At 36.1% G+C, this 261,956-nt stretch overlaps 1 protein-coding gene across 2 annotated transcripts; it reads right to left on the bottom strand.

The window, feature by feature from the left end:
- Window positions 1-26,696: 26,696 nt before the first annotated feature.
- TNKS (tankyrase) lies at window positions 26,697-240,952 on the bottom strand. 2 transcript variants are annotated; one of them, XM_058525140.1, is made up of 28 exons: window positions 240,262-240,952; window positions 211,076-211,300; window positions 174,448-174,522; window positions 173,860-173,955; window positions 124,351-124,387; window positions 123,529-123,604; window positions 103,347-103,441; window positions 101,789-101,855; window positions 101,305-101,491; window positions 96,641-96,762; window positions 95,094-95,185; window positions 94,923-95,001; window positions 81,079-81,250; window positions 72,769-72,848; window positions 69,406-69,551; window positions 67,015-67,180; window positions 65,323-65,542; window positions 64,425-64,534; window positions 56,603-56,791; window positions 54,514-54,751; window positions 53,591-53,673; window positions 46,468-46,588; window positions 45,166-45,263; window positions 43,334-43,408; window positions 42,310-42,415; window positions 41,536-41,722; window positions 38,361-38,517; window positions 26,697-32,422 (listed from the first exon to the last, which is right to left on the bottom strand). In XM_058525140.1, the coding sequence occupies exons 1-28, from the start codon at window positions 240,932-240,934 to the stop codon at window positions 32,336-32,338; spliced, it is 4,059 nt and encodes a 1,352-aa protein (XP_058381123.1). In that variant the 5' UTR covers window positions 240,935-240,952; the 3' UTR covers window positions 26,697-32,335. The 2 variants fall into 2 exon arrangements, with proteins under 2 accessions (XP_058381123.1, XP_058381124.1); XM_058525141.1 differs by lacking the exon at window positions 174,448-174,522 and having other exon boundaries at window positions 240,262-240,951.
- Between the last annotated feature and the right edge of the window lie 21,004 nt (window positions 240,953-261,956).

Here is a 261,956-nt window from a genome sequence, read left to right as displayed (position 1 = left end):
CTACAATGACTTGGGAGGAGAGAAAAGAAGATCTGGGTCATTTGATAATCTTGCTCACTTGGTAACATCTCCAGTGGAGACTGGCCGGTAAAATCAGTGAGCCCGTTGTTGCTCCTTGAACACCACTCGAAGATGGTGACAGGAGAAGGCTGATAGGAATCTCTAAGAACCTGATTTCTTTAGGCAGAGAGACTGACACGAAGAACTGAATGATAAAAGACAGGGAGTGTCCTTCATCTGAGAATCTACTTTTTGTGCCAAGCGATGGAGCGATGAGGATGGCTCTTTAGTGGGAGAAGCCCTTTTGAAACAGTCTAAGCACAGGTGATTAGGGCTGTAACAGAAAAATGTATAAGGGGCTACCACTGGTGGGACACGCCTCCCCATCGATAACCAGGGGGTCTGGCCTGGCTCACAGAATCCTAGGAAATTATACTGGCCTCGTATTCTATTGGAATCATGGAAATAAGCATTATGTTTCAAGGCCAGATTGAAGAAATAAACAGTTGAAGATGCTACAAATCACTGGTTACCCAATGCTGATCGGTGGATTGCTTGTATCAGATTCCATTGGTATAAATTTCCCAAATTGTAAAGCAGGAGTGTGTTAGTAAACCTGCATTCCCATGTACCATTGTTATTTAACATTATTGTGGAAGCACTAGTCAATGCAATTAGCAAGTGAAAGGAATGAGGTATACAGTTTGGAAAGTGGGAGGCCAAATTATTTGCAGATCATATGTGTTTGGAACACATAAGGGAATCCACTGCAAAACCATCAGAAATAAAAGAATTCAGTAAGTGGTTGTAAAATTAATATGAAAAAATCAATAGCTTTCCTATATGAAAATATGAATTAAAAATAAAATAGGGGCCGGCCCTGTGGCGTAGCAGTTAAGTGCGCGCTCTGCTGCTGGCGGCCCGGGTTTGGATCCCGAGCCTGCACCAACACACCGCTTGTCAAGCCATGCTGTGGTGGCGTCCCACATAAAGTAGAGGAAGATGGGCGCAGATGTTAGCTCAGGGCCAGTCTTCCTCAGCAAAAAGAGGAGGATTGGCATGAATGTTAGCTCAGGGCTGATCTTCCTCACAAAAAAAAAAAAAAGTAGTAGATCCCATTTACAGTATCAACATAAAGATAAAATGCCTGCGATAAACTTTACCAGAGATAGACAAGACCTATATGATGGACATGGTAAAGCCCAAGCAAGGGACATACAAGAACACTCGAAAAAAGCAGAAGGACATACTGTGTTCTTGGATAAAAAAGACTCAATATTGAAAAGATATTATTTCTCCATAAATTAACCTATACGTTTAGTGTGATCTAAACCAAAACACCAACAGGATTGGGGAGGAACATGGCAAAATGATCCTGATTTTACCTGAAGAAATAAATATGCAGAAGTAGGCAAGAAAACTGAAAATATAACAGGAGAGGGAAGCACAAGGAGGGGTGGGGGGATTCATATCCTTTTGTACGGTGCATCTATCACTATTGTGATAAAAATAGTTTAAAATTTTTTATAGGAGATAATTTTAAAAAGAGAGATTCTTGGGCCCACCTAAGACTTAGTGAGTCAGAGACTCTGCAGACTCCCGCCAAGTGGTTCTGACTGACAGCCCATTTCAGCAGCCTGATACAGGGTGTCCTCTTCCACCCCACTGCCATGCAATCCCTGCCAACACAACAACCCACAGACCACAACTGTCTGATTACTATCACTATCACTATAACAATTTACCCAAGAACTCAGTTGTGCAAACCCACAACTATTTTATTTCGCTCACGAAATTGGAAATCAGAAACCTGGAAAAGGCTCTGTTGGACAGTTCTCACCTGGGGTGTTTCATGTGGGTGCAGTCAGTGTTGGCTTGGGTTGCTGTCATCGGAGGGTTCAGTTAAGCTGGCCATCCAAATGGCTCGCTCACATGACTAGCAGTTGATGCTGGCTGTTGGCTCAGAGTTCAGTTGTGACTGTTGCCTTGAGCATCTACCCATGCCCTCTCCAGCAGAGTAGTCAGGTTTCTTACAAGACAGATCAGAGCTCCAGTGTGAGTATTCCAGTGAACAGTGGAAGCTACACCCCCTTCTATGATTTCGTTTCAGAAGTCACAGAGCATCACTTCCTCTCACTATATTGGTTGTAGCAGTTTGAAGCCTGCTCAGATTCAAGGAGAGGTGAGAAAAACCCCGCCTCTTGATGGAAGGAATGTCAAAAAATTTTTGTAGCCAATTTTTAAAACCACCATACCAATAAACAGATAGTTATCTAGAAAACCTGAAAATGCAAGTTTTACCCCTAATCCAGAGACATTTGTTATCCAAGATCTCATCCAAGGACCAAAACACAGCTTTCAACCACTATGCACACTGCCGGCTTATGCTATATTGGCCCCTTCTAATCCAGAAGACATCACAAGATAAATCCATCCCTAAATGAGGAAATGCTGCATAGTAAAAAGCTGTAAAAGCACAATCCAAGGAGGAAGTGGGAGCAGGGAGGGTTTGAAGCGACCACTGATTTCAGACTCCCCTCACCCCATTAGAGCTTACCTCAAGTCTACTCTAGTCTATGTACATCTGTGTCCACCCAAGGTGTCTTTCCTCATGCATAGTGAGTGGCACAGAGACCAACCAAATGCATGACATGAACAATTAGCTAGAGAAGATGTGTACTGGATCCTCTACCACCAGAATACAGAGCGACTGAAATCCTGTGTCTGGCAGCTGGGTTGGGACTGGCAGACAAGGGAAGCTCCAGGGTCTCTGCATAAGACAGACACATCCCCTGCTAAAACTCCTCCCCCTGGTTCTCTGGGGTCACATGTAGTGCTATGAGGGTGGGGAGGTTTGGACTGGGGTTTTCATCCAAAGATGTTAGTAACATCCATCAAATGAGCACCCATGTGCTACCTCCTAACAATGGGCTCTTAGGTAAGAGCTGAGTTGGAAAATCCAGCTTGGACCTTCCAGTTTCTTACCCCATAAACCTAAAAGAGCTACATCTACAGAGCATGCCCCACACTAAGTTATCTTTGTAGTTGCTGGTGAAGAAGGGAAGGCAGAGACTTTGTCTGTGGCAGGAGAAAGAACAAGAGGAATGTGTCAATCTTGAGGCATAAGAACCTCACCCAGTGGAAAAAAATGTAGCCCAATGGATGTGATACCGAACCTCTTAATCTCAAGTTTGTGTGCCTCATGCACAATAAGCCAATCACTGAGACATTGGTGCTTGAAGATGGGGAAACGTTTATTTGAATTGGCCAAAATGAGAAGGCAGGAGGATAGGTTCTCTCAAATCTGTCTTAACGAAGGAAGAAAGCAGGGGGTCTTTATAGAGCTAAGGGGCTTGGGAGGAGAAGTTTCAGAGAAACAAAGGGGAAGTCCATGTTTCTTTCACTCCAGATAAGCCCTTGGGCAGTCAGAATTCTGAGTGTCAAAGGCAGCTGAGGGCTGGTTATCTGGTGATCGAAACTTCCTTAAAGGCACTCTTTTCTGCGAAACAAGCTCATAAATCCTTGTGACCCTTGAGTCACCCCTCAGGTTAGACAAGAAAACAGCAAATTAATAAGATTAACTTCTTTTCATCTGTGTCTGTGCTGGGAACAAGGTTGAAGGGTCATCATATTCTTACTGAATATTTACAGTAAGCCTTCAGCTCTGAGTTTTGACCATTTGGATGGGCCACTCCTCTTTCTGGGAGAGAGAGTTAGTGAGAGGATGGATGGACAGGCAGAGGCACAGAAAAGGGGTTAGACACCAGGTGAAAAGTGTCGATTTCTCCAACATGTACCTTCAGGAAGAGAGGCCTTTAGAGAAAAGCTGTCTATTACACTTGAAATTGGGGATCTCATAACTGTTGTTCCCTAAAGGTTTTGTCCAGCCCCAGGACCCGTGTGTCTACGTGGTGTGCACTCTATGCTACAGGAATAAGCAAAAGTCCCATCTGAGTTCCAGGAATCTCACTGCTGACAGCACAGACAGAATTAGAGGAAGCCAGGGTGATCTTCTGGAAGTGGTGCTCGGGTCCCTTGTGAAAGCAGGGAATCTGTTCTTCTCAGAGCCTACCTGAGGGAACTGGCTCCCCAGTGGCTGCTAAGAGAAAGTCCAACGGGAAGTTATGACCTTCACCTTGAGGTTCCAGGTGTCTCCAATCATAGTGTTCCCAAGCTGACTCTGCATCACTGTTTTGGTGATGGTTGTACAACCCTTGAGTAAATTTACTATAAATCACTGAATTGTACACTGAAAATGGGTAAATTTTTTGGTATGTAAATTATACCCCAAGAAAGCTATTCAATGATTAATATATGAAAATATGCTCATGGCCAAAAAATTCAAATAACACAAATACATAACAGTAAAAAATGAAAGCTCCTCCTTCTCCACATCCTCACCCTACATCCCACTTCTTTTACTTTCAGTAACCAAAATGAGCCACTTAATGTAATTACTTTGAGACTTTTCTTTATGCATTTTATAAATGTACATATTTGACAGGATAAGATTTGAGCTGTTAGCCAGGGTCTTTTCCCTTGCTGTTCCCTGTTACTCCTGGCCTGCCCTCCCCTTGATCAGCTGCCATTTACTCTTATTTCCTCAGGCCGGGGATGGCACCGGGGCACACAGAAACTCAAGAATCACATTCCTGTCTTTTGAGTTGCAGAGGCACAACGCAATAGAATTGGGAAAACGTGTGTTTGCTCAGTCAGACCCTCCAGCCTTAGGGGATCATGGTGCACACGTTAATCCACAGTCTGCTTTCTCATTTAACAGCATGCGCTATGGGTGTCCTGTACCCCTACATACAGTTCTACTTCACCCTTTTTAATGGCTGCATAATATTGTATAATATGGACAAATTCTTTATTTCTAAATAGCATATAATTTCAGTTTTTATTTTTTCTTTAGCTCAAGAATGGTATAGAAGACTGTTTTTTAACTTCCAAGTGGCTACGTTTTTGTTTTTTTCTTTCAACTTTTCTATGTGATTGTTATAGTTTTATTGCACTGTGGTCAAAGAATGTGGCATGTCTGATGTTTACTTTTTGCAATTTGAGGGTTTATTGTGGTTGAGTATAAGTCAATTATTGTAAAGGTTTCAAGGACATTCGAAAAGAATGTACATTCTCCGTTTTGGAGTACAAAGTTTTATGTATTTGTTAAAATCAAGTTAGTTAAATATGATATTCAACACCCTGATATTTTTTTTTGTCATCTTTGTCAGTTTCTTAGAGGAATGTATTAAAAATATAAAGAGGATTTGATAAAGTCAGAATCATAGTGGATGATTTTAACAGTTTTTGCTTTTTGTGTTTTGATGTTGAGTTGCATGACAAAAAGAGCTGTGATTGTTATGGCCTCTTGTGGCTCATAGGTGATGTTTCTCTTTGTTCTACGTAATGTTCCATTCTACTTTGTCTGGAATCAATAATACCATTTCTACATTGGTTTAGCTACCACTTGCCTGGTATGTCTTCATATATCTCCTTTTCATTTTAAGTAACAGTTGGGGATTTATCTTTCAATCGTAGAGAAAACCTGACCATTGAATAATAGAAATATGACTGTAGTATAGGTTGAATTCTGTAATTAGGCCAAATGCTGATTCTTGATATTTGTTTACAACAATGTAACTGCATTTAATATATAATCCGTTGCTCTGAGTAGATACAGCAAGAGACAGCAGAGAGACATCTCCCTCAGTCCTCTTCATTTCCACCTTCTAACAGAAAAGATTCTCTTCCAACATTCTGAGCAAATGGGCAAAAATAACACAGGTGCTAGCCGAACTGCACATTTATAGTTCTGTCATCATCATCACAACTTCTTTTTTCATTTCTAAGATGATTGCTGCTGCTTTAAGTTTCCAAACAGATTAAAGCAATTCACCTGGAAATCAGACTCACTCCAAATTTAGAGAAGAGACCTTGAATTACCGAGCCACATGATTTTTAAAAAATTATTATTCTTGGGCCGGCCCCGTGGCTTAGCGGTTAAGTGCACGCGCTCTGCTTCTGGCGGCCCGGGTTCGGATCCCGGCGCGCACCGACGCACCACTTCTCCGGCCATGCTGAGGCCGCGTCCAACATACAGCATCTAGAAGGATGTGCAGCTATGACATACAACTATCTGCTGGGGCTTTGGGGGAAAAAAACAAGTAAATAAATAAAATAAAAATAAAATAAAATGATTTAAAAAAATTATTATTCTTGCTTCAATTTTTTTCCTTCCCATGGTAAAATAGCTTTATTGAAAAATTCAAATGCATAAAAATATTAGAAAGCAAAAAACGTCCTGAAATCCTATATCTCAAAACCACCACCCTAAACATTCCATGACTATCTTTTTATATATATATGTGTGTGTGCATGGATATATACATATATACATACACATGCTTTGATGTTCTATTTCACTGACCAAGAGTCATGATAATTGTTTTTTCTTGTGGCTTGTAAGTGATATTTCCATGTTTTAGATAGATAGATGTAAACACACACACACAGACACACACACACAGACACACACACGTAGTATTTCTTTCACAAATACGTCAGACATATTGTTAAAGAATACTTTCTTTCAAGTTAGCTCCCTCCCTCCACCTGGACCCTGCAAACAACCATTGTTAACAATCAGGTGTCCTTCCATATCTCTCCATGCTCATAGAGTCATAGGGTATAATGTATTGTATTACGTGGTATAATGGTATAAAGTACATATACCATATATCTATATGTATAATTACGTATAGAGATTTTATTTGGTATCATTTGCTTTATAAAACCAAGACCATAAAATATGCAATTTTCTGCATCTCGCTTTCTTCAATATATTGTGGAAATCTCTCCAAGCCAAATGATCTAATTCACTCCTAATTTTTAGTTCTTTATAGAGATAATTTAGTCACATAGATCAAAATTTAAAAATACACAAATGTATATAATAAAATGTCACCTTCTTCACTATGTCACCTCACCACCCAGTTTACCACATTTACCAACGTTACCAGAGTTTTACATATTCACCTGGAAGATAATTCCATGCATTTACAAGTTAGTACATGAGGTATATGTGTTTAGATCTATATAATTTCTCCCCTCACCCACTGCTGTTTTACCCAAACACTCACACATTGTAAAACTTCCTGGCTTTTGTAAATCTGATAGGTAACTTTCATTAACTTATTATTTTAAATTTTATTTCTCTTATTATGAGGTTGAGCAACTTTTTACATATTCAAGAACCAGTTGTATTTATTTCTCTTATTACGAGGTTGAGCAACTTTTTACATATTCAAGAACCAGTTGTATTTTTTCTATGAACTGTGTGTTCATAACTTTTACTTGATTTTCCTTTTTATTTTACAGATTTTCAGGAACTCTTTCTGTGTGAAAGAGATCAGTCCTGGTCTATAGTATGAATGGCAAACATCTCCCCCAGTTTCTCATTTGACTTCGCTTATAATATATATATATATTTTTTAATTTTTTGTTTATTGCAGTAACATTGGTTTATAACATTGTATAAATTTCAGGTGTACATCATTATACTTCTATTTCTGCATAGATTACATCATGTTCACCACCCAAATACTAACTACAACCCATCACCACACACATGTACTGAATTATCCCTTTCACCCTCCTCCCTCCCCCCTTCCCCTCTGGTAACCACCAATCCAATCTCTGTCTCTATGTGTTTGTTTATTGCTGTTATTATCTACTACTCAATGAAGGAAATCATACGGTATCTGACCTTCTCCCTCTGACCTATTTCACTTTGCATAATACCCTCAATGTCCATCCACGTTGTCACAAATGGCTGGATTTCATCATTTCTTATGGCTGAGTAGTATTCCATTGTGTATATATACCACAGCTTCTTTATCCATTCATCCCTTGATGGGCACTTAGGTTGCTTCTAAGTTTTGGCTATTGTGAATAACACTGTAATGAACACAGGGGTGCATGTATTTTTATGCATTGGTATCTTCAAGTTCTTTGGATAAATACCCAGCAGTGGAATAGCTGGATCATATGGCAGTTCTATCCTTGATTTTTTGAGGAATCTCCATACTGTTTTCCATAGTGGCTGCACCAGTTTGCACTCCCACCAGCAGTGTATGAGAGTTCCCTTCTCTCCACATCTTCTCCAACATATGTTGTTTCCTGTCTTGTTAATTATAGCCATTCTGATGGGCGTGATATCTCATTGTAGTTTTGATTTGCATTTCCCTGATAGTTAATGATTTTGAACATCTTTTCATGTGTCTGTTGGCCATCTGTATATCTTCTTTGGAGAAATGTCTGTTCAGGTCTTTTGCCTATTTTTTAATTGGGTTGGTAGTTTTTTTCTTGTCGAGATGCATGAGTTCTTTATATATTTTGGAGATTAAGCCCTTATCAGATGTATGGTTTGCAAATATCTTCTCCCAATTGCTAGGTTGTCTTTTCGTTTTGTTGATGGTTTCCTTTGCTGTGCAGAAGATTTTAGTTTGATGTAGTCCTATTTGTTTATTTTGTCTATTGTTTCTCTTGCCTGGTCAGACATGGTGCTTGAAAATATGCTGCTAAGACCGATGTCGAAGACCGTACTGCCTATGTTTTCTTCTAGAAGTTTCATAGTGTCAGGTCTTACATTCAAGTCTTTAATCCATTTGGAGTTAATTTTTGTGTATGGTGTAAGGTAAGGGTCTACTTTCATTTTTTTGCATGTGGCTATCCAGTTTTCCCAACACCATTTGTTGAAGAGACTTTCTTTTCTCCATTGTATGTTCTTGGCTCCTTTGTCGAAGATTAGCTGTTCATAGATGTGTGGCTTTATTTCTGGGCTTTTGATTCTATTCCATTGATCTCTGTGTCTGTTTTTGTGCCAGTACCATGCTGTTTTGGTTACTATAGCTTTGTAGTATATTTTGAAATCAGGGAGTGTGATACCTCCAGCTTTGTTCTTTTTTCTCAGGATTCCTTTAGCTATTCGGGGTCTTTTGTTGTTCCATATAAATTTTAGGATTCTTTGTTCTATTTCTGTGAAAAATGTTGTTGGAACTTTGATAGGGATTGCATTGAATCTATAGATTGCTTTAGGAAGTATGGACATCCTAACTATGTTAATTCTTCCAATCCAAGAGCATGGAATATCTTTCCATTTCTTTGTGTCTTCTTCAATTTCTTTCAGCAATATTTTATAGTTTTCAGTGTACAGCTCTTTCACCTCTTTGGTTAAGTTTATTCCTAGGTATTTTATTCTTTTTGTTGCAATTGTAAATGGGGTGGTAGTCTTAATTTCTCTTTCTGCTACTTCGTTGTTAGTGTATAGAAAGGCAACTGATTTTTGTATGTTGATTTTGTATCCTGCAACTTTACCATATTCGTTTATTACTTCTAAAAGTTTTCTGGTGGATTCTTTAGGGTTTTCTATATATAAAATCATGTCATATGCAAATAGTGACAGTTTCACTTCTTCCTTTCCAATTTGGATCCCTTTTATTTCTTTCTCTTGCTTGATTGCTCTGGCTAGGACTTCCAGTACTATGTTAAATAGGAGTGGTGACAGTGGGCATCCTTGTCTGGTTCCTGTTCTTAGAGGGATAGGTTTCAGTTTTTCACCATTGAGGATGATATTAGCTGTGGGTTTGTCATATACGGTCTTTATTATGTCGAGGTACTTTCCTTCTATACCCATTTTATTCAGAGTTTTTATCATAAATGGATGCTGTATCTTGTCAAATGCTTTCTCTGCATCTATTGAGATGATAATGTGATTTTTATTCTTCATTTTATTAATGTGGTGTATTACGTTGATTGATTTGCGAATGTTGAACCATCCCTGCATACCTGGAATAAATCCCACTTGATCATGGTGTATAATCTTTTTAATGTATTGTGGTATGCGATTTGCTAGTATTTTATTGAGGATTTTTGCATCGATGTTCATCAGTGGTATTGGCCTGTAATTTTCTTTTTTTTTGTGTTGTCCTTGTCTGGTTTTGGTATCAGGGTAATGTCAGCTTCATAGAATGAGTTAGGGAGCTTCCCCCACTCCTCAATTTTTTGGAAGAGTTTGAGAAGGATAGGTATTAAGTCTTCTTTGAATGTTTGGTAGAATTCATCAGGGAAGCTGTCTGGTCCTGGACTTTTATTTTGGGGAGGTTTTTGATTACTGTTTCGATCTCCTTACTGGTGATTGGTCTATTCAAATTCTCTACTTCTTGATCCAGTTTTGGAAGGTTGCATGATTCTAAGAATTTATCCATTTCTTCCAGATTGCCGAATTGGTTGGCATATAGCTTTTCATAGTATTCTCTTATAATCTTTTGTATTTCTGAGGTGTCTGTTGTAATTCCTCCTCTTTCATTTCTGATTTTACTTATTTGTGCCTTCTCTCTTTTTTTCTTGGTGAGTCTAGCTAAAGGTTTGTCAATTTTGTTGATCTTTTCAAAGAACCAGCTCTTGGTTTTATTAATTTTTTCTATTGTTTCTTTGGTCTCTATTTCATTTATTTCTGTGGATTTTTATTATTTCCCTTCTTCTACTCATTTTGGGCTTTGTTTGTTCTTCTTTTTCCAGTTCCTTTAGGTGCATTGTTAGATTGTTTATTTGAGATTTTTCTTGTTTGTTGAGATAGGCCTGTATTGCTATAAACTTCCCTCTTAGAACCGCTTTTGCTGTATCCCATAAATTCTGGCATGTTATATTTTCATTTTCATTTGTCTCCAGGTATTTTTTGATTTCTTCATTGACCCAGTCATTGTTCAGTAGCATTTTGTTTAATCTCCACGTATTTGTGGCTTTTCTGATTTTCTTCCTATAGTTGATTTCTAGTTTCATACCGTTGTAGTCAGAAAAGATGCTTGGTATTATTTCAATCTTCTTTAATTTATGGAGACTAGTTTTGTGGCCTAATATGTGATCAATCCTGGAGAATGTTCCATGTGTATTTGAAAAGAACGTGTATGCTTTGGTTTTTGGATGGAATGCTCTGTATATATCTACTGGGTCCATCTGTTCTAGTGTGTCGTTTAAGGCCAATGTTTCCTTATTGATCGTCTGTTTGGATAATCTATCCGCGGGTGTAAGTGGAGTGTTAAAGTCCCCTACTATTATTGTGTTACTGTCTATTTCTCTTTTTATGTGTGTTAATAATTGCTTTATATATTTAGGTGCACCTACATTGGGTACGTAGATATTTACAAGTGTTATATCCTCTTGTTGGATTGTTCCCTTGATCATTATGTAATGCCCTTCTTTGTCTCTTTTTACAGTTTTTGTTTTAAAGTCTATTTTGTCTGATATGAGTACTGCTACCCCAGCTTTCTTTTCATTCCCATTTGCGTGGAGTACCTTTTTCCATCCCTTCACTTTCAGTTTGTGAGTGTCTTTAGGTCTGAAGTGTGTCTCTTGTATGCAGCATATATATGGGTCTTGTTGTTTTATCCAATCAGCCACCCTATGCCTTTTAATTGGAGCATTTAGTCCATTGATGTTTAAAGTAGCTATTGATAAGTATGTACTTACTGCCATTTTTTAACTTTTTTTTTTCCTCAGTGTTTTAGTAGTCCTTCTCTGTTCCTTTCTTCTTCTTTTGAATCTACTAAAGAGAATTGATGGTCTCTTTAGTTTGACCTCTGTCTGAAAGCTCTACTCTTTAACTCCCCTCCTCCCTCCTTTTATGTTTTTGATATCATATCTAACCTCTTTTTTGTGCAATTGTATCCATTACCCTCTTATCATGGAAATAGATAATTTTTCCTACTTGTGGTCTTCTCTTTTCCCCTTAAATCAGTCCCTTTAACATTTCTTGTAGCACTGGTTTCTTGGTGACAAACTCCTTTAATTTTTGCTTGTCTGGGAAATTTTTGATCTCTCCTTCCATTTTGAATGATAACCTTGCTGGGTAGAGTATTCTTGGCTGTAAGTTTTTTCCTTTTAGCACTTTAAATATATCATGCTACTCTCTTCTAGCCTGTAAGGTTTCTGCTGAGAAGTCAGCTGATAGCCTTATGGGGTTTCCTTTGTATGTAACTTGACTTTCTCTTGCGGCTTTTAGGATTCTCTCTTTATCTTTAATTCTGGACATTTTGATTATGATGTGTCTTGGTGTGGGCTTCTTTGGGTTTATCTTGTTTGGGGCTCTCTGTGCTTTCTGTACCTGGAAGTCTGTTTCCTTCCTGAGGTTAGGGAAGTTTTCATCTATTATTTCTTGAAATTGATTCTCTGCCCCTTTGTCTCACTCTTCTCCTTCCGGGACACCTATAACACGGATGTTAGTGCGCTTGATGTTGTCCCAGAGGTCCCTTAGACTGTCCTCACTCTTTTTAATTCTTTTCTCTTTTACCTGTTCACCTTGGGTAATTTCCTCTAGTCTTTCGTCCAGCTCGCAGATCCGTTCTTCTGTAACCTCTACTCTGCTTTTGAGTCCCTCTAGTGAATTTCTCATTTCCAGTATTGTATTCTTCATTTCTGATTGGTTCTTTTTTATATCTTCCATTTCTTTGTTGACATTCTCACTGAGTTCATTTATTCTTCTCCCCAGATCAGTGAGCATCCTTAACACTCTTTGTTTGAACTCTCTGTCAGGTAGCTTGCTCATTTCTGTTTCACTTAATTCCTTTTCTGGAGTTTTGTCCTGTTCGCTTACTTGGAATGTATTCCTTTGCCTCCTCATTTTGCCTCTTTCCCTGTGCTTGTGTCTACGTATTAGGTAGGTCAGCTACGTCTCCTGCTCTTGGATAGGTGACCTTATGTAAGTGATGCCTTAGGGGGCCTGCAGTGTGCTTCCCTCAGTTCTCAATGTTCCAGGGGTGACCCCTATGTGGGCTACGTGTGTCCTTCTGTTGTGGCCTGTTTGCTCTCCCTCTAGGAACCCAGGGAGGCCGAGTTATGCTCCTGGCCAGCTGTTGTAATGCTCAGCTGCTTGTGGTTGTTGTGGGCCCTTCAGTCTCTTTATCAGGTGTGGGGAGCCCCAGCACAGTTGGCTGCAAGTTCTAATACCACATTTGTGTTGCAGAATTTCTTTTAAGTGAATAGGCCCCCAGCATGGCAGATTGTTAGGCTCAGGGCCTTACAATTGCTGTAAGCCTCCAGCCTTTAGGTCTGTTGTCAGCTCTCTGAGGATTGCAGCTGGGTGGGGCTGGCCTCAGGCACGGGAGCACCCAATTGTTTCAGGCATTGGAAGGTGGGGCAAACCCCCTATGTGGGTCTTTGAGAAACACAAGTCTTCTGCAGCTGACAAGCCCTGCAGCTGACAAGCCCTGCCGCCCACAGGTCCACACACACAGTCAACACAGTCCTGCCCCGTGTGCGTGCCCCGACCCCCTAAAGCGGACCCAGTCTCTCCACGGCGGGAGCCCCACACACTCCACCACCGCCCCACACTCTCCACCCGCTCCTTGTGCACACCCTGCGGCTCAGTTGCCAGGCAGCAGAGAATCCAGTCACCAATCTATGCAGGCCCACAAGTTGCCCGAGGGCCCGCTGTTGGGTGGGGCCAGTCTCTAGGGTGGGCTGCCTGCCCTGGCTGAGCTGGATTAAATCAGTGCTCTAGCGGGTGGAGCAGACCCTGGGCTAGCAGGCCCCAGGGAGAACTCCAATGGTGTCTGTGTCAGCACGCTCACACCAGGCCACAACAATGGACGCCGCCAATGTCCCAGTCCCTGGAGAGGTCTCACATCTCACTGAGATGCGCTCAGGGCCTATTAGGTGAGTCTCTTTTCACCAAAGCACTGTGCACCTTTCTTTCTGGTGATTTTTGGTTGCTTTCTGAAATGGGTGAGTTTGCGCATGGGCCCTTTAAGAACCGGTTTTAGTTTCTTTGTGAACCAGCTTTTCTGAGGGTGCTCCCCAGTGTTTTAGTAGCAGGCACAGTCAGATATTATGCCGCTGGTCTCGATTGTGCTGGGTCCACAAAATGCCCACAGCGGGGGCGCTCCCGGCTCAGGGCCCCGCGCCTCCAGGGAGGCTGCGTACCTTTGGGCTGTTCCCGGAGGCCGTGAGGCGCTGCGGCTTGTGAAGGCGGCGTTTTTCCTCTCCAGAAGGGAGTTATGCCTCTTCTAACTCAATTAGGATTGTGCTTTGTTGCAGGAGTTCCTCTCATCCAGTTTTCAGTTCTGTCTCAAGGGTAATTTTTCCACGAGTAGTTGTAAATTGGCTGTGTCCACGGGAGGAGGTGAGTTCAGAGTCTGCCTACGCCGCCATCTTGACTTCGTCTCCAATATATATCTATTTTTAAACAAATATCTGCTTGAGTCCCTGCTTTCAATTCTTTTGGGTATATACTATCCTGCCTTATTTTAAAGAAGACTTAGACAGACAACAAAGCTGCTCGCCTGTGGCTGGGCCCCCACTGCTGTGCAAGGGAACATCAGTTCAATTTCAATTTCACATACTGAGTGAGGGCATGGGACAGAGCGCGTCTGGCTAACCGCTCTTTTCCTCATAATTCTCCTGGGTCTGAACTTTGGAGCAATGGTTTATATCAGGCTCCAAAAGTGGAGGAAGCATAAAGTGGAGTCCAAAGTGGAGGAAACATAAAGAATATTTGCTTTTCCCCTCCATTCTGCCCAGTTTCAAGCTAATTAAAAACCAGGATTCTTTAATGTATGTTTACACTATTTACCTCCTTGAAGTTAAAGGAGGAGTTAGTCAAAATTAATTAACTATTTTTATTTCTTCATGTGCATCTCTCTGTCTCCTCTCTCAACTAAAAGAATAAGTACCTATATACCTACTTTGCTTGTACATACTTTTCTGTCCTTATCTCTCTTTAAAAATGGATTTAATTTTTTAGACAAATTTTAGTTTCACAGCAAAATTGAGCGGAAAGTACAGAGATTTCCCATATACCCCGTCCCCACACACGTATCACCTCCCCCATTATCAACCTCCCCCACCGGAGCGGTACATTTGTTACAATTGATGAACCTACTGACACATCATTATCACCCAAAGCCCGTAGTTTACATTAGGGTTCACTCTTGGTGTTGTACATTCTGTGGGTTTTGATAAATGTATAATGACATGTATCCACCATCACAGTATCATACAGAGTCTTTTCACTGCTCTAAAAATCCTCTGTGCTCTGCCTATTCATCCCTCTCTCTTCACCTAACCCCTGGCAGCCACTGATCTCTTAACTGTCTCCCCAGTTTTACCTTCTCCAGAATGTCACATAGTTGGAATCATACAGTATGTAGCCTTTTTAGACTGGCTTCTTACACTTAGTAATAGTCATTTAAGGTTCCTCCATGTCTTTTCATGGCTTGATAGCTCATTTCTTTTTACTGCTGAATAATATTCCATTGTCTGGATGTACGACAGTTTATCCATTCACCTACAAAGGGCATCTTGGTTGCTTCCAAGTTTTGACAATTATGAATAAAGCTGCTATAAACTATTGTGTGCAGGTTTCTGTGTGAACATAAGTTTTCAACTCCTTTGGGTAAATACCAAGGAGCACGATTCCTGGAATGTATGGTAAGACTATGTTTAGTTTTGTAAGAAACTGCCAAACTGTCTTCCTAGGTGGCTGTACCATTTTGCCTTCCCACCAGCAATTAATGAGTTCCTGTTACTCCACATCCTCACTAGCATTTGGTGTTGTCAGTGTTCCAGATTTTGGCCATTCTAGTAGGAGTGTAACGGTATCTCACTGTTGTTTTAATTTGCATTTACCTAATGACATATGAAGTTAAGCATCTTTCATATGCTTATTGGCAATCTGTTTATGTTCTTTGGTGAGATGTCTGTTCAGGTCTTTGGCCCATTTTTTACTCAGGTTGTTCATTTTCTTAATATTTAGACTTAAGAGTTCTTTGTATATTTTGAATGGCAGTACTTTATCAGATATGTCTTTTGCAAATATTTTCTCCCAATCTGTGGCTTCTCATTCTCTCCAGTGTCTTTCACAGAAGTTTTTAATTTTAGTGAAGTTTAGTTTATCAATTTCTTTCTTTCATGGGTCATGTCTTTGGTGTTGTATTTTAGAAAGCATTGTGGTATGGGGTTTCCAGTTCTGCATGTAAGGAGCTTGGAAGTCTCCACTTTGTCCCAACAACACGTAAAAAGTTGAACAGACTGAAAAATCAACTCTTGTAGGATATGTAAGAGAGGTAAGGACATAGGGAAGACTGCTGTCCCCAAGATTGGAGAGACTGACAGGTGAATACAGAGAATAACAATTTACCGGAGCAGAGATTCATGAGTTGAAACTGTGTTGGAACCAGTGTTGGGGCAGGAAAACAAGAACTGTAATTGATGAATTGCTGGAGGCTCAATGAGGACAACTCTGTGAGTTAAAAACTCCAAGGGAACCCAGTTATAGGGGGCCATTACAATTTTGTGAGATTTATTTCCAGGAGCTCAAACAGGTTTCCATGGTAAATATCAGAGAAAAATCTCTTCGTGCTTCTGGCAGGAGGGAGAAAGGAACCATTTTGAAATATGCCAGAGCACAGCGCTCTTAACAGGGACTGCCCTTAGGAGAACTAGTTAACCGAAGCCTAAACGGGCAGCTGCTCCCTCAGTGTCTTGGAGGTCCAGGTCCACTCTGTAGCACCCTGACTTCCAATCCAGCAGAAAGCTCATTTAATTCTCACAGCAACTCTGTGAAATAGTAGTAGCAGTGTACTCCTTTTTAAAGATGCAATAACTGAGGCACAGGGAGGACAAGGAACTTCCCAAGGTCACATGGCTAGTAAGTGGCAGAGCCAAGCTATGAACTCAGTCTGATGGCAGAGTGCGTGGTCTTAGTCCCATACAGTCTTTCAGCAAACTTGTTGCACTAACAGACTATCTAGTCACTAAATTCTCATTGTTACACTTCCGTTTTCTCCTAGGACCCCAAGAGCTTTTCATTTGCATCACCTTGTACATCTTCCAAACATTCCTATTAAATAACCATTTGGCAGACAGTGTTTCTACTTGGTAGATAGAAAAGTAAAGACATATAGCCACCTAGAATTTCCTTGGACTTGTGAAGCAGTTTAGTGGTATATGGCAGCTATACTTTCCCCACAACTTCAGCCTCTACATACCCCCAGTTATTGACATCCACGCTTATCTTATACTTATGCTTTGTATTACATACTCCTGCTTTGTAAGCAGAATTATGAAAGCAAAGATGAATAGACTTACTTTACAAATCAGTCCTTGGGCACGAAAAATATGCCAAGAATCATATTAACAAAATGAACATGTAACCTATGTATTGTCTTAGGTACGCAAAGCTGTGTTATTAGCACTATAGGACAGGTGGGAATTGGTCAAAATGAAGACATACACACCACCCTCTTCCACTTCTGCTGTTTCTGGGTCCAGGTCTTCAGAGTAGATGCCAACCAGAAAACCTAGCAGCTAGGTCCCAACTTAATGGGAACAGACGACCTTCTATTATTCCCAATAGAGTGCCAGGTGCTGCTTCAGTTTGGAGGCCTATTGTACTGATTTATGATTATAAAATAATGAGGAAAAGTGAACGGTGCCAAATGATAAAGGTTTACAAGTGCTATTAACAGGGTGTGCTGCCTCTAACCTGAGACACTGGGTCACAACAACCAAGGCTCTCAATGTCGCCAACGTCATTCAAAAACAGTTCTTCAAAATTTGTTGCCCGGGAAGCACCATCCCTTTCTATTAACAGGATTTAGTTTTCTAACAAGTAATTTTCTGCAGAAAATAAATCCAATCCAACAAGTGATTTATAGCCCCCCCTCTATACTTCCCCCAGCCTCCCAACCTGTGGTGGTTCAAGCTATAAAAGTAAAAGCAATGTAGAAAGACATTCTAAGCTGTTTGTTATTTTATATTCCACTTGCTTTTTGTGCATAATTCAGATAATTTCTGTTTCCTAACACAGCAATAACCAAAGGGGAGCACCTGAGTCTAATGGCACTTAGAATCTGATCTTCTCAGGAGACACTGGTGATATAAAACCATGTAGCAGTCATCTTGGTGTTTTCATTTCTGCCTAAACACTGAAACTCCATATACTTGGTGCATATTGCTGGGGAGGAAGAAATTTCTCCTCTTCCTTTCTAAGTTCTTATTGCTGGTCTAAGATTAATTGACATAAGACAGTTTAATAGCATGTATACCTTCTGTATACATGGAAGAGACCCAAGAAAACTGAGTAACTCGCCAAAATGGCCAAAGCCACCACCTTAAATGACATCTGCAGCTAAAGACAAAAGAAGATATTGGAGGTGGGGGAGTCAGTTATGGGAGGTTACCAGGAAAAGTACAGTAAACAAGGGTAAAGTTGTTATGCAGATTTAAGTTGTTACCATCTGCACTGATAAGAGTTTCTAGAGATAAGGTCACTCCCTCTCTTCCTGGTACAGTGAGGGAGACACCCTTACAAATGGAGATTTCCCTAACAAATGTAAATATCTTCTACAAAGGGTACCTTCTACAGTCATGCACCGCATAAGACGTTTAGGTCAATGATGGACCGCATATACAATGGTGGTCCCGTAAGATTAGTACTATATAGCCTAAGCGTGTAGTAGGTTGTATCACCTAGGTTTTCGTAAGTACACTCTATGATGTTTGCACGACGACAAAATCGCCCAACAACGCGTTTCTCAGAATGTATCCCTGTTGTTAGGTGATGCTCGACTGTACTTAGTTTTCAGAGCTTCTCCCATGTATGCTTTTTAAAAATAACCAGCCTAAAATAATTGTTATGCCAAGAGACATATTTTGGGGTGACAAATTCTGCCCCCCTACAGCCCCGCCTTTGTAACTTGAAACAAGAAGTTTCAGAGTACAGAAGCTAAGTTGATAGATTGCTTCATCTCACTGAACCAGTCATTCAGTCCTGAGAATAGGTCTGTTCAGTTAAACAGGTGTGTCTCGTTTTAGGAAATGGTGACATGGCTGGGTTCCCAAAATTAGGCCTATATTGTGTGAGAAATCAGGTATTTAATAAGAGGCATTTCTATGGAAGCAAAAGAAAAACAAAGGGTAATGATTGGAGTAGATTATAAACCAGTTTCTGAGCCCAGGGGCAGCCAGTCAAGATTCCTAGGGTGAAAGTATCTTTTGCAGTTTGAAATGTCTCTGATGACATCATCAGGTGTTCAGGTAAACTTTCTGAGTGGCTTATATAGCAACAGGCACGAAGATTGTCTAAACATGGGCTATTGTGGTGATCGCTCTTAAGTTTATATCAAGTTGTTCAGCTTCAACTTGTAGAGCTTTAGGAAAAGGGCAGCTTTAGTTTTCAATGATTCCCAAGTCAAAAGTGGGAGAAAAATTGGAAGTGTTAGTTTAGAGAGCTGTAGCCAAATATTTCAGGAAACCAGAATAATTCAGGATTCAGTCCAGTTTACAGGTAGAAAACAAAATCTCAAAGACAATTAACAGGGGCCGGCCCGGTGGCGCAAGCGGTTAAGTGTGCGCGCTCTGCTGCGGCGGCCCAGGGTTCGCTGGTTCGGATCCCGGGCACGCACCGACGCACCACTTGGCAAGCCATGCTGTGGCGGCGTCCCATATAAAGTGGAGGAAGATGGGCACGGATGTTAGCCCAGGGCCAGTCTTCCTCAGCAAAAAAAGAGGAGGATTGGCAGACATTAGCACAGGGCTGATCTCCTCACAAAAAAAAAAAAAAAAGACAATTAACAGAACTAGAAACTAATATCTGTAAGTGTCTATTATAGTTTCTATTGAAACACAATTTTTTCTCTCTAAAATCACTCTCATTTTTATCAAAGATAGCCAAATTAAGACTAATTTATTTACAAAATGTCTAGTTTCAATAAACTTGGCCTCATTATTTACATAAATGCAGCAAGAATAGCAGTTGATCATATGGCCTTTTAAAAATCTGCTTTGCTGAAACTTTTCATAAGGAATCTCCATATTGAACTTTGAACAGCCTCTTGAGGCTAAGAAGCCTGGCCAAATATCTGCCATCAGACTTTGCCTGTAATACCTTTACATTCGTCTTTTTTGTGTGTGTGTGTGTGTGTGTGTGTGTGAGGAAGATCAGCTCTGAGCTAACATCCATGCCAATCCTCCTCTTTTTGCTGAGGAAGACTGGCGCTGGGCTAACATCTGTGCCCATCTTCCTCCACTTTATATGGGACGCCACCATGGCATGGCCTGACAAGCGGTGCATCAGTGCGCGCCTGGGATCCAAACCCGGACCGCCAGCAGCGGAGTGCGCACACTTAATCACTACGCCGCTGGGCCGGTCCCTACATTTGTGTTAATTTCTCTCTTCTTGAGGTCCCCAAAATATCCTGAGGTTCTTGTGCCTGCCAGGAAGTGACCTTCCTTATTCACCTGGTAAGGCTGCTGGGAACCCTATAGGAAGGTATGAGGCCAATTTTTCCAAGGGGGCTTTATTGGCTTTCATAAGGTCAATCTTAGTTCCTTATGCTGTCTGGTCATATCTGAGTCTGTGCATGTCTTTCTCAAACACGACATTCCAGTCAAAGCCTTGGTAATATAACCAATGTTTCCAATTGTGCCCTGTTACAAGGAGAACAGATTCTTAGTGAACTTATGTAAATAACTATACTGCTAAGAAAACATAAGAATATTCACTGAGAGTTTCTGAATTCTAGAGGGATAAGGTAGGGAAAAAAAGGAAATGTTTCATTTTTGCTCTGAGTCAGGTAGTGTAAGAGAAAAAGTTTTCTTTAAATCTGGAAAAACAAATCATTAAAAAAAATCAGCAATATTTCAAACAAAAAGTTGTAAAAATTAATCATCCTCATCAGTTTATTTAGTCCTAAGTAATTAATTCTTGATTTTGATCTTTAGCTTTATAAAGCCATCAGTTTCTTCATTAGAATTCTGTAAATTCTTACCCAACTCAGTGGTATGATCTGAGAGTTTATCAGAAAACTTTATTCTAGAGTAAGTGTCAGAGTTCTTCCCATGAATCTCTCTAAAGGTGAAACATATTTGCAAAAGCATCAGAGTAAAATAATAACTGTAAATGACAAAATACTTAAAATGGCATGGTTAAAGATCCGATTACAATGTAAGTGACAAGGAAATTTGGTTATTTCTGTAACACACATTTTAAGATAACTAGAATTATGACTGATAACATTATACCAGGACATATGAGATTTTTAGGAATTTCACATAATTTTTAGAACACATATATTAATAACATTCACCCATCTAATATAACTTAAGAAGGTTTATCATCACTTATTTGACAATGCTTCCTATGCAATTTAACATACCAAATAAGCCTAATTAGTTTAATCTCTCTTTGAGATGGTTCAGGAGCCCTCTGGAAAATCCCAAAGTTAGCTAGAAATCAAAAGGACTTATTTAAAAATTGGTTTTGGGAAGTTTGCCAAAAATATCAAAAGGCCTTAAAATACTTAGTCAAATAGGATCATAGGTTACTGTGAAACAATACTTAGTTATCCATTTAACCATAGTGACAATTAAACACTTTGCAGGCAAATACAAAAAGTTAAAAAGTTGTAAGTAAAAGTTAGCTCTTGTAATCAAAGATCTGATTAAAAACACAGGAAATTATTTGGACAAAACATAAATCCCTGCTTTTTAGGCAGACTATTCCAAGGTAAAGAAAAACCTTTCATAATCTGTTCATTAAGAGCAGACCAAAGTCCAAAATAACTTTGTCCTTTTAACAGAGAGAAAACCAAATTCTAATTTTGTACCAGCTTACATTTGATATTAAAACTCACTCAGTTAAATTCATTCCAATCTTAGTCAGTTTGACGATGTATAAAACTCTTTTCGCAAGGTTCCTTTTCCACAAATCTTCCATAACTGCCTTTTTTACATTCAGGTTTTGTCCTATGCTTTCCCTTTCTCTCTCTTTTTTTAACCTCTCTGTAGGACAAAAGAACTTTTTCTTCCCCTTAACAAATGCATTTCCATTCCTTATACTTTTTTTTCTAGTGAAAACATTTTATACTAAGATGTTTCCTTTATTATTTTAGTAGTTTTAATCACGTCTATTAATTAGAATTTTTAATCGTTAGAAACCTTAATTCCTAGTGAAAACTAAGAAGCAATTGTGAACTGCTTGTTATACCAATATTTTTTTGATTGGCAAACTCATGAATACGCTTTATAATTTCTAGAGACATATGCTTCTTCACAGTACAATTTTCAATAAAGCATAAGCCATGTTTACTAACAGACCTAAATTTATCTTTTAGTTTCTCTGTAATAAGAAGCCAAAAGTAGATAAACTTATGTTTAGTAATTAATGTTCAGTATTTCATCTTATTTGGAAATGACTTAGATATTAAATAACTTTCCATCATTTAACTTAATTTAGCAAAATTCTAAGGTTTCAAGTTACCAAAAAGATTTTGAAGTTATTTTTAAGTACGTATACCATAACACACAATTATTGCAAAAAAGTTCACCTAAAAATTTTTCATATTTACATCTATTTAAATCTTTTGTTCTTAATTATTTTTAGATAACCTAAAACAACTTCATTAGACAAAGTCAGCTATCATTCTAAGCTTATCTATTTATTTTATTATTTTAATATTATATATTTAATAATTTTAATATAGTTTGTATATTTATTATATAATTTACACATATTTTAATATTATATAGTTAATATATTACAAAAATATACATATTTTGTAACAGAGATAATATAAATTTCACTAGTAAACCCAGATAGAATAAAAGTTGTTTATCTGTTATATTCATGTTGACATGTCTGCTTTAATTAAACCAACAAACTTAAACTAGCTTTAATACCTAATATTTTCCCAGATCACGTAAACTTGAAATTCATTTGGGTTAGTTTCTACTATATTTCTGAGAATTTACCCAATCCTTAATTTATATAAGTGATTGTTTTAAATTCAGTTGAATAGCACTCATTACAAACTAATTTTGGCAATACTATCCAGAGGTAAAAAAACAAAATCACACATTGATAACACACATATATGAGCACACATACAAACACATACACAGACGCAAACAGAGATCTTATAGCTTTCATTAAATTACTGCTATGAATCAGGTACAATACAAAATTTACTAGTTTATAAAAGAACAGTTGGATCCAAATTTTGTTTTGGCAGTTGGAAAACATTCTTCTGCTAAAGGTTTTTACTAATATTTGTGGAGAGGACATTTAAAGTTTTTTCAATTGTCCAATTTCCAAATATTTCCTTTTATTCCCCTTCCTTCTGATGAGAAACTTCTCCCTCAAGTTTGCATTTCAAAGAATGGCTCTTAGTTCCTAGAGAAGATGAGGGTAGAAAATTTACATTACAAAGGGACAGAGAAAAGTATTCAAGTTTTCTATAAGATGGAGTTGTGGGGGCATTTTTGCCTATTATGAGAGGCTTAGGGCAATTTAAATTTTTAAGTGCAGCACAATTCTGTTTCTTTTTTTGTGTGTGTGAGGAAGATCAGCTCTGAGCTAACATCCATGCCCATCCTCCTCTTTTTTCTGAGGAAGACTCTGGCCCTGGGCTAACATCCGTGCCCATCTTCCTCTACTTTATATGGGATGCCGCCACAGCATGACCTGACAAGCGGTGCATCAGTGCGTGCCCGGGATCCGAACCCCGGCCGCCAGCAGCAGAGCACACACACTTACCCGCCACACCACAGGGCCGGCCCCAGGACAATTCTGTTTGTAATGTCCTAATATCTCCAAGCATTTTGAGATGAATAGAGGAGGGGCCGGCCTCCTGGCATAGCGGTTAAGTGAGATGAACAGAGGAAGTTTTGGGGATGGTCAAGATGGTGAGCTTTTGAATTGTTTCTAAAGCCACATTTCTGGTTTTGTGGATTTGCAAGACAAAGACAGTTGTTTTCAATTCCTAGCCTGAATATCAAGAGACTGACCTGCCCATCCAACTAAACTTGCTTTTCTGTATCAGGGAGAGTTCCAACTAAGATGGAAATCAAAGACTTTTATGTTCTAGAACTTTAGGACAATTATTTAGACTGAGTACTCCCTAAAAAATTTTAAAATTTAGAAGTTTTTCCAATTTAAAGGATCAATCGTCTGGTCACTGATGAGTAGGATCTTCTCAATAGCGACTCAAACTGATAAATCTTTTTATGGCTTAATCATGGATGCAAGAGGCACCCCAAAAGGAGAGTGCAAAGGATACAGCCCTCACGAGATCCAGAAAGTTCACTCTAAAAATAGTCTAAGAAAGCAGAGGCCTTCATTGTACAGGTGGTAAGGATGGAGTAGTGAAAATGGTGTTGATACCGGCTCAAGACAAGGTTGACATAAGGGAAGCCATATTGTAGAAAAGAAACCCTATTGTAACTTTGAATGACCTCTGACAAACTAATCCAGCTGGATATGCACCCTCCAGGAGATCTAACTGCTCTGTAGATTTTACAACTCCTGCTTGTACATGCACCTCCCAGCTGTGATAAGGTGATAACTGTGTTCTTTTGAGTTCCTTAGGAATGTGATGACCCCCAAACAGTATATGCTGATGGCCATCATCAATGAAAACTGAAAGATCTGGTGTGGCACTCCAAGTCTGTAACACCAGAAGGTCAACATTCCTAAGCCCCTCCCCTATAACCCACTAGCCTATATAACTGCTGTAAGATTTTGTTCCCCCGAAGATGGTTCTTTGAGACATTAGTTGGCCATCTTCCCCCTTGCTAACAAGCTGTAATAAACTGCCCTTTCTTTTCCACCATCTTGCCTCTTGACGATTGCCTTTTGTCTCACGGCGAGCAGATCACGCCCTTTGTGCAATAACAGCGTCTCTGGTCTCCACAAAAATGTGAGATGCTTCCAGTCAGAAACCTGCTAATTTGTGACACTGGGAAGGTGCTACTGGAATGAGCTTTTCCAGCACAAACAAAGCAAAGAAGGTTGAGACAACAAAGGCCTCTTATGGACTAGAACCCCTTATGACAAATTCCCCTGAGAGCTGGCATAGCCAGACAAAGAGTGCTGCTTGTGACTCTGTGTCTTGGAACCCTGGTCCATTCAACTGGCCACCAAGATGCACGAGGTAAGTGCACCTTCCAGATGGCGGAGACCAGAGATGATATTATCATTGATCACAAAGCCAAGCTCTCAAGACACAGAACAAGACAAATGACACAACAAACAGAAACAAAGACAAACAATGACCATCTCTGGGAGGAAATGGATCAATAAAGCCAAGAGTACTCTATCAAATTTACCAGAGTTGCTAAGTCCAAGGAACTAGCTCCACAAATATTTTCTCCTGCTAATCTAAATTCACTGTTCTCACCTCCTTTGGACCCTGCAAGCAGAGATCTGGAAGACTGACGTGGTAAGAACTCTTATCGTCTCCCAGTTCCTGTCAGTGGTCCAGGATCTCTCAGCTGCAGACCTCCCAGAGCGAGCAGTGTCCTGCTAGTGAAGTCTCCTGGCTGGCTTGCCAACTGTCGGGGAGGAAGAAATTTCTCCTCTACCCTTCTAAATTGTTCTGGCTGGTCTAAGGATTACATTGATATAAGACAGATTAACATGAGGAAAAACAAAAGTTTAATAACACGTATACCCTGGAGAGACCCAGCAAAACTGAGTAATTTGCCAAAATGGCCAAAGCCACCATTTTAAATACCATCTTTAGCTAAAGACAAAAGAAGATGTTGGGGGTGGAGGGGTCAGTTATGAGATGTTACCAGGAAAAGCACAGGAAACAAGGGTAAGGTTGTTAGGCAGATTTAAGCTTTTGCCTTCTGCATTGATAAGAGTTTCTAGAGATAAAGTCATCCCCCTTTTCCTGGTACAGTGAGGGAGACACTCTTACAAATGGAGATTTCCCTTACAAATGTAAATGTCTTTACAAAGGGTAACTTCTACTTGATTTTCACAGCTTCTCCCATGTCTGCTGTTTCTTAAAAATAAATAGCTTAATACAATCCTTATGACAAAGAGACGTATTTTGGGATGACAAGTTCTGTTTCCTACAATATCAATTGGTATCATAGTCTATAGTGGAAAGAATTCTGGGATATAAAATATTTCATCACTTTGAGTTTCCGTTTCTTCATCTGTAAAAAGGGGATTAAAATACCTATTCTGCGGGGTTGTTGGGATTATTAATGACAATGTATACCCAGTACCTGGGTCATTGTAGGGGCTCAGTGGTAGCTATTGTTACTTGCAGGGTTACTAGAGTGCCTCCAAGTACTTAATTTATGTCTCCTTGTGACTCTGACAATCCCTCTGGAGAAGAAATTATAGACAACATTCTAGTTTTCAATATACTATCTAATGAATCACTAGGCATAGAGAAAGGGGAGGGGAAGTAAAGGAAAAAAGTTTCCCCAGTCCTCTGTGCCAGGCATTTCACGTTTACCATCGCATGATGTAGGTATTCCTTCCCCCTACCCCTCAAAATATGACAGGTGGAGGGAGCGAGTCTCTGAGCAACAGAGGTTGTGCAGGCCTCTGAGCTGCCCCGGGAACTGGTGTGAGGTCTGCCTCCAAAACCTGTGCCCCTTCGTTTCTGAGGTATTTCTAAAAGGAGCCTGTGCTTCTGCTGTTGCTGTACTTCAGTAACTCGCATGTGACCTCAGAGGTGAGGATGAGGCACTTCCCACAGACATCTTACCGGAAGACGAGAGGGAGAGTTGTTACCAGTATCCTGACAGTTTTTGGTCAGTTGTGTTAAGGTTGGTCAGGTTGAAATGAACAAACAGGGATATGAAAACACTTCAGAGCTGACTGTTATCCACATACAGTATACTTTAAAAATGTTTTTATTGAATATTAAACAATTACAAGTACTGTAAGTTAGACATTTAGCCGAAGCACAATTACAGGTTAAATATAATCATAAAGATGTCTTAAATAGAAACCCACCATGCAGGCAGGTTAGGTTCCTTGATGCCCTCTTGTGGAAAGTAAAGGGTGAGGGGAAAAAAGTCTTCCATTACATGTGAAAGATAGTGAAGACTAGAAGAATTCACATGCTGTAAGCGATTTTCCATGACCAAATTGAAAGGGTTGCCAGATTTAGTAAAACAAAATAAAACAAAACAAAAAACCAGGATGCTCAGTTAAATTTGAATTTCACATAAATAACAAATAATTTTTTCTACTGTAAATATATGCCAAATAATGCATGAAACATACTTACACTAAAAAATTATTTGTTTGTCTGAAATTCAGATTTCACTGAGTGTTCTTGTATTTTATCTGGCAATTCTACAAATAGACAAATGCAAAAAAGAAAGTGGCAGGGAGCCCCTGCCACAGGTGGGTCACAGAGACTAAAAATAAAAACAACATCAATAATGAACCAAGGAGTCACTACATTGGTTAGTTACACAGACCAACATCACAATGAGAAAATACAATTACTACTCCAAATGCTGTTGCCAGGAAACATTCTAGATTTCCTCAAAGCTGGTTTTGTAAATGTTTTTGAGAAACCTTGTTGATAAAAGTACCTTTTAGTTTGTAGGTATCAAAGACAAACACTACTACCACAAAGACAGGCTGAGCTTGAACCAATGGAAGCAGAAGCAGGTATTAATGTGCACATGAAGAGTTTAAATATTTTGTGTAATGAATACAATGTTTATATAGTCAAGGTCATCTTCTCAGTCTAGGCTGTTGGCCTCAAAGATTTTGGTTCCTTTCTAACTTTGACTGTGTGTTTTCTAGCTTTGCATTCCAAACCTTGGGAGGGGCATGGGAGTGTGTGAGGGACACCCCATCACCAGAGTCGAACTGCATTTCTCTGCAAGCACTGAATCAACAAAGGGCTTTCAGGGCTGCCTGCAAAAATGGGTAGACGGATCAAAAAGAAAACAATCTGAATTCTGAAGCATGAGAAATCTGTTTGAAAAGATGGGTGGCAGGGTGAGTGTGGAGATGTGAAAGAGTAAAGCAGGAAAGAAAATGGGAAAGGATGAAGAGTCAAAATGCAATCATCTCTAGAGTGTGAATGTTATTTCAAAAGAGGCAGAACCCTCTGGCAGATGTGGAAAACCAGTCACACCACGAGCATATTTGGTCTTATAGAGCATATAAAATCTTCAGCTTCCTACTGCTTTTCACTTACCACCATGGTTTACATCTTAAAATGACTAAAAAACAGCTTGTGCAACACTCAAATTCTATGCGGTATCACTTCATGAGTTGTTGCTGTATCCCCACATACTCAAAACTTAATAGGTTTTGAAATCTTTCTAGCATTTCTCCAAACCAGATGATCCAGTAGCTGAAGCATTTCAAGCACAGAGAAATTGGAATGGATTGATTCCATCAGCTCCTTTGCATGTAAGGGAGCATTACTTATGAAATATACCCTCATGAAATAAGCTTAACAGGTGTGAAATACGTCGAGACATACCCGACTCACTGACACCTTTCAAACACTGAGAAATGGAATTACAATTTTTTATTTATTAGGATATAACAGGCTAAAAGTTTCTGCCATAGTTAAGGCTTTCCTAAGAAGAAATATTTACTTTATTAATTTCAGAATGCACAAGGTGTCTGAAGAAGCCTCACTGTTTAGGGTGGTTTTAAAAAAAACGCCTTTCCTTTCCAAACGCTAGATGTGTCCAACCAAAGCTCAAATATTATCTTCACAGTTGCTTTCTTTTCATTTCTCTGTCACTGGTTTGACATCAAACAAGCTTAAGGTTAGTCTTTAAATAAATTTCTGACATAGGAAACCCTATCTTAATGCCCGTTTTGAGTATTGTCTTAATGACTAAAATCTATAGCTCTATGCAAGATACTCGCCCAACAGAAAACACAGTAAGAAGCCTGTTTACAATAGATTATCATACAAATGTGATCTGGACACGCTGGGAGGAAAGGTACTTAAAAATGTACACTTTTTCTGTTTGAAAGGCTGTTTATAGGAATCCAGAGAGTGCATATGTTTAAAAAGGGAGGGTGAGCAATGTCCAAAATAACCCTTTATGCAATTGGGAGATGTACTGAAATAGAGGAAAACCTAAACAACTTATTGCATTCTAATGCTGTTCTTCCAGCGTACACCAAAATTTTATTTTTTTGTATAAAGGCTATAATAATAGACTATTAATCTATATTACGTTGTCATTTTCAGGCATTTCTCTGTAAATATCAATGCACTTTGCTTATTTGACAGCACAGGAAAATTAGTCTAGCCACTAACATCAAGCTCAAACGAGCATAAGGATGATACTTTATGAAAACATACTAATATTGTTTATTCTACTTATGTTATTGAAAAGCGAGAAATTCCAAATTCCATGAAGGAAAAGGTAAATAAGAATCCTGGTTGTACTGCTATTATTTTGCATAGAATTAAAACTCTGGGTTCCATGCTGTCATTTGTTAACAAAGTGGCAGAATCTTCTGAGCAGGGCACACGAGGCCTAATACCTGGTTCAGGTTGTGATACGGAAAGAGAGAGGTACAGTCTCCTTCTGCAAGACTCCAGATGAAGAAAGGAGGAAAATGAGTGGGGTCAAAGGAAACTGTTGGAGCTAATTATAGTTCTAGACTAGCAATCTGGGGAAAAGGGAAGCAGACCAAGTACAAGGAGAAAGTGTCCAGTTCAGAGCACTTAACTTATGTTTGAGTCAAGCATCCAGCTGGCCAATACCTAGTAAACGGGAACCATCAGGTCTAGAAGCCCTGTGATTTTAGAACTGCAGTAAAGCAGGTGGAGGTGTCCAGATTCTCTCTTCCATACGGTTTGGGAAACAGAAGGGCCATTTCAGGCGAGGCCATATTGGAAGTCCTCATCTTGCTAGTGTTTCTATATAGTGCATATACAAGAAATTAAATGGATTTCAGCCTAATTTAATGCCATGCTTTTATAATCCAAAGGATTTTTCACATTGCTATAGATGGGAAATTCCAAACGTAATCAACTTTTGCTAACTTGAGTGCTCTCATGATGACCTTTGGTTTTCAAGTTGTGAAAAATGTATTTGGCTCCTGAGAGATATCAATTAACCCATTCTCTTTAGTAGATGAATAATATATACATATTCTTTCAAGAACTACTATATACTTGAATCATTACAAGACAAGAAGCACTCCAAATGTCTTCCTTACGCAGTACCTTTACTCGGCACACAGAACATAAGAGATCAGATACATAACACTGGCAGTTTAAATATTGAACCACAGTTTAAATCAAGTGTAAGGCCGAAGTTTAAAACTAGCACATCCATTAATCTAGCTGGGATGATGGAAATACATAACCAGTTGGGTAGTGGCTTATCTTTTTAATGAAGCTTCGAAGCTTTCAATATCTATACCATATTAACCTTTTACATAAGTAAAAATCACAGCTGTGTTTACTATTTTAAACTATATCTAAGTGGGGAGGCAAGTAACATACACTTTCACAGCTACTGGAAACCACACAGATGCCAATTCCTTCAACCCATTGTTACACACAGCAAAAAAGAAAGAAAGGAGCAAAAAAGCCCTCTTAATGAATATCAAACTTTGCAGCTTCATATGGAATTCTAGCGCTATTAAACAAGTAGCCAAGACACAAACACCCAGCTTGGGTCACTAAAACTTCAATAGAAGCAACAACTGAGGCTAATTCTTGATTTAATTTTGAGGACCCATGCAAGATTCAGCTATAAACCTCAAACTAGTTCCCGATGCCTAGTTCTAGCATTGGACTCGAGCCAAGAAGAAAGCAAAATGTATATTTTAAGAGCCTAGTCTAGAATTTTTGCATGTAGCCATTTTATTTTTCTTTAGGAGTTTAAATGAGGTCACAGCTTAATCAGCCTGCATTAAAAAATGACCAAATTAGTTTTCAGGACTTTAAGTTGAAATGGCAAGTTCATGTCACACTGTTTTTTCTTTTCTTTCACCACATTTATATTACTTTTGCTTCAAAGCTGAGTAGATGCACAGTATGTCAAAGTAAATAAATTAATGCACTCAATTCGACATTCAGTTCAAGTGAAAAGGGCAAATGTAAGGACTATAATGGATACCTTTTTACAAGTGTCAATGTGCACTTGGCAAATGTTGATTAAAACCAGCAAAACCAACTGTTTCATGAAGAAACAGTATGGTATTTCTCCACCTTCACTTAAAAAAATAACTGAAAGAGCTTTGGTTTCAGTTTTTGTTCTCCTTGTCTCTTAAGAAGTTTGAAGAAATGGTTCAAAAATTCAGTGCAGGGACCTATATAAACTATTTGAAGCACCTCACTCAAAATAAACCCTAAATCTGGAGTAAACAAAAAAGTTCTTGCATTTGTGCATATCTATCTACCAAACAGGATTTGAATCTTAGCTTGCTAAACTAGAGAAACAATAAAGTAATATTTTTGTGACTCTAATGAAGTACAACAATTCCACTGAACTTGGAAATAAGGCAGCTAATTTTTGGGGGCGACAATTCTGGTGGTACGGATTAAGTGAAGTGTTTTTTTCTTTGAGGAGCCCCACAATCCTTTTCTGCTGCAGCATTGCAGAACCACATGCTCCTCAAACGCCTTAATGCTGCTTCTCCTCCACAGCCCTCCCCAGCTGTTTCGCCTCTGAATGTCACAACGGCACCCCTCAAACCTTTCCCTGGCTGTGCTCTTCTTGGATCTCCAGCACTGATCTGAATGCCTCTGAAGCAGGCTTACATTGGCAAGAGCAGGTGGCCCTCATAGGCTTTGACTTCTGTGAACTCGGGAGCTCCCAAGTCAGGTTGATGTTTGTGCCTTTCCCTTCTAAGACTGGCCAATTAATAAAAGAAGCTAAAACTTGGTTTTTCCTTTCCATCTCACTTTGTGTTGATAAGAAGTATAGCTACAAAATAAAACAAAGTGAAAAAAAAAAAAAGTGGAAACTAAGTCTTGCTCAGCCAGAAGCTTGAGTTGCATTGCTAATGATCTTAGTCAGTGTGACTTTGTGCAAAATGTCCTCAAGAAGGCTCTGGCTCATTTTCAAAGTAAGGCAAAAAAAAAAGCCAATGATGCATGTTTAGACAAAATTAAAAATGAGCCTGTCATATGTGTATATTTGTTATATACAAGTGCCATATATAACAAAGCAAATGTAGTGTGTGAATTGTGAACATTTGGGAAAGCACTGGTTTTCTTGTTTTCCATTTCCAAGTCTCGATCAAAGCAATCTTGTTTTAGAAATGGATAACTGCAATGAAAATGAGCCTGAGATATGGTAAAAGGCCGCCCCTGTAAACATTTCCTCAAAGGGAACAGTAGCAGTTGAGTATGTATCAGTTACTCATACTATATTCATCACTATAGCAATGCTTTATAAAAGACAAACAGCTTATTTCTAGGCTGTCAGGGATTCAGAGAATATTGATTTTGTTGGAAACAATCCACTGTAATCCAGTCCCAGCTTTAAATCCCATCTGGCCTTTACCAGTGGGCATTCACTAGGTCTTCTGCTCTGCGGCTGTTGCGGTCTGTGAAGGAGCTTCTGGCTTCATGATCTGGTATGTGATGAGATACTCTGGGTACGCCTGGAGAGGACAGGAGGAAAAACAAATCACCCTTTGGCAAGGACAATATTAAAGCTTACTTAATGTGCAAGCCTCAGAGGCTGTTGATCCTAACCAATAATCTACATACACCAAAGAGCCTGCGACAGCCAGCCAATTAACAGGTGCTTCAACAATTAGGAGGTCCACCTACATATCTGTATACAAACATGTGTAAATCCTATAATCTAGGGAATTGTTCTAACGTTACTTCTACTTTGAATACTGTAAATTAGTTACACTGCACTCATCCCTCATTAGAGAGCCACATGCCATAAACAGGAAAACGAAGGCAAGAGAAAATCTCTCTCTTTCACCTCACCTAGCATAGTGCTGTCACATAGCATGTGTTCAATAAAAGTTAGTTAAATGAAAGAATAATTCTGCTGAACCAATTGCAAATTAATCATAGACGATGATGTAAGCCATTGAGCTAGAAGGAGGAAGGGTGAAGTGTGTTGAGTCACCAATAACTAAGAGGCAACAGTTTGGAGATAATTTTTAAGTTGACTAATTAAAGGCAACTTCTACAAGAAAGATAATGGCTCAGATTTAGACCTACCATCCCCTCTATTCTCTCTCTCTCTTTTGTCTCTTCTTTCTTGCAGTATGTAAAACCAAAGGCTCAGTGTCTGGAATGGGAAGAGTACTTCTCGATGGGAGCAGGAAGGGGAAGTCCGACCAGAGGAAGTGGTTCTTAACTTTAACCAGAAATCATTATGAAGACAACTGAAGAGGTGTGTGGTGGCAAAAACCCCCTGAAACTACATATACTACACAGGAATTCTTCAACCCAAATATAACATAAGACTAGACTCAGTATTTCAGAGTGGTCTGTGGCTGAAAAACAGTATTCTTTGGTGAGCTAAGTGTTTTGGGGCCCCAAAATAACTTGTTGAATGCTGACTTACAAATTACTTGCATATAGATATGGAGTAAGATAACAAAAAGAACTAAGGATAAAAAAACTGGACTGTTCAATATTTAAAATGCAGAAATAAACATGTGATAGATTTATTAAATTATTTCTTTATAATTTTACACCTTAGATCTTTCTTAGAAGGCAGAAACTGTTACATATCTGTGCCTCCGCTTTTCTCATCCATAAATGGGAACAGTAATAATACTAAGATTTTTGTGAGGATTAAATACAAAGATTTTAGAATTTTACAACAGGTTTGGCATAGTAAGAATCTAGTATGTGTTAGTTATTACTATTAACATTATCATTGTCATTATTATTATCATTTATTAAAGACTAGTCCCTCCTGAAGAGGTCTCAGCAAGCATAAAAAGACCAAAAAATGTAAATGTATTCTGAAAAGTTATAACTGTCTCTACACATGTAAGGAACCACTATCACTCATAATTTTCTTTTCCAAAATTCCAGTCTGCTCTGGTTTGACTTAAAAACAGCAATGGTTTCCATCTTTCATACATTTAGTTGGAATAACCAAGATCAACAATCCTCATCTCTCCTGCCTTTCCAATCTGAAACTTCAATAACTGAATAGTTTGTAGTTTTATTTTACTATAATTTGAATACTATTTAATTCTTGAAATGGTTTTAAATGGCATTTTAGTTTTTGGTTACTAAAACAAACTAGGTCAGCTATCTACCGCTAATTCTAGAGACGGGGATAAAGAAATCTGGAAAAGCTCCAACACTGGTGGGAAAACTGAAAAACTGATAGTCAATCAGATGGTTTAATGGTCAAGAAAATTATTTATTCATCACTACTATACATATATTGAGCATCTACTGTGTAGAAAGCACTCTAGTTTGAGATATGGACCCTGCTGTTTGAGAGGATAAGCCAGACACAGAAAAAGAAGAATTCAAAAATAACCCAAGCTGGCATGTGTTAAGTGTCAAAATGAGTAGGAAACACATTCCTACTTTCTTTTGTCCTAATGAAATTTAATATCTATGATACTGTGTATGACACATTCTTTTCGTTTGCAGAAAAGTTGCTTAAGCAGAGGAGTTAATAATACCAGTATTTGAATTTTGGTAGCATACTATTTAAGGAGATCTCTGACACATGTAAATTTTAATCAGGCAGAGTCTAAGACTCTAATGGTATGAATTACGTAAAGGTCCTTATGGGAGTGCTCCTGGTTTCTACTGATTAGGCTATTATATTGTTTCTGTGTACAGTCTGAGATACTTACTAATCACCTCCAAGTCCAGTGGGATTTAAGGTGAGGGAATTATTAAACTGCAGGACTAGAAGGGCCCAGGACAGACCAACAATTATTTCTTGTCAAGTCATTTTAAATCCACGCTGGCTATAAAAGCATAGAATGTATTTTTTTAAAGTTCCTATAAGATTCAACAACCACTTTTGGAAAGGACTTTTAGGAAACTCGTCTTAACCCAAATCCCTAATGCTAAAATTTAAATTCAAATGCTTTCAGTTTATTCTCCACAGAGAGGAAGAAGGAACTATCATGCCCTCTTGAATAATTTTGTATACTTGAAAATCATTCTATAAATCATTCTGTAGTCTTCTATTCTCTAGGTTAAATAATTCTGCATTGTTCATATCATTTCAGTAAAATAGGCTAAATCGCTGTAGCAACGAGTGACCAGAGAATACCTCTTTATGTCTAATTTAATGTGAGGCTTAAAATACAACATATACAAATATTCCTGCTATTTTAAGTCCAGTCATATACTCAAATCAGAGCCATTTTTCTTTTCAAGAGTAGTTCAATTAATTTTCAACATATCTTTTTAATTCTAAAGAAAGGAACAATCTCACCAATAATGAATAATAACCCTCAAATCAACTCTCTGAATAAGACATTTGTTTATTCTTGAAAGTTTTAAATACTAAGGGTGAAGGATGATTTAAGGTATAACTAAGGGGAATGAAATAAAACTTAGCAAAGGAAAACTTCACCATAAATCAGGGGAAATTGCTCACGGGAAATGACTCAATTAGCAGACATTACAGTTAACACTATTCATGCGGACAAGAATACCTGGATATGGAAGAACAAGTGTGCTTCCCTGAAATAAAACAAATACTACAAGCATTTCATTTTTCAAGGTAATTTTTTCTTTCAAATAAGATTTGGACCATATCATTCTCTAAAATTCTTTTAGAAAGAGACTCTAAACAAGTTATCAAGCCAAAGTGCTCGGGAAATTGTTGAATGATCAGTAAATTTTAGAAATGTAAACCCATTATTATTTTTGAAATACCCTTTATTATTTTTTTCCACCCAAATATGAAAGAAATTATATTACCATAGGCAACTTACAAAATCTTGAAAACTATATGATAAAGAAAATTGAAATCATCTATAATCTCAATACCCAGAGATAACTCCACTTATGTTTTGTTTAACATATATCATGTAAATGCATCTTTTTAATCACAAGCATGTAACTATACTAACACTTATTTAATCATTCTCTTTTTGTTGAATATTTAGGTTGTTTAAATTTCTCATTACAATAATCAATACAGTGATGAACATCCTTATAGTTTTGTGTGTGTGTGTATGATCTGATTGTCACTAAGTTGCAAAAATTAAATGGTACCCAAACACTTGTATACCCTTTACATCCACCTATTGTTAAGGTTTTATTTATTCTATTTGCTTTATCATGTGTGCTTTACCCCTACCTCTACATACACTAGGGAGACAGACAAATACACAGACACTTTTTTTTTCCTGAATCATTTGAAAGTTATAGACATCATCATGGGTCTTTATCCCTAAATATGCCAGTATTTATTTCCTAAGAATAGTGATATTCTTACATAAGCAAAGAATCAACTTTAAAATTTTATACTGATATAACACTTTTATCTACCTACCATTCATATTCCAATTTTGTCAGCTGATCTAATAATGCCCCTTCTCTTCCAGTACCAGATCCAATTTGGGGCAGAACCTTAAGTTAGTTGTCCTGCCTCTTGGGTTTCATTTAATCTGGAAAGTTTTCAAAGCCTTTCTCTGTCTTTTATAACATTGACATGTTGAAGAATCCAGTCTTCCCACATTTTTTATTAACAGCACATTCCTCATTTTGATTAGACTGAGGTTATGTATTCCTAGCTGGAATACTGCATAGATGATGTTCTGCCCTTCTGAAAATATCACATCTGGAGACACACTATGTTTACTTGTCCCTCATTGATAATGTTAATTTTGATCATCTGGTCAAGGTATTTGCCTTCTTTCTCCAATGTATAATTACTGTGATTTTTTTCTTTTTTGTAACTAATAAGAATACCATGCAAATATCTTTCTCCTTATCAAAATTATCCCCTAAATTTAGCATCCATTCATGATTCTTGCCTGATCTGATCTTTACCACAATGGTTGCAAGATGATGATTTTCCAAATCCAGCACTCCCTTTACATCCACCCGTCTGCTCTTGGCTTTCTACTGCAAGTAAAAGCCTTCCTTTCTTCTTCATTTATGTCTTTATCTATTTGTTATCAGTATAGAATCACAAATTTCTATTTTTTCCAATGGTTTAATACTTACTACTGTGCTTATTTTGGTGTTCACATTGTCCCAGATTTGGCCAGTGGGATACCATTCAAGCTGGCTCTGTGTCCTTGTGACATGCCCCCATCATTTTTTTTGAGCACTTCATTACTTTTTGGCATAACAAGATGTTCCAGGCTCATCCTGCTCCTAATCTGCTCCAGACCTGGAATTAACTGTTTTCTTAAAGAGCCCAGGATCCTTTTAGTGGGGAATGGTATTAGAGACCAAAATCTGGGCTCTAGGTATGCTCATTGCTATTGGGGTTTCTTTACTTTCAGCAGACAGTGCTAAGAAATATATGCGCATATATACTCAAATACATACACAAGCTTACATATACTCTTACACATATACTTATGTTTACATATACACGTGTACACATATACATACATATATTAGAAATCCTGAGTTCATATCATTACCTCCAATTTCAGTCCACCCCTACAGAGTCATTCCTACCGTCCCCCATTCCATACTTGTATGTCCCTTCTTCCACAGTGAGAGCCACAGCTTCCGAAATCAACACATTTACTCATTTGCGCAATCCTATAACACACCTAAAAGAGTTTCACTGCTTTGCCCATACTACCACACTCAACAGATCTACCAAATGCAGTTTAGGATTTGTTTGCAATTCTTCCCCCTACTCCACAACCCACCTGGCCCAAGACTGATGTCATAAAATAAAATATTGTTTTCATATGTTACTTGTATGTAGTTAATTTCTTCTTTCTCATTTTTTTTCCCTCCATCAGTGTAGTTAAGGTATCCATTTGAAATTCAATTAAGTTCAGACAAATGCATTTTTATTTTTAGACAAATTGGTAGGCATTTAGCAGTATTGTGAGAGTTAAGGACCAAGTTGAAAATGATAGAAAGTTTTCCTGCTTGTTGACAACTTTATTTTGGAGCCTCAAGTGATTGGCAGAATTTCATGTACTGTAGCTTTATGACTCAGAAAGCTATCGTTCTCTGTAAGTAGCATGATCAAAAGTATAGAGATTCAACTCATGTGACCAGCCGGTGGCAACCATATCCATGAAGAAGATCCATTAAACGGCAGCTGCTCTTAGTTCTCCACTGCCACATTGGGGCATGAAGGATACAAAGCGTTAATTCAGAACAGCAGGCCTCAAGAACAGCATGAGATCTCATGCCTTTATTTCCCAGCAGCCCTCTTGTTCATACTGTGTTACTTGGCCAACAGGGGACTTATGGGTTCTGTGTGCAAAGTTGATGTCAAAGAATTTCGATATCTTTATTTTGACCTGAAGCAATAATGCTATGTGGTGGATATTTCATGAAATGGTTTTCTATAACTCTTATGTGGTCTCCATATTCTGTATTGACATGTTTAGTGACTTTGTTATGCTTATTTGATGAGTAATTTTATGAGTATACCTGTTCTCCTCTGTAGATGACATATTCAGCATATGCTAGTCCATTCACACTTGGTCTCCCAATAACTGAGTGATGTCCTGGAGGGGCATGAGCCATTTTCATGGTGCTGAATTGCAGAAAGGATTTTCCAAGGGTCACTCTACAGAAAAGCATTTGTCTAAAGAAAAAAGGAAAGCAATGCTTTGAAGGAAGTTTTAAATCTTAGAATGATATAACTGTTAGGTTTACTGATTTTTAAAAAAATATTTAACATAAGCAAGCCAGTTTAAATGTCACTTTCAAATTTATGAGTAGGAATGGAATGGGATTTGATATATTAATTTACTATAAACAGTTAGCTGGCTCAATAGTTACGCTTCAAGTTTAAAGTAGTTTTGGTGTGGTTTAGGAATCCATCACAGAAAACACCCGGCAAGTTTTGACTAGTGGAAAAAGAAATACCAGCGAAAACTGAGGTCTGTATAGACTGATAGGAGGAAAGCGAAGAAAACAAGCGATGGCAGCAGCATCTGAAATTAAGATTGGGTTTACTCACTATGAAAAAGTAAAAACTAGGATGAGATATATCACAACAAAAGTGGATCATATACAAAAATACTTAGCTTAATGTATGGCTGGAAATTATACTACCTGGGTGAAATATGAATTGGGGCAGATGTTAAAAATTCTAGAGGAGAAGAAAGGTTGATTGCGAAGAAAGTGTGTTAATAAACTAGGAGTTGGGAAACTATGGCCCAGGGGCCAAATCTACTCTGTCACCTGTTTTCGTAAATAAAATTTTATTGGAACAGAGCCACACGTTCATTTACATATTGTCTGTGGCTGCTTTTGCACTACAAGGGCACAGTTGTCACTGTCACAGAGATCACAGGACCTGCAAAGCCTAAAATATTTATTATGTGACCCTTTAAAGAAAAAGTTTGCCAACCCTTATAAACAACAAACATTTTAACTCATCAGTAAGATTGGTCACATTGTTAAATGTAAATAGTTATTATTCAAATAGTTTGTTTTTGGTAATGAAGTACGATCTTTGCATTATGACTAATCAGAGACATTATTTTGAGTTAATTAAAAATTGTGCCATACCCAGTACAATTGGGTCCTACCCGGGCTGGCTTTTTTAGTGTGACGCTATTGATGACCCTCTGGGATGCTAGCTTGGTATCAACTGAATTCTCTTGTAGGTCCCAGAGGAAAGGGTTTTGATCTACATTAGAGGGAGGCTTTTTGAGCTCCATTCCCACATTGCGGCAACACTACGGTGTCAAAGCACTCTGCCCGCTCAACCGGCTGGGCCCACTGCCATGCCTACTCCCAGTCCATATGTCACACAAAGCTTGACCTGAAAGGCCTCGCCTCCTGCCTTCTGCCTCCTGCCCCAGGGCTTCCCTGTTGCTGTGGAGGCAGAAGATGCAGAACCTGCCCAGCCAGCCCATGAGGCTGCAGGCTGCAAACGGGCAGGTGGAGAATACCAACTCATGCCTGCCCACTGGCTTGCCTTGTGCATTGTGGTGCATTCTGCAGATGCAGCAGCCCAAAATGTGGAGTTACCAATGCCCTGTGGGGCAAGTGCTGACCAGTGCAAGACAGGAGCCAGCAGATAAATTCATCTCTGTTCTCCCATGATGTATTGATCTGAGATATAATAGTTCAAACAGCCTCTCTGAAGATGTCTCAAGGAGTGAGCAACCAACTGCACTTGTCATGAAACTGGCCAGCTCCTTGATGCACCTCACTGTCTTTGCTCTGCCTCCTTCTCCACCTCACTTTTTTTTGTGCCCTCGTTCCTGCTTCTCTGGGACTGCATTTACCAAGAAAGTGCTAGAACATAAGCTTTAGCTTCAGGCTCTGTTTTCTAGGAAATCCTGGCTAAGACATAAACGTGTGTGTCTAATTTTAATGAGTGATTGTCACTCCTCATCTAGGTTCACTGTGATTGCTTATTTATGTTCATTTTGTCTCCAGAGGAGTTAGGTTTGAAGCAACAGAGAGAAACTTTTGCATGTTACATATTCTTGGGATAATTTTTGTGTGTTACTAACCACAGCAGCCGTAATGGAAAGAAATTTTCTTTTGGACATATGGCATTCATCTTAGAAATACTGATGGCTATAATTTTTTTCATAATGTAACTGAGAGAGATAAGTTTTAAGGTCAACAACTATAATGAATTTAAAGCTTATATGGTCTTTTTGAGGTTTTAACTGAATTACAAGATCTCATTAACCCGACTTTGCAAAAATAACACATCTGGCTAATTTAAAGAGAAATGTAATAAACTGCAATCTTTGTAAAGTACAATTCCTTTGTATTTTTTCTCTTGGCAGGGAAGGGAATTTTTTTTTTTGACTGACGTTAGAGAGAGTATACTATTATTCTTTCCATTTTCTGAGTTTTAAAATCCTATTTAAAAAGCTAATATTCATCTGTTTAGTATTAATTCTAAAGTTAATATTCTGAAGTTGGACTTTTCAAGGCCAATCATATACCCTGTCTTAAAATGTCACTAGCAACATCAAAAACACATTTAAAGATTTTACTTGTTTACAGAAGTTGTGTGTCTTAGTTCAAATGTGACAAGAGGTAGAGGTTCTTTGTTCTACAGAAATAATTCTCAACCTTTTCTTGTTCTGATTCTGAAGCAAGGAAAGTAAAGCTCAGGGAGAAAGCCCAGATGGAGGGAATTTCATTGTAACCTGTGTCTGGTTGACATATGTCAGGTTTTTACCACTACTGGTATCACTGCTCCTATTAGAGCAGAGGCTGATCAGCTATTCCTACCCAACCCCCAAACCTGTCTGATTCATTAAGAGTAAGACTGAGTGGGGCTGGCCTGCTGGCACAAGCAGTTAAGTGTGCACTCCGCTGCGGTGGCCCAGGGTTCACCGGTTTGGATCCCAGGCACGCTCCGATGTACTGCTTGTCGAGCCATGCTGTGGCGGCATCTCATATATAAAGTAGAGGAAGATGGGCATGGATGTTAGCTCAGGGCCAATCTTCCTCAGCAAAAAGAGGAGGATTGGTATCAGATGTTAGCTCAGGGCTGATCTTCCTCACAAAAAAAAAAGAAGAGTAAGACTGAGGATAACTTGTGGCTTCTACAGAGCCTGAGAAACTAATTTGGTTCACGACCTGAGGATAGCAACCATTACACGAAAGGCAAGATGCTCACCTGTGACATATATAACATGACCGATCTTTGTGCGTGGGGCAGCCTGTTCCTCCTCCAATTCCATAAACATACTGGTTGCTTTTAGAGGAGTTTTCAGCAAAATAAATCCCGGCACCAAACATTCCTCCTATGTAAGCATGTCGCTCATCAAACCCTTTATGAATAATGGCATTAATGAAAGGAGAACCTAAAAATAGAAAGATAGAAAGATTAGTTTTTGAACACTTTTCTACAATCTCAATTACCTGCATACTATTTGTACTTGGCAGAGTAAGTAATTAATAATGCATAAATGAAAAGTTTATTTTGTAAGATGGTCTATTATATATAAATTATTATCATATACTAGAATCTTATCAGAGACCCATAGGGTTCGCCAAGCAAGGATATACAGATTTTGTAGACGGTGTAAGATTTTAGATAGCAAAGCACAATGTGGCTTTGAAAATACAGATTATTTTAGTCAATCTTACTTTAAGCAAAAATAGATAATCTGATAAACTAAAACAACAGAAATATTGCACTATCTAGATGGCTCAACTTGCAATTTAAGTTTTGAAACAATTCTGGATGAATCAATTTCACTGTATATGCCGTGGAAAGCCTGTACTAACATTAATGCACTAGAAAGCTGTCACCAACATGTAATTAAAAAAGAAAATCAAAACAAACCATTTTTAATACAACACTAATATAGTCAATAACATAGGCTTTTCACTTGATTGGAATTTGCAAAAGCCCAGAGATGCCTATAATTACTGTCATGATACTTACCATGAAATAACATGCGCTCATTGTGATGGTTATGGTTCTCCTCAGACACTTCCTTTTGTCTGTGACAGAACCGCTCTCTCAACTTCTTGTTGACAACTTTTTGAATCTTTAAGGATGAAGAAGAAAGCAGCAAATTAGTGAAATGTATGTTAACTGGCAGTTTGATTTAAAATGAAAAGTATGTTTTCCTTACAAAGTTTCAATTTTTCCCTTTTGTTTTGTTTGCTTAAAACATTATTTAAAAATGATGAAGTCGCCAGGTCACTGTAATTCAGTAGATACTCTGGCTTTTAGTGACCTAATTTTCAGTTATGGTTTTTGTTTGTTATTCTGCTTTAGACCTGGCTATACCTCAAAATCACCTGAGGAGTTAAAGAAAAAAGGTTATTCCTTGACTCCTCCTCAGACTTATTGAATTTTAGGATATAGGGGTCTATAAATCTGTATTATTCAACTCCCCGGGTAATTTTGATGTGTACTGGTGTGACTTCCACAGGTCTATTAACCCAAAGGGTTAAGCCAGTTCTCAACAGATTTTATTCATCTTCATGGTACACCTTTGAAAAAAGCATATAGCAGTCATCTATCCCATATTATAAATTAAGATACTAAGATTAAGAGAGAGATATACATTCTGATATATTACTGACGCAATTAGATTGGAAATCCAGGCCTTTAATGCTACTTTAAAATGGTGATAACAGAAATTACTGTCAGCTATGGTCTGAATTTGTGGATGAGTTGGGACTCTCATCACCATGTTTGCATCACCAGTACCAGCTGATCTAGCTTTCTGCTTGTAGCTTTGGTGTTTCCTGGGTGTCTCTATTTCTAGGGAAGTATGGTCTTGAGGGGTTAGATTATATTGGAATGAGGAGGATGACACCTGACTGCAGGGCGACTGGTGACTGACTATCTTTGACAGTTTAAAAATATGAGTTTCAAAAAAAATTTTCATTGTCTGTATTTGATTTTCAGGCAAGCCTTGTAACCCAAGTTTCACCCTAAAATTCTAAAAACTTACTCGAATGACATTGTATCTGTTGAAGATGCCGCCAGCATTACCACCATCTCTGTGTTCTCGAATTGTACTTTGCATCTATAGAATAAAATAAAATAACTAACTTTCTGAAAATATGCCAGTGTATAATTCTAAAGACTTTCCTTCTGTTATTCTCAACACTTCAATTCTATTATATTGTTTCACTGATGAGCCTAAGACTCAGCGCTTATAAATAAATAGGAGTTCACTATAAATTGGTCAACAAGTTTAGTGGCTAAGCATTTCTGGTGAGAAAATAGTCACAGACATAAATATAAACTTCGCCATTTTCTTTTTATTTTCTAATAAAAGCTTTGAAAGTAACACAGTGGGGAAACATAAAATATTACATTAAGTCATCCACGTTACTATTTTATGTTATTGAGCATGAGAAGCAGCATTGTGATTAAGTCAAAGTAAAACTCCTCACATTCAATTAATACCCCATTGAGCAAATGTTAAAAATAAAGATTTTTTTTTTTTTGCTAAGCAAGATTCACCCTGAGCTAACATCTATTGCCAGTCTTCCTCTATTTTGTACATGGGTCGCCGCCACAGCATGGCCACTGATGAGTGGCGTAGGTCTGTGCCCAGGAACTGAATTGAGGCTGCCAAAGCGGAGCATGCTGAACTTAACCACTAGGCCACCGGGGCTGGCTCAAACAAGAATTTTTAAAAACCAAAAATTTTTGTTCCCTAGGTGAAATATTCCATCTCTTTAATTTGGGATCTCAAAGTATATCTTCACGGACTAGGGAAAGTTAAATATAACGTGAAACTAAGTAAAATAACTTTCTTCTGAACACTACCCATCCTTCTTCCACTCTGCAAATTAAAAAGAATTATTATGGAAAAGCAAAATGTTTTAAAGACCTAAGTTTCTCACAAAATTGATTCAAAGAGTTAATTATCTCACCACTCCATTTGTTAAGTTATTCACACATTTCTGACATTACTATCAGAATTTGCTAACTATCAGGAGAATGATTAGGTATTAAGACACTAGAAGACACGATGCTTTCCTGATAAACTGGCTAAGTATGAGCTGAAATACTACTTTGAGGTAATGGTCCTCAGTTTGCAGAAAGGGAATAATATGAGCACTAATTAAAAAGTAGAAAACAAACAAAAATGTAGGCATGCCTTTCTTTGCACAATAATGGAATTAGTTAGGCAGCTTATTTATTATGATGACGTCATTAGGCACTTTGTTTCTTATGCATAAGATGTGAGGCATAAGCCATCATAAAGAGGGAATCTCTAAGGCATCCATCTACCAGGAGCTTCACACAATAGCCTTACTATGGTGCTTTCAAATAATGTGACTGGACAAACGAAAGGTGACTCGTGTTATGAGGCAGATTTCATAAACATATCTGAAAATTAGGCATATTATTTTATAATCACATTTTATAACTTTGCATAAAAATAAAGATGAGAAGATATTTGCTATCGATGAGGCAAGATTCTCACTCCACATCATTCTTAGGTAGCATTTTAACAATATAAGAAAACAGTTCTAATAGGGTCCTTATTTGCATGAGTTTCAATAAAGTCTCCAGAATAAAAAGACAGATCTGGCCCACCCATTGGAAGCAATATGGCATAGTTCTAATCCACAGTCCAAAATTTTAATTTTGGCAATGTTCCACCACATGAGTAAGGGATAGAGTAATAGACCATAGCCTATTGAGCAAATGTTAAAAATAGGCAAGTGACCATAAGTCAATGTGAGACAAGCTTACCTCTTCTGGAAAAATAGGTTGAACCACAGATTTCAGGAAAAGATAACTAAAAATTTTGATGTACATTACCTCTTCTTCTACTGACTGATATTCCTTATCTTCTGGAGCAAGATCCAGCAAAATAGTTCCCTGATTAACACAGTGAAAAGTCAAATAAGGATTGGTGCCTGTAGGAAAGAACAATTAACATATTAAAAAAAGTCCACACTATTCAGGTTCTACTTTAGGAAAAACTTTGTCATAAATAATTGATATTTCGGAACAAGTCTAAACTATTTGTAATTTGAACATAATATATAAGGTTATATTAAACAAGTACATCCAAAGACAAGAGAAGTAACGGAGATGTGTTTAGGGATCAATTTTATTTGTTCTTACAGAGTTCCTTGTACACATAGCAGGGCTCAACAATTATTTGTTGAACTGAACTCTATCATGAACATACATGAAGCTATGTCTGATACGAAAGAGAAACACACACTGTAATTACAATGTAGTCAGCTCTAAAAATAAGAATTATCCTCTAAAAACTCTGAGATGGCTTGAAATGGTCACTTACGAAAAGTTTAAAATACATTATTCTTGTTAATTTCATTATCCTTGCTAATTTAATACAGATAAATAAGCCAGACTCAAGCTCAAAACCTCCTAACGTTTAGTTTCACATCCCTCTTGCAATTTTATTAGCCCTGCAGACTAACTGACTAATTCAAGTAGTTTCCCTTCTCCCCCCTAGTGAAAGCACTTCTAACAGAGAATTGATAAACAAAGAGGCACACAGAGAAAGACAGGAGGCTTGTAACAGCAAAGTACAACAGAAAAAGACTGAGCTGACTGTTGTGTGGGAGAGAGAAAGATTCAAGATGAGGTAAGAGAGAAAAGTCAGATTATGAAGAGCCATGTTAGGAATGTCTGATTTTATCATAAAAGCAATAGGATTCTACTGGAGGGTTTTAAGCAATGGAATGATATGATCATATAGTCATTTTGAAAAGTCTTCTGGTTACAGTGTAGGGAAGGTACTGGAGGGAGGCAAAGATGAAGGTCAGAGATAAGCTGGAAGGTGGTTGTGACAGTCCAGGAGAGAGAGGATGGTGACTTGGAATAAGTGACAGCAGTGGGAAAGGCCAGAAGTATAGATAACAGAGATATTTAGGTATAAAGTATGGGGAGAGAGGGAAGAATGACTCAGATTTCTAGCTGGAGCAGCTGAGGGAGATTGATGTCAATAACTGAGATGGGGAAGGCAGGAGGTGCTGCTCCAGTGGAGCACGTGACCTCTGGGGTCAGACCACCTGAGTTCAAATGCCAGCCCTGACACTCACCTTGTACCACTAATTTCTGAAATTTATTTTTCTCTGACTAGCTTACCTTGTTGCCCACCTAAGAGTCTTTCCACTCCTTTGATTAATTTGTGGCGGTGTCCATATGCGTTAATGCCTATTTCTTTCAACTCTTCATGACCCATATCAGCCAACACATCTAGTGTAATCTGAAAAAGGATACCAAATTAATTGCTAAATCTTTAACAGTTCCTCAGACAAGAAAAACTCTTCCATGTCTTTAATGCTGTAATACTCATTCAAATTTTTTCCTTTATATGCATGAACTTACAATCTTCTTAAAGTTGTCTTGATAATCTTATCAGCTTTTTGCTCACTTGAAATACTCTTTAATTTGCTTTTAGTAGATGGAGAATTAAAATGGCAGAAAAAATGTTATGGAAACGTAAAATGATCATTCCTATATTTCCTTTTGATTATTTAATTCTACCACCTTTTGCTTGCCTCAAGATATAAGAGGGAAAAACCAGTAGCCTGAAAATGGGGAAATACCAGATCCGAGGATCCAGGAGGTAGCAGAGATGAATGGTAAGGGAAAGGGCCAGGTGTTTTAGCACAGTGAAACAGAATGTAGCAAAAGCAGTAACCGGTTTTAGGTAAGCAGCATTTATATAAAGGAAGAATTTCCTAGTGCTGAGAAATATTCAAGCATGGAAAAGGCTGCCTTAGAAAGTAATGAGATGTACGTCACAAGTATTTAGCTATATTACAGATCATTTTATATAGAAGCTGTATCAAGAACTCCAATTTGGAGAAGAATGAGTAGGTGGTTTTTAAGTTCTCTTATAAATTATCAGATTTCAATCCCTGAAGCCTAACGTATATTCTATTTTTGTATAAAACACTGGTTTTTAATTTTTGGTTATTCGTCCCTGTAGATGGAGATGATTGAGTCACCATGACTCAAAATTACCTAATTCCTTTGTTGACTAAAAGAAACTGTGACTCTACCACCACCCAGTGGCAGTGTTCTGAATGCACAGGGTGAAATCTTGGGTGGCCACATTTCTTGAAGGCTGAACGTGCAATTTTTCAGCTCAAAGGAAGCTGGCCCTGTGCCAATCCAAATACTATTTACTTCAAGATTAGCCTTTGATTTTCTCTTTCCTTGGAAAACTGATAAATTCTTTTATAGACATCCTTTTCTCACTCAAATGAGATATTTTTATCTATCCATAGCTTCTCTACCTTTAGACTTGCACATTTAAAAAAACTAACAAATTAGGTCTGGAGCTGCTGATTTTTATTGTGAGAATGAAATATTATATATTAAGTCCGATCTTCTCAATGCAACAAGCATACATCACTTGTTCTTTGGAAATAATTTACTATATTGCTCCTAAGTGGCCATTTAAGAAATAATTGCTCCATTGCACAAAATAGGCAATTCACTTCCAATCACTCAAAGGAAGTTTTCAGCAGAGCTTTAAAAAGCAACAGTTCTGAAATATACATCTTTGAGACAGAATAGTTCACAAAATAATAAGAGCCTTTACATTTTTAGCAAATGTGATTTTAATATAATTTGGAAACCACCTACAGGGTTTACTACATTATTGATATGCCATTTTTTTCCTTCTAAATATTCTACACTTCGGTTTAAATAAGACTGACATAAAAATAGGATCTCATATCTATGTGGTAGCTTCAATTCAAAAATCCTTAAGCTTTGCTGAATTGACACATACAGTGTATATCTGGAAGAAGCAGAAACCAGGCCAGGAAAACACAGTATTCTCTACAAGGTTTTAGAGGAGAAATGGAGAACGTTTAATATATTTGTTCACTATACTAGCCCCAATCATAAAAATGAATACCTCATTTAATCCTCACAATGACCCATGAAGTACTATTAATATCCTATGATGAAACTGAGGTTCAGAGGGTCATAAAAACAGTACACAGAAGAGCTGAGATGTATTGCCATATCTGTTTTTCCCTTGCTTATGTTTCTTAAAAGGATGACTAGAAAGCTAAAATGACTAAACATTTAGTTGCTCTGAGTTACATGGTGCCCAATTTGTCCCCATATTTATCAGGCAGTGGCTAGTGGAAAACCTTAAATGATAAGCTAAAGAATTTAAAGAATTTGTTCCTTCATTCATACATAATATGTTTAATGAGTATCTTCTATATACTAGATATTTCCAAAAAAGGAACTAATTAAACATTTTATTTAATTCTAAAACAACCCACTATAGCTCAGAAAGTTAAATAACTGGTCTAAAGTGGTAGTAAAAGAGTGCGCCCAGGAAATGAACAGAGTACTACCACCAAAGTTCATGCTACTTCCTCTTCTAAGGAGATAAAAAGTAAACACAAAAATATGGTAAAGGTTGGTAAATTTGGGGGAACTCTTAGGAAGGTTATCTACTTGGTTGAGGCTGTAAGCAGGGCTAGGGAAGGAAGGAAAGACAGGAAAGGGGTCAAGAAAGGTTCTTAGAAGAAGGTAATAATTCAGCTAAGAAGCAGGAGTTAATCAGGCAGAGGAAGAAGTAGATGTTTAAGACAAAAGGAATAGCATGTGCAAAAGGAAAATTAAGTAAGAGAATAGAGAACATTTGAGAGACTAAGTACTGAAGTTCAAAATGGTTAGAGTATAATGTATATAGAGAAATAAAAGAAGAGATGAACAGAGCAGCAGGCAAAGAGCAGCTCTTAACAGACTTTACATATCAAGTTAAGATAGCCTCCAACAGGTCCTAGGAAGCCTTTTCAGCAGAGTAATACAATCAAAGTTGTATTTTAGGAGGAGAATGGTGGCATTATGAAGGGCAGATTTGGAAGTGAAACTGACTGTGAACAAGATGCAGATCAAGTGGGGTAGAAGAGATGAATCAGAGAGCAATTTCGAAGGGAGAGATACAGAGGCTGGTAAATAGAAATGGTTAAGGGGCAGGAAAAAAAAAAAAAAAAGGAATGGGAGTAAAGATTATTCCAAAATTCTGAAGATGGGTAAATAAGAGTTTATTGTATCAATAAAAAATGAAATACCTGGAAGTAGAGCAGGTTATTTGGATTTTAGACATGTTGCTCCAAGATTCAGGGCTTTTTTACACTGCTAGAAAATATTTTTCTGAAAATTATCTTTAAATTGACTCACTTTAAAAAAAAATCTTAACTTCGTTTTATCCAGGAAATCACAAGTTTCTTGGGCTAGTTATTTATATCTAGCACACATTAAAATCAAACTATAATTTTTAAAATATATATTATAATAGATAGTTAATCTGTAAAGATATATAATCTATAAAGATTATCCATGTATCAGCTAAATTATCTTGCATATAAAGCAAATGTCACTTCGAGAATGTTACTTCAAGAAGGGCTGCCTCTTGTTTCTAAGATTTGTTCATTTTATCTGGAGTGGTGAGAGAAAAATTAGAGTTTTAATGAAAAAAGCCTTTCTTTTACTTGGGCTTAAAAGGTTGCAGGCTACAGTAACAGTTATTAGAACTAACTTTATAATCACATTCACAATGAATTTACTTGAGTCCCATGCCTTTGTCTTTAAGAATTTGAAATAAAAATTTATATGGTCACTTTTCATGAAAATATGTAGGCTGACCACACATATGCTCACAAGGGGTCTTCCACGTCACAGCTTTTATGTTCCAAGAACTGCAATGTAAATCAAATCAGTCTTTCCCACAGAAAAGTGTTCTAGTCAGAAAGCTAAATTATAAAGGGCCAAAGTGACACTGGTACTATATTTAATTAGCTATAAAGAACACAGGTATATTTTATTTAATACAGAACTTAGCAAAGTATATATGTCAAACAAGTCAAGTTAGTTAAGAGACTGCTGAAAATAACTGCGAAGATAAGGTGTGAGGCTCTGATGCTTTGAAGGAAGTTTTCCTGGGACCATATTCCCCACTCCACTGGGAGAGAAGCATCCTTGAGTAAAAACAGACACAATAAGATATAATGTGTCAAAAGTATCTTAGGAAACAGAATGACTCTCTGGCTTAAGCTAAATAGACATGAACTAAATGAATACAATGCATGAACCCTCACTACACAAATATCTTGACCATCACATATTACTAGCCTGATATAGAATGTTAATAGGAGAAAATTCTATGGGCAAGTTATGGAAAGGGTTACAGAATTTATTACTTTATAATTGAAGGCTAGTCAGGTAACACTTGTAGTCAGAATAAAAATTAATTTGATTGCTTGACAACTGGGCCAGAAGACAGCCAAACACAGTTCAATAAAAGGAAGGTAATATCATTTGTCTAGAGGAAAGGAACTGTGCTAGATAATATACATTAAATGGAATAGTCAACATATTGATCAAAAAAAGGGATAACAGAAACTATTCTGGCAAAAAGAAAATCAATGGAACCATTTACTCAGAACAAAACTGCAGTGAAAAAGATAATAATGAAACCGATGAAACCAGGATAAGCTGTCAAAAAGACCGGGCCGTAAGCCTAAACTATTAAAATCAATAAAATGAGAGAACCATGCCACAGGAAATCAGTTACTGAAAAAGAGAATATGTAAGATAAAAAAGAAAAAAATAAAATTATGATGTAAACTGTCTGGAAGAGTAGAAACTGAAGTCCTTTGAAAAACTTTCAACAGTCAATTGGAGTTGTTTGGTTGAATTAGGGTCTTTGGTTTATTAAGCAAAGATGTGTGAAATTTCAGTTATTGTGGATATGATTTAGGAAGAAGGGATATGGCTGGAATATGGCTATAGCAGAGGATAATGCTTTTAAAACAGCTTTAATACCTTCAGGCAGGGAAGAAGGCAAAAAGATTCTCAGTGTTGAGGATATTCTCATAAGAAATCTCTAAACCAGAGGGTGAATCAATGGTAGGTGAAGCATAAAGGAAAGGAAATGCTTACAGCAGTCTATAAAGTCCTCACCACCAGATGGAAGACATATCCGATGCTTCATTAAAGCATATTTTAAAAACTGACATAGAAGCACAGTATGACTGGGAACTTTAACTATCTGGACATTTGAAGGTATTCTTATATTTTACAGGGAAGGGAAATGATATAGCTTAAATGCCTTAACCAATGTTATACAACTAACAAGAAGGAGGAAATAATAAGAATCAAGGTCTGCTTTTAGTCCAGTGCTATTTCTACTCCACTGTTTTGATCATTAAAAGCATTAAAGATGAACTACAATAAATAATATAAAGAAATTTAGCTAAAACAAAAAAAAACCCAGACGGGGCTGGCCCCATGGCCTAGTGGTTAAGTTTGGCGCACTCTGCTTCAGTGGCCCAGGTTTAGTTCCCAGGCACGAACCTACGCCACTTGTGGGCAGCCATACTGTGGCGGTGACTCACATACAAAATAGAGGAAGACTGGCACAGTTGTTAATGCAGGGTGACTCTTCTTCAAGCAAAAAGAGGAAGATTGGCAACAGATGTTAGGGCGAATTTTTCTCAGGAAAAAAACAAATAAGAAAATACATTAGAAAATCTTAATAGTATAACTGATATGAAAAAGACCTGGGGTTTTTAATGAACTCCAAATTGACTATAAACCTACAAAGAAACCAGAATGGGACAGAGAGACCAGTGAAGAATTTGGAAACTATATCTATATAAATAATTGAAAAAGAAGGCATATTTATTCTAAAATAGGAAAAACTTTGTAGGAGTGGGTGGTTGGAAGGGTAAGTCCATGATAAGTTGACAAGATCTTAGAATTTTATGAAAGGCTGTATTATGTTGTAGTAAACTGAATGGTGGTCCTCAAAAAGATTTGTCTGTGCTCTAATCCCCAGAACTTGTGAAGGACCTTATTTGGAAACTGTTTTTGACATCTTTGTAGATCTAATTAAGTTAAGGATCTTGAGATGAGAGGATCATCTCGGACTATACGGGTAGTCCTTAAATTCAATGCAAATGTCCTTATAAAAGACACACGGAAGAGAAGACAGACACAGAGAAGGCGAGGTGAAGATGGAAGCAGAGATTGGAGTGATGTGGCCACAAGCCAAAGGAGTCTAAAAGCTAGCAGAGGCATAGAACAGATTCTCTCCTAGAGCCTCTGTAGGGAGTCCAGCCCTGTTGACACTTTGATTTTGAACTTCAGGCCGCCAGAACTGTGTGGGAATAAATTTCTGTTTAAGCCACCAAGTTTATGGTAATTTGTTATGATAGCTCTATGAAATGAATATATATGTAGATTAGAGATTAGATTTCTGTGCAAAACAGGGTAAATGTAAACATAAGATCAATGGATTATACATGTGGGCAGATTTGGGCACACTTTAAATTATAAGCCTTTTATTATACTGGCCCTAATTGTAACAAGTTATCTTTCCACGTGGATGCTAAAAGGGTGATGCCTACATCTGGGAGAATGGCTTAATGATCTCAAAGACTTTTCTCATTCTAAGATTCTATGTATATCAATAATAGTCAATTTAAACTCATTATTATTATTCAATATTTAACACTGACCATGGTAATAAAAGCATACAGCAATAAGTTAAAAACTCATTATCCTGTATAAAAACATAATGACAAACAGAAGAATCTTAGTTCATAAACACCCTAATGATGACTTCATACTAAGACCTTCACAGACATTTAAGATGCATCGGAAAACAGGACAGGTCTATGAACATATGGCCAAGTTTTGGTTCAACATTATTTTAGACTCCAACTGGACAACAGAAACTTCATAAAGGGGCAATTTTAAAAAGGTACACTTGTCCAAGAATTACTTTGCTTTCCAATTTAATGGACAATTGCTTTGTAAAAATTTTGCTAAATAGTTAATATAAAATTTCTCATTGGTTTTAAGCGGAGTCTAGTCACAGCAGTAATAAAATGAGATGAGTTAAGTGTCAGTACTTTTTGGAAACAAAATAATGAAAGAAGATTTTGAAAATATTCTTTTGAGGTGGTTTCATGGCCTAAATTCTGACATGTAATAAATTATATAGAGCCAGACTGCTTATAAAGATATAACAAAATAACAGTTAAAGACTCCCATCATCTGTTAGGCAATTTTGGGGAAAAATACAAAATACTGGACTCCTTGGCTTCTTTAGAAATTTGTTGTGAGTTTTAAAACAGCAGTTAAGAAGCAAAAAAAGAAACAAGTAGCAATTAACAACCCAATATGTAATTAAAAAGACTCAACTATATATAAGAGAGCTTACCTGTTCTGTTTCAAAGATGTCCCGAAGGTGTTCAAGACCAAGGCTTTTTAGGAACTGGCTGATATTCATGTCAAGACCCGCAACTAAAACATACATATATTAAAGTTTCTCAGAAAGAATTTTATCAATCTAAAGGAAGTTCTAGTATTCATTTAAAGCCATGGCTCTCTGACACCCTTGGCTGTGCAGATGATTTTACATAGCATACAATAATCCAGAATACAGAAATGTCATTCAGACTCTTCACGTTATCTCTGAATTTGTTTGAGAAGTTAAAGCAGAGTTTATTTATTTATTTATTTTTGTGAGGACAATCACTCCTGTGCTAACATCTGCCAATCCTCCTCTTTTTTTGCTGAGGAAGACTGGCCCTGGGCTAACATCCGTGCCCATCTTCCTCTACTTTATATGGGACGCCGCCAGAGGATGGTTTGCCAAGCGGTGCGTCAGTGCACACCTGGGATCCAAACCAGCGAACCCCGGGCTGCCGCAGCAGAGCACGCACACTTAACCGCTTGCGCCACCGGGTCGGCCCCTTTATATTAATTTTAATATTACAGAGCATAATCTAATGTTTTTAGTAAAACAGTTAATGGTGAATTTAAAAATCCAAATTTACCAGCTATTGTTTAGTTTTCACTCTTTATATAATCTCTCTGTTTTTTTCTGATATATTTCAGTAATAAGACTCAATCAGTAGTTCAATAAGATACCATGGTTGGAAATAGATGTAGTGGAATATACATAAGTATGAACAATGTACATACCAAAGAACTTATTCTATGAAGATATATTTCTTATAACCTGTTATGTATATGAAAACTTACAGACAGGATGTTCAATAATTACCAACAGAAAAAACTCAATCTGTTAATTTAAAAAAAACAAAAGACAAAAACCAAGCATTCCCAGGGTATACTTGCCTTCTCCTTCCTTCCTTTCCGTGCCCGCTGCACCATCCCCTGTGTTGGACGTTCCTCCCACTGCCAGTTCTGCTAAGGGGCCGGTGAGGTTATCTATGCTGCTGGCAGCGGACAGGCAGGAGGGGGTGGATGCTGGTGAGATCAGAGAGGCACTCACTACAGTAGCCTGAGGTTTAAAACAGGTAGGTAAGGCCTCTGGGGGCATGGCATCTATCAGCAAAGCTCTGATATCATCAGCCTAAAAACAGTAATACAAAAAAAACACAAAAATATTACATTTTAAAATGGTAAGTTTTTCACTAAGGACCAAATGCTTTGTGAACTTTTTCTTTAATGAATGCCTCATTTCTCCCTATTGGTTTTTGATCCTTCCTTCTTCTTTCCTTCTCCAATCTACAGCTCCAAAGGGTCCCAGTAGCTTCAGTAGACAGAACTGGAGAAACTACATAATTTTTAAAAAATATTTCATCTTTTGAAGATCTAATGTACAGTTTGGTGACTCTAGTTAATAATACTGTATTATATACTGGAAATTTTCTGAGAATATATCTTGGGTGTTCTTGCCACACACAAAAAAAAGAGTTAACTGAAAAAAAAAAATCTAAGAATGTGAACTATGTTGATTCCTGGAAACGCTTTCTTAACACTAAGTGAAAAGTGTGCACACAATTGTTCATACTGATTACACATGTATTTAAAGAATATGTAAGTTAACAAAGATTTGAATAGAGCTAAAAAAGTAAAATATTTCATCTTTCATTTTAAAAAAAAGCACATTTCAGAGTGTTGACGGTCAATCTCTTCCTTAGAAGGAGTTTCCATATTTACCATGTTTTGTTTATGCTTAAACAACTACAATAATTTCTGTTCAGTTATTCAGTGTGCACTTAATAATTTAATGTACAATTAAAATCTGGTGAAATTTTAAAGGGACAGCACTTTAATTTGGCTAGCTTATTCATGAACTCTACAGTCTGTTAGGCATAACTGCCATTAGAGGATGTGGGAGATAGGCTCCAAAGATAGCCAGCCATTAATTCCCTCCTCTGTGTATAGGCAAGCCACTCCTCCCACCTAGAGGTGGTATCTATTTTCCTTCCCTGGAATCTGGGTTGTCCCATGAATGCAGAGGAAGTGATGTTCTGAGGCTTTTGAGCCAGGCTTTGAAAGGATTGGCAGCTTCACTTTTTCTCTCTTAGAAGCCATCCTCCAGGCTGTGAGGAAGTTTGAGCTGGATACTGAGTGATGGGACGCTATGTGAGAGAGGCCCTGGAGGATGCAGGGCCATCCTAGACGTTGCAGCCTCAGCTGAGCTCCCAGCTGCAGGTAGCTGCACGAACAGCACCAGTGCCTCGCTGAGCCCAGTCAACCCACAGAACTGTGAGAAATAATAAACAACCGTACAAGCTACTCCCTCGGTTTTGGTTAAGTTACTAAGTGTTTTGAAATCATTTGCTACTTAGCAATTGATACATGAAACAGAATGTGGCTTGGGAAAGTATTTCTGGTTTAAAAAATTATAAATAATTGTGACCATACAGTAACTCCCTGATTTTCAGGAAGTTCAGGGAAGATGATGCTGTTGTTTAATTTTGTAGTTAATAGTTAACCACTAAAATTTAATTCTTTGTTTTGAAAATATTTCCACAGTATAATTTACTTTTCCATCTTCAAGACAATAATATACTGACAAGAAGTTAATTTTTCTTTGACTATCTCATAGCCTCAGGTAAATTATCCTCATCATGCAGCTGCTCTAGAATAATATGCCAAATAATGTTGACTGTGTAAGATATTTTATTAAATGTAATTCTTTGAGGATACAATCTAGATATGTTTTTTTATGATTCCTGTTTTCCCTCCAAGTTAAATACGGCAAAAAAAAATTAAGTTAACTGACTGCTTAGTTTGCCTTAACAGTTTTACATTGTATAAAAAACGAGAACTTAAAAAATTGCAGAAGCAAGGAAATTTGTTCTTATTCTAAGTGAAATATGCACTGCTAAAGGTAAACTTGCTAAGTTTTGGATTTAACATCGTCTCTGAAAGTACAAAAAGCAATAATGAATATTTTGAAATGAGAACTTACTGTTGCCAGATCTAAAGGTGTCTGACCTTCTTGGTTCTTCATAGTTGGATCTGCACCATGTGCTAGGAGTAGGGCACATAACTGTGTCCTTCCTTTCTGGGCTGCTTCATGAAGAGGAGTAAATGCCCACTTATCTGTTGCATTTACACATGTGTTGTATTTTATCAACAATGCTGCTATGTCCACATGCTGAAGAAAAACAAAAGGATGTGAAGAGTTACGAATGAGATCATCTGGTCAAGCTCCATCAAGTACACTTGTTTTTATTTAACATTTCATTACCTCTATATCTGTATCCTTATCCTTAACAGAAGCTTCTTCTACTAAAAAAGAATAGTTATCCTACCCCTCTACCTGTATTTTGGACTCCATCTTTTCCTGCTGCCTCCAAAATCTCAACTCCACAATTATTCTTTACCCTGTAATTCTTCACAGGCACTTTTAAAATTTTTTATTCAGCTTTCTAATATATTCAGGTCTAACTTAAAAACAAACACATAAAATGAAACTATTACCTGACTCCTATTAATGGTCTAATCTGTCTGCCAAACTTTTCAAACAAGCATTCTATACCACTGCTTCTCTTATCTTCCCATGTCTCTTCCAACCCATTGCAATCTAATGTATTGAAACACCCACCTCAAAGATTCTCAATGTCTTCCTATAGCCTTTGGGAAAGTAACGTAACACAACAAAACGATATTGTACAAAAATTAGTCTGTCATGTCCAAAATGACTTAGGAGATGGACGAAATGTCAGCAGCAGACACATAACTAATAACTGGGCATGAGGTTGAGATCCTGAACTGTGTAGAGAAGAATAGAAAAGAAGGGCTAAATTTGAGAAATTTTGAAGGAAAAAAAAATATTGGGTTTTAGAAAGACAAATTGACTACAGAGGAAGAAAGAGGATGAAAAGTCAAAGATGACTACCTTTTCAAAAAATCTGGTCTAGAAGATTAAAAAACAAAAGTGAAACCATTAACAGAAGGTGAGGAGCAAAAGTTTAAGTAGGAATGAAACCATAAGAAAGATAAGGGTCACTTGGGGTATTTGGGGTATGTAGCTTTTGAGGTAAAATATCAAAGGAATGAGGTTCTGTAAAAAACACAAAAAGTTGGAGCACAGGTAAGAAGGTATCATTTATTTATTCGCTTACTCTCTCGCATTCACTCACTCACCAACCAAACATTTGCTGAATACCTACTAATTGCTGGCCCGGGAGTAGGGACTCTAGGGGTTTACAAAAGGGAATACTGAGTTGATAGTTGCAGCTACTTGATAAACGAGCTCACTAAGCAAAGGAATACAGAAAGATGATTACAAGGGGGATAAAGCCTTAAGAATAACAATATTTTGGGAAAGGAGAGTGGAAGAAGAGTCCTCAGAGGAGAAAGAAGGGGCAATAAGAACTGAAGAAGAAGGATAAAGGGGCAGGACTATGAAAGACAATGCAGGAGAAAGCTTCAAGGAGAGCAGTTGCTCTCAAAGAATAAGTTCTATATAACAAAAGGTTTCAGCTTCTTCCCAGAAGCCCTTATAAAATAAGCTTAAGACAGTCGATTATGCAAAGATAATATTGATTGAATGATTAAGCTTTTGAGAATATTAAAAATAACTTTATTTTTATAAACACATTTAGGGATGTTAGTTTGGTTATCACTAAAGTATTTCTGAAATCCATTTCAACTCCAATATTCTATAATTTTGTGCGACTGGCACATTGTATCCCTTACGGGTACATTTCCTGGTATAATTTGATTACTTTTGACAGTTAACTCAGAAGCACATTATCTGTTGAGACCAGCTTTCTAACTTATGTTTTTGCTCAACTGCAATATGTTGAGTTATCTGAAACTGACTTTCATGAAATGGGAAGAGATGGGGAAGATACAGACAGAAATATCCCAAGATGGGATTTAGGGCATGTTTCTTCACATCTTCCTTAAGAAAGTCTTTGCTTTCTTGAAGACATTCATTTCAAAAAGAACAGGCACTTTTTCTGAGGTAGTATTAAAGATTTTTTTAATATAATACAAATATTTATTAATTTTAAGAAAAGTCATTTCAGAGAACAAAGAGAAGAAAAGTTATTAGAAAAATACAAATCTGACAAATTCTAAGAAAGCTTCCACATTTGTTCTGACAATATACAGACAAAAAAAAAAAAGAGTAAAATCAGACTAGGGCTTCTGAGAACAGGCTATTTTTTTTTTTTTTTAAAGATTTTATTTATTTATTTCTTCCCCCCAAAGCCCCAGTAGATAGTTGTATGTCATAGCTGCACATCCTTCTAGTTGCTGTATGTGGGACGTGGCCTCAGCATGGCTGGAGAAGCGGTGCGTCGGTGCGCGCCTGGGATCCGAACCCGGGCTGTCAGCAGCGGAGCGCGTGCACTTAACCGCCAAGCCATGGGGCCGGCCCCAGAACAGGCTATTTTTTGTGATCTTTTTGGGATTATGAATGATATACCATCATTATGAAGTTGATCCTAACACAAAAGATAAAAATAGGTACTATCTGTGGTACTATCAAAATCACTTAAAACAAAACAAAACTCAGTAATTTATCTCCCTTATTCAAAGGATACATGTTGAAAAGGATAGCGATTTTTGTTCAGTTAACCCAAAAGCATGGAATAATTTCAAGCTTCTCTCCAGTAAGGTTATAGGCTATTTAAATTGTGTTTCTGATGATTAATTTTATGCTACTCTTACGTGTATTGGTAGAATAATATAATTCTGTAGACTAATTTGCAAAAGCTTCCAAAATTAGATAGTCCGAGGAAAATTATGTGTGTGTGTGTGTAAATGAATTGTATATATGGTATGTATTATTAAACTTTCTTTATATTGAATTATAATTATAATTTATGCTTGGAGAAACCAATTACATACTTGTTAAATTTGCCGACAAACATTTGAAAGAGCAATAAACAGGAAGAAGTGCATTACTACCCAAGTAGACTGAAAACACAATGCTTAAGTCTTTTAAATAGCTACACCACTGGGGCAAAAATAGTAACTGAAATTTTAAGGCTGACAATGTTATAAATAAGCTACAGCTCAGTTCTATATAATATATAACAGCAAAATATTGAACTGGAGGGTCTAGAAAGGAGTGGAACTCTGTTAGAATGTTTCCAGGAGAAACAGTCAGTTTAACACGGTTTCAGAATCCAGCTGCAGGGCCGGTCCCGTGGCTTAGCGGTTAAGTGTGCACGCTCCGCTGCTGGTGGCCTGGGTTCGGATCCCAGGCACGCACCGACGCACCGCTTCTCCGGCCATGCTGAGGCCGCGTCCCACATACAGCAACTAGAAGGATGTGCAGCTATGACATACAACTATCTACTGGGGCTTTGGGGGGAAAAAAATAAAATAAATAAAATCTTGAAAAAAAAAAAAAGAATCCAGCTGCAGCACTAAACACTTTAAATGACAAATACAACACAAAAAGACTGCGAGGGCCCTTGTTTAATTTAAGAAAGGTGGGAATTAGGAAGAAGAGAAATGTGCTTAGGCTCTGGTTAGAGTCATTTTATTTAATTCTACAGAGGCTTTATTACAATGATGTCATGAAATCCCCCCAATAATTACACATTTTAGAGAAAACACTGAAAAATGAAAAAGTTGAGAGAGAAAACTCAGCAAACCCATTTACTCTTATGAGATAACAGAAAATTACATGCTTTCTGGTAAATAAATATCAACAGCTTACATTTACTGACTAGCAGAAAAATGAACTGTCTTGTGTAAAGGTATATTCAAAAATAATATAAGACATTATAATATAAAAACACTATAGGACAAGGCACATTACCATTAATATAAACTCTCATGAAGTCTGTAACTTTTATTTGAACTTCTTAAACTATGAGTTGTTTCTCCATTTGGAAAAACTGAGGTGGCAAGTTCTTTCTATATAAAAAAGGCTCAAAGACACACAAACGGCAGACTGAGCTCTCTAGAGAAAAAAAGGTAAAATACGCATCAAAGGATAATTACCAATAAATAAGTGCTTATGTAACTTCATGTAATTTCACAGATATCTCTCATGATTATTTTATCCCCAGGCTACCAGTCATCTACTACTGAAGTCAATTCATCTGTGTCTATTTAATACTGATACCGAGCTGGTCAAACATACAGATTATTCCTAAGGCTGTGAGATGTAAGAGTGACACACAGCCTTATTCTGACTGGCCCAGGATGTGGGTTGTGGGGAGTGAGTTATCTCATGATAACAGTATGACCTTGGATTTTTATAGTGCCTTAGGGTAGAGAATGCACTTTCCACATGCATGGTCTCATCTAATTATCACAATAACCCTGTAAAGGAGGTCTCAGCATCCAAGTTTCACTAATGAGAAAACTGAAGATTAGGAAGACAAAGGCACTTGCTGAAGACTACTGAGTTATTGAGTAGAAGAGTAAGGGCTAGATCTCAGACGCTTGGATCCCAAGTTCAGATCTTTCCATTATACCATAGCTGCCTGCAGCGTCTTGCTAGAAGAAAATACAAAAGACATTTCCTGATAAGTTAAAAATGGCAGAATGTATGATATTAGCGAGAAGTCATTTAAGTAGAGATCATTGGGTAACATTATTCTCTCTCTTTTTTTTTAATGTTATGTACGTATCTATCTATTTATTTATTTATTTTTGAGGAAGAATGGCCCTGAGCTAACATCTGTTGCCAATCTTCCTCCTTTTTTCTTTTTTTCTCCCCAAAGCCCCAGTAGATAGTTGTTTGTCATAGTTGTACATCCTTCTAGTTGCTCTATGTGGGATCTGACTCAGCATGGCTTGCTGAGCGGTGCGTAGGTCCGCGCCCAGGATCCGAACCCGTGAACCCCAGGCCTCCGAAGCGGAGTGCATGAACTTAACTGCTACGCCACCGGGCTGGCCCGGGTAACACTATTCTTAAAACTACTCTACAAATAGCATTGTTTTTAATATAGAAGTCTCTATACCACAAGAAGTGCCACAAAAATCTCCTCCTCAGAACTATTATTTCAGGGCAGTGCATCATAGACACCACGCTGCCAGGCCAGTTCAAGCATCATTGGGATGAATACAATATAACCAGTGTTTTGCCACTCTAACAGAGAAATGTAGAATAGAGCCCTATAATTTCATTAAAATATCTAATCAAGGCTTATGTGTAACATAAATAAAAAGGGATTTTTGAAAGATACACAGATTTATATATCTAGACATAATAAAAATATATCCACCCTTTAGCTAAAGGAAGAGAAAGTAGCTCTTAAGATTTTTATATGGTGTTTAACATTGGTCCTTATTTCAAGTCTACTAACTGAGACTGAGATAAATACTAATTTCATATGGCTACTGACAATACATTATATGGTATATGAACTGCATTAGATAAAATTATTTTGTAGAGCAGAGATTCTCAATGGAGAGGATGACCTTACCTATTGCCAACTGAGAGTCACCGTGTGTCATGAGAGATGTTACTGGGGGAGTACAGGTTGCACATGACAAAAACACGGCAACAAAAAAAAGTCAAGAAACCACCAAAGTAAAGGTTTTAGTGAATAACAGTACATAGTCATTAACTCACAGATATTTGACTTTTGAATTTACAAGTTTAATACAAGAAGGATTTTCTGAGTCACTCAAAAAATCCACCCACATAATGAGGTAAAAAGACGTGCTACAAACCCATTATTATCTGGCTCATTAGCACTGAATAGAAGGGTGGGATGAACCAGGTTGATCAAAACCTCTATCATCAAATGCCCTCTACACAGCCTGGAGAATTATCTGTTCATTTTCACCTCAGTAAGTTACCTTCATTCACAAAGAGCTTAGTAGGGATGTGATAACAAACAGGATAACAAACAATGATAGGATAAAAAAATGTTCATCATTTTTCTCACTTGGAGTTAGAAGAGGAGAGCAGGAGTTGTGGATAATGGTGAAACAAGCTTATGACAATGGAACCATGGGCCTCTGCTCAGGAGACTGATGCATTACACCTCCCTTCAGCTAACGGCAAGAGAGCCTCAAGGGAGCGTGAAATAAGATGAGGTCGACCTGCACACTACATTACTATTAGCCACAAAAGAGAACCACTATAAATTTTATTTCTCTCACAGTGGTCACCAAATGACACACACGTATAATAAGTAACATCTCAACACCTTTCCCATCAGAAGAATGGGAATTAAAAGGTAAAATACTTACTTTATAAATTAAGTTTTACTTTCTTTACCCTCTGTGACAACTGTGAAGACTGTGAAAGGAAGACTGATGGGATAGAACTTTTCTACACCCACCACATATGGGAAATACTGAAAAACACATACATCCATGCCGTCTACACAGCTGATAGTATAAGTTCTATTAGATCAGATCAAGAACTATAATGCTATTGTCCATACCTATCGCTACTCATTAGTAGGTTTATACAGAAGTTCAAAGACTCTGATTTAAGTTCTACTGATTCCAACAGCTTTATAAACTCTTAACTGATACATTCTTAACTGAAGCTTAGCAAAGGGATTAGTAGAGAGAAGGATCATGCTAAGAACTGCTGAATTGGAGATTAATTCTCCAAATGATACATATTTATAGTTAGAACTCAAAGGTAAAAGGATTATACATAAATGTACACGTAGTATGTTAGCAGTAAACATTTACCATGCCTGATCTTCAGCAGAAATATACATTATACAGTGAAATTGAGAATCTTACATGAAGGAAGGTTAAAAGAAAATTCTAACAATTTAAAAAAAAGATTAATCATCTTTGGAAAGGTAACTTTACTACAGTTTCAAGAGGATTTCAGTACTAATAAAATATTTATTAAATCTGAAAACTTTCAATTAATTTATTATCACATTTGGAAATATAATTTTCTTTCCTGTTTGTTCAATTCAAAACTGGATTGTTTGCTTTCCTTAAAAGTATTCCCACTCAGATTGTCATCTCCGTGAAATACTGGCCTTTGTAGAGGGGGCATGAGAAGATGAGGATACTCTCATTATGAAGGGCAAGGGAGACGAGAGTAAGAGAATATGGAAATCACAGTGATTAGTTTTTACTTAGAGTTTGTCAGGCTTTTGCAAATCCAGAAACTGTCCTCATCAAGTGAAACCAACTGTGAGAACCCCTGGTAGGTACAATCTGGAATCTGTGGATTTTTACAGTCAAATAGGGATTAAGCAGATGAACAGACAAGCACAGGAGCATTCTTTTATTCCTGTGTGATTCATCAGGCCTGAAGCGGGCCTTGCTCAGTTCCAACAAATGTCATCAAGGCACTGCAATACATCCCTCTTCCTCTTTCAGCTCATGACTGCTGTTACAGTGATCTCAAAGAATGACTCTGGACTTTCACTGGGGGATTTTCGCTAGTCATTCAAACTCTATGAAACCATATATACTAATTGCCAAATCATTTACTTGAATATTTTCAAGATGATGATGATAAATATAAGCAACATAATTTCCATGCTTATAAAGGAGCCTCCTGGCTTTTATAGTTTCTAAAATCTATTTGAGGTAGAGTTAAGATTTATGATCTGTATCAATAAATATTAACTGAGCAGTCATTACACACCTCTTATTGTGCTGGATAATGTGAAGAGACCAAAAAGCTATAAAAAGCATGGTCCTTGGCCAAAAGACAGTTAAGCTTAACTGGGAAGGCTAAAAACATTCTGAATAGTAAGATTGAAATTGTGCTAAATTATGCTATTGGTTAGATATCTGCTTACTTCAGGCACAGTATGCATTTAATAAAGTAGTAAATATCAGTGAAGTTTTCTAGACTTGAACTTTAGCATGCTCACCCCATAGGATGCTGCATTATGAAGAGGAATTAAACCACCTTTGTCTTGGGCATTAACATCTGCTCCATGCTCTAGAAGATATTCAGCTACTTCCAGGTTATTGTAGCCTGCTATTAGAGTGAAAAAAGGCAAACACGTCAGATTAAAAGAAAAAAAATATGTATAGAAATAAAAAGGACCAAAAAATGTTATGATTTTAATACTTTTCATTTTAAAAGCTAATAGTATTATCACATAATTAAGAGGTTTTACAATAATAAATTATATAAAATTATGTCAATCAAAAGCATTTTACTGGGGCCGGCCCAGTGGCGTAAGCAGTTAAGTGTGCGTGCTCCGCTGCGGCGGCCCAGTCTGGAGTTTGCCAGTTCGGATCCCGGGCGCGCACCGACGCACTGCTTGTCGAGCCATGTGGTGGCGGCATCCCATGTAAAATGGAGGAAGATGGGCATGGATGTTAGCCCAGGGCCAGTCTTCCTCAGCAAAAAGAGGAGGATTGGCATCAGATGTTAGCTCAGGGCTGATCTTCCTCACACACACACACACACAAAAAAGGCATTTTACTGAGTAGTACTCTTTATTTTTTTTTTTATAATTTTTTTTATTTATTTATTTTTTCCCCCAAAGCCCCAGTAGATAGTTGTATGTCATAGTTGCACGTCCTTCTAGTTGCTATATGTGGGATGCGGCCTCAGCATAGCCGGAGAAGTGGTGCGTCGGTGTGCGCCCAGGATCCGAACCTGGGCCGCCAGCAGCGGAGCCTGCGCACTTAACCACTAAGCCATGGGGCCGGCCCTGAGTAGTACTCTTTATGCTCAGCGTTTCTTTCATCTTCTGGTAGACTGTATTAGGTAGCCAAGAAAGGACGATGAGACGTGGAAGTGCTGGTGACGCTTACCTGCCAGGTGCAGAGGGGTTGAGTTTCTGCCCTGGGTGTCTCTGCAGTTGATATTCTCTGGGGTGCAGAGCTTCTGCACTCTTGCCAGACAGCCCTTCTTGGCTGCATCCAACAAGGCAGCATCTCCTCTCAGTAAGTCCTGAATATCTGTGTCTCCTTCCTTCACCAAATCTAAAGGTGTATTTCCATCTCGGTTCTTTTTAGTTGGATCTGCTCCATGCTACAAAAAAAAAAAAAAAAAAACCCAAACGTGATTTGTATTTTCGGTAGTATCTTTCTTCAGGTTTGTTTGTTTGCTTATTTTTAACTTCACCCTCACTCATCCAAGGAAAGATATCTCTTCTACATGCATTTTGAAAAATAGAGGCAATATCTTGTTTTATTTTCCAAATTCCCAACTTAGCAATATACTGGATCAGCTTCCCAACCACTTCTCAACTAAAGCCCCAAGCCTCAGGATTAATGGTGATGGTGAAGTGGGGAGGGTGTTGAGTGCCTTTTACTTTTCATATCATATACTTTCTCAAACTCCAAGTGGTCTTTGGAAACCTCTTTTCCTTTTAAGAATGGCCTGAATGTTAATTTGACCAGATTCCAATTACATAAAGATATTAAGTATATATCATGAGAAAAAAGTGAGAAGAGGAAGACACACAGGTGGAAAAAGTACTTAATTCTAAATGCAAACAATGAGAAGAAAGTTTAGTAATTTTTAAATATTTTCATTGTAAGTCAACATCTATCATGAAATTAGGTATAAACATACAATTAATTTGATTTTATAAGTTTAATCACCTATACCTATGAAATAAAGTAGATAAACAGTCAAGAATCTTTACTATGAACCTGACATAGACTGTTGGCCCACTGGAGAAATTTGGAACAAACCAAGCTAGACAATGAATTCACAGTGACCTAAAAGTTATTCCTTACCAACCAGTGACAATAGAACAATTATCAAACACAGTGTTATTTCCAAGACTCACAAGAACATATTTGGTACCATAAAAGTGGTGGGAGAAGAATTTTATTTATATTGAACCAGGACAAGTTTTTCTCTAGTTAAAAAAAAAGAGAGAGAGAAAACTATATAAATACACGTCTGGCCATTTTTCACATCCTTTAATTTAAAAAGAAGACAAAATTTTTAAGTTAGTTTCATATAACTATTAGTTTCTACTATTTCATATATATCTCCAAAATTTATATGAATAACTTTGTTTAGAAGTTATCTTACATTTTAACAAAAATCTGATATTAAAATAAAGTTCTTATATGTGTTTAAATAATGTTTCATAGAGGAATGAGTTTGTTAACAATAATAAAATAGCCAGTAAGAAAAAAAATCAAACTTGATTGAAAAACCTTTTCTCCTTATACAAACATTTTCTGATACTAATACTCTAAGTATTAGAAGAGCAATGCAAACTAATTCAACTCTTTCCAAAACCCACCTTGATGAATCATGATGAACTGAACTTAATCAAATCAGTTCAGAAGGGTACTTCAAACACTACTCAAAGCTATGTAAGTATCATATCACACTTAAACATCCCTCTAAAATAGAAAATGGAAGCAGTCTCTATAGCACTTTTCATACTTAATAAAATAACTTACTTTGATGTAATTTTACGTACTAACCAAAAAATAAATATAATTACTTTATATTTTATAATTTTTAAAATTACATACTTTTAAAAGGAGCTTGCAGATTTCATATTTTCCTTTAGCTGCTGCTTCATGTAGGGGGGTAAATTTCCATAAGTCCGCCACATTGACAGAAGCCCCATGTCTTACTAAAAGCTCAGCTACCTCATAGTGTCCATATGAACAAGCATTATGAAGGGGTACCAAGCCACTAAACAAAAGAAAATTATTTTAAAGACATATAACAAATCTTTGAATTAAAATGATACTTATAAGGATTAATAATTTCAAAAATGTCCCTTTCAATATAAGGAGTTTCTCTAGTTTCTTGGTGATAGATATAATTTTCACAGCAATCCTTATCCTTAAAATACATATCGATATATCCATAGAAAAAGCTTCCATCACAATATTTTTAAATCAGGTTTCATCCTGGCAATATAAAGAGCAACAGTACAGGGGCTGGCAGGTAGTGGTTAAGTTTGCCCGTTTTGCTTCGGAGGCCCGGGCTTTGCCAGTTCGGACCCTGGGCACGGACCTACTCACCACTCATCAAGCCATGCTGAGGTGGTGCCCCACATAGAAGAGCTACAACTCTACAACTATGATACACAACTATGTGCTGGGGCTCTGGGGAGCAAAAAATAAAAGAGGGAGATTGTCAATAGATGTTAGCGCAGGGCCAATCTTCCTCAAAACAAACAAACAAACAAACAAAAGAAAAGAGCAACAGTACAAAGTGATTTCAGAAATAACTAATCAATAATCTGGTTTTATCATCTCTCAGATTTTCTTTCATTTGGTTTTTCCTAATGAAAATTGTATGCTTACTTATATACAGTGCAATTTAACTTATTCATTTAGGCAAGTTCTATCTTTTGTTTTGGTTTTTGTTTTTTAATTCCTAATAATTCAGTAGTGGTTTATGTTCATAGGTTTAAATATTTAGGTGCCAAGCAACGAAAACTCAAAATCCAAGTGATACAGAAACTTCAGTATTCAGTAAGAAAAATAATGCTGTCAACCATCAACTCTAGTCAGATGAGAAAATCTAGCTGCCCCAATTTATGAGCAAACTATTCTGAGATGACTCTATTCTGAGATGACTCTAAGTTCTGATGAGAAGGCAGCTGGCATTCAAAAAGGACAAAAATGTCCTCATAAAAAAGGGTTCATCAAAAGGATAAGTTTAAGTTATACTTAACACATGGCAAAAACAAGGTATTAAGTGTCTTTTTATTTAGAGAAATCAGTGCCTTTTTGTTTTTTTTAATGTTTTGAGACCAAAAATACTAAGTGCTAAAATGGGCAATAGAAACAAATGTTGGTTACTCTCCAAAGCTCTACAATACTTTTTTTTTTTGGTAAGGAAGATTGGCCTTGAGCTAACACCTGTGGCCAATCCTCCTCTTTTGCTTGAGGAAGATTGTCCCTGAGCTAACATCTGTGCCAATCTTCCTCCATATCGTATGTGGGACACTGCATGGCTTGACGAGTGGTGTGCAGGTCTGTGCCCGGGATGCGAACTCGTGAACCACGGGCCACAGAAGCAGAGTGCGCGGACTTAACCACTACGACATCGGGTCGGCCCCCAAAGCACTACAATATTTTGAAAGTACTAGTGATATTATTATTGAAAATTCATGTCTGATGTGTCTCTTTTACAAGATAAATAAATCCATAATGGTTAATTGAAGTCTAAGTTGTACAGTTTAATTCTACAGTACTCTGGTATATAATTGCACAGAAAGGTGCTTGCTTATTTACATTTTGAGATGACATGAAATTAACTCAGAATATGGAAGCTCATTTCAGTTAAAACTTTCCTCTTGTATTTCTAAATAGCTTCCATGATGCCTTAAACTCTGTCTAGATAAATTAATTTAGTAAACTAATATAAAAATACAGAATATCTGAATTAGTAAAAATAAAATTATGTTTCTATTAATACTGATCACATTGGGATGGATGGCTTCTTTTTGGATGAGATTATACATTTTTAATAGCAAAAAAAAAAGGATGAACAATAAATTACAAACTATATAGACACATTCATACAATGCAATAAAATACTTATACAAGCATTAAAATGAGATGGACTATCAAGTACTGATATAGAAAGACATTCAAGATATACTCCTGGGTGAAAAAAGCAAATTGCAAAGTAGACTGTATGGAATAGCACCATCCTACGTATATTCATTTTAAAAATCTGGAGGATTACAATAAAATTTTAATGTTGCAATCTCTAGGAGGTGGGGTGATAGGAAATTTTCACTTTCTATACTGTACATTACTATAATGTTTTAATTTACACTTTAAAAATCATGTATTACTTTTTTAATAGAAAAAAAATTCTAAGACTTCAAACATATTTTAAAAAGTTTTTTAAGTCGCAGGTGAATGAATCCCAAACAGCTAAATTCTAGCACATACCCTTTGTCTTTGGCATGGACATCGGCACCATGGTGCAGAAGGTACTCCACAACAGACACACGATTATAGCCTGCCGCGAAGTGCAAGGGTGTAGAATGACGACCCTCTAGATCTCTGCAATTCACATTTTGAGGGCTGCAAAGTTGCTTTATGGCACATACACAAAGACAAACATAAAAAGAACATTAATATTTATTCATAGATTTTGCTCCAAAATACAGCAGGTATCTTGGATAAACTGTAATTTTCTAATGAACATTTATTTCTAAAGATTAGATAATACAAGTAATGTTTAAAAATCAGCACTATGCTTGGCTTTATAGTGTCTACAAATATTCTGCTGTTTACAGAGCAATTTAATCTTTTTCAATGTTTCCTGGCCAAAATCCTAATCAAAAAGAAAAATCCATAATAAAGCAAGCATTTCCAAGGCAAATGATGCTTTCCTTTTTCATCTTTATAAGGCTTTTCCCCCTGAGACTACTCATCACACCATGTCGGCTTAGCCATTCTATGCTCAAATAAGACCAACCGGGGGTGACCGTAGAATTACCCAGAGTTCTTGTCTCCTCCTCTGGCAAGCAAAAGGGCTCTGGAAAAATTATATTAATTCTGTCTGGGCCACCCACTTGGCCCCTTGATCTACTACAGCAAAGCTATGCAGTCAACAACGCTTTACTTGATCTTTGGGGGATGTTTGTCTAACTCTACAAATCAAACCGATTCTAATCATATTCTAGATTTTGGCCTTTATTTCCACCTCCTTCAGCTATGCCCTCCAAATCTCTTCTCTGTCTTCTTTTCTCCTTTTGAATGCTATCATTTCAGCACAAGCTCCATTCTATTCACTTACAAAGCAGTAGTGAGCAAAGTAAGGACAGACAGGCTGTACTGCATCATCAGGGTGATAGATGAATCACAGTAACAATATTTAAACAATTTACAATTTCAAAGAATTTTATATTCTTTCAGTGACAGAATAATTATCTGCGAAGTTCATCATTATCTTCACTTTACAGATAAAAAAACCAAGGCTCAGAGAGGTTAAGTGACTTATCCTTTTTCATGCAGTTGGCAAGAGGTAGAATAAAGACTCACATGCCCGTTTTCCAATTTTTAATCTCTTGATCTTTTTGCTTACTTTCTTAATTACCCAAATTCAGGGAAGTGATGAGGAGAAAGGTAATAAAAAGAATAAAAGTCAAAAAAGCAGAGAAAACAGCGACATTTTCTAGGCTACAAGGAACGAAGGCAAGGGCTTGCTAGGCATTTGACAATCTTGCTCCCACTCCTGCCACTGCAATGAGCTATTATTACATAAAAACTAAGAACCTAGAAGATACCGGTCTCTACTGATAAACTGAGTAGGGGCTTTCACACTGCTAGGGTAAAAACAGGACTTTTCAGGTGGTACAATTTTTACATGACAGAAGGAAGGCTGGACAGTGAGGGAGAGGCTACAATCTCATCAACTCTATGTGGAAAAGCACCAGGCTCTTAAAACTCTGAAGAGTCATTGTCATCTGGCCAGGTCAAATATCTTATGTTTTCATGACAAGTGAGTCTGTGGCCACAGTAAAACATAAATTATAGAATCAAAAAACAAAATTAAGTAAAAATGAATGCATTAATAAACTAAAAAAAATGGCTGCACAAATTGGTAGGAAACACCTTCTGGGGTGTCTTACATGATTGAAGCTGCTTCCTGCTGCTGCTGCTGTTTCTTCTGGTTCTTATGTTCTAAATTAACTTTTTTTTCTTTTGGGCAAAATAGCGATGAGATAGGGAATGAAACAACTCATTTTGCCAGGTTAAAAAATAAAAGCCCATTTTGTTTATTAAATATTTGCTTTTTAATATTTGAAAGTTCTTTATTCTCTATTCTACTTCACTTTCTTTTTGAGTGCCAAAGCAAGTTTATGTCCTTCCCACTTGCTTTTCATAATTTCAAATGCTTTACTCAGCAAACAGGCTTTTCTTCTAATACTTAATTTCTAAGACTTACTGAAGTCTCTAGGGAAAGAAATTTACCAGGCTTAATTCTCACTTATTTTGTGCTTTTTTTTCTGCCACTTCCATTAAATTCATAAAAATATATTTGGCCTTTTTTGTGAATGGATTGTTTAGGAAATCTGAAAGCTATAGTATATCTGCCTATTACATACAAAACAAATGGAATTAAAAACTATCCATTAAAAAAATAAACTATTAATTATGATAGGCACATGCACTAATTCTAGTGCTGAGATTATCATGCTGTGATATAGAAAAGGAGTCCTAATCACTTTTATATTTAAAGATTTTCTTTTATTTAAAGATTTTCTTTTATTAGGATACATTTCAAATGATAAAAGTATTTTTAAGAAAAAAATATATAATTTTAGATCTAAGAGCACTTCAAAATTTCTCCCCAGTGGCTATTACAACTGAAATTTACTATTTGTCTTTAAATAACTTAGATGTTATCGTAAGATGGAAGAGAGGTTGGAAGTAGCCACATACTGAAACAAAAATAAAATTTCTAGGCAACAGAGCTTAGAAAGTGTTCACTGTCATTTTTAACCAGTATACATCATCAAGAGTACTAAAAATCACAAAAAGAAGTTCGCTTAATAAGAAGTGATACAGTTTAGTTTGTAAAAAATAACGTGGTAAGACTTTCAATACCAATTTTGCAATTAGCCTTCTTAAAAAGAAGAAATAAAAACAAAACCACAAGACCAACCCCTCAACAAAAACAAAAATCATATCCCTTTTTGCTATCTTCATCCCTACATGAATGATTACAGATGGGAAATGTGTGTGTTTTTAGAAAGCATATTCAATATTAGAATATAATTTTATATTTGAAAAAAATTAAATCTATAACCATTGTTTTTTTTTTTTTACCACAAATAAAGGTTGATAAAATTTTCTTGGCAAGCTGTGTTACATAGAAAAGAAAATCCATCTTCTGTATATAAATAATTCCAAATGGTTGCAGAATCATAAAAATGCTTTCCTAGAGCAAATGTGAGAATCTCTTGGGAAAGTTCAAGAAATACTGTTTCAAACTTTATTGTATTACCTGGGCTTGAACTAGCTTAAAAATTTATGAATGTTGCCAAAAATAACACTTTAATTAATATAAGTGGAAATAGAAGAGCTTTCATGTGACCAGAAGACAAGCGACTAAAAAGTTGTTTAACGGATATAAGGCATGTGCTAGGAAATCCTTTGTGGTTAAAGATCGCTCTTGTTTGTGGATCTACTCTGCTCAGCCCTTTTATTGTTTGGATTTGAGTAGTTTCACTTACACCATAAAACGAATTGGTTAGCAAAGGCTCAACAGTGCTACCCAAGACATTAAAAGCACTGACTTACCTTCACAGTTTCCAAGTCTCCAGCTTTGGATGCCTCTAAGAGTCGATAGTCAACATCGGAAGTGCGTATAGGTGTACTTTCTGCATAAAAGAAAGGAAAGATTACGGTTAGTTTATAACGAATCACAGAGTAGTTAGGGAGGGAAAATTATTTGGTGAATGGAAAGAGACAGATTAAGGTGTCAGACATTTCTGAGATCTAATATAGGTTTTTTTCCCCAATCTTTTTCAGATAAGAAATAAGTAGTTTCTTCCTTCAATCTATGTCCGTCTCATCCTAAACCAAATTTAAATAAGTCCTAAGACAGACAAATCCTTCTCCATCCCTACTATTCTATCCTTCAGATTGTCTGGTGAAAACTTGGCAAAAAGGGAAATGAATAAACAGAACCATGAGCTCACGAACATCTTTATGATACATTGGCCTGACAAATTGTTGCAAAGCTCTGCCATAGATTTTGTTATATAAACCTAGCGAAGTCACTCAACTTGCAGTACTTAACATTTAGCCTTTCTTTTTGGTCTCAGTTTCCTCAATATGAAACAGAAGTACTACTCCTGAAATCAGTGATCTTAGAAAATATAATTAGTGTACAAAAAAGGCCTATTAAGGAACAAGGCAGAGCTGCCCACTCTCGCCACTCTTATTCAACATAGTACTGGAGGTTTTGGCCAGAGGAATTAGGCAAGAAAAAGGAATAAAAGGAATCCAAATAGGCAACTAAGAGTGAAACTCTCACTATTTGCAGATGACGTGATTTTATATATAGAAAACCCTAAAGAATCCATTGGAAAACTATTAGAAATAATCAACAACTACAGCAAAGTCACAGGGTACAAAATCAATCTACAAAAATCAGTTGCATTTCTGTATGCTAATAATGAACTAAGAGAAAGAGAGCTCAAAAAGATAATACCATTTACAATTGCATCAATAAAATATCTAGGAATAAATCTTACCAAGGAGGTGAAAGACCTATACAATGAAAACTACAAGACATTATTGAAAGAAATCCATGATGACATAAAGAAATGGAAAGACATCCCATGCACATGGATTGGAAGAATAAACATAGTTAAAATATCTATATTACCTAAAGCAATCTACAGATTCAATGCAATCCCAATCAGAATCCCAATGACATTCTTCACGGAAATAGATAAAGAATACTAAAATTCATATGGGGCAACAAAAGACCCTGAATAGCTAAAGCAATCCTAAGAAAAGAGAACAAAGCTGGAGGCATCACAATACCTGACTTCAAAACATACTACAAAGCAATAGTAATCAAAACAGCACGGTACTGGTACAAAAACAGACACACAGATCAATGGAATAGAATTGAAAGCCCAGAAATAAAACCACACATATACGGACAGCTAATTTTCAACAAAGGAGCTAAGAACATACAACGGAGAAAGGAAAGTCTCTTCAATAAATGGTGTTGGGAAAACTGGACAGCCACATGCAAAAGAATGAAAGTGGACCAGCTGCTATCACCATTCACAAAAATTAACTCAAAATGGATCAAAGACCTGAAGGTGAGACCTGAAACTATAAAACTCATAGAAGAAAATATAGGCAACACACTATTTGACATTGGTCATAAAGGAATCTTTTTGGATGACATGCCTACCCAGACTAGGGAAACTAAAGAACAATAAGCAAGTGGGACTTTATCAGATTAAAGAGCTTCTACAAGACAAATGAAACCAGAATCAAGATGAAGAGACAACCCACCAGCTGGGAGAAAATATTTGCAAAACATATATCTGACACGGGGTTAAATTCCACAATATATAAAGAACTCACACAACTGAACAACAAAAAAAACAAACAACCCAATCAAAAAATGGGCAGAGGAAATGAAGAGACACTTCTCCAAAGAAGATATACAGATGGCCAATAGGCACATGAAAAGATGCTCAACATCACTAATCATCAGGGAAATGCAAATCAAAACAACACTAAGATATCACCTCACGCCCGTTAGAATGGCTATAATCACCAAGACAAAAAACAACAAATGTTGGAGAGGATGTGTGGAGAAACAGGAACCCTCATACACAGCTGGTGGGAATGCAAACTAGTGCAGCCTCTATGGAAAATGGTATGGAGATTCCTCAAAGAATTAAAAATAGAAATACCCTATGATCCAGCTATCCCACTACTGGGAATCTATCCAATGAACCTGAAATCAACAATCCAAAGAGGCTTATGCACCCCCCTGTTCATTGCAGCATTATTCACTATAGCCAAGAAGTGGAAGCAACGTAAGTGTCCCTCGACTGATGACTGGATCAAGAAGATGTGGTATATATATACAATGGAATACTACTCAGCCATAAAAAAGACAAACTCGTCCCATTTGCAACGACATGGATGGGCCTGGAGGGTATTATTAAGTGAAATAAGCCAGAAAGAGAAAGACAAACACTGTATGATCTCACTCATATGTGGAATGTAAACCAACACACGGACAGAAAAAACTATATTGTGGTTACCAGGGGCAATGGGGGTGAGGGGTGGGCACAAGGGGTGAAGGGAGACATATATATGGTGATGGACAAACAAAAATGTACAACCCAAAATTTCACAACGTTATAAACTATTAAAACATCAATTAAAAAAAAGGCCTATTAAATACAGAAATTTGTTTAATTTACATTTATTGAATGGCTTCAGGGAAATGCAATTTAAAATGTCTATATAATTTGGAGGTGTGATACAAATGTTAAACAGAATATAATTAAATCAGGCTGTTACTTCTAGAAGTATGAGGCTAGCAAATGAGGTATTTTGATTAATCCAATATAAACAAACCAAAAATTCATTACACATTGGCCCATACAAAAAGGTTTTTAAAGAAAACAATGTATAAGATATCACTCCAAGTATGTTCATGGACATTAAGTGTGGCTTTTAAAATGCACATGTGTACACATGCTCATACGACACAAAAGGACTGAAGTCCAGGAGACCTGGATTTACACTGGGCTCTATTAACAGTGACGATGGACAAATCACTTAATAGCTTAGTTTTTGCACCTATAAAGTGAGTGGTAGTTTCCCTTAAATTCTCTTTTAGATTTAAGATTGCATTATCTTATGATTAGAGACAACTTTCTTGAGTCCACTGTCCAAATGGGAAGATCAAGTGACGCTATAAACAAGTTTTAGATTTCAAAAGAAATATCTTGGCCCTTTCTAGTCTAAAATGCTTTGTTCAGGAGAGTGGCAGAAGTTATGAAAACTCTTCAATGGAAGATAAACTGTATTTATTTAGTCATAATAATAATACTTAGCAGATAAAATGCTAAGATTAAAGGGAGGGAAAAATGAGTATTTCATATAATGAAGTACATTTCTGAAATATCAACAATTATCCTTTTTTAAAAAGGGAATTTAGGGCCAGCCTGGTGACGTAGCAGTTAAGACTGTGTGCTCTGCTTCAGCGGCCCAGGGTTTGCAGGTTCAGATCCCAGGCTCGGACCTACACACCACTCATCAAGCGATGCTGTGGCAGTGTCCCACATACAAACAGAGGAAGATGGGCACGGATGTTAGCTCAGTGACAATTTTCCTCACCAAAAAAATAAATAAAAATAAAAAGTTTATTACATTTGTTAGTTTGTGGAATTGTTGAGAAAAGGAATCAGGTTTTGCTCATTTTTTCGCATAAAGAACGTGCAGGAAGTGTCTGCTGAATTGACTTCCACGCTATTTTATGTGGGGTCAATGTTTATGTCAAACCATAGCTCTTTCTTCGGCTGCCCTCATTCTGTTCTTTCATGTCTCATTCGCCTCCATTCTAACTACGCGGGACATTACTGCATTTACAGGTCAGAGAGTCGGTGTATATTCTGTCTCTATGACAGTGGTTTTGGCAGTTCGTGAAACTCACTGGAGCCTCCTTTGGATATCTAAAGGTAATATTTTTAGTTATTTCAACAAAATAAAATGACAATTGTTTATGTATACAGAGTTCGAACTTTAGATATTTTCAGATTCTAGCATTTGAGGGATACAATTAATATGGTTGAATTTTTTAATTTTAAGAACTGTTTGAAATTGGCACGCCTGTCTTGGTGCAGACTGACTTGCAAAGGGCATAATTTTACAACTAAGCAAAAATTTTTATGCAAATATAAGAATGCCTCTGAGAACTATGAGAAATTCTTAGTCCTAGTCAAAGAGCAGAAAGTAAAGAAGTTATTTAAAGATATTGATTAATTACTATACACATCATAGAGCTCTGCATCCATTATACATTCTGAACAGGCTTAGAACAGATTCATTTTTAGAAACAATGGGAACAAAGTATTAGCTGAAAGGATATATATACAGCCCGGGAACTTTATAAAAAGCGATGCACAATTTAAAAAAGTGATATAAAAATGAAGTTAAAAAGGGAACATAGGCAAAAGAAGAGTAGCTGATATGCAAAGTACTATATTGGTAAAATCCTTCATAAGCACACCGGCTTTTGCGGAGTATGAAATTAAACATTTCACCAGGGTCAAAGGCTGGAGAGGGACTCCTAATTTTTTCTCCAATTCTATTCTGGCTTACCAGCATTAAAAACACACAAAAAACCTAAAGTTTCAAAGGCTGGAAGGCAGTTTGCTATTTTTAAAAAACTCTCCTGTAGACTGGCTGTTTTAGTTAGTAACAGACTGCAGGACTGGCAATAGGTCTTAGTGGCTTATTTCAATGTACAAATGTAAGTGGGGATTTCAATGTTTAATTTAGCTATCATAAGTCCCCAAATCTTTACCTCTGTAAATGATTAGGTAAAGCAATGCAATAACTATACCAGAATATACAATCAGAAGTCAGGTCAAGATCTAGCCTAAAAATGCTGTTCAAAAGAACTGTCTGTGATGCTGGAAATATTCTTTATCTATGCTGTCTAATACAGTAATCACTAGCCATCTGTGCTATTGAGTACTTGAAATGTGGCTAGTACAACTAATGAACAGATTTTAAAATTTTATGTAATTTCAATTAATTTAAATTTAGCCACATGTAGCTAGTGCTATCATATTAAACAGAGCAGGTATAGAGAAAACAAGTCTAGAGAAAAAAGTCAAATCTTTTGAAACGATGTTTTAAAACGCTAGTTTACAAAAAGCTGCTTATCTTATTTTCTTTACTCTGATATTAATTTTGACATAAATATTGCCAGCAGTTCATAAGTAAAACTTTATTAATGTAAACTGTTGGCAACTACAGACTTGGGAGCTGAAAGTACAGGTTTCTAAAAGTGGACCACAAATGTGGTATTAACAGGTATGTTTAAATGAATCTTTAAAATGTTACCCAGGACATGGCGGCCGGCCTGGTGGCGCAAGCAGTTAAGTGCGTGCACTCCGCTGCGGCGGCCCGGGGTTTGCCGGTTCCGATCCCAGGTGCGCACCAACGCACTGCTTGGCAAGCCATGCTGTGGCGGCGTCCCATATAAAGTGGAGGAAGATGGGCATGTATGTTAGCCCAGGGCCAGTCTTCCTCAGCAAAAAGAGGAGGATTGGCAGATGTTAGCTCAGGGCCGATCTTCCTCACACAAAAATAAATAAATAAAATAAAATAAAATTTAAAATTTTACCCAGGACAGAACCCCCAACAACTTACTATACAGCCTATATGCTTGATGCATTCATTCAGGAGTCATTACAGAGATAACCTGGAATTGGATTAGTAAATGCAGGTATAATTGAAAAGATCAGCTAGTACATGGTCCACAGATTATAGACACACAAGTTTCTCGTGGAAATTTTAGTTCAAAAAATTATATCCTCTTCCAAACAAGAAACAACTCCCATTTTTTTTTTTTTATAATTTTATTTATTTATTTTTCCCCCAAAGCCCCAGTAGATAGTTGTATGTCATAGCTGCACATCCTTCTAGTTGCTGTACGTGGGACGCGGCCTCAGCTTGGCCAGAGAAGCGGTGCGTTGGTGCGCGCCCGGGGTTCTGAACCCGGGCCACCAGTAGTGGACCGCGCACACTTAACCGCTAAGCCACAGGGCCGGCCCAACAATTCCCATTTTTAAAAACCTTTCTAAGGGCAAGACTTTACCATGTAATTCTATTATTTGTATTATCTATCCAGATCAATAAAGATGAAGAGTCAAACTAAAAAGTTCTGGCATGTACTAAATTAAGCATTTAATTACCTACACCATGCTTTATCTTACAAATCAATTTTTAAGAATTATTAAAATAACTGAAGAAAAATATTCCATTTGTGATGCAATAATTTTATCTTTTACCAGAAGTCATATATTCTAACTGTATTCATTTAGAAGGCAATTTTAAAAGCATTAATGGATTTAATCTGCTTAATTTATTCAATCCTTTCCTCTTCGTTTTGTCAATTATCTCTAAAAATTACGCAAAGTATTATTAGAAATTTTGATGTAATAGCTGTATGTTTGCCTGATTTATGGTTACAACTTATAGACACTAACTTAAAATTCGGTACTAAATGGTTCTTAGTAAAAAGTATAAGACGAAAATTTAGAATGTTTTTTAACAAAAATCACACCTTTCAGAACTTACTAGAATTTACTAAGAGGCAGACATATTTCCTAGTCAGTGATTATCTTCTTTAAGCAAATGTCCTATTGCGCTGTAGAAACAGGAAGTTAAATGAAGTCATGTTTTTCATAGTTCAAGCTTCTAATCCTATAATAGGAAATTTCATTCCTTTAGATAGATCTCATTTGTTTTAAAGTGAAGATGCCCTAGACAGATCTGTCTAAAGATCACCATCTAAGATTGAAGTAGAATGATCACTATCTGAGAATGAACTAGCATGGGGAAAACAAATCCTCATCAACAGCTTTCGCAATGTGGCAGAGTTACTTGTATGAGGCTGGCTAGCTCTGATTCAGCTCCAACAACACCTATCATGACCTTCATAAGTCTGGTAAGGTACCCTATTTCAGCGTATAGTCGTGATTCTCTACTGGGCTGTACTTTTCAGGGGCCCTTCAGAAATTGGTGGGGTCAATTTTTGTCTTCTAGTGTAGTCATGCCCTAACTACCATAATAATTAAAAATTACTTTATTGTAACTTACTGTCATTTTCCCTTTATGTTACAGTTAGGGAATTTAATACAGATTGTTTTGGAAGGTATCTGTATAGTTAGGTCATATTATCTATGAATTTCATTTCTGGATAGTAAAGCGGATGTTATAAAATATTCATTATAAAAAGGGGGCCCAGGGGCCAGCCCTGTGGCGTAGTGGTTAAGTTTGGCACACTCTGCTTCGGTGGTCTGGGTTTGTGGGTTCAGACCCTGGGTGCAGACCTACATCCCTCATCAAGCCATGCTGTGGCAGCGACCCACATACAAACTAGAGGAAGACAGGCACAGATGTTAGCTCAGAGGAAGACTGGCAACAGGTGTTAGCTCAGGGCCACTCTTCCTCACCAAAAAAAAAAAAAAAAAAAAAAAGGAGTGGGGGCAGGCCTGCACCTGATGGAGTAAAGAACTACTGGACTACAGGTAGGAAAAAAGACTAGGACTTCTGATTCCTAGTCTGTAGCCTTCTTCATTTTACTCTTCCAGTCTATGTCATTCCAGTTTATGGATATAATTCACAGACAGAATTAAAGGAAAGAGAAAGAAGAGTCAATTATATTAAATTTCTTTTGTATCTATTTTACCATTTTTAAGTAGGTGGACTGTTATTTCCCCTAAGCTTGGGCCTTCAGAAACCACTGCCTATTTTCATATCAGTTTTATGTTTGATCTCCCTCAATAAACTAAATAGTTAAAGTATCTAACACCGTACTAGGTGGGCACTGTAACACTCAGCAAGATTTTATAATTATATTTAAACCAGGAAAAGACAAGATAATTTCATAACAGTGCAATGAAATCAAGAATTACAAAAAGCAGGTCAGAATATCACACTTGTAACAATAATTAAAGATCATTACCATATGAATATTTGTAATTTTCTCTATTTGATAGATTTTAGAGCTACTGTTAATTCCACACTGCTTAATAGAGTTTAAGTAACCTTTGATCATAACACCCATAAGTAAAGTTTTCAATTTAAAACTGAAAAAATTAAAGAGAGTATTTGCCTCCTTCTCATGATACCTACCTCATCCCACCAAAAAAGGTTGATGAGCAGGGCTACAGGCTAAACTGCAAGCAAGGAAAGGCAGGAAAATATTCAGGCAAAAAACATTCCAAAGAGGTACCTAAAACAAGTGGTGTAAAATTTGTCTGTGTTCATCAGTGGACATGGAGGAGAAAGAATAGAATACAATGTTTATCTATTTCAACTCACCACTCAGAATCTGCTGCACTGCTTCATTTCCCATCTGCGCTGCGGTAAAACCTTGTAAGGAGATGATGGAGGGATCAGAGCCGTAACTAAGCAGGAGGCGGCAGGTCTGCAGGTGACCCGCTAGGGCAGCTCTATGCAAAGCAGTCTGACCAAGAGTGTCCAGTGCATTCATCTGAAAAATCATTAGGTGGGCACATGGAATTGAGCATCCGTTTTTGTTCCCTTTTATACCCTAGCAAATAAATTCTTATAAGAAAAATCAATTGTCAATTTTTTTGAAAAATGCTACAGAGTATTCATTATTAAACTTTTGCTTACTGGTTCTGAAGAAATATCATCTAGTTAGTTACCTTTCTCTGACTACTTTATTGAAATTACAACATACCTATCCCTTTCCTGAACGACTGTCTTCCTGTCCATCCTCCACTCTCTGCCCCTCCCTTGACAACTAGAATGTAAGGTCTCTGAGGGCTGGGGCTCTTGTCTGATATCCACTGTCTGCTACATCAAAGATGCACATTAAATACTTTCAGATGAATGAGTTTTACCAAATTCGTTCTCAGAATATAAAGACAACAGAATATGTAAGCAAAGATAGTCAAAGTAGTTAATTAGATTTCTTTTCTAATTTTAGTAAATAATTATAATAAAATGTCCTAATTGAATTACAAACACATATAACCAAAAAAATGACTTGAAGATTCAAATGTTTCATTTTGAAAACTTTGAAGAGTTAGAGAGGAAGAAGAATAATTTAGCTAGCTTTAAGACAAAGACAATGTTAAACTTGGGGATCATGTTCATAATTTGATCAAACCTAACTGGTCCTAACCTGTTTTCCAGGATGCCCAGTAACTATCCTCTACTCCATTCAGATCAAAGTCCATGTTCATTGTACATGTTGCTTCTTTCAGAGAAGCCCTTCTGGATTATGAGATCCATGAAAGTCTCACCTCTTCTAAGAAGTCTTTCTTGATTATCTGAAGTCTCAATAATTACTTCCTTTCTGAACACCTACGTCAATTTAGCACTATCTTATAAATTATAACATTGGGATAGTTTTTGTTTACCAAGTAAAACTAAGGTTATTGAGACTATGGACTGCATCTTATAGGTTTTCTGTGTCCTCTAGAAAGTTCCTATTAATGATACATAGTAAATTCTCAAATATATGCTGGTTGGTTATTTAAAACATTTGTGCACACCCAGCAAATACAAGATTAAGAAAAGGAAGTATTTAAGACAATTGATCTCCCTGTCTCCAGTCTTTCATCATTATGAGTAAGGCTGTCACACTTGTTCAGGCAAGGGTTCATCTAAACTCTTAATGGTGTTTCACAGAATTCACCACAAAATACCTACATATTTAATTATAACACATTTGCTATCAGAAAAATGACTCTTTATATACAGAAAACATAAAAGCACAGCCATTAGCATGTACTGATGGAAAATACAAGCTGCCAAACTATAAACTTCTTGATTTTTTCTAGGAATACTTCTTTGTTACTTCTTCACCACAAGAGAAAAACCAAAAATTGAGAACATTCTAATTATTAACATTTTTCTGAAAATTGGGTAAGAAATCATTCAATTATAGTGATGGAAATCCCCACTTGTTAAATCATGGGAACGTGGTTTGAGAATACTACTCTAAAATACAGATCTTACCAAGTTATTCCTCAGCTCAAACTTAGTGACTCTTAAAAGCATTTAAGTAAACTTGAGTCCCTCAGGATGTCATTTAAGACCATCCATAGTTTACTTTTATACTACCTTCCTTTCTACTATATTTTTTCATCACAATCTGATAGGCCTGTTTGCTCCAGCTTAATTATATTACACTGGAGCCCCATATCATGAAAGTGTCAGTTTCTAAAGTCAAGATCATCCTTGAAAACACCTTAGCAATGCAACAGTAGACAGATGTAAAGTTTCTTGGTAAATCCAACATCAGCCAGTTTTAGGTGTCTGCACTGATCAACTGAACAGCAGATAAAGTACATACAGTATCTTTAAACATTAAAAACACACCATGTGTAAGCAGAAGTTCTCTCTATAAATACGCATGGTGGAACTGAGCATAATATAGAAAACAGCAGATTCACTTGTCCCATCTCTCACTCACTGTGGTGCACACACTCAGGGAGTGCAATACTACTGAGCAAAAATCACCACTCACTAAAAGTATTTAAATTAGTATTTCTTGTTCTCTCCTCCTCTCTGTTCTGGAAGAGGTGGTCCTGAGTGCAACTCCACTGTACATTCTGCATTCTCATTTCTCTACTGTGCTATTCTCTCTGCTTCCCACTCCTTCCCCTCGTATATACCTGTCAAAATTAGAACGAAGCTGTTTGCCTCCTAAGAAGTCTCATAAAGAAGGGATGCAACTAATATTTACTAAGTGCTTATAATATTAGGCTCTGTGCTAGATACTATTTGTAAATTGTAAGCTATTTAAGAGCAATGACTATGACTTAATCTTAAATGCAACTCTTCCCTCTACCCCACCCCCTACCAAGAAAAAACAATATCTAGGACATAGCTGGAGCTTCATAAATGTCTTCTGAAGGAATAAAAATTAGAATAATGTATAAATGGCTATTAGAATTAATTTATAAAAGAAAATTTTACGTCTAACTGAAAAAAACTCCAATCATTTGATGAGGACTGATTGATAAGCCTAGAAAAATACAACTTGACCATATACTGAAGCTTTATGTCCTCATACCTATATATATATAGGCATTTACTCATTCCCATTGGTAGTATATTCTGGTATTTCAGAAAGCCAAACTCTCTTAAAGTACAAGACAGATCAATGTAACACAAAATTCTTTGCCTTAGTAAATGTATATATTTTTTATTATGAAAGAACACTATAATTCTTCCCTCAAACTCTAAATAGTATCACAGCAACAAAATAACATCTATGGAGTGCTTTATCAGATAACAAAGCTGAAGATTACAAGAAGCCATAGAAAATATCAGTGAGTAATGTAATAGAAGCATTCATTCCATGGAAATCAGCAGAATAAAACTAGAAATATTTGGTAATACTTTGTATACAACCCACTTGGAAAGAAAACAATGGATAATAGGGAAAATATTAGACATTGTACAAGGGTTTTTGTGAGGAAGGAATATTCCTCACTAGGGGCAAATATCCTAAATTTCTCAGATTCCCCAATCTTAGGACTCCAGGCTTGTCTCTCTAAGGTCAAAAGCTAACTAGGGCAGCTTCATGCATCAATTCCATATAATCTTGTCCCAGGCCAAAAAAGAAGTTTCATACGTCTATTTTAAAAGAGAAGAAATCTTTTCCCTGTAGACTTCTTTTTATGGCTGGAATCAGGAATGTTTCCTGAATCTATGCCTACATCAGTCACTAGCAAAAGAGAATGAGATTACTAGAACTGTTTCAGACGCAGCCTCCCCTGAAGCTCCCATACCTGAACAATACCACGTCCTATATAAGGAGTTGGCAAGCTATGATCTGTGGGTCAATTCCAACCAGCTGATTGTTTTGTACAGCCTGCAAGCTAAGAGCGGTTTTCACATTTTTTGATTACATTTAAATGGCTATATAAGTACCTACATAAAATCCTCAATTTTGTCTCTTGGTCCACAAAACCTAAAATATTTACTATCTGGACTTTTAAGAAAGTGTTTGCTGACCCCTGTTATGAAGCAAGGAAGAAAGGGAAAAATGATTACTGGATGGGAAATCAACTATCTGTTTGAGTCACTACAGATCTTTAAATTGATTCAAAATTGAAAAAAAAAATTAAGGTCTTAACTTCCTCTTGCATTTAACTTTATCAACATCCTTAATGTTTTTCTTTTATCAGTCATGGGATACAATCAGGGCTCTCTAAAAAGTGGTCAACCTAATTTTCTTCCTCCATATATTCTGAAGTGGTTCAAGGTACAAATGTGCAAAATCTGCATGCTTTCCAAAGTAAGTGACGAATTTGTTTTCAGAGGGCAGCAGTAACTATTTCATATGACTACAGACCAATTCCCATACCCTGGTTTTTTTAATGGGTCAGCTGGCAGGATTTGCACTGCTGCTCTAATTCAGTTTCACAGTGAAGAAGGGTGATATTTTGGAGCTAGCGTAATTTTATTTCACTGTGATCCCAGAAAATTACAAGGAACTCCAATTGTTTAAAGGAGGTTCTCCTAAGTTTGGATTTATTACTCTAATCTCTACCATTCTATAAGTTACATAAATGGGAAATGACAGTAATCTACTCTATTGCTGGAGAAATATAGGAGATTAAATAACCTGTGCATATTATCTACAAAATCAATACTAGAAGCATGGAAAAATAGGGCCAACTGAAGTACAGAATACAGTTCATGAGCTGGCAGATCTCTGAGACAACACTGTTTTTTGTCCTCCTGGCTTTTATAGTTTTGACTCACATATTGATAATTCCTCACTCAGGCAAAACATTAAGGCTCAACAACATTTAAAATATTCTTTATATATAAGAATCAAACTCTTAAACAAACAAACAAACCAAAAAATAAAAAGTCTAGTATTATACATATAATTGTCTAAATGGTCATTCAAGTTGAGCTAATAAAATAAATGAGATTGCCACTCACAAGTTCTTCTTTTAAGAGCTTGCAAATTAATAGCTATATATATATATATATATATATATATATATATATATATATGTGCTACTGTCCATAAGTTTTGTGTTTTCAACCTAAAAAACACATTTGACGGATTTATTTTATATACATCAGCATTAATTTAGTCTTCATATTTTAAAGAGATACAACTTTAATTATTAATATATATTATTTGGAATCACCAACATACATACTGCAAAAATTTGAGTGTTAGATCAATTTTCCTGATCAAGTCTTTTTTAGACCCAGTTCTCTCTACGTTCCTCTATCACAGTCTCCACCACAAGGACGTGACAGAGGATGTCATCAAAGATGCTTACCATTCAGCACTAAAGAGACTATTTTCACTAAAGTACACAAACTGCCTCAAATAAGAAAAATGCAATATTTAACATGTTACACTTCAACTGTGGTAATTAAACAGTTAGGACTGGTTTGAGATATATATTTAGAAGGTGTGAGAAGAATAACAGATGTCTGGCAGTTTTAAAGGCAAAACATCTTCCCCGTTTTTGTTGTATCTAGACATAACCTGAGGTATGTATCTTTGTCTATTTCTATCTGAGTAGTAATAATCATTTTCCTAAGAGGATAATTGGATAAAATGATATAAAACCACAATGGCATTTGGCCTGAAATAGATAGGACATAAAATTATCACTCAAACATGCCACTATAGTTCTGGAAACCAGCAAGCATACTATAAGGAAATGGCTGAGGAGAATCTTTCAAAATTCTAATCAGTGTGAACAGCCTAGTCTCAAACAACTAACCAAGAGGCTGCATTCATCTTTGTCCTAAACTTAAAGCTATCATTGTCCATATACTCATTTGGTTATTAATCATGAAATGTTCTGTGACATTTCTGTACTTAGGCATTTATTAACTCACGTTACAATTTTACTTTAACTGTGAACATGTGTATGTCTCAAACTAAACCGGATTTCAAGTAACCTGAGAGTTGAAAACAGTCTCTGTACTCCTTTAGCTAAAGTGACAATGTATTTTTTTTTGCCCAAATCAAGACACTTTGAAAGTGAAAGCAAATAATAAAAAAAAAATTAACAGGCATTAATAAATCTACAATAGAGGGACAAAAGATAGGGATCTGAAACAGGTCTGCATCCTGGTGGACAGATACTATAACCTAGGGAACAGGTGGCAGGTATATTGTAACCTTTTCAGCTTGAAGGTAAGAAACATTACCTCGATATCATCCCCCTTTACAAAAATCTTAAAAAGCTAATTTTGTTCAACACTGCTAAATGATTATACCAGTTATTATACATATATATTGAGTCTACATTTCTGGAGTTGGTTTTCTAAGAGACAGCAGTTTCCTAGGAAGTATCTATCTTCCTGAAGCAGGATTCTGTTCATGCCACCTACCTAGTCAAAAGTTTCCAATGGCTCTCCAAGTATTACAAGAACAAAATCAAACCTCTCCAATTGAGACTGCCAAGGTCTTGTTCCAAGTTATCTTTTCAGATTTTCATTATTCCCCTTTTCTGTACTGATTGGACTGACTAATCATAACTTCTGACTAACGAACTCCTTTGCTTTCCTGATTGAGTCATTATTTAAAATATATTCTTTGTATTTTGCCTATTTTTATATATCTAATTTCTGGACATTCCTAGCTGAAATTCTATTTTCTTCATGAAATTTCTCCAATCTCTCCCCGAGTCTGCCACCATCAATGGAAGTAATTGTTCTCCCCTCTGAATAGCAATCTATCTGTACTTCTCATATATATACCACTTTCCAACTTGTATAACAGATATTCAAGTAGACTGTGTTAGACAAGACTACTATTAGATTTTAAGTCCCATAAGAGAAGAATCTTGATTAAATTCAAACTTCATATATACCCCACAGTATTAAGTACAATGCCTTGTCCAAGTGGGTGTTCAAAATGGTTGGCAAATGAATGGCTCACAAGGACAACAAATTAGTAAATTCTGGTGATAAACAATACTGTTTTCAACATATTATGCTGTATACTGAACAAACCTTAGAGACTATTAAAATATTCTCTAACGAAATACCATGCATTCTTCTTTCCTCAGAAATTTGAAAAAAAAAAAAAAAAAAGTAAATGTCAGTGTTGAAAGAATTGTTTACTATTGAAAATAACTTTATCTATAATAAAAGTTTAATTTAATTTGATTCTAAAGTTTTTAACAGATATTTACAGGTCATTGTTATCCACGGTGGGATGTACATAGTTAATGCCTCTCCTGTGAGGAATGAAATAGATAAAATGACCACAGATTTAATTCTTAACTAGAATTCTGATATAGTAATCAATATTTTACTTTAAAAGGTTTTTATTCCTTTACTGTGTTATGAACCCACTAGAGTATAGAATTTGTCTAAGATGTTAAATTTTAAGGTAATTTGAGAGACATGAAACTAGATTAATGTTGAGAGACATGAAACTAGATTAACTGAACTTGAGGGTATTATTATTTGTCAACCTTCAAAATTCATGTGGAATTTAAAAAGAAACAATCAAGTTCTCTGAAAAGAGGTACATATAAATATTGTAATGGTATATATTTTCTTTGCTTTATTAAAGGGGTACTTACCTTTCACATGCCCTAACTGTCTAAGAAAAACTCCCTGAGCCTAGCTGGTTAGACTAGAGGATGCCCATCCAATTACCACGCTGAACAAACTGAAGTCTCATTCATATTCTCCCTTTCTCGTCCCTGAGACTTAGAAGAGTTGGTAGCTGCAGGAGGTATATTTCTAAGCCAAAGACATAAAGTAGGGGCTGCAAAGACCATATTTAGGCCATAGAGAAGTAAAACAGAAAAATACAATCTATAAAAAGAATGAAGCAGATGAACAAAGATGGATAGAGAAAAGAAACCCATGCAACCTCAGAAAGAGAAACAGACAGAGAACGGCAGCCAAGGCACCCAACAGTCCCCAAACTCCTTGTTCTAGTCTTGTGAATCTCAGCCACGATTCCTGCAGATTATTTCTGCGGGATAACCATATGGTTATCTCACAAAAGTAATAAGCATACATTTATATAAATATAAAACAGATTTCCATTTGTGCTTAATCTAGTTTCAGTTGATCTGTTTTGGTAACTAAAATGTCTCTCAGACACTGGCATCTTTTGGGCTTTATTTGATATGATCAAATCTCAGATATTATTTGAACTATAAAAGATACTCTGGATGTAGAGCTTTAAAAGTACCTTAATACCTTTGGGCTAATAGAATCTGCTTAGCAATCCACTTCTAGAATACGACTAATAAAATCCTTGTAATGAGCTAACACATTTCCCCAAAGTGAGCAAGACTCTCGATCACTTCTCAATGTGAGAAATAAGCCCATTTAATGCCAATTACTATTGACACAATTTCTTACTACACACAATATAAATAAATCTATCAAATTAAGACATATGAACTATCAAAAGAAATTTCTGTGTGTTCCACACATTGAACAGATGCTCACTAATGACAAAATAGTACTGCTTTTATGTATGAAAAAAAGCACTTCTGAGTTAAACTTTTTGTTTTTAGGTGTTAATAATACCATATGCAACTGGGGCTTATGTTCTCCTTAATAATGATAGTAGACAAAGCAGTGTAACAGAATGTAGAATGCCAGGGTAGACTAACAATAATAAAGAAAAGAATTGTCACATGAAGGATAAAATCCTCATGTGTCTCCCATTTAGGCTTTATAGTAATCTTGCAAAGCAGGGGGTTGGTAGAGAAATTAATTTTTTTAAGACATAGGTGTTTACTTCTATAAAAGTGGATTTCTCAAATGAGTTGGTTAATTCCCTTATAACACTCCTTTCCTCACTAGCCATTTGTTTTCTACCCTTTTGCTGAATATTGCCTGCTTGCCCCTCCAGATTCATATCCATCCTCCATCCTGCTCTGTGCCCTAGGAAAATCACTTGTATGGATCACATCAATGGGCTCTTTGGAGTATTGAAGTTTTTGTTGGATTTGGCCAGTGGGAGGCACTGGCAGGAGAATGATGGGAAGTAGGAGAGTGAGGAAGGGGTAAGATATACCCTCTATCAAAGGCCACTGGTGCTGTCAAGCGGCCTTCTCCATACAGCCACCCTCTCCCAGTTCCAATGAACTCTCCCTTTCCTTGTCCCTTCAGGCCCAGGGATGATATCTCTCCACTTGCTGTTAGTACTACCTCATCCCTTGTTGATTGCTTTAAACCCTACCCTCACCATTGTATATAATTCCTTTGTTAAACTTTCCTCAGGTTACTCATTTTGAGCGTATTGTTCATTGCCAAGACCCTAACTAATACAATTCTCTACCTCTATATCCTTGAAACACCTCCTTCAAAAGCTTCCAAAGCCCTTATGTGAAAATTGCCAAATTAAATGGCATTGTCTACCTTGATTTCTCTCTTCAGCACTGATCTCCTGTTCCTTCTTCATATTCCTATTGCACTTAGTAGACACTGTGATAGACCTTTTAGTTTCCTCTTCCCATTATTGCTCTATGAACAAGGGTAATTCTCAAAAGTTCTTTCCTTAACTCTTAACTCATGTCTCCATACTTTCTCTACCAGGAACTCTATTCACTCCTACAATGTAGGATCGGTATGTCAATGGCTTCCCAGTAGATCTTTCTAATTCTAAACTCTCTTTAATACCCTAGTGCTATATTTCCAACCACTAGTTTTATCTAAATGTCCCTCTATTATATCAACTCCAAGTATAAAATCATTATCAAGGCACAGGAAAATAGTATTTCTCTCTAGCTTTCTTACTTCCATTAATTGTACCATCATTTTCTAAGTCCATTCTAACACCCGACTCATTTCCAAGTAATACAATTATTCCTTCATAAGTGGCTTTATTTCTTTCTCTTCCTTCTTTATTACTAATGCCGCTAAATCGGTTCAGGATTAGCTTCAAGTTTGGTAATTGCATTAACTGCCAAATTGGTATTTCCCACAGTATCCAGCACATAGTCTTGATCATTTTGCATCTCAATATTTGTTGAGTTAGTGGATCAAAACAAATTATAAAGGGATTAGATATAAGTCATATAAAAATTTAGATTAAGGGAAATACCTACTATATAAGTTTGAAAAGACAAATACAGAAAAAAATACAAGGCTTATACTAGTAATCGAAGTATTGTTTGTGTGCCAGGTACCATACTACATACTTATATACATAAGCTCATTTAATTTTTACCAAAAAAACCTCAAAAACTTGTAGGGGAGGTATTAATATCCACATATCACTGAGGTTCAGGAAAATTAAGTCCAAGGTAACAAACTTAGAAAGTGGAGGATTCTAAACTGAAAAGTATGCCTGTCTATGTTATATACACAACATGTTTAGTTTAACATGCACATTAAACCTGAACTTTGCATTTATCACTAAGCTTTGAGCAAAAGAATGTTCTAGCTTATATAAATATTACTAAGTTCCATTTGTCTAAGTAAGACAAATTAGTTAATGGTATTAGATCTTCTGACCAAATTCTCTGCCTTTTGTGATTTAATAGTCTTGGCTTGAGAACTGGACTCATTAGGAGGAGGGGAAGGCAGCAGGATGTGGAAGCAGTGTAAGATGGCTGAATCCTAATTCAAGGGTGTGCTGCTTGTTCAGCGGTGCTTTTAGAATCAAAGGAAAACCATGAGTTCTCCAATAAACAAACACATGGGGACAGAGATTGGATTGGTGGTTACCAGAGGGGAAGGGGGGAGGGAGGAGGGTGAAAGGGATAATTCGGTACATGTGTGTGGTGATGGGTTGTAATTAGTATTTTGGTGGTAAACATGATGTAATCTATGCAGAAATAGAAGTACAATGATGTACATCTGAAATTTTTACAATGTTATAAACCAATGTTACTGCAATAAACAAAAAATTAAAAAAAATAAAAATAAAAAAATTTAAAAAAAAAGGAAAACCATGAGTTCTCCGGAAATCAAATGAAAACCATGAGCTCCCCAGAGAAAACAGTAAGCAAGCGAACACTGGGCCCAACAGTAGCTAAGTGGAGTTTATACAGTGAGTTTTCACTAATGCATTAGTCACCAGATAAACAATCCTGAGGGACAGCAGGCTGTCTTGGAACCAGGAAGTGAGTGAATGGGAGGATGGCAATTGGTATCTATTGGTTGGCAATCCTGATTAAATCGATTTTTTTTCTCTTTTAAAGTGTCTTATAACAGGAGTTCTCAATTCAGTTGAACCGTAGTGGAAAGACTAGAGAGGATACACTAGTCTAAAAGTCACTCTACATCACTGGCAGGGTGTTTAAAATTATACATGCCTCACTGATGAATTGAGACATTATTGATGAGAATGTATTGTGAATATATGGACAGAAAAAGATTGAGAACCACAGACCTAGAGTAATGTTGACTAAGATATAGAGGTTATAAAATAATGTTACTTTTCATTAAACTTCATGAAATAAAATGACTCATGGGAGACAACAAATAGATATTTTCCCAAACTGAAGAGCATTATTCATGGTTTTTCAAGAACATTATAAATGCCATAAGATATTTTTAAAAATAGGTCAATGATAAACATACAATGCTCTTAGTATAGCAGAAAGCCCACTTAGCTTTGTATTTTCTGCTTGACCGAGCAATAAGACATTATTCATATAAGAATGCAGTAGTTGTACCCGCAAAATAGGCAATAAATCTGCAGAACTCTGTTACCTTTCATTATAGCTCATTCTGATTTTTTAATTAAAAATATCTATTATCCTTTTAAAGCAAGGATATTCAAATTTTTGGATCACGCACCTTATGAGTAAAAAAATGTTTTGAGAATATTCTCTATATATACGTATTCATTTTTAAATGATAACCAAGCAGTGCTATACTAATACATAATAAATATATATAAAACTTACACATAAAGAGAAGTTACAAAGGATGGGAAAGAAATAATTAAAATTTTAAAAACATTTTAATTACTAATGGTACAAAATATCTTTTGGCTCAATTAAAAAAACTTGTAAAAATCTTATAAAAAATTATCATGTAGATTTGAAGGTCTGATTCTCAGTTCATTTTCAATAGTTCGTCCCATTGGCCGTATTAGCTAAAAAGATTTCACACAGATATGTACAGCCACTGGAAAAAGTGCATTGTTAGCAATGCCTACACTAAATCACAATGCTTATTTTTAATGTAATTTACTAATTATAAGGTTTTTTTTTTAATATATAATTTTATTTATTTATTTATTTTTTCCCCCAAAGCCCCAGTAGATGTCATAGCTGCACATCCTTCTAGTTGCTGTATGTGGGACGCGGCCTCAGCATGGCCGGAGAAGTGGTGCTTCAGTGCGCGCCTGGGATCCAAACCCCGGCCGCCAGCAGCGGAGCGCATGCCCTTAACAGCTAAGCCACGGGGCCGGCCCTATGCTAAGGTTTTAATTGAAACTCGGCTAGTAAAATTGCATCTTTCTTGATGTTCTTGCAAACTTATGAGGAATTGTTGCATTAAAACTTTTTTAATAGGTTCCAAAACCACTTAAACACAAATTAAGAGTGACTTTTAAATAGGTTAGAAAATTCTGTTTTCAAGTGTTTTAATTATGCAGATATGACAGCCGGGTGATGTATTTACATCATTTTTTGGCAACAAAATCACAAAACAGTGGACATCTAAAAATACACTCTCAAAATGTCCTCTTCATTTTTTACAGTTTCTTTAAAAATGCAGTTACTTTCTCATTCACTCTAAAATACGTAACCTTTACCTTTAAGGGTATGATTATGTTTCTTTTTTTAAAAAAGTACCTACATACAAGTAATAGTCATTTGTCATTATAGAACTATCAGCAAATTTTGAACTTTTTTATTTTCATTAATAAAAAAAGTCAGAACTAAATAAGACAATTCCTGAAAACACTCATTCATGAAATAGACAACCTCTTTTATAAGATTGTCACGGTCATTCCCTCTGATTGTCAACAATGTTATTTATCATGGTTCTACCATTCAGGATAATATCCATAAATCTACTCATTTGGACACATGTAAAGTGCAATATGTCAAAATATGCTCAAAGTGAACAAAGGAGTGAGTTTGTTGCTGTCAACGCCTCCATGCTCAGACTTCCATTCTTCCTTAGGAACCACCTTGGGCTCTGACATGACTCAGACAGTCTGACACATGGACCCAATGAGGATGTCAGCATCAATCTGTGTATTAAATATTAGTTGATCTTAATTTCTTTATTCTTAAATAAATTACTTTTTTTTTTTTGGGTGAGGAAGATTGGCCCTGAGCTAACCCCTGTTGCCAATCCTCTTTTTGCTTGAGGAAGATTGTCCCTGAGCTAACGTCTGTGCCAATCTTCCTCTATTTTGTATGTGGGACACCACCACAGCATGGCTTGATGAGCACTGTGCAGGTCCACGCCCAGGATCCTAACCCACAAACCCCGGGCTGCGAAACAGAGCATTCGAACTTAACCACTATGCCACCGGGCTGGCCCCAATATAAAAATTACTATTTTAATAAATTAAAATTCTAATAATTTTTCCTGCACTCAATGGCAGATCGTGTATGTTTCATATAGTGTCTGCACCCTACTTTGAGACTACTAGTTTAAAAGAGACACTCTTGAGGATTTAAAAATTTGCCAGTATTTGTCACCTCTAAAAAACAACCAGTTTGCTTCCTTCCTCCCTCAAGCAATTCATGGAGTTTCAGATAATGCCACTCAGATAATGCCAATAAAAATGATTAAAAATTTCGTATTTCTTTAGTGTTAAAGTTATTTGAGAAAATTATCATTATCAGTTTGAAGGGATACAAATGTTCTTTAAAATAAGTAGTGACATTTTGACTCTCTCTTACATAAATTATTTTCTGATAAACCACCATTGATGTTGACTATCAAAATATATCAATTCCAGGACAAACATAAAGCAATGTAAAGTTGAAATGTATTTCAAATAATAAGACTGTAGCTACATTTTATTGCTTTATAGAAGAATGACAGTCGGGTACATAGGCAATCATTTTTATCAGTAACAAGATTTAAATCAGCTTTAAAGGAGAACTGATGAATTCAAATACATAGTAACAGTCCCTTATAAAATTAATTTCTTCAGGAAAATAAGAGAGATAAGTAACAGTCTTAAGAGCAGCCAGCTACTCAACACCAAGTCTGGCAGTTACTGCAGGTGCGAGTCTTACCTTTGCTCCGTGCTTATGCAGAACTTCCATGACATCATTGTGAGCTCTTTCTGCTGCAACATGCAGGGGAGTCATGAAACTACAGAGAGGAGAAAAGGAAAAGATAATTTTCTAACTTTTATTGCATTTTCCCTTTAAGAACTGAACAGCTCCTTCAGCAATTACACTTACTCTTTATTTTTTTCATTAACATTTGCTCCTTTTCTAAGTAACAATTCTGTCACTTGTTTTCGTTTGGGATGCAGTGAGGCCACAGCACAGTGCTGTAAAGTAAACAAAACTGTTAATAAAATAAACTTCTATTTAAAAGTAGATTTCTGAATACCATCTGCTGACTATTTAGAACACTGTTATCTCAAAACATATTTATATATTTTACATTATGGAGATGATCAAAATCTCTCCTCAATACACTGGAAATACCAAACATAAACCTTTAATCCAAGGTGAAATTATGCCCTTGGTAAAGCATTACGACAGACTTCATTTCTTTTCCTTGAGCCAATAAATAATTATCCAGTATATTTATTTATTTGAAGGCATCAGAATACTGCCTCTCCAAAGCTATAAAAATCTATGACTGAATTACTCAATCCTTCATTAGGCTGCCAGCTACACAAATCAATACTTCTCAAACTCTTCCCCAGAGGTACACCTAGCACTACAGGAGAATAAGCCTGCATGCCCAGGAACAGGGAAGAAGGTGACAGACTTGAAAGAGCTTAGAGGGAGAAGGATTCTCAGAAATTGTACGTTTTACTCTATATTTATACAACTTTTGTATTCAACTGTATTTCATATTAATATTAAAATTTAAAAAGTAAAAAACTACTTACTAATGAACAAAATGAACAATCCAAAAAAGGAGGTCAGGTTTACTCTGGGGCTTTAAGTTACTGCTGTGCAGTGTGAATGTATCTGAACGCCAGTTTGAGAGCCATATATTCAGGTGTACAGACAGTTGGCCCATTTCGATTTGGTGACTCTTTTAATGTTTTCAGCAGGTATTGACTACAGTTTGACCTTTGTGTACCAGATATATGTGAGAGTGTTAGCTGAAGACAGAAGTACCACATACGCTTATACTCTGAATTCAGGAGTAATCTAACCAGCCTTACACCTGAAACTCAATGTGGTCAATGACAAGGAAAATAAACTAATCTTTCTAAAAGTACATTAGAAGAAAAAACATGAATAGTTTTTAAAACAATTTGTATAGTCTGGAATAAAAAAATCATAATCTTACCATTTTTCTATAATTTTTCTATAATGATTGTAATAATGTAACAAATGTATTCTTTGAATACAATTGCTCAAAAAGATGATGCAAACGATGATCTTTGAAAATACTTTAATCTTCTACAGAAAACAAATATAGTATTTATCTAGCAACCAGAAGAAAAAGAAGATTCTATAGAGAAACATCACATATTGTATTTTACAAAAGCACTGCCCACAAAAGAAGATTTGTTATAATACGATTGGGTAAAGACAAAGGTAAAAGTAATTCTCAAATCAATGTTGAGCAAATGATTATTCTCTCACCCATGAAAGCAATCATCTCCTGAACTAAATGTAAAAGTCACCACAACGATTAAAATGCAAATTCCCAGCACTTCAGACACTAAAGTTACTTTAAGGGTTCTGAAATGAAAATCATATTTTGTGCTTATACTACTGTTACAGACCCAAGGAATGGATTAAAAATAAAATCTTACCAGTGCAGTTTCATGCGACTGCGGTTGTTTGAAATTAATGATTTCCAAAGCAAGTGTTTTTTTAACTTTGGCTAGGTCTGCTTCTCTGGCTGCTTGTAGTAAAGAGTGACCTTTAAACTCATCTGTTAATGAAAGAATGGTTGACATAAAAAAGATTTAAAATATTTAATAATCATTAGCAATGATTATAAAGAAAATTATTAATTTTAAATATTCCTCTATTTTAGCAACAGCAGCAACACGACAATACGATAATAAAGGCGTAAAAGATGAGGGTGTAGGTTAATAAAAAATTTTGAAATACGTATGCTCTGAAATAAGAATGTTTTATACTCCTAAGAGTTCATAGAGACACACATACAGACATACTCATTCCAGCAAAGTTTTAAAACAAGCAACCTAAATGTCCACCAAATGGAAACCAGGTAAATAATCTGTGAACACTTATACAATGGAATACTTTATAGCTCTTAAACAAAAAAGATAGATCTATATATACTGACATGAAAGTATATGTTACTAAATGAAAATTCAAGCAGCAAAAGAGGAAGGACAGGTTGACTCAATTTTTTTGTATTGTTACTACTACTATTGCCATCACAACTAAATATAAGTAATGGTATAAAAAAGACATTTAGAGAAATAGTCACCAAAATACTAATAGTGATTATATCTTGACACAGAGGAGGGAAGAACTGAATTATGGGAGAAGTGCCAGAGTTTGAATATTTTTCAAAAAACAATATTTTATTTATTACTTGTATAAGTGAGTTTTTAAAAAGGCATTTCTAAATTAATTGTATAAATAAGAATCCAACACTCATTTATTAAAAACATATAATCTTAGTTTCTATGTTACAAATTTAGTTTGTATTTTTATATCACTAATTAATAAAAAGTTGAAAATTGTTCTGAAACAGATGCAAATGATGTGTGACCTAATATATTATGTAACAGTTCCAGGCCCTCTCACGTTCATGCCTTTGTATCTGCCTACTACTGAATTCTTTCCCTTCTCCTTCTCTCCTCTCCTCTGAGGGTCCCATCTCACCCTCCTCTCTCCCTCAAAAGACAGAAAGAGACACAAATAGACACATATGTGCACATATACACATGCCTTAATAACTACTAGTGTTCAAGGTCTCCATTTAGATACACTGGATAAGCCTTCCTGCCGTTCCCCATTATTGGGTTAGAATTCCTTGTTATGAAGTCCACGGCATTTGCATTTAGCCTTATATCACAGGACATGTCACACTGTCTTACTTGCTATGGCAGTCCCTTCATCTAGCGCAGTGCTTGGCATATAGTAGGTACTCAGTAAGTATTTGTTACACGAATGCTGAAGATTTATAAAATAAGTCATGGCAGGTTCAGGGAAAAAAAACATTTTTATGTAACCTCTTGTTTAGCGGTACTTTATCATTGCTAAATTCAAAAGTTTAGGACTTTGAAACTTCAGAAACTCCAAATCAAGATCAAATGAAATGAAAGTAAACCAGTATTTTCAAATAACAAAATTATAGATTTTAATTTTAATGATAAAATTAGGGATAAAAGAAGTGAAAGAATTAGAAACTGCCATATGTGAGGAGCAGGATTCTGATAACTGCAAAAGAAGGTGATGTATTGAGAACTGATTTCAAGCAAAAAGTACGGTTTTGCTTGGGTCATCAGCCTAGAGAAATCTAAACAGAATTCAAATCATACTGGCTTTTTCTCTGATGACAAATGTTTTATGACTATCAAAATGATAAAAGCAATTCTACCTTTTCAATTACTCCTTTAAGTTCAGGAAAGGTGGCTCAGAAGAAAATTAAATGGGCAAATTTATGAAAAACATAAACAATAAGACTGTAGTACTATGGAAATTAAGAAATTATGATGCAATAATGCAATTAAACAGCATGATATTTTCTCAACGAGAAGTAAAATATTATTTACTTTTGCTCTTTAGAAAAAAAGTAAAAAAAAAAAAAATGTAAAGATTTCTGTCCAAATTGACTTTCAAATTTAAAATATTTTATTGGCAAATATTCAAGATTAAAAAAACAACCCAGAGGATAGGAAATCTATCAGCTAAATAATCGTCCTTCTAAATGAGAAGGTGTAGTTACATAGAGGTTTGTTTTCAAAACTTCAAAGAAGTTAAGTAGTTAAAAAGAAGGTTGCAATATTGTAAATTCCTCAAACTTACCCTGAAAACATTTAACATTTTAAAGTTTCCCCTTCTAAATGCATTTTGAAACAAGAATGAAAGCTACTTTCAGTATTTTCAGCTCCAATACATGCAGTACCCAAAAGACCTTGTTCATTCGGCTTCAGGAAAACAAATAAAATAAAGACAAGAAAGAGCAGGAAAAAATGTGTCTGATGAAAATGTTATAACCCTAGGCATGATCAAAATATTTCCTCTGTTTCCTGCATAACTTTCTTAAGAAGAATTCTGTAACTGGGAACACTGAGAGTCAAGCAGTGGACATGATGACGAAACTGCAGTCAGAGAAGTGACAACGCTGTTAAATCCTGTTCTTCAGATAACTCCTTGGTGGAACATTATTTAATAAAATAAAGGAGACACTGAGAAGGTTGAAAAGTACTCTAATCAGTGAACGTCTTCCTTTACAAAACTATACAAATTTAGGTTAAATCTTACACTGGAATCAGACCAGTGAAATACAAGTTAAAAACTCAATGATATGCATACTTTGCAAAACAACTATAAGGAAAATAAAGTCGAGTGGTGACATGGGGACAAAGCTGAGCCCAGAGTATAAAACTATAAAACAAGGAAATTAGAAAAAGATAAAAAAATAAGTTTTGAGTTAACTTAAATTCAATTCAGTAAACTTGCTGAGCACATAGTATGCACAAATCACGGGGCTAGGTTGGGGAGAGGTAGATATATAGGCCCAAACAAATACCAGCAACACGTTTATTAGGTAACAAGGCATTGTGCAGGTGCTAAGAAGACAGAATAATAAAATTAAAGGTCTTCCTAAGAATTTAAATTTCACTGGGAAGACAGAACATACACTAGAGAAGTGAACTACATAATGCAAGATAACCCATGGCAAGAGTCATATGAGTGGGAGAGGGAATAAACGCACTTCACTGGATTCATTGCTAAGACATCTGCCCAGTTATAACCGGTTTGTGCTGGCCTGTTACCTAGTAGAAGTCATCTGTTCCAGCACCAAAATAAGTTTAAATTTCCACTTAAACAAGATCAAAATTGCAAGAAACTCTTCCTGTTTTAACATAAACTAGTTTAAAATCTGTTTAAACTTAAATGATATTAACATTACTTTAATTATGCCTTTTTCTAAAGTTATCATTTAAAGATTTTCTCAGGCATTTAAATTCAGTTATCTGATTCTTAGAATCCTGGGTGTAAAGATTCAAAAAATAGGATCAGTTAAAAATTAGGGGGCCGGCCCCGTGGCTTAGTGGTTAAGTGCGCACGCTCCGCTACTGGCAGTCCGGGTTCGTATCCTGGGCATGCACTGACGCACCGCTTCTCCGGCCATGCTGAGGCCACATCCCACATCCAGCAACTAGAAGGAGGCGCAACTATGATATACAACTATCTACTGGGGCTTTGGGGAAAAAAAAGGAGGAGGAGCGGCAATAGATGTTAGCTCAGAGCCGGTCTTCCTCAGCAAAAAGAGGAGGATTAGCATGGATGTTAGCACAGGGCTGATCTTCCTCACAAAAAAAAAAAACAAAAAAGGTAGGTGACACCTAGTTTAATTTAAACCTGAAATGCCCACATGTAGAATTAAATATCTCTCAATATTTGATATGACAACTAAATGTAATGTGGTATCCTGAATGAGATCCTGGGACAGAAAGAGGACTTGAGGTATAAACTAAGGCAATCTGAATAGAGTATGGCTTCAGGTATAAACTAAGGAAATCTGAACTAGAGTATTCAGTTAATAATGTATCAATAGTGGTTCATTAATTGTGACAAATGTACCATATTAATGTAAGATATTAATAATAGGGGAAACTGGGAATGGCGTATATGAGAAATCTCTGTACTACTTTTGTAACCTTTCTGTAAATCTAAAATAAAAAGTTTATTTAAAAAACATGCATACATATCTATAGGTAATAGGTATGCGCATCTGAGAAGATTACTTCCACCAAATCATAATTTGGGCAAGTGAGTGCACTTGGGCTATAACACATAAGAAATAAAAACATGATTATGCAACCTTGCAGGGGTTGGGAAACAGTAGGTGCTCAATAATGTCAGATATCATCTATTATTACCAATAGCACAAGAATAAATCTCTGTGAGCTCAGAGATTTTTTTCTGGTTTGTACACTGCTATATTTCCAGTGCCTGGCACATAGTAGGTATTCAATAAATGGCTACCATTGACTCATCCTCATTAGCTTTAAAAAAAAGGAGCCTTAATACATAATTAGAATTAGGCTTGAACAAACACAAAATATATATAGTGTATATATATAAGATTTCTGTGGAATTCATGAAGAAAAGTACATGATCAGAAATAAGGATTATAAACTAGTCTACATGTATAAACTGGATATTATCTAAGTTAGACAAAATGGCAGCCCTAATAACTAAACAAAAATGAGATATTCCAATCTATAACAAGCAATATTGATTTTAGGATATAAATACATACAAGTCAGTCTCTCCCGGAGCTCAGGAGTTGGAGCCATATCCACAGCACTTTTGCCATGGCAATTGACTAATGTAGGATCGGCACCATGGCTAAGTAACAAAGAGCAGACTTCTACACGATTCTTGGAAGCAGCCTCATGGAGTGGAGTAAACTGCCAGAGATCCATAGCATTAACACAAGCTCCATGCTGAATTGGAAAAAAAGTTTTAGGTTAGTAATCATTTTGCTGCATCAAATAAAACTCAAAAGATATTTATTTCACTGTAAAGTTCAGTTATAACTCTTTGAAATGTCACTAGTGTTTTAATTTCAGCTGTTAAAAATAGCTCAGAATAAGTTGATTTTTAAAATTTTTAAGGCAACAGTAATATTTTTAAAAATGATTTTATTCTCTTAAAAATTTTATTGGCCAAAAAATCCATGAAACCTCATGACAAGTGAAAAAAAAAAGCAAATGATAGTCAATATTTTTAATTTCTCTTACCTTTAGTAGCAGTTCTGTGACTTCATAATGTCCATATGAACATGCATTATGAAGAGGTACAAGACCACTAAATGAAAAAAGGCAAATTAAAATACTGAAATTTCAAACAACCTATAGTCATTTATATGCCAAGAAGTGTTAAGAAACAAAAATCTAACAAATCCCAGTACAATTATAATAAAAAATATTTTAAAGTATTTAATAAAAGGATACAAAGCATAACTAATGTTCAACCTTTTATATTTATCTTGTGTTTTGTGTATATAATCCTTAAATATAACGACAAAAACACCAATTAGAAAAGCATTTAGGTGAAAGAACACATACTACTAACAAGTGCACGCTTTACCATTTACAGAAAATACATGTCAATTGATAGTGAATTGAAATATTCTTACCATTTTATTTCACTTTCATGGTAATTTCCGGCATAAGAATTAAATATCCAAACTATTACAACTTGCACATCCAAGTATCATTCTACATGAGTCAAAGACCCCCCCTTTTTTTGGTGTACTTCTCTTGATGACTCCCCTATTGAACCCCCATCTGCTTTCAGACTTGCACAAGGAAAGAGAGATGTACAAGAGCATCAGGCACTTGTGCCCCTATGCTACTGGGACACCATTCACATATGGCACAAAACCTGGTGCAGGCAAGAGACAAAGAGAGCATTGAAAAGAACAGATTTGAAATGATGGATTCCTCTCCTGATAATTGTCTCAAGTACAAAGTTCTTTCTTCGTTTCTATGTTTTCTGACATGGAGCGGGGCAAAATGAAAGAAACCCTCCTCCAGGGCTTCTCTTCTTCATGCTGCCAATCACAAGAGTATAATATGAATCTATTTTACCTGGGTAGTAAGGTCAATTATCTTTTAGATCTTAAGGTGGGATGAGAAATGTTAGCCCATCACATAGGAAAGAAGACCCGATTCATATGTCCCTGGAGACTAGATAGGAAACTGGTACAAAGTTTTCAAAAATTCAGCTATTCATAAAATAAATGACATAACTCCTTTCTCGGTTCCCAGCCACCATATCAACCTTCCCATATCAACCTTCATAAGGACCTTTTAGCTTTTCTCAGTATAGATGTCCAAGATTCCATCAGGAAAAAAAAAAACAAATTAGAATACTGTATACTTATGATTTTGGTTTACTAATAAGAGACGATCCTTTCACACCTGATAAATGTGATAGCTATGTTACTGGATTATCGGAATTTTCAATTTATTTGTCTTTCTGAAATGCAACTGAAGAGTTGAAAAATAAGAATTGCAATTGAGAGAAAGAAATTTTAACTTCAAATAAGAGAAATGCAATAAAATTAAACTAATTTAGGAAATTATTATGAGAAGTATCCTCCATAAGTAGGAACATGAATATCAAATCAAATCAAAGTTGTGAACATTATTAAAATGCTATACAAGCTGTAAAAATATGGGATATATGACTTTCTGTGTCTAGTGCTCAAAAACTTTACTGGATCAGATGTTGAAAACAAAGCATAATAATCCATGAGTGAAACCATTACAGGAAATAAAATGATACACCTACCCTTTGTCTTTTGCATGAACATCAGCACCATGCTGGAGAAGAAGCTGAACTATCCGAACTCGGTTGTAGCCTGCTGCCAGATGTAAAGGAGTAGACTAGAAAAGAAGGAGAAACACATCCCCCTCTTCAGGTAAGTAATTCTTGCTTTGCCATTTCATCTGTATTTATTTAGATTTAAACACAATGAATGTTAACATACACAGAAAATACTGAGTTGAAGTGCCAAAATTCATAATCGGATGAGAGGAAATTCACTCACCTCAGGAGTAAATTCTAACTTCAGCACATCCGCCGTCTATTTCTCCTCCTTGTTTTTCAAGGCCTTCAGTTATCAAGCCCTACCCTACCTAGTCTACATTATCTCTTATTTCTTTCCATAATGAACCACTCTCACTGTTCTGAGGAGACGTGTCAGGGCTCGTATTCCTCATAAGTGAAAACATTCTTCCTTATCCTATTTAAGTCCTGTCCATCTTTCAAGTTCTAACCCTTAATCCCAATTCTATCATAAAGCCTTATCTAAGGAGCTAGCTCTTAAAATTCCTCTTTAATAGGAAAAGTTGAAAAGCATCCCTAAAGAATATTTGAAGAAACTTTAGTGGAAATAAAAAGGACAACGGACTGTATTCCTTCCACTCCACGGCCAGCAATGGGTCAGAACTAATTTCCTACATTGGATGCAATGAAATATGCCAAGATAGTAGTTAATTCTTCTATTTTATGTACTACATATGCAGTATAAATACAAGAGGGAAACACAGTTTCTTCCCAACTAATTTCTGCCACATTTTAATTTGAGCCAAGTTATTAAAAGGTTCTCTGATCAAATTTAATATGGTAATTAAAATAATCAAACTTCTCATCTTTTTTAAAAATCAGAAATAACATTATTTTAATTAAAAGCTTCTCTGCAACCATAGTAATTTTTCTACCTTTGCTCATTTACTTAAAGTTAAATATTGTAACAGTTTTCATACAGGGTCTAATAAACTTTAATGTACTCATTTTTCCTGTCTTCTATTTGGGCCTTGGGATTTAATAAGATTTTCAATTTATTTTCTTTATATACTCCAAATGTCAAGATACAAAAGAATTACTAAATACTATATTATCTATTACTGCTTTCAAGGCACTCTATATATTTTATATATTCTGACACTCTCCAAGTTTAGGAAATATTTTCGAGCAACACACAGCTAATAATGAGGAGACAAAGTAGATCAGAAGAGAGTCCTGCATAGGAAGTCAGGAAACTTGACTACGTTCCTGGATTTTATGGAACTCTGTGAAAGTCATACTACCATTTCAGCTTCTTCATGTGTAAAATAGATAAAATCACCTATCCTAGCTATCTCAAAAATGCATGAAAATAGGCGGCCGGCCCCATGGCTTAGTGGTTAAGCGCACACGCTCCGCTACTGGCGGCCTGGGTTCGGATCCTGGGCGCGCACCGCTGCACTGCTTGTCTGGCCATGCTGAGGCGGCGTCCCACATACAGCAACTAGAAGGATGTGCAACTATGACATACAACTATCTACTGGGGCTTTGGGGAGAAAAAGGTAAACAAAAAAAGGAGGAGGATTGGCAATAGATGTTAGCTCAGGGCCGGTCTTCCTCAGCAAAAAAGAGGAGGATTGGCATGGATGTTAGCTCAAGGCTGATATTCCTCTCACACACACACAAAAGCATGAAAATAAAGTTTTCTCCCACAGACAAACACTTTTAAAATGTAAAATGCCATATAAAAATAGATGATTAACATTTTTGTATCATCAAACAACATGTCCATCCAAGTTTCTGCTTTCAGATACATGTCAAATGTTATTGCAAATAATACCTCCAGGGAATATCAAGTTATTTTCAGGACGTTTTTTCCCCTTCCTTTAATATTTTGAAAATATTGCTTCACTGTCTTCTGGCTTGCATTGTTTCAGGCTAGAAATCTGCCAACATCCTTATCTTTGTTCCTTTGTACATGTGGTTTTTCCTATGGATACTTTAATATTCTTTCTTTATCACTGGCTCTAAGCAATTTGATTGGGATGTACCTTGGTATAGTTTTCAATTTTTGTGTGTGTGCTTGGGGCTTGCTGAGCTTCTTGGATCTGTGGTTTATAGTTTTCACCAAATCTGGAAAGCTTTCAGCTATTATTTCTTCAAATATTTTTTCTGCCCTCTCTCCCACCATTCTCTCCTTCGGGGACAGCTCCAGTTATACAGGTACTGGGTTGCTTTCAAAGTTTGCTTTTAAGCTTTGTTAAGCGGGACCAGAGCACATATCAACACCCAGTGGACATGGTATATTTGAAGAACAAAAAATTCAGTGGCTAAGTGTAGTGTGTGAGATTGGGGGAGAATCTAAGAACACTGAGGAACCCCTGAAGGACTTTAAGAAGAAAATTACTCAAGACTGGAGTTTTGGAAAGATTACTAGTTACTCTACAGAGAGTAAATTGGAGAGGGAGAGCAAACCTGATGACAGGAAGACCTGAATAGAAGACTGCAGGGCTGGGCCAGCCCCGTGGCTTAGCGGTTAAGTGCGCGCGCTTCGCTACTGGCGGCCCGGGGTTCGGATCCTGGGTGCGCACTGACGCACCGCTTCTCTGGCCATGCTGAGGCCGCATCCCACGTACAGCAACTAGAAGGATGTGCAACTATGACATACAACTATCTACTGGGGCTTTGGGGAAAAAAAAGGAGGAGGATTGGCAATAGATGTTAGCTCAGAGCCGGTCTTCCTCAGCAAAAAGAGGAGGATTAGCATGGAGGTTAGCTCAGGGCTGATCCTCCTCACACAAAAAAAAGAAGACTGAAGGGCTAATCCAGGAGAGAGATAATGACAGCGTCACTTAGCAAATGCAGCAGCCTCTAAGCACAGGTAGCTGAGCTATGAAACTGGATGAATTCACAGGGAGAGTGAGTGCAGAACAATCTGGATGACACTTCCCAAATAGTCATTTTAATGTGGAGACTAATTATGCAAACTAAATAGTATCACTAGAAGGCACATAAAAATTTGCAAAATGTATGCAATAAATTTGAGAAAATGGTAGAAAGCAAAAAGAAGAAGTGGGCAAATTGAGAACAGAAGATGATTTGAACAACCTTACACTATTAAGAGCCCAGAAGTTTTTCCTTTAGAAAAAAATTTACAACTGAACATTATATACCAAATGCTATCTTCTGATGCAAAGCAATTAAAATCATGTGGCCTAGAACTAAATTTAGCGAATGGTTACCACATCATGCCAACTTTACACCTCAATTGCCAAGCCGCAAAGCAATGATAAAAGTAGTTTTCTAAATGCTAGGATAATTAACAGAGTGTAATTTGGGTTTTGAAAAAATAAAGCAGATCCATTTGTAAAATACTCACGTTACTTGATAATTTCGTGGTGGTTGTAAACTAGTAAACACAAGAATCAAACATTTAAGACATCATTATACACAGGACAGAAATCACTGCCCGTTTGTACACCTCAGATTTATTCTTAAAACAGACTGTTTTGTTGGGAATATTTAAAAAGTCAAACAAGTAGAATGATAAAGCATGAAACAACTGCAAACACAAAAACTATATCTAAAAATCTGTCTACATATTATTCTGCTGTAAGAGAAATGTTATTACTAGCATTTTCATATTGTAAAATATACAGAAAAAAGAATCATTACTTAAAGAAATCCCGTAATTAAAAATTTTCTTCTTGGCAAAAAGAAAAAACAAACATTATCTACCTATCTATCTTTGCCTTTTATGACATAGATTTGCAGCATAATATAAAGCATTTAAGGTGGCTTTAACTTATCCTACACATACATGTAGGATCCTCCTTATCCTACACATACATGCCTAGCTAAAATAGTGACAATTGACAACCATGTTATAAAACTGTAGACTCAACATTAAGTCCAGGCAGCATAATATAAGGAAATGAATAAAGGCTTTTAAGTCTTGGGTTTGTATTCTTGCTTTGCAAAATTTAAAAGATATGTGGCTTTGGACTATTTTCTTAATGTCTCTGAGCCTTGGCTTCTAATATCTGTTAAAACGAGAACTATAATTCCTACCATACAAGGCTATTTTATGGATTAAAGATAACTCTATAAAGCACCTAACACAGTATCACAGAAAAAGCTCAACAAATGGTGGTTATTACTTATTATTACCTTATTAAGTATCTTACACACTTAGAAGTTATTTCTTATTGGTCATTATCAGTCCTCATCTTACTTTACCTATCAACATGATATATCTGACATAATCAATAACTTCTTCCTCTTCGAAATGTTTTTTTTTTTTGTTTTTTTTTTTTTGGTGAGGAGATCAGCCCTGTGCTAACATCTGCCAATCCTCCTCTTTTTCTTTCTTTCTTTTTCTTTTTTTTTTTTTTTTGCTGAGGAAGACTGGCCCTGGGCTAACATCCATGCCCATCCTCCTCCACTTTATATGGAACGCTGCCACAGCATGGCTTGACAAGCGGTGCGTCAGTGCACGCCAGGGATCTGAACTGGCGAACCCTGGCCGCCACAGCGGAGCGCACGCACTTAACCGCCTGCACCACCGGGCCAGTTCCCCTCCTTGCAATGTTTACCCCTTGGTATCCAGGATACCTACCTCATTGGTCACTCTTCAGTCTTCTTTTCTGGTTGCTTCTCATTTTCTTGACATTGGAATACCCCAGGACTGTGTCCTTAGACCTCTTTTCTTCATTACCTATACTCATTCCCTTGGTGATCTCATGCAGTCTTGTGGCTTTAAATAACATTCATACACTGACAACTCCTCAATTATATCTCCAGCTCAGTCCTCTTTGTTAATCTCCAGACTCTCATAATCTAACTTCCTACTTGACATCACCATATGGATATACAGGAGACATCTCATGCTTATCACGTCCAAAACAGAGCTTCTAGTTTTCCTCCCAAAACCTACTCTGCAGAATTTCCAATCGCTGTTAATGGCAACTCAAGTCAAACACTTTGAAAGTCTTTCTTGATTGCCATCTTTCTCTTATACACTATGCTCACTGCATCAGACTATTTCTATTGGCTATATCTCCAGAATCCCTTACTTCTCCCCACACCTACTGTCACGACCCTGGTCTAAGCCACCATCCTCTTTCAGCTGGTTACTTGCAACAGCCTGCTATTCATCCTTCTTGCTTCCAGCATAATCCCCTTAGAGGCTAGGCAACATAGCAGCAGAGCGATCCTATTAAAATATGTTAGATATACCAGTCCTCTGCTTAAAATCTTCCAATGGCTCTTTATCTCATTCTAAGTAAAAGCTAGTCTTTATAATGATCTAGAAGGCCATAAGCAATCTCTCTGAATACTACCCTCCAACTTTCTGACCTCATCTTTTACTCTGCTCCCCTTGGTTCACTCCACATAGCTCAACTGCCATAATAATTAATTAGCTGAAACCACTAGGAATTAGACTGTACTAATAAGTGAAATATCTTCTGAAAAAATTAAAGGCCTACCAGTAACAAAATATTTTCCCACTTAAATTTAATTTCACACATGACTTCTTAAGAAATCCAAACAACAATGGAAGAAAAAATATTGCTGAGGATTAAATATCAAAAAATAAAAATCTTATGGATATACAATGCATCAGGTTTGGAAGAACTATATATTATTACGTGCCTTGAATATCAAAATTTAATTTCTAGATCTTTTTTTCCCACTAAGCAAAGAAACCATGATAACTACGTCTCAAGATTTAAATTTAATCCCATATTTAATCCCAAGGGAATTTTAGTATTTACATTTTAACAGAAAACAGACATTGTTCACAAATGACTGCTGGGTACAGGGGAGAGGGCTTCTTGATCTGATAGTGCTGAGAAAGCTTCTGAAGTTACCAATTGTCATATAGGCAGAATAGGCCAACGTTTATAAAACTTTCCATTTAAGAAGCATAAAATATTATAGAATTATTAAGACTATTATTATTATGCTATTTTTATAAAGTACAAAGTTTGGGGGATTCCTTAAACAAGATTTTAAAATGAGATTCCAAAATACTAATACTCCAAATAATTATCTCCTTTCCTCTTGTTCTGTCTTTGGACAATTGTTTTGCAATAAAAATACAAAAAAAGATTGCCAAAGACTGGTCCTAAAACTATTTGCCACAATCTTTTACTGTAACACTTGTCACAAAATAATTTAGTTATTTATTTAGGTGTCTGTCTCCTCTAATCCACTGTGAGATCTCTGAGAATGGAGAACATATCTTAATTTTACGTTTTGAAGGCTTAACATAGTACTGCTTATATAGTAGGGAATTAAAAAAATGAAAGTTATTGTCAGCTTTTGATGTACATTACCAAAAGGAAACAGAGGACATGAATAATGCAGTTCAGTGAATTTGAGTTTAAATTTGTGTGAAAGATTTACACCTACATTTCAACACAGGCCTGTGTGATGTTGGATGCATTCCCTAGGAAAGAACATAACCACACCTGTGAAGCCATGGTCATCAGAGAGCTGTCTGACCTCATGATGTACGGTGTATTTTGGTGTTCTTTAAGATGAAAGCCCAGTTTGACCTAGATCAAATCCTCTGGGATTTTCCAGACTAGGGTGACCAACTTATCCTGGTTTGCCCAGGACTTTCCTGGTCCCAGGAAATCCACTCATCCCAGGCAAACTGGGATAGCTGGTCACCCTACTCTAGCTAGACTTAATGCTGAATGAGTTTCTTGGTTTCTGGAACTGTCAAGTCAGAAAATTGTGTGTGTGTGTGCGTGCGCGTATTTGTGCACACGGGCGCCCATGGGTAAGCGCACATATGCATTCCAAATAAGGCAGGACTTATTACTTTACCAAATTTGGAAAAGAATCCTATTAAGAGTTGGCTCAAGAGATAACAAAAGATACTTCTCTTTCCATCTAACAATTAATTTCTTCAAAAGACTTAAGTGTAGTCTTGCTCAGTTCCATACAAGCTCAACAACATAACATACTATTCAAATTCTTCCTCCAGACTCTTGCTCTACAGTTACAATTACAAAATGGTTTCATAAGATAAAACTTTATGTTCTTTTCAGCACTCAGGTACTCATCACCCAGATTCAACAATCATTAATTATTAAGACTTTGTTACACTGGCTTCTGCTCTTTTATATTTTATTTTCTCCACTGCAGTATTCTGAAGCAAAATTCAAGACACTGTAACATTTCACCCCTACATACTTCTGTAGGTGCCTCTAATAATTATGGGCATTTTCTTTCAAAACCCCACTGTTATTATTACATCTAACAAAACAGTGGTAAATCTTTGGTATCATCTAACATCCATGTCAATATTCAAATTTCCCGATTGTCTCAAAAACTTTTTAAAGTTGGTTTGCTGGGCGTCAGGATCCATACATTTGGTTATTGTGCCTTTAATTAAGTCTCCCTACATCTACAACAGTCTTCATCCTTCCTTTTTCTCTTTTTTCACAAGACTGACTTGTTGAAGAAACCTTGTTAGTTGTTCCCTTTATTGTGTGATTATTTAACTTGTGCCTGTATCTTCTGTATTTCATCTAAATTGGAAGTTAGTTTTTCTCCTTCAAATGAAACTTTTTTGGCAAGAATATTGCATAGATACGACTTCACATAGTATCACGAGGTGACATATTATGTCTGAATATTCTACTTTTAGTGATAAGATTGTTCAATGTACGATCAGTTTTGCAAGTACTACCTCTCTCAACTCGTGAATCCTAGATATCATCTTTGTAATACTCTTAACTTCCTGCCATCTTTTTATAAAATATACATAAACACAAAGTCATTACACTTAAAAATTCCAATACTCATTTCTACTTTTTTGGACATATAAAAACATGCTTATTCAAATCTGATTTCAAAAATGAGGTACTATATATATGTATTTTCTCAGTTTTAACTGGTCTCAATCATCAATTACTTAACATTTACTTACCATTCCCTCCCTAATAGAATTCTCTTTTAAATTGTAAAAATAATATACTCACTCTAAAACAATATAAAGTACAATGTTCTATTTCTCCCTCCAGTCCAACAAACCCCTTTCCCAAAGGTAACCACTGTTTATATTAGCATAAGTATCATTTGAGATATTTTTCCCATTGATACAAAATTCCCAAGGAAATATAATAACCACATAATCAGAGATCATTAAATTTATTTCAGGCACAGTGACATGATTAATCTGCTTGCTAGGTATAGTTAAGAAGTTCTTTGAGACAGTAATACTTAAATCAGAATCAAAACAAATTAAAAGCTGGAGAATCAATATGGGCAAGAATCCACGGAAATAAATATATCTCATCACTGACACCTGTCTTTTGATGGGATATTTTCAGTAGTACCGTAATGAAGATTAGACAGTCTCCTTGAAACTTCTCAATTTCTACTATAAAGAGAATTTAAAAGAGAAACTATCTGGAGAATGAAAATTGATGAACCAAAGTAGAAATAAATTAAAAAAAATATTTTATTCACACTGTTCTCAAAAACTATGTCTCCTTTACCTTGTCTCTTCTACAGATTACACATTTTTAGATCCTCTTATAATAATGTTTTCTTTCCCATTATGAGTCTTTTCCTCTGGTCCTGGGCCTCCTGGTCAATGGTTCTCTAAAACCCAGTGCCTACAGCTAAACACACCTATCACAGATATGGTCTCATAACAGTGGACTATGTCAGGGCTATTACTTTTGATTAATAGAGATGATACTACTCCTATAACCTAAGAGTGTTTAACACATTAATGTTTTTAAGTCACAATCTCTGTAATGGGGGGAGTTAGGTGACAATAGTACTGGCTTCCTCACAGAGTTATTTTCAGGTGAAATGAAACAGAAGATATAAACACATTTTGAAAATACAAAGTATTTTATTTAAAATAATAGCTAAAATCTACTGAGTACTTTCTATGTACCAAGCACTGTTCAAAGTGTATGACGTGTGTTAACTTGTTTGTCAAAGTAGAATGTCAAAGTATACAACAACTACCAGAGCTAGAAACTATTATTACCTCCATATAACAATTGAGGAAACTGAGGAACAGGGGGATCAATACAGCAAGTTAACAGCAGAGTCAGAGATCAAATCCAGATAATCTGACTTCAGAACTCGCATTCTGCCTTCCTTCTTTTCCTTTGGCTGGGCCCTCAGGTTCTGGATAGAATGTTCAGAAATGGACTAGGTTGGCTGAATGGCAGGAAGAGTTACTCGAGGTAAGCAGGGATTGCTTTGGCAGTTCTGACTACCTCAGCATTCTGATGCACAGGGCACCACATATCAAACCTATCAAGAGTGAGAGTGTGACTACACCATTGGATGAGCGCCCCAAAAATGTAGACTTCTTAACAATAGAAGTTGTTTAAAATAGTAAGTATTGGAGGTCAAGGAAGAATAACAGAATATTGAAATTGGAGAAGATAATTTATCTGCCTCTTTCCTAGTACAGGATTTTTCTACATATCTCTAATAGTCATTAGGTCTCTTCTTGAACTAAACCCCTCCAGTTGCCTCAATTGCTTCCTCCAGAATAACTTCCTGAGTACCTGCCTGGTCACCCTCTGGCTGGTCAATATCCCTCCTTAAAGCGTGAAACCTTAAATTCAGCACTAAATCCAGATATGGTCTGGTCCAATCGGTGAGCTCTCATTTTTTAAAAATGTATTCAAGCAGAGCCAGGTGACAACATGTCAGAGTTATCAGAGTGAAGGTTCCAACACTGCACTGGGAGGCTGGACTAGTTGCCATTTAAGTCCTCTTCTAAATGAGATTCTATGAATTCTAGAGAGACTACATGAACAGAGGCAGAATAATGATTGATATTTTACAGCCTCAGAGAGGGTGTTCTTCCAAGGTAACATATGTAGTCATCTTTAGGAAGAAATCTAAGGCATTTAAAAATTTGTAGAATTTATAAAATATCTTACAAAACAAAGTGTCTGCACCTCAACTGCCTTATAGTAAAAATTTATTTTTAAAGTGAGACTATAAAGGACTATCTTTATTTTAAGTGGTATGTATCAGTTAAGAGAAGGATAGGGGAAAGGAAATGAACAGACAAGAAAGAACAGGAAATCCACAGAGTAATCTTTCTAAGACTAAAGCTCCGAATGCCAACTTAATTCAATTTTAACTTAACATTATCATTGTGGAAACTCCAAGGGGATTCTTCAATAGCCAGAAATTTGTGTTTCTCTTTTCCAGCTTCAGAATCAGCAGAAGAATTGAAATGTATGCATGAAAATGAGTTCCTAGCATCCTCTCATCGAGTTTGTATGGGAAAAAAAAAAAAAGAATGCTTAGCACTCTCAGAAGGTGCAACATTAATTTTGCATTGTTCAACAAGAAACAGCTGGCAGACTTATGGAAACCAGGTTTCTTGGTCTGATAGTAACCTGATGTTTTATACTTTTAAGGAGAAAAGTTTTCACACTACCCAAACCTCACATGAATTCCTTTTTATAATTAATATTTACAATCTTAGGTTTTCAAATCTAAACATCAAAGATTCTAACTAATGTTCAACAGACAGATGACTTGTTCTTGAAACAGGAAACAAGTTACACTGATTGGCATTTAAAGATTATTTATGATGAAATCATTCCCCCTTAGATCGTTAGATGGTGATTTTAACTGTGTAAAGTGGGAGAATGAGAATTCCGTTAGCTGATTTTAATGTAGTTAAGAGCTCTAGGACTTGGGAGATATGACGTCACCTCAAAGTCCCTTTAGTGATAAAGTCTGTGTTGTTTCTGAGTTTGTGTATGTGAATTCAGCAGCCAAAGGGAGCCAGGAGCAGAGACCTCTAGCTCTGTTCCCTGCCCAGAACCCCCTTCCCCAATTCTGACAGGTACGGACTCTCTCTGAAACTAGGAGATTACCTAATGGGTATTTTTAGGGTATTCAGAGAAGGGTATTATCATGTTACTACTAAAAAACTAAAGCATCTTGGGGCCGGCCTCATGGTCCAGTGCTTAAGTTCGGTGCACCCCACTTCAGTGGCCCAGGTTCGTGGGTTCGGTTCCTGGGCATGGACATACACCACTCGTCAGCCATGAGGCGGCAGCAATCCACATACAAAATAGAAGACTAGCAAAGATGTTAGCTCAGTGCAAATCTTCCTCAAGCGAAAAAGAGGAAGATTGGCAAGAGATGTCAGCTCAGGGCAAATCTTCCTCACCAAAGAAAAAATAAATAAAGCATCTTTACAAAAGGAAAACAGGGAACACTTTACATTTTGAGTTAGTCTATTTCCAAATGTACTAATTTGGCTACCCAAACATGCAATTTCAAATAATTATGCATGATACTTATAGTGTTTTTAAAGTCTTACTACTGATGCCATTCTTAGTAGAGAAACATGTTTTCTTATTAGTCACTGAAAACAATCATCTTTTAAAAAGAATATTATGAAGATTCTTGATACTTTTAGCAATTCCCTTTTATAATTCTAATTTAATTGAGCAAGTGAGTGAATAGATGAATATGCATGGTGGGGGAGGGAAGTAAGCTTCCTGAGCAATTATACTTCTTTAAAAAAATTTTTTAAAAAGTTGAGATACAAAAAAACCCAGATGTTATAGACTGAATGTTTGTGTGCCCCCCCACCTCCAAATTTATATGTTGAAGCCCTAACCCTCAATGTGATGGTATTTGGAGACAAGACCTTTAGGAGGTAGTTAGGGTTAGATGAGGTTATGAGGCTGGGGCCTTCATGACGGGATAAGTGCCCTTAGAAAGAAGAGACACCCAAGAGCTCGCTTTCTCTCTCAGCAAGAAGGAGGCCCTCCACAAGCCAGGAAGGGAGCCCCTCATCAGAAACTGATCTTGCTAGCACCTTAACCTTGGACTTCCCAGCCTCCAGAATGGTGATAAATAAATTTCCGTTGTTTAGGCCATCCAATCTATGGTATGGCAGCCCAAGCTAAGACACCAGGTAACTGGTATGTGATGAATTAAGAAATTAATGGTTTATATTGCTTTCATATTGTGGCCAAACAATTGTTTCTAACAATGCTAATTCAAAGCTACAGATAATTTCAAAGTTCTTAAATCCATAATTAACTCTTCACTTTTTGTAGCTTCTCATCAGGTAAGAAAAGTTTCTGAAGTCAAATTTTTTTCTGTACCTGAGCAAGCCTTTTTACACACTAAAGTTCACTCAGGATTTAAGAACTTTTTGTGAATACTCTACTGTCAACTTATATTAACTGAAGAGTTTAAGCCAAAGAGATCATAATCAAATCACAATCATTACAGGGCTATTTCAAAATATCTTTATTGTGTAATAATTGATACATAAAAATATGTAAATACCACCACCCACCATCCCACTCAACTGAAGAACTAGGACGTCAGCAATACCACTGAAGCTATTCTGTAGGTTTCCCACTGACCCTATTCCCTCGCCACTCTGTCAGATGGATGTTGTTCAGGCTATTGCTGCAGCTGTACAGTACCCTACCCTATAAAGTTTGGATTACTAGTAGAGACAGAAAAAGCACTTTAAACTTAGATTCTTACCACTTTAAAAGGATATGCTGAAGCGTCACTTTCAAAATTTGGCTTCTAAATCAAAGTTTAATAATGAACCATACTCACAGCAAAATGATTTAGTACTCACTCCTTTCTATCCCTCAACTAGTCTAAGGTTGAAAACTGCAGGATGCCTGTGCCTTTTGGATACAAGTGTAGGAGAAACCAAAGTTAGGAGGAGGGTGGCTAAGCGGAGCTAAAATGAGCTCCTAAGTTTTCCCACCTGCTTTTTACCACAGGTCCCTTTGCACTAAAAATTCTTTTCTCAAAGAGAGAAACAGAGCACAGTTGGCATGGGTACTAATTACTCTCACCAGTAGAAATGTCATGCTTGACAAAATAGAGACTGTTTTAGTAGAAGCGATTCCCGAATGAAAAATAAAAAAGACATTTGCAAGCCTTTATTGTTACAAAATGAATATACACGAGCATAAAGATTTTACACAATATATCCCAATGTAAGCAGGCAAGAAAACTTGCTCTAAGGGATTTCTGCATTACAGTAAGACACACATCAGCAAGATGTACTTTAAAGAAGTGATTTGATTAGATATATAATTAAAACTAAAGTACTTGAAGAGTTCCCTAATGCAGACTTACTGCATTTTGACCTTCTTGTAATCCCAAGTAACATCTGAACTAGGATCCATAAAAGTTGGAAATTAAAAAATGATGTGACCTTTTATCTACTAAGATTTGGCAAGAACAGAAGAGGATGATAAGGGCCACTAAAGACGACAGGGAGCCAGGCATGTGTCCTCAGATGACGCTAACACTTTCCATACAGATACTAAATCCAATTCTGTATTACTGGTAATTGCTACTAACTCTGATGAAAAACAACAAAATACATGACCATCTTAAAATGTTAGAGGTGAAAGGTATTTTAGAGCTCATGTGGCCCAAACCCTTCATTTTTTAGGCTAAATAATGGAGAATTCAGAGATATCATAAAACTTGCTACAATCACATAGCTAGTAATAATTTTAACTTAAAACTTGGTCTTCTAGCTTCAAGTTTCTGCTTTCTCCCACAATACCATGACCCCAAAAGATGCACATGAAATTATTTTTTGCATTCTGAGAGAAAAAAATCTTAAATTGTAAGATGTAAACTCAAAATATTTAAATATATCTAAAGAAATAAATATATCTGGGGATTTATTTTAAAACCTTCACTTATTCTTCCAAGCAGCTATGAAAGGCATTTTCAGTAATCCATCTGAGAAAAGATGCAATCTTTCTTGCCCGATAATAAGCATTAAATTATATTTTCCTATAGTAGGGGTATTTCAGTTATCTATTGCTACATAACAAACCATCCCCAAAATGGTAAGTTACCTGAGTGGTTCTTCTGCTCTATGTGCATGAGCCAGGCTGCTAGGATGGCTGATGTTACGTAGAGGATGGACTGGGAGCTCAGCTAAGGCTAGAACTTCTGAGATGCCTGGATGGTCAGAGTCATTTAGAGGCTTAATTGAGATCAGGTGGGTCTTTGGCTAAAAGCCTCAGTTCTCTACATGGACCTCTCCACATGGCTGCTTGGGCTGCCTCATGGCATGGCAGCTTGGTTCCAAGAGGGTGCATTCCAAAAGCAAGAAACTGACAGCTGCCAGGCTAATGCAGGGGCTACTAGTGGAATTGGCATAGCATCACTTCTGCTTTATTTTATTCATTCAAGCAATCCCAGGCTTACCTCAGAGTCATTATGGGAAGGGACTAGACAGGGGCATAAAAAATGAGAGGCATGGGGTCAGCCTGGTGGCATGGTGGTTAAGTTTGTGTGCTCTGCTTTGGCGGCCTGAGGTTCACGGGTTCAGATCCTGGGCGTGAACCTACGCGCTGCTTATTAAGCCATGCTGTGGCAGGTGTCCCACATGTAAAACAGAGGAAGATGGGCACAGATGTTAGCTCAGGGCCAATCTTCCTCAGGAAAAAGAGAAGGATTCACAACGGAGGTTAGCTCAGGGCTAATCTTTCTCACCAAAAAAAAACCAACGGAGGCATGGTTCATTGAGGGGTCTTCAAAGTAACAATCTACCACAAAAGGATTGTTAAAAATCCTGGTCAAACATGGGACTTAACAAAGACTTACATTGAGGGAGGGAGCAGTTAACCAAGAATATTGAGAAATTCTATATTACAATATGACAAATGTATATAACTCTAAAATTTAAATATAAATACAAAAGAAATTGCACTAATCTTATATATTCTTTGTGCTTCACTGGATACGCTTTATGGAATTCAAATGACTACTGTGGCAATTATTTTCAGCCAATTTGTTATAAATATGTTCTTAAAAATGGACATATATCTCAAGAACACATTCTGAATTTATAAGCCACTAATATAAACAAATTTATTTATTAAATGTAATGTTGGGTAGGGAGGGGGCAAAGACCAAGCTCTGAAAGAATTAATTCAATTATATGCTTTGTAGATTACCTGGTAACCTACACTTTATCCAAATGCCACTCTGGGACTGAGCTTGGATAATAAAGACAATTTAAGTGGAGAGGTGGGGAATGTTGGAGCACTCAAACGTATGTACGGATCCCTTCTAAACATGTTCAAAAACTTCAAAAAACGTATTGAAGGGGTAGGGATCTAATTTACTGAGATTCTACTATGTGCTACAAAGAGTATACATTTATCACATTATTTCACTTAATCCTCTCCAATGCCTTGTGAAACGGGTACGATTATCTCCTTTTACAAACAAATACATTGAAAACTACAGAGCCTTAGCCACACACTGAGAAAGCGGAAGAGCAGAGAAGAGAACCCAACCTGTCTGACTTCAGAGCCTATTTGCTCTTTCAACCAAATCACAGTTTTTTATGGTATCTTCAAGGGATGGTACTAAATTCTACTTTATATCTTTTTTTGTGTGAGGAAGATCAGCCCTGAGCTAACATCTGCCAATCCTCCTCTTTTTTTTTGCTGAGGAAGACTGGCCCTGGGCTAACATCTGTGCCCATCTTCCTCCACTTTATATGGGACGCTGCCACAGCATGGCCTGACAAGTGGTGCATCACTGTGTGCCTGAGATCCGAACCGGTGAACCCCGGGCCGCCGCAGCGGAGCGCGCACACCCAACCACTTGCACCACCGGGCCGGCCCCAAATTCTACTTTATTTCTGATTGATCTCTATTAAAAAATAGTTTAAACACTTTACTTTTCTCTGTTTCCAGTCTTATTCATTATTAACTATTTTATGGAAGCAAATATTTACACAGTAGAAATTTGACATTTAAAGAAACTCTTCAGTTAATCTTCCTGAATTTTAATCATGCTCTCCCAACTGCCTATTCATCTACATTTGTGGTTTCTTATAGAAGAGTATTCATGGCTAAATACTAATGCTTTAAAAATAAAAGGGCCAGAAAAAAAAATCTCACCTTAAATCTACACTTTATAACTGTATTGCAGCAAAAGGAATCATACATTTTTTAGAGCATTAGTTTCAATGTACTAGATAATGTCTTACACATTCTATCAATTTCCGAGCTCCTTGTGAACCAATATCATTAAACACATATTTATCTCCCATGACACTTAGCACAGTGACCTATACATGGTAAGTATTGAGTGTTGGTTGAATGAATGAAAGGAGCAGAAAGAAACCCGAAACACCAGAAATTACACTGAATACTTTATAAAAATAAAGTACCAACCAAATATTTCAATATTTGGTGACATACAATCATAGCAATAGTAGACAAAGTACATGCATGGAAAAATACACATTATTCCTATTTAGGAATATGTACAGTAATACCCAACTCCAACCTATTCCTTGTAATGAGAAGGGGACAAATTTAGGACATTTATTCTGGAAGGAGATAAAGGCAGCCAGGAAAGGGAAATAACACAAGAGGAACCAAAAAAAAACTCAAGAGGATTGAGTGTTGGAATAATTTGAGATATATTCAAATATTTATTTTCATTTATTATAAAAAGGTATCTTTACGAAAATTAATACTGGAAAACAAGAGACCACCACCATCTTAAATTTATATATCAAACAAGGCCAGAATATTTGGATAATTGCTAATAAAACATCTAGTCTTAATAGAAAACACTGTAAAGGGAGATTAAAGGGCAAAAAATCTAAATTTGAAAATATAGGAATAAAGAATTCTAGAAAGGGAACAATCTGTTTTAAGGATCTGGTTGCACTTCAATACAATTCAAAATAAGGAATTATCGAATGTTCTGCCTCATAATAATGGGCAGGAGACAGAAGAAGAATAAATTATATCCATGCCCCTATGTTTCTAAAGTGGCCATCATTAGAACGTGTATACAATTGCATGAAAGCAGCATTTTAGAACAAAACATCACAAAAAGATTTTCTGCCTTTGCCTTTTAGGGAAAACAACAACTGGAAATTTCCAGAGTAGCCAAGATGCCACTTTGATTTATATGTAAAATAAATGTATAATACGACAATATATATTACTTAAAACCTTATTGATACTTGACTATTTTCAGAATTCTACAGGTTAAAAAAACAAACGTCTGTGGGAAATAAAAATATTAACCACTCACATATTACCTAATTAGATAATCATGAAGTCATAGTACAGAATTAAGAGACTATTTAAAATTTACACTGTCATTGTATAATCCCACGTATTACATTAAAAAGGAATGCTGAAGTCTAAAACCCCCATATATATCTAGGCAAATTCTCCACCTACTAGTTAATGTATAAGGAGCATTTCTTTTCTAAAAACATTACAAAATTGACATTTCCATGGGCTTTTTAAATTTACAAACCAGGAATCATAGTAAAACCAGAGACAGGCAAGGACTCAGTTAAGCATTAATATAGTCTTTAGAAACCATCTAAAAACTAATTTGATTCAGCACTGTGTTTTAAAATGCAAATCCAAGAAATAAAACTATGTACCTGACTAACTTACTATATAAGTAAAGTACCTCTATCCTATTGTTAATATAAAATTTGACTTCCTAATTCTAAATAAAGACATGCAAATAGCTTGAAAAAAATACTAAATATAGAAGACAGATCTGTAATTTAGCAGCTAGATTTGCTTACACATTTTCTTGACATCAACAGCAAGAAAACAAAAGATACTATCATAACTAAGGGATTTTATCCCAATCTCCATTAGCACCCAGAATATTTACCGCTTCGTGGCTTTACTGCAACTGGTACATTTAATAAGAATTACTCTGTGCCATAAACAAGGGTAATATCTAAATATGAACATTATTCAATGTTAATTATGAAATTTTATTTGCATTTTGCATACCAATGGACAATTTTGAATGACTTTTTATGTTATATGCATAGTACTGAAACCTAATAAATGCTGAAGTCTAATTTTCCTTTTCTATCTAATTTGAGAAGACTGATAATCTGAAAAAGTATAGTAGCACAGTTTGGAAAATTACTGCATTACTTAAATTATGTTATGAATCCTTCAGTATAATATCTGAGACCTGTTCTTAAAAATGTTCTACACATTAAAATATATAATTCTCCCTCATGGTATAATTACTCAAAAATAAATAAAATAAAATAATACTAGTAATAATATATAATAACAGAATACATAAAATTCCCCATTCATAAACTTTTGAGTTAATTTTCCAAATGGCAAAGACTACAGATGATTTTTTCACCCAGAGAATAAAATTATGTTTCTTAGGGAGTATATTCGTATCTTAAGCTTCTGCTACATGCAAAGTGCCAGGCTTGCTCATGTGCAAAATACAAAAGAGCGCTAACAGATGAGTAGAAGAAAAACACATGCATGAACAACTACAATTCAAAAACTTTGTGGTAAATGCCATAGAGTAATACAGAAAAGGAGCCAGAGGAATCTAGATGAGAAATACACTGGTTCCAGCTAAAGGAATGAGGGAAATATATCCTCCTTTGGGGAGTAGGAAAAATAAAGGAGTTCTATACACTTGTGTAGGGGTGAGGCAGGGAGAAGGGGTAATTTGTTAATTATCAGTGCTCATGCTCCTTAATTATTATGATTTACTGAGCTAGAAATGGGGCTGTAAAGGTATAAGGGTAAGGATGGGAGAAAGGCTGGGATGAAAATCAACTCCTGCTAGAGTAATCTTATATAAATTCTGTAATACTACAATGGCTATGGAAAACTGAAGTAGGCTGGGATGTACAAGAGCTCTGTCCAAAGATATAGCTGCATTTATCATAGATAAGAAGGCCCTGTTCTGCCCAGCGATAAAAGTCACTTTATCTACTGCGAGGATCCAAACAAAATCTGGAGCTCAATGTAACTAAAGAATGTTAAAATCCCCAAAAGAATATCAAAATTGAAGGAAAAGTGAGCAGTTACCATCTAAAAATATCTCCCAAAGTCATTAATAGTACTGAGTAAATCTTCGCTAGTTTATAGCTTAATATATACATAATTTAACCTTCCATGAAAGTAGAAGTCTCTCCCTAAATTATCCAGAGAAACTGAATACTCACCAGGCCATGTGCAATAATATACGAGCCATCTACAATAACAACATATACTCTGAAGGATTCAATTCCTCGCCACTATTATATGGGTTTCATTAAAATGGGAAAGAAGTGTGAAGGTAGCCAAGGAAAATGGAATAATTTTGATCTATAAAATTATCACTCTCATAGAAAAATAATTTTTTAAAAGCAAAATAGTTTATTATTTCTAAGGGGTACATACCACCTATCCTGATATTTTCCATAGCATACTTTCACTATAAATAATTTCAAAGGAATTAATTCTTTAAATATTAGGCACAAGATGATTTTCTTCAATATTTGTGGTGTAACTTTAAAAATATTTTAGGTTTTTAAAATATAAAAGCCATTCTTGAACATTAAAAAATTACCTGTCATTTTTAAAAAGACTACAGAACAGAATGCTTCATTTTTCAATACCTATTAGGTAATCCCTGCAAAACTTTGCAGTCAGTTACCAAGGGCTGTAAAGAATTACATTTCAGTCTATATTCAGCAAGAATACAAAGCAGATAATGAAGATGCCAGCTGTATATTTTATATTTTACCTTACATTTATGACAATTGTATATTAACGCAGAATATTTCTCTCTGCTTTAATCTACTTTCTTTCAATATACGATAAAAACTTAGCCAATAAAAAAATAATAAACAAAAAAGGAGGGCTGTTACATAGATCACTAGCATCATTTTCTCAGATTAAATGGAAAAAGTGATGGTATGTAACAAACAAATCTTCCTCTGCCAAATAAGAAATCAAAAATGCAAATATCCCAACTAAGATGAGTAAACAGGACGTAAACAAATATTTCCAATTTCCATTGTCATTCACAGAAAATAATGTATGTTATAATTTTAATCACTGACAAAGCCGCAGTTTCATTTAACAAACAACTTTCAGCGTCTGACATTTAAAAGAAAAGGCTTAAGATTCATGCTTCACCAGCTCTATGAATATGTCACAACCACCAATAACAGATACAGCAGCATTTCATTTCACAGTGAAAAGATGCCAGTAAAAATACAGCCATATACATGTGTGTGTATATATATACATATATATGCCAATTTCAAAAATTTTAAATGTAAAGCAAAAAGAAATTCCAGAAAGGGGATATTATATTTTAAATAACTCACCTTTCTCCCATCACTTGCATGGCAATTCACATTTAGAGGAGTCAGTAAAGCCATTAGTTTTTCTTCATTACCACTCCTATAAAAAAGTAGTAAGTCAATTCCTATAAAATTATAGAGCTTCTTATGAATATTTATAGATATTTTTCATGAGTGGAAAATAATATGAGTTTGCTTTGATTTCTTTGATATGGTTCTGAATCTCTTTTGCTATATTCAATTAATATATTCCTAATTAATTCCTGTAATCACCATACAGTGGTACATCTTAGATAATATAGCTTTCTACACTTTTATTTGTTTTCTTTATCTGCATAAAGTCACCTTCTTAATTACAAACAAACTTTAGTCTGATAAGTGATAAACACTGGAGTCAAAAATACATAGAAAATGCTCTAAAAAGCTAATCAATTAAATTATAAATGACCAAGAACAAAAGAAAATGGATGAGAATTTTAACATTTACTTTATGCCCCCCATTCAAGCTTTGCTAGAAAAATTTTCAGAGAAAAATGAAGATATAGGTATTTAACACTCCAAGAATATCATTCAAAAAGCTGGGCAACTAAGGTTTGCAGGTATCTTAAGAAATGTTCCAAATAAAATTAACCTTATAATCATCACTGTATTGAAAGACCGTCTCATTTAACACACTAGTCATGCAACATAAAGTATACAAAGATTTAGTATAAGGTCTTATCCGCATCATCGCATAAAATCCAAGCAAGACAATAACATGTTATAATTTTTACAGTCTTCCACCTGCCCTCCCCCTTCTCTCCCCTACATGCATTATATTCACTTAAAATGAATGGAATCACTTACCTAGCAGCTTCTAGGAGTTCGTCTTTCTTGTATTCACCTAGATGATTGCAAAATATCATGCTGTTAGCATTTGGCAGAAGACAGATTAAGAAATGCAGTAGGCAGCAAACAGAGAATTAAATAGAGAAGAACAGAAAAAGAGAGTCCACACCCCGCTGGGTGATGGAGCCGTGACGTTAGCCAGCTTGTGAAGGCAGCATCACCAGTGCCTTGGAGACGGGCAGCAAATTGACGCAGCTTCTTGTCCAATCCTCAGATGAAACAGCTTTCTTCAGACAACCAATGAATGCTAAATCTCGTGTCCAGAAACACATTCCCTCTGATAACAGCATGCCAGCTGAAGACAATGCCCCCTCCCCCCTTTTCTATTCAGGCTGTCACAGTATACTTGTGAAGCATAATACATTCTGAGACAAAAGCAAAATAATGTGGCTCCTTAAAGGTACAAATTACTAGTCTTCAAAAAAACTCAGTTTTATTTGTAATGACAGGGAAAGTTTAAAAAAAAACAAAAAACATTAATTACCACTGCCGAGCTTTATAGCAGTAGAAAAAAAAGCAGGATCATGAAGCCTTTGCCTCGATAGGGTAGGTCTGTAGACTAGAAATACGTGAACTACGTACAAAATGCTATGAACCTCTTGAAGGCAGCGCTCCAAAAACCAAAACAGTGACTACATTCTTAAATGACAATAACATTCTAATGTGCTGCAATCTTTACACTCTATACAAATCCAATACCAAATTTTAACAAATAATAAATCTTAAAAATATTTTTAAAAAGGAGGCTGGGGTCTCTGAGAATGAGCAGATCTCCAATAGTTAAGCTGTGGATAATTTTTCTCCATTCTGATGTGGATAATTTTCCTCCATTCTGTTTTTTAATATATCACAGACTGAAAATAGGCACATAATTTAAAACCTTCAATACAAATTTCTTAGGGTATTCAAGATCTAACAAACAAGTTTCTTTTGCAAGCTTAACTGAAGGACAAGGAATTTTAATAATATAGCATTTGTTCATTCACATAACTAAAAAGAACAGCCAGGACTATGATTCAGCTATAATATGATGACTCAGTTTGCTATACCGTTAAAGAAATAATTACACAAAATGTCTAAGGAAATAATTATGTGAAAGCAAATATTAAATATACATAGAAGAAGAAATACAAGTTTAGATTAAATGAAAATGTTATAATTCTAAGAAAGAAGCTTAAATTATTTTTAAAAATCTTATCATTTGCAAATATGGATTTCTTTGCATTTTGTTTCTGTTTTGCTACAGAATGCAGAATATTGATGCAAATACTATAAAGACACCTCAGCACCACCAAGCACATGTTAAAAATTTTATAACCCATCGTTAGCAAATATTTTTTTAGATTAAACTTTGGCTTGCTTCTTGGATTAAGACAACATTAAAATCTAGAAACTGTAAACAGTTATTTTCAAATAAGGAAAAGTTGTTATATATCTATTCTCTCCTAACAGAATTTTACATACCAATAAAGTCACAGGTTCAACAATATACATGGATAAACTACAATGCATGATTCATGATCATTAAGAGTTAGTCTTTCCAATTTTCCATACATTGTATTCCAGATTCTTTAACTGATTGACAATTTAAGGTTCATATTATTATATCCCCTGGCCACTAAGGTTCTTGCCTTCCCAAAGCCAAAGATTTACCTTTATTAAACATTTTAGGTGGCAATATAGAAGTTAGTGAGTCAATTTAAAAAGCTCCTTGTGAGGAAAAGGGCATAACCCATATGCTCAAATCTCTTAAGAATCAAGAGCAAAGTAAACCAAAGTGTGGAATTACCTATAAAAGTCAGTCAGTCAGTCAATAAACATTTATTTGGAAGACCTACATGCCAGATTCAAAACCAAAAAAGACATTATCTCTGAACTCAAGGAATATTAGTCTATTAAATGAGACAGACATGTAAACAAATGATTACAATAGAGTATGAAAAGAATTTTATGAAATGCTACAAAGAGTTTAAAGGCTAATCTAAATGGGATTAAGAAGAGGCAGGGTAATTGTGGTTCAAGGAAAGTTTCCTGGAAGAGGGGAAACTTGTGCAGAGTTTGGAAGAACAGGTGATCCTAAGGTGAAGAAGGGTGGGGAGAAGGAAACAACCAAAGTAAAAGAAATGAGAAGGGAAAGGGTAGTTGTGTAAACCTGACACAAAGCACATTTGTAGGGAAATGGGTAAGGATGAGGCAGAGAAGAAACAGAAAGATCATGAATGGCTCTCTAAGAAGTTTGAACTTTATTTTGAAAACAATGAGGAAATAATGAAATATTTTAACAAGGGGAGTGCAAAGGATAAAGATCTGTAAGTTTTGTGATTATAAAAAATATTTCCATATTCTACTCCAGCAAACTTCTGTTCGGGAGGAAAGTGGCCCAAAGTATGTGAAGGGCGGGCAGGGGGAGTAGACAATGAATTCTGACAGTTTATATTTTGGAGTAAGTATAAATTCCCTGATATACAGTAAAAAAGACATTAAAGTTGGGAACTGAAGGTTGCTACTATTGAAATCTAAGTCATAGTGAAACATGACTCCAATAAGCTAGGTAATAAACCTGCAAAGGATTTGGGATCTTCAGAGTTCAAATCTGTCTTCCTACATAAACATCTCGTCAAGTACACCTTATTGATGTTTTCTCCAAAAGGCACATCTTGCAAAAATGTTATTCCCTCCTGAATAAGCTGATAATAAACGAAAGCTTTCAAAAGGGAACACATAAGCACACCCAACAGAGTCAGACACAAGTATTACAAATGACTTTCCACTCTTACTGTTAGAGACCACAGTACTTGAATCAGCTTTTCTGCAATACATTCCAACATCCACTATCTGGTGCCCAAGGACCACAATCTATAAACAGTCAAACCTATTTTTCAAATGCTACATCGCGGGAACAACTCGCATAATGAATTTAGAGTATCTCACACACTCAGACAACAAATCTGAGCTACCTACTTAACAGCCAAACGACCAGTTCTGTTTCATTTTAGCTGAGAATCTGAAAATACTCTGGCTGAGACTATGGTGCTCTATGGCACATTTACATTCTTTAATAACAACCAGATAAAGGCTAGCAATAGATCAGCCAGAAAGGAAACTAGGCAATTATAGTCAAGATAATAGCAGCCAGGAATGGAGAAAATAGATGGCTTAAAATATTTTTCTTTCATTAGAATAAAATAAGTGGGATAAAAAAAATAAGCAAGCCACAAAGTTTACTTCCCAAAGTCTGATTTTTTTTTAATTAGTAAACTAACTAATGATAGGATATATGTAAATATAAATACACACACACACACACACACACACACATACATGGGAATGGGGGATATGAGTTAATGTGTTAAACAGGTATGTTATCAGAAACAAGGTTAAAAATAAAATTCCCCTTTGTATTTCTCTGAGGTAGTTAGAAACTTCTCTTTCACTTAGCGTAAAGGCAAAATTGCTTTTTGAATAAAAATGAAAAAACTAAATCACTAAATAGAAGTCATGATTACTGACATCTCCATTTTAACATTCTGAGGGACTTTTGCCCCTTTCTTCAGCAACTGACAAGATCAAAATAGACTTAGTTTTGCAGAAATGAGTCATTTGGTTTTGTTAAGCATGGAAAGATGATGAATACGGAATCACAAATTCTTAAGGCAATGAGAAACTAAAAAAGAACCATAACCTTTCTTTTCTCTGCTTTGAAACTATAAAGAATATATGTCTATCAGTAACATTTCTTGTTATATGCAATGAGGGGCGATGTAATTTGAAAGTCACCTTTCTCCTGTCACCTCACCCCAATTTCAGAATAGCTCTTCTAAGGGATCATCCACAACATATTCATTTATAGTTAATGAAACTGACGCCAAGGCAGTTAAATGAACTGTCTAAGGTTTCACTGAGTATTATTCACTACCTGTCAGGCCCTGAACAAGCTAAACCAAATCTGAGCTTTGGAAGAAGTGTCGTAAACAAAAGAAAAGAGTAACAATACAATAATAGCAATAAAACAATTTTAAAAACAATAACAATAACTAGCTTTAAACAGGTTAAACATATTTATAAAACGTAAACCAAATATTTCCATTTTAAAGCATTTGAACTTTCATATGAGCTTGTAAACAAGGGCAAAAAAAAAACTATACATATACAGGGTTTACCTTTTGGTTCGTTTTAACATTTTGGACCAAGGGAATAGGAATGAAGAAAATTCATTCTGGTCTATTCAAATGATAATGCATTTTGCATTTCCCATAGCATGTTTTAATTTCTTATGCACTAGGCTCAAGGGAAGAGCTTTGTAAAGACTTCAATCAAGAATCTCAGTTATTGGGTTTAGGGACCCAAAGGTTGCTGAGTGCTAAGCAGTACTATGAATTGATAATTCTCATATAGATATTTTCACATCAAGGTTCCAGCTAATATAAGAGATGTACTGATTCTTATAGCAAAACTGACAGCCTATATGGGAAATAGATTTGAAAATTCAGAACCAGCTATGCAGTTATGGAATTTCACTAAAGCACCAGGAAATAATCTAATCTCAAGAAGTTAAAGCTAGGTCTTCCATCAAAAGCAATTTTCAGACAGACTGATGTTCTACTACATATAAACAATGACCCCAGAAATGCTTGAATTATTTTTTCTCTTTGAAATCTTTCATGAATATTTTCAGGACAATTGGAGAAAAATTACAAAATTATCAGAGTTCTCAACGCCTTCTTCCTACTTCTGGATTCTATCAATCTTCCCACTACATTCTGACACTGGCTTCAAAGTCCACACCGTTAGTTAAATCATGGTCACAGTGTTTAACTGTACACCCATTCTAAACATGGAATAATTTGGGGCTCTCAAGTTCTGGGCTTGAACAGAGTTATTTTCCTGGTAGAAAATGAACTTCCCCTCTATTGCCTCCTACAACTTTGATCTTTTTAATTAGCCAACATCAGCTAACATTAAACATCACCAGTGTTATAATATCATCAAAATCTCTAAGTTGTGCTGTCCAATACAGTACCCAGCACCCCCACTTGGCTACTTACTTTTAAATGAATTAAATTTATAAAAAAATAAAAATTCTGTTTCTCAGTTGCTCTAACCATACTTCAAGTACTCAACAGGCACATGTCGCTAGTACCTACCATACTGGACAGTGCAGAGAACGCTAGACAGAATAGTTGAAACTTTTTTTGGACTATGCTACTCCAGAGTGTTTATGAGGTCTATTTAAGAAGTTATCTTTTACTCTAATAAACTACTTTCCATATTATTCTTACTCTTAAAATTGTCACTGCCAAAACTCTTCTTTTTTTCCCTTACTGAATATCAAATAACTTGTTCATCAGCATGAAACAGAGGGGAAAACACTGGACTATACAATGCAAGATCTGGTGTGAGTTCTAGCTCTGCCACTGATTTACTCATGTGACCTCAGGAAAGTCACTTTTATCTTCCAGGAAGCCTCCATTTTATTGTCATCTGGAAAATGACAGTGAAGGGTTAAATGATCTCTGAAGTTTCAGCTCTAAAATTCTCATCCTACATTTGATTCTCAATACTACTTAGATCTTTTTCTAAGACAGTTTTAATGTTGCTCTAAATAGACTTTAAAGAAAAACATAAAATTACCTGGGGAAAACAAATCTCTACTAAACTACTATAAAAACTAGTACCTGGGAATTATAGAGTAAGCAGTAAAGCAATTTTACCCAAGCTGTATTATGTACTTAGATAGCAATTCTAAATTTTTGGTAATACTCTAACTAGAAGCTGAATGAAAATAGCTATTTCAGAAGGAAGTGGTATCTTTGTATAATTCTGGTCTTTAATTATAGATATTTCTATTTTGTTGACAAGATTTCTTTTTAAAGAAAAAAAGTTCACCTAAGTATGGAACTAGACAGAGACCAAGAGGATTATTATTTGAGAAGAATTTTCCAATTCTTTAGGAAAATGGAGATGTCCCACTCCCTGTAGAGCAGCTGAAAATCAATTTGCAAAGATAACAGACCCCCAAATACAACTATATTATCCTATATCACAGTATTTAAACAATAAAAAATTATAATTCATTACATGTCAAAAGAAAAACCTAAACCAATGTTCTAAAACATTCCAAAAACACAATAAAACATTCAAACATAACAAAGGCTCTCCAAAAAATGTATAATGCAATCAATTAGTAATATGATTGTTAACCAAAAACTGTTAATCAGTTTCTCTGTATGCAGTAATATGACCTCACTTAGCCCCAGCAACATCTAAGATATACATCCTATTTATAGACACTCAGCAGGATTTCAAATAATTTATACCTGTTTCTGACAATCTGTCAATTGTATTTGGAATATAACTAAGACTTTTCCCTGAAAATTTTCTTTGTTAAAAATGTAAGTATTAAAATTTGGGACATAAATATAAATACACACTGGCCAAAAAAGAGGTTGTATTATAAGATGTATAGATTCTCTCAAGTTAGATATTAAAAGCCAAGAGAGGTGTTCCTATAGGACGTTGTTAACCAATGAGTCATTCCGCACAGTGTGTCCACACTTTCAAAGAAAACGTCCTTCTACATTATGTTGAGGAGGGAGAGAAGGAAAGAAGGAGGGAGGGAGGGAGCTCTCACGCTATGCATGGCAGATTGTGATGCCATGTATTGAGTCTGGGTGCTTGGAATGCCCACTATTACTTAAGACACCAACTGTCTGTGCTAACGGCTGATCCGGGCTGGGAAAAGGGGGACACTGATTTTTTACTATCACATGTTTGTTCCCAAAAAAGTGGTTTGGAAAAGTAATATCCATATTTGATCCAAAACAATTTGGCCAATAGTTTTATATTCTTTGTTCTATACCAGTGGTTCTTTTTCTATAGTCATCAACCCACAATTCCTTATTTGCAAATCCAAAAAGCTCTAAAAACTCATTTGGCAGCAAAACTTGACCCACTTAGTGTACACAGCAATCATATATTTCACTGCAAAAATATTAATGTTTGATTATAGGGTACAGCCCAAGACTCCACTAGAATGTTTTATAAGATACAGTAGATGTACTTTGTCTTATTTTATTTATTTACTTACTGAAGTATAATTTACATACAGTAAAATTCAAGCTTTTCAGATGTATGGGTCTATGAATTTTGACACTTATACAGTAGTGTGGCCACTGTCTCAAGATATAAAACATTTCCATCACCCAAAAAATTTCCTCAGGCCCCTCTATAATCAATCTCCTATCCCAACTCCATTCCATGGCAACCACTGACCAGATTTCTGGCCCTATAGTTTTATTTTTTATAGAATGTCATATAAATAGGACCGCAGAATATGTAAATTTTTGAGTATGGCTTCTTTTACTTGGTATAAATGTTTTTGAGATTCATTCACATCATTGGACATATCAGTATTTGTTCCTTTTGATTGCTAAGTAGTACTCCATTACACGAACACACTTGAATTTGCAACATTTGGGTTGTTTCCAGCTCTTGGTGATTATGAATAAAGCTACTAAAAATATTCAAGCAGGATTTTGTATGGATGTATGTCTTCATTTCCCTTGCGCAATACCTAGGAGTGGGGGTGCTGGGTTGTACAGTAAGTGTAGGTCTAACTTTATAAGAAAATGCCAAATCATATCTTTTCTAAAATTTGAAAAATTCTTAATTCTGGAATATGGAAATGTCACCTATAGAAAGGAATAAGAACAAAAAGAAAAAGTTGACTAATGAGAAATATGACAGTACTGCCACAACCTCATAGCTAGAAATCCCAACCTTGCCTCTTGTGGGGGCAATTCACCTAACCTGAACTAATTTGCACACGTTTTGGTTCTTCAGTTCTCACTTGTTCTGTCTTTTGTATTTTTTTTAAACAAAGAGAATATACAAATTTGATCTCTTCATTCAAGAAACTGTTTTGTATGCAGTACCTGCAATCTCAGGGCTATGAGAATATATGAACAAAGCATATTTTGATTTATAAGAACCAGGCTGTTATCTGTGAAAAGAAAATTACTTTCCTGCAGTCCTTGCTCTTATCAGGGTGCATGGCCCCTCAAGGCATCAGCCTACTGAGGGCCTGGAGTTTTATGCGACCCCTATTTGGGGGTCAGACCTCTGCTTCTTATAATACGTATAAGGAACGAAGGAAATGAAGGCTAACACAGAAGTACAAGTGACTACTTTTTGAATGATGTAAGAACTATTTTGTCTTCATTGTCATTATTGTATATGACTGTCCTTGGTTTACAAAGTCTCTGAATTACGTAGTGACTTGCTTGCAATTTTGGTCTTCCCAAGAAGCAGGAATTGTGATTTACTTATTCAGCTGCAAATGCTTAGCTTATTTTTTTCTTATATTTTCCCAAAAGTATCACTAAATCTCTTATTCAGAGTTAGAGTTAATTAACTTTAATGAAGTCTGATTAATGGTATTATCTTAGGCATAATCTTTCTCATTCAAACCCTCACTCTTTTTTAAAAAAATGCCATTCATTTATTAGTTCTCCTTTGAATAACATCATTTATATATTCATTTAACAATATATATCCACTATCTACAATATGCCAAGCGTAACACAGCTACTACTACTGTACCATGTACTGAATCTTGAATCATTAGGAGAAAAAGTGATGGAATTGGAGCTAATATACCAGGAATGGCACCAATCCCACAGAATATCTTATTCATTTAGCAGGCTGCAGTATACAACTGTTGCTGATGGGAGTATACGACCCATGTGAATATTATCTGTCAGGTGTGGTGAGGAGAAGTGGTTGAGGACCACTTTCAGGAGATAACAGAGCTAAGCACTATGTTCTTAAAGCTTTTAGTTGTTTACCATTGAGGCTGAGAGAGAGACAGAGACACTGTGCTTGCCTCCGTAAATAAAAGATTTAGATCAGGGAAATGATAGTTCCTAACCTTTTTTGGATCATGAACCAGTTTTAAGGAGCTAATGAAAGCAGCTTTAGACCCTCTCCCTAGGGAGGAAATACTTTGCGTGAGCATAAACTCAAATTTTTGCCTACAGTTTTAGAGTTTTTACAGACTTACTGGATTCTGAAGTTATCACAAATTAAAAACCTCTGTTAAAAACAAAAAACACAAAAAACTTCTGACTTACACTATTGAGTCTAAACATAATCTTAGAACAGACTTGGCAAGTTAAACTAGTTTGATATTCTTACTTCATACATGATTTAGTTAAGACTCAGAATAGGTAAATAACTTGTCTAAAATTTTAAAACTATGTAGTGGCAAAGCTAGGACTGGAATTTCTGCCCTTTGATAGTATTTTTAATTGGAATGATACAAAGTGATTTCACGAAGTCAGTCATATATAAGCTTGGCCATACATTCTTGGACAGGATTTTAACATGTGGAGATGGATTGGAGGTTGGATAATTATCCACACGAGCAAAGAAGTTCAGGAAAATGCAAGGTGTATTTCGGGAAAAGTGACTGATGTCAAATTTACAGTAGGTCGGGAAGGTGAAGTAAAATAGGGGACATTAAATAATAATTTTTAAAAATAAAGTTGGTCTATATTTAAAAGGATCTTGAATGCTAGGTTGTAGAGTTGAACATTATTTTTAAGGTACAGGAACAGGCAGTCATTCCTTTCTTTTTTTTTTGAGCAGGAGAGTAAGTTAATTAAAACTGAACTTAACCTGGTAACTCAATAAGTTAAGACCTGGAGACACTGGGGATCAGTTACAGGGCTACTGTAGGAGAATGGTGTGAGGAAAAAGTACATAAATGGTAGCAAGAAGGATGGAAAGAATGTCAAGTAGAGAGAAGGCACTGAAAGATCACAATGTAGCCGAGCTTGTAATTTGATGTGTTAGCTTTATGTGTGACTAGGGATATATCATGTTACACAGCTATAAATTAAATGGAGAAATTTAAAATACTCACATCTTGATCTTAGATTAATACTCTGTCCAATAATCTTTCTGAACATAATCAGAGTAGCAACACTTTGTTGATTCAGCTTGTACTTAACGGAAATATTACCACAGATTCAAACTTCATATACTAAGAAACACCCATTAAGTTAGAATAATCTATTCAAATAACATAGCTAGTTTAATTACTAGATTAGTTGTTAAAATTGAACAGTCTTTGATTCTCGTACAGCCAATTTCAAGACAGACATTGAGGGTTCACAGTTTAGCTAGGAGGCATTTCAGACATTAAAGAAAAGGTTCTCCAAGAGAAGTAGTTTTGGAAAATATTGTATCTAAAAGCCGATAAAGAGAGCTATTGAGATATAATGTCTGGAAAGCCAGTTTGTTTCTTTCCTGGGCATAATATTAGCTTAAAAAAAAATCCAATACAGTTGAACATTCACTTAATTAATTTAACCATTTTCTTATTATAAAGTTAATACAATGGGCTATTGTGTTATCATGATTGCTTTTGGTTTTAACTTTCTTCTTATACTTTTATCTACTTTCCTTATTTTGTTCAGCTGAGAAGGAGATATATGAAGATGTTTATTATTTCAGAAAAATATGGAGGAAAGACTTAAAAGTTGAGGAAATGAAGAGAACATATTTGCATTTTTTTTGAAAAATGATTCTGTAGTATTTTGCTTTGGGATTGTTTCAAGTCTATCTAAATGTAAGTCAAGAAAACATTTTTATCTGAAGCAGCAAACAGGAGAAATAGGGTAGGAAATGTTCAATTTCAGATAATCTTAAATTTATCTTATTGGTATACATTGTTCTATGTAGAGACGGCTTGAAGCCACATGTCAACTGTACATTTTAATTTTCTTACCTGGAATACATTTAACCCCATCCCCTGGTATCAGTTTTATTGTCTAGTTCCTTCTTATTTTAAATACCTAGCAAAATAGGATAGCAGCATTTCTATCAGAAACGTGTATAAGACAATCTTATATTAATAATAATAAAATTTGAGTCACCACTCCTTGTCTTTTGCATGTGCTGATATAAATTTGTCTGCCTCGTTATTATTTCTTAGAGGGCATAAATTAGATTTATGTAATTATCAGTGCTTGATATTATCTTTTTGGTAAATGATTATTCAGAACTTGTTCCTCTTATTTTTTAAAAAAGCTGCTTAGATTAACCTGTGATATACATCACTTCATGCATACAACCTTGCGATGATGTTCAGACACTGATGATAATATTAGTTTGTTTTTCCAGGGTTAGGTTCTAGTTTTTGCATTATCCATAACTTTATCATAGAATTTGTCTGTAAGAAGTGTTTACCACCATTTCTAAACAGAGATGACTAAAGTCAGAGATTGCACATACTACATATGAAAGTTTCTTGAATGAAGACATCAAATTTGTATACTGGTTGAAAAAAACAACAATGAACTCTTTTTTTATTATTTTTTATTTTTTGTGAGGAAGATGAGCCCTGAGCTAACATCCACCGCCAATCCTCCTCTTTTTGCTGAGGAGGATTGGCCCTGGGCTAACATCCGTACCCATCTTCCTCTACTTTATATGGGATGCTGCCACAGCATGGCTTGACAAGCAGTGCATCAGTCCGCGCCCGGGGTTCCAAACCTGCGAACCCCGGGCCGCCAAAGCAGAGTACACAAACTTAACCGCTACGCCACCAGGCTGGCGCCCAACAATGAATTCTTTTTGAAATAATGATTTTGATATAAATATAATACTTCACATCAAATATTAAGAACCATTTCTGAAGGTAAAAATAGTGTTTTTGAATATTTTGGTATTTCTACTCTTTGATGGACTTATTTCCCTCCCATGAATTTATAAACTACCCTCATACAAAAATTATGACTTAGCCTTATTAAAAAGTTGCTACCATAAAAATCAACTCTCTTGGAACACTCAAGGACTAAATCTTACTCCAGATAGCCAAGTTTCCAACATCACTGCTAATTTAGCATTTTAATTTCTCTGCTTTTGATGGAATTTCTTTCTGAAATACATTACACACTTTTTCGCATTCAAAAATGGATTATTCCAAACATAATTTAACTTTTCTTGACAAATCAGGGCCAATTATGAATTTCCACCAAACTGCAATACTATAGCAATGCTATCTGGGCCTGTTGAGATATGCAGGGATAGTGTGGCTATCCAAAATGGCTCCAGACTGCTCTATGCATGTTATTATTTTTTAATGTATAATTTATTTTTCTATTTTCCTATTTTCCTTTGTGTTAATGAATCTCTTTATGTATTTCCTTTTAATTTACAGTGTCTAAAAATACTGTCCAGTAGAAATATAATGCTAGGGACACACACAATTTTAAATTTTCTAGTAGCCACATTAAAAAAAGTAAAGAAACATAAGACTAATTTTAATAACACATTTTATTTAACTCAATATATCTAAAATATTATCATTTCAAATATGGCACTAGGCCCATTGCATGTGTTCAATAGCCACCTGTGGCTAGTGGCTACTGTACTGGAGAGTGCACATCTAAAACTACCATGTGCGGGAAGCTTATAAAACCTAGTACACACTCCCAGTAAAGTAGGAGCAAATCCTCTCTGAGTGAGGTAAGAAGGGCTTTCTACGTATAAGGAACTTCTGAGATTCAGAGCATGACTTCTGGGCATTTATTTGGCAGAAGTGGAGTGACGGGAGGGAGAGAGAAGAAAAGGGAAGTGGGGGGTGGGGAGAAGAGACAAGTAGGAGAAGGAGGAGAGCAGTAAAAGTAGTGGTAGGAATAAGGTAAGGGAGGGGAAAGAATCCAATAATAAAGTTGGTGAGGTAGACTCTGAGAAGGGTGGAGACTCAGAGGTGAGTAAGACATAAGAAGTACTGAGCATTAATGACCAAAACAAGGCAAAAATGAGGCTTTTCTTAGTAGGTAATCTAGCGCTTTTAAAGATGCACGCAATGATGATGAAAATTCACAGGCATTAAGGACTGAAGAATCCTTGCAACATGCTACAGTTTTCAGAGAGAGAGACCAGTGCTGGTTAATGATGACTCAGAGAGGCAGCATAAGCTTTTTATAAGGCTACCTCACTCAACTGTATATGCCAAGAAGTGACTGAAGGTATGCTTAGATAATGTGTCAAACACACCATTAATCACTTTTACTGAATCTTGTAGAGATGAACAACTTAACCAAAAGAAATACAGACTATGTCTAGTGACTCTGAAGTCCTGGGCAAGGGACCAAAGGACTTGGTAAATTCATCATTTCTTCTTGCTGACTAACTTAAAAGAAATGGAAATTTGAAAAAAAAGGAAAAGCTGGCTATCTAGATAACGGGAAATAACAAAATCTGGTCTTGAGGAATCTAGGCTCAGGATATAGAATGATGATGAGCCTTACAAGAAGAACATGAAGAATGCGGATAAATATAATGTCCTGCTATTAGAGTAAAAAAAACAAAAAGTGAACTGCTCAAATATATGTGAAGAAAGACTAAAAACTGACTCAAGACTAGCCCAGATGAAACTACTCTGAAGCTGGTTTGATAGGAAGATCAATAAATTAATGTGACAAATTTACAAAAAAGCAAATGGAAAGTTAGGTTGTAATAGCAGAATAAAAAACTTTTTTAAAAGGAGGGGGCTATTTAGCCTTCAGTACAAAAGACTGAAGTGGTAGAGGAGGTAGTTATAGGAAGGGTCCTGACTCTACTCTCAGTATTTCAGAGGAGGCTCTAAAAAAGAAAAATGTTTAGCCATATACAATGTAGTTCCAAAAAGAAGTTACTGTATTTGGCTTAATAAATGGGAGAAATATTTCTAACCATTTAAGTTATTCAACAATGGACTAATTATGGCAGAGAGCTCACAGGAACACAGAATAGAAATGCCACACATAGGAATACAGTACAGAATCCTTATGGGTAATGGATGAGATCAGCTAACCTCTAAATCTAAGATCCCGTCCAGATCCACGATTGTATGTGTGACTTTTATGTTACTGCTGTATACTTGTTAATTATAATAAATTTGGACTTAAGGACCCATGCATGCATTCTTTACAGTCTGCTCTTCATCAGGTCCATCCATTAGTCTCTAAGTTCAGTTCACACACAAAATTGTATGAAAAATATTATTATTTGACAGGCACTTTCCTTGAATCAACTCATTTAATCTTCAAATAATGCTTTGATTCTATTGTTACCTCCATTTTACAGATGAGGAAACTGAGCAGTAGAAGGTCACATAGCTAACGTATTCGTTTCCTTTTGTTGTTGTAACAAATTACTAGAAACTGGTTTAAAACACAAATTTATTCTCTTATTCTGGAGGTCAGAAGTCTAAAATAGACCAGCAGGGCTGCATTTCTTTTGGAAGCTCTAGGAGACAATCCATGCCCTTGTTTTTTCTTCTAGCTTCTAAAGGGTGCCCACACTCTTTGGCCTGTGGCCAGGCATCACTATGACATCTGCTTCCACGTCACATCTCTTTTCTCTGACTGACCCTCTTTCATCCTTTCTATAAGGACTCTTGTGAGTATATTGGGCCTACCCTGATAACTTAAAATTATCTCTCCATCTTAAGATCCTTAACTTAACCACATCTGCAAAGTCCCTTCTACCCTGTAAGGTAACATTCACAGGTTCTGGGGATTAGTATGTGGGCAACTCTGGGGGGCCATTATTGTGCCTATCACAGCTAGTCTATGGCAGATAGAGGATTTTTAACCACACCAAATTGTGTCTCTCAAATACTGCTCCTCTGTAAATGGAAAGTAGATTATACTTTCTAAGGTATTCCCTAGAAGCCGCCAGGAATAAAGAATTTTCTCCAATAAGGCACGTGAAATTTAACGCCTATGGTTATAGACTATAAAGCAACAAATAGAATTCTACCTGGCATGACCGTTTTTTGGAGAGTAAGCTGTTTAAAAAATATACAGTCAGACAGAGAAAGACAAATATCATATGATTTCACTTATATGTGAAATCTGAAAAACAAAACAAACAAACAAAACAAAACAGAAATAGATTCACAGATACAGGAAACAAACTGGTGGTCACCAGAAGGGGGAGGAGCTAGGGGCAGGTGAAACAGGTGAAGGGGAGTAATATGTATAAACTTCAGTAATAAAATAAATAAGTCATGGGGATGTAATGTGCAGCATAGAGACAGAGTCAATAAATTGTAATAACTTTGTAGGGTGACAGATGGTAACTAGACTTATTGTGGTAATCATTCTATAATGTATATAAATATTGAATCTCTAAGATGTACATCTGAAACTAACAGGATATTGTATGTCAATTATACTTCGATTAAAAAAATATAGTGAACATATAAAGAAAATAGCTACTATACTTTTTGGTTAAGTTCACAATGATATAAAAAACATTCTTTATCAATAAAAACATGTTTATGTATTCTGAAATAAAGATCCTGGTGAAATTCTGAGTAACCACATTCATACCTCTTTTCAACTGCAAAGGAATTAAAATTTAAAGTTTTTGTAAAAGCATGTTTTACATAAGGAATATTCCATCTTTAGCTATTAGTACTAGGTTAGGAACAAACTAGGGAAAAATATAAATCCAAATAGAAAAGCACAATAGACATGTTATTTTTGTCTACCCAAATGCCTGTTACATCCTTCTGGTAAGTGCTCTCTCCCTTGTTTTGGGGACTAGCTCCTCCTTTACGATGATTCTGTGATTCTGGTGGAGTTCCCACTCACAGAGCCCTGCTCCACCCTGGCCAGTCATCACACTCCAGCCACAGAGCAGTGACTGCTCCAGGTATAGCAGCTCAGAGTTCTTCCTTGAGACTTTTCACTACACAACGGAGAAAGAGCCCTCTTTTTACAATAGAAAAATAATAAGAGCTATAGGGTTGTCACCTTGGAGCTGCCAATGGCCGTGTTCCTCAAATATGAAGAGCTAAGAAAATAAAAAACAGACAGAAAATGGAGACAGGCTGCAGCCAGTGGGCAGTGGGAACTGGGGACAGAAAGAACAGAGAGGGGAAAGAGAAATAACAGAAAGAGAGCAGGAGGGAGTGAGGAGAAAGGTACAGGAGTGAGGGTAAAGGAGCAGAGAAGGGGGCAGAAAGGAGGTGGGCAGTGACAGTCAGATACATGACACGGTTTGAGTCCCTGGATCCAGTAGACCCTGATGTCAATCTTCGCCTCTATGTGGTTAGTACCCTTAACCAACAAACTTTGTCAGTTAAACAATAGTAATTTGATTCATGAGGGTTCACAATGTGCTTTGTTCTCTTCCCTTTAACTTCCTCTCACTTCACCTTAAAAAACAAAAAACAAAACAGGGGGCCAGCCCCGTGGCATAGTGGTTGGGTTCAAGAGCTCTGCTTCAGCAGTCTGGGATTTGCAGGTTTGGATCCCGGGTGCAGACCTATGCACCACCTATCAAGCCATGCTGTGGCAGCATCCCACACACAAAATAGAGCAAGATGGGCACAGATGTTAGCTCAGAGTCAATCTTCCTCACCAAAAAAGAAAAAGACAAAAAAAGAAACAAAAAAACAGGCAAATTCAAACCAATCTTAAGTGGCTGAAGTCTCCAACTTACTTTTTAAAAACATGGCCTTAGGTAGATTCCAAATAATTTAATACTGATATGACTTAATTCAAGTTTATTTGCTTCATACTGTTTTTTTAAAATGATGTTCACATTTATTTTTATGTAATTCACAAGGCCCTTTAAAATGCACGTTATATAAGTACCTCACTCAGAAATAATTTTCCAGAAAAGGAGATATATATATATATATATATATATAAGGATATAACATATATATATTTTTTTTTTCTTCTTCTTCTTCTTTGACCCAAGAACAAAGCCTTTCCGGCAAAAACATTTGTGTCTGGGATTTTTAGAGTAATCTTTGAAGTTAGATAAGATGGGTTAATAATGATCCTCTTCCAGGGCTACACATGCTTATTGAGCACACAAAAAAAAGACTGAATAGACTTATAATAAAAGGAGAAGCTAAAAAGCTCTAATTGGAGTCAGGATGGTATATTACTGCTGTCTTTAATCTTTCTTCCTCCTCTAATTTTATGCCTTTCATCATAAAGGTGGGGGTGGTCTGTGCACATGTCCATGGCAGGCACGTGGCCTGGGCGTGGCTTGGGAATCACTGGTAAGTCACACCACCTTTCGTGCCAGACATTTTGAATGAATCCTGGGTCTGCTACTTGCTAGCTATGTGAGTTTCACCAAATCATTTAACCTTTGTCTGAGCTTCATGTTTCTCATTGTAAAAAAAGAAAGATAATGTTTACCTTATAGGTTGCTCAGAGGGTCAAGGATAATATAAATAACCACCCAACAATGCATGACTCACAGTAAACCTCCAACACGAGATAATAATGATGATGATGATAGGAAGAAGAATGCTTTTCAAATTTTAAAGCATTTGATTTATTAACAATTGTTTATTATTTCTCCCTGTAAATCACCAGGGAGATAGACCTCTTTTTCATTAACATCAGTGAAAGAATTTTGATTAAAAAGAACTAATACTTAAGGAACCTGAGAAAACAGATTTCTCCATACGCCACTAACTTTCTCTATAATAAAATGGCTTTTATATAATGAAAAGCGGGGGAGGCATTTTATCTTACTGTCTTAAAAATTTTGCTGGGTCCTGAGAAAGTTGTAATCACAATATTAAAAGAAAGCTATAAAAACTGATATACCACATTAATAAAAGAATGGAAAAAATAGAGGGTTTTAAATAATTTCCAAGAAAAAGTGAAAGCTATTCAGAGGAAGATGATAAGAAAAACCATGCAGATGAACTTTCCCTTCTCCTCCACACCAAAAGAGACAGAACCTTATTGAGAGTGATAGACCCTGTTACAAAGAGTAAATCTCTACTTCCTCATTAGAGAGAGAACCTCATTCCAAAAGAAAGATGTATGTATTGGTAATAAGTTCCTATCATACAGATATTTGATATTTCTTAATATCCTAGGTGGTAACCTAATGACTTCTAGCAGCTTCAGGTATATCCACAGATCAATAATAATAAGTCATAATGAAAAATATGAATTTGTTACTATATTTCAGGTTTTGTTTTTGTTAATTTTTAACTTTAGATTTACTTTAAATTGCATATAATGATTTCCTGAAATGCATATCAATTTTGGCTTATTTTTATCTATCTACCATGGAAATGTACCAACCCTGCAATGTAGCAATCCTTATGAAATTTGACTGCAGGTTAATATGCACATAAGTAGTATCTCAAAGCATGAGGTTTGAGATAAATTAAAAATAAAATTAATCTAGGATTAATACTCTGTTACATATTGAGGAAGTGCAAGTCAGCTCTGCTGATAATGACTGTTTTCAACAGGACATGGACAAGGCCACATAAAACAACGTTTCTCTAAAGGCCATACCACAGCTTAGACGTGACCAACAATCCTTTCTTCCGAGTTACTGTTGCTTTCTTAACGACATCACCAACCTGGCTTCAGGATCAGTTCTGCTAGCAGTCACTGATTATGTGCGTGCGTGCATGCATGTGTGTGTGTGTGTGTGGGTGTACATACCTCCAGTATATAGTAAACATTAAAGCACAGAAATCTATGATTTGCAGATTGAAGATATCTATTTCCTTTTCCTTTCTTCTTGCTTCTTTAGTAGCAGGATATTAAGTAATATCTTAAGAAAATTAAAGAAAGGGCACGTTTAGAACTCAAGTTAAATAAGTTACTATCTATTACCACCTTCAGCAAAAGGTTCCAACATTATATAAGCTCTAACTTAAAAAAAACCAAAGCAAACTAGCGCACGCACACTGGCAAGCACACGTTTACCCTTATTCTAGATGGTAATTTCCTGTGTTCACGTTTTGCATAATGATTCTGATCACTTGATGCTTTCTGACGGATACAGAAGAAAGTCCTATCTATTTGGTAGAATGATACTGTTGTTGCTGAGAACAAGCTATAGAAGAATTGAATTTTTTTTTTCCTTTTGCTTAGTTTGTTTACTGTATCTATTTCGTGCCAAGCTTTTGGGTGACCCAGAAGTAACTGGAGAGTGAAATTGAATAAGATCATTTGATTTTAATCTAGGCTAAATTCTTTTGACATCGTTGAGCAAAAGTATGGAAAAACAAAATATTCCACATGGAAAAATATACAAAAATGTTAGACAGAAAACATGAAGCCTCAAAAGTTAATAGCAAACAACTCAGGTGTAGTAAATGCTGATCCTTGGCTTTAGTAATTTCTGCAGAGAATCAACTGCCCCTTCCTCTGTGCTCCATACCACTTTCTATATTGTATGAAAAATCATTTGTGGGTCTGTCTTCCTTGCCTAACTTGAGCTCCCTGAAGTCAGGAACCATACTTTATATTCATTCCTACATCTCCAGAAACACTCAAATGCATTTTATTAGAAAAAGAGGAATACCTATCTCACTTTCCCATCCCTGGAGTTGCATACGTTTCTTAAAAAGAATGTCTCATCTAGGGGCAGCTCCATCGCAACAACAGAGGAGTCTACTGTATCTAGGCTTAGAACTAAGAATGAAAGTATCACAAAGTTGCATAGGAAATTCCTGAAAAAACCAACAGGATAGGATTAGGATATAGATTTAGAAAACTGCATTATAGATAAACCAGGATAAATAAACACAAACTTTGATGTGGCAATTAGAAATTGATGAATGAAAATATTATCCTTTTAATTCGGTCAAAAATTATTATAACCATATACATATAAATGTACTTTCCAGTAAAAAGGTTTGGCTTGCTATATAACTCGCTAGCTTTTTAGGACATATCTCTTACTCCTGAAAGCAAGGCAAATAGTTTTGAGGAGAGAGATATTTGAATTACTATGGGAGGAAAAAAATTTTAATAGCAATCAATAAACTAATCAAACCTAGGGCCATGTACGTTATGTAAAGAACTTGTTACTTTCCTCTCCTCTTTCTCCAGGAGAATAGTGGACGAATTATAATTAGGGGCCTTTATAAGGCTGAATAAAATTCCATTTTGTGTATGAACCATAAATTCCATTTACATATGTACCACATTTTGCTTATCCATTCATCTCTCGATGGACACAAGTTGCTTCCACCATTTATCTATTGCAAATAATGCTACTATGAACAGGACTGTACAAATATCTCTTTGAGTCTGTGCCTTCAATTCTTTTGAATATAGACCCAGAAGTTGAACTGCTGGACCATACAGTAATTCTACTTTTATTTTTGAGGAACTTCCATACTGTTTTCCATAGCAGTTGCATCATTTTACATTCCCATCAACAGTGCACAAGGGTTCCAATTTCTCTATACCTTCGCCAATATTTGTTATTTTCTGTTGTTTGTTTTTTTATAGCCATCCTAATGGGTGTGAAGTAGTGTCACCTCAACTTTCTTTTATATTTCTTCTCAAGACTATGTCTAATGAATACATTTTTAATAAAAACTGATTTCCCAAGATTCTATAAATGACTTCAAAATATGGGTAAAAAGCAAACATATATGAATGATTTCTCAAATTATGTACAATAAAGTAGATTTTGATTTTTACTTGATCTGTGCTTTCCTTTGTTGACTTAAAATTTATATAAAAATAAATTAGACAAAATATTAATCTTTTCTTTCTATTATGGGAGTATAGTATAATCAATTACTTTATGACAACAGGCTATAAAGAAGTACAGTACTTATATACTTTTAGTAAGGCTATTATGGTAGTAGTTCTCCAAAAGAGGTAAAATAATGAATTCTCTCTTTCAATTTGAATTTACATGAATTTTTATGAGATACTAAAGTATGTACAGTTATTTAATAATATTTTCTTTGCAGGTATAAACCAAGGTTTATATGCTAGAAAGAGTTAACATATTTTTACTAAAGGTACTATTATTCATTTTAAATAGAGAATTAAAATATCTCCAGAAAAGAACTGATGAGAAATTAGAGCTAAAAAAAAAAAAAAAGAAAAAATGGTGTTCAATATTCTAAACTAAACTAAGTATTATTTCAAGGACAACATTATAAGATTCATTTTACACACAAAAGAAGAGTCTAACAAATTACAGCTAGATACTTCATGGCTGGTCAAATTTATGAAGGATGACATTATTCTGGTCCATCTGCTACCATATCAAATTATTTGTCCCCAGCCGAAATAGCATATAGACACAAACAAAATTTAAATTATGTTTGTGGAAATCTTAGTGTGACAAATGTAGATAACTGTTTCAAATAAATTCACATTTCTAATTTGTGATTATGTAATAACAACCACACATTTTTAGAGAAAGCTACAGCAGCGTTCAAATACTAGAAATGATTCTTCCTGGGGCTGGCCTGGTGGCGTAGTGGTTAAGTTCATATGTTCCGCTTCGGCAGCCCAGGGTTCGCAGGTTCAGATCCCAGGCGCGGACCTATGCACCACCTGTCAAGCCATGCTGTGGCAGCGTCCCATATACAAAATAGAGGAAGATGGGCACGGATGTTAGCTTAGGGCCAATCTTCCTCAGCAAAAAGAGGAAGATTGGCAACAGATGTTAGTCATGGCCAATCTTCCTGACCAAAAAAACCAAAAAACAAAGAATACTGTGCATTCATTTTGAGTAAATATGGCTTAATTGATAGAACTAGCCATTTGTATAATGGCTTCTGCAAATAATTACGGAGGAATGGTGACAAAGACTACCTAAGAGCAAGTTAGCACAAAATTTCAGCAAGCTATTTTCAGATTCTTGAAAGCCTAATGTTTTCTCATCTTAATAACCTTAAAAGATTGAAGTCAAATACTTCTATATCAAGCTTGCACAGAATTATCTGTAGCTATTTGGAAATGTACAAATTTTAAATCTCAGGGGTCCAATGATATGTCTTGGAATATAAGACTTTTTGAGGCTATCTGCTCAAGAGTGAAACTAAGAAACACTTTAAGATGCACTCTCTGCTTTGTGTGAGATGAAGATCTATAGTTTTCACGACACAGACTGAACTGAGAAACTTTCACATCTTACAAAAAAGGTCTTGTGGAGACAGATATATCCAGGGGCAGATGACAGAACTAACAGTAATTCCGGAAGTTCTTTTAGGAAAGGCACATAATATATCATCACAACTGGCCATCAGGTAAGGAAAGAGATTTATAAATAAATCAAGCTCACTGTTGTTATTATATGAAAATATATCAATTGTTCAGTTTGAAATTTCTTAGAGGGCAAAGATAGTACTTTATTTATCCTTATATACTTAACCATCAAAATGTCTGACACATGCTGACTTGAGAAACTACATATACAAAAAGTTAACAAAGCATTCAACTCCTAAATGTTGGGGAAATAATTTGTCTCAAGACATAGCTTTAAGGAAAGTGTCAATGCCCTCTGGTCAAAGACCACCAGGAACATACCTAGAATTGAACAAGGTGGGTCGTTGCTTGTTAGAGTGAGGGAGAACACACACAATGGGGAACAGTGGAGCATCTCTATAAGAGGGTGTTACAGAGAATCTACTATAGCATTTGAGCTTTGCTTGGGAGACCTGTGGGGAGGGTCTAAGGAAGCAGAGGTCTGTTCTAGATTGGGTGCTATTAGAAAATGCTGTCAATTCTATGACTGGGTTAAAAAAGCAACTGTCAATCATATCTGCCAGGTGAGGAGGATGTTTGGTATGCTGTGAATTCACAATGACTTTGCTTTTGTTGGTGGCCTAGCTGTGTCACAACAGCTCCTAGGATATAAGGTGCTATTTTACTTCTCAAAAGGAACATTTAAGTGATAAGGAAAAAATTATTTGTATATTAATATTTCTATTGATTAGCTGAGCACAAATTTACAAATTAAAAAAATGATGAACCTGTCTTTGGAGCACTCTTACCATGCCAAATTTAATTCTCGATCATTGCCATCCATATAACCAAAGATGGATACTTGAATATAATGGATCCAATCTGATAGTGATTTATTTACCTTCCAATATTACAGTCTAACGAAAAATGCTCAGCGGTGACCAATTCTCCAATAAATAACTGAAATAGGACAGCCTTGCATTTAAAGATAAACCTAATCTTGGCATGATCAAGATGTAAGAATGTCTAAATTACCAGAGAAAACTTTTGATATATTCCCTGTATAAGTACTTTGCAGCTAAAGAGTTCAGATACACTGGGAAAGATTTACAGAGGTCCATGACGTTTTTCTGCAATTATCCTTTGTTAAGTAAATAAAAGCACATCTCCTGTGGCTCTTGAACTTTCCTGATTGTGTTGGGACATCGAGCTTTATACAATGTACTGGAAGACATATGTAGAAAGGAGTGTCTTAAGGAAAAATGAATGAGAGATTCTAAGTTTAGGGCCTGTAAGTACTCCAAGAAGTCCCTTTGCTTCTGCACACCCTTCAACTCACCTCCTCACTGAAATACACTCACAACAGAAACCAAAATCTCCTAACTATGATACTAAGAACTCACCGTAGTTTCTGAAGAATAGCCTCAGTAGTTAAGTAAATTCATTTAATTAAATCAGAGAAAAATACAAAAGTTATTGAACTGCATTAAACACATAAAACAGTATATACACATGTTATACTCTCCTACATGATGAAAAGAGATAAGGCCTTTCAATGAAAAATACTTAGGAAAATCCAGACAGCCAAACAAATAAGGGATTAGATGAATAAGATAATACAGTGGAAAGAAAAAAAATCAGCTGTGTCATATATTTTAAAGTGATCATATATACTTCATTTCAATTAAAAAATAAATTTCATTTTTTTAGCCCACAGAGAAATGATAAGTCAAAATCAAAAGAAAGCTGCTCTTCCATCCTACCAATAAAAACTGCTCATAAGCCAACTGGATCAAGATGATGTGGTTTATATATATACAATGGACTACTACTCAGCCATAAAAAAAGACAAAATCGTCCCATTTGCACCAACACGGATGGGCCTGGAGGGTATTATGTTAAGTGAAGTACGCCAGAAAGAGAAAGACAAACACTGTATGATCTCACTCATATGTGGAATATAAACCAACACATGGCCAGAGAAAACTGTATTGTGGTTACTGGGGGCAATGGGGGTGGGGGTGGGCACAAGGGGTGAAGGGAGACGTATATATGGTGATGGACAAACAAAAATGTACAACCCAAAATTTCACAATGTTAAAAACTATTAAAACATCAATTAAAAAAAAAACTGCTCATAAGCTGTTTTCATATGTTTAAACAATTTACAGTTTGTAAAGATGGGTTACTAGACAGCTTAATTGGTTTTCAGATCAATTAAACCTAGGTCTTTTTGTGTGTGTGTGTGAGGAAGATCAGCCCTGTGCTAACATCTGCCAATCCTCCTCTTTTTTTGCTGAGGAAGACTGGCCCTGGGCTAACATCCATGCCCATCTTCCTCCACTTTATATGGGACACTGCCACAGCATGGCTTGCCAAGCAGTGCGTCGGTGCGCGCCCAGGATCTGAACCGGCGAACCCCGGGCCGCTGCAGCGGAGCGCACGCACTTAACCGCTTGAGCCACCAGGCTGGCCCCAACATAGGTCTATTTTTAAAAATGAACTAGTACTCCCGAATTTTAACCTTAAAGAATCTATGAGGCAGCACTCCGGATTTGCTTCAAATAAGAACACTGAGAACATTCAGACTTCATTATACCACACTACTGGACAATGGCAAACTTATTAACAAAGTGTAATAATAAAGTCTAGCAATATTTTTCAACTCAGGTTCACGGGAAGAAAGTTAATTTAATAATAGAAGTGAGCAAGACAACCATTTGTTTTGAGAGAAAACTCCGTTGGAAGGCAGCTATCTTGTAAATTTAAGTCTTTCTGCAATCTATGTAGCTTCCTAAGGACTTCATTCACTTTGTTCTCTATGAGTACAATTTTCAGGACATCCCCAGCCCATTTCCATCTCTTTTTAATTAATTAAGTTTATAGGAAGTTTTGCAATCATTCATTCCTTTAAGTGTTCTTTAGCTCTGTGATCTGGGCACCAATTTTACAATGTACGTACACTCATTTCTCTTGCAGAACTTTCTGTACATCATCTTCCTATTTTTTTTCTATTCCAAAAAAAATATGCCATTCTCCTTTCTGCTCTTACAGTTTTTAACATATTTAAAAGAATTTTCTACTTCACATTTTCAAACATTTCTTAGGGGAGACTATCTTTACCTTCATTCTTTGGTTAAATTATGTTTAAAAATATCATCTCAACTTTTGTCTAACGATTTTTCTCTGAAAAGTATCATATAAGGATCTAAAATAAAAAATATTTGGAATAATCTTTTCCATTCTCTTTTCTTTCAGAAATAAAATATATAAACTACCATTCAATAATATCTCCTTTGTTCTGAAAAAAAAAAATCATGTAAAATGTATGTGTGTGTGTGTATATATATAAATACATGGATGTGGCTATATAATTATGGCTATTTCCTTCTCTAGGAGATAAGAAGATCTTTACGACCAAAACCTGTCATAACTCAAAGTATCACCCAAAACATTTAATTAAGCATGACATTTGGCCCAAAATGTACTTAAATAATGGGGAGAGTAACAGTGACAAGAGAGCCACGATTAACGTAAATACAGGGAAATACAAAGGGATCCAAGAACTTTCTATGAAGCCCTAGTCCTTTAAGCTGTCAAATGTTCCCTAATTAAAATATCAAGAAGGGTATGTATAAAAACGTATCCTTAAGAGAAAGAAATGAGTAAAATCACAAACTTTTGGTATGATGGTACTAAGTATAAAGCACTTAAATATTGCTTCCATTCTTATTTAAGTTTCTTTCCCTTCTGTATTCTTGGCTATCCTTCTCTTCTATAAATCATTAATATTTCTACATGCATGTTTTTGTTTTTGTTTTACAAAGAGTATAGGTAAGCAGTTATTTTATTTTCCCGTACTAGATTTTAAAAATGAAAGAAGACTGATTTTGCAAACAAGTTCACAAAATTTGTTGCTCTTCTGGAGAAAAGGATACTCTCTCATGTCTGTCTGTTATTGCCACTGGCATTCTAATAACTTCTTGAAAACAAGAGCCATTTTTATGTCCTGTCATAAGCAATATATCATTCACTTTCAGGGCAATGGAGGGTAATAGAATAACAGAAAAACAACATATGGAAAGATTAGAACATCAATAGAGAAAAAAGATTCTTTTTCACTCACCTGGGACCTATTTCCAAACACTGAAGCCAAATACATATAACTAGAATTATAAAGAGCAATGAATTTTTTCCCACAAAGAAAAAACCAGAGGGAAAGAACATAAATAAAAACTGATACACAGAATGTTACTCCTCTTCAGAAAGAAAAGAAATATGATACAAACTGGAAATGATGACATTCTGATAATCCACAAACCAATGGACTGCCTATTTATAAAGACTTCCCTATCTAGCACTGATTTCCTCTCTAACTAATCTCCTAAAAAACTACTTCTTTCAAAAGACATTCCCATATATAAAACACTACTCATAGTCATTTCAGATAATTATACACTTTCCACTTTCATTCAAAAAGACTTGAGCGTATGATTCACTGTATTCCTCTCCAGGCCCAGTTAAGCTGTCAATTCAAATGACTTTCAATGTCCACATCAAAAAAGTCTAGAATTCTAAAACTGTCAGAGGCTGAAGATCAAATGGACAATTTTAAGATACTCTAAATTATTGACACTCTGAGTAAGCTTAATCCTTTCCCTGAGAAAAGAAGACACTGCTTACCTACCTATCACAGTCAGATGCACAAAGCTAAGGAGGCTAATTTGGTTAAATAGGTTCCCAGGACTAGTTAGTACCCACCCTGTGAGTACCCACCCTGTGCCCACTAATGAAGTGAATGTATTCTCACCCAAATAGGAACATTGAGTCTGTTGTGTTCCTGAGGAAAAGAAAAGACAAAAGGGTACAGATATGATTTGTTTCAAAACAATCTCAACAAATTTAATGCCTAAGAGTTTTCTTCAGAACAAGTAGAAAACAAGGAGAGAGAACGATGATAACAATGTCCACCATAGTGTTCTATCTAAAGCATGGCAAGGCAACTTGCACCTTTATTCACAGAAAACAAACAAGCATTTCATTTTGAGGCAATAATAAATAGAAAAGAACATCAATGCAGTTAGAAGTAAAATGTAAAGAAAAACAAAAAAAAAGACTGAGTTTTTCCTCAACACTAGTAATTCAAAATGAGCGACTATCTGAGGTTGAAAAGTAGAAAAAATAGGATAGAGTGACCATATAATTTATTGACCAAACTCTTGTCACTTTTTTTGCCCACAGTGCTAACTTTTAAAAACTTTTTGTCTGAAATTAATTTCAAAAATAGAGAAAAATTATAAAATCAGTACAGAGGACTCCTATAAACTCTTTGTCCACACTCACCGATTTTTAATATTTTCCCATGTGCTTTATATCCTCTCTCTTTCCTCTCTATATCTCTAGGCATATATATATATGCACAAATAATAAATAATTTTTCTGACCATTTCAGAAAGTTGGAATACGTCATGTCTCTTTGCCTTTTATTACACTTCAATGTAATTCCTAACAACAAAGATTTTTTTGTGTGTGTGTGAGGAAGATCAGCCCCGAGCTAACATCCATGCCAATCCTTCTCTTTTTTTGCTGAGGAAGACCGGCCCTGAGCTAACATCTACTGCCAATCCTCCACCTTTTTTTTTTCCCCTTTTTTTTTTCCCCAAAGCCCCAGTAGATAGTTGTGTGTCATAGTTGCACATCCTCCTAGTTGCTATATGTGGGACGCCGCCTCAGCATGGCCGGATAAGTGGTGCGACGGTGCGTGACCGGGATCTGAACCCGAGCTGTCAGTAGCAGAGGGCACGCACTTAACCGCTAAGCCACGGGGCCAGCCCCCAAAGATATTTTTTTATGAAAGCACAGTACAGTAATTAAATTCAGGACATTTAACATTGGTATAATACTTTTATCTAACATAGAATAAATATTCCAATTTTGTTATTGTTCCAATAACATCCTTTATAATATTTTTCCCCACCAGCCCAGGATTATGTATTTTGCATTTTGTTATGTCTCTTTAATCTCTTTTAATTTGGAATAATTCTTCAGCCTTTGTCTTTCAAGACACTGACATTTTTGAAAAGTACAGGTCAATTATTCTGTAGGAAGTGCCTAAATTTCTATTTGTCTAATAGTTCCCCATGAGATTTAGTTATGCACCCCTGGCTAGAACACAACTTAAGAGATGTTGTATCCTTCTCACGTATTACATCTGCCAGCACGCAAGGGTTATCTGACTCTCACTGATGATGAAGTTAACGTTGTTTCAGCAGTAAAGGTATTGTCAGATTTCTCTACTGTATAGTTACTGTTTTTCCCAAATAATAATCAATCTATGGACAGACATGCTGAGAACCATGCAAATATACTTGCTCCTCATCAAATCTGGTCCTTGAGATTTAGCATGCACTAATGATGCCTGTCCTAACCAGTCTTCACTGTGATGGTCGCAATGGTGATTTTCCAACTCCAAGAGTCCCTCCACATTTACCAATGGGCATTCTAACAATAAGAAAGAACCTCTCCCCATTCATTCATTCACTCATTTATTATCACTGTATAAACATACCATTTCCTATTTTATCTAATGGGTTATAATCCATTACTATTCTTATTTATTTTGATGGTCAAATTGTCCCAGATTTGATCAGTGGGAGGCCCTTCAAGATGGCTCCTGTGTCCCTCTGACATGCCGCCATTATTTTTTTGAGCACTTCCTTACTTTCTAGCACAATAACATATTCCAGGGTCATCTTATATCTTCCCTGCCCTAGCTCTGAAATCAGTCATTTTTTTAAAAGAGCTCTTTTAATAGCATGTAGGGGAATAGCATGTAGAAACCAAGATATGGGAAATAGGTGTGCTCCATTGCTAGTAGGGGTGACACTGCTTCTAGGCCTTTCAGCAGCATACTTAGGTGATTTTTTTCCCCCCATGATTCTGATACCTACAACTTCAATCCAACTCTACAAAGTTCTCCTTTGCTTTCCCCCCATTCCACATTTGTATAGTTCTTATTCTATAGTAAGAGGCTTGGCTCCCAACACATTAAATTACTCTTACAGTATACACAAAATAGTTTCAGAATTACCATACCACATCACTGCAAAACAACTTAATAAAAAAAAAATTTCAAAGTTTGTTTGAAATTACCCCTCTTTCCTCTTCTAGACTCAGGGTATAAAGTCAAAGTAGTGTGTTCAAAAATTACTTGGATTAGTTCTTTATTTCCTTCAGTGTGGCTATTTATTTGAAATACAGATGTTCATTTGTTTCTGTCTGCATACAAATTTTAGAGTTTTCCCTCCCATCCTTGATTTAATTTTATTTTTTGAATATGTAAAACATCAACACACTTCCAGAAATTAAAATTATACCAAAAAGGTATACTCTAGGAAATCTCTTACCTCCCCCTTTCCCACTGGAGTCCCCACACCCTTGTAGGTAACCAATTTCAATGTTTTCTGGTTTATCCTCCCGTGTTTCATTGTAAAAAAAAAAAAAAAAAAAAAATTTAAATAAGCAGTGAAGTCTTTTTAAAAAACTTCCCTTGTGTATTATTTCTTTATTTCTGTCTAACAAATGACCTCAAGACTTGGCAGCTTAAGAACAAATATTATCTCATATTGTTTCACTCAGGAATCGGGGAGTGGTTAGCTGGATGATTCTGATTTAACATCTCTAACAAAGTTGCAGCCAAGATATAGGCTGGGGCCCTAATATCTCAAGGCTTAACTGAGACTGCAGAATCTGCTTCCAAGTATTCCTTGTGGTTTTGGCAGGCCTCAGTTTCTCATAGGCTGTTGGTCAGAGAATTCAGTACCTCCCCACATGGGCTTCTCCACAGGGTAGCCCACAACATGGCAGCTTGCTTTCTCCAGATCAAGTGATCCAAAAGAATGAGAAGGACAAAGCGCAGGACGAAAACCATAGTCTTTTACGGCCATCTTGAAAGTGACATACTATCAGCTCTGCCACTTGCTATTAGTCACACAGAATAACCCGGACACAATGTGGGAGAGGACTACACAAAGGAAGGTGTAAATACATATAGGCAGGGTGATTGAGGACCTTCTTGGAGACTAGCTACCACCTCTTATTTCTTACAAAAAGGGTAGCACACTAGAAATACTCTTTCATACTTCGTTCACTAAACAATATATCTTGAGGCATTATACTTATCAGTTCATAGAGAACTTCACTATTTTATAGACATGAAATATTCTCTTATGTTTATGTACCACAAATTATTCAGCCACTCTCCTATATTTGGGCATTTAGGAAGGCTCTAATATTTTGCAATTATACAGAAAGGATAACTTTTTGCTTATTTATTTTTATAGTTGAAAATCATAAATTGTTGGAAAATCCAGTCTGGATCACCAATGTATTAAATTTCTTTGAGAAGGTCAGTAATATATTTTTTGAAGGAAGATTAAAAAGTCTTAATTTGATTTTTAAAACAGTTTTATCATCCATTTCTTAAGCACCTAATGTAAGTGGTAATGCACCATGTTCCATAATTACTACCTGCATCCAAATATCTCTGTAAGGAACAACACAAACACAGATAGCAGTAACATCATTAAACCAAAAGCAAAAGATGCAAAGAAAAAAGGGCAAATGTTTCAGTAGATACTAACAGCATCTGTACAAAAGGAGTGACAACTAGGTAGAGGTGAAATGATATACCAATCTCTAAGTGTTCATGAAAGAGTTCAAGGAGCTCAAAAGCTGTTTAAAGAAATGGAGTTATCTGGTACTGATGGGAAAGGTCACAGGCCAAGCAATATTTTTATAAAACAGAATTTCCCATAATTGAGAATATTGTATTCTGGTTCTTAGCAGATACATGCTGAAGTATTTAGGCTTGAAGTACCATAATGTCTGCAAGTAACTCTCAAATGGTTCAGAGAAGAAAAAGAAAAAAATACAGACAGAGAGAAAAAGATATAAAACAAACCTGGAAAATGTTAACAATTGGTGAATCTACGGGAAGCACATAAGTATTCATTCTACTATTCTTTTAGTTTTTCTGTAAGTTGGAAATATTTTAAAAAATAATAATAAATGTTGGGGACATACCAGTAGGAAAGCTTGACATTAGCAATGACACATGAATCACACAATTCAATAGTTACACTGCATTATCTAATGCTTTAGAATGCAATTTTGAGGCAAAAATGGCAATTGAATTTGCATTAAACTGTACAATCTGTAAAAATTCCATTATATTTTAGTATATGAAATCTGTCATCTTTCTACTTATCAAAGGTCTAATTACAAGTTTCAGCTATTAATATCATTAAGTTCTCTGGGGATATAAACAATAATAAAACATATAACGGTCACTAATGACCTAGCCAAAGCTTTTTCAAAGACTTTAACGCAGAATTTGATTACTTTTGGAACATATAAGCCAATGTTGCTCTCCCCTTTTTATAATAAGATTTATAAATGAATCAACCGTTGAAGCATGCACCATTGCCATTTCATGAGAGCTATATCTGCATTCTATATCTAGATTCACGTTGAAAATTCTTAAAAACTTGTCACCTTTTTCTTGAAGAAAATTAAAAAAAAAATCAACCAACCATGGTAGATTTTCTTTTAGCACTATTTTGGAAAAGTGTTTTGTAACTGAAGCAAGACAAAAAATCAAAAAGAGAAAAAAGAAAAAGTTAAATAAGAACAGGCTTACAAATATAAAACTTAAAATTTTATAGATTGGAATAAGAGATATTTCCAAGCAGAAGACAGATTTATCTTTTGATTGTGATATCTAATTAAGTATGCAAAAAAAAGATAAAGTGGTTTATTCAAATGATAACCCCAAATTAAGTTATTTTTTAGTAAATTTTCTTCCATTACACCAGATAACAACCTAATTTTATAAAATAATTACCAATGGTTTCTTTCTCATCAGTACATTGTATGATCTCTAAGCAAATAAATGAAAATATACCCACAAAAATCATATTACACTGCGCTAGGCTTGTTCTGAGTCTTAGATGGTTCTCAATCATTTGTCTATCCTAAACACCCTAAAACGGCTCTTGACTGTGACAATGTCACCACTGGGAGTGGGGGAAGTTCTGTCACGGAGCATCCCTTTTGACACCCTTCAGAAGCACAAGAGGATTCTTGCTATGTAAAAATTGTAGGTATTAATAATGTTATGGAAACTGCTTTATAAACTAGCTAACTGTTAAAATGAAATATCTGAAATCAACACACTGATAGATATAAGGTTTCCAACACTTAGTGAAGAATATCTAGCTTACAATAATAGCCTCATGAGTATCTACAGAATCAAAAGTTGTCTTCCTGAAAAGATCAAATTAATAATGGTTTTATATAACTGCACAGAGATTTAGAAAAGCTCATGAGGTTGTATATATACTGTTTCATCAAAGAGAAAAACAATATGGCAAAAGGAGGCTTTACATTGGATACAATAAAGAATTTCTGGATAAAATTATGAAATATTAAAAAAATTCTGCAGGTGTATCTAGAACATTTTGGCAAGCAATAAACACCAATTGAATAGAAAAGTTTTAGAATCTCCTTCCTGATAGGTTATCTCATTCATTGGGGGTTATGATTTTGTATTATTACACAACTGATTATTTGTAATTTCTCTTCAGTAACAAAAGCTATTATTATTGAGGTTCTAGTATGGGCCAGACATTGCATTGTCTGTGACAGGAAATTTTATATAGCAGGAATTTATACACAAAAGGTGTTTCTTTTTTTTTTTTTCACATTAATGTGATGAGGATTCTTCTTTTAAATGATCTAACTAATTAAGAGTAAGTTTGTTAGTTTATTTTGGAGCAGCTGGAAGTGGCATTTGCAAATTCTGGGATCAACAAACCAACACAGACTTAACAAACAAACAAAGGACCAGATTGAATGACTTATCAAAGGTCCCTTTCTAGATTTTCTTATTATCAATTGCAGTTTGCCTGCCTAATGTATCGTTTCTTGTGCATTTTATACTTCTAGAATGCTGTTCTGATTCTACCATGTTATACTGTTATAATACAACAGTTATAGTTTATGAAGCGTCTATCAACTGAAGGATCATTTAATGATTATTTATAGAATGCTGAGACAATAAACAATGACAAGAAAGAGAAAGTCTTACTTCTCAAGAAGCCAGTACTGGAATTCACGGGTTGGGAGTTCCCGTGAAGGTAGAGAAAGAAATCCAGACAGAAATCAACTTGAAGTCTATGAGCAGTAGAGAGGAGGTTAGGTGTGGCAGGAACATAAGGAGCAACAGGGAAACTGAACAATGCAGTCAGACAAGTAGATAGGGGACAGATAAAAAGTTTGAAATTTATTCTAAGTAGAATGATTTTTAAGGAAATGAATGAAATAAACCAGTTAACTTTTTTTCCCCCAAAGCCCCAGTGCATACTTGTGTATCCTAGTTGTACATCTTGCTAGCTCTTCTATGTGGGACGCCGCCTCAGCATGGCTTGATGAGCAGTACGTAGCTCCGAGCCCAGGATACAAACCGGTGAACCCCGGACCACCAAAAGCAGAGCACGTGAACTTAACAGCTACGTCACCGGATCAGCCCCCAGTTAATATTTTTTTAAAACCTGCTGGCTGCTATGTAGACAATGGACTAAAGGAAGGCTGACATGGAGCAGTCAAGAGGCTGTCAGCAGTGGTCTAGACTAGTACTACTCAAAGTAGCTAGTCTGCAACAAGATCAGGAGCTTGCATCAGAATATAAATCATGGCAATGCTTTTTCATCAAGGAAGTCTTGCTATTCAAAAAAAAGTTAGCTAAACTAAAGGTGTACTTAGTGACGTAGTTGATTTATATTCTGGTGCCAGTCCCTTACCTCACTGCAGGCCAGACACAAACAGCTCACTGGAACCAGCCTACCGACTACACTTTGGTTAGCCCTGGTCTCAACTAGAATTCTTGACGGCAGTAGCAAAGACTGAGAGAAAGAGATTTGAAATAGATTTTGGAGGTAAAACTAACAGAATTGGAAGATGAATTGAATACAGGGTATGAGGACAAAAGAAGAATCATGTCTTATTTGAAGGTTTTTGGCCTGAACAACTGGGTCGATTGTGGTGCTGTCTCTTAAGATGGGGAAAGAATGTGGTTAAAAGCTTGGTGGGCGTGGCAATGGGGTTGGATAGGGAGATAAAACATTCTGTGTTGGCATGTTAAGTTTGAGATGTCTATTAGACACCTAAGTTGGAAATGTCAAGTAGGCAGTAGGATATATATTTCTAGAACTCAAAGGAGAGGTCAGCACTAGAGCCATAAATTTAGGGGTTGGGGGTTTGATACAGAAGTCTTGAGCATATAGATGCTATTTAAAGTGAATAGACTAGATAAGATCACCCAGGAAGTCAGAGAGGGAGTAAAAATCCTAGGATTAAACCTAGGCTCTTCCAATATTTAGATATGGAGTACAGGAGAAAGAATCAGCAGGAGAAGAATCCATCAGTGAAATGAAAAAAAATTAAAAAAGCAGGAAGGTTTGGTATCCTGGAAGCCATTAGAATACTGACTGTTTCAAAAAGGAAGTTGTAATAAATTATACTGAATGCTGCTGAGAGGCTGCACAAGGAAGTGACCACTGGATATACAAGATGGAGTTTACTGATAAACTTAGGGAGAAAAAAAAAATTTCAGTACAGTGGTTAGGGGCTAAAACTGGGCCTGGTGAATTTAGTTCAGAATAAAAAGAAAGTAGAGAGCAATTATGGACAACTTGTTATGCTCTACAGGGAAGCAGAAAAATGGGTGGCTAGAGAGTGATATGGGAATCAAGAGAAAAAATGTGTTTTCATTTTTAAACATGGGAGCTACTAGAATCCATATGTATGCATTTGGATATAAGCCAACAGGGAGAGCACAACTGCAGAAGCCAGGCCTTTGAGTAGGTGAGATGGAATGAGATTCAGAGTAAAAGTAAAAGAGGGCTGGCCTTAAATAGAAGCAGTATGCTTCTTTCATTGTAATAAGATGGAAGGCAGAGTATATGAGCTAATAATGTAGGTAGGTTGGTGGAACTGGTGAAAGCAATAAGTTCCTGTTTGATGGCATCTATTTTTTTCAATGAAATACGAGAAAATAAATAAGCTGAGAGGAAAAGGTGGAAAGGGTACTAAAAAATTTGAGGAGAGAAATGGGGGAAACAAGAATAGGAGCCCATTTGAGATTTATGGCTATGATTGTAAAGTTAAATCAGACAACTCTCTCTCTACATATATATATTTTTTCTTATTTCCAGCCACATTTACTTCTTGAGTGGAGGTATCAAAAAGGCAGATCGCTGGATTTAATAAATACTGCAGGGCTGCTAAGTGAGTACACTGGCAGGAGAGCCAGTAAATGATTAACAATGTTCGTGAGGGAGGGAAGACAATGGTGGGCAATGTAATCTAAGCCAGCTAATGAGGAGGTAAAGACAAGAGGGGGTGATATATTGAAAAAAATCATAGAGTCTATCGACTGGAGGTCTCAATGAAATTCAAGAATTTACAAAATAATAGAGTTGGCAAGATAGAAGGATAAGAGGTGAGGGTCAGATTCTGGAATACTTAAAAATCAAGATTTTGGATGTCAGTTATTAGAAGGCAAGGTGAAGAGTCTGACCACGGTATAAGCGGGAAGGCAGGATGGAAGAAAAATCAGTAGACATAAGCAGTTCCAGGAACTGAAAAGTTAAGAGTGGTAAGTGGTCAGCCATGTGGGAGTTGAAATAATGTAACGATGTTAGGTAAAATAATGCTTCAATTTCACTAATTAATAGGATCCAAAAAAGTAAGTGAAACAATTGTTATTTAGAGATTTCAAAGCCATAAAAGAGGTTAGCATATAAATTGACTATTTGCCTTTTTTGGCACTCATTCTAGTAATTCCTACCAATAATACAATTGTTCTTTATCCCTTGGAAAAGGCTGAAAATGATTTTTAAAAAACTACACACACATTAATGAAATTCTTTTAAGACAAAAGTCAATAAGCATAAAATAGCCTACAAGCTATTGTTTTTAGGAGGTTAGTTTTTAAGGAATCTCAGAATCAAACCTACTATACAGAGTATCTTAGTTCCCACCAGAACTCCCTGCCCTTCAGCTGAATCTGCTTTCAAATAGCCTGAAAAGAACTAACCAACATATTCCAAATACATAAAATGACCTAGAATCAATTTATTATCCAATTATGTAAACAAAAATGTAGATTTTGCCAGAAATATAGTAGCAAGTCAGATAAATTGTGTTTACACAGTAGCGAGTCAGGTAAATCGTGTTTACATAAGTTTTTCTGATGCCATTGTGATTAACGGGTCATCATATAACTTATAATCAGAAGTCAAGGAATTTTAAGCTAACAGATCATCTCCCATTCTCACTGTATAGGAGGGAAAATAGAAGCAAAATGACTTACAAAAGGCCACAAAGCTAATAAGGGTCAGACAAGATTGCAACTGGCATCTCTTGTTACCAATTGTAAAGATCTTTGTAAACATATTATTCCAGCTCACAAATATTTGAATAACAAGCTGGTCAATTTCAAACACCCTAAATAAATATAAGAGTTAAATATACACATACTGTTGTTATGTTAAATCGATGCTTTTCATGTGTTTTGGACTCATCTCTTCTTCCTCACTCTATAGTCCAGTAATCCATGCCCTCACCCTCATCACCTCAAGCCTGAATTGCTACAATTTTCTCCAAAGCAGTTTCCTTACTTCCCATCTTTCATTATATTAACATATTTAATGCATGTATGTCTAATTCATTTTTCTGACATAGAACACTCCAAAGCAAATCTCTCATTTAGAAACAAAAAATAGCTCCTCATGGAAACAAATATAAGAGGTTCACTGGTCTCATCTTCCCTATCCAAACTTAGGATTCAATGACTCATGATATGGACCCTTGGCTGTCCCTACAATCAAATGTTTTCTGTTCCACAAAATAGAGTAACTTACCCTCTTTTCTCCATTAATCTAAATTAGACATGTGAAGACCTGGGGACGGGAGGGAAAAAATCAGCAAATTTTAGAGACAAAGAATTCTACCCCTCCCTCCTAATTTTTCTCAGGTTTCCTAATGCCTTCACATATCTGGGCATTAAAAAAGATAATTTTATGAACTATCTGACAATTTATTTATAAAATAAAACTGACCTCAGAACCATAAATGCCATAGAAGCTGTTATTTCATGTATTTCCATTCACACCTTATACCACAAGTATTCATTCACCTTGCCCAAAAGTAAAATTTGAAAAATCCTCCACTTCAAAATTTCTGGAAACTTTACGTTTCAATTCTAATCTTCTACTTCAAGATTGTGAACTCAGGAGCCGGCCCAGTGGTGTAATGGTTAAGTTCGTGCACTCTGCTTCAGCAGCCCAGGGTTCATGGGTCCGGATCCTGGGCATGGACCTACACACCACTCATCAAGCCATGCTGTGGCGGCATCCCACATACAAAGTAGAGGAAGACTGGCAGAGATGTTAGCTCAGGGACCATCTTCCTCAAGAAAAAAAGAAGATTGGCAGCAGATGTTAGCTCAAGGCCAATCTTCCTCACTAAAAAAAAAAAAAAAAAAATTGAGAACTCTTTTATCTATGAACCTTCTCTGAGTATTTCCAGCCCATAATCTATACTTAATGTCCTCATCAACATCATATAAGATAACCCACGACAATATAAACTTTTATCCTCAATTTTCACATATCAACCTCTTGTTGTATACTGTTATTTATGGCTTGATCATTTATGGCTTTCTCCTATATTTGTTCAAATTCTTTTTGAATCAATTTATACTTCCTTCTAGTTCTATGTTCTACACAAACCTACAAGTTTATTTTCTGGTAGGTAAAGAGAACTTTTTATTTGTATTTAAACTTCTTACATTTTAATATATGACTACATATAAGAATATGAACACTATTTATGAATTTATGTTTTGATCAATCTCCCTTCTACTTTATAAACTCAAAAGACTCATTATTAACATACCTTCACACATATCGTGCTCATTCTCCTTTCTAATGTCTCCTCTAACATATTTCCCTCACTAGAATGTAAGCTTCATAAGAAGCACAGAATTTTGACAGTTTTGTTCATCACTTATTCCCATCACACAGAATGACCTATATGTAAAGTGAGTGACTCTCCCCTCTGCCTCCTCATTCTGTTCTATTACTGTGATTGCACAGTCTAGGAAATTTTATACTTTCAGGTACAGTGACCGCCAATAAGGAGTCATTGGTGTCTAGAACAAGATACTGTTTTGTTCTGTTATGTTTTCAAAAGTCTCCTTGATGATATCTAAAACGTCTTTCAACATTTTTTTTGAACCATAAAACTACTTTGTATTTAAGAATGGTGATCTCCAATTATCCCGGGTATGATGGATCAGTTAAAATCATAGATAACTTCTAAACATTTCAGAATGTTTCAACACACTTTCATGATTCTCATCAAAGGTACTATCAAACAGCAAATTTGGTTATTGGAACTTTCCTTTCCCGTCCTTTAGAGACGAACTGGTGGATAACCCAAAGTTCTCAAATTTGAGCTTGCACCAGAACCACCCAGAGGACTTATTGTAAAACACAGATTGTAGGGTCCCACCCCAGGATTTCTGATACAGTAAGTTTGGGATAGGGCCTGAAAAGGTGCATTTCTAACAAGTTCCCAAGTTGTCAATGTTGTTGATCCAGCGATAACACTTGGAGAAGCACTAACCTAAAGATAAGGATAAAATAAGAAGGAAAATTACAAACTGTTGACAAGCCTCTGAAAAACTGAGTTGATGATACTGAAAGTCAAATGAAGCAAAAAACAAGCTCACTATTAATAAGATACAATTTATTGGGTGTTTCCTATGTATCATGCACTAAGTGCTTTCAAATAAATTTATTCCATATACAACCCCAGAACTAAGTATTATCATTTCCACTCTCTAAATGAGAAAATGTAGGAAACTGAGGCTTAGAAAGGCAAAGTAACTTTCCCAAGTTTACACAACTAGTAAGCAGTAGAAATGGGATTCTAATGCAGATATTCTTGATTCCAAAATTCTTGTAACTGTGCTGTAGAGCCAATGCTGCAGGCTTGCAGTCTAGCCATAAACCTGCTGCTCTTCTGTATAGCATAAAAAGGGTTGAGAAAAGCACTGTGACCCCTAGGGCCATCAACAGCCCTCCTAATTCCAAAGCTTCGCTAAATTGCTCCCTAAGCAATTTAGCTAACTAGATGTGTATACACATCTAGTTAGCCTCTTCCTCCCAGCTAGCACAGCTCACTGACATTAGCTTAAACAGCAAATGGAAAGATGTGAAATGTATAAGGACAGTACTGCTTGGAAAACGCCAGGCATAGAAGTAGGTATCTGGTCAAAGAAGGCTTTTGCTTGAGATCAATGTTATCTTTTGAATCATATCCTGCTCCTCATCATTTCCTCAGCCTTATGAATGAGTAACATAAGACAGGGACACTGACAGAGCTGGCGTACAGCAGGAAAAGATGGCAGTCTGTAGAAATTCCACCAGTAAATTCTCCAGCACTAAGTTAATTATGGGGCCTCTTTGATCCTAAATAATTACCTATTATTCCCTTTAAACCACCACTTAATGACATCTCATTTTTTAAATAATAAAAACCTCATGCCATATGTTTATTGTTTTTTTAAAGCTTCAGAAAAATAATTCTTCTAAATTAGACAAATTAGGAAAATACTGGCTGCTGGGCTATTCCAACCCTAGGGCTGAGCCAAAGAGTAAATGGAATTAATGTACAGCAGAGAAAGAAGATCATGGAAGAGGGGACTATGGGCTTCTCTACCAGTTACCAACTGATAAAGCAGCAGGTTGTTTATAACTTTTAGTTACAATTATTTCAACTGTAAATACTAAAATCATAATTTTGCTTTTTTTTCCAGTTAAAAAAGCTAAAGCATTAAACAACTGTGTTCTCTGCAGTACTGTGTGAATAGTACTGAGGGTCCAATACTCTTCCTCATAACTCACAGTTGCTTAAATCTAGGTTTCTGATCAGCAGGTAGATTTAGAAAAACAGGTATGCCACAAAAATTCCTACTGTTTATGCAGTTATACTCGATGCTTAAAACCTCAGAGTACCCATATGAGTAATGACTGGTTCCAGATAGTAATGACTGATTAAAAATAATTTCAAGACTTCTACTTCTAGGAAAATGGAGTAGATGTACTTTTCCCTATTCTTCCCACTAAGTACACCTAAAAAACTTGAGCATTATATATAAAAGAAACATCACAACACTCTCAGAGGTAGACAGAAGACAGACCAGTTATGGAGCTTAGTACCCATGAAACAATATCGTGGTGAGTTCTCAGGTCCTTTTTGCCCCATATATACACCCTTAAGAGCTGAAGAAACTGGAAACACAGAAACGTCAATAGGTGCAGACAAAAAAAAAAAAAGCCTGCTCTCTCTAGCCAAAGGACCAGGAATAGGACAGCCTAGTAAGAGAGAAAAGCTTTAGACAATATCAAGTCTATTCCAGCCAAAAACTACCAAGAAAACCCCAAAAACAAAAATAAAAAACCTGTGGTCCCACCCCCACTCTTGAAGCAAAGGCCTAGCGATGAGCCTAGAGATGCAGGCTCACTGGGATCCAGGTCTTTCCTCTCTTCCAGGTAATAATCAGCCCCTCCTCACTACAGTGTCAGTGGAGACCATGGACTGTCACAGACTTGCACTACAGCCCTATGGCAACAAGACCACTCCTCCTTCCCTCCCACAATATCAGTCGAGGCTATATGGGGAAAATCAGCAAAGACATGGAAGAACTCAACACCATCAACCAAGAGGATCTAAAAGACATTTATAGAACACTCCATCCAACAACAGCCAAAAACACATTCTTTTCACGTGCCCATCGGACATATACCAAAATAGATCATCTTCTGGGCCATAAAATGAAAATTTAAAAACGAAAAGAACTGAAAACATAGAGTGTTGTCCTACCACAAAGGAATCAAACTAGAAAGCAGTATCAGAAAGGCAACAGGAAAATCTACAAACATTTAGAATCTAAACAACATACGTTTACTAAATAATTCATGGGTTAAAGAGGAAGTCTCAGAGAATTAAAAAAGGATACATTGAAATGAATGAAAATAAAAATAGAAGATATCAAAATTTGTGGGATACTAACTGTAGTTACTAAGTAGTACTAAGAGGGAAATTTATAGCACTAAATGAATACATCAGAAAAGAAGAAAAATCTCAAATCAATTTTCTAAGCTACCACCTCAAGAACCTAGAAAAAGAGTGATATAAGCCCAAAGTAAGCAGAAGGAAATAATAAACATATGAACAGAAAATAATGAAATTGAAAACAGAAAAGAGAGAAAAAAAAAATCAATGAAATAAAGACTTGATTCTTTGAAAAGATCAATAAAATTGACAAACTTCTAGGCAACACTGATAACAAAGAAGAGAAAACACAAGTTACCTATTATACCGATGAAACGGGATATCACTACAAATCCTGCAGACATCAAAAGCTGTAAAAACTACAAACAACTCTATACACAGAAATCTGTCAACTTAGATGAAATTGACCAATTCCTTGAAAGATACAAACTACCAAAACTCACATAAGGAGAAATATATAACCATATTAGCCCTATATCTATTAAAGAAATTGAATCAATAATAATCTTCCAAAAAAGAAAGTACCAGGCCCAGATGGCTTCACTGGTGAATTCTACCAAACATTTAAAGAAGAAACAATCTCTTCCAGAAAACGATCTCCTCCAGAAAATAAAAGCAGATGGAACACTTCCTAACTCATTCTATGAAGCCAGCATTACCTTAATACCAAAACAGATAAAGGTATTACAAGCAGGGAAAACTATAGAACAATATCTCTCCTGATGGGAATGTTTTGTATCTTGACTGTATCAATGTCAACATCCTGGTTTTGATACCATACTATAGTTTTGCAAGATGTTACCACTAAGGGAAAACAATACAGAGGGTACAGGAGACCTCTCTGTATTATTTCTTACAACTGCATGTGAATCTACAATTAGGCAAAATAAAAGTTTAACAAAAATTTCAAAGAATAGAGCGATTAACCCTTATAATATCAAAGCATTAATGAATTCTAATGTTGCACATGCTATTTTAAAAAAGTAAATGTTAATAGTAATTACTTTATTATAAAAAATTTTAAAAGAACCATTTAAAGTAACAACTTGGCTGTAGGTGAAGCTCTAACACAAATTGCAATGGCAACGCTATAAGGTTGCTATAGTTTACTGGGGGAAATGACAGCTGCTCTCAGGGTATACACTATCAAGTTATCATGCTTCACAAATATGTCATTTCTGATGAGTTGAAAGATAATTCTAGTTTTAATGATATAAGCCTGTTGGCTTTAATTACACAAAAAAGTTGATGGGAAGAGCTTGAAATACTAGAGTGCTGGGTTACCTAAATAGAAAAAGTTTCTATTCCCTCCCACTTCACTTATATATGTAACTGCCTGTAACTCATATAAGGCTTGCTTACTTACATTATTTGAGCTGCCTCTTATCTATGAATAGTTCAAACATTTTGAATATTACATCTTTCCTCATAGATTCTAAATATGGTTTTTTTAATGGTTCAAATGAATGTTATTCAAGCCTATGGACTAGAGAACAAAGACAAGAATAGCATTTATCTAGTTGGAAAAATCAATTTATTACCCAATTAATTCATTTTATTATAATAATATAACGATAAATCTTGCAGGTAATATTTTTTTAAAACAGTTTTATTTATTTATTTATTTATTTATTTATTTATTTATTTGTGAGGAAGATCAGCCCTGAGCTAACATCCATGCTAATTCTCCTCTTTTTGCTGAGGAAGACCGGCTCTGAGCTAACATCTATTGCCAATCCTCCTCTTTTTTTTTTTTTCCCCCAAAGTCCCAGTAGATAGTTGTATGTCATAGTTGCACAGCCTTCTAGTTGCCGTATGTGGGACGCGTCCTCAGCATGGCCAGAGAAGCCGTGCAACGGTGCACGCCCGGGATCCGAACCCGGGCCGCCAGTAGCGGAGCGTGTGCACTTAACCGCTAAGCCATGGGGCCGGCCCTCTTGCAGGTAATATTAATCAGGTAAATTTTCTTTCTTTTTTTTTTTTTTTTTGAAAAGAACAACCTTTAAGCTAAGAAAGTAGAGAAATATTATATTAACAGGTTGGATTTTAAACTCTGAGTTTATGAGTCAGTCCAATGTTTCAAACATGTTTTCTACCACATCCTTCTAAAGAATGAGTAGGTAAAAAATCTGATTCTGCATATATAAGAGCACTGACTCTGGAGCCAAACTGCATGAATTCAAAGCTCAATGATTTCCCTTAATGACTGTGTGAACCTTGTAAAAGTAACTTAACCTCTGAATCTGTAAAAATAGGCACAAGGATAATATGTATCTCCTGGTGTTGTGAGGATTCAATGCCCTTAGAACACTGCGTGGCTTGTATAAACACTCAGGAGTTAAGAGCTATTATTATTATTACTTTATTATTATTTTTATTATGTTATTTTTTATTATTTATTATTATTACTGCTTTCTTACTAATTTATTATTATTATGTATTTTACATAAAGTTAACTCCTAATAAAAAGTTTGGCTTACTGCAAGTAATCTAAAAAACAATTCAATAAAAACTCCTAAACAAATTAAATAGGTGCTAAAAAAAATAACTGCTTTCAGGTAAATCTTTGACCTGTTTGTTAAACGTGCAAATTACACTTTAAATTTTAAATCAATGTGACCCATGTTAGATATGGTCTTCTAAAAAAGGTACTAGTTTTATATTCCTCTCCCAAATTATTTTCACATAAGGTTTCAAAAAAAGTGTTTAAATCACTTTTAATAACAAAACCTTAAATTTTTCTACTCACATTCAAAATTACAGACAGATCAAACCATTAATAAAATTTTCTTAACAATTAGTTAAGGGATTAACATTTTCAACATATCTTTAAAATTGAGTAGTCACACTGTTTTATGTCAATGACAAGTTTTAACTTTCTTGCTTTAAAACTAAAGAAAATTCTTTTTAAATCAGGAATCCATCTTAATATAACAATAATTTTCCCCTAATAAAACTGAGGTGTATAAACATATAGCCTTTTTTTAAAAAGTAAGGTATTTCCTCTTATGGTTTATTTTCTAAGAGGCATATTGTACTATCAGACTTTCTAATAACTGATAAAAATAATTCCTCAAGTTCAAATTAAGGACATGAGAAATCTGTCTTTAATCATGTAGGCTGATAGTAAAAATATGCTACACGTGATATGCAATATGCTACACTGTAGTACAGCTAATGTGCAGAACAGCGCATTAATAGAGCAATGACCAAAAGAAAAGAGTAAAAATTAGGCCCTGGTTTGACATGTGGAAGTCTAATGTCACAGCTGCAGGAAGTTTCATCTTTCCAGAATTGGAATGTTCTCAAAGGAGCTATCTAAGAAATCTGTTAATAAAAGGCTCAGTACACACCTCACCCATCACATCAATTTAAAAATTTATTTAAATGTACTATGTTTTAAGAGGTGCACATGACCATAAGCAATTCAAAACAATTTTTAGGAAGTAGAAAATTTAATAAGACTATTATTACAATATGGCATGAGATGTCAAATAATTAATGGTTAATGAGTATTTTTGTAGGACCTGAAAAATATGCTGCCCTCAGTTACCAGTAATCAGACCATAGACCTATTTGCTTATTTAATCGTTTTATGTTCTTGTCTAAGTCCTGGGCACAATGAAGTGAGCAAGACAGACAAGAGTCCAAATCCTTGCAAAGCTCTCATTCTACTGGGGCAAACAAATAACAACAAAAAAAATGCAATTATTTTTGATAATTTTATTGATAAAAGATATCAATAAATCCATGAGGAAAATAAAGTAAGCTAATGGGACTGAGGACCAGAAGGTTTCTCTGAGGAGTAAACATTTGAGTTGAGATTTGACTGATGAACCATGTGAAGTTCTGGGGTAGTGTTCCAATTTCAGTAAATAGTATGTGTTAGTCCAGACACAGAGAAGGGCTTGATCTGTTTGAGGAACAGCAAGCATCCAGCTGTGGCTGAAGCAGAGATCAAGGGAGAACACAGTAGAAGACAAGATCAGAGACATGCAATGCAGGGGCCAGATCATGGTAGGCTATGGTTAAAGAGTTTGGATTTTAATCAGGGGTAATGAAAATATATTAAAGAATTTTCTAATCATAGGGCTGATTTATGCTTTGGAAAGACCACTCCAGCTACAGTGAGAACTGAGAGAAGTATAAGTGGAGGCAGAGAAGCCCATTATGAGGCTATTGCTGTCATGAAAGAAAGATGACGAAGGTGTGAACTAGGGCTGGAGCGGTGAAGTTGGTAAGAAATGGTTGGATTGGGGATTTGAAAGTATGGTAGACCTGAATTACTGACAGGTTGGATGCAAAGTGTGAGGAAAAAAAGGAATCCTCAAGTTTGGCTAGAGCAAAGCCCAGCAGTGAAACCTATGTATGCAGGGTCTAGATCATTTAAATCCTCATTGATCACGCTGAAGGTTTTGTTTTTATCTAACAAGCAGTAGGAAGCAGTGGACTAGAAAAAAGAGGTAGGATTACAGATATACTTTGTTGCTTTAACACATCAGGCTCAGCAAGCACGTACCAGACCCCTCAACATTGCTCTAGCCTGAGCCACAGCTGATTCTTTCTGGAAAGACTGGGAGCCAGCCCATCAATCACAGATTAGCATTTCCTCAGAAGTGTAATGAATCCAGATTAAAGCTTATTCTTGAGACACCTCGGTGCAAATATATCCTTCTTTCCTACTCCCTTAGCCCTAAATCTACTAGGAAACTGCTGGAACCAAGGATCTTGGTAACCTTGTGACCAGGTAAACTCATCCACTTTATATCCTCCTGATCCATGGTTCTGCAAGATAAACACTCATTTGGTCATCAATCCTCTTCCAAACTCTCAGTCTCAACCTGCTGTCACCTCTTCTCCTGACCCAACTTCCCACTATACCCCACAGAATCCCTTTTACATGATCAACAAACACCCCTACATCCTTACCCTCTTCAATGACCATTCCCTTTGTCAACCACCTTTAACTTAAATATGGCTCTCCCAAAATAATATCACATGCACTGCAGCCCCTTAAAAGGAAAGCTCCTCATTCTCCAAATCCTCACATATTTCAGTTAGGAATGGAGAGATATAACATGTTTGTGGATGCTAAGACTGAATATGGTAAAGAAACAAAATTCCAATGGAATTGATAAAATGACTCTAAATTCCCAAGGAAGAATAAAGGTTGAAAACAACCTACCTAAATGGCAAACACTAGAGGATTAGCTCAAAAAACTAAAGTATATCTATAGAAGGGTATTATAAAGTCATTATAAATTCATGTTGCAGAAGAATACTTAATGCCTTCTGGTAATATTCATGTAATATTAAGCAATATGTAACGTATAAGGCTGATTTGACTAGAGAAAGAAGAGTGTGGGGTGCGTGCTCACAAAAAAAGGTTATAAATAAACTATACCAAAATGTTCTCTCCAGGTGGTAGAATTACGAATGATTTTTTTCTTTTTCCTACTTTCCCCTATTTTCCTTAATTTCCACAATGAATGTATTTTTTTATAACTAGGGAAAAAAAGGCCAAAATAAATAAATTCTTAAAATCCATAATTCTAACACACCAAAGTTGCTCAATCAAATTTACATAGGCTGTTTTAGACTTTTCATATCCTTGTCTCCTAAAAAAACAAAAAACAAACAAAACCACCTCCTTCAGTTGACTGCCCAGAACTTCAGAGTCATTAACAACAACAACAACAACAAATAACCCTCAAGATTTCTTCTAAGCATATCATTCACTAAAAACAATAACTCAGCAGAGTTTGATGAGTCTCTCCAATTAATTATTCTCTTCAAAATACCTAAGTGCACTATCCAAAGCAAATGGTTATATGCTGTGGTCCCTTAACTGTAAAACTAAGGGTATGTTGTTTTATATAGCTTTGTAAAAATCCATGCATTCTTTATGCAGAAGAGGTTATTACTCATTTACATTTTTTAAAATATCCCGTAAAAAGAAATTTTCACTTTGTTAATTTCCTTTAAGGAGTATACATACATACCTGCACACAGTTTTGGCTAACGCACAAGACGTAACATAAAAGATATTAGAAAGTCATCTTTGGCAACTAAATTCCCAAAAAGGAAAAAAATTAAGAACAGAAACTTGACTGTTAAGTAATGGTACTACAACTGTTTCTGGCATAAAAATAAAGAATGACACATCACCCAGAAAAATCTCCAGTAATTCTAAATTAAGGCATTCCTTTCAAAAGATTCCCTTTTCATCAATGCTTAATCTTTTTAATTTAGCTTTGGAAATAATACTTCCACTGGAAAGAATTGCTTACAAGAGAAACTGCATGGGCAGAAAAACATTTTGGAACGTATTTCATTTAAGTCTTAACTCATTGCATTATATAACATGAACGTGTAAATATTACTAGCTTAAATTTTCCACAAAATTAACTACTATTACTAAAATGTTTTTCTTTTAAATCATATCTGAAAACTTGTATGTCATTTCCAAACAAGTAAATATTCCTGAAGAGAACAATTAATGAACTCAGTATTATGACCAAGAAGAATTAATATCTTCCTATCTAAGCAAAGCACAGTGCTAGATGCTTTTCAAATCAAGTTTATAGATACGTTATCTGTCCTCCAGGAATCTTCAGTCTCTAGCAGTTATTATGCCAAAGCTCTTTGCCCAACTATCAACAGCCAATATAATCTCCCCTGAAATTCATTTCAAATTAGGAGGTAGCTTCTTGTTGTTAATAATTTATATTTAAACTTTGCTTTTTTAAAAAATGAAAGTATATCTAAACGCAGTATTGCACTAAATGAATCTAGCAAATGGACAAGGCAGACACTGAGGGTTGAAGAGAGGGAAAGGTCAGAGGGAGGACACTTAGTTACAGAGACAGTCTTGGTCAGCATTTATAATATACCTCTACTACTACGAACGATAACACTCCAAGGCTGCTATTGTTGCCCAGGGCTTTGCTAAAACACGAGACCGGAAGGCTGCAGAACCTAAGCAACAGGCCTAAGGCTATATATTTTAATTTCATTATTTAAAATTTTATAATTATATTTAAATTTCTTCTTAGCTACTCTGGTCTAAAATAGCTTTATTTCTGTGGTGCATGTTGGTGCATGTTATCCTGATTCAGCAATCAAATCACCTAACCTTTCATTAATTGAGAAAAATCATATTATTGTGATTTAGCAGAGATTATATCAATTTTAACACAGTGGGAAGTTGTCTTTCTATGCAGGGTAATTGAGCAAAATTCCACACATTTTCAAAGCTTTCTGTATATAAACATTTTCCATTCACCTCAGAATCTTTGTTAAAAATGCACAGCCTGGACTCTAAACTTAAAAGTGAACAGAAGATTTATTTTCTTCAAATATGGGCAAATTTAAAAGGAAGCTAGAAGTCATTTACTTTCATACAACCTAAAACAATACTGTTAGCACCGCAGTGACAGAGAGGCTCCACGTAACAAAGGTCAGTTAAGTAAAAGAAGGCAAACGCAGCAGAACTCAGACGCTCAGAATAAAAACAAAAATAGATCCAATGCAGCATTTTGCAAATGAAGATCAATGAAAACAGTTACTCAATATCATACCACTTATAGCAGTGTTTTCTATATTGTTATGACAGATCCTTTCTATTCTAGCAATTCCTCTTTGCCGGTTCTTGACATTTGCCTTAATAAAACCAATACTTAAACCAAAAATTTTCATTATCTGAAGTAAAAAGGTAATACATTGCCTCAGTTAAAAACTACCTAGCTATCATAGTAAAAGTGAGACGATATGATAAAAATATAAACTGAGTGGCAAGGGAGGAGCAGCATGCTATTTGAGTTAACTACTGAGCTAAGTAATAAGGCAGCAGGTTGTCTTTCCGATCAAAACTACTTTTATGAAGTAATTCAAATACCCTTGCTTGCTCAATAGTGAAGGTCTCCAAAAGAATCAACTGAGAGGATGAGGTATAGGAAAATCATGTTCTAAACCACAAAAAATAACCAAAGTACGAGTGAATAATATATGTCATCATTTAATGCTATAATTCAGAAATTCCAATAAACAATCTTATTGCTTATGCTTATGACAGCATAGCAATTAATGAGACAGTTAATATATCGAAATCAATAATAAAGTAGAGATAATGGCATACATATCTGTTGAGCTTAATCAGTAGAAAAAATAAAATTCAATGCATGAAGCTCTTATAAAATCAAGCTAGTAGTTCCACAGCTGCAATAATTCGGTAGCTCTCTCTCCGTTTCCTTACCTGTGAGGACAGCTTTGGCTGAGGGATCGGCCAGGTCCAGGGCTGATTTCCCGTCAGTGTTCCGAATGTTTGGATCAGCTCCGTGCTGCAGCAGCACTGTGCAGGGAAAGCAGAAACAGTATCTTACCTCAGGGATACAAAGATTATTTACTGGTAAGTGTCGCCTCGGCATGGTGTAGGCATAAACATACATTGCACAATTTTTTCTCTTTCAAGAAAAAAAAAAAAGAAAGGAAAAAAAAGCACTGCAGCAAAGGATCCTGTCTAGAGTAAAGCGAAGTTGGCAACTTATGGTACAGTATTATCACATGACTGAACATCATAAACATGAAACTAGAAAAATCTCGCAATAGACAGTTTGGGTTTGCCTCCCTCAGGCAGCAGGAGGGGAGGCTGTGTGCTCACGGCCTCACCCTGTGAAATCCGCTCACTGTGAACCTGCCCTATCTTTACCACCACTGTGGCTGCTTGTTGCTGCTGCTGCTTTACTGCTGAATTTCCTAACGCTTCCTAACACTTCCTCTCTTCAGAATAGTTGTAATACTGTGCAAGCCTTTTAAGGGCTCACCACTTACACATGAAACTCACCATAACATGCTGGCTTGCTTCCAAGAAGTTTAACAGACATAGTAATGCATGCAACTCTGGTCCCCTGCAGTCGAGCTGCAAAAAAAAATGTGCCTTCTACAATAATTCTTTCCATCAAAAATTTTGAGAAACAGAAATTCAATCACTATAATATATGCTAAGGAACAAATGCTGCACATGCTATATTGGGTAGAAAGCAGCTATAGAGAATTCTTAGATATAGAGGTTCCCCCAAGAAAGAACCACTGTTTTAGTAAAATCCAGATATAATAATTTATTAATCCAAAATATTTCTCAACTACATCTGGTATGTATGTGTATGGGGAGAGAGGGAGGATGGATGTTGTAACACTGCCCAACCAACGGTTAAACTAATAAATATATTAAAAACTAGTCCAATTACAAGTTCAATTAGTTACAAACTAGTTCAATTACAAGTTACTCTAACACTTCAAATAGTTAAGATTTTGTGTACTCCTAGAAAGAATAGGAGTTGTTACCATTTACCACTACACTATAGCATAAATTTAAAACAAAGCAGAAATATTAAATTCAAATAAGTGGTTAAAGACATGTTATATAATTTCTAAAAAAAACCTGAACTACTACCGTTGACGAGTTCCAAAGTTCCATTTATTAACAGTTTCATGCTAAAGTACACATATTCTTTTGGAATATTTGGAAGGCAATCCTCATATATTACTAAGGAATCAGTCCTGCTGGTTATAAAGCTCTTTCTCTTTCTTTAAGGCACAAGCCATCTAGTCAATGGCTTTGTTACAATGTACAAAGGAATAGCCTTATCTAGAATTAGGTCGCAGCTGCTGGGACAGTGTGCATCAGCATGTCTTGCGTTAAATCCTGGGCACTTTCAGACTTGGGATAAGAAAAACTAGCCACAGCTTGAGAAGATGCAGTGAGATTTTGCCAAGACTTTCTATACTACTTCATTCTTGAATGTAAGCAATGAACATAATCATTTTCCAAATGTTTATAAACTGACTCAAGATTAAATAGAATAAAATAGCAAATACCACAATATCAAACTGTAGTTCCTCTTTCACCATAATGAATAAGCTTTCACATCAACATTTTTTTTCATTTGAGGAAGAAATCCCAACATGAAGGTTTGACTTGTCAAGAGTCTTTATCATGAAGCAGACTCATGTATCAAATGTAAAGCTGACAGCTATCACTATATCTTTATTTAGCTGCTGAGTGATCACACGCAAAGGATAGGAAAACAAAGAAGTAACAGCTACCATGAAAAGCAGAGTTTTTTATTGCATACTTCAAGAACTTCAGAACATGCTTTAAACAAGAAGTAAAGCAATATGTTAATTTAACAAGGCTTGACAAGAATATGATGGGAGCTTTTATTATGCAGCTTAATGAGTGGTACAGGCGAAACATTGAAAGCCTTATCGTTCTGCCAAAAGTCACCTAAAACCTCAATCTTTTTTGTTGTAACTAGTATTGCACTTATTATATCTTTGCTATTTCGCAATAGAAATCTGCTATTACAGTTTAGTTGCAGTTTTGCTTTGTTTTAAGTGACTTTAAAAGGAATAATCCTTTTATTAGAAATACCTGTTTTCCAAACATTTTTGAGTCATATCTGTCTCTTTCACTGGACCTGAACACACAGAAACATCACTGCAGAGCGATATAGAAACAGGGAAGAAGCAGCTGAATTTTCCTAACCAGATGCTGATAACAAAATTCACATTAGAAAATATTCAACCATTTTTAATTCACCAGATATGAGTTAAAAACAAAACTCAGTAGAGTTTTAGGAGCAATAAAGGTATCTATAACTAGACCAGAAGGGATCTCAACTTATCTAACTTTTTTAACAGTGCAGTGGTGGGAGGATTAAATAAGAACAAAAAGTGGCATGCAAAAGTACTAAGCATAGAGGATGATAACACATATCAGCTAATGATAATATTTAAAGCACATTTTAAAATGTAGACCCTATCTGTACTCTCAGCTCCACCACTAACTACTAATTCAATGCTTTGTTTTAGAGCCAGATCTTCAGAGAGTAAATATATTAGGCTTTGTAGACCATACGGTCTCTGTCTCAACTCTTCACCCTGCCTCAACCTCACCATTACAGGGGAAGAGCAGCCATAACAATACTTAAAAGAATGTGTGTGGCTGTGTACCAATAAAATTTTATTTAAGGATATTAAATATGAATTTTGTATAATTTTCATGGGTCATAAAATATTATTATTGTGATTTTAAAAAATCATTTAACAATGTAAAAACAATTCTTAGCTTGCAGGACATACAAAACACAAGGGGTGAGCTGGATGTAGCCCATGAGCCATCGTTTGCCAACTCTGGCTGTGGGCAGTGATACAGAAAATGTGGTCCACAGACTGTTTCAGTCCCAGACCTCTCTGTAGTCTATCTACATTGAGAGAAGCATAGAAATTAAGAGGACGCATTTAGAACTGGACATGTCATTTTAAAATTACTTTTTCCAGTACTTCATTTTTATTACTGTTTACAAAATTATTGGCTTGCTGTGTATTGGGGAGGAAAAACACTAGTCCCCTACCGTGGACAGTTTGAGAAGCACTGAGCCAGAACACATGTAAGATTCCCTGGGCCTCAGTGCCCAGGTCTATGAAGTGAAGGAGCTGGACGAGACAGATGATTTCTAGACATCTAGGAGCGGCCTTTAATCCCTGATCATGCTTTTAGAGTTATAGCCAAAGACCTGAAGCATTACGATCTAAAATCTTAAAAAAAAAAAGAGTTGCTTCAAGGTATCTTCTAAAACCAGAAGAACAGCACGTACATGAGGCAAAGGTAACAACAATGGCTTTCAAGAATGCCAGTCTGTAATTGAAGTGGCAGCACAAAGGACTCTCAACTCTGGATGCTTCAAAATTTGCTTTCAAAGTTCTAAACTACCAAAGAGAATAAAAAAAGTGACTACTAATACATAATACAATTACAAATTCATCTTGTAAAATCAATATACATTGACAGCACACTAACATAAAACAGATTCTTCTTTGAAAGTAGCACAAATAGCTGAAGCAAAAGTTCCCAAAATATACAAACAATATACAAAGGTTTGAAAGAAAATTAAAATCCTCAGTACATAAATCAAGACCACGTACTGCATACTGTGGCTATACAAAATCTCCTTGCACCATCTTTAACCAATTAGGGCTTCATCAAACCTCAAATCCCAAATGATTTGGCTGTCTCCAGTTGTTCTACTGATGTATCTAAAATCCATTCATCTCCTTTTGAGGTGAGAAGGATGCAGAAAACATAATAGCTGGCATAATAACATAGTTAAAACTAAGGTAGGATCAAAATATTCAAAATGTCATTCTCAAAAGAGCTTATGGCAAGAAGGACATGTGATTTTCCTATTTCTGGTGCACGCATTCAGCTACAGTGAGCCAGATTCAAAAAGCATGCCTTTAGCCTGTGACCAATGCAGTAGAGACTGAAACTGTTTCATTTAATTCCTCAAAACCATTAAATTTAAGCACTCACATCATTTTAATTCTTGCAAATAAAAATATTTCTACAGGTATGCAAAGCCTCACCCTGTCAAATTCCTAGAAAAATACAAAGTGCTATTACGACAAACTGTATTTAACTACAGGCATTATTAACCGATTTAAAAAGACAGAAACAATGTGAATTTTCCAAGCTAAAAATGTAGCAAGTCTTTTAGGTAAATTATCAAAAAGTGTTTTAGCATAGTTTTCACTTTAAATGGCAGATATCCCTCTATTAAAATACTGTAAATTCTGTTTCTTATGTGAATTTTAGAGCTACATTAAGGGTCGAAAACTGTTCCTCACAATGAACGGACACTCAATTTTAAAAGAGGTTATGTTTAAAATGTTTTCCAAGTATTCATAGTCATCTTACTCTTTAAGAGCACAGAGATATTCATTTGACTGAATTTCAAAAATTGAATCACATAAAGGACCAAGTTCAATAGATATTTTAGCAAATAAAATTTTTAACTTTAGAACAAAATATCAAGGGACCAAATTATAACTAGTTACAATCTTCAATGTATAGGACTCTCACCAACACACACGGGTTTTAAGAGGCAAATTATTTTTTTTAATTGATATATATGATATATCCTGTGATATACCCTGGTTAATACATATTCAGACCACCTCTTCTATAGAAATATGTACAATTTTATAATGGTATAATACTATATAATGGCATAATATTATATCACTATAATACTGTACATATTTATATACCGCACATATTTTTGAAAAGCCATTTATCTTTTCATTCAAGATACACTTTATTTACTACAGCATAAAAGTAACCTGACATATTCTATTTTTACAAAATCATCAAGAGTTGTTTTACCACTCACAGTAAACATGAAAATTCAAGTAACCAGTACTATCCTATATAGCAGTATGGCTTACTGACTTTGAAGTAGAATTTAAATGACCCAATTTCCTGTTTTCAGTATTGGCAGACTAGTTTATTTGGACCAACACTTAGGCTATAAACAATGAACAGAACTAGATTTAAAACAAAAACAAAAACATAACTTCTTAAAATCATCTAAGAGCTAATGAGACAGTTAAAGAATTACCAGCCCCAAACTGAGGAGCAAAAGGAATCCAGACAGTAAACATATATGGAAGCTGCCTTTGTTCTGAAAGCAATTACTGATCCAGAAAAATGTATCCTTTCAACGTTTCATGGGGGAAAGGGAAGAACAATCAATGCCTAGGAACCTCCCCAAAATAAGGATTTTAACAAAGACTCTCCCCACACGATAAGGGCTGTTCCCACAGGATGAGGATAAAGTGGATGTGAACTAGCCCTAGTACAGAATCAAAGCTCTGGTTGGAAAGTTTGGGCCAAGATAACCAGGCACACAGGTAATCTAAAATGCAGAAGGGACAACTAGCAGCAACAGACAACACAAAAACAGAGCCATAAAAACTTCAGATACCAGAATTACCAGACATATTTTATAAAAAGAACTATGCTTATTGTGTTTAATGAAATAAAAGACAAGCTGAAAGATCTCTCTAAGTTTTATAGGAAACTATAAAAAGTGATAAGGCAAATTTGTAAAAGAGCCAAAAAGAACAACAAGAAATAAAAATGTAATAACTAAAATTAAAAGTGAGGGCTTTGGTTTCCAGCCATGATGGAGTAGCTGGTATCAGACTAGCTCGCCCTCCTTCCCTGACGTAAACAGCTATAAAACTGGGCAAAATATAGAAGCAACTAATTGATGGCAGTGGTCAACAGCAGTGCTAAACTGTGATCCTTGAAAGAAAGGAAACTTAAAAGATGGGTACCATAATCATTCAACTCTCTGCCTAAGACAATTTGCCAATCATATACATACAACTGGCATCAGAGCAGAACATGGTAGTCATGCTGAGCTGAGAAGACAGAAATCTGAATTCAGGGCACATGAACTGGCCGGAATCTGTAGGGTGGGAAGGTAGAGAGAAGGGATCTGTGCAGAGGGCAGGCCCCAGATGTTTGTGTAGGGGTGTCCTGTGATAATATGACTGTGGGCTGGGCTGTATACACATAAGACAAGACCACTTGAGGCTTAACATGTAGTAGCCGCTATGGGTTGAGAGCATAATAGAGTTAGTAGAGATCAAAAAGTGCTAGGGGGGAGAGTAGTGCTAAGGGAAATTGAAATTTTGGCCTTAAGAGAGTAAAGAGATCCTAAAAACACCTCATTAACACACTTGGTGCAGATCTAAGAAAACAGAAAGGCCATCTTAGTTATGAATAAGTACCACACCCTGGAGCACAGAGTTGGGGTCTACAATGTGAAAACTATTGTCATAATAACATTACGACATAATTTCCTTGCTTTGCTGTATTAACATTTGTACTGATGGTGCAAAACAGTGGAGGATAAAACTGCTGGTAACTTAGACAAACTAAGGCAGTAGTATCAAACTATACTAGTGATCACTGCATTCTTCACTACTATGCATTTGCAGTTAAAAAAAAAAGGCAGTTTTATTTTAGAATGTCCTTGATGACACAGTAAAAATTATTAATTTTATTAAATCCTGACCCTTGGATACACATCTTGTTAATATTCTCTGTGAAGAATTAGAAAGAATGCATAAAGGACTTCTGCTATATATCAAAGTAACAATGGTTGTCTCAAGGTAAAGGATTTGTGCGATTACCGGAGTTGCAAGCTAAACTACCCATTTTGTGTCCTGAAACATCATTTTTAATTAAAAGACAAACTGAGAGAAATACTATGGTTATTCAGTCTTGCAGACCAGCAGACATTTTTTTTTTAATTGTCAATGATAAAATTTAAGCTTTCAAGCAGAAATCAGAATTTTGTAAAATTTTTTATTTGCCTACATGAGCCAGAACTCAGGGAACCAATATTTTCAAAATGACCAATGGAATCTGTTACAAAATCATGCTTGGGTACAAGATCCTTTCGAAGGGAAAGACAGACCAACAGATTGTGATGTTACAGAGTACGAACAGTTTTCTGATACAGTTTCAGGTCCATATTGCAATTAACCATTAAGAAACTACCACTTGTCAAGTTTGGATGGGATATCAAAAAAGAATATCCATAATTATTCGAAAAGGTTATTAAATACTCTTCCAACTATAAATTTGGATCTTCTTCATCAGAACAGATTGCACACAGAAGCTGATGAGGATCCAGCTGACTTGGATTAAGCCAGGTAGTAAAGATATTTGCATTAATATAAAACAATGCCAAATATTCTAACTTTTTTTGTTTTGGAAAATGTAGTTACTTTTCATAAAAATGTTATTTCTACTAACATATAGTGAATATCTATTTGCTAAATAAATTAGTAACTTTTTAAAGTTGTAGTTTTGATTTCTAATGTTATATATGACCCACATAAACAAAAGCTCTTTAGAATGCTCAATGAGTTTGAAAAATGCAAAGAGATCAAAATATTTGAAAACTTCTGCTTTAGAATAAGCCCCAGTCTAGACACACCCTAATAAACTCTAAAACCACATCTCAACAAGACCTGCAGAGGAGACAGAGTCTGGAGATTGAGTCCTACTATGTTAAAAAAATTTGGGAAACACCTTAGGCTTTCCACAGATATACACTAACAAAGCATAAAACCAAACCTCCAGAAGTTCAAGATGATTTGCCAGCAATTGAACTCTCTGATAAAAAAAGAATAAAAATTTTTCAAAGAAAAGTGAAATTAACACTGCACAGTCTCTACAATGTCTAATATTGAATCAAAACTTATTAGACATATAAAGAGAAAGGAAAATGTGATCCACAGTCAAGAACAACAACAAAAAACAGTCAAAAGAAATCATATCCAAGATGGCCCAGATGTTGGACTTAGCAGACAGACTTTAAAGCAACTATTACAAACAAATTCAAAGAACTAAAGGAAAATACGGCCTAAGAAATAAATGGAAAGAGGGATACTCTAAGAACCAAGTGGGAAATTCTAGACCTGAAAAGTTGAAGGAATCATACTTTATAATTTCAAGATATATTATAAAGCTATAGTAATTATGACAGTGTATTATTGGAACAAGAATAGATATTTAGATCAATGGAACAGAAAAAAGACCAACATATGTATGGCCAATTTTTTCTACAAAGGAAGCAAGGTAATTCAATGGGGAAAAAAAGAGTCTTTTTGACAAATCATGCTGACACAACTGGTTATCTACATAGAAAAGAAAAAGAAAAAACAAAAATGTAAAACTTGACTCTTACCTCATACTATACAAACAAATTAACTCCAAATAAGCCATAAACTCAAATATGAAAGTTAAAACAATAAAACTGTGTAACAAAACATGGAAAAAAATCTTCATGACCTTAAGATAGGAAAGATTTCTTAGGACAAAAAGAGCCTAAACCATAAAAGAAATTATTGATAAACTGTTCTTCATCAAAATGAAGACATTCTGCTTTTCAAAAGACACCATTAAGAATATGAAAAGGCAAGCCACAGCCTAGAACAAAACATTTGCAATAAACATGTATGATAAAGAACTCAGACTCAGATTATATAATGAACTCCTACAAATCAATATTAAAAAGACAAACAGAATTTGAAAATTAGGCAAAAGACTATGACACTTCACAAAAGATATACAAATTGCTAATACATGAAAAGATGCTCAATATCATTAGTCAACAGGGAAATGCAAATTTAAAAGATAGGCAATACCAAGTATTAATGAGGATGTACTAAACTGGAACTCTCATACATTGCTGGTGGGCATATAAAACGGTGGAAATCAGTTTGGCAGTTTCTTACAAAGGAAAATACACACTACTACTATATGTCCTACCAATTCTACTTTTAGGTATTTCATCCGAGAGGAAAAAAAATAAATGTGTCCACACAAAAGACTTATACATGAATAGCTATACATTTATTTATAATAGTAAAAAATTGGGAACAGTCTCAACATCCATCAACAGGTGAAATGACAAGCAAATTGTAGTATATCCATACAACAAAATATCACTCAACAATAAAAAGAAATGAACTACTGACTCTTACAAGAGGGATAAAAATCTCTGAAACATTATGCTGAGCAAAAGAAGCCAGACAGCAAAGAACATACTTCCGGAACAAATAACTAATCTGTAGTGGTAGAAAAAAGATCAATTGCTGCCTTGGGATGGTGGAGGGGAAGAGAAAACTGACTACAAATGGGCACCAGAGAACTTTTCAGAGTGATGATGAGAGTGTTCTAATAAACTGATTGTGGTGGTAGTTACAGGGGTGTACACATTTGTCAAATTTCATCAATATGCACACTTAAAATGGATGCATTTTATTTCATTATCTCAAACTCATTTTATGTTATAATTCAATAAAGTTGGTTTTTTAAAAATTTAATAGAGGAGTTTAACTGCAGATTAGAAACACTTAAAGAGAAAATTATTGAACTGGAAAATATGTCAATAGATATTTCCAAGAATGCTCCACGGAGAGATAATCATGGACAAAGGATGGAGTGAGAAAGTCTAACATGTTGTAATCAGTCTTAAAAGAAAAAGAAAACACATACATATTTGAAGAGATAATGCCTAAGATTTTCCCAGAACTAATCAAAGACACCAATCTACAGGTTCAAGAAGCCCCAACAGGATAAACTCAATGACACAGAAAAAAATATTACACATAAATTAGGAACAACTACTATAAAAAAAAAATGGCTGATAACTCAAGAGATAGCAAGTAACAGAGTAATGCTATACAAAATACACTGGAGATAAATAATTTGTGAGCCTCCCCTAACCATAGTATATGTTATACTATATAGCATATGTTAATCAATGATTTAATTATAACTGTTTCCATGCATATTTGCAAAAAGTAATCATTTTGCAACTGTAAAAACACCATATTCCTATTCTTGGGAATAGCTAATTTAGTTAACATCAATTGAATTATGATACACCTTAAAAACTCTCCTTAAATAAATGGTAACAGTAGATACATTCAAAGTTTTTCTACACCACTATTCCTCAACCAAGATATATAAGGTCCGATTAGTCAAATCAAAGAAAACTCTTTGATATAAATTTAATATTTATTTTCATTTGCAAAATTTTGCACTTTTAAAATATTTTATTTCCTCTTCACATTTCTTTTTAGAATTCTCTTCAATTATTAAGATCCATCTTTTTCATAGCAGAGTTTCCACCCCAAATTAACTAAACATTTAATTCTTCAAATTCCTACATTCATGGGAGATAAACACTGGCTCTGTATACCAAGTTAACTTTGGGACTCAGAAAGAATGATCAATTCTGTTCTCTCTCAATATACTCATGTCAATAAGTAAGTTTCTCTCAAGAACATTAGCCAGACACTTCTTTGATGCTCAGTGGTGTCTTTTCACTGAATGAGGAGGGACATTCACTGAGCAAAGTAGGCTTCTTTCACCTTAATTAATACCCTTTGGAGAAACCCCTGAGAACCTCATAATATAATGCATTGGTCTAATGTGACCCACTTATAAAGCTCTTCTAAAATGGAAATTTAAGAACAGGTATTCTAGTATAATGAACAGAGAACTGAGTGAGCTGGGTTTCAGGAGAAAAGCTTTGAAGTAATGGTTGTGTGGTCTTAGCTTGGTCTCGTTAGCCATAAATTAAGATGATTAGTGATCTCCCACTATTCTAGAGCTACATATCCAATACAGTAGCCACTAGCCATATGTGGGTATTAAGTCCTTGAAATGTGGCTAGTGAGACTGATGATCTGAATTATTAATTACATATAATTTTAATTTATTTAAATTTTAAAACTGATACACAATTCAGTTATTGGCAAATGTTTAATACGTTTGGAACACTTTTGATATGTGAATCTACTTTTTCAACTGTAAATTACACTAAATCTAAATACAGATTAAGTATTACTGATGAAAATTTTATTTGAATTGAGAGGTACTTTAAGTATAAAATACACACCAGATTTCAGAAACTTGGTTGAAAAAATGTGAAAAATTTCATTAACAATTTTTCATACTCGTGTGTTGAAATAATAATATCTTGGATATGCTGGGTTAAGTAAAACATATTATTAAATTAATATCATGTTTCTTTTTAATGTAGCTATTAGAAAATTTTAAATTACATTTGCGTCTGGCGTTATATTGCTACTGAACAGAACTACTCTAGAGCAGAGTTTTTCAACCTTGGAACTATTAACATTTTGGACCAGATAATTTTGTTGCAGGTGTAGGGTAATGAAATGGCTCTACCATGGTGCCTTGGAAACTGCAAGTATCCTCATATGCTATGCAAAGACTTGAACTGAGGTTCATCTGAGTCTTGGTCAAGGCCTTGTGATCTCTGAGAATAAGCGAGGAGCTACTCTGAGGCCATCTTGCACTCACCTCTCTGCTTCCCCTGGAGGCTGTCACGAGACAGTGTCTCGTCACTTCCCACTTCTGATGAGTACGGGGCTTTCTTCCTCTCCCCGTCTACCAGCTCTTCGGCAATAGGGTATCCCACAATAGGGATCGTGCGGCAGTCATCTGGCCCCCTTTTTCTTTCAGTGTCATCATTGTTGGTGTGTGGTGCAAGGACCACAGAGGCCTAGCACCTTTGACTTACCCTTCTTTTCACTGGCCAAGTAAGTAATAAACTATTTAAATCTAAAAGTGGCTTGTTCCATTTTTACCAGTCAAATTAGTCAGGCCCTAGCTTTGGCCTTAACTTGTCTTGCTGTGTGTACTTAACAGTGGGGAGCTGTCCTGTGCACTCTAGGATGTTTAACAGTACCCCTGACCTCTACCCACTAGATGGCAATAGCACCTCCCCCACATTGTGACAACCAAAAATGTCTCTAGACATTGCTAAATATCCCCTCAATGGGCAAAACTGCTCCTGGTTGAAACCACTGCTCTTTAGGTCTTCCATGCTTCTCCTCTCTCTCTGAACACTTTTACATACTGGGTTACTGTATTAGATTTCATTTGAAGAAAGATTTCTGTGGTTTAAAAACATAATAGGAAATAAGCAAATAGTAAATCAATACAGTAAAACAGTAACTAGAAAATACGTTTAAAAAAGTAATAGTAAGTAAGAGTAAATAGTAAATAATAAAAATGATCTCTAAGGAGCCTTCTAAATTTAAGATGCTGTGATCTATGAATATACCTTGGAGTACTGACTTTATCAACTAAAGGGTTTTTTTAATTACAAGGGAGAAAAACTACTTTAGCTAACTTAGGAAAATTTATTAAAGAAAAGAGGTATCTCATCAAAAGCAAAGGCAGAAGAAAGAGAAAGACAAACACTGTATGATCTCACTCATATGTGGAATATAAACCAACACATGGACAGAGAAAACTGGACTGTGGTTACCAGGGGCAGCGGGGGTGGGGGGTGGGCATAAGGGGTGAAGGGAGTCATATATATGGTGATGGACAAACAAAAATGTACAACCCAAAAATTTCACAATGTTAGAAACCATTAAAACATCAATAAAAAAAAAAAAAAAAAAGCAAAGGCAGAAACATGTCCAAAAATTTACCTGGCTGCTATCTATCCCTATCTCCCAGCACTACCGGCAACCCCCTCAGATTCAGATAATACAGAGAGCTGTAATATCTGAATCTTAATTCCAAACTCTCACTAAAGAGAATTTGGTCCAGCTTGTGTCAATACCTCGTTCTGGACCACAAAAGTTTGGCCACAGAAGCAAGAAGAGGCAATAAAAACAATGGTGATGGGGAAAGAGGTGTTGGTTCTGGAGATGAGTACTTGGGCAAGTACCTCAATGGGTATTTACCGAAATAATAGATCCTAAATTTAAAATATTAAGTACATATATTTATACACCGTAAATGAGTAAGTTTACAAAAAGTACATCTCTGAGAGAGTGAAATAATTGGGACTTCCACTTTCTATTTTACACACCACATTGCTTTAATGTTTATTACAAATATGTATTATTTTTATAATGAAAGAGAAATGAGAAAGATATTTCTCCTCAGACAAAAATTATCTTCATGCATGCTGTTTAAGTATGTTTACCAAAATGATACTTCTCTTAAAGCTGCTGTTTAAAGTAATTAATTTGTAACCAATGGAGAAATAAAAATTGGATAGTTCTTCCTGTCAAGTGAATAACATTAAATATGATGACAGCATTAGGTAAATAAGACCAACATAAAATAAATCCATTAATTCAAAATCTGTGATAATGCTGAGACTGTAGAAACGTCTTAAGTAAAATAGTCAAGAAGTAGTTTTGTATCGGGCAAAAGTCCAGGTTTTTAATCATATCTTTTTTAGTCTTTGCATTTCATACAAAAGTCACCAAAAATGCAGAATTCTGAACATCTGGGACTAGCATACCTATGATGCATTACTTAATTCCACCTCAATGAACTACCTGCCTTTATGTGCCTCACTAGATACCCATTTATAACTTTTTTCCACGTACCTCACTTTTTTTAAAAGTTCAAAAACTCAAATTCTCTACTAAATCTGCTTTACTTAGTAATGGCAACACACCACAGTTAAGGTTAAGAATGCAGCTGTGGTCAAGAGCCGGTCCTCTGGAACCAGACTACATGGGCTGGAATCCCAGTTCTGCCACCTCCTAGTTCTGGGTCCCCAGGAAGCTACTTCACCTCTCCGTGCTTCCATTTCCTCACCTGTCAATCAGGAGATAATAACAACGTCTACCTCACAGGGTTACTAGGAGGACAAAACAAATAAATATTTGAGAAGCTCTTAGAACAGTGCCCAGCATCAAAAAGCACGTACATAATAAGAATTTTTTTAAGAAAAGACATAGGAAAAAATTTAATTACTCGCTCAAAAAATTTATCTAAGTAAATAAAATTTTACTGAATTTACATAGAAGAGTAGTTCTTTATGATCAAACTGTGGCATTAAATTTTTTAATAATAAAAGAATCCCCCATTAAGTTTTGCTCCTATTGTCCAAGTTTTCCTATAAATACAGAAAATCAAGAACTTTTAAAAAGGTCCATTACATCTGGAGTAATTTAGATGTAGATGTATGTATACATAGCAGATTTTATATCCAAGATCAATTATATCCTTTTTTGCAATAAAAAGTTAAGCCAGGCCATAATGCACATGTGAAATCGGCATTATCTACTTACACAAACCACAACTTATGATAAGATAAAGCAGGCACTGGAATAAACTTAAGAATGATTATTAAAAAGCATATCTCTTTCTACCTGGAAACCCCAGAGAATCAAGTCTGAAAGAAAGTACTGTCCATGATTCAGACAAACCTGTGTTTTAGAACACTGCTCTGTACTTAGCAATTGTCTGACCTTAGGCCAGACTTCACCTCTGTCTCAGTATCCTCTTTCATAAAACAATCCCTACCCCTCGAGGAGTGCTGTTATAATTAAATGAGACAATACATACAAACCTAGCTTGGTTCTTGGCACATAATAGGGACTCAATAAACAGCCTCTCCCTTCAATCAAGATCTTTCTATCTGCTTTTCAAAAAGAGAAGCATGTCCGTGGAGAGTTCTAAAAAATGTCTGTCAGACTGAAATAAAGACAAACTGGTTAACAGCCCTAGGAATAAGGAATTCATTTGTGCCAAGTCAATTATTGTTATATGTTTCCTTTTATTTAGAGGGAGATTATTTCTTCTAAAAACTTGACTAGACTTAGCTAAATGAAACACTCATAAGGAATAAAGCAGATATCTTTACAGTCTGACTACCTAAGTTTATACAGGACCTCTTACAGAGTTTTTATAGTCCTAAGTGACAATGACCACATGTGCTTCCCAATCTGTCTCTGGGAGATAAGGGCAGACCCTTCACCTGCCTTTCTGAATCTTGCCCTAAATTGTTAACCCTGCCTCCCCTCTCTCAAGGCCCCAGGGACTTACTAGTATTCCAGGCGGACTCTCTATTAGCATAAAACATTAAGACCAATTAAAATCAGTTTTAGTGCTACTAGATAACAAAGTTTAAAGTTACACATATAAAAACATTTTCCACAAGTAACACAGGATTGAACCTGTACCATAGTATTCTGATTTTGCTTTGAACTTTAGTTTCTTAAGAAATCATATCATGGGGCCGGTCTCGTGGCGTAGTGGTTAAGTGCTCGCGCTCCGCTGCTGGCAGCTTGGGGTTGAGATCCCGGGCGCACCGCAACGCACTGCCTGTCAGGCCATGCTGTGGCGGAGTCCCACATAAAGTGGAGGAAGATGGGCACAGATGTTAGCCCAGGGCCAATCTTCCTCAGCAAAAAGAGGAGGATTGGCATGGATGTTAGCTCAGGGCTGATCTTCCTCACAAAAAAGAAAGAAAGAAAGAAATTATATCACTACTATTATTTTCTTATACCTCTGAGAACTGATTCAACACATTGAAACTTCAATATACTGTTGTTCTTTCAATCTGAAGGAGACAAAGAATATAGCCCTTCAGAAGTTTTCATACTTTGGGAAATACGCCAAATAATTTTTTTTAAACTTAGTTTTGTTTTTCTATTGGATTTGATAAATTATGGTATTAATTATTATTGACAGTATTCAATCACATTTTTCACACCCCACCTCAGCTCCTTTCCCCAATGTTGAGAAGAATGCCTTTTTCTTTTAATGCAATTCCTCCTCTGACTTTTCCCCTTCTCTCATTCCTAGTGGGTTACAATTTTCAGAAACAGCAACTACAATGATGCCCTCTGGCAGCCTGAAGAACTATTCACTCATAATTAATTTGCCTTAAAAAAATCTTAATCATTGTTCACAACTCTTCACTTTTGTCGAGATTTCATACACTTTATACTCAGTCACAGCAAATCACTAGAACTTTATGCTCTTGCTATTGAAATATCTGTAGGAAAATGTTTAAGTTACATTAATAATTTTCCATCATCCTACTTGCAGTGTCTCCACTGACTAGGTTAAAAGATCTAAATTGCATTTAAAAAAACTGATTTCATGTCTTATCAAATCATAATTCAAGTTTACAAAATTACAAAGGATATGAAACAAAGGACATAACACTAATCCACATTGATAGCAACAAGGAGCAACATATGGTAACTGCCAACTGGTCAGTCAAAGCTTTCACTGAGTGTCAGAATATAAAAATGACCTATAAGAACACCTTGCTGTTGCCACTCAAGGGAAAAGAGTGTGGAAGAAAACAAGCATTTACTGAGGCTCTACGTGCTTTATTATTTCATGTCACTTCCCATAACAATCTGATGCAGTAGGTATGATATCCATTTTATAAATGAGAAATTGACACTCAAAGCAATTCAATTATTTGTGCAAGATCACAGTTTTTAAGTGGTAAAGTGGAATTCACACCTAATTCTAAAGCCAAGCATTTAATTTATCTACATAGGTACAAGCCAAGATCACCCCAGAATTATAACTCAAGCTTTCTTCCCTCTTTGTGAATTCTGCACATCCACACATTTGTTCTAAACACCTTTTTTACTCCTCCTATGACCAATGTCCTCTTCCTAACCTCATCAAACAATCCCCCAGTGGGAAAGCATGAAACCATGACTCTGAAATAACACCCATGACACCTAGGGTTCCATTTTAGGAGACCCACTAGAATATTTCCTGCTTCTGGGCCCTCAATCCTCATGCTCAAACACAGTCTTTCAAAAGACCAACGCTCAAAACTGTGCCTCAAACAGGCAAAATAAAATATATTCCCTCTATCTCTAACCATGACTATTTATATCACAGCAAATTTAGAAATGTTCAGGTTTGACACAAAATAAACAAACATATATTTGGACACAGTGAGATTTATTAATGTCTTATTTATACTGTCATATCTGAGGGCAGAATATGAAACAACTCATAGTGAGGTTTACAATCTTAATCCTGGATTCTGTTTACAGATGAAAAGTCTAACACCTACCCATTTTAAAAAGAGAATTAACAGATTCCTAATAATTCAAGAACTAAAGCAAGAGTATATAACATATTTTTTTAAGCCTGAAACTGCAATTATTATACTTACCAACTTTATAGTTTGGTCAGCTGAGAAGGAAGAGTGAGAAGGACTCCATAAACCTTTATCTCCAATCTGAACCTGCCTCTGAAATCTCAGTTACCATGGAACTGTAAAAAGCGAGGACACAGTTCTAAATGCACCCAGTTTCAGATAACATGATAACCAGGTAAAACGAGAACTGACTGGCTACATGAGCCATTTGCCTCAAATATCATTTTCATATAACACCAAACTTAAGCCATGCATCTCACTGAAATCCACAGATTGTTTTGAACCATCATGGTTAGTCTAGAAGTAAATGCCAACGTATAATTAACTCCTTTAATAGACAGACTTCAACAATAAGCAAAGTCTTGCATCAGTTTAAAAAATGTATGAAGTTTTTTGTTTTGTTTTGTTTTGGTGAGGAAGACCAGCCCTGAGCTAACATCTGATGCCAATCCTCTTCAGGGTTTTTTTGTTTTGTTTTGTTTTGTTTTTTTTTTGCTGAGGAAGATTGGCCCTGAGCTAACATCTGTGCCCATCTTCCTATACTTTATATGGGACGCCGCCACAGCATGGCTCAACAAGCAGTGCATCGGTGTGCACCTGGGATCCGAACCTGCGAACCCCAGGCCACCACAGTGGACTGCGCACACTTAACTGCTTGTGCCACTGGGCCGGCCCCTTTTGTTCTTGTTTTTTGACCTTTTCCCTCTAATCTTTTCTTAAGGCCTTAGGAGAATGAAGGCATTCATACTAGTGCTTTTCTGGAAATTTAAATATAATGCAATGAACAAATATAAAACTCAATATATATGTATTTACCACTATTATCCAGAATGCCTACTAAAGTAGTCCCAAATTTATCAGGTAAATGCATACACACCCTAACCTTCTTGAAAGCAGTTGAACATAAGTTAGCAAATCATCAAGATAACAGTGCTCAGTGTCAGCAGGGATTATTTCAGAAGGGAAAAATTACCATCATTCTTGGCTCTTCTCCTTTTTAAGGATAAAAGTATGGAATTTTGCCAACTTTTAATTTTTATGAAAATGCTATACTGAGATTTGTTTTAAAAATCCCAATTCAGTTTTTATATGGAAAACTGATGTTAAAAATGCCAAAGGGAGGTATTCTGGCAGGAAAAGAAAAGAGAGACAATAATGAAACAAAAGCAAGTGAATCAAATTCCCAAGGCTTCACTGAATTTTCAGTGAATATTTTGCACAGAGTAAATGAGGTGTGGGAAATGACTTTTCTTAACCTAGCTTATTTACAGATGACATGAATAGATAATATGACAGACAAAATCAAGAGCCCTAGAGGAGTTCTCCAGCAGCTACAAGTTCTTTGGTTCTATTAAGAAGCTGTGGCTTTCCAGAATTTATCCTAAAGTAATTAAATTTTATACATATATTTAATGAAAAGGATATTCCCTATAGTACTGTTTAAAAAGCAATAGTGGGGGCCGGCCCGGTGGTGCAGCGGTTAAGTGCACGCGCTCTGCTGTGATGGCCCAGGGTTCGCAGGTTCGGACGTGCACTGACACACTGCTTGTCCAGCCATGCTGTGGCGGCGTCCCATATAAAGTAGAGGAAGACGGGCACGGATGTTAACCCAGGGCCAATCTTCCTCAAGAAAAAAGGGGAGAATTGGCATCGGATATTAGCTCAGGGCTAGTCGTCCTCACACACACACAAAAAAAACCAATAGTGAAAAATCAGAAATCATCTAAATGGCCTAAAATAGGTGACTGATTAAAAAAATAATGGTTATTTCTATACAATTCTTGACAGCCTTTAAAAATGAGATTGGAAATATTTACCGATAATGAAATATATTCACAACAAGAAGTGAAAAAATGAGAAAACAAAACAGTATGTATTGAATGATCCCATTTTTATTTAAAAAGAACTATGCAAACAGGTACACTGAGTCTAACAGCCTTGTCTAACAGAACTTTCTGCAATAATGGAAATTCCTATATCTGCACTCTCTAATATGATAACCAACAGCCAGATATGGTTATTAAGCACTTGAAATGTGACTAGTTCAATTGAGAACTAAATTTTTAATTTTTAAGATTTTAACTAATTTTCATTTAATGGCTACAATATGGGACAGCATAGGTCTAAATAAACAGAAAACAAGGTGTGACAGTTGTTATCAGAATATTTTCTAATTTTTCTTCAATGAAGATCTCCTACTTCTAATGATACTGTTAAGACAAAACCAGAAAAGTGTTAATCTTCAATATACTATATTTAAAATAACAGGAGAAAAGAAGGTACCAGAAGCAGTCCAACCATGATCCCACCCTCTGCTCCCCAGCTCCCAATATCAAGCCTCTCCAAGTTCCAGGACTTTTAACTACATCCGAGGACAGGCAACCATGGAAGTGATCAGGTAATTTAAACTACAATAGAGTTTGTACAAGCAAAGTAAATATATCTCTCTAGATAGCAGATATATAAAATGGAGTTACAAGGAAATTATGAGAGGGATATTACTTTAGGAGTGAGTTATAACAATAAAAACTTGGCTTAAATTTTGGTAGGTTATCTTAAGATTTTGTTTTTTGGGGTTTTTTTGTTTTTCGATTTTTTGTAAAGCTAGGTGAAGATTATTTACCACTTTCAATTTGCTAAGTATTAGATGATCTAAAAAACTAAACTAAGAATAAAGAAGAATTCATTGGCAGACTTAAAAAATAAAATTAATTTTTTATGCTTAAAATGTATTTTTAAATAAATTCCACTAGGAGGAAAGAACTCTCAGTTCTCAATCAAGAAAACAGTTCTATTATAACAACTTTATATCATCAGCTCTACAGACCATGGCAAAGTAACAACTCTCTCCTTTCTTCACTGATAAAATGGTAAGTAATCTGAATCATCTGCCTCTTGCATGGGATATAAGTATCAGTGAAATTTTTTGGCAAAGTACTTTGAGCTGCCTCAAGGGAAAACACTTTATTATGGATCATCCATTCACAACAATTTTTGGTAAATTTACCACCATCACTTTTTTCTTTGTCCCCCCTCCTTACCTCAATTCCTCAGCTCCTGACAGGAGCACCTCAAGGGTTTAATCTACAAGGAACAACAATAAATGTTTAACTGCCCATTCGTCACAGAAAATCCACTATAACCAGAAGTCAAAGCATGATTACAATCAATATTCAACAACCCATCCTAATGGAAGAATAGCAATGATTGGACAAATGGCAGATAATCTAAATATAATTTATATCTGACTATAAAATGTGTTTTATATTTGTATATGAATATGGAGGTGTCGGACATACTGCAAACTCACATTACTTTAAAATAAAAGAACCTCAAAATATCACCTAATCAAGAAGTAGAAAATTACTCAGCTTCCTTACCCACAGTAACACAGACTAACGCAAAAAAGCCAGATAGAACAAAACCATCTTCTTGTGAATTGCTTTACCATTCCATACACATTTCTTGAGTATATTAATTAGATACCACTGATAGGCAACAAGAATACAAGAGTGAACAAGAAGATTATCATTAGTTCCCTACCACAGAAAACTAACAATCTATCAGGCAAGAAGAACCAAGTGAGATTTAAGCAAAATACTATAGGAACTGTAACAAAGCACTAACTGATTTGGAGCATGCTCAAGTTCACACCTTACCTGATTCAGTGTAAGAGACTGTCACCTGGCCCTATAGCTACATTAGAAAGTAAATACATTTTGACGCAGAAATTTTAATTTAATTCATCACTATGCAAGTACCAACTGTATACACTAATTATCAAGTACGAAGGTATTGTAAACTGTGTTTATGACCATGGTTCACTTGAAGATCAGCTCCAAGATATTTTTCTCCTTAATGGCAACCAAACAGACAAGTTATTCTTCTTAAATAATCATTTCTTTATTATTTATTTTTATTTATGAACTCAATTTCATAGAGTGTTACAGTCAAGGTAGTCTAGGTTATGTTGCAGTAACAAAGTGCTCCAGCATTTCATAGGCTTAGCAAAATATGTTTATTTCTTGCTTGCACTACAAGTTGAGAAACTGACAGCAGGGAAGTTCCCTCACTCACAGGCCCAGGCTGAAGAGGACTCTATGTTAAAATGTGATCCCTAAATAACCAAGGTAGGGAAAAATAAAATATGGTAAACTAGGCTCTGATTCTTAACACTTCTGCTCAGAAGATATATATTTTGCTCCCACTCACATTTTGTTGGGAAAAAAAAAAAAAGTAAACATATTCAGTGAACAGAGGACTACTCTACTTCTAGATGCCAACAAGAACTGGAGGTTTAGACTAGACCAGAACTATAAAGACCAGTCTTGGATAATTAAACTGCTCATATTTCCTGTCTCAATATTGTGGGAATATGGAAAGCTTTGAGAATTCTACCAAAGCCAATGACGTGAAAAAACAATTCAAAGAACATCTATGTGTCTTAATCTTGGGAAAGCACAAACCAAAAAAACGTTTAAGTATTAGGAATTAATGAGTCTTCCTTTACAGAAACATTTTAGGCAGCAAGCTTTTAAAAAGCTTACTGTTGTGCTAAATTCTAGAAATATACTTGCAAATAACAGGGGTAAATAATGTTACCTCAGAAATAACCATGCATATTTTAGATAATTATTTTCTAATTTAACAAGGTCTACCTGACTTTTACTCTTAAATCTTAAAAATGAGCCATATAATATATTCAACTTTTCGTTATGGAGTAGCTTATTCTTTCAATTAATTTTTAAAAATATATTCCAAACAAGTTGTTATAAAGCACTTTAAGCAGAGACTCTTAAACCAAAAACTGCTTTCCTTCATTTCTGCAATATAATTTAAACTATAATTTTATTTCATTAGAAACTGTTTTTACCTAAGAATAATTGTCTAACAGAAATCTTACCTTATTATTCCAATGCTGGGGAGACATCAAATATTTTTCCTATTTTAATGGACAAATTGGACTTTGCCAAAACGAAAAATCTCTGCTTACCTAAAGACACCATTAAGAAAATAAAAGACAAAGCGAAGGTTGGGAGAAAACATTCACAATACACACATCCAACAAAAACTCATATCCATAAAACAAAAAGAATTCTCACAACTCAATAACAATATTAAAAAAATGGTCAGAAGATCTGAACAGATACCTCACAAAACAATATACATAAATGATCAATAAGTACATAAAAATATACTCAAAACATTCAGCTATTAGAGAGATGCAGCTTCTTATAAAGTTCAACATACACTTATCATTCTACCCAACAATCCCCCTCCTAGGCACTCACTCAAGAGAAATAAAATAGTATGTCCACACCAAGACCTATACACCAATGTTCACAGCAGCCTTCCTCGTGACAGCCACAAACTGGAAACAACCCAAACATCCACCAACTGTGTTACATCCATACAATGGAACACCAAACAACAAGAAAAAGGAAGGAACTCTAGATGCACACACTAATGTAAACTGACAAATTTTTAGCTAAATGGACACAGAAAAAAAAGGAAGACAATTCAAATAACTAGCATCACATATGAAAGAAAAGGGTATATTATTACCAAGCTTACAGAAACAAAAGGGATTATAAAAAATATTATGAGCAACTAGATAGGAGCCGGCCCCGTGGCGTAGTGGTTAAGTACGCACGCTCAGCTGCTAGTAGCCCGTGTTCGGATCCCACGCGCACAACAATACACTGCTTGTCAGGCCATGCTGTGGCGGTGTCCCACATGAAGTGGAGGAAGAGGGGCATGGATGTTAGCTCAGGGTCAGTCTTCCTTGGCAAAAAGAGGAGGATTGGCATGGATGTCAGCTCAGGGCTGATCTTCCTCACAAAAAAAAAAAAAAATTATGAGCAACTAGATGGGAAAACTGGATACCCACTTGCAAAGGAATGAAGTCAGACGCTTTACCTCACATCATAAACAAATATTAACTCCAAATGGACCTAAATGTAAAAGCTAAAACTATAAAACTCCTAGAAGAAAACATAGGGTTAAATCTTTATAACTTGGGATTTGGTAATGGATTCTTCGACATGACACCAAAGCATAAACAACAAAAGAAAAAGCAGACTTTTTAATGCTAACAATTAATCTAATCATCAAAATTAAAAACTTTTTTGCTTCAAAGGACATTATCAAGAAAGTGAAAAGACAACATAGAATATTTGCAAAATATAAGGAACTTGTATCTAGCTAGAATATATAAAAAAACTCTTACAACTCAATAACAGAAAGACAACCCAATTAAAAAAGGACAAAAGATATGAATAGACATTTCCCCCCAAAATATATACAAATGGCCAAAAAGCACATGAAAAGATGCCCAATAACATTACTCATCAGAGAAATGCAAATTAAAACCACAAAGATGTTCTGGCAGAGAGTAGGCATGAGATATATTACACTGGGGATACAGTGTAAAATAAGGCAGACAAGGTCCCTGTGTTTATACTCAGGCACAGAGTGGAGAAGAGCACACAGAAAGATGACAAGCAAGCAAATAAATACATGATTAAACAAATATATAATTTCAGGTAAAAACTACTATGAGGTGAAATGAAACATGGTTAGTAAAGTAAGACATGGTTAGAGAAACCAGACAAGAAGGGCAGGGCAAGAAATTATGACAGCACTGTCAGAGCAAGAGTACAAAGAAGTAACATTAAGAGCAAAAATCTGGAAAAAAAGTGTTCCAGGCAAAAAAGAACAAGTGCACAGACCCTGATAAAGGAAGAAGCTGGCACATTTCCAGAGACAAAAAGAAGGCCAGTGTAGCTGGAACGTGGCAAGAAAAGGAGAGAATGACAGGGATGAAGTCCATGATGTAGGCGGGAGCCTGAGCCAGATCAAATAGGGCCCCAAGAAGGAGTTTAGATATTATTTAACTGTAATGAGAACTCTTTAGAGCATTTTAAAGAGGAGAATGGTGTGATCTGATCACGGCATATAATCTGTGCAGTTGGTTTAATGCTCTTCTGTCACCAGCTTGAAATTCTCAGTAATTTTAACCTATATTTTGTAAACAAAGTCCAATGGTCAATGGAGCATGTGTGTGAGAAGAGATACATTGGGTGGCAGCACACGTGCACACAACAAAATCAGAAGTTTATAGACAGCTGTTGAACAGAAGTAATAAGAATACTTTTTTTCCAGAAACAGTATTAAGGTTATCCTTTAAAGGCATAATGAGATGGCTCAAAGAATGTTAATCATTACTCAATCTTTTAAGGGATCCAAATTCAAAACCAAACTCATCTTTACTTCCTCCTCTCCCTCACTCAGCCCCCGTGCGCTTCACCATTTGGTTATAGATAGCTCTCTGGGAATGGCACCTATTTGTAGCGGTGAGGCCCCAAGGGGGCCTCCCATACTAGGAAACTTATCTGATACCAAAGACGATTGATTAGGAGTCAACATCCGACTCAAGCTGAGGTATTGGATTCTTTATATCTCAGGCTCGAAAACCAGAGTGGACTTGAAGCCAAGGCACCTCAACACTGAGGGAGGATTCTAGTGAGAAGGTTCACCAATCTCTGCTGCTGAAGTCCTAGAGCTGGCTTGAATCTTCATGTCTCAATTCTTGGTTTTCCTGAAAGGCTGAGTTTCCGACTCAATCATTTGACATGCAGTCTGACAATTTTACATGCAGTATTTATTATAACTTCATATATTATCTGATCCTTTACAAAGGTCTTCTAATCTGTAAATGATACCAGACCCTCCTAGTCTAGCTGATCCTACTGCCACCTATGATCCAGAATTTCTATCCTGCTTCCAGCTTCCTACTTTTCCAATCAAATCTATTCAACACAAAGTGGATTGTTGTTCCTTTAATACAGCTTTCATGGCTTCCATATATCAAAATCACCGGCTACAGAATTTTTTATCATATCAACAGGATTCGATAAGAGCACGAAGGTAATTCTATGAGTTGAGTAGCTATATTTAATCAGAAGGTTTTAACCATATGATTTATTATTAGATTAATGACATTTAAATAATAAAGTTAAATCATTTCAGATAAATTATAAAGATTATGGAAAATTCAATTGTTCGATTTCCAATAATGTAACATAGAACATTTTCCCACTTGAGATCAGAGGAATCTATGTGAGCATTCACATCAATTTTATTACTTAAAATACTCTTAACTAGTTTATATTAGATCTTCAAATCATTATTTTTTTAAGCCAAATATATCACCATCTATTTTGATGTTATAAACATTTTTAAATCCTGTTTTATTCACCAATGTAGAAATCTAAATGCCTGGAAAGTGCCTGGAATAAAACAGGCACATAAATACTGGTAAATGAGTAAACATTTGAAAACAACAAATAGGAACAAATAGAAATAGACACTTAAAATGCTTGCTACCTAATCCTTCATGGAAACAAAATATTCAGCTTGTTATCACAACAGAAAAACATTCAGTGGTCAAAATCTAAGTCTTCTGACTTGAATAAGGAAAATAGATACTACACAGGAAACCATAGGACACAAAGATCACGTCATGGCTGTTCATACCTACTGCTGCCCCACAGTTCATATCCACATTACTCAATCACTCATTTAACATACATTACCAAATACCTACTATGATGTGCAAGGCTCTGCACATGTAGCTAAAGACTTCAAAAAGAGACACGTCTCTAAGCCGCATGGCCTAGTGGTTAAGTTTGGTGCACTCTGCTTCAGTGGCCCGGTTTTGGTTCCCAGGCACAGATCTACACCACTTGATGGCGGCCATGCTATGGCGGTGACCCACATACAAAATAGAGGAAGACTGGCACAGATGTTAGCTCAGGGCGAATCTTCCTCAAGCAAAAAGAGGAAGACTGGCAACAGATGCTAGCTCAGGGTGAATCTTCCTCAAGCAAAAAGAGGAAGACTGGCAACAGATGTTAGCTCAGGGTGAATCTTCCTTAACAAAAATAGACAGATCTCAAGAAAAAAATTCAGTTTACTGAGATATACATGTAAACAGATCATTTATAATTTAAAATGGTACTTCAGTTTCTTAAGGTGTAAAAGGTTGACAATAATACCTCTCAGGATCATTATGAAGATTGAATGAGTCACTATAGCAGATTGTAAGCTATACATATTTGTAATATTAGAATTAAATATATAGATGGTTAATAATTTAACAAAAAACAAAGGTCAATATCTACTTTAGCAATTAATGCATTGTAGGTGCTCAGAAAATGTTCAATGTTGAAGGTTAAAGTACAGGAAAGGTCCCCCGAGAATGTGCTATTTGATTTGGCTCTTGAAAAACAGGTAGAAATACTCAGATGAAGAAAATGGTAGATGTCCTGCAAGTAAAAGTGGAATTTTGAGGTTATCTAAGGGCATAAAACATTTGTGAGAATGATGAGAGGTTCGGTTCAGTTATTTTCTACTTAGATTATGCATCACCATTAGATCTATTCCAAAATCTTTAATGGTTCACTAAAGACCTGAAATCAAAACTATCCAGGCTGGTAACAAGATGCCCTACTATATAGAACTAATTTATCTTTCCAGTATTATCTTGTCACAATTCACTATAAGACTTTACTTTTCAGTTAAATTGGACTATATACTCTGGTATTAACAAAGATATCTTTTCATTCCTCCTAACCTTTATTCTACTCTCCCCACTCAAATTTATAAAAATAACTCTCCATCCTTCAAGGCTCATCTCAATTTTCACGTTCTCCATGAAGTCCTCTTGGTTCCCTCAAACACGCTCTTCTCCTTCTCTATGGCCTCACAGCACTTCAATATGGCATTATGGCATTATCTTGCTGAGCCTTACACCTTATTTGTCTTATTCTTCTGTACAAACATAGTTGATCATCCACTCACTTATTCCCTCTTCTTTCTACTTAAGAGAATCCAATTTTATTTGGGAAGCAAGGTGCCCAGACCTAGGGGATAAATCATGATTGAGCCTAATTCTGATAATCTCATTTCTGTTTGCCAGTGATTAATCTAGGGGTGAACATGTACCTTACTTCTGAAAAACGGGCTCTTAAGAGGAAGTCTTCTGGGAAAGATTTTTCCCCTTAAAAAATGGTCCTAAGAAGAAAAGGGCCCTTCTTTTACCTCCTTTCCTGCTTTGGATACTGATATGAGAATACGATTCTTGGAGCTACTGCAACCACCTTGAAACCAAGAAGGAAAAGCTAACATGTTGGTGTACCTTCTAGTCACTGCTGAAACTCCTGAGTCAATCCTATGACCTTGTAAGACTTTCTATCATATGAGTTAATAAATTTTTGTTGTTTAAGTGATTATTAGTGAGGTATTCTCTTATTTGCAACTGAATGCATCCCAGATAATACAGCATCATACTCCATTTCAAGAAAAGGGGCAAAAGATATGAAGAGATATTTTACCAAAGAGGATATACAGATGGCAAATAAAAGACATGCAACATCACTAGCCATTAGGGAAGTACAAATTAAAATCATGCTGAGCTATCACTATACACCTATTAGAACAGCTAAAATAAAAGGTAGTGACAACACCAAATGCTGGCAAGGATGCTGAGAAACTACATCTCTCACACATTGCTGTTAGGAATGGAAAATGATATAACACTCTGGAAAACAGTATGGCAGTTTCTTTAAAAAACTAAACACACACTTACCATATGACCCAGCAATCACTGAGCATTTATCCCAGAGAAATGAAAACTCATATCCACATAAAAACTTGTACACAAATATTCAAAGAAGCTTTATTTGTAATAGCCAAAAACTAAGAACAACAAAAACGTTCTTCAATCGGTGAATGGCTAAACTATGGTAACTCAACACTATGAAATACTAATCAGCAATTAAAAAAAAAAAAAATCTGGAAGGCATTATACACAATGAAAAAAAGCTAATCTCACAAGAATCACATACTGTATGATTCCATTGATATAGATGTCTTGTAGAATGAGAAGGATCTTTGTGATAATGTAATAGTTCTGTATCTTGATTGCAGTGGTAGTCACATGAATCTCCACACGTGATAAAATGGCACAGAACTATACACACACTGTACCAATATGGTTTCCTGTTTTGGATACATACTATAATTCCATAAGATGTAACCAATGGGGAAAACTGGGTGAAGGATACATGGAATCTTCTTGTACTATTTTTGTGACTTCCTGTGAATCTCTAATTATTTCAAAATAAAAAGCTATAAATATATAATAAATGCTTTTTATTACGTAAAGAGTTTAAAAGACTCAAATATAAAAAGCAATATGATATTTTAAGATCTGTGATTTACTGGGGAAATACAATAATCTAGCAAAGACAACACAATAAGAGGAAGATTTCCTGAGGCACCGATGTAAAAGTTTTATCAACTCATTATGCAAAGATTTGTAGATGCAGTAGTATAAGAAATGGATGAGAAAATGTATTTTCTATTTAATTTAATAAATATTTTGTAATTTCTATTTTAGTCTTTGGGTTCTACAGTATACCATTGATGACTTCCTAGAGCATGCTAGCCATCGTCAGCTCATACTAGGCTAGGAGCTTTTTAAAAGCTTAACTTCACCTCCCACCCAAATATCAAACACATTTATGCCCCATAATAAGTTCCACCACAATCAACTAATGGTGACCAACTCTACTGCAATTAAGGGAGATGGAGATAAGGTACAATGTACTGATTTATGAGGTGTAAAGCCTTCTGAATCCACAATTGGATGAAACAAATCCACGTCTCCAAAGCACACATCAGCAAAGACATATTCCTGTGCAATTTTTAATCCATAAAGTAAGACATCAATCAGTAAAAGTTTTCAATGGGGAAAAAAAAATGGTTTGATATTTCAAGAAGAGAATCTATCAGCATAACATCAGAATCACAATCATCAATAAAAATATTCAAGAAAGACAATTAATTTTGAACTTAAAGTTCTTGAGGCAGTAAAGAATACCTACATTTGCCTGTGGGAGACTCACCAGGAAAACAAAGTAGTTTAGATACAAATTTCACTGCACTCACCACTGGAAAGGCCTCATTCAATTCTGCTCATGCAGAAAAATGACCCAAAGGAATATCTGTAATATAGCTTTAGATTAAGAGTTTGGTTTTATATTCTAATGTTTATAAAGGCATACCTATATTTTTAGTTGTATGATGAATTTCAGTATTTTTATTGTAGGAAATGGGTTCTCTGCAACAAAACCTTAATTTACAACTGACACTCAAGAACTAATAAATAAAATAAAATAACTCAAAAGGGAGGGTAAACTCAGACAGATAGAGCCAGCGTCACTTGGTTGGCCATCTGACCAGCAATTTAGCAAATAAATATTTCCTTCCAGAGTTAACATTTAAGAGTTATGGGCTTTATTCTTACCAAGGAATTTCCCTACTAAATTTCCTTTTCTCAAGGAAAGCTAAAGCTAACTATACAAAGTAAATAAAGCTGTCAACAAACATTAATGGGACAAATTCTGATCCCCATACCAATAGAGTTTGCCATGCACTTAATTCTCTATGACAACAATATCAACGACCACTGAACACTGTCATTTTTCCCACCCCCATTAACCTATTCCCTCACATCTTCCTAGTCTCGTTTGAAATGAAGCTACGGGACTTCAGCATCACCTTCCCTTTATTTTCTTGGTCACCGAATAAACTACATATCAAACTGCTCATTAGAGTTTGACTGTTCTCAAAGCACTTTGTATAGTAAACCTTTATAATGACTACCTTTACTCATTTTACAAACAGATTTACCAGAAGTACAGATATTAAAGATCTGCCCTAGGTAACAGTGATTTAGAGGCAGACAAGAATGAAATCTTGAGACTTTAGTTAGTCTTCAGTTCAAACTAAATATTTAATCATGCCTTACACTGAAGACAATAAAGTTTCCATTTTTAAATATAAGAAACAATTTGGTTGCCAAGTTATATATTGTTTTTCAAATTTTTAGCACTTGATGATGAAAATTACAAACAAAATGTTCAGTCTAAACAGCTGTATAAGGACAAGGACTCTTCACACCTCATTTAATACAAAATCTCTTTGGTTTTAAAGTTTGTGTCAGTCATATCATTTAACATACATCTCAAATACTTCAAAACAATAATTTAAGTACAAACACAAGTCTACTACATATTTATTAATTTATCTTATAATTATTTTAAGACTACATACAAGTATTACTCTTCTCTATTTACCAGCACAAATAGTTACTTATCCTAAGCAGCTGAAACATTAAGCATTATCAAGAAAGCAGTTTTAATTTTATCCAGAAACATTCTACTACTCTTTTCAGAAGATGCCAAATCCAAATAAATTTTGAAAAACTGATGTAAGATGTTCTATAGTGCTTTCTATTATTGCTATAACATATCACCACGAACTCAGTGGTTTAAAACAACAAGACATATTTATTATTTTACAGTTCTGGAGGTTCGAAGTTTAACACCCGTCTCATCGGGCTAAAATCAAAGGTGTTAATAAGGCTGCATTCCTTACTGGAGACTCTCAGAGAGAATCCATTTTCTTGTCTTTTCGATCTTCTAGAGGCCCCTGCATTCCCTGGCCCATGGCCCCATTTCTCCATCTTCAAAGCCAGCAATGGCTGGTTGAATCCTTCTTACAGTACATCACGCTGACTTCCTCTCTGCCTTCGTCTTTCACTTTTAAGGAACCTTGCGATACTTGAGGCCTACCAAAATAATCTAGGATAACCTCCTCATCTCAGGGTTAGTTGACAGGCAACCATTAATTCCATCTGTAACCTTAATTCCTGTTTGCTATGTAAAATAAAATAGTCCCAAATTCCAGGAACTAAGATGCGGATATCTTTGCGCTGTTATTTTGCCTATCACATACAGCATGTCACTTCTTATAATCACAAGAAGTTTTAAAAGCACAACTATAACACATTATATTTATATGACACTCTAGCATCTCATATTGTCTCTATAAAACTCCTACAAGGTAAAAATAAATGGAACAGTTCCATTATTTCCATTTGATAAATAAAGTAACTAGGGCACAGAGAGTAATCTGCCCCATAATCTGTCACAAATCAAAGTGCTTGCTAATGGGAGATTCAACGGTAGTCATCACGTCCCCTGATTCCTATTTCACTGCTCCTCGCAGCAGACCACAATGGTCCTCAATTCCTCTAACTACAAAAGCAAACTCTTCCTTATTGCTGATAACTCCATACTGCTGATAACTCCTTTGTTCATTTTTATCAGCCCACAATTTAACAAGTCATTCAATTGGGTTATCTACCACCTAATTTTACACACACACACACACACACAGACCTGTATATATATGTGTGTGTGTTTATATACAAATTATATAAATTGTATATTGTAAAAATGTCTGCTTTAACTTTTTGTCTGAACCAGGATATCATCTAGGTTAATATACAGTCATGTACTACGTAACGACATTTTGGTCAATGACAGACCATATATACCATGGTGGTCCCGTAAGACTAGTACCATATAGCCTCAGTGTGTAGTAGGCTATACCGTCTAGGTTTCTGTTACACTCTCTGATATTCACACAACAATGAAATTGCCTAAGGACACATTTCTCAGAACATGTCTCCGTTGTTAAGCTATACATGACTGTACTACATTTGATTGAATGAACTTAAGTTGTATCTAGAAGAATGATCACAGCTAAGGCACGCCCTTCACTCCTATGGCAAAGAAAGGGGAAGAAGAGATAAAACATAATTTTATAACAAAGAATACCTAAATGATAAATAATGAAAAAAATAGCAGAAATCTTACTACATATTTAATAATTAACTGAAGTTCTAAATTAGGATGGGAAAAATGAGAAGTATAACTAATAGTTTTTATTAGTTCATTTTGATAGCCAACTGTTTTAATTATGGTATTAAATGATACTATATATATATATAGTTGGCTTAATCTCTCCTAATAAGCCAATTTGCTTAAAGACTTTTTTTAGAAAAATATCATGAGATCTCTATTTTCTCTTGCATAATATCTATAACACAGATATTACACTAAGGTGCTCTACTTGCATTCTCTCATTTAATCCTCTGAACGACTACATGAAGTACAGTTATTACCCTCATTTTAATAACTGGAAGAGAATAAGTAACTTGTTCAAAGACCCAGGTCTCTCTGACTCCAACCAGTATAACATAGGCCATTAAGGCTGGAAAATGAAGCTATTTTTTCAAAGTTTTGATTGTTAGATTTTAAGTAGCAGTTTGAATTGTGGGCTCCCAAGCAAGATATACAGTAAGGATCCCTTTAGTCTCTGCTCATAAGACAAATGAAGCCAAGAATTATTTGAAAGTATAGAGAAAGGAAAAGAAAGCAAGTGGCAGGAGCTTTGTTTCTCTCAAATAATGCCACTTGCTCTATTCAACCTTTCTTACTCCCAAAAAGCTAAAGAGCTGCTCTTTATCTAGGGAATTACAGACTAACCCTTTTCTTCCAGTAGTCTTTAGAAGGTATTCCACTGTCTTCAAGCTTTCAATGTTGTAAATGGAAAATCCTTTGTCTAATTTTTTTTTTTTCCCTTTGGGGGCAACGTATTCTTTCTGACTGGACAACTTCAGTATTTATATATGCGTTCCTCAGTGTGTATTTTCTCTTCAATACACCATGGAACTCCATGAGCCTTTTCAATCTCAATACTTGGGTTTTTCTCTATTTATCATTTGTTTAATTATTACTTAACTCTTCCATCAGTTTTTTTTTCTTTGTTTTCCTTCTAGAACTCCTATCACATGTAAGGTTTTAAAATAAGTTGACTTAACTGGATTTATTTACCTTTTTCTTCATGATTTCCACATGTTACCATTTTGTTCTGTATTAGGGGATAATTCTCACATATGATCTTCCAGGCTACTAATATGGTCTTTCTTTAATTCATCTACTGAATTTTTTACTTTAGAAAAAAATTACATTTTTTTTGGTCCCAGGAAGTTTCTTCCATACTACACTTTAATTTCCCTGAGGGATCTTTTTATTTTTATTTTTTCATTCAGGTGTTTATCTGACCGCTGGATATGTATTCTGATTGTTCATTCAGTCTTCCCCACTTTGGCTGAGAAGGGTTGTTATTTTTCATTTGGCTCACTGGGCCTCGAGTCTAGTTGTTGGGGTATTCCAAACAGCGAGAACCCCACTCACTGATACAAGACCATGTACCTCTATTATCTTTGGAATTGTTTGCTGAGGAACGCAGAAGTCATCTCCAAAGGTAACATGCTCTGTCCCCTTCTCCCTTGAGAATCACAGAGTATAAGGAAAGAAGGGAGTGTGGTATACATGTGGATAGAGGAAAGGCAGTAGGAATTATATAGAAGATTCAAGAGATTTCTTTGTAAGTTTAGAGGCCTCATACAAGAAGTTCCACTTAGCTACCTTCTCAAGATCTCTGTATCAATTATATTCATTTGGAAATAACAGAAATCAATTGTGCCTACCTCAAAGTGAAATGACAGGAAAGTGGAGGACCAATCTTAGAAAACTATAGAGCAAGTAGAAGGACATACAACTCGTCTTTTAGTAAGAACATTAGGCTGGGCCACTGCCAACAATGCAGCAAAAAACTGTTGCTATGAGCGATTCTTTAGTATCTCTAAGACTTTGTACTCACAATTCTACATTACAGAGGAGGCGGGGGTGGGGGGTGGGGGGGGGGGGTCTGAGTGACCAAACCAAGGGGTAAAAAGAAGGAAAGTCTGACTCCACATGCTTCAGTGTTCCTCCCCATAATAACCATAGTTTTAAATCTCCAAGATCAGAAAAGGAGTTGGATACTAGTCAGACAAAATTTAAAAAGGAAAAGAACAAAAAATATGGCAAATGTCCATTATGACTCCCAGATCTTATATCAGTTGCCTTTGTAAAAGATGAGTCTAAATTTGCTTTTAAAATGGAATTTCAAAGCACTAACACTTAGATAGTCTCAAAATCATATGACAAATTCAGAAAAGACAACATCATTTATTTTAATTTTTTGGAGACCTTAGATCTGGGAGTAGGGAGAAATGAGTAAGTTCTAAAGGCAGAAAAAGTGTTGATTTCTAAAGTAAACTAGATTTGTTAAATATAACATAAAAATTATATCATCAACATTACTATAATGGACTCCATGATCTCTGTCTTAAGTAGTTGGTCTAATTATACAAGCATTTAAAGTTTATTTTTTTAATAATCTCAGGCTGTATTTTGTTCTTTTCTTGACGCTAAATAGCTAAATAACATCTATAAAAGAAACACATGGGTTAGACTTTTAAATTAGCGTTTTAAAAAAATGTCAATAAAGGGCAAATAGGAGAAACCAGGGAGTCTATATCACATAGTAGTCATAATTCAGGTTGAGATCTTAGCAATAATAATAACAAAAGTAATTAATAATAGCAATCAATATTTATTTAATGTTAATCATACCAGGTACTCTAAGTACTTTAAACGTATTATCATGCTAATCTTCCCAAGAACCCTGTGCCCGAATGGATAGTATTTCCATTACACATATAACGAAAAAAGGAGGTTAAGTAAGTAGCCCCTGATCTCACGTACAGCTGGTAACCAGAGGGGGGGAGGGGGCAGCTCCAGATATAAGCCCAGAGCATGCACTTTGCAGCAATCTGCCCTGCTGCCTCCCTTAAGCCAGTAGTAATGTGGCTTGGCTCAACCTTTATAAATATCACATGTATTCACTATTCTATCTCACATATAGAGATATGATTAATCTGAAAATAATCAGGCCAGCATTTCATCATCTAGGCAAAAATATTTTAAAAATTAAGTGTGGAGGGCCAGCCCGGTGGCGCAAGCGGTTAAGTGTGCGCGCTCCGCTGCGGCGGCCCAGGGTTCGCCGGTTCAGATCCTGGGCGTGCACCGACACACTGCTTGTCAAGCCAGGCTGTGGCGGCGTCCCATATCAAGTAGAGGAAGATGGGCATGGATGTTAGCCCAGGGCCAGTTTTCCTCAGCAAAAAGAGGAGGATTGGCAGATGTTAGCTCAGGGCCAATCTTCCTCACAAAAAAATAAAAAATATAAAAAAATAAAAATTAAGTGTGTACACTAATCTCTCAAAATCATCAGATTCAAGCAAAAGGGGGGAAAAAATAAGGCTGCCAATTCTTTCACCCAGTTGTCCCAAAGTGGAAATCTGCCTAACAAAAACATTTCAGAATTCCATAACTATACTCAAATTCAGAAAGATGATATATAAGCTATCAGAGGTTTCAGTATACCTGAGAATAAATCTCCTAACAGGCTCCTGAAAGCTAATTAAGTGTACAGAAGGGTCTACAACCAATCTTGTTTCCCATTATAACTATGTTACATACTTTAATAGCAGCTGTATCCTCAATTATATTTTGATTATAGTTTCAAAGGTGTCCTCCTTCCCTCAACTTTTATAAGGCACAAGAACTTAAAAAGAAGGAAAGCAATATGTGCCAAAGCCTACTGAGGACTGCAGGACAGGAGGACTGTGGGGATCCATTCTTGAAAAATTCAAGTCCTACATCCAGTCCTTTACTTCAACAGAACCTAGATAAAAGCAGCATTTTCATTACGTACTTTTGGGAGGGGGATTAGGAGGAAGAGGAGAGGAATATTAACTTCAATAAGATACTAAAAGCACTGATAGAATAAAAAATTCAGAGAGATATAGGTCGGAATACAGAAGACTGAAGCCTAGAAAGGACAATATTTCAAGAAGGTGACAACTGTATAAAATTCTATGACTAATGACAGAAAAATCCAATGGATATGAAAAAAGGTGAAGCAAGAGGGATGAAGGTAGGGAAGCTGAAAGTCTAGAATATTAGGTAAGAATACATATCAAATTCAATAATAGTTATCACATAGTAATTTCTCACAAGTAACTTAAGAGGTTTGGTGGTCAGAGACTATATTACCAGTGCAAGCTTTTCAGGGTAGTTTTATGTAATAACTTAGCCCAGGATGGTTTAGTGAGACTTAGGAGGAAATGGGAGAATCAACCAAAAATGAAAGATGTCAAAGATCAAAATGGACAGGATACCCAAAGGTCATGTCAATGGATGTTGAAGTGACAAAGGATAATGACAGAGAATGTGATAAAGAAGTTATATGGCAGGCATTGCAATAATTTGAGGAAAACTGAAAAACATATTGGAGGCTAGAATAGATGGCTATGAAGAGGGAGAAGATCTCAACAGCACCACCACTACATCTTTAAAAATGACATATATTTGAGTTTTATCATAAAGGTAACTGTTTAAACTGAAATGGATGTCATCCAGGAAGACAAATCAACCTGCCATGGGCTAAACAAACATCCACTACCTTGAGTATCAAGAAATAGATGCTACACTCAAGAAAAACTATGCTTGTCCTCTAGAAGCTTGTTTTAGATTTCAAAATGAAAGATTTTCTACAATAAAGCAAAATTTAAAAAATACAGACATATATAAAAGAGAAAGAAATGCTGAATGAATACAATTTCATATAATCTCAATACTTAAAATGGTTGAAAAGTTCTACTTTGTTCAAAATTGTTTTTTCTCTAGACTATGGCACATTTTGAAATCAGCTTTGAACCACTCACTCAAAGCTTTCCATTCCTGACAAAAGTACTGGTGTTCAATTTTTGCAACATAAAGAAAAAGGCTTTGCCTTAGTATTACATGACTTTTCTTGAATCAACCTAAAGCATCCAAATACGTAATCCAATTCGGTAATAACTTGTACTTTATAATGGCTCTCATTGAGGCTAGGATGGAAAATCTGTAGTCTTTTAAAGAGACTGTAAACTAACTAAATTTGATAACAGTAATCCATCAAAATTTAGTTCCATGCCAGCTGGCATTTGACTTGCATTTGGAGAGTTAATTTTGTAAATCTCATTCTTAACCAACTTTAGATTACCATCTCTCTACTTCCCTTTTGATGGAAAAGGACTGCTTCTAAGAATAAGAAGTAATAAAGCCTTCTTTCCCTATTCTGAGGGAACGCTATCTCCATTGCAATATAAAGCAAGAGAGAACAGTAAACCTTTATTTAAAATTTTATACCGATCACGTTGATCTTATAATTTAGACATCATCAAATAGTACTTACCAATACATACATCAATTTTCCCTTTAATAGCAGCTTCATGCAGAGGGGTATAGTTCCAGTTATCCCTGGCATTTGGATCGGCTCCTTGGCACAGTAGCAGACTCACAACCTCAGCATGGCCAAAAGAACAGGCGTTATGAAGTGGGATGAGACCCCCATCATCACGAGCATGGACATTAGCACCCATCTGCAGTAAGTGTTCTACGACATCCTTCCTTCCAAAACCTAAAAAAAAAAGAAGGAAGATATCTTATACATTAAATCAATTTTGTAAAGAATCATTAGAATTCCTTTAACAATATCAGCAAATATAAACAATTGAAGTACTGTCCTATAGCAAAAAGGGTAAAAAAAAAATTGGCTGCCATTCAAATGGATTCTCTTATCTCACATAACTTAGAACTAAGCTCTTCCTTTAGTCTTTGGGCAGTTCATTCAAAAAACGTTTCTTCAACATCTATTATGTGCTGGGCAACTGTGCTAGAAGTACAAAATGAATGAGACAAGACTCTAGTCCAAGGCATTCACTTTCCCTTCATGCTTCACAAGACAAAATTATATGTATAAAATCCATCTCTATATTTTAAGAGATGAAGGTTATTTAAATACTGCTGACAACCAAATCTAAGACAAATCACAACACTCAACATTACACTAGGGAAATTGGAGAGGAATGTCTGGATACCAGAAATATGTGGTGACAGTCTGGTTACAAAATATTTGAAAAGGAAGAACTAAAGATAGTGCCAAAATATCTACTCTTGGGACTGGTGGCCAAACTAAATGAAATGGGTAGTTAAGTGAAACAATTCAAGCTTGGGACTTATTGAGTTTGAGGAAACAACATGACAAACAAGTGAGAATACTGGCATTTGGAAACACTGAACCAGAACACTGGTAAGAAGTGTCACAATTTTCAGACAGAAAAAGGAGGAAAAAGGAGCCAGAAAGGATCTGAAGCGGTGTAAGGACTAGGTAAACATTGAGAAAGGTAAGAAATACCAAGAAAGCACAACATTATGGAAGTCAAAGGGTAACAACATTATGCAAAGTCCAGCATGATGAAGATTTAGTGAAATCAACGAAGAAGGGAAAAACCAGCCACTGACAATTTTTAAGTAACTGTAGTACAGTGATGAAATTACAAGCTACATTGCAATGGGTTTAAAAAAATAAAAGGGAAACTGCAAATATTAGCATTTTTCTCTTTATCAGCTAATACTTTTATTAATGATTCTTTCTTTCTTACTTTAAATTTTATTAGGTCTCACTGGCTAGATATCACTACCTCCATGCCATTACTTACCGTGTAATGTTATTAGAAAATGCTATCTTAAATAAAACTAAAAAGCAGTAAGAGAGTCATATCTTCCTCTATTTTATGCATATATAAACTAATAAATGAGAACTTTGTGGACAACAGAAAAAAAAAAAAAAGATTTATTTCAACATATGTCCTCCACACTATCTATAGAAATCCATTCATTTCAGGCAAGTAGGCTCTAAGAAGTCTCCAAAATAAAAGACATGTTTCCACAGATATATATTACAAAGTCAGAACTAGGTTTCCATAGAAAATATCCCTCAAATTAAAAATTTTGGGTGAAAAGAGGTCAATTTTGTATTAGTAACTGGAACACCAAAAGTATAGAGGACATCCTAATGTAACTATCGCCATTTATGCTGTTTGCAGAACTTTGTGGATGTCAAGTTCTGCTTAATTCTCTAACTTCAATGTCCTTCTTCCCCTATCACAACCCTCCTCTTTCACTGGGCCATAGGTGCTTTCTTTACCCAAGAAGATTTAACAATTTTCCTTCTTTAAGTCAATTTGAGGAAAGCGTTAGTGCAAAATCACATTTCCCTGATCAATGCATTAACAATGTTTGAGAACTAATTTTCTTTCTTCACTAATAAACAAACGTAAAATAACATAGTTTTTAACTTATCAATTGGCATTTTAAAAAATATTCATTATAACTTTGAAGCAAAATAGCAAAGAATGTGTTTACTTTTTACTAAAACTTTTACATCTAAAATATAAAATAAAGTAAAACAAAAATGCTCGGTATAAGTGAGAATGTGATGAAACGGAATTGTGCTCACATGCCGATAATGTGAGTATAAACTGGTACTACATTTTAGAAACCATGTAGCATTATCATCAATAGGCTTAAACAAATATACCCTCCGACTCAACAATATCACGTTTCAAACTTTATCATTAAAAAAGTATTCATATATGAACAAAGATTTTGCATCAAGAATGTTTACATAACATTATTTATAGAAAATCATGGAAATAATTTACATGTCCAACAAGAAAGGCTCTGTTAAATAAATGATGGTTTTTCATACAATATAACATCATCCTACATTAAAAGGATGCTACAGAACATTGCGAATGAACTCAATGCCATTGAATTATACACTTGCAAATGGCTAAAATGGTAAAATTTATTTTTAAACAAAACTGTAGCATTTTAGAATTTGTATATTTCACAATTTAAAAAATCACCAAAAAAGGTATAAGTCATATATACAAGAGAAAACAGGATATTACAGAAAATTTAACAACATGGAAAGGTGTTTTTTAGATTAATCAATCTTTTAGATTAAAAGTATATAAAACAAAATATAGGAGAAAAATATATATATTTGAAATATAGATAGGTAGAAAAAGAGACTAAATCACTAAGCAGTAAGATTATGGAATTTTTCTTCTTTTTGTGTATCTCTTTTCTTAATTATCATATAAAAACACAATTTTGCACAAAATATATTTACATGTGTACACATTTATAAAAGGAGGTAAGAGTGAACAGTGAAAATCAGTAAAGACACATTTTATGTGGCAATTATGAAATCATCTCTTCTAATATGATTTTGAATTAAAATGTACTATTAAATCAGAGGTTTTCTTATCCACAAAACGAATTAGTCCCCTATTTAAACTACTGGAATTTAGAAAAGTATATATAAAGTTTACTCAAAACATACACTCTACTTGTTCTATTGAGTACAAACCATAATTGGTCATTCACCATTGTAACAACGTTAAATAGCTTATGCATTATTTTTCACACATAAAGAGAATTCATTATCTCATGGTTACATAAGGGCTTTGTTTCAAAACAAAGTTTGTAATCATAATTATCTCTATAATTGATTTGCTTATTTGTGTCTAAGGCCCAAATTAAAAATAATAATTAAGGTCAGTTCAAAGAACTACATAGAATTTAAAGTAACTTATCACTAACTGACTCTTAGGGAAATAGTCCCTAGGTAAAAGCATTACAGACCCACATTGCAGACAAGATTTTCAGTGTCCCATTCCATCAAGTTAGCACGTTAAAAAAAATAGCTAAGTCACAATTTTTTAAAGGAATAATGTTGCTACTTATACATATATTTACGGCTCAGTATTATTAAGTACAAAAGGAAAACCTAGGAACCGTCTCTGTCTGATCCAGCAAAGGTCACGAAAAATTAAGCGAGTGTATATACTCTGATTTTTACCGACACACAGTATGCAGTAACAGACTTCCAATCTGAAAGTTATACAAGATGTATAATTTAACTTTAACAGAAAAATTCTTTTTGCTCAAGATACAGGCCCTATTCTTGACAATAAAAATAACAGTAATAATGATAAGTAGCAAACATTTAGTAAGCTCTTACATGTGTCAAGTATGCCAAATGCTTGACATGCATTTACTCCCTGTGATAACACCCTGTGAGAGATACCATTATCCTCATTTTGTTCTTGAGGAATTCTTTCCCTTGGTTCTGATATTCATGAACTGCAAATACACATCTCAAATCTGTCCACATGCCAGTGCTACCGGCTCTGATTATGGTTTCAAGTTCCATAATGTCTTGTCTAGACTTCAGTATATAACCTTCTAACTGGTCTCTCTGCTGTCACATCTGCTGCCCTACAATTCACGCTTAACACAGTAGGCAGAGTGATCTTTTCAAGGCATAGATCAGATTTAGTAGCTTCCCCGCTTAAAATCCTGCAATGGGTTCCCATAACACATATAATAAAATATTACTACAAACTCCTTATGACCTACAAGGCTTTATGTGAGCTGGCCCCTCCCACCTCTTTTGTCTCCTTGAGTCTTACTCACCCTTACACACCTTCCACTTTCTGTTCCCTGAATATGACAAACCTGTTCAGCCTAGGGGACTTGGCACTTGCTGTGTGCTCTGCCTGAGACCTCGGACCCAGATCTCCACACACCTAGCTCCTTCTGTCATCGAATTCTCAGCCCAATGATAAGCGACTCAGAGAGACTTTGACTGAGCACTCAATTTAAAGCCATCCACACACGTACACATACTCTTCCATCACTGTTTTCACTATCACTCAGTTTTACTTTCCTTCTGTACTTACTACCTGAAAGTGCCTGGTCATGCATTTGTTTACTTGCCTTTGATGTCTCTCCCCATTCAAGATGTTCCGTGGAAGGAGGTACCCCGACTGTCTTATGAGCTGCTGGTATCTCCAACACCCAGAACAGTGCCTGATACACAGTATGGCCCCAATAAAATATCTGTTGACTACATGAATATATATGTTTACTTACCTCATGGTAATTACACCAAAATAGTAAGTAAGTAGCTTTTTTTTTTAAATTTACAAAGGAAAACAGATTTAAAGGTTTTTCTGACTATGAAAATATCAGAAATATTATAAAATATATAAATAAACCACTGAGTTTTCATGAAGGAAAATCATCCATAATGTCACCAACCAGAGATAACCACCATGAACATTTTGATGACTAAACTTCCAGATTTCTTTCTTTGCAAATGTATGTGTGTGTGTTTTTTTAAACGTATCTTTTTTCTGCCTTTTTACTTTTCAAATATCACAGATATTTTTTCAGGTAAAAATTTAAAATTTATATATCATTTTCTCATGGATACTTAGCATTCCATTACACAGATATATCATAATGTATTTAGTTGATTGGTTTCACCACTATAAAAAGGAGATTTTTGCCATTAAGAAAAGTTAAAATAAATTTCCTTATACATATATCTTTGTAAATCTGTCTAGTTCTTTATTTAAGATAAATTCCTCCAAGTAGAAGTACTAGGTCAAAGGATACACATTTAAAATTTCATAGGTTGCCAAACCGTCCTCTGATTCATTCTTCAATTTTCATTTTCAACCAAAATGCCTGAGAACACTCATTTCCCCATCCTGTGTACATTAACATAATTTATAAGCTTTACTAGCAGAGAGGGAAAAAATAAAAATGTAGCATTTAATTTACATTTTTGGCTCAGATATCTGCATTTTTCTTTAGAAAATTAAACATATAAATATAATTGAAATCTCTCTCAATCCCAGTCATCTCCTTTCTTCCCCAGAGATACTATTATATAAACTCAATGTTTGTTATAGCCATACATATTTTTATACTTTTCATATATGTGTGTTTTTAAACAGGAGTTTATATATTTATATATATTATTTATATTTATATATTTCCATATATTTCATATTAATATATTTATACATTAAATATTTAAAATTCCATGTTATTAGAATATATTATATATATTCATATTATACTGTCAATATAATATGGTTCAACCTATACTAGTGAGAGGCTGATAATTGTGGCAATTATTCCCTCTTCTTGCCGGCAAACAGAAACTCAATTTTGCTCAGCAATTGGACAGAAAGTAGTATGTTAAGAGAAGGTAATCCTTTCCCCAGTCCACGGAGTGAATCCTGATTACTCTAAGCCAGAAAGGTGATTTCATTTCTCTCTGTCGGTGACTGGCCATGAGCCAGAAGGGAAAATCTAGAAGCTTCTGGAAAGATTTTTCTCTCCACTAAGAGAAGGTATCTGGAGGAAGAAGGCCCCTTTCTCCTCTCTCCTTTTTAGAAAATTCTCATATAAGGTTGTGACATTGGCAGCCGCTGATACCATGATGGGAAGGTCAAGAGAATTATGATAATACTGGCATAGAACCCTCCTGTGCTCATAGAGTACTAAACCAACTCTTGAATTTCCTACCTCTAGACTTGTCAAGCAGGACATAAATCTCCTTAGGCTTTAAGCTTCTGTTAATTGAGCTCCAGAATACTTAGAGCTGAACCCATGCAAATTGATACAAACATCTGTTCAAATGTTTACTGACCATTCAAGTTTCATCTGTCAGCTATCTATTCATTGTCTTGGCCCAATTTTTTGTTTGTTTTTTTCTTATTGTTTTGTAGGAGTTCTTTATATATTCTGAATACCAATCTTCTGTTGGTTACATGCATTATACATATATTCTCTCCGTTTATGGCTTGTCTTTAAACTCTGTTTATAGTGAGTTTGATTTCATACAAGTTCTAAACTTTAACACAGTAAAATTTACCAATCTTTCCCTACATGGTTTGGGCTTCCTACAGCATCTTCAAGATATCTTTCCTATTCCTACACTGTTCCTACAATTTGTTCTAGACTACTTTTATAATTTTGCTTTTCACATTTAGATCTTTAATCTACCTGTAAGCATGGTATTAATTAGAGATCTAATTTTATTTTTTCCATATCTTCCCTCTTTGGTCAGTTTGTTTAATAGTTTAACTTTAAAATAAGTCTAGATATCGAGTAGGGCAGTGTCAATCTACTCTGTTCCTCCTAAAAAATTATCTGGGCTATGATCGCTTTTTGATGTTTAATATGCATATCTTCAAGTTCCATGAAGAAACCTGTTAGAAACTTTTTAAAAGCTCACGGATTAGAATTAATTCTGGAAAGTTGACAAGTTTACAATATTGAGTGTTCTAATCCATATATATGATATCTCTCCTTCAATTCAGGTCTCTTATATTCTTCTATTTTTGTGTTTTTCTCCATTAATATCTTATACATATTTGTCAAGGATTATTGGATATTTTAAGGTTTTTGTTGCTTTTGGGACGGAGAGGGCAGTGGTACATTTGGAGAGGTCAGTAAAACCAAATCACATGGAGTCTTTGAGTCCTAAGTAAGGAGTTTGGATTTGAGCAGAACTTTGTCAGCCAAGATCTGTCTGCTAACTAACGTGGCTAGAGCACAGTTAGCAGTAGGAATGGTAAGATGAAGTGAGAAAGATAGGCAAGGGCTAGATCATTGAAGGCCTTTATATCAGAAACACATTCAGCTGCAAATGACAGAATATCTAGTGAAGGCTTAAAGAAAATGCAGAGATTCACATCTCACACAACTTGTCTAGTCCTAGGCAATTCAGGCTCATACAGCAGTTTAACACTTGTATTAACAGCTCTTTTCATCTTTGCACTTTGGAATCCTTAGCATGTGTAAGCTGTTTTTCACTTGTTTGTTACCTCATGGTCACAAAGGAGAGCTATACATCTAAGCCTGATGTTCAGGTTCCCACACAAGAAGGGAGAGAGGGCAAAGGGAGAAAAAGACTTTATCTTAGCCTTTTTATTATTAACAAAGCCTTACAAAGACTTCATTCATGTCTCACTAGCCAAAAATGTGTCATCTGTCTAGCTACCCAAAAAGTCTGGAAAATCAAGTTCTGATAGCTGGGCACACTGCTGCCTTGAACAAAATCTAAGATCTGTTAGTGAAGATTAATGAGAAATTGAATTTTGGGTGGACAGCCAAAAGTATCTGCCCTAGCCTTGTAAGTCATGCGTAAGAAGTTTGGATTTTATTATAAGTTCGTGGGAAACCACTTATTAGGAAAATAACTTGATTCCATTCAAGTCTTAAAAGGATTATCAGTTCACTATGTAAAAAGAGATTGGAGAGGGTCAAGAGCAAAATCAGAGGGACAGATTAAGAAAATTTTGCCATAGTCTAGGCAAGAATTGGTAGTGGTTTGGAATAGGATAGTGGCAGTGTAGATGGGTCAAAAAAGAGAAAACTAGGTTAGGTTTTAAAGCCAGAATGACTGGCTCCCAGGTTTCTAGCTTAAGCAACTCACTTTATGGAGGTACCATTTGAGAAGGGTCAGAGCAAGCAAGGGGCAATAAAAAGTTCACCCTGATGAATTGTTCTTCTCCAGCTACTAAACTAAATATGAAGCTATTTTTGTAAATTTCAGCACATTCTTTCCCCTAAACAGTGTGTGAGAAACAATTACATTATTTCACATATTCAAAGAAATTTTTAAATATACTATGTAGAAATCATTGTGCTGGTACTGTGAGGGAAACCTAAATTCATAACACATAACCTAACCCCAATATATTTAACAATTTTCCCTATTCTAATATTAGAGTTTCGATTAAGCCCATTCAAAAATGTTTCAATATCAAATCTAAGGTCATTAGTATCTATTCACCAGGTCTGAATTTAGAGACAGAAAACTGTTTCACTTATGTTCAGCGTTTTAAACTGCCTAAAATTACAGCTTCAAAAGAATAACCTTGGCCAATATTAAATCTTACAACTCACAGCTATGACTTCTCAAATTTAATAAAACGAAAAATCCTAGGGTGTTTGCAGTATTTTAAAGTGATAGTTTTATTTATGGTAGCAAAGTCACAGCTTAAAGACATTTTTCGCCCTAATTGGACTGTCAGCAAAGCCACAACCACTGTACATCATTTGAACTGCTAAATCCATTGATCTAACACTTATATATCCAATGAGAAAATTTATATTACATCTCCCATGTTTATTCATTTTTAATTGATTTTTCTTAAGTGTAAAAAAATTATACCCAAAAGATACTCAAAGTAACAGTAAAATAAGTTTGGGATAACCTAGGAAAATAACTCAAGAACTCTTACATATATTTTATCTAAGTCATAAAGGAAATCACAGAAGGTAAGTTGGGAAAGATAAAAAGGTACTCGGTGACAGATGTAACTTGTTCATTAATCTCTCTAAAAACATTAGGAAAAACTAGAATCTAAAATACTAGAATGACCTACTTACTTTCTTATCAATCCACTTCCATTCAAATAAAAAACAAAACAAAAACTCTTAACAATGACAATAAAATTACTTTCAAAGAAACAACATTCAGCTATGAAACATTTATGCAACAGCTGTAAGGTTTTTAAAGTAACTTTTCTTTCCTGGCCAACAGACCCATCATTCAACAATTTAACACTGGGATTCCACACATCTATGAGCATTCATTAATCACGGTAATTTATAATTTTGCTAAATTAAAAATCTGCATCACTCTCATATCTTGGCTGATGTGCAGGAGGCCACCTCAAAATTAGAGAGGGGTACCTAGAGGAGAAGATCCATCTCAACGTGATTTTCTAATTCTACTAACTTTCTTGTACCGGCCTACCTTCTGAAGTCTTCAAGTTTTCAGTTTTACTGCATCTTATGGAGGAAATTACATGCCACAGTGGTATTCCCTAATCTGGGGGTTGAGAAAAGTCTTGTGCCATAGTCTTGTGCCATTACTGGGTTAATTTTATGCAGTCCAATATACACAGAACCATAGATGATTAGTAATAAATTTCTGCTTACTTTATAATAAATGTTCTATGACAAAGAAACAAACATTTTCTATTTAATATTCAAAGTCATTATTGCATTCTCTTCTGATTTCCATTTTAACTATATTAGCCTTTAAATAAAGAACTATTTTACACTTCATTAGATCAGAAGTCACTGTTAAGCAACAGGGAGATTATTCGCTGTTGTTTCTAAAACAACAGTTTAGAAAACAAACTACAAAATGGCTCCTATAGAGTCAATGAAGTTGCATATGTTTTTCATTTGTCAAAGGCAGACTCTGACTGATTAATTTTTCCATTTTATAGAACCAGATTTAGAAAGGAAAACATTTATGCTTAGATAAAAGACAAGAAGTAGTCAATTAGCAAGTACACTCAAGCACGTGTGCCTTCCCCATCAGGAAATCACCAGAAGCAAAAGGGTAAGAGACAAATCCCAGATTCCAGCTAAAAAAAACTGAACAAAACACTGTAAGTAATCATTCCTCTTTGAGGAAGGAAAAAAAATGGTTGGGTGCCATTGTGAGAAGAAACAGCTTAAGAGCAGAAGATCAGGTATCCTGGACAAAGGATAGGCCAGAAGAAAGTGTTCTAATTGTGTCCTTTTCACTCCTCAACATTGTCACACTGTCCCCTATGCTATTGTGGAATACAAAAGCAGTATCTCCAGTGCGGTTCTACCCAAAAAAAGAGAGGTAACGTCACAATAAGATATTGGAACTTGGCTGGGATTAGAAGCAAAGTACAGGTGGACTGCCAATTAGGCATTTACAACGAAGGTGACAGCACTTAGAAAAGAGAAGGGTTGGAGAAATCCTGAGCACCAGGGTGTAGTTGAGCCCAAATCACCAACGGGATGAGGCATGTCCCTGTTTGCCTCAAACCACTTGGAGGACCAAAATCTAGAACAGAGGCTTTCACTATCCCTAAACCCGACCTCCATCAGAACCCATCCTCCCATATAAACGCAACATTGGCCCAAATAATTGTTAGTTCCAAGGGAATATAAGCTCACATGGAAAATAATGAGATGCCTGAGAAGTGCCAGCACCATGCAAGAACAGCAAAATGAAAGCAGAATTAATAGACCAAAAAAAAGACATTTAAAATAGGCAAATTAAATGTTGCGAGAGAAAAAACAGAGAATACTGAAAACATGAGAACAAAAATCTATCAAGTAAAACTAACTGGAAATATTGTGAAAAATATAACAGGAGAAATAAAAAAATACAATGAATTGATTGCATAATAATAGAAACAAAGAATAAATTCCTGAGAAAATCAGGTTGAAGAACTCTCCCAAAAAGCATCCGAAAGGCATTAACGGAAGGAGAGAATGAGAGAAGAGACAAGAGAATGGGAAGAGAGGAAACATACATAGAAATAACGACAGGACTTCTCATAATTAAAGAAAAATGTAAAATTTCAGATTAATAAGAGTTCACGAAGAGCCAAACAGAACAGACACATTATAGTGAAGTCTAGCAATATTAAAGGCTATGAAATTTCTAAATGCCTCAGAAAGAAAACAGATCATCTAAAAATAGGAATCAGTTGATTTTAGAATAAAGCCAACTTTCTCAATTTTAACAAAACGCATTTGGATGCTTAATTCCATATCTAACTAACTTTTTATTTACACGTAAGAGTAAAATTAAAATAATCTCAGATATGTAAAATCTCAAAGCTGAACAAAAAAGATCCTAGTTGAAAGTATTCTTATAAGAATACTTCAGCACAATGAAAAAGCAATTCAGTAGTTTGTGTGTGTGTGTCTGTGTATCTATGTATCATGAATTAACTCAGGAAAAATCTATTGCTGTGTCAAGGAATACTGAACAATAAACATTCTAACAAACAATTACAATGTGTGGGTTACAAACAGTACACAGCAAACAAACTTAACTGAGCCTAGGATAGCAAAGCTTCCCTAATAAAGTGCTATTTTGAGCTAAGAACTAAAGACTAAGCAGTTAAGTCAGAAAGGTTCAAACAAAGAGATGTAATAAAGATGCTGAAAGAGACAACAACATGGAATCAACTAATTTTCTACCACAAAAATCACAAAGAGAAGCAGGACCACCCTTCAAAACCAATATAACAGAACTTAAATTATATATGTCAGTAGGAAGACTATAACTATTCCCTACCAATGTGGCATAATTCAAAATTTCTGCTAAACATCAAAAGGCAAAAGAAAAAAAGTATAGGGAAAAAAGATAATTCACAAAAAGAGAAATATCAATTATTTTAAAAACTAATATCAGTTAATCTAGATATAATCAAAGAAATGCATATTAAAACATGAATACTGGATTTTTAAAATCAAAAAGCTACGAAATATGTTTTAAATGATTATATTTGGACACATGTACAAAAATGCTCATGGGGCACTATTCATAATAGCCAGCATACGGAAACTACACAAATGTTCATCAGAAGTGGTATATTCACACAATGGAATTCTATATAACAACAAAAATGAACAATCTAAAACTATACAAGATGGATGAATCTCATACAAATTAGTATATATTATTTAATACCATTTATATCAAGCTCAAAAACAGACAAAACTAATCTGTGAGTGGTAGAGGGGTAGTGACTCAAAGGACACAAGACCAGGGTTCTGGATCACTGATAATGATCTGACTCTTGATCTGGGTGCTACTTACCCAGGTATATTCACTTTGTGAAAATTCACCTCATTACACACTTATGACTTGTGCACACTTCTGTGTGTATATTTCAAAAAAAAAAAAAGAGTATGATAATGACTGGTGTTGTCAACAGTGTAGTAGGAAAATAAATTAGTAGAACCTTTTAGTAAAGCAAGTTTAGTAACCTAAAACTCTCTAGGAATATATGTATAGCACTGTCTTAACTTTCAGCAGTTACCCTTTTCGTTCATTTCATATACTTAAAGCCCAGAGCTCCTATAACTCTACAATTTCATGACTATCAAGTCAGATTTTCCTCAGAGATAATAACTATCTTCCAGACTTATAAGCAGTAAGTGAGTAACAATTGTCAAAATACTTCCTAAATCATAAAAGGTTGTACAAATATTACATGTTCTTAATCTCACTAGACTTGGAGTTTTAACCTGGGTTCCATGTGTCCTCAAGCAATGATTCTCAACCCTGCCTGCATGTGAGAATCACCAGAGGAGCTGGAAAAAACACAAAGCCCTGCCCCTACTCCTGCGATTTGATTTAACTGGTCTAGGGTTAAGAATCTTTGCTCTCAAAGTGAGCATGGGTATCAGCACTACCGGGACTTGTTAAAAATGCAAATTCTCAGACTCCACTTCAGACCAACTGAAATGAAATTTGGGGAGTGTGGCCTAGCAATCTGTTTCAACAAGCCCTCCAGGTGACTCTGGTGCAAAGTGTGAAAGTTTGAGAACCATAGCTCCAGTGCTTCTGGAAGTTTGTAATCCTCTCAAAATTACAAGTAAAATTTGGTGTTTAAGTGTATCTTTCTGGGGAGAATGTGCATACTTTTCATCAGATTCTCAAAAGAGTGTTAACAAAATTAAGAACCACTTACTTTAGCTCAGCAGCTTTCAAAGTGTGGTCCCTGAGACTCTTTCTGGGGGTCTGAGAAGTAAAAACTATTTACAAAAGAATACCAAGATGATTGTGGCTTTTTGCACTGTCAAGACAATATCAGTGCATGATTTTATAACATCATGTGTATGTCATTTGGAAAATGTACTCATGGTGCTCTTGATGATGCAAAAGCAATGGTGAAATCTTGGCATAAACCAAGACAGTAGCACCAAACTATATCATTAGTCATTGTATTCTTCATCACCAGGCCCTCAGAGTTTAAAAAAAAAAAAAGACTGCCAGTTTCACTTTAGAATGTCCTTCTTGAAAGAGTAAATGTTATTAATTTTTTGAAATTTCAATCCTTGAGTACACATCTTCTTAATATTCTTGTGACAAAATGAGAAATACACATTAAGCACTTCTGCTACACACCAAAGTATGGAGGTCTTGAGGAATAACACTATGCAACTGTAGGAGCTCAGTTTGACCTGTGTATTTGGCAGACATATTCTCAAGAATGACCAAAGTGAGCCTGTCACTTTAAGGAAAACAAACAGTATTTGTTTCCAATGAAAAAATTTGAGCTTTCAGGTAAAAATGAAAATTTTGTAAAACTTACATCTGCCACCATGGGCTTAACAGTTTCCCAACACTTAAAATACTTTTCTGATGAGATTGGTGGTGACATTAACAAATGTGCTTATTATTTACTATGAAGTGAAACACATCAACATTTGGAAGATCTGCATAGCTCAGTGAACTAATATTTTTCAAATGACCAAAACATGTATAGGATAAGATCCATTCGTGCAAGACATACCAATGGACTTTAACATAACAGATTATGAAAAATGTATTCATATGGCTTCAGATTCCACATTGCAACTAACCTTTAGGAAACTGTTATTTATCAACTTTGGATGTAGTATTAAAGGAAAAAAAAAATCTAAGATTATCTGAAAATGCTATTAAAATATTCCTTCCTTTTCTAACTACATATCTGTTTAAAGTAGGATTTTGTTCACATACTTCAAATAATAAAGCACAACAACTGGCATGCAGAAGCAGATCTGTCTTCTATTAAGTTAGACATTAAATGACTTGCAAAGTGTAAATTAATACCTCTCTTCTCAATAATCTTTGTTTTGGAAAAAGTTACTTTTCATTAAAAGTGTGATCTACTCTAACATAATACAGTTTATTATTTTTTTTGATTTCTCAGTTCTAATTCCTAATATAATAAATCTTCATAGACATAATCCCATAAACAAAAGCTCTTTCAACTATTTTTAAGAGTGTAAAAGAGTCCTAAGACCAAAAAGTTTGAAAATCACCGCATTTTGACGATAAACTTCCTCAAGGGCAGGAAATAATGCCATTCTCATCATCCTGCTCCTTATAGCGCTTATATTTATTGCGTTGTTACTGAACTACTATAAAATCTCAGGGCTCATGCCAGATTCCTGAGAAACAGACCAAAGAGGAAAAACACACTACAGAACAGTCCCAGTGACTGTTAATTAAGCAAGCAGCATGAAGTTCTTTTGAATTTCCATAAACACTTCATTAATACTTAGTTTCATACTGTCAAAGAAGGACCACATTTACTCTCAGAAATGTGAATTAATGGAAGAAATGAAAGGGCATCCTAAACATATCACTAAGATTCACTTTGTTGAATATGCTATTTTCCATATTTCACACGTTGGTAATATTAAGAAATCAGTTCTGTCTAGGAAAACAGAGAGATCAAAATGCCCACTATAACAGATACCCCCATTTAAAAATTTTTAATTGTGGTAAAATACCTATAACAAAATTTACCATCTTAACCATTTTTAAGTGTCAGTTCAGGGACATTAAGTACTTTCAAATTGTTTTATTTACTGTTTTACGTTTTATTTACTATTCAAGATGGGTTTTTTTCTTAACTGCTTCTATGAATCAAAACATATGCTTCTATGAATCAAAACATATAGTAAATTTATCTTCAAGGTTTTCTAATAATTTTAAGTTGTCTTTTAAAGAAAGGAGTTGGTAAAATATCCTTCTTCCATTTAACTATGAGGTTCTTCAAAGATTACTTCCAATCACACTTTTTTATGTTTATCAAGCAACTGATCAAAAGATCAGAGAGTCCAAAATCCTAATAACTGCAAATTTCCAATACCCCACTTACTAGAAACATGGTCTTAATCAAATCCTAGTCACAATGTTTTAAGAAAGCAACTATAAGAAGTTTCGCTTTATTTTAAATCCCTAGAAAAAGAACTGGGGGAAAAAATGCCAAAATGACTATATTGGCTGCCCTTGGGCAGCAAGACGATAGACGCTTTTTTATCGTACTTTCCAAAATTTGTACAATTACTTCTATTTTCAGAAAACAAATTTGAGAAAGCAATAACCATCATCAAATTCTAAAATGACTCAGAAGAGTTTATTTCTCATTGCTATCAACTTTCTACTTGAATAGCATGGGCCAAATGATTTTAGGACAGCCTGATACAGGTTTAAATCGGGCTCCATCACTTGACAGCTATGTGACTTTGGATAAGACATTACCCTGTGAGTCTCAGTTTCTTCATCTGTAAAACAGAGTTAAAACCTACCTCGTATGGTTGCTGTAAGAATTAAATAAAATTACATAAGGAAAGCACAGAAACCGCTCAAAGGCAGCAGTTGCTATTTTTATTAGTTTTTATACTATTTAGTAACAATATCAAAACTAAGTTCATTCATATGTATGCCAACAGAGCAGTGAAAGCACTTTGATGACAAAGGACTAAACTAATATATATGGATTATTATTTACACATTTAAGAAAGTCAGGAGATCAGAAATCAGAAGTGTTAACTTACAAAGTTCACTCGCTCAAATATTTATAGAGCGTAGACTATGAACAATTCACTGAATTAAATACTGAACTTCTCTTATTACATACCTCAAATTTATCTGCTTTCATAAAATTCCAACAGGGTAACAGTTACACTTTCCTACTGTTAAATATTTGTGGATTTTTTGGGGGGAGGGGGCAACCAAGTTTTGATAGCTTGCGATAAGATTTTTAATTAATCCAGAAGGTGTTTTTCCCAAATGAGAACATTTTCCTGCAAAGATGAAAAGCATAGCTTGGCATCTCTTCTCAAGATATTAGAACAAAATAGCTAAAATATATTCATTAAGCTGTAATTCCGTGTCATTCCTTTCTAAAAAACGAAATTTCCGCAGTCAACATGAGAACAACCTGAGCTTTTGGAAATGGAGAACTGCACATCTTATTAATAAGATGGATGAGAATGTCAAAATGGTTTCCACGGGTGGTGAATAAATCAGAATTAAGGTATCTGATCTTTTCAGTGTCTAGTTCCACACAAACGTATCCCAGCTTTTCAAAAGCATTATAACTGGGCATTATCTGAGCATCAGGAGCTTTAGGTTATTTTTAAACTATACCTGATGATACTTTAGCTTTAGCTTTAAGGATTTTAGGTCAATCAGTAACTTCAAAACAACTTTTTTTCAGTTTGTAGTTAATAAAAATCATCTGCCCTCTACCAAATGCCTCTTCTCTATTTTTTTTTAATCTACCACAGAAGAAAAAAGTTGCAAGTCCAAAAAACTAAACCAACAAACAGCTGCCACCAACCATTAGTTTAGTTTGTGTTACACCGAAAAGGCAAAAGGGAGAGGAAACTTCACATCACTTTATTTCCCCTTTTTCTACAATTAAAAAAAAAGAAAATTCACTAGTTTAAATGGAAGAGGGAGCTGACACATTCCAAAAAAAAACAGCCTCAAAAAAAAAAAAGGTTAAGCTCACACTGCTTTAATTCTATACATAGATACCTGAACAAACAGGCAAAACAAGTTTCACTTGACAAAAGAGCTCAGCAACTCACTGTAGGGAAAAGCAATCTTGGACATCTGATGAAGCCTTAAAAGGAAAACCAGGGGCCAGCCAGCCCACTGGCATAGCAGTTAAGTTCGCGCGCTCCGCTTTGGCAATCCAGGGTGCACAGGTTCAGACCCTGGGTACAGACCTACGCACCCTTATCAAGCCATGATGTGGCAGGCATCCCACATATAAAGTAGAGAAAGATGGGCACAGATATTAGGCCAGGCCCAATCTTCCTCAGCAAAAAGAGGAGGATTGGCAACAGATGCTAGCTCAGGGCTAATCTTCCCCGCCCTCCCCGCCCCCCGAAAAAAAAGGAAAACCAGTGAGTACACAAAAACAAAACACTCCTAACTTTCCTCAATTACTCATAATCAAATGATAGTTAGAATAGGACCCTCAAAGTTATCCTGAGCACCTTGGCTTTAGCAGAAATCCCAAAAAAAAAACCCCACTCTACTCAATTCTTATTATGAATCCACATTGATGATACAAGGTATTCATTCCCCCAGCATCAAGTTTACATCCCACCTTTCTGGGCATTTGTGTCAGAAGAATAAACAGGCCAAAGTAACTTCAAGGACCCTGACATAAAGGAAAAATAAGAATTTAAGAGGTACTTGTCTCTTCAATTGTATCTACTGGATATTTTACAGTCAACCACCCAAAAGATTTCTTTGTCCATGAAGCAAAAGTAGGCTATTAAATATATTTAAGAATAAGCTACTCTAATATTTTCACCCACATTTCACCACAAGACTCATGATGATGTTTATTCCTTTCCAAAACCTAACATTACAATAAAATACATTTTCTTAGCATTATTTACATTCCTTGATTACTTTTTTTCTCCTGGGCTCTAAGCTTAAGATCGCATGTTTTTAACATATTTATGCTCACAACTTGGGCCTTGATGATATGCCTTCTATCCCCCAGATATGTTTCCTTGGCCTTTTAATTGCCAAAGAATCACTTCAGGTCTGGAAGGAAGGAACACCTAGCCTGTGATCTTTTCAATTCCTTGAGAAGAAAGAGGTTGCCCCAGGGGAGAGAAAAAACAGGTGACTAGACTAAACTTCTGGCCAAACACACTTCATGTAAACAGACTATGAGGAAGACACCTTATCTACAAAATGCCCTTAGCAGAATGTCTCTGGTTAAGGCTCCCTAGAAAGTGGCATGCAGGCTATATAAAATAGTGATGTTTCATAATTTAAATGCTACTGCTGTAAGAGATGATCGTGCAAACCTTACTGAGAGACTTGATCTATTCTAGCTCAGAGTTGCATGTCCAACAAATGTAAAGAAAGAACAAAGGGAGTTACCCTGGACATCTCAGATCTCTATTTTTATCCTTGAAATTATTTAGCAATTAATTTCTGTAAAAATGAGCAATGGAAAAACATTTGAGGTCAAATCCCATACAAAGTTCTTATAGACAATACACACAGAAGAAAATGCCCACAAAACAGACAAAATTATGATCTACCATTTCAATACTAGCTAAAAGACAATACAAAAATGATGCAAGATATGAAAGAACAGCATATATCTGAATTAGAAATAAGATGACAGAATGCAGGAAATAATTCAAAATTTTAAAAAATCATTTCAGAAGTAAAGATTAAATAACAAGGAAAACGAAAGTGAAAAAAATACCACAGATAATGCCCTATATCAGGGATCAGCAAACCACAACCCATGCACCAAATCTGGCCACCTGTTTTTACAAATAAAGTTTTATTGGAACACAACCACACCCATTAATTTATGTATTGTCTATGGATACTTTATGGCACAAAAGTGGAGCTGAGTTGAAAAAGAGACCATATAGCGCACAAAGCCTAAAATATTTACCATCTGGCCATTCATAGAAAAAGCTTCTCAACTCCTGCCTTAAGAGAAATGGAAGGTAAAAGGAGGAATTTTTTAAAAAACAAAAAGAAATGAATATATATTTTTTAAAAAGGATTCAAGAGTAAGTGACAGTTATAAGGGCCTGGGGGGAGGTGGAAACAGGTAGTTATTGTTTAAATGGGTACAGAGTTTCTATTTAGGATGTTGAAAAAGTTTTGGAAATGGACAGTGGTGATAGCTGTACAACATTGTGAATGTATTTAATGCCTTTGAACTGTACACTTAAAAATGGTTAAAATTGTAAGTTTTATGTTATATATATTTTACCACACACACAAAAAAGAGCAAGTGACAACTTTAGAAGACAAAGTTCCAATATACATAAAAGCAAGGAAAAAGAATAAATACTAAAAACTATAATTCAGGAAAACTTTTCTAAAATAAAAGATCTGAAACTATGTAAAGAAAAAGGCTTATCACATACCTGAGAAAATCAACTTAGAGGGGCTAATGTCAAGATATACTCTAGTAGAATACCTCGACTTTAATGAAAGAGGAAAAAAATCCTTCTGACATTCAGGAAAAGAGACCAAGGGAAAGAAAATAAATTTCCATCAGGCTTTCAACATTAACAGTTTTTATCAAAAGAAAATGGAATAACTTTTTAAATACTCGAGAAAGAAAATGAGAACCAAAGATTTTACCAAGATCTAGCCAACTGACTTCCAAGAATAAGGCAACAACTGTTATTGACATTAAAAAATTTTCAGGGAATAGTGTTTCCAGGACATCATCCTGAGTAAACTCTAGAGAACAAGTGAGGGACCACCAAAATTAGAACTAGAGACATCAATATAAAGAATAGTGGTGAGCATTTACAACAGAAATAGATATAGAGCTGTAGCTATAAATAATGATTTCGGGTATCTATTGCCATATAACAAACTATCCCAAAATTTAGTGGCTTAAAATAACAACCACCTATTATTTCTGGTGATACTGTGCATTAACTAAGTTCAGTCACCTGGAGGCTCAATGGGGCTGGAATATCCAAGGTGGCTGGTTCACTCACTCAGCTGGCAGTGGGTACTGGCTGAGAGCTTCACTAGGGGCTGTTAGCAGCCTTACTTCTCGCTCCACAGTCTTTCTCAAACCATGGTGGCTGGATTCCAAGAGGGAGAGTTCCCAGGGCATGAAAATGAAAATTTCAGATCTCTGAAGGCTCAGACATTACACAGCATAACTTTTGCCACATACCATTCATCCGAGCAAATCACAAGACCAATTCAAATACAAGAGGAGGGAAAGAGGCTCCACCTTTTGATAAGAGGTGTAGTATAATGTACATGGAGGAAAGGAATATATGGTAGCCACCTTTGGGAACTCTCTATCACACACATACTTGTAGAACTAAAACTAAATGAAATTTATAAGAGAAAGTATGTAACAGCTACATCCTCTGACAATGGAGCAAGAATAATGGAGCAAAAATAAGGACAGCATATGCAAAATATATTTTAGTTGTTTTCAGTAATCATGTTGGTGTCTGTATTATTATTCTGAGACTATTTTGCATACTATAGGATAAAGCAAATGAGTAATTATGAGATATGCTGATTCTATAATCCCCTAGGTCCTTGAGAACCAGAAATCTAGGTATAGAAGAAATGATGTACAAATGTAATATTAAAAAGGTGAAGTAAAAGCCCTGAATTGGAATTAGAATTGGAAGTATCAATGTTAGTTAATTGGGTAGATTAAAAGAGACAGATTGTCAGAATGGCTAAAAAAGTAACTCCCAAATATATAAGGTTTATAATAGATATATTTTAAATATAAAGACACAGATAGGTTAAAAGTAAATGGATATAAGCAATAAGAAATATATATACATGAAAACATAAAATATAAGAGATATGATATAAAAAAGATATAAGAGATCTGAACAATACTATCAACTACCTTGATTTTACTGATATTATAGAACACTACAACCAACAACTACAGAATACATATTCTTTTCAACAGCATTCCCAAATAGAGTAAATGCTGGGCCAAAAAACAAGTCTCAGTAAATTTAAAAGGACTGAAATCATATAGAGTATGTCCTCTGACCACAATAAAATTAAATTAGTAATCAACAATAAGATCTAGCATACTCTAAGAATTTAGAAATTAAACACCACATTGCTAAATAATCCATAGGTCAAGGAAAAAAAATCACATAGGAAATTAGAAAATATTTCAAAGTGAATAATAATGAATATTCATCACCTTAACATTTGTGGGATGCAGCTAAAGCAATGATTAGAAGGAAATTTATACTTTTAAATTCTTATATAAGAAAAGTCTAAAACTAATGATCTCAGTTTTCACCTTAAGAAGCTAGAAAATGAGAAACAAAGTAAATGTGGAAGGCCGCTTCTAAGATGGCTCCCAGTGATCCCAATCTCCTAGTATACATGCCCTTGTGTAATCCTCTCCCCTTGAGTAGGGGCTGAGCCTACTGACTTCCTTCCAACAAACAGAACCCAACAAAAGTTAATAGGACAACCCTTCCAAAATTAGATTTTTAAAAGACTCTGGCTTCCACCTGCCTGCCCTCTTGCTCTCACACTTGTTGGCTCTGATAGTAGTCAACTGTCATGCTGCGAGCTGCCCTATGGAACTGAGGGAGACCTCAGTCCAACAACCTGTGAGGAACTAAATCCTGCTAACAACTACATGAGCAAGTTTGTAAGCAAATCCTCTCTCAATCAAGCCTTTAGATGAGACTATAGCCCAGCCCACATCTGGATTGCAACCAAATGAAAGACCCTGAGGCAGAGAACACAGGTAAGCCATGCCCAGATTACTAACCCACACCTGGAATCTTGACCCACAGAAACTGTGAAATAATAACTGTTTGTTATTTTAAGCTGCTAAGTTTTGGGGTAGTTTCATACACAGCAATAAATAACAAATATAGTAAACTCAAAATACGTAGAGTGAAGGAAATAATGAAGATAAGAACAGAAATCAGTGAAATGAAAAACAAACACTAGAGAAAATTAACAAAGCCAAGAGTTGGTGCTCTGAAAAGATCAACAGAATTGATAAACTCCCTTGCTAGACTAATCAAAAGAAAATACAAAGTACCAGTATGAAAATAATAGAGTTTACCTCAACAGCTCTTACAGACAATATAACAATAATAAAACAGTACTATAAACAACATTATGCAAACAAATTTGACAACACAGATAAAATGAACAAATTCCTTGAAAGATGTAACTGACCAAAACTGACAGATAATAAAAGAGAAAAATCTCTTAGCCTTATATCTATTAAAAAAATTAAATTCATTAACAAAAATCTTCCCACAAAGAAAACTACAGGTCTAGTTGGTTTCATTGAGGTATTCTATCATGTATTTAAAGAAAATTGATGCTAATTCTCCAAAAACTCATTCAGAAAATAGAGAAATTAACACTTCCAAACACACTTTATGGGGGCAGCATAATTCTAATGCCAAAACCTGACAAAAAAATAACAAAAAAAGAAAATTACAGACCAATATTTCTCATAAACTTAGATGCAAAAATCTTTTACAGAATATTAGCAAATAAAATCTTGCAATATATGACCAAGTAGGGTTTATCCCAAGAATGCAAGGTTGATTTAACATTTTGAAAATCAGTGTAATACAATATATTAAATGAATAAAGGAGAAAGCCCACATGATCATCTCAATATATGCAGAAAAGCCATTTGATAAAATTCAACACCCTTTCATAATAAAACCACTCAACAAACTAGGATTAAAAGAACTTCCTCGGGGCGGTGTAGCAGTTAAGTGCACGCACTCGGCTCCTGGTGGCCTGGGGTTCGGGGTTCGGATCCGGGGCGTGCACCAACACACCGCTTGTCCGGCAATGCTGTGGCGGCATCCCATATAAAGTGGAGGAAGATGGGCACGGATGTTAGCTCAGGGCCAGTCTTCCTCAGCAAAAAGAGGAGGATTGGCATGGATGTTAGCTCAGGGCTGATCTTCCTCTCACACACTCACTCACACACACACACACACACAATAAATAAATAAATAAATAAATAAATAAATAAATAAATAAATATTAAAAGAGAACTTCCTCAATCTGATAAAAGACAGCTAACATCTTTCTTAATGGTGAAATACTGAACATTTTCCCCCTAAGAGCTGGAACAAGGCAAAGACGTCTACCTTGCCACTTTTGTTCAACATTGTCATGAAAAAGAAATAACAAGATATAATTGTCTCTATTTGCAGACAATATGATTCTTGAATGAAAATCCTAAAGAATTTACAGAAGAGCTACTAGAAATAATAATTGAGTTCTCAGTCACAGGATACAAGGTTAATATACAAATTGATCACATCAACAGCAAAGAATAAAAATTTTCAATACCCATTACAATAGCATCAATATACATTAAAAAAAATTTTAGGAATAATAAACGTCATGAAAGACTCCTACACTAAAAATTACAAAAATTGCTGAGAAAAAATAAAGAAGACCTAAATAACATTCATGGATTGGAAGACTCAATATTGTTAAGACGTCAATTTTCCCCAAAGTGACCTACAGATTCAGCATAATCACAATCACAATCTCAGCATGCTGTTGTAGAAACTGACAATCTGATTCTAAAATTTCAATGAAAATGCAACACACCTAGTAGATACAAAGCAATCCGGAAACATACGAGCCAAGCGGAGTAGTCCACTATCAACTTCAAGACTAACTACAAAGCTAAGGTAACCAGGCCAACGCAATACTGGCATAAAAACAGACAAACAGATCAATGAGACAGAACGAAAAGTCTGGATATAGACCCTCACTTATACAAACATCTGATTTGTGACAACATCGAAGAACAATCCAATAGAGAAAGGAAGGTCTTTCCACAAATGGTACTAGAAAAACTGGATAGTCATATGAAAAAAAATAAACTTCAACCCAAGCTCACAGATAACACAAAAGTGAACATAATATTGATAACAAACCTAAATGTAAAAGCTAAAACTATAAAGCTTTCAGTAAGAAACATATATCTTTGTGACTTGGGAATAGGTAAAACTTCTTATCCAGGTCATAGGTCACAGAAAGCAATAACCATAAAATAAATACATAAATAAAATAAATTTAAATTTAAAACTTCTGTTTGAAGGACCCTATTAAGTAAATGAATCAGCACAACATTTATCCAACAAAGGATTAGCTGGCAGAATATAGAGTACTCCTAAAATTCAATAAACATAAGTCCAATAAATGGAAACTTTGCCCAATTAAAAAAAAAGGGGGCAAAACTTCATAAAAGATACATAAATGGCAAACACATGAAAAAGTCTTGAACATTAGACTTCAGAGAAATGCAAAATAAAACCACAATGAACTACCACACATTCCCACCAGAATGGTTAAAATTAAAACATCTGAGAATATCAAAAGCTGGCCAAGATATGGAACTGGAACTCTCAATCGTTGTTGATGGGAATGTAAAATGGCATATCCACTTTGGGAAAAGGTCTGGCAGTTTCTCATAAAAGTGAACATTTACCTACCCTATGGCCCAGCAATTCTAATACTAGAGATTGGACCAAGAGAAAAAAAATCTATGTTTTCAAAAAGAATTTTACAAGAATGTTCATAATAGCTGTATTCATAATAGCCAAAAACTGCAAACAGCCTAAGGGTCTGACAACAGGAGAAGAGATAAACTAACTGTAGCATATTCATATAATAAAATACTATTCAGCAGTAAAAAAACTACTGATACATGCCACATCATCAAAAACATGCTGAGCAAAAGAAGTCTTACGGAAAAAGAGTAAACACTGTATGAGTCCATGTATATGAACTTCTAAAACAGGCAACTCAATCTATGGGGCGGGGGTGGGCAGTGGGGGTTAGAACAGTGTTTGTCTCTGGGGGAGGGGAGGACGGGAATGGGGGGGGCATGAGGGAACTTTCTGAGGTTATGATGACTTTCTATAAGGGTTTGAGTTACACAAGTGCTTGCATTTGTCAAATCTCAGTGAATGTACACATAAGATTTGTCCAGATTTTACATTAAAAGACAATCTTTATACAAATACTGAACTCTAGATAATGATATGCATATTAGTGTATTTAGGGAAAGCTGCACAGATGGCTGCAAGTTACATTGACATGCATCAGAAAAAAGACAGATTGATGGATAAAGGAAAATATAAGCAGATAGATATTAACAGAAATCATGAAGTATTTTAATTTAGGTAAGCATTCGTCTATTGCTGAAGAGTTTGCTTGTTACCAATTATTAGAGATACTTTTACATAACACTTTACAAATAGCTAATTTGTTCTTTAAATCATTTGCCTCCAAAGAGTGATATTAAGGCAAAAAGAAAGAGACACTTTTGCATATCTTTCTAACTAAAAGTCCTATGTGAACTTTTTTTTAAAGTGGTACCTTAAGCAAAGCATAAAGTTTTAAGAAAACACTAAGTAAAAGACAATCCAGTTTGTAGCCAACAATTTTAACTCTGGGAAGATCTTTATGAAACTAGTTCCTTTTCTCTTATTACCAAATTAGATCCTTCTTAAACCCTGGGGCAGGACGTGTTTGCTTAAAAGCATTTTCAAGGACCTTGCCAGACAATGCAAAGTACAAAAAGATTCCCACTCCAGGCCTGAAGCATTCTAACTCATTTTCTTACCCACTGATGGGCAACAGCTTAGAGGACACAGTGTTTTTCACTAGGAATTACATTTGCACAGTGATAAGGAAAAAAAAAACACAAGCACGGTCAAGTTGAAAAATCAGAAGAGACAGGAATGAGTCACACAACCTCCATATGGTTAAATGTGTGCTGTGTTGCACCATCAAATCAAAAGAAAGCATAAAACTGCCATATATATTTTGCTGGTTTTGGTACTGACGTACCTCATATTATATATCCTAATCCAAGTTATACGTTAATTAACTACCAGGAAGCCTATTTCAAAATTTCTTCAATTTAAAGTAAATACTATGAAATTTCAGAATTCAATGCTTTGTTAAAAGTCTTTTTTTAAAAAGACCTCATCTGAAGTTTTCTTTAAAAAGAGACCATCAGAATAGACTGATTCTTTAACAAAAATATGTCACTACTAGGCACTGAACTGAGATAATATCACGCTAAACTGATACTATTTATAAAGCTTTGTCCTTTGAACAAAAGAAAACCAGGGTCAATGATCTTATCTGTAGAAGAGAAAGTCTTATTTAAACTTTAGACAACAATGAAAGACTGAATCATTTTGATATGGCCGTCTTAAGAAGGCTTTAGAAATACTATTTTGAGAACCTGTATCAACAATGGAAACTGAAGATTATGTTTCTAATTGCAGGGAGGATGATTCCATTATTAATATTGTCTCTAAGCCATACTAAATAAATAATTACCACAGTCCAAAATGGGATAGAAAGGATTCTTAATTCTGCCGCTAGAAAGAATTATAGTTACTCTTATGGTAATATTTAAAAAAGTCATAAGGATTTAAATATTACTTCATACCACTTCTGAGATTTTAAAAATGGTTTCATTTCATTCTATAGAACTGTAAACTCATTTTTAAATGGAAATAAAGGTATTAATTAACATTCTTCCCTCTAGTCTTTGTTTGGCTAGCTTGGATTCATCTTTTAAAATCTTGCTTAAAAAATCTCTTGATCTAGAAAGACTTCCTTCAATGTTCTGATACCAGGACACGAGTCCCTATTTTGCTCCAACAGACAGTATAATGTACTTTTCCTATCACTCTTGGATTAGTGAGTTTTTGTTATGTTGTTGTTCTTGTTTCACCTTCCCCACCAGACTGTGACCGCCATAAGGGTAAGGACTATCTGCCACTGCATAATTGTGTCAGTATTTAACACCCGACCTATGATAAGTAATCAAATATCTGTGGAACAAATGAACCACAATTTTTAAACTTTTCCATCCAAGGGATTGTACCAATTTCTTATCTTTAAAACAGCTATTTCATGACAATTCAATGACTAGCATCTCAACCAACTAACAGTCAACAACTGACAATTACTTTTAATTACTCAGCCCTACTCATGTGGAGAAGACTAGATTTAACAAAGCTTTAATGCTATGTACACAAACATGCAAGTATAGTAAATTGACTACAGGGTGTTATGTTTTTAGACCATGGAGAGTTTTACTGTTGTCTGTTTTCCACAATTGAACTAAAAAGAATTTTTTCTCTAAAAAAGCCAGTTCAAGGTTAGGTTCTCATAACTACAACATAATTACAAGACTGTTTCACTGTGTGTCTTCTAGCTTATCTGGGTACACATAAAACTCTAAAGCAGAATAAAAACTATTGTGGCGTGACTTGGGAGACAAGCACGATTTTATGTGTGACTAATCCTAAATAAGTACATTATTACTCAACTAAATATAACTAACTATCATCTGTTAGTGATCACTTATAATGCAGTATAGTGAGGAATGACGAGATTTGTGAAACAATGTGTTAAAACAGTCAAATTTGGAATAAAGTATGCAAAAGTAAACAACTTCGGTTGATTTGTAATATCAGACTTAGGCTTTTCATTTGGCCTAAAGAAAAACATGCTATTTCACCTAAAATAAGCAATACCCTTGAGCAAATATCTACTTAGATGTAAGCCTGTTTATGATTCAATTCACCACTTTCCTAATAGTAGTGTCTAGATATCAAGTACAGATCCAGTGATCTAATAATGATTTCCTGTAAGTGTTTCTCATATTGCTGATGACCCATTAATGGATCACAAACAGCATTTGTAAAAAGCACAATGGACTAGGATATAAAATATCGCAATACAACACATGTAGTAAGGGAAAGCATGGTTTCCTAAAACTTTTGATTAAGTTTGTGTGAGTGTGTGACAATGTAAAATATATTTCCAAGTTTGGGCTGCAATAAAAAATGTGTGAACGCTCCTCTTGGAGTATATGGCCCCAATTACGTCTTCCCCCAAAACACTGCGAAAGTAGAAACCCTCCATCACAATTACTCACAAAAATGAAAAGTGACCTTAACCCAGGTATAGATTAGAACAGTTTAAGCTTGATTTCACAAGCTCTAAAATCAAACTGAGTTCAAATTCAGGTTCCACTACTTGCTCTGTGAACCTGAAGATATGTATGTGCTTCACTTTGGCATCTGTAAAATGAGAATAATAATATCTTCCAAGTTGTGGTAAAAATAAATAATACAGATAATAAATTATTAATATATGTTTTACTATTAACAGAACAAATTGAAGAAGTGATATATATATTAGAAACATAGCAAGAAAATTTACAGAAGGTATCTTTGGCGTGTTATCTTTGATTCGTGCGGGTTGGGGGGCTTTTTCATTTTGTATATTTCTGTCCTATACAAACTTTATAATGTATATATAACATACATTTCTAATGTATATAACATTATTACTTTTATTTTTTAAAATATCAATAGTAGATATCTGGGCAGTGAGATTATGGTCCTCTGTTTTTGTTTTATATTTCTCTGTATTTTTATAAAAATATATTAGATGTTTTTAAAAGAAACTGGTCAACTACTTATTCAAAAAAGAAAAAGACAAAAGTGTGTGGTCCAGGGTTTAGGAATTAGCATTTTTTCTGAAGAACTTATGTGCCAGACGCTTCTCACTAAATCATCACTCAACCTTAGTATATCATTGTTGCCCATGAGAAAACCGAGGCAACTGAGATTGCCTGTTAGACAACAAATAGCAGCGCCCAGAACTTCCAAACCTGTATTTCTTTTGCCATCACATAATGCATCCAAATATTCTTCTCCAGTTGTTTCATATAAGCATATTTTGATCTACCCAATTAGAGTGAAAAATCCCTGAGAAAGGGGAAAAGTTTCACAACTTCATTTATGTCTTCTATTGGCTTACTAAGACTACGATATACGATAGATCCTTAAACACTTGCTGAGTTACATTAAACTTCTTTTGGTCTCGACTGTCCTCATGGGACATATTTTTCTTGCAAAAATGAAATAAACTAGCAAACAAACTACGAAACTACTCTAAGACTGCTCAAACCTAACTTTATTCCTACACACGCGGAACTGAAAAAGTTTAAGTATACCAATACCCAGAGATTACCACTAAAGGAGTTTGGGAATGAGAACAAGTAACGCTGTACAAACACTAAAAAGAATGGATTCACACATGCCCCCACCACGCCCCCATCACCCAGGCACTATCTAAAGAAAGGAACCTCTAATTTTCCGGTGAGGTGTTGAAGAGCCATAACCACGCCCCCATTTTGTTCCATCATAATAACTTATTTTCTTTCCCTACCCCGACCCCCGTCCCCAACACCAAAACCCTTAATAAACAATTCAAAAGTCTCTGACCTGCAGCGAAGTGCAGGGGAGAAGACTTCCGGCCGGCCATGTCCTTAGCATTCACGTTTGCCGCGTCCACCAGCCTCTTTACCCGGGACACGTCCCCATTGCGACAGGCCTCCAACAGTTCCCGTAGGGCCCCGCTCACTGCTGGGACCCCTGACCCAGGTCCCGCTGTCCCAGGCCCCAAGGTTGCTGTGGTGCTAACTCCGGCCGCCTCAGGGCTCTCTGCCAAGCTGGATCCAGGGGAGGATGGAGAGGAAGAGGAGGAAGAAGTCGGGGAAGAAGAGGACGACGGTGAATTGTTACTACCACCGCCGGCTGAGTTGGGAGCGACCCCGACGGCAGATGAAGCAGAAACCGCCGGGACCACGGGAGCGGCGGCGACGGCACAGATTGTGCTGGTGGTACTGCAACAGCTGGTACTGTCAACCGGGTCCGGGGATCGGGGCCTGTCGGGCGGATCCCGACTGCCATCCCCCTCCGGCAGCGCTAGGCCGTGCCGCGGGGAGGCGAAGGGGGCCAGGCCACCCGCCGTGGGGGAGGCTGGGGTGGTCCCCGGGGCCAGGCCGGGGCTGAGGGGCGGGGGAGGTGGCGGCGGCGGCGCCGAAGCCCCTGGGGCGGGCTGGAGCTGTTGTTGATGATGGTGGTGATGATGCTGAGAGCGACGCGACGCCGCCATCTTCGGACTCCCCCAGCACTGTCACTGCGGCAACGGCCCCACCGCCCGCCCTCACTTCCGACGGCGGGACCAATCAGCACCCAGCGCACAGGAAATGATGCTAGGCGGAGTGGGCGGGGTCAAAGAGAAGGAGGGAAGCCTTGGGAGCTCACAGAACGGCCAGAGAAGGGGGCGTGGCTTTGTGACTTAGGGGCGGGCTCTGTGACGCCTTGGCGGGCCGGCTGGGGAAATTTGAAACCTGGAACTAGCCTCTGCCTAAATGGGAAATTTTCCTGCATTTCTCGCTTTCAGCTTGCTTACCTTGCCCTGCTCTGTTCTGTTGCCAAGTCTCCTTCAGTCTTCCTTATCTTGCTCCAGAGCCAGCTACTGAGATGTAACTGAGGGCAGGAAGAGATATCCTTTATCATCTATCAAGTGTCCTCGTCTGAAAAATGGAATAGTACCTACCTCATAGAATTGTTAGCGGAATTAAATAATCTAATGTATACAAAGCGCTCTAACCCTATATTTAGCCCATTGGTTTTTTTAAATGCAGTCTCCCTCCCCCCCCCCCCCCGCCCCCGGTTATTTCCTTGGTCTCTATGTCCCCAGTCTGTAAATTTTTTGACTCTATGTACTTTGTTAATACTCCATTTTAAAATAGTGGTTCAGATTGCCAGGATTGGAATTCAAGCTCTGCCATATACTAGCTGTGTAAATTGGAACAAGCTATTTAACCACTCTGTGTATCAAGTTCCCCTCTGCAAAATCGAATTAATAGTTCAATAATTAACTATTAAAATTATGTTTTATTCTATTCTATTATCTCTGTACTTTTATTTCTCCCCTTAAGCTTGACTCAAATAAGTGGAATGTTCCTTTCTTTTGAATTATTTTTAGCTGAACCTCTCTTCTCCTCCATTCCTCTCACCCCTCTTCTGTCCCCTCCCAAACTACAATAAAAACCTGACTACTATTCATCACTTACCTTTAGATGCCATTCTTCAACGACTACTTTTTCTCTCTTCCCTCTGCCTATATCTACTTTTTTTGTCTGCCATCAAAAGAGATGTATCAGTGCATGGTATGATCTCAGTGAGGTCTCCATTTCCTGCCTGCTGTTAAATAAAGTAAACTAGGCAATGTGGCAGTTTAGACAAACAGCACTATTCCAATAGAGTGGACAGAGACAGAGATTCTGTCTTAAGAAAAATACAAGATTTAGATGGGCCAAGTAAAAAGTTAGCATTGTAGAATATTGAACCAGGTGATAAATTGTGGTTTCACATGTTCATTATTAAATATAATTAGTGTGATGTTAATATTCCCCTCTAAATAAATCAGTTTATTTAGGACTACCCTCTAAATACAAGGTCAGGAACATAGTTAATATTATGAGTGACATTTATTGTCACCTAATGTGGGGTTACAGATTATAACTCTAACATTATCCACCTGTTTTATAAATTTGTGTCATTGTTAATTCAGAAATTAACAGATCTGTGGCTGGATAGGAAAACTCCATCAGTGCAACTAAAATCTGTCTACAACACACATTCTCCTGGTTCTGAATCTTAAATTAATGCACAGCACAGGATAGCATTGAGGAGTGGGGGTAAATCAACAAGATACATTAGATGTCCATAACTCACCTTGTGCGGTCTTGACTACAGCCTTCTCCCTTAATGGGGAGGCATAAGGAATGATCTCACCCGGTCCCCTGATGGCCAGTTACTCATAAATCACAAGAAGAAGTAGTAATATTCACCCTAATTCAAAATGCATCTATTGTGTTTGTTTATCAGTACAAAATAAATTTGTACCGAAAATTTCTGCTGGATAGAGGTAAAAAGGCTGAATTGCCTTAAACTACTCTACTGGTACAGTATGTCTGAAAATGCGTTCGATCAATTAGAAATTGCTTTTTTCCCCTCCAGTGGAAAGTAGTAAAAGTACTTAACATTAAGTATTTATGAGGTTTAGGTTTACATGGATTAAAAATGTTGAACTCTAAACATGAAAGGGCAGATACCATTACCTAATCTTTCACAGCTAGACACAATTCCATGAAGGATGCACTATACCCTTGTGAAAAGAGCAAAGCTTGGAGTCAAACAACATGGGCTTGAATACATCTCTGATAATTACTAGTTGGCTAATCTTGGTGGATAAGCTTCAGCTCTGTTATTCTAAAATTCTGCTTTTATTGTAGCATTGTTGTGAGGATTAAAAGACCTAGGTGGGGCCAGCCCGTGGCATAGCAGTTAAGTGCGCGCGCTCTGCTGCTGGCACCCCAGTTCGGATCCTGGGCGCGCACAGAGGCGCCGCTTGTCAGGCCATGCTGTGACAGCGTCCCATATAAAGTGGAGGAAGATAGGCATAGGTGTTAGCCCAGGGGCAGTCTTCCCCAGCAAAAAGAGGAGGATTGGCATGGTTGTTAGCTCAGGGACGATCTTCCTCACAAAAATATAAATAAATAAAGTATATTGTTTAAAAAAAAAACAAAGACCTAGGTGTTTTGTAAGCACTCCTTGAGTGTTAGTTTCATTCTCTTATGTGGCATACATAAAATGTTAATGGGAACTGATAGCCACTATTGATAGCTATCTCCTCATAAATTCCTTTATGACAAAGATAGTGACTGGGAATAAATATTCACCATTTTACGTGTAACAGGAATCTTAAGCAAAGAAAGATCAGGTTTAATTGTTGCCTCATCTGAAAATTCAAGGTTCTATACTGGCCCTGACTATCCCCAAGAATTGTTGCTGAGGATCATAGTTGTGTAGCCTCTTATCACTTCCAAAAATGTTTTCAAAAAAACCCATGTCCATGTGGTAAAAAACGTGAGGACACAGCACCCTCTTAAGCCGTATTGTTGACACAAAAGAAAGAGCCACCAACTCAAAGAGCGCTCACCATCTGGACTGTGTTGTGTTTGTTTTTTCCCCCGTGGCAATCATATGGACACACTTTGTAAGTTACGCAATCACAAACTTGTGTGGTCTCCATATTTCAATTAGACTTGGTGTGGTTATTCTATCCGTATACTTCTCTTTGATCTGCCCCAGATCCAAGTTCACTGGTAGTATCTTGGGTCTACTAAATCCACTTATTCCTCGATGCTCTGTGCAATGCCTCTGCAAATTCAAAAGCACAAGGCTAGAGCTATAGTTTGGCTGAGGCAGTGCCGTCTCTTCACCTTGACCTTAGAGGATAAGTTACTCTTATGTCAGAAATGCCCTTGGTGCCAAGGGCCCGATTTCGCTATGAAGGTATTACTAAGCTAAGAGAAATTTTAGCTGAAGTTCCATCCAGAAACTCAGGAGACTCTTCTGTTAGAAACCATAGCTGGGCAACAATTCCAACAGCTGCAATCATGCTAACCGCGTTGCATCGGAAAAAGTTTTATTAAAAGAAAAAGCAAAACAACTTACTACAAGGCAGGAAAATTACAGTAATTTAAAACTCTCCTATATATTAGTTTATTAGCATTCCCCCATTGAAATTTTCAGTTGCTTTAAAATATCTCTTACGTAGCAGAGTCCTCTGGATGCTGTTCCCGAGATATCCATAGTCTGCCCTCTGATAACTTGGATATTTTTCTGGTAAGGTCTGTACGCTTGGGAGTAGTCAGTTCAACATGAAATGTTAGCTCCAGGAAGAGAGGCAATATAAGGAATGTGGGTTCTGCATTTAGACTGCTTGGATATGAATCCTAGCTTTGTCACTAACTTGCTGTGTGTGATTCAAGGATGCCCCATCCTACATTGTAACAGGGATAAATAAAAACCTATTTGCTGAACTTAAAAAAATGGTAAACAAGCTTTCCCACCAAAAACATTCCTTTTCTTAAGTATTTTTTCCAAAATTAATTGAAATCATACATATATACTCCATTAAGGATGAGCATATAGCTTCCTCACTCACAAGAGATAAACACCTGCTACTCCCCCAAAGTCATAAACAAGTTAGAAAAGTTCCGAAAGTTCTGGAATGTATTGACAAGGAAGGGTGTAACTAGCCAACAGTGCATCTGTAATGATGTAATGGCTTATGTAACTGTGGGTGTAGCCAATCAGATTAGGGCTGATGTAACTGCAAACCAATAGATTGTGAGGCAGGCCCAGGGTGCTCAGCCTCCCCCATCAGAACATAGGGCCAGCCCGCCGAGCCGCGATGAACGTTGACCCCTGCGACTGTCTGAGGGGTTGCGGACTACCACATACTGACCATGAGGCAACTCCTACTCTTGGTGCAGATTGAAGCTAAGACCTGTGCGAGCAGAGACCACCAGACCTACTGGCCGGGAATAAGTGGCAGCCGAGGCAGTCAGAGACACTAATGGATTCCCAAACGTGTGGCACTGCCTTCCACCTGCTATCTCCTCTCGCTTGCTTGCGGTTGTTGGTTGGCCTGTTGAAAGAAATAAATGAGTGAAAGCTGTTTAAGTGGTGTTTGTGTGCAATTTCTCTTGGTATTGCCTGCTCCTTTCTATCTTGTCTTCGTTTTGATGTCGTTGCTCAGAATAAGACATTGAGTAATCCAGGAGAAGTCATTTAACCTCTCTGGAAACCCCTCTACGAGGTGGGGATATCAAGAGTTGTGAGAAATAAATGAGTTAATATACGCCAAGTGCTTCAAACAGCTTCTGGCACGTGATGAATGCTATGTAGATGTCAGCCGTTATTATTATCAAGAACTGGGAAGGCCTCTGGTCTGGGATGGACAAAGGTTACCTGGGAAACAAGACTAATTTTGCCTACCCAATAACAAGCAGGTTCCTTTTCACCCAATAATGTTGATATTTGACCTCTCGCATCTGCTTCTTCTTTTGCTTTACAGTGTCTTAAAAGAAGGTCTAACGAGCTTGGAAACTGAAAGAGCCTCGTGTTTTGGGGAAACATGAATAGTCTCTTCCTGCTGTTGTCATGGTGTGGGGCAGGTGGAGAGTCTGCAAAGGAGGGTGCCTCAGCCTGGAAGTATGCAGGTTTCTCCCTCAAAAGACTCTGCCCCACAGTGCTGAGAAACCACTGTTGCTGTTATGTGGGAGACCACCACAGCTCTAAGACTACCTCAAGAGAAATCAACACAGCCATAGTTCCTGAGGCCCCTGAGATCCAGGGTGTTTGCAGAAAAAATCTCCCACAGAAGAAGAGCCCGCCATCATAAATCACCAAGCATGTGAGAAGGGCCAACAACATGAGAGAAAAAAAGCAAACCAACAAATGAAAGGCCCCATATCAGAGAAAACATAACAGAGCAATCCAAAATTCATTTTCCTATCCATATTTGGGCCTTGTGGTAGGCTGACTAATGGCATCCCAAAGATATCCATGTCCTAATCCATGGAATCTGTGACTATGTTAGCTTACATGACGAAGTGGATTTAAGGTTGCAGATAGAATTAAGGTTGCTAATCAGCTGACCTTAAAATAGGGAGATTTTCCTGGATTATCTGGGTGCCTAATGTTATCACAAGAGTACTATACCTAAAAGTGCAAAAAGGAGGCAGAAAAGGAGATTGTGGGGATGCAATGTGAGAAGAATTCAACCAGCCATAGCTGGCTTTGAAGATAAAGGAATGGAAGCACAAGTCAAGGAATGTGGGCAGCCTCCAGAAGGTGAAAAAGGTAAGGAAACAAACTCTCCCTTAGAGCTGCCAGGAAAGAAAGCAGCCCTGCCAACATCCTCATTTAAGCCCGTTAAGACCCGTGCCAGATTTATGACCTGCAGAACTGTGAAATACATTTGTATTGTTTTAAGCTACTACTGAAATTTGTGATAATTTATTACAGCAGCAATAGAAAACTAATAGAGGGCTTCTTTGGAAAATCAGATGATATGAAGCCCTCAGCCTATTTTTCCACATGACAATAAGCTGAAGTTGCCTAGTTGCTGCCACTTGGTATTGCCAGAAGGCAATTATTCTCCACCATTCCCTTTGTTAATTTACATCTAGTTAAGAACCTGGCCCCTATAGGCACAGGAGTGTTTTCCATGTGGCAGGTGCCATACCAGGCAGAGATTACAAAATGAATTAGACCTGGCACTAGATGTTGAGTGTTTATGGTCTGGTAGGGGAGAAGGACTCATAAACAGATAATGTCAACACAATGTTTTGAGTGCTCCAAGGGCAGTGCATATAGGGTACTCTGGGAACACAAAGCAGTGTGTAGCCCACCTCTGGGTAAGCATTCAAGGAGCGGATGGCTCTGTGTCTCAAACAGTAAGAAACTAGCTTCAAATAGCAGTATCACTATATGGTACTTACTATAGCACTATCAAATATATATGGTACTTACTATGTATCATATATATAGTACAAATATCAAATAGCACTATCACTTATACAGTACTTATATATGATATATAGTACTATATATATGTCTTAAGTGCCTTATCTACATTAATTCATTTAAGCTTCCCAATAACTATGAGGTAAGTACTGTTATTAAATGCATTGCACAGATGATAAAACTGAATAACTGAAAAGTTAGGTTACTTGCCCAAAGTCACATGATTATTAAGTGTGACGCCACAATTTGAGCCATAGTGTTTTGGCTCTGGTGTGTGCACTTTTAACACCTACTCTATACTGCCTTCTATAATAACTCCAGCACCTTTGCTTGAATGCCAGGAGTGGAATTAATGCCTGTGCTCACAGTGAGACCCAGGTCTCTGGAGCTTCACATTTGCCCTGATCTGCAGAGATACTAATTCTCTTCACAGGTGAAGTAACTCCCTGGAGTCCCAATGTTTTTACTGGAAATGGCTTCTAAGAAATTGTGGTGGTTTGAGGAGGCATAGAAAGCAGCCAGACAAGTGGGTGAAGGAAGAACAAGGGAATCCTTGCCCTCTTCTTTTCTCCATGTGTGTGTACTTTGTGGGTGATTCCACCCATACCCATGATGCTACTAACACTTGTTGGGTAGTCACTTTTTATTGAGACATTTAAATTGTATCAGGTCAGTTTTAGTAATCATTAAGCTCAACCACAACAAATGAAGCAGATTATATATTACTATGCAGGTTAACCAAATTCTTTAATGTCATCTATCCATCCAACTCATCATTCGTCAAATATTTATTGAGTGTATATCAAGTGCCAGGCACAATTCTACTTTCTGAGGATACACTAGTGAACAAAACAAAAATTCTTGCTCTCATGAAACTTATATATCCACCTAGGAGAAATAGACAATAAACAAGTAGGTAAAATCTGATCGGTCAGATGGTGATAAATAATGTTATGGAAAAAATAAGAGCTGGGAAAAACAGGGCAATGGAGATAAGGGCTGTAATTTAAAATGTGATGGTTAGGCAAGGTCTCACCGCAAAGGTAACATGTGAACAAAGATCTGAATGAGGTGAAGGAGCAAGCATGGGTATATCTGAGGGAAGAATGTTCCAGGGAGCAGGAACAACAAATACGAAGGCCCTGGGGCAGGAGATAGTTGGCATATTCAAGGAACACATGAAAGTTCATGCAGTTGAAGCAGAGTGAATGAAGAGGTGAGAAGAAATGGGGTCAAATAACATGATCAGATTGTACAGGGCTTTAAAGTCAGAGTAGGGCTGTATGATAGGGGAGTTGGGGGCCATTGAAGGGTTTTGGGCAGAAGAATGGCTTTGTTCTATGTTTTTAAAAGCTTACTCTAGCTGCTGTGTTGAAAACAGATTCTAGGGAGGAAGAAGCTATTCAAATATAAGAGATGGCGGTGAGAAGAAAAAGAGAAGAAGTAAGAAGGACTCCAAGGATTTACCTGAGCATCTGGAAGGAAAGAGTTGGCATTTATTACATGGGGGACAGTTTAGGGAGGTCAGGAGTTTGGTTTTGGACATGTTAAGTTTGAAGTTACTGTTAGACATTCAAGTGTAAGCAGTTGGGTATGTGAGTCTGCAGTCTGCAGTTCAGGAGAGGTCAGAGTGAAGATATAAACTGGGGAGTCATCAGCATATAGACAATTTTTAAAACCATAAAACTAGATGAGATCACCAAATGAATCACTATAGCTAGAGAAGAAGTCCAAGGCCTGAGCTTTGAGACATTATAATTCCACAGCTAAGAAGGAGCAGCCAATGGAGTAAAACTGGTAGAATGTAGTATTCTGGAAAGCAATGAAGAAAGTGATTCAAGGAGGAGCATAGTAGATTAAATCATAGAGCCCAATCTTCACCCATCCCTGTATCCATGCTCTTTGCCATATGACTTTGCAAGTGCTCTCCCTTAAGGTAGAGCATATTTACTGGCCCTTTGATTTTGGGCTCAAAGGCATGATTTTCTTTAGCCAATAGAATGTTGGTGGAAGTGCCAGTGCCAGTTCTGATTCCAGACCTTAGAGGCACCCTGTGTTTCCACTTGCCCAATATGAAAGAAACATGACCTAGTTGAGACACTGGTCCAAGAAAGATTGGAGTACTTGTGGAGCAGACTTGAACCCATCCTGCTGCTTGGAGCCTACCTAGTTGAGCCCAGCCTAGATCAGAAGACCCTTCATGTGACCCATAGGTGAATAGGCAAAAACAAATGTTTTAAGCTACTGAGTTTGGGGTGATTTTTTACACAGCACTATTGTAGCAGTAGTTGACCAAAAACAAGGATAACAGGGAAGTGGTAAACTGTCAAATACGACTGACAGGAAAAATGAGATCAGGACTGAGAACTGCCCTTGGATTTATCAACGTGGAGGTTACTGGTGACCTTGAAGAGCAGTTTTATCAAAGTGGTGAGGTGATAGCTTGAATGAAGTAGGTTCAATGGAGTGTGAGAAAAGAAGGATTGAGAAAAATAGTAGAGACAATTTATTTAAATAAACTTTGGTGCAAAGGGAAAGAGAGGAATAAAGTAGCAACTGGAGAGAGGAGAGATGTCGAGAGGGCGTTTTTAATGCATGTTCTTTTATTTTCTCTTTTTGTTTTCTACTTTATCATATTTTTATTAATGAATAGATACTATTTATATTATTTTTTATAGAGTAAGTTTGCAAATGTTTTCAGATTTTCCATTAAAGTAGTTGAAATATCATTGTGACTTAGTCTACCCAATTTCAAACATTTAGAACATCATATTTGCCAACAGCCTCTTTTTTAATAATAGCTCTATTGAGATACATTTCACATACATACAATCCACCCATTTAAAGTATACATGCCAATGGTTTTTAGTATATTCAGAGTTGTGTAACCATCGCCATGATCAATTTTAGAAATTTCAAGTACCCCCCCCCAAAAAAACCTTATACATATTAACAGTTACTTAAGAGAGAAGAGTTTTTAAGATGGGGAAAATAAAAGCATATTTTAATGCTGATGAGAAGAAACTAGTAGAGGGAGGAAATTCATGATGCAGAATATAGAGGGGAGAAAAGCTGGGGCAATGAGTCCTTAGGTAGGTAAGAGGGGTGAGATCTGGAGGACAGTCACTGACTGTTCATCCTTAGTATCAAGGACAAAGGCAGAGTATATGGGCACAGATGCAATAAATGGTTATATATGATGGTGGGAGATTGAGAAAGAGTCTTGATTGCTTTTACTTTCTCAGTGAAATAGAAAGCAGGAAAAGACTTTCTTTGTTTCTCCCTGCATCTCATTGGCCCAAGTTGGGTCACTTGCCCACTTCTAAATTAATTCCTCTTGCCAGGCTAATTCCATGCACTGATTGACTTGGGCTTGTATTCCTGAATCAACTAACTCTAAGGGAGTTGGGCTTGAGCTAATCATGACTCACTCCAGGGATCAACTCCCCAAATTATATGGCTAAGGTTTAATGGGGGAAGATGGAATGGATTCTGGGGAGTCACAAAAATGTCCTCCTCACTTTCCACAATCACAATTCATAGCAAAAGCTGACTTCAAAGCCCTAAGCAGAGTGTATTCATTTCCTATTGCTGCTGTAACAAATTACCACACACTTAGTGGCTTAAAACAATACGGATTTATTCCCTTACAGTTCTGGGGTGAGAAGTTTGCAATCAGTTTCACTGGGCTAAAGTCAAAGTGTTGACAGTGTTGGTTTCTTCTGGGAGCTCTGAGGGGAGAATCTGTTTCCTTGACTTTTTCAGCTTCTAATAGCTGCCTATATTTCTTGGCTTGTGACCCTTCCTCCATCTTCAAAGCACATCCAATCTCTGTTTCCATCATCACATCACCTTCTGTCTGACTCTGCCTCCTATTGCTTCACTCTTAGAAAGATCATTATGATTACATCAGACCCACCCAGATATCCCAGGATATTCTCCCCATCTCAAAATCCTTAATCACATCTACAAAGTCCCTTTTGCCATATAAGGTGGTATTCATGGGTTCGTGATTTAGGATGTGGAAATATCTGGGGAACATTATTCAGCCTACTACAATGAGAATGCCCAAGGGCCCCTTTTATGAAGAGGAGAGAGTGCCCTGCCCTAAGGGGCAGACTTGGGTTAGTTTATCACATGGAAGGAGAAAGAGGAGACAAAGCACCACGTTCAATCAGAGAACTGAATGGGGTCAGGACTGTCCTACCTCGGGCGTATCAACTCCCTGACCTCATGTGATAATTTAGTCCACAGAGATCTTGATCACCTTTCTCTTCCACAAGATATCACACTGGTCTATCACATTGATGATAGTATGCTGATTGGACCTAGTGAGCAAAAATTAGAAACTACTGTAGACTTATTAGCAAGACATTTGTGTGTTATAGGGTAGAAAATAAATCCGACAAACATTCAGAGGCCTTCTATGTCTGAAATTTTTAGGAGTCCAGTGGTATGGGGCAGGTCAAGATATCACTTCTAAGTTGTTTCCTCTGGCCCCTTCTACAATCAAAATACGGGCACAATGCTTAGTGGGCCTTTTTGGATTTTGGAGGCAACATATTCCTCAGAGTGCATGACTCCAGGCTGTTTATTGGGTGATCCCATAAGCTGCTAGTTTTAAATGGGGTCCAGAATAAGAGAAGGCTGTGCAGCTGGTCCAGGATGTTGTGCTGGCCGCTCTTCCATTTGAGCCATATGACCTAGCAGACCCAATGAGGCTTGAATTGTCGGTGGCACATAGGAATGCTGTTTGGAGCCTTTGACAGGCCCCTCCATGTGAATCACAGCATAGATCCTTAGGATTTTGGAGCAAAGTGCTGCCATACCATTCGGATAACTACTTGCCTTTTGAGATGCCTGCTACTGGGTCTTAGTAGAGACTGAATGCTTACCCATGGCTCACCGAGTTACCATGTGACTGAGCTGCCTGTCGTGAACTGGATGTTGTCTGACCCACCAAGCCATAAAGTTGGTTGTGTATAGCCCACTCCATCATCAAATGGAAGTAGTAAGTATGAGATCGCACTTGAGCAGGCCCTGAAGGCACGAGTAAGTTACACAAGACAGTGGCCCGCGTGCCCATGGCTCCCACTCCTCCTGCAGGACCTTCTCTCTCCCAGCCTGCAATTATGGCCTCATGAGGAGTTCCGTAATTCCTCCCCATGAGGAGTTGACTGAGGAAGAGGAAATTTGCACCTGATTTACAGATGGTTCTGCACATTATGCCAGCACCACCTGAAAGTACACAGCTGTAGCCCTAGTGCTTCTTTCTGGGACATCTGAAGAACAGTGGTGAAGGAAAACCTTCCTATTAAGCAACACTTTGAGCATTGTTGTTCATTTTGCTTTGAAGGAGAAATAGCCAGATGTGCAATTATATACCAATTCGTGAGCTATGGCCAATGGTTTGGCAGGATAGTTAGGGCCTTGGAAGGAATATGATTGGAAAATTAGTGACAAAGAAGTCTGGGGAAGAGGTATATAGATATGCCTCCCTAAATTGGCAAAAAAGATGAAGATAGTTGTGTCCCATGTGAATGCTCACTGAAGTTGTCCTCAGTAGAGGAGGATTGTAATAATCAAGTGGATAGGAGGATCCATTCTGTAGATACCAGTCAGCCGCTCAGGTCATCACCCAATGGGCTCATGAACAAAGTGGCATGGTGGCAGGGATGGAGGTTAGGCCTCGGCTCAGCAACATGGCCTTCTACTTACCAATGCTGTCCCGGCTACAGTCACTGCTGAGTGCCCAATCTGTCAGCAGCAGACACCAAAACCAAGTCCCAAAATATGGCACCATTCTCTGGGGTGATCAGCCAGCTACCTGGTGGCAAGTTGATTACATTGGGCCATTTCCATCATGGAATGAGCAGTGTTTTGTTCTTACTGGAATAGATACTTACTCTGGATATGGATTTGCCTTTCCTGCATGCAATGCTTCTGCCAAAACTACCATCTGTGGACTCACAGAATGCCTTATCCACTGTCATGGTATAAGCATTGTGAGAAGCGTGGAATTCAGTGGTCCTACCATGGCCCCATCACCCTGAAACAGGTGGTTTGATAGTACAGTGGAACGGCCTTTTGAAGTGACTCAGGTATGGCACAAGCCAGGTGACAATACTTTGTAGGGCTAACGCAATGTTCTCCAGGAGACTGTATATATTCTAATTTAGCGTCCAATATGTAGTGCCGTTTCTTCCATAGTCAAGATTCACGAGTCCAGGAATCAAGGGCTAGAAATTGAAGTGGTACCACTCACTATTACCCCTAGTGACCCACTAGCAAAAGTTTGGCCTCCTGTCCCTGTGACCTTATGCTCTGCTAGTCTAGAAGTCTTAGTTCCAGAGCAAGGAATGCTTCCACCAGGAGACAGATTAATGATTTCGTTGAACTAGAAGTTAAAACTGCCACCCAGCCACTGCGGGCTTCTCGTGCCTCCGAATTAGCAGGCAAAGAAAGAGAGTTACTGTACTGGCTGGGGTGATTGATCCTGATTGCCATGGGGAAATTGGGCTGCTAATACAAAATGGAGATAAGAAAGAGTATGTCTGAAGTACATGAGACTCCTTAGGGAATCTCTTAGTACTACCATGCCCTGTGGTTAAAGTCAGTGGAAAAATACAACAGCCCAATTTACACAAGACTACTAACGGCCCAGACCTTTCAGGAATGAAAGTTTGGTCACCCCACCAGGCGAAGAACCATGACCAACTGAGATGCTTGCTGTGGGTAATAGAAATATAAAATGGGAAATGGGAGAATGTAGTTATATGTACCAGCTACAACCATTTGACCAGTTGTAGAAATTAGGACTGTAAATGTTATGAGTATTTCTTCCTTATTTTGTTATGAATATATATATATATATGTTTTCTTCCCTCTTTTATCCCCTTATCATATAATGTAAGATGTGTTAGTAAATATTAATACGTTAATAAAAGTTTAAGTTATCAAGAAGAGTGACCTGAATCATCCAAGGACTTTGCATTCTCTTCTGAGGAAAGGGTTAGCCCATTCTCAGTTGTATGCAATACAGGGTGAAGTATGACCTTCTCCTTGTCTGTGTTTGGAGATTAAGTATGGTTTAAGGAGGTGTATATGGGTGCCAAGTTGCCGAGGTGACTGTGATGGTTAGTTTAACGTGTCAACTTGGTTGGGCTATGGTACCCAGTTATTTGATCAAACAATAACCTAGTGTTGCTGTGAAAACATTTTAACATCTACAATCAGTTGACTTTAAGTAAAGGAGGTTTTCTTCCATAATGTGGGTGAGTCTCATCTAATCAGTTGAAAGGCTTCTAAAGCAGGGTCAAGCTGGGTGAGGGGGCAGTTTTAACTTTCAAACTAGTTCCATTTTTTATTATTTTACTATTCTGTTCATGTGAACTATGAAAAGGAGACTATTCTTATTTTAATTTTACTCTAAAAAGACATGATGGTTTGTTTTCTTAATAACATCTTTCTAATAAATTTTAAAAGCTCCTGAATATTATCCTTGTTACACATTTGTACCCTTATAACCTATGGGAGCAGGGGCTATTTAATCTTATCTGTCATTTCGTTTTTGAGAAGGTAGGACCTAAGTCTTGTCCAGAATGGATTTCTCTGTAACCACCACCTCCATTACACTGCTGACTCTAGGCTTTTCCAACTTGCCTAGGTAAGCCTTGGTACTGGATGGTGTTCCACAGTGGGTGAGTGTTCCACTCATTCTTTCCAGAAGTTTATCTTTCTTCTATCCCATGCTTCCCTCTGTACCTTCCTGACACTCAGACTATACACACTATACATGCACGGCTGACTTTGATTAGGGATAACTACCAGTATTACAGAGGAGGGGGCAGCTCTTGTACATACAGGCACAGGAAGGAGGAGATGGCCACCTCTCCAGTTTCCTTCCTGCTGCACTCTCCATCTCTCAGAGACCCCGCTTCTGGCTCCGTGCTCAGGAAGGAAATGGGTTCTAATGGAATCTAGTCCCATGTGAGATCAGCATGTCTCTGTCCTCTCGATCCTGGAAACTACCACGCTGGCCTAAGCTTCTGCCCTATGAAGAATGAGTTCTTTTTCTAGCAATAGAATTTGAGCTCTTCCTTCAAAATGTTCTGCTGAAATCTGTGCCAAGTTCAAGTACATATGATCAGAACTGCAGTTGCTACAGTGGGACTTCTCTCTCTGACAAGAGATTCTGTCCCTTCAAAAATTCAGAGTTCCATAAAGGGCCTTAAAGATAAATTTTTACACTCCTTTCTTTCGTCTCTTATTTGACTATTCTGTATCTATTTCTGTGTATCCTTTTATGCTTAGGGTCAAAGACCTCAAGATGATTTGGACTTCTCATTTGGGTTCTGGGGTTGGTGGTCAGTCTACGGTAGATCTCCCATAACGCATCCAGATTCTAAAGAATCTGACATAAGCAGGGCTGATGTTGAGCTGAAAAGCAGAATCAGGGCTGTATCAGTTGTTGACTGACATCTCTCTGACTGGTTGGTGGCTGGGCCATATAGGTTGTTAAATATTTTGAATATTGCCCCTGCATATGGATCTTCACATGCAGAGGGTTGCAAATATATGCAAGTCTACTAAGTGAAAAGCTTCGTGGCATCACACCTTCAATAACAGTAGTTCTGTTATTTTGTACAACACAGAAAACATCATAGACATCCAATAAATAGTAATCAGCCAGTTAGGTGCAGTATGTATTCATGCAGTACAGCTACTGATTACCAAGATCTTATTACAAACGGCGAGTGCTATTTTAAAGGCACTATAATTATTGGAGGAACTGCCCCTTGGGCGCCTGGGACCCCTGTGCTTCTAGAGGCCTTTAGAATGCAGCATAGTTGGTTGCACTCTGTAAGCAGAGTGCCCAGAATCATACCACAATCTCCCTTGGGAGAGGTCCACGCCAGCCCATAGGCACCCAAGGAGAAGTTCATATGAACACTAGTGATTTTTATGGAGTGTCATCTCAGCACCTAACTTGGACAGAATATTTGAACATCAGCTGGCAGTTATAGCACTATTTGGATTTATAGCTCACGTGTACTTACACTTCGTAAAGGGATCTGTTACATTATCACAGAATTTTTTGTTGAACTCCGTTTCTAGTTTTTTAGAAAAAAGCAGAGAAAGAAAATGGATAAAATGTGACTAATGTGGGTGATTATCTTTACAATTCTTGCCAAGACAGTACTCGCAAATTCTTTTCATCATTTTCTTTTGGCCCTCTGAGAAACAAATTTCTTTGGAAATTTGAACTAATTGAAAATCTTTAGACTTTAGCCAGTCCTTTCTAAAGAGCGAGAGCATCATTATCGCTTTTCTCAAGCACAAAAAAGCTGCTCAACTTTAATTATACAAAGCTTTTATTGATTTGGCTGACTTAATATGTTAAGCCTTGATTAACTTGGAAACTTATAATTATCGCGATTCAGGCTTGGAGAGGTGGAGGAGACCCAAAGAGGTCAGCTACCAAGGGTGGCCATCGTTAGAGGAGGAGGACACTCCCAAGTGACAGAGACATGGATTAAGATAGGGAACCCAGTGGTTCTTGGTAGCTTTTGAGAACACTCAGGGTGCTTATTGATCATGTGAGATCAAAGCAGCTGTAAATAATCAGAAAGTAAGAGTTTACTAAAAGAACTTCTATCGGAAGTACAGTGTGATTATATAATAAGAATGATATCAATAGCATCCATTTATCAAGTACCTACTACAATGCTTCTCAAAGTGTCCCTAACAAATGCAGCCTATAGAGCCTCTTTGGAACCCCTTGATAGCCCACCACCTTCAGTTTGTCAGAATTGAAGGTCTGTGTTCTCCCTATTTTATTTCCTATTTTACTTTCTTTAGAATGCCTGGCTTCTCGATTGCCAGAGATATCCAGATATTACAGAATCAGCTGCACAGACACTTTTCCTATTATGATTTATTACAAGTATATTACAAGGAAGTGCCACAGGAAACAAGTGTGTGTAAGAGGATAGTTTTAAAAAACACCTTGTGGACAACCACATTATTGTTTCCCTTTGTAACACAAGAATCTTGGCCTTACCCATCAGTGACAATAAAATAGGGTCACATATTTATACCCTTTCACTTGCCAAATGATTAAGAAGTCCAGACTTTTCCTAGGTTTTTCCTCTCTAAACATTCTCTAGAACTCCCAGGGTTGCTTATGCCTGTCAATGAATCCATTTTTCCTGCCCACTGCTGCCTGCTGGAAGAGTGAGAACTCGTAAATATTGTTAAAATCAGACTACACTGTCTTTTGATGTTGAAAAGGCCTGGTCTGTTTGTCTTGTACGTCTCCAGCTGTGTGGCCTTGCTGAAGTCACCAAGCCTGCTGCAGCCAAGCACTGGCAGTTCTACAAAGAAGGTCCCTGATTGGGAATCACCACCTGCTGATGGACCTACCTGAGTATAATTATTCAATTTGGAAAATAAGATGGGAGATATATGAGGATATTTACAGAAACTATGTCAGCTATCTTCTCTCTTGACATATTTCCATACTAATATTCTCAAAAGTAGTCATTAGCGCAACAAGAGGAAAATGCCATAAGGGGCTTTATTTTATAGTCTTGGTGGCTTTGTTCCAGTCATGGAATAGCTTTTCTAAACAAAATATGAATTATAATATTCACTGGAAAGACAGAATGTTAGAACTGGAAGTAATTTTAGACGTAATGTTGCCCAAACTCCTGATTTTTTTGTGTGTGAGGAAGATCAGCCCTGAGCTAACATCCGATGCCAATCCTCCTCTTTTTGCTGAGGAAGAGTGGCCCTGGGATAACATCCGTGCCCATCTTCCTCTACTTTATATAGGACACTGCCACAGCATGGCTTGACAAGCAGTGCAGTGGTGCGCACCCAGGGTGTGAACCAGCAAACCCTGGGCCGCCAAAGCGGAGCGCGCACACTTAAACACTATGCCACCAGGCCGGCCCCCCAAACTCCTAATTTTATAGCTGAGAAAATAGAGTTACCCCTTATGTTATATAGCAGTCATCCACATCTTGAGCTCAGGCCTTAGGATACCAGTCCAGAAACCATCTCCCAACATCTCATCCAACGCTTCTTTGAAGACAGAATTGAAGAGTGCTTCATGCTGTGAGTTACCCATTGTTAAACCAGCTTGGCTTTCCAAAATTCAAATTTTGAAGTGGAATGGAGTGATGTTGGAATGGAGAGGAGAGGAGAGGCATTCTGGTTCTTCTTCGGAAGGTTGATGGTGGTGCCTTAATTCCACTTTCTCAGAGTGGATGAAAACTTCTTCAGAGCGTTAGCTCTGCTTTTAGCAATCATGCTGCTGTATTCACATGGTGGTTCACAGTTGACAAGCATGTGCCACATGCATTCTTCCACTTGATAATTACAACAACGCTGAGAAGTTGATCATTTATTTATTTATTTATTTTGTGCTAAGATTTATTTATTTATTTACTTAACTTGAACATTTTAAAATATTTCATTTATCTCAGCAACATGGAAGACAATTGAGGGTACTGTTAAAACACTTAAAATCCAGAGATGCTCAGGGCAGGAAAGATCCCAACCCCATTCCTGAGGTGGGGTGAAGGATAGGTGCCAGGCCTCCATAGAGGTTGATCCTTTAGCTACCCCTAATTTGCAGAAAATACCCTGAGGCTGAAGAAGGTGAACTGACTTGTTCAAGTGTTTTCAGATCATATATAATAGAGGTGGCCCCACATTCGAATGTTTTGGTTCTGAGTGTGGTATACTTTCCAGTAGAAAGAGGCCCATCTTCCTTGTTCAAGCCATATTTGCCCATCAACTTCCAGTTTGATCTCAGATTAGCCACTTCCTTTGTTCTGCACAGTACCACATGGGATATTTCCCAGGCTCCCTTGCTCCTTGGCTCCCTGGTGGGCTCAGTCAAGGACAGACACTTATAGGAGGGAAGAAGGAAGGGAGAAGCCAGGATAATTCTCCACCTCTCTCAGCTTCCTATGGCATCTCTGGTCAATGGCCTCCATGGCTTCGTATCCTGCCAGACAGCTCCTTCTTAATTGGAGCCAGATCCCCCTGGGCACCTCCCCACAGACAGCTCAGGTTTCTGGGCTTTGGCCACATCACCTCCTCCTGTTGAACCTCCAGCCCCGGAAGAGGTAAATGACTTCCTGATGTTCCTAACCTCTGGAGTGATTCATTGTGCCCTGCTTATTTTCTCTGCCCTTCGTAATCCTCGCACTTGATTCTTTATATTAAATTCCCTTCATCTAAAAGACCTAGAGTAAATCCATATTGATAAAACATATGAGTTTATTCAAGCTTCATCAAAAAACTGCTCATAAATGTGACTGACATCTTTATCGGATAAGCCTTGGCCATAGGGAGGGAGCTTGTCAGAGATTTTATGGGCACATATTTTGATCCTTGGCTTTAAAGAAACCACTTTAACAGTACCATTTTCCACACTGATATTCTTCAGTTATTTGAAATGACACAAAATTTACCAAGGTGAAATTTCCTTTACCACCACCTCCCCCACAGACGTATAGTGTTGGCTGGTTCTTTGTATTCCATGAGCACAGCTAGCAATTAGGAATAAGGGTACAGATGCAATCTGTATTTGTTGGTAGAGATTTTATCTTGCCTCCATTAGTCTAACTTGGACACTAACTTCAGATCTCTTTGAATCAGTGGTTCTCAAACTCTGATGACTCACCTGGAAGGCTTATTAAAGTACAGAGTGCTGGGCCTCACTCCAGAGTTTCTGATTCAGTAGGTCTGGGGTGGGGCCCAAGAATTCACATTTTTTTAACTTAATTTTTTTTATTGTGGTAAAATATATATAACAAAATTTACCATTTTACCTATTTTAAGCATACAATTAGGTGGCATTATGTACATTCATAATGCTATGCAACCATCACCACTGTTGATTTCCACACACTTTCACCATCCCTAGCAGAAACTCTGTACCCATTAAACAATAACTCCCCATTCCTCACCTCCAAGCCCCTGGTAATCTCTACTATGTTTTCTGTCTCTATGAATTTGCCTGTTCTAGGCATCTTATATAAGTTGAATTATGCAGTATTTGTCTTTTCATGTCTGGCTTATTTCATTTAGCATAATATGTTCAAGGTTCATTCATGTTACAGCATGTATCAGAATTTCATGCTTTTTTAAGGCTGAATAATATTCCACTTGGGTATATACCACCCACATGTTGTTCATCCATTCATCTGTTGATGGACATTTGGGTTGTTTCCACCTTTTGGCTATTGTGAATAATGCTGCTATGAACATTAGTGTGTAAGTATCTCTTTGAATTCCTGCTTTTAATTGTTTTACATATGACCCTAGAAATGGAATTTCTGGCTCAATGGAATTCTGTTTAACTTTTTGAGGAACTGCCATATCATTTTCCACATTGGCTGCCCCATGTTACATTTCCACCAGCAATGCCCTGAGTTCTAATTTCTCCATATCCTTGCCAATACTTGCTGTGTTCTGTTTTTTTAAATAATTTCCATTCTAATGGTTGTGAAGTGGTATCTCATTGTAGTTTTGATTTGCATTTTCCTAATGGCTGGTGTTCCATGGGTCCCAAGCCTATTGATGATAGTGCTTTTGGCTAGAAATGCCTGCAGCACTCGCCTGGGCACACAGCACTCCCAGGGGGAGCTCCACAGACGTTTCCCCCACTGGGGCTCCTAATTACAGCTGGACCAGTTCTTGTGATTCTTATGATTGCAGGACACTCTTCAGGAAAAGCCATCAGGGGACTTGGAGGAACAATATTTATTACTCACGAGTCCCGGAGTGTACATGGCACACCTGAGGGCCGTACAGTGAGGTTGCAGGTAAAGAAAGAGAGAGAGAGCTCAGACCTAGGGCTCTGCCTTTATTAGGGTTTGAGGGTGAGGTGTCTAGGGTTTCAAGGGTTCACTCTTTATTGGCTAATTTAAAGCATGAGAGCAGGAATCAGGGCGTGAGAAGGGAGAAGCAGTGTCACTCAAGAGGTCAGTTATCTAAGTTACCCAGAGCTTTCTAAAGGGGATCTTCATGGGGACGGGGGGAGGTCTAGCTCCTTATCTGATTGGTTTCCTAGTAGCAGTGTCATACAGCTGCCAATACGTTTATTTGAGATGGATGTCTTTGAAATGGATGCCTTGGCAGTTGTAAAGCTTAACGTCAGGCACTTACACTACAGCTGGTGATGTTGAATGTCTTTTCATATGTTTACTGGCCATTTGTATATATTTTTTTGGAGAAATGTCTATTCAAGTCCTTTGCCCATTTTTTAATTGGGTTGTTTGTTTTTGTTGAATAATTTGCATTCTTAGCAGGTTCCCAGATGATGATGATCTGAGAATCACACTTTGAGAGTTACTGCTTTAGATGATATATGTCAAGCGATTGAATGCCAACCTTGTTTGTGACACAAAAGTTGGGTGAAATTTGCTTGGTGTACGGTTTAAATCACTTCTTAGGTATCAGGCTTTTGATAATTCATCTTCTATGGCTTTTCTGAGATTGTGATATATTACCTTGTTCCCCATCACAGCAACAGTGGAAGTCAAGGCAGCCCTGAAATGGAAAAATCCCAGTGCTATGTCACCCAACACCTTCAAACCCCCAGAGATTGTATCTGGATGTGTTATAATGCCCTGGGAATACCCATCTTACTAAAGGGGGACCTGAAAGGTTGTTAATACTGACCTGAAGATTTAGGAAAGTCTTATTTATATATCATCATGGAG

The sequence above is a fragment of the Diceros bicornis genome, chromosome 29 (genome assembly GCF_020826845.1).
Source record: "Diceros bicornis minor isolate mBicDic1 chromosome 29, mDicBic1.mat.cur, whole genome shotgun sequence".
Classification (NCBI taxonomy): domain Eukaryota; kingdom Metazoa; phylum Chordata; class Mammalia; order Perissodactyla; family Rhinocerotidae; genus Diceros; species Diceros bicornis.
This window is presented reverse-complemented; position numbering and strand designations above follow the sequence as displayed.

Excerpts from the sequence above, each read along its gene's own strand:
- TNKS (XM_058525140.1), bottom strand. The coding sequence starts at position 240,934 with ATGGCGGCGTCGCGTCGCTCTCAGCATCATCACCACCATCATCAACAA. Across the intron at positions 123,605-124,350 it reads GAACTCCTAGAAGCTGCTAG|GAGTGGTAATGAAGAAAAAC; the intron begins GTAAGTGATTCC and ends ACTTTTTTATAG. Across the intron at positions 72,849-81,078 it reads AGTGCAGCAGATTCTGAGTG|AAAGTACACCTATACGCACT; the intron begins GTGAGTTGAAAT and ends TCTTTTATGCAG.